The sequence below is a fragment of the Catharus ustulatus genome, chromosome 12, assembly GCF_009819885.2.
Source record: "Catharus ustulatus isolate bCatUst1 chromosome 12, bCatUst1.pri.v2, whole genome shotgun sequence".
NCBI lineage: Eukaryota > Metazoa > Chordata > Aves > Passeriformes > Turdidae > Catharus > Catharus ustulatus.
Genome location: NC_046232.1, coordinates 21,220,414 through 21,489,169, shown reverse-complemented (window position 1 = coordinate 21,489,169; position 268,756 = coordinate 21,220,414). Strand labels below are relative to the sequence as shown.

Sequence of the window (268,756 nt, the reverse complement as noted above, 5' to 3'; positions counted from 1 at the left end):
CGGGGTGCCCTGGGTCAGGCTTGGCCCCGGTGCCGGCGCTGACCCGTGCTCTCCCCGCAGGAGCTGACGTTCCTGACCAAGCAGGAGATCTTGCTGTAAGTACCGGGATACCGAAAGTGGGGCGGGATGGAGGAGCGGATCCTACCTTCCCGTGTCCCCGGCACCAGCCCGGTCCGCAGAGCCTCAGCCTCTGCCGCGGGGCACGGAGAGCTCCGGCCGTGTCCGGGGCTCCGGTTCCGCCGGGACGCCCAGCTGAGCCGGGAGGTGCCGGTGGCACTCCCTAAAGCCGGCTGTCACGGGGCGAAGGTCCGCGGGTGCTGCCGGTGACGCCCTGGCTAGCGGGGCCGCCCCGCCCTGGAAGCGCTGCCGGTGCCCGGCCGGGCTGCTGCCTCTCCGCTCGCTCCACAAAGCCGCTTTTTCTTCTCTTAAAGTGCCTACAAGAGGTTCAGTGAACTGCTGCCAAAGGAGGAGAGGGAGAACGCCTGCTCCGCGCGGGTTCCCAAGAGACAGTTCCTGACGCTGCCGGAGCTGCGGGTATGGTGCTTGGCAGACGCGGGACACTGCTGCTGCCGGGTCAGGGCCCCGTGCACCCACCACGGCCTCGCTGTGCCAGTAAAGAGCCCCCTTGTCCCCACCGAGCAGCTGAGGATCCCAGGGATCACTGCTGTGCAGGATCCTGGGGATTCCTATTGTGCCACAAGGGATCCCTGGCATGGGGCTGCATCCCGGGAGGTGCACAGGACAGGTCTGGCTGTGCCGTGGGTGATGGAGCAGTGGCAGAGTGGGGTCCCCGCTCACCGGCTGGCGTAGCAGCCACAGCCACGGTGTGCCTGATGGAGCCAGCATGGCCCAGCCCTGCCTGAGCCGTTCCTGTGTCTGCAGGCAAACCCCTTCCAGCACCAGATCTGCCAGGTGTTCTCAACCTCAGAGACCAGGGATGGCAGCATGTCGTTTGAAGACTTCCTTGATATGCTGAGTGTCTTCAGTGATTCTGCCACCTCTGACATCAAATCCCACTATGCCTTCCGCATCTTTGGTAAGGCTGGGGACAGGTGCTGTGCTCTGGGATCCCTGCACCTTGAGGAAGCGGGAGCAGGGTGGTGAATCGGTGTTCAGGAGGGCTGGCAGTGCCCTTGGAGCACAGGGATGGTGGGTTTAGGAATGCCGTGTGGGAACAGTTGGTGCAGTGTCGGTGCTTGTGACCGTCTGGGGTCACTGCAGCCTTGCCAAACCCCCCTTGTCTCTCCCCACAGACTTTGATGGGGATGGCATTCTGGACAGGAACGACCTGGAGCAACTGGTGAACTGCCTGACAGGGCAAGGCGAGGAGTCCGGGCTGAGCAACGAAGAGATGGATCAGCTCATCCAAAACGTGAGGCCCTCTATCCAGGGCAGGGGCACTGCACGGCCCCAGGCACAGAGCTCAGAGCTCCCCTTCCCCCACAGATCCTGGAGGAGTCTGACATCGACAAGGACGGCACCATCAACCTCCCTGAATTCCAGCACGTTGTCTCCCGCTCCCCGGACTTCGCCAGGTGCGCTGGTCTCAAGGCTGGCTGGGGGTTCATCGCCCTGATTGCTCACTGGGGCAGAGCTGGCGGTGGCAGGAGGGCAGGGCTGCCCTGTGCCAAGTCTGTGGTGATGGCAGAGGGGTCTGCATCCCAGGCTGGCTCTTCAGAGCCTCTCCCGCAGGGAGATTCTGGTCCCTGCAGCGCTGGGGGCTTGTAAACCCTTTGTGTGACTACCAAGCAGGTACAGATCCTGTCATATCTCTTGCAGCTCCTTCAAGATTGTCTTGTGAGCCCCGTGGCTGTGCAGCAGCCCTCCTCCAGTTCCTGCAGCTCCTCGTGGCCTCAGCCATTTCCTTTTCCAGGGAGCACAGGCCCGGCCCCTCAATGGCCTGGCTGTGCTGCAATGCCTTGGGCAGGAACCCTCCTGCTCTCCTTCCAGGTGCCTGCTTGGCAGCAGGGGGTCTCAGGAATCTGCTTCTCCTGCAGCCCCTCTGCTGTCCTAGCATTAGAATTTGAATCCTTATGCATTCCAAGGGCAGCTCTGCAGGTGAGGGAGGAAATGCTGCTCCTGCCTGGGGCCACTCCGCACCAGCACAGCCCCTCTCTGCCCCCAGGACCAATTCCTGTGTCGTGCCTTCCAGCAGCAGGGAGCTGCCTCCCCTGCCAGCCTCTTCCTGCCTCCAGTATTTCTGGGAGCCTCCCTGCTGCCACATGGATCCATTTCTCTGAGCAATAACCCGAACATGGATCCTCTGAGCAATAACCAAAACGTGGATCGTTTTTCACGAGCAATAACCCAGATGGGGGTGCATTTTCTGAGCAGTCACCCAATAGTGACTGTACAGGAACCTCCCCACAGCAGAGCTGACCCCCACGGCTGTGCTCAGACCCTGCACTGCTCCTCCTCCTCCTCCCTTTCTCTCTCCTCTCCAGCACAGCAGCTGCGCTGCCGCCCTGGCCTCCTCCTCCCCCAGTCCCTGTGAGGACACAATTAAAGGGCTCCGGTTTCACCCCTGCTCTTTGCTGCCTTTGTCCGGCTGTGGGACGGGTGCCACGAGGGTGTTGGGGACATGGGCTCCTGCCAGGCCTCTGCCTGCACGCCAGGGGACAGGCTCCACGTCCTGCTCCACCACAGCCCTTCCCATGGGCAGCTCCTTCCCTCCCTCCCTCCTCCACACTGGGATCCTTCTGGGCAGCACAAAGAGCTCAGCACTCAGGGAGGCACCAGGGCAATCCTGGGCAGGCGAGTGGTGCCATCACTGCGGCAGCACCACGTCCTTTGTCCTTGTCCAGGCATTGCCCTGCCCTGCCTGCAGCCCTTGAGTGGGGCCTGGGGTCCGGCAGAGCCCCCGTGCTGGGGCAAAGCAGCTGCCAGCTCAGCTCCCAGGGCTGTTTCTCACACGGTGGCTGCTGCTCCCGGCCCTTCCAGCTCGCTGCCCCACGGTGCTGACAGTATCTGAGGCCCGTGCCCCTGCAGCCCCAGGCCTGTGTCTGCTGGCAGCGCACCAGCCAACGCCTCCAGTGGCTTTTTTGATGTCCCAGAACAGGCTGTGCAGGAAGTTCAGTGCATGGGTCCACCTGGGAGCAAGGCAGTGCTGGTCCCTCAGGGGAATCCTGCCTGGACACGCCAGCTCTGTGCAGAGCTCCCACTTCCCCCAGCCCTGTCCTGGCACTGCCAGTGCTTCCCAGTTGTGTGAGGGATCAAAAGCAGCCCTGGCTGCACTCCCAGGCCTCACCCTCAGCCACCACAGGGCCAGGTCCTGCTGGCAAAGCGTCCAGGGTCTGCCTGCAGCAAGGTGGGATGGGGACAAGGAGCTGATCTCCCTGGGCCCGCTGTGGGTCCCACATGGAGCACAACGCTGTGGTCCTGGGAAGAGGGCTGTCAGCCTCTGTCCTGCTGGGGGCTGCCCTCCTCCCAGCCCCAGGCACCAAGTTTTCTTACTCCTGGTCACCTCCACCTTCTGCTGTTTCTCACGGCTGCTCTGTCTGCACCACAGTGCCATAGCACTGGCCTCCAGCACGGCCCCAGGACAGCCCAGAGCTGCCCCAGGACAGCCTGCCCAAGCTGGCACAGCACCAGGCAGCGTCCCTCTGCAGGCACACAGCCACTGTCCCCGCAGGGCCCCGCGTGCCCTGGCCCAGTGCTCAGCCAAGCACAAGAGGAGGGGACTCCACAGATCTGGGGGCCAGCACAGTCCCCTGGCCCCCTCTGAAGCCCTGGGCAGATCTTCCTCTGCCTGCAGGGAGAGCCAGACACGGCTGCACTCCCTGAGGCCAACTGGGATCGTTCTGGATAGGAAGGCTCTCAGCCCTGCCACACACACACACGTGTCTGAAGGACTTTATATAAAAACATCAGACGTTTCTGCACACACACGTGGGGCTGCAGGGGTGTCCCTGCCCACCCAGCACAGGGGAGGCTGTTCCCAGCTCCCCTTCCCCGGACACAATTCACATTTTCCACATATCAAAAACGAACCAAGCACAGACACACAGCACATGCCGTGGGGCTGGCACCGCCCAGCCGCACGCGTGGCCCTGGGTCCCACACGGGACGTCACAGTGAGGTGGGGCACGAGGGGTCTGCGGCCGCCCCCTCCTGCCCTCTGCATAGAGGGGGTCAGGGCCTGGCAGAGCCGGGGCTGCACCAGCACCCCGAGCCAGGAACCGTGTCTGTCCCTGCCGCAGGGACGCTGGAACTGCCCTGCAGGGTCCTGGGGGGCGTGTGGCACCCCTCACACCCACGAGGTGGTGGCCAGGGAGCCCACGAGGGTCCAGACCCCACAGTCTGGTGGGTGCTGCCGCAGTGTGGGTGCCAGCTCCGGGCATGCACACACACAGAGCACGGGCCCTGGCTGCGGTGCACCGTCCGGCGAGGCTCAGCAGAGCAGAGGCAGTTGTGGGCGAGGGCTTGGCTCTCGTCCCTGTCACACCACCGAGTCCTGGATCTCGGAGCCCAGGCGCACCCGGGGTCTTTGGCAGGCAGGAGACACCTCCACGAAGCTGTCACGCACGTGGAGAGGCCTCTTCTCTGACTCAGAGAAGGCGCGTGGGGGTCCTGGGGGCTCATGCACGGGGGTACTGACGATGTAGTTGTCCTGCAGGGCCTGGTAGCCCTTGTGCTCGGGAGCCGTGCTGGGCAGGTTGCTGCCATTCAGGGGCAGGCTCTCCACCGGCTTGCGGGGTGGCTTCTGGTGCCTGCTAGGGTCACCAGGCTCCAGCAGGGCCTTCATGCCATCACGGTGGCGGTGCAGGACAAAGAAGGCCAGCACGAGGACGGCAGCAGCAAAGAGCACGCACATCACCAGGAACTCGGTCCAGTAGGTCTTGCCCTCCAGCCGTGCTGCAGCGCTGCCCACCGCCGAGGTGCTCCGGGATGTGCTGACCGTCTCCAGGGTGTCACGGCCAGCAGCCACCTTCCTGCCAGAGTCTGCTGGCCCAAGGGCCGGCTCTCGCACGCCCACGCAGTAGCTGGCCATCAGTTTGCGGAATCCTTCCTCCAGAGACCAGCACTCATAGACGCCTGCGCGCTCCGGGCTGCCCACCAGGATGAGGGCCCCGTCGGGCAGCACCAGGTAGGAGGCATTGACACGCACCCCGTTGTGCAGCCAGCGCCGCGAGGCCAGGTTGGAGAGCAGCTGGCACGGCAGCGACCGCACTGCGTTGGGAGGTAGCTGGATCTGCTGGCACGGGCTGCCCGAGGCTGCAGAGAGAACCACGGGAACATCAGGGAGGAGACCCCGCTGCGGGCAGGGGGCTGATGGCAGTGGTGGAGCAGGATGTGTGGATCCCCCCTGGGATGTGCGGGATGCGTGGGAGCTCACCTGTGGTCAGGAGGATGCGGGGACGGGGCTGGGAGGTGTTGGCCCGCTGGCAGAGCCGCTCCGTGTCAGCATCCTCGATGTCCTGTGCCCCACGCCTGGGAACAGAGGGAGGGCAGGGCAGCGGGTGCCGTGGGGTGCAGGGGGGTGGCAGAGGGTGCAGCACTTACTGTAAGTGTGCCGAGGGATGTGGGGTGACCCTGCGGCAGGCATTCGAGCTCCAGGCGCAGAAGGGGTCCCGTGCCAGCACACACTCCCCACAGCTGCGGTACAGGCTGCAGTTGGCAAAGGGCACCTGGGCCACTGCTGCGTAGGTGGCTGCGTAGACAAGGCCCTGCGGGAGGGGACACGCTGGGGTCAGCGGGGTGGGCTCCTGCACACCCCTGCCTTGCCAGGTCTCTGTCCCCCAGCCCACAAACAGGACCTGCCCTGAGCAGGCTGAGCCCCCAGCGCCTCCCTTGCCCTGGCTCATGCCTTGTCCTGGTCCAGCAGCAGCTGGAGGATGGGCTGTCCGTCGGGGAAGAGGCGGATCTCCTCAATGATGTGCACACCGCGGTTCACCCGCACAGCCTTGTGCAGCCGCCCGTCATCTGCAAACAGAGGGGCTGTGCTGAGCAGGGCTGGGGTGCCCAGCACACACCCTGCCCTGCCAGAGCCCATCTCTCACACCCACCCGTGCCCAGCACACACCCTGCCCCGCCAGAGCCCATCTCCTGCACCCACCCGTGCCCAGCACACACCCTGCCCTGCCAGAGCCCATCTCCTGCACCCACCCGTGCCCAGCACACACCCTGCCCCACCAGAGCCCATCTCCTGCACCCACCCGTGCCCAGCACACACCCTGCCCCGCCAGAGCCCATCTCTCACACCCACCCGTGCCCAGCACACACCCTGCCCTGCCAGAGCCCATCTCCTGCACCCACCCGTGCCCAGCACACACCCTGCCCCGCCAGAGCCCATCTCCTGCACCCACCCGTGCCCAGCACACACCCTGCCCCGCCAGAGCCCATCTCCTGCACCCACCCGTGCCCAGCACACACCCTGCCCTGCCAGAGCCCATCTCCTCACCCACCCGTGCCCAGCACACACCCTGCCCCGCCAGAGCCCATCTCTCACACCCACCCGTGCCCAGCACACACCCTGCCCCGCCAGAGCCCATCTCCTGCACCCACCCGTGCCCAGCACACACCCTGCCCCATCAGAGCCCATCTCCTGCACCCACCCGTGCCCAGCACACACCCTGCCCTGCCAGAGCCCATCTCCTGCACCCACCCGTGCCCAGCACACACCCTGCCCCGCCAGAGCCCATCTCCTGTACCCACCCGTGCCCAGCACACACCCTGCCCTGCCAGAGCCCATCTCCTGCACCCACCCGTGCCCAGCACACACCCTGCCCCGCCAGAGCCCATCTCCTGCACCCACCTGTGCCCAGCACACACCCTGCCCCGCCAGAGCCCATCTCCTGCACCCACCCGTGCCCAGCACACACCCTGCCCCACCAGAGCCCATCTCCTCACCCACCCGTGCCCAGCACATACCCTGCCCCATCAGAGCCCATCTCCTGCACCCACCCGTGCCCAGCACATACCCTGCCCCATCAGAGCCCATCTCCTCACCCACCCGTGCCCAGCACACACCCTGCCCCGCCAGAGCCCATCTCCTGCACCCACCCGTGCCCAGCACACACCCTGCCCCACCAGAGCCCATCTCTCACACCCACCCGTGCCCAGCACACACCCTGCCCCATCAGAGCCCATCTCCTGCACCCACCCGTGCCCAGCACACACCCTGCCCCATCAGAGCCCATCTCCCGCACCCACCCGTGCCCAGCACACACCCTGCCCCGCCAGAGCCCATCTCCTCACCCACCCGTGCCCAGCACACACCCTGCCCCGCCAGAGCCCATCTCTCACACCCACCCGTGCCCAGCACACACCCTGCCCTGCCAGAGCCCATCTCCTGCACCCACCCGTGCCCAGCACACACACCCTGCCCTGCCAGAGCCCATCTCCTGCACCCACCCGTGCCCAGCACACACCCTGCCCCATCAGAGCCCATCTCCTGCACCCACCCGTGCCCAGCACACACCCTGCCCCGCCAGAGCCCATCTCTCACACCCACCCGTGCCCAGCACACACCCTGCCCCGCCAGAGCCCATCTCCTGCACCCACCCGTGCCCAGCACACACCCTGCCCCGCCAGAGCCCATCTCCCGCACCCACCCGTGCCCAGCACACACCCTGCCCCGCCAGAGCCCATCTCCTGCACCCACCCGTGCCCAGCACACACCCTGCCCTGCCAGAGCCCATCTCCTGCACCCACCCGTGCCCAGCACACACCCTGCCCCGCCAGAGCCCATCTCCTCACCCACCCGTGCCCAGGAACAGGACGTCGTAGGTGCCGTGCAGGCCCTGTGCGCGGTGCACGCCGATCCGCTGGTAGCGCCGCTGGCTCTGCAGCAGCAGCGGCTGGCTGCGCACGGGGCTGTCCATCAGGAAGTGGTCCTTGATAAAGTTCAGCACCCGATCTGGCATCTGCAGCGACGAATTGATCTTCATGTGCCGTGTGTGGCTGGTGATGCACTGCAGGGAAAGGACGGGGCTCACAAGGGCTTCCACTCAGGAGGGTGCCATGCTGTGGCAGCCACTGGGACCAGGAGAGCAATGGGGCAGTGCTGTGTCCTGTGCTCGGGCAGGACCAAGGGGCCACCTACCGTGCCTGGCCGGGGCTCTGGCACGGGGCCGGTGTCCGTGTACCACTGCTGCGTCTCGCGGTTCACCTCCTTGTAGAGCCCGCTGAAGGCACGCTGCACGCTGTGCATGGGGAAGGCGCAGACGGCCGAGCTGCCCAGTCCACCCTTGTTCCTGGTGAGGAGAGGCACAGCCCGCGGCAAGATCAGCCCTGGCTCTGCCGAGCCTCCCGTGCTGCCCTGGTCCCCAGCACTCACCACTGCGAGGTGAAGACACCGTAGAAGAGCGTCTCCCTCCAGCGCAGCTCACCCGGGGTGAGCACAAAGATGTCCTGCAGCACGTTGAAGGGGAACCCATCCTCAGGGTGTGAGCAGAGCAGCTGTGCCTTCAGGAAGGTCGTCCAGCGCCGCTGCAGCACGCGCTCCCCGCCCTGGTCCCCCTGCACGGCACAGCGGTCAGGCTGCCACGCCACGGCCACGGGGAGCCCCACGCGCCGAGCCAGCGGAGCAGGGCTCCAGGCACCAAGGGCTGGAGAGCTGCAGGACGGTCCCACATCCTCCCCCGGCCCAGCAGTGAGTCACACCCCAGGCACAGCCCCCATTCATGCCCACCTTGCACACGCGGGCGATGCGGGAGACGATGGTGTTCTCAAAATAGTCGAACTCCTTCCCGGTCTCGCTGAAGAAGAAGTAGACCTTGTCATCGTCGCCTTCAGGGTTGCCGGCAGGGAGGCTCTCCCGCAGGTAGGCTGAGCCCACGAACGCTGGGTCTGGGGGCACAAGCACCCTCAGCACTGCTGCCCCACTCCCTCCCTTGCCTCCCACACTACGGGGGGAAGGGACCCTGGGCAGCCCAGCACCCACCTTGCAGCCAGTTGAGGGAGTTCTCGGTCTTGAGGGCGATGCGGCTCTCCTGGCTGCGGGAGATGGTCGGCTCATTGCCCTGGAAGTTGCTGACGGTCCCGGCGTAGAGCTCGCCGTCTGCCAAAGACATGCTCCTGCTGGGACGTGCCACGTGCCACCAGCATGGCCCTGCTCCCTGCTGGGGTCTGGGACAGCCCGGCCTTGGCTCAGCTTGGCCGGGCAGACACAGGCAGGGGGAGGAACAGGGAGGAGGGCAAAGGTCCCAGGGCACTGCAGAGAGGGAGAGGGCTCCAGGGTGGCACAGGGAGGGCGAGGGAGGAAGGACGAGGGTCCCAGGGTGTCGTGCCTTACCGACCATGACAGCTGTGGAGCGGTACTCGGGGTCAAAGGGGCAGCGTCCCTTCCCGTCCTCCAGCACCACCTTCCCCAAGGCATCCCGCTCCAGGCTGAAGTGCTGCACATTCTGCAGCAGGATGAGGCTGTGAGCCAGCAGCACTAGTGCCAGTGCCAAGGGCCCCACTGCAGGGCCCTGAGGGCATGGGGGGACCTGCGGGGGGATCCTGCTGCAGTACTCACGATGTAGGCGCAGGCTGGGCTGAAGGCGCAGGTGCCACAGGTGTACAGGTGGGTGCTGTTCAGCTGCAGCAGCAGCTTGATGTAGTTGTGACAGTCCCTCTGTGGGGGTCAGAGGAGCCAACTCAGCCCTTGGCTCAGCTGTTTCACCCACAGACACCCTGCACAGGGCAGTGCCCCCCATGCCTGCTGGCAGTGGGGCTCACCTGGGGGTCCTTGCCTTTGAACACACACTGCCTCTTCTTCTCCTCATCTGCACTCCACAGCAGCTGTGGAGAAGGGACAGTCACTGGGAGCGCCCCTGGCCCTGGCTGGTCCATGCACACTCTCCCCACCTCAAACACCCTGCTCTGGGGCAGCTGCTCCTGAATTCGTGATGGCTCACACAGACCCAAAACGCCTGTGGGGAGGGGATCCCTGCTCTGCAGCTAGTTGGGTGCCCCCTCCCTCCCCAAGGGCCGCCCAGCCCATCCCTGGGCTCACCCTGCGAACTGGGGAGCTGGGTTGAAAGTTGCTGGTGTTGAGGGTGAGGAGCATCTCTCGTGCCCCCAGGTAGAGGGTCCCACCGTCGGGGCTCAGCAGCAGGGCCGTGTAGTTGGACACACCCGGTGCCTCAAAGCGCCGCACTACTCTCTCGGCCGAGTCTGGGGGCAAGAGCGGCTAGTGTCAGCCTCGTGCTGGCACCTGAGCCCAGGATCCTGCACCACAGCTGCTCCTGGTCCCTCTGCCCAGCACCTCGGCCATGCCACCCACCCGCAGCAGCCAGGGCCAGACCCGGCTCTGCCCACGCTGCCACAGACATGTGGCACCACAACTGCACTGAACCGTGCCAGACCCCACAGCGCCCCAGGGACCCACGAGGCACAGCTGTGCCCTGGCCCTGAGGATGGCACAGCAGCCCTGCCTAGCACTGGGGCAGCTGCCCAGCCACATCCAGCCCTGGAGCTCACCCTGCAGCACTGGGGGCTCTGTCCAGCCCAGGCACAGAGGGACCCCAGTGTCACAGCATTGAGTACCCTCCTGCCCAGCCCGCCGGGCTCAGCCCATGCTGGACACAGACTCAGCCAGGTGCTGTCCATGCTGCCTGCAGGGCTCAGCCCATGCCGGACACGGGCTCAGCCCTGTGCTGCAGGTGCTGCAGGACTCAGCCAGGTGCTGTCCATGCTGGCTGCAGGGCTCAGCCCATGCCGGACACAGGCTCAGCCCTGTGCTGCAGGTGATGCATGCAGGACTCAGCCAGGTGCTGTCCACGCTGCCTGCAGGGCTCAGCCCATGCCGGACACGGGCCACTGGCCAAGCTGAGTCAGGGAGGGCCCGTCCTGTCCCATCCCAGCCCGTCCTGTCCCGCGTGGGTGGCCTGGCCCCGGAAGCCCTTCCTCTCCTACTGCTCTGAATCAGATGGGCCTGGCTGTGTGAGCGGGACACGTCGGGCTGACTCACGCTGCCAACTCCCTGACCCCTGACACTCTGGGGACCCCCTGAGCTCTCCCAACCCCCTACCTGCTCCCAGAGTCCCACCAGGATAACCCCAGAGCTCCTGCCAGGCGCCTCCAACCCCCTGCCAGCCCCAGTGTGAGGGCTGGAGGAGCTGTGGGGCAATGGTGCTGTGGGGTGGGACCCTGTGGCTCTCCCCTCCCATCGCTCTACACACCCCAGGTTTTGGATGGGGCAGCACCTCCCTCACGCTGCAGGGCTCAGCTGGCCCCAGCACCAGCCCAGCTCTCCCACAGCGGTGCAGAGAGAAGGAAGCTGATGTCCCAGTGCATCCCCTGGGAGGGTCCTGCACCCCAGTGTAGGGGTGATGCCACCCGTGGTGGGCACGGCAGCAGCGGGGCCCCTGTGCCTCGCAGGGCTGTGCTGGCATGGGGAGCTAGCTGCTGGTGTGGCTGCCAGGGACCTGTCAGGACAAGACCTGCTTCTTCCAGACAAACCTGCTGCAGGCACATCCAGTGCTCCCAGGGGAGCAGCTCCCAGCTCCTCCCTCCCACCGACCGCAGCCCCACGTGGCCACGCTCCATGGGAGCCACCGCTGGGCACACACTGCCCACTGGCCCGTGCTCCCTGCCCAGCTCCCCCTGCACCGCTGGGGTCCAGGCCACGGTCCCTAGGCACTGCCCACGGCTGCAGCCCCACATCTCTCACAGCCTCACAGGGGTGCAGAGCGCGGGGCAGAACCTGTCCGTGCAGGCAGGGCCGGGCAGCGTGGCTCAACACGGCACGGCACAGCCTGGCACGACGCTGAGCTGGCTGCCTCACTAGGTCTCGGCCTCCTGTCCAACTCAGCAGGTCCCACAGCTGCTGGAGCCACCACGGCCATGGCCAGCGGTCACGGGAGCATGTGGTGGGGCCACATCCACACCAGAGAGCTGCAGCCCGCTGAGCCAGGGAGCGCTCACAGCTGCCCAAACCGCGGCACCCTCCCAGGCCAGCCGGCACAGGACGGGATGGGCTCTGCTGGCCGGCAGCAGCTGGATCCAGCCACCTTCTGGCAGCGCAGCCGTGGGTGGCTCCCCCGCACGGCACAGCTGCCAGGGCTGAGCCCACGCCTGTGCCAGCTGCTGGGGGCTCTGCAGGGCAGCAGGGGGCTGCAGCCAGGCCCCCACTTGTTACAGCTCTGCCTGGCCCAGCATCCTCCGGGATGTCCTTCCCTGGCCCCTGCCCAGGCCAGCCACAGCACCCTGGGGCCGTGCAGCTGGTAAGAGCCCGCAGTGGGGCTCAGAGCTGAGCTGAGCACTGCACAGTGATGAGTCCCCAACCCCAGGGACAGCCTGACCAGGGAGGCAGCCCACGGGCAGAGCCCCCCGGCCGGCTCAGCCCACCCCACCGTGTACAGAACACGGCCACCACGGCCCTGCCCGCGGAGGGACGAGCACCCTGGGTGCCCCAGGCACCTGAGACCCGCAGCATCCCCGGGGCTCTGCCCCAGCCCTGCTCCATGCCAGGTTGACAGGGGGTTCCCGGAGTCCCGGGGAGCTGCCGGGGCTGTCACACGGCGTTTCCACGCGGCGCAGAGCCCGGGGGGACGCGGGGCGCTCCGCCGCCACGGGGGAGACGCCAGCCGGAGCCCCCACGGGGACCGACTCCCTTCCCCGGGGCCGGCAGACCCTACCCCCGCAGGCCAGCGGACACTCACCGTAGGGCAGGCTGACCCGCGGGACAGGCTCCGGAGCCGCCGAGAGCAGCAGCGCCGCCAGGACCGGCAGCACCGGCCGCGCCGCCATCCCGGACCGAGCCGCGGGGCTCCGCCGCGGCCGCGAAGCCGCCCGGGCGCTGCAGACCTGCGGGGAGAGAAGGGGCTCAGCCGCTTGGTTCGGCACGGCACGGCTCGGCCCGGCCCCCCGCCTGTTCGCCGCGCTCCGCCCCGCTCCGGCACCGGGCGCAGCAGCCACGGGCGGAGCCCCGCCCGGCCGGACCGAACCGAACTCTCCCGAGCATTACTGATGTGTTCCCGAGCGCTCTCCAGCCGTTCGGGCCGTACCGACCCGCTCCAGCCCCGCCGGTGTCCCGGGTGGGGTGGGGCGCTCGGAGAGGCGGCGGGCGGGTCCCGCCCGGTTCCGCCCCCCTCACCGCCCGGCGGGACCGGCCCCGCCAGGGGCTGCAGGGCACGGGGCTTTGTCCCCGGCACAGCGGCAGCTGGGGACTCCCTGCAGCCACCCCCGCCGCAGGGAAACCCGGCGGGCCCGGGATCCCGGGCGGTGGTCCAGGAGGGGCTGGCTGGGAATGTATCTTGCTGTGCCCGGAAAAACTGTCCCGGGGTGTCCTGCTGTCCCGGAACAGCTCGGCCCGTGGCCGCTCCCTCGCCTCTCAGCTGTGCCCCACGGCCGCTGTGCTGGGGCGGGGGGCTCTGGCCGGCACAGCCCAGCGCTCCCTGCCCTCCCTCGGGAGCCGTGGGATACCACGGGGTGGGTACCACAGCCACCTGGCCAGCACCGCTGTCCCCACAGGTCGCACTCGGCACAGGGGACACATCCCTGCCAGCCCCCGTGCCCGTGGCGGGGTCCCGTGTGGCCATGTGCCGAGCAGGGCAAGATCCTCTGCCCGGCTCCTGGGGGGCTCTGTCCGTGGCTGGGGTGAGGGGAGGGCCCGCAGCCCCCGCAGCCCTCGGAGCACTGCCCACCCGGCCAGCAGCTCCCACGCAGCTATTATTAATGACACCTCCTGATATCGCCATGGCAACGGGGACAGGGGGACAGAGGGATGGGGTCCAAGGATTCCTCTGCAGCAGGCAGCTCTCCTGGGGCCAGGGCACCCAGTGCTGCCCTTCCAATGGGGGCGACAGCTTCCCATGCCCTTCTTGGTTAGACCCAGCCCTGGACCGCAATGGTGGGACCCACTGTGAGCCCCCTGCCCAGGAGAAATGCTCCCCACACTCCCGGGACAGCTGTGTCCACACTCCTCGGATGCCTGTGCCCACACTCCCGGGACAGCTGTGCCCACACTGTCGGGACAGCTGTGCCCACACTCTTGGGACGCTGTGCCCACACTCTCAGGACAGCTGTGCCCACGCTCTCCCTCTCTGCCCGCCCGGCGCCGCTGGCCGTGCCTGCTCACAGGCCATACCTGGTGTCCAGGGGCTGGGGCTGGGGGCTGCCCCTCTGCCCCAAATCGACCTTGCCTCCTTCCTGTTCCGCTGCTCCTTCCCGGGCCTGGGACAGCCCCACAGCTCCACCCCAGCCTTATCAGCAGCACCTTTGCCCGGGAAGTGACATAGACAGACGGGACTCTGCATGACCCAGCCCAGCGGGTCACCCTGGACGTGGTGGGACCCTGCAGCCACGGCCCCCTGCTCCATGCCAGCTCACAGCATCTCGGGGGGCTCCAGGGACCTGGCTGTCACCTGTGCATGGCCTGGCAGTGCTGTGCCAGCACTCGGCTGTGATGGCACGCAGCGAGGACGGGAGCCCCTGTGGGGAGGGCAGCTGCTCTGGGGTGAGCAGGCAGGAGCAGGAGGGAAGGGAAGGGGAAGGCAGGGAGGAAAAGGAGAGCAGAGCAGACAGCGAGGGAGGGCAGGAAAAGGCAGCAGAACCAGGCCAGAGCCTGTGCCTTTAAGCGCCACTCCAGCACTGCTGGCAGCCAGGGCTGTTTACGCCAAACTCCCATTTATCTCCTGTCCTGCCCACGCAGCTGCCAGCGGGGCAGCGCCGGGGGCACCCGCAGCACCCTGCCCTGCTCTGCCCTCGCACAGGCCTGTGCGTGCCCCACGCCCTGCTGCAGGCAGCAGCACGCACCCGTGCCACCCTCCCTGCCCACTGCCGGCAATGGGGAAACCTCGCCGGTGTTTGGGCAGCACCAAAACCTGTGGCCTGGGGTCAGCAGGCAGGTGGGGCAGTGGTTTCTGCACCGAATTCCCACGCCAGCGCCTGGCACTCTGTTCAGTGGGTGCCTGGGAAGGCGGTGATGGATCTGGGTGCTGCTGCTGCTGTCTGCAGAGAGCGGGGACAGGGCTGTGTGTGCCTCGCTGCTGCTGCTGCCCACCAGCTCCCACCTCGCCCTGCAGCCTGCCCAGCACGGGCACGGCCCCTGCCCAGGGACCGGAGCCCGGCTCGCACCCAGCCCACGCTGCCGGGCTCTCCCCGCCTGGCGGGGCTCACACGCACGCCCCCGGCTCGGCTGGCTGCTGGGAGCCGCCAGACAGCAGCCGGCAGTCCCTGCTCCCAGCCACGCACACACACAGCGAGCACGCATGCATGCACACCTGCAGCGCGCGGCTGCGGGCCCTGCACAGTCACACAGCTGCTCCGAGGCTGCACGGGGATACCCCTGCACAGCCCCGCTCTGCTGCGCCCTGACAGCCTCCTGGGAGGGGCTGGGGCAGCCTCTGACCCTGCAGCCTGGCAGGGCTCTCCATAGGGCATCCCCCATTCCAGCTGTGACACCCTGCCTGAGCCCAGGGCCTCCCACGGGACAAGCTGGGCTGTCCCCCTGCCAGTCTGGCCCACTGTGGCTCAGACCCCGCTGCCAGGCTGGCTGCTGTGCGATGGTGGCACACAGCCACCCCTCCCCTGCCCCACAGCATCCCCTTCACCCTGGCAGGGCACCGAGGGCACTGGTACCCCACAACACACACCTGCCTCACTGCTCCCATCACTCCCGCACGATGGCAGAGTCACTTCTGAGGGCCACAGGGTATCCCCACCTGTCCCCTGCGATGCTAGCACCTGCCTGTATCCCACACTGCTCACCTGGGAGCTGCAGGACACACGGGGCGCTGCCCTGGGCCCCCAGCCCTGGCACAGGACAGGGAAGAGCCAGCAGGAGCCCCAGCAGTGAGCACCGGCAGGGAGCAGCGAGGTGGTGGAGCACAGGAACATCAGCTCCCTGGAGAGCAGGAATGGAGGGTCCAGGCTCAGCGCGGGGTGCCCCTTTCCCAGCTGGTCCTGACTCTGCACAGCCCAAACCAGCACCCAGGCACCCTCCTTATCCTGCCCCGGTGCTCCTTGGGTCAGAGGGGGTGCCAGCCCCCTAAACAGCCCCAGGCCCAGCCGGAGCAGGCACTAGGGCCCAAGGGATGACCCAAAAGCCCATGGGATCCCAAGGGATGACCCAAAAGCCCATGGGACCCCAAGGGATGACCCAAAAGCCCATGGGACCCCAAGAGATGACCCAAAAGCCCATGGACCCCAAGGGATGACCCAAAAGCCCATGGAGCCCAACCGTCCCTGTGCCCCCAGACCAGAGGGGGACCAACAGCTGCTCAGGGGATGTGGCCACATGTCTGGGACACACGGCATGCGTGCACCCCACAATGTCCTGGGCACATCAGACACGTGGGACACACCACACACACACACGTCTGAGTCCTGTGCGTGCACCAACACGCCTCCCTGTGAGCAGCCTGTGACGCCCGTCCCGAGCACCCTCGGCCTGGTGTGCGCACAGCCGGCACACGTAAACACACGCAGAGAGGTCACGGGGTGTGCACGCCCTGGGCGGCAAACACACGCCTGGGAACGGGCTGTGGGAACGGCCCCTGGTGTGCCGGCATCCCGCACACGCACACACAAAACACACACGGGCACAAACACACAGAGCAAACACGGGCACAGAACACACACAGGCACAGAATACACACAGAGCACACACACAAAACACACACAGGCACAAACACACACGGGCACACACACAGGCACACACAGGCACATACACACACGGGCACAAACACAGAACACACACAGGCACAGAACACACACAGAGCACACACACAAAACACACAGGCACAGACACACAGCACACACACAGGGACACAGCGCACACACACAAAACACACACACACAGATATACACGCTCATGCACAGGCACACTCAGCTGCTCAGACTCACACAGGCACACCCAGGTGCACACATACAGACACACAGCCATGCACACATTGTCACACAGCCATGCACACACATTGTCACACGTACAGCCATGCACAGACACACACACACATAAAGCCACACACACATATTGTCACACACAGTCACGCACACACATTGTCACACAGACTCACAGCCATGCACACATATTGTCACACACACAGCCATGCACACACAGTCACACACACAGCCAGGCACACACAGTCACACACACAGCCATGCACACACATTGTCACACACACACAGACATGCACACACACTGTCACACACACACAGACATGCACACACACTGTCACACACAGACACGCACACTCATTGTCACACACACAGTCACGCACACACACATTGTCACACACACAGTCACGCACACGCATTGTCACACACAGACACGCACACACATTGTCACACACACAGCCACGCACAGACACACATACAAACAGACACGCACACACACTGTCACACACAGTCACGCACACACACTGTCACACACACAGCCATGCACACACGCTGTCACTCCCGCGGGCACACACGCGTGTTCGCACACCCACACTCGCGCACAGCTCCGGTCCCTCGGGCCACCTCCCGTGCACGTGCGCGCGCCGCCCCCCGCGCGGCCCCGTGCACGCGCACCCGCCCGCGCGCGCCCCCCGCACACTCGCTGCTCTCACGCGCGCACCCGCCGGTGCCGGTGCCGGTGCCGGTGCCCGGTGCCCGGTGCCCGGTGCTTCCCTCCCCGCTGCTCACCCGCTCGGCGGCTCCGAGGCGCGGCGGGAGCCGCAGGCAGCGGGGGCGGCTCCGCGGTGTTTCCCCCCCCGGCGGTGCGGGGCGGTGCGGGGGCGGCTCCGGGGGGCTCCGCCCGCAGCACAACAAAGGGCCGGCCCGCCCCTCCCCGCCCCGGCCCCGCCACCGCCCGGGGGCCCGGGGGACCGAGGGCCGGGGGCGGCTGCTCCTGCCTGGGGAGTCCCCCTCACTGCTGGGGGACTCAACTGGAGGTGCCCCCACGGTTCCTGGGGTGGCACCGGCCCTAAAGGGGCCGTGCTGGTGTACCCAGGACTGCGTGTTTCAGCCCCAGCACACTGAGGGGCTTCCAGCACCTTGGGGCTGTTGGGGATCCCGGTTTAGGGGGGCAGAACCCACTGGGGTCCCTGGTAGATGGGTGGCTATGGGGGCTGCCTAATGCCTGTGCACATGGCCCCAGGCACCGTGGTGAGATCCTTGCGGTGATAGCCATCTCGGGGAGTTTTGGGGTAATTCACGGGTCTGGGCACCTCACGGCCACGTGTAGCTCTGTGGGGTTCAGGGATGCCACGGCCATGGTGTCCCCATGGTGGCACGCTCGGAGCTGGTGGCTGGCAGCCGGGTGTCACCAGTGCCCGGAGACGCTGGGATCACGGCTACTGAAACACTCTGCTGGGCAAGCAGGAATCCCAAAAGGGTGCCAGGCAGGAGGTCGGCTGGTTGCCAAAGAGGGGACACAGCCCCTACCCCACCCTGCAGGCAGCACCTCTGGTCTTCTTGCGTTTGTGGGCAGCCCAAGGAAACAGAGCCCCTGTCAGCCCCCCGGGGCCCCTCCACGGGCAGACACAGCCCAGCCCGCAGGCAGCAGGGAGCTCACACAGCCCCCGCGCTGTGTCCTTGTTGGTGCTCTGGCTGGCCCCAAACCTGCGGGACCTGTCCCTCCCCGCGGTCCTGTCCCCACACCCAGCCCTGCCAGCACTCTCGTCTCCCCGGGGCAGCCACGCTGGGGACACCGGAGTGGCCCCGCAGGGAGGGTGGCTGGGCTGTGGCCAGCGATGAGCGGGCGGTGCCTTTGTTCGGGCCCTTCCCTGGGCCAGTGCCACATGGCCGCTTTTGTCCTTTCCTCGCGGGGGGACCGTGCCGTGCTGGCCTGACCCCGTCCTGCCAGCGCTGCGGTCACTGGGCGGCTCCGGCCGCGGGGCCAGGGCGAGGGCAGCCAGGGGGGCAGTGGGGCAGCGGCCAGGCCTCCGAGCAGTGCTGGCTGGTGGCCGCAGGGCTGCTGGCAGCACGGGCTGGGCTGGGCGAGCAGGGACACCCAGGACCACTGCTGACCCCGCCGGCACCGCGGCTCCTGCTCTGGTTAATGTTAAAGCCAGGCAGACGTCAACGAGTGCCACAGCTCCTCCAGCCCCTCCGATGGGGGCTGCCAGCTCCAGGGCTGTTTTTCTTCCTGGAGCAGGCTCTGCCCGTCCCATGTGGCTAAAAAAAGCCATCGGTTTGGCTGGGACAGCGGGACAACAAATTCCCAGCCCGAGCCGCCTCCTGGCAACCCTGGCACACCCCATGCACCTTCTGGGGGTGCCCCTGGTGTGCATCACCCTCCTGTCATTGTTGTGGTGCCGTTGTTCTCCTCCTCCTCCTCCTCCCCCACGCGGGGCCAGCCGGGGTGAAGGTCCCCGGTGGAACGGTGGCGGCTGCCCTTGTCCTGCTGGATCCAGCTGCCGAGTCACGCGCCAGCCCCGAGCGGGGCCGCGGCTTCCATGTAGGGTCAGGCCGTGTCTGCAGGGCCACGGCCCCGCCGGACCCCGCGATCCCACACGGGGCTTGCAGCCGGGTTTGGTCCCACCTCTGTACGGGCTTTAACAGCTGGGTAGGGTCCTGAGGGTGTCTGATACCGGTTCCACGAGGAAACCGTGGGTTTGGGTCTGGTGCCGGGGAGTGGGGCCATTCCCAGTTCCACGAGGGATTTCAAACCTCATCTGATCCCCTGTCTGATCCCCGGGTTTCATTCCTGGTCCCATGCAAGGTTTTGCAGTTAGGCCTGGTCCCAGGGGGCTTTGTTCCCTGTTTCACGAGAGGATTTGCTACCGGATCAGACCCTGGGGGAGTTTGGTCCCGCATCCCTGTGGTTTGGGAGTCAGATTCCACGGGGGTTTGGTCCAGATCTCACGCAGGGCTTTACAGCTAGATTTGGTGCTGGGCCAAATCGGCCCCGGTCCCCATTCCACATGGCATTTTACAGCCGAGTTTGATCCCGGCTGGGTTTGCTCCCGGTTCCACGCGGGGTTTGGCCGGTTATCCCCAACCCCGATGTACCCAAGGATGCACCATCCCTCTGGAGAGAACGAGGACCGCTCGGCACCGCGGCCGCTTTGGCAGAGGGGCGGGATGCAGCACCGCCCCCAGCCCCACCGCGGGACCCCAGCAGCCCCTTCCGGAGCCCCCGCGGGGCCCCACGGGGGGATCCGGGGCTGCGTCCCGCCCCGGGGCGGAGAGAACCGCGCCCCGCGTCCGCCCCGTCGCGTCCGCCCCCGCCATGGCCGCCCGCTGCCTGCGCGCCGCCGCCGCGCTCCGCTGCGTGCCCCGCCGCCCGCCGCCCGCCCGGCCCGAGCAGCGCCGCCACTGTGAGTGGGGACACCCCGGAACCCGCCACCCCGCGGGGGGGCCGCTCCCGTTCCTCGTTCTTTCGGGGGGCGGTGTCTGAAATCGGATCCGCGCTCTCGGTGACCGGCGGTGCGCGGGGCTTTGAGGGGTTGGTCGCTAGGTCTGGTCCTGGGGGGGTCCCGGTTCTACCAGGGGTTTAGCAGATGAGTTTGGTCCCAGGGGAGTTTGGTGTCGGTTCCACGTGGCGTTTTGCACTCCAGCTCGTACTTAATCCGAGCCTGGTGCAGGGCTTGGCTCGAGGTCCCGGACCAAGGCGGGATTTGGTCCCCGGGAGGGCTCATTCCTGCTCCCGGCGCCACCCAGGGCTTTGTTCTGTTTCCTGCCAGTGCTCCGGTCCCACTCAGGGGGGTCACCTCTGCGCTGGGCACCACGTGCGGTTTTACAGCCTGAGCCGCAGACAGGTTTGGCAGCCGGAGGGGTTTAGTCCTGGTCCAGGATCATCACAGGGATTTGCACGCCGGTTTGTGCCTGAGTCTGGCCCCAGGGGACTGCAGCTGCTGCTGGTTCTGGTCCCGTTGTTCACCTCACTGAGGCATGCACGCGGATCCCGCTCTCAGAGGAATGTGTCCCTGTCCCTGTCCCCCTCTCATGGTGGGTTTTGCACTCTGACCCCCACTCCAGCGGGGGCTGGCCCCAGTAACCGGCCCAGACCCCAGCGGGGCTTGCCCCTGAGCCGTACCTGTCCCTGAGTCAGGCTGGCCCCCACACCTGGCTGGATGGAGCTGTGTGGTGCCCACAGGATGTCCTGGCCCCACACAAGGGTGTGGAGCTGTGGGACCAGGGGTGCACCCCTAACACCCCCATTGTTCTCCAGATGCCGACAAGCGGATCAAGGTGGCAAATCCAGTGGTGGAGATGGACGGGGATGAGATGACACGAATCATCTGGGCCTTCATTAAGGAGAAGGTGATGGGGTCCTGCCCCAGGAACGGGCGGGTGTGCCAAAAGTGGGGCTGGGGGAGTGTGGGGGGAACGGGTGATCCCTGTGCTGCCCTCTGTCTGTCCCTCTGTCTGTCCCTCTGTCTGCAGGAAACAGGTCATTAAATCGGCACAGCTGCCAGGAGGACCCTTCAGTGAGGCGTGTTCAAGGCAGGGGGGATCATCCTGGCCAGCAGAACCATCTTGGGCAGGCAGCCAGGCTGGGCCAGGATGGGTGCCAGGGCTGGCCATGCCGCGGTGCTGCTTCCCAGGCTGACCCCCATTCTGACACTGTCCTGGCCCCTCAGCTCATCCTGCCCAACGTGGATGTCCAGCTAAAATACTTCGACCTGGGGCTGCCTCATCGGGACAAGACAGATGACCAGGTCACCATTGACTCAGCGCTGGCCACGCAGAAGTACAGCGTGGCTGTCAAGTGTGCCACCATCACGCCTGATGAAGCCAGGGTGGAAGGTGGGCAGGGCAGGGGGCCGAGCTCCTGTCCCGGTGGGGGTGCTGAGTCTGTCACAGCCCTCTGGGGTCAGCAGCGCCTTCCCACTGCCAGCTCTGGTTCTGGTGGGCTGGGGGCTGCACCATACCTAGTGCTGTGCCCCCCTCCCCACCCTGGGGGCTCACAGGTGCTGTGGGGACCCCATGGCCCTGGGGACACACTGACCCCTGCTCCGTGACAGTCACGATCTCATGCTGGCTGTCCCTCCCCTTGCAGCAGGCTCTGGCAGCAGCCCTGGTGGAGCTGGGTGCTGGCAGGAGCCACGGGGGGCTGGGGGGGCATTCAGGGGTGCCATCTGCACACCCCACAGAGTTCAAGCTGAAGAAGATGTGGAAGAGCCCCAATGGCACCATCCGAAACATCCTGGGCGGGACGGTGTTCCGGGAGCCCATCATCTGCAAGAACATTCCTCGCCTGGTGCCCGGCTGGACCAAGCCCATCACCATCGGCCGCCACGCCCACGGCGACCAGGTGAGCCGGCGCGGTGTGGGGCTGGCGTGGGGCTGGCCAGCAGCTCCCTCAGCCCCCGCTGACACTCTGCCTGGCCCCCGCAGTACAAAGCCACCGACTTCGTGGTGGACAAGTCGGGGACGTTCAAGCTGGTCTTCACGCCCAAGGACGGCAGCGGGGCCAAGGAGTGGGAGGTGTTCAACTTCCCCGGCGGCGGCGTGGGCATGGGCATGTACAACACGGACGAGGTACTGTGGGGCTCGGGGGGTCCCTGCAGGGCCTGGCCACGCCGGGAGGGGTGCCAGGCTGAGGGACAGGGTCCCACGAGGTTCGTGTGCTTCCCTTTGCAGTCCATCTCTGGCTTTGCACACAGCTGCTTCCAGTACGCCATCCAGAAGAAGTGGCCGCTCTACCTGAGCACTAAGAACACCATCCTCAAGGCCTACGACGGGCGCTTCAAGGACATCTTCCAGGAGATCTTTGATAAGTATGGGGAGGGCTGGGCTGTCCTGGGGGTGCTGGCAGTGAGACCCAGGCGGGGTGAGCATGGCTGACCCCTGCTCTGGGCTCCCAGGCACTACAAGACGGAGTTTGACAAGCTGAAGATCTGGTACGAGCACCGGCTCATCGACGACATGGTTGCCCAGATGCTGAAATCCTCCGGTGGCTTTGTGTGGGCCTGCAAGAACTACGATGGGGATGTCCAGTCAGACATCCTGGCCCAAGGTGGAGCAGGGTAGGGTGTGCTGGACTGGCCATCATCACCCTGGGAGCTGTGCTGACCCCTGTCCCACCGCAGGGTTCGGCTCCCTGGGGTTGATGACCTCTGTCCTGGTGTGTCCGGACGGGAAGACCATTGAGGCCGAGGCCGCCCACGGCACCGTCACCCGCCACTACCGGGAGCACCAGAAGGTGGGTGTGCTGTGCAGAGCCCGTCAGCTGCCTGTGCCAGCTGCCCACACCACAGCTGACCACTCTGTGTGCGCAGGGACGCCCCACCAGCACCAACCCCATCGCCAGCATCTTCGCCTGGACACGGGGCCTGGAGCACCGCGGCAAGCTGGACAGTAACCCTGACCTCATCAAGTGAGCAGGGTGGGCTGGGGGGCCCGGGTCAGGGTCCCTGCCAGCAGCTGCTCGGGTGGCAGTCGTGGCAGGGCCCGTGGGGCTGCTGGAGTCACGGTGCTGCTGTCCCCAGGTTTGCACAGACGCTGGAGAAGGTTTGTGTGGACACGGTGGAGAGCGGGACCATGACCAAGGACCTTGCTGGCTGCATCCACGGCCTTGCCAAGTACGGGTGGCTCTCAGGGTGGAGCAGGGGGGTGGCCACGAGAACAGCATGGTGACCACAGGGCAGCCACAAGGGGACAGTGACCAGGAGCTGGCTGTGCTCAGTGGCCACAGGTGGCCTCTCTGGACAGTCCCCAGGGACCCGGGGTGGCCGTCACAACTGACTGGGGTGGGCAGGGGCCACATCCTGGACTCAGGGCTGTAGTGTCTGTGGGAGGAAGTGGGCAGGGACCCCCACCAATCCCTCTCTGTCTCTCCAGTGTGAAGCTGAACGAGCATTTTGTGAACACGACCGACTTCCTCGATGCCATCAAGAACAACCTGGACAAGGCTCTGGGCAAGAAATAGGGGACAGCCTCTCCATCTCCGGGATGGATGGGGCTGGGAGGGGCACAGTGCCCTCCACCAACTCACCAGCATAGCTCAGGAACAGTTGAATAATTTTTCCAAAGTTTTCTTAGGAATGTTTTTAAAGCCTTTGTAGCAGGGGAGTGCAGGGGTGGGGGGCGTGTGGGGTGTGTCTGTCCTGCCCTGGTTCATGTACCCCATAACCGTGTGGTGCCATTAAATATCTCCCCAGGCATGGCACAGCTCTGCGCTGCGGGCACGGAGGGACGTGCACTCCAGCATTTTGGCACTGCCTGAAGGTGGCACAGGGGCTGCACAGCCCTGCCGTGCTGAGGGCGGGCTGGGGCTGACCAAGGCTGTGGCCATCTCCATCCTGCCCTGGCTGGTAGTGGGGGGAAAGGGGTGGTAGGCACACCCAGAGCCACCCCAGGGCTTTTGGGATGGGGCAGATGGTGCTGCAGGGAACAAGTCACTAAGTGTAGGGTGTGTGTGGGGTCAGCACAGTGTCCCACACCCTGTGCCCTGGCTCTGTGATGCCTGCCAGCACCCAGCCCAGCTCTGGGAGGCAATGCTGTGGGTGCTGCGAGTCCTCTGCCCCGCGGCAGAGAGTGAAGAGCCCAAAGAAGATCCCAGACTCAGCCCTGCCCTGCCCTGCCAAATCCCTGGGCAGGGAGGAGGCAAACCCCCACCTCACAGGCTGCCCCATGGGAGCCTTTCCTCCAGCCCCAGAGCAGCTGGGGGGCAAAGGAGGGGGTGCCAGCTCCTTAGGGGGACTCTGCCCAGGACCCCGCTCTGGTCCTCAGCCCCTCACAACCCCCTCTCCCCACACAGACCACACAGCTTACACGGGTTTACAAAGCACATTGGTTGAAGGGAACTGAACTCAGTGTAAAGATAAATCCAACCACGCGGCACATCTGAAAAAAATAAATTACTTTCAAAATACCATCATTTGCTGGGGCTGGGCTGGGTTTGCCTCCCCCGGATCCACCGCTGGCTGCAGCTCCAGACCCGGAGCTGTGGGCACTGACTGCGCCCTGAGCTTCTATGAAAATACTCTGTTCTGCATCCCAGGGGCTGACAGGGAGCCCCGGGGCGAGTGGGAAATGCAAACCCACCTCCTCATGCGGGCAGGGGCTCCTGCCGGTCAGGGGGAACCCCTGTGCAGCGAGGGGGGGACCCAGGAGGTAGAATAATTAGTGATGCTCATCATCTTGCTCCACAGCAGCCCCTCCCACCCTTGCTCATTCAGTGATCTGCTGGGTCACATCTGCCCTGCCTGCAGCTTCAAGTCACAGGTGCAGGGTGCAGGCAGGGGCAGGGGGGCAGCAACAGAGCCAAGGCAGGTCCAGCAAAGTCTTCTGGACATCCCTGTGTTCCCAAGCCCAGTGGGAGCCATCCCTCCAACTCTGGGGGACCTGGCTGAGTGCTGCACCCCCCTGTAACCCCACCAAGCCCCCACAGCCCCACCAGCCTCGGCTACAACATGTTGTAGTAGGCCATCTCCTTCATGGCCTGCTCGGCCAGCTCGTCTGGGGGGTTGCCCACAGCCCCGTAGCCGTAGGAGTTCTCCTCCTCGAAGTCATCCATCTCCTGCTGGCCGTCCAGCTCGGCGTGATCAGCCCCGGCCAGCTCCATCATGGCATCTAGGAGTCAGCACAGGACACACAGTCATGGACCTGTGAGGAGGGCTGGTGCCAGCAGCTCCCCTGGAGCCCAGAACTGCCCAGGAGCCACAGCCTGGGTGAGAGGGCACGAACCTGCTGCAGGCACCACGGCACAGCCCAGCCCACCCCAGGCACCCACCTTGGCTGTCCAGGCTGATGTCCATCACCCCGTGCTTGACCTTCATGTGCCGGCTGAGGTTGCCCTTCAGGTTGAACTTGCTGGAGCAGTAGGGGCACTTGAAGGGCTTGCTGCCAGCGTGCAGGTGCATGTGCCCCAGCAGGTTGTACATGCGGTTGAAGGATTTCCCACAGACCTGCCAGCAGCATGCCCACAGTCAGCCCCAGGGCTGGCAAAGGCTCTGCAGAGCAGACCTGGCCCCCAGGCTGCCCTGGGGCTCCCACCACGAGTAACGGGGCTGCTGTGCTCCTGGGGGAGATATTGCTGAGAATAACGGGGCTCCCTCCCTCCTCCCGTGGTGTGGGGGAATTGGGGTGCAGTGTGGATGCTGCTGGGAGCTCCAGAGCTCCAGAACTGGCCAGAGAGAGGCACTGGTTGTCATTTCAGCAGCAGCAATGCTCCCATCACACCTTGGAACAGATAATCCATGCCCAAGCGAGCAGGGGACACATCACAAAGCTGCTTCCATGCCCAGGCACTCAGCCTGGGGCACAGCAGAGCAGGAGCTGTGCCCCCGTGTGCCCAGCTCCGTCAGCCCCCCGTACCTTGCACTTGAAGGGCTTCACCGGTGAGTGCACGATCATGTGGGTCTTGAGCGTCTGCTTCTGCACGAAGGTCTTGAAGCAGATGTGGCACTGGTAGGGCCGGACGCTGGTGTGGATCAGCATGTGCCGCTTCATGTTGGCCTGGAGGGTGAACTCCCGCCCGCACACCTCGCACTTGAACTCCTTCACGCCCTGCAGGGTGGGACAGTGTGGGCTGGGGGAGCCTGGGCAGACCCCCAGGCACTGGGGATAACATGGGTGGTGCCAAGAGTGGAGAAGGGACCTCATGGGCAAGGGATGGGCTCCTCACGCTGAGCACAGCACGGGGTGTATCCGAGAGCCCAGCAACATGCTGGGTCCGTGGGCTGGACAGGCTCTGTAAGGGCAGCCGAGTGCCAGCTCCGCACAGCACTGCCCAGGACACCCTGCAGCACGCTAAAACTCCCTCCCTGAGGAAGGGAACCCCAGAAGGGCAGGGGCTGGGTCCCAGGGATCCCCTCACTGTGTGTCAGTGACCCCAGCTCATGCCAGCAACCAGTGCCACTGCCCACCTGCACCACCCACCTCCTCCCAACACTGGGGACACTGGGACACTCCTCTCCGCCAGCACCCACACCCAGAGCTGGCACAGCTCCCCTGGGCACGATGAGGGCAGCACCCCAGAGCACCCTGAGCCCCTACCTTGTGCGTGAGCGAGTGCTGCTTGAGGTGGTGGATCTGGCTGAACTCCATGCCGCACTCGGTGCAGACGAAGGGCCGGACGTTCTGGTGCTTCAGCATGTGGTTCTGCAGCTGGCTGCGGTAGTGGAAGGACTTGCTGCACTCCAGGCACTGGTAGAGCGTGGGGCCCTGGTGCGTGGCCAGGTGCCGCTTCAGCTGGGTGAGCGTGGAGAAGTCCAGCCCGCACTCCACGCACACGTGGCAGCGCCCGCTCTCGTGCTTCACCTCGTGCGCCTTCAGCTCGCTGGGGTAGGCGAAGCCGCGGCCGCAGAAGCGGCAGCTGTAGGGCTTGATGTCGGTGTGCAGCAGCATGTGCCGCTTCAGGTGGCTGGTCTGCGTGAAGGCTTTGCTGCACACCCCGCACTTGTGGGGCCGCGTGCCCTGGTGGGTCAGCAGGTGGGTCTGCAGGTGGCTGGGCTGCTTGAACAGCTTGTTGCAGTGCGGGCAGGAGTGGGGCTTGATGCCGTTGTGGCCCAGGATGTGGGTCACCAGGTTGTACTTGGAGGTGTAGGACTTCTCGCACATGCGGCACTGCCAGCGCTTCTGGCGGTCGCCCGCCTCCACCAGGTAGGAGTCGTCGATCTGCACGTTGATGTCCAGCCGGTCCAGCTGCGCCTTCCTGCTGTGCTCGCTGGTGCCGCCGGCCACCTCCAGCTCCCCCGGCTCCTGCCAGCCACAGCCCTGCTCGCTCTTCACCGGCTCCGGGGACGCCGGCACCGGGGCCTCGGCCTCACCAGGGGATGGGGCACCCGCCTCGAAGGTGGCCATGGCGTGTGGGGCCCCCACGGTGCTGCTGGCCAGCTCGCTGCCCCTGCGCCGGCGCTCGGTGCCCTCCAGCTCCCGATGCCGGCGCAGGTGCCGCAGGCGTCGTGGCTTCCTGCTGAAGGTGCCCAGGTCGATCATCTCCACGGCACCACTCTGCCCTGCTGGCTCCTGGCTGGGCTCGGGGGGCTGGGGCGCGTGGCTGGGCTGCCCCTCGCACTCCTCGTCCCCGGGGACCGGCACGGTGTACGGCGGCTCGGCCTCCGCCTCTGCCTTCTCGCTCTTGACCTTGGGCATCAGCCTCACAGGCGGCCTCTTCCTCCTCCGGGCATGCTTCTCCAGGGAGGAATCTGCTTCCAGGGCGTCCTCATCCTGCCCATCGCCAGGTGCCAGCTCCTCACCATCAGGCTCCCCAGGCTCCATGGTGGCACTGTCCAGCTGCTCCCCGGCCAGCCCCGGGAAGAAGCCGGCGGGGGTGACGGTGGCGCCGAGCAGCTCATTGTCGGACACCAGGCCCAGGACCGCGGCCTGTGCCAGGGACAGCACCACCACGGCGTCCGTCTGCGTCCCGCACTCGCTGAACCGATCCATCTCTCGCCGCCGGCCTACGCTGTCATGGCTGGGGAGGGAGAGACAGCCCTGAGCCCCTGGCTCACAGCAGCACACACACTGTGCCCAGGGGCTCGCTCCAGCCCTCAGTGCCTCCCTCAGGGACCCCCAGACTGACCCCCAGACTGAGCCGGGTGATGCCAGCGTGGTCCCCAGCACCCACAGCCGGGATGGGGACAGAGCGGCCCCAGGGGTTTCTGCTGCAGGGCTGGGAGAGGAGGGAATCTTGGATCCATGCCCACTGCCAGCCTCTCTGGATGGGCTGTTGGCTCCTGGGGCTGGGGTTTGGCTGCTCGCACCCCTCGGGCTCCTGAGAGTGACTCCAGGCAATGAGTGCCCGCACAGTTTGGGAGCTGGTCACAGCTGGGAGAGGCTCTGAGCTGTGGCAGGCACAGGGAGCATAAACGACAGGGCCCAGACCCAGTAGGACATGAGATGTGGGACTGGGCTCAGCCTGGGGCTAGCTCAGCCACCCTGGGGCTCCCAGCACCATCCTCCCAGCGAGCACAGCCAGGGATGCCACTGGGAGCTGCCACTTGTGCTGAAGGAGTGTTCTCCTAAACACAATTATTCCTGCAGCTACAACAAAGGAATCTTGCGGGGGAGGTGAAACTGGGATAAATTCTGAGCCAGATCCTGTCACAGTCCCAGGGAGAACCTGCCCAGCATGAGGAGATCGTGGGATGAACCTCCACTTTGGAGAAGGAAAACCCCACAGAGCCTCGGCACCATCCCTGCAGGCAGGACAGCTGCAGGGACACGGAGCAGGGCTGGGGACATTCACTGTGCTGCAGGCACTGCCTGCTCCTGCTGACCCCAAAAGTGTCCCTGCCCTGTGCACCCAAACACCAGACACAGCACATGGGATGGGATAAGGGGATGGGATACAGGGATGGGATGGGATGGGATGGGATAATGGGATGGGATGGGGTGGGGTGGGATGGGATGGGATGGGATAATGGGATGGGATGGGATGGGATGGGATGGGATGGGATGGGATGGGATGGGATCCATGGGATGGGATCCATGGGATGGGATGGGATGGGATGATGGGATGGGATGGGATGATGGGATGGGATAATGGGATGGGATGGGATGATGGGATGGGATACAGGGATGGGATAGAGGGATGGGATAGAGGGATGGGATAGAGGGATGGGATAGAGGGATGGGATAATGGGATGGGATGGGGTGGGGTGGGATGGGATGGGATGGGATAATGGGATGGGATGGGATGGGATGGGATGGGATGGGATGGGATGGGATGGGATCCATGGGATGGGATCCATGGGATGGGATGGGATGATGGGATGGGATGGGATGGGATGGGATGGGATGGGATGGGGTAATGGGATGGGATACAGGGATGGGATAATGGGATGGGATAATGGGATGGGATGGGATGATGGGATGGGATACAGGGATGGGATACAGGGATGGGATACAGGGATGGGATGGGATGATGGGATGGGATACAGGGATGGGATACAGGGATGGGATACAGGGATGGGATACAGGGATGGGATACAGGGATGGGATAATGGGATGGGATACAGGGATGGGATACAGGGATGGGATACAGGGATGGGATAATGGGATGGGATACAGGGATGGGATACAGGGATGGGATACAGGGATGGGATACAGGGATGGGATACAGGGATGGGATACAGGGATGGGATGGGATAATGGGATCGGGGTAGCTCGGGTACCTCCCCGGGATGGAGGGGAGCGTCCCAGGCAGGTACCCCCGTGTGCCCGGGATGGAGGGGAGGGGCGGCTGCAGGCGGCAGCGGGGAGATGAAGAGGAAGAGGATGGGGGTGGGAGGAGATGAAGGCGATGAGGGGAGGGTGCGGAGGAGCGGAACAAAGCGAGGAGAGGGGGAGGGAGGGCGGCGGCGGGAAGAGGAGGAGGAGGGCTGGGAGCGGTGGGAGGAAGGAGAGCGATGGGCAGGGAGGGCAGCGAACAGCCCCGGGCACCCAGCCCTTCCCTGGGGCTCCCCCGAGCTGCCCACGGCAGGCAGGGGACGGGGACAGGGGACAGGGGACACGGGACGGGGGACACGGGGCAAGGGGACACGGGACAGGGGACGGGGGACACGGGATGGGGAACACGGGACACGGGACGGGGGACACAGGGCAGGGGACACGGGACACGGGACAGGAGACATGGGGCAGGGGACACGGGACAGGGGACACGGGACACGGGGCAGGGGACACGGGACGGGTCCCAGGCGCTCTCCCAGCGGGGCACAGGGGTCCGTGGTCCCCCAGCATGGGCTGGGTCTGTGCCCCCCAAACAAGCACCAGGGAACAGGGGGCTGCCAGAGCAGAGCAGCACAGACAGTGCCGGGAGCTCACAGCCACCCCAAACAGGGGATGCCAGGGGAAAGGAAACCTGGGCAAGGGCTGAGCTCCCTCCTCAGCAGGGAACCCAAAGGTCTGTGCTGCACAAACCCCTCTGCAGCCGCCTGCATCGAACACACGAGCCCCGGGACCCGCGGGGAAGATTTGCTCTGTGTGTGTGAATTTGCAGTGCTGTGTGTGTGAGAGAGTTTGCTGTGGGTGTAGGTTTGCTGTGCTGTGTCTGTAGGTTTGCTGGGCTGTATGTGTGTAGGTTTGCTGTGCTGTGTGGGCAGTGTTTGCTGTGCTGTGTCTGTAGGTTTGCTGTGCTGTGTGGGTGTAGATTTGCTGTGCTGTGTGTAGGTTTGCAGTGTTTGCTGTGTGTGTAGGTTTGCTGTGCCGTGTGTAAATCTGCTGTGCTGCGTGTATAGGTTTGCTGGGCTGTGCTGTGTGTGTAGGTTTGTGCTGTGCCGTGCCTGTAGGTTGCTGTGCTATGTGTGTAGATTTCCAGTGTTTGCTGGGCTGTGTGTGTGGATTTGCAGTGTTTGCTGTGCTGTGTCTGTAGGTTCGCTGTGTTGTGTGTGTAGGTTTTCAGTGTTTGCTGTGTGTGTATTTGTAGTGTTTGCTGTGTGTAGGTTTGCAGTATTTGCTGTGCTGTGTGTGTAGGTTTTCAGTGTTTTCTGTGTGTATTCCCAGTGTTTTCTGTGTGTGTATTCGCAGTGTTTGCTGTGTGTGTAGGTTTGCAGTGTTTGCTGTGTGTGTATTTGCTGTGTGTGTATTCCCAGTGTTTTCTGTGTGTATTCCCAGTGTTTTCTGTGTGTATTCCCAGTGTTTTCTGTGTGTGGATCGCGGCGCTCCGGAGCAGCAGCTGCACAAACAGCTCACAGGGAAGCACAACAGGGCAGAGGCAGCTGCTTCACTTCCCGCTCTCACTTCCCCGTTCTCGCCTCGGGACTTGCCCAGGCAGCTGGAATCACCATTTCCCAACACACTGGTGAGTGAGGGGGGGTCAGGCACTCCAGCTCACCCAGGAAACTCCCAACAGCCTGGAGAGCAGAGCACTGCCGGCCTGGCTCCAGCAGCCCAAGGAGAGCAGAGCACTGCCAGCCTGGCTCCTGCAGCCCAAGGAGAGCAGAGCCCCATGGCCACAGGGCCATGCCCAGGACTGGAGCAGAGCCCCACGGCCACAGGGCCATGCCCAGGGCTGGAGCAGAGCCCCATGGCCACAGGGCCATGCCCAGGGCTGCAGCAGAGCCCCACGGCCACAGGGCCATGCCCAGGGCTGCAGCAGAGCCACAGGGCCATGCCCAGGGCTGCAGCAGAGCCCACGGCCACAGGGCCATGCCCAGGGCTGGAGCAGAGCCCCATGGCCACAGGGCCATGCCCAGGGCTGGAGCAGAGCCCACGGCCACAGGGCCATGCCCAGGGCTGCAGCAGAGCCCCACGGCCACAGGGCCATGCCCAGGGCTGGAGCAGAGCCACAGGGCCATGCCCAGGGCTGGAACAGAGCCCCACGGCCACAGGGCCATGCCCAGAGCTGCAGCAGAGCCACAGGGCCATGCCCAGGGCTGCAGCAGAGCCCCACGGCCACAGGGCCATGCCCAGGGTCAGAGCAGAGCCCCATGGCCACAGGGCTGTGCCCAGGGCTGCAGCAGAGCCCCATGGCCACAGGGCCATGCCCAGGGCTGCAGCAGAGCCCCAGCACCGTGCAGAGCCCCCTGTCCCAGCACTGGTCCAGCAGTGACACCAGCACCTCCCCTGCTGCCTGCCCATCCCTCTCCCCCATGGCAGGGTCACACAGCAATGCCAGTGTCCCCTCGGTGCCTTGGTGGCATGTGCCCAGCTCCCAGGACACTCGTCCATCTCCCCCTCACCTGGTGCCTGCTGTCCCTCATCCTCAGGGCTTGTGAAATTTGGGTTCTTTCATCACTCCTCCTCCCACTCCAAGGTTTAGTTTTGGTGCAATCTCTCCCCCCATCTTTCCCAACACACCTGGGAAGATCCCGGCTCTGTCCTGGCACATCCTGCACACCCTGCCCTGGCTGCCCCCACTCCAAGTCTCCACCAGCTCCTCACTCTCCACCTGGCCACTTAAAGCAGTTTTTTTTCATGGCTTTCACTTCTTTGCGCTATTTCACTTCCACTTTCCTCTCTTGCTCCATGATTAGCACCCCAAATACCCACTAGCTCATCAGGGTAAGGGCAGCACCTGAGCAGGTGCCAGAGCCAGAGCTGGCACCAGCAGCAGTCCAATTCACCTGACCCTGCCCAGGTTCCCAGCTGCTGACCAGCCTGGTGCCACAGCAAACAGGAGATTTAGGAGCTGCTCTGGCTGTGCCCTTCACAGGACCCCACTGTGGGACCCCACTGCAGCCCCCCTGCCCCAGTGCCTGGGGGTCCTGGGGGTTCCCTGGGGCAGAGGTGGTGGGGGAAACCTTCGGGAAAAGCTCCCAGGGCACAGGATCGAGCCCCAGGACAAAGTAAGACCCTGGGCATGGGGGGCTCTCACTGGGAAGGAGTTAGTGAAACTGTTCAAGACTTCTTACCAGAAAATGGCAGATAATGGATCTGATATTTGTGAGAAAACCTTTGATTTTATTTTCCTTTCTTTCTCAAAAGCAGCCTTCATTTAAATTTAATAAAGGGGAAAACAGGCTTTCATCTTGCCTGTAGATTTCATATACAGCTGCTCAACCCCCCCACAATTCCAAACAGAAAAATGTTGTTTTCATGAAAATCCTAACTAAAATTATTCTTAAACCTGAGCCAGCATGTCTGTCCTGCCCCAGCCCCAGGATCTGGGGCCACCTCGGCTGCACTGCCCACCCTGGCTCTGTGCTGGTGGTGTGTGCCAGGGGCTGACCCACAGAGCAGCAGAACCCAAACTGGCACTCCTTGCCCCAGAACTGACCCTGGCACAGAGGAACTGCTGTAAAAATGAGCCAAAGCTCTGAGAAATGGGCAGCAGCCACGGGGCCAGGTGCTGCTGCCACAGAAAACAAACACCTGTTTAAATTCTGTCTGGCTCCACACCAGACACTGCCAAACTGCATTTCCAAAGGAAAACTTTTTGTTTTAAGGAAAACTTCTCCAGAAAGAAGAAACCTCTACTGAGAGTGGATCAGAGCGTGGCCGCTCCCTGCACCCCCAACCAGTGACAAATGTGACATGACAGTGTCACTGAAGGGCTCCTGGGTGGAGGAAGAGTGTTCTTTGGGGGCTTGGCTTCACAAAACAAAGGACACAACCTGGGATTTGCAGAGGGATGTTGATCATGTTTTCAAGGAGAGCAGGTGGAAAACCAAGTTGGGGAAAGTGAGGCTCTGAGAGAGCCAAGGGCTGGTGGAGGGCGTTGTCAGAGCACATCAAACCCTCCCCAGCCTCTTCAGGGGTACTTCCTCTGAAAATATTCCACTGAACTGGGATATCCTCACTCTGATCACTGTGTCCATCAACCAGAGGTAAATGCTTACCCCTTTGAAAATGAATGGTTATTGGCAAACTCTGACTGGGGGGGAAAGGGAATGGATTTCAAACGCCCAGAGGTTACAGTGCTGCAGAACAGAACTGTGATGAGCACTGAGCTGGTTCCTCCAGTGTCTGCCCAGGGATACAGATCCAGCACTGGGTCCTGTGAGAGGGCCAGGCTCAGGAGAGCAGCAGTCTCACTGCAGAGGGACAGAGCTGCCACCCCAAACGCTCTCCCCAGCACACAGGCTGTGCTGAGCTGTGACATCCCACTCCTGCTTCCTGTTCTGCTGGAAATCCCCTCTTCCCTCCTGACACTGAGGCTCCATCCCTCTGCTCCTCCATCCCTCTGCTCCTGCATCCCTCTGCTCCTGCATCCCTCTGCTCCTGCATCCCTCGCTCCCCACCCCCAGTATCCCTGCTCCTCCATCCCTCCCTTGCTCCCTCATTCTTCCCGTTTCCCTGGCAACGCCCATCTCGCGCCGAGATCTGTCCCCTCTCTCCCTCTTATCTTTCTCCTCTCTCTTTCATCTCTCTCCTAATCTCCCTCTCCATTCTGAACCTCTGTCCTTTGCTTCCTTTCTCTCTCTCTCCCTTTTCATCTCCCCCAAAGCCTTCCCTATCTCAGGGTTACAATTACTTGAATCTCACATTAAAGAAATGATCTGTTTAATTAACCACCGGCCAGCCCACACGCCTGGCACGGGACCCCTCCTGGCTGAGGACGAGGGGGTGACACTGCCCTGCCACCCCCTGTCCAGCCCTGACCCTCCTGTCCCTCTTGTCCCAGAACAGGCTGGGCCAGGTGGTCCTGAGCTCCCTCCAAATCTGGATTCTGGCTCCATGATCCCAACACAGCCAGCACAGAGGGCAGCACTCCTGTGCCACACATCAAATTCTGTGTTACAGCAAAACAAGGGGAGACTCAAACCCACGTGGGAAAGGTTCAGAGTCCTGATTGCATCCATTTGGGGCAGTGGGATATGGGGGAACACGGGTGGGTCTGGCTCTGGAGCAGTGGAAGGAGCCTGGCTCTGGCTTGGGGACACTCCCACAGGATCCTGTGCTGTGGCACAGCCAGGACCTGTGGAGCAGCCCGTGGCCACCAGCCTGTCCCTGCCCTGGGGTGTTCTCCTTAGGGAACCTTGGATGGGCTGAGCAGAGAAATGCTGGAGCCAGCATTCTGCTCTGCAGGGGGAAACCTGTGCTGTGTGAGCAGCCCAAGGTGCACCAAAACTGCAGCAAAACCTCACCAAAACTGCAGCAAAACCTCCCCAGAACTGCAGCAAAACCTCACCAAAACTACAGCAAAACCTCCCCAAAGTCACATCAAACCCTCACCAAATCCCCTCTGCAGCTGCACCAACGGTTCACGCCCAGCGTGGTGCCCAGGCAGGAGCGTTCTGGGGAGCGGATCCTTCCTGACCCCACCTGCCTTCCCAAGGAGCTCCTGCTGCTCAGCATCTCCTCCCAGGCACGGATGGTGTTCAGTCCTGACCTCCCAGCCCTTGTGCCCTCCCAGCCCTTCCCAGGGTGTGGCAGCAGGGCACAGGGAGCGGGGACAGCCAGCTGAGCCCTGGTGGCACCTGGAGCAGTGCTGGGCCAGCCCCTGCTGAGCCAGGGCTCTCCTCAGAGCCCACATCACCATGGCCTTGTGGATGTGTGTGAGCCCTTCCTCACTGCCCTGGGAAAGGGACTGACCCCTGGCAGCTCGTGTCCCTCTGAGCTGAGCGCAGGGACTGACCACGGGGACTGACCACGGCCAGTGTCCACCCTGCAGGATCTGCCCTTAGAGCTTGTCACATCACTCCTAAAACCGCTGGATGCAGAGCCCAGAGGCAGGAACAGCCTTTAGCTCAGTGCCTGGTGTGGGGTGAGCTGGGGCAGAGGGGCTGTGGCTGCCTGGACCCCTCTGGCAGCACCCAGAGCTCCAGGGCTTTGTCACCGGTTTGGGACCAGCAGAAAATCCGGAGCAGGGAGGGCCCCAGCCCTGCTGCTGTCCCAGCCTGGCTTCAAAGGCTCCACACAAACCCTCGCTCTGCCTTGGAAAACAGTTTTTGCTTTTAAACGAAATAAACAGGGAAAGAAAAGACTTTCAAGTTCCTCCTTGCTGTAACGGCTTCTCCCCGGCACAGTCCCTTTCCTCTCCGAAAATAGCCGAGCTATTCAAAAGAGATGCGAGAAGAAAAAAAGGAACTGAATAGAGGAAAAGGGAAAGAAAAAAATGGAGCCCCAAGGGGGTGGAGAAAAACAGAATGAAAAGACAGCAAAAGTAAAGAAAAGGGATGAAAAATAAAGGAGGGGGAAGAGAGAGACAGACAGAGGAGCTTTGAAAGGAAAGAATGCTGCCAGCCTGAATACAGGGAGCAGGAAAAAAGGGCCCTGAAAAGAAAGAGCCGGCTGGAATGACCTCTCATTCAGGGCTGTGCCAATCACCGCCGCGATGGAAATCCTTTCTTCTTCCCTGCATTCTCTCTCTTTCCAGCGGGGGCAGAGGGAAGAGGAAGAAAGGGGAGCTAATTCTCAGCATAGCAGAAAATAAATCTGCTCTTTGCGAGGGCCCTGAAAGGCGCCGAGGCGCTGACAGCCCCGGGATGGGGCAGGAAGGAAACGGGGCTCGGTGATGCTGGACCCTTCCCCACCTCCCAGCCCTCTGTGGAACGGGGGAGCAAACCCCCAAAAAACCTGTGTGAACCCAGGTGAACCCCCAAAGCAGGGAGGACCAGGGATGGCTGTGGCAGAGCAAACCCAGGTTGGCTGGGCTGTGCTGGGGGCACAGGGGGGACAGGGTGGCTGCAGCCCCTTGGGGCCAGTCCCAAACCCACAGCACCCACCCTGAACACCCAGCAGGGTCAGAGTGCCAGCCCTGCCCGGCTCCTTGGACAGAGCCTGGCGTGTGGAGATGGAGCAAAGAGCCCAGAATGAGCCCAGAATGAGCCCAGAATGAGCCCAGAATGAGCCCAGAATGAGCCCAGCTGCAGGGGGACAGCAGCGCTGGGATGGGGGACAGAGGGAGGTGACAGGGAGGACAACAGGAGATGGAGCCCAGCAGGACACAGGGATCGGCTCCCTGGAGTCCTGCAGGGACCAGGGGATGCCATCCCACCCCAAAGCACCCCAGGGTGGCAGGAATGTCCTGTGGCATCACTCCTGCTGGACACGGCTCCTGCTCAGCATCCCCAGCCCCAGGGTTAATCATAAATTGCTGGGAGCTTGGGACAGAGCCATAAATGTGGCCAGAGGTACGAGGAGACAGCACACAGGCAGGAGGGGTCAGGAATCCTGGTGGGTGTGACCCAGCTGGCTGTAAAAGGGGAAAACCAGCCCAAAATGATACAACAGGGAGATGTGTGTGACCCCAAAGGGAACAGACTGCCCGGTGGGATGTCCAAGGGCTGCTCAATGCAAGGGAAGGTCCCCACAGAGGGAAGGGTCTCACTCGGGGTGTTACTTTGAGCAGCATTGCTGCCCTTGTGCTTGGGAACAATTTCAGTCCAGTTGTGACACTGCCATGTGTCTGTCCATCCTGCAGGACCCTCCTGTCCCTGTGTCCCCAGGCTCTGTCCTGGGCTGGGCTCTGAGGACAGAGCGATGGAAACACAGGGCTGACCCGGATCCACCCACAGCACCGTGCCCAGCCAGAGCTGAGCAGGGAGGGACCCCAGACCATGTGTGACCTGACAGGCTCAGCCTCCCCACCCCAGTCCTGCAGCTGGACAGATGTGACCCCTCGCAAACTGGGCAAACAGGGACCCCCAGCACGGCCCAGCATGGCCCAGAACAGCCCAGAACAGCACAGAACAGCCCAGAACAGCACAGAACAGCACAGAACAGCACAGAACAGCTCAGCATGGCCCAGCACAGCACAGCCCAGCACAGCCCAGCACGGCCCAGCACGGCCCAGCACGGCCCAGAACAGCCCAGCACAGCTCAGCACAGCCCAGCACAGCCCAGCACGGCCCAGCACAGCACAGAACAGCTCAGAACAGCCCAGAACAGCACAGCACGGCCCAGCACAGCACGGCCCAGCCCAGCACATCACAGCACAGCCCAGCACAGCCCAGCACGGCTCAGCACGGCTCAGCACAGCACAGCACAGCACAGCCCAGCACAGCCCAGCACAGCCCAGCACGGCCCAGCACAGCACGGCCCAGCACAGCACAGCACAGCACAGCACAGCACAGCACAGCCCAGCACAGCCCAGCACAGCCCAGCACGGCCCAGCACAGCACGGCCCAGCACAGCACAGCACAGCACAGCACAGCACAGCACAGCCCAGCACAGCACAGCCCAGCACAGCACAGCACGGCACGGCCCAGCACAGCACGGCCCAGCACAGCACAGCACAGCCCAGCACAGCCCAGCACAGCCCAGCACGGCCCAGCACAGCACGGCCCAGCACAGCCCAGCACAGCCCAGCACAGCCCAGCACAGCTCAGCACAGCCCAGCACGGCCCAGCACAGCTCAGCACAGCCCAGCACAGCCCAGCACGGCTCAGCCCAGCCCAGCACAGCCCAGCACGGCCCAGCACAGAACAGCCCAGCCCAGCACAGCCCAGTACAGCCCAGTACAGCCCAGCTCCCCTGCTCTCCCACAGCCCATCCTGGGCAGGGGTCCCTGCAGGGCTGGGGGTCTGCTCCCCATGAGATCTGTGCACGGCTGGGCTCTGCCACGATCCCCGTGCCTGCTGTCCCCTCTGCAGGGCTGGGAACGGGGTAATCACAGCTCAGGGGCTCTAATTGGAGTGTGGTAATTAACACTGAGCCGGGCAATCCTCCAGGAGCTGCCAGCTGCAGGAGGGCTGTGCTGGGACAGGACAGGGGCTGCAGGGCAGGGGACACCTCAAGCTGTGTCTGCTCCAGCAGATCCACACTCTGAGGCTGTTCTGGCTGAGAAAAACCGCCCCGTGAGCCCGGGGACATCCCTGAGCACTGCACAGGCTGTGGTTTGTGATGTTAGCGAGGCAGGGGGACCCCGACCTCCAGCTCTGCAGATCAGGAACCACCTCTGGCACCAGAACTGAGCCCAGCCCAGCCACACACACGGGGAGTGCCCCTTCCTGCAGACCCCAGCTATGGCAGGGACAGAACCAGAGCTTCCCTCCATGGCAGAGCTCTGCAGATCAGGAATCACCTCTGGCACCAGAACTGAGCCCAGCCAGTCACAAACACAGGGACTGCCCCTTCCTGAAGACCCCAGGGGACAGCAGGGACAGAACCAGAGCTTCCCTCCATGGCAGAGCTCTGCAGATCAGGAATCACCTCTGGCACCAGAACTGAGCCCAGCCCAGCCACACACACGGGGAGTGCCCCTTCCTGCAGACCCCAGGGGACAGCAGGGACAGAACCAGAGTTTCCCTCCATGGCAGAGGGGTGTGGGCAGAACTGGGGAGCACTGAGCCCCCTCCACCCCCACCGGGCACTGCACAGGCCCCCTGGCAATGTCCCACTCCCAGCTTTCCAACAACAAGGCTCTCTGAGGCGTCACAGCATGACAGGAACAAACCCAGCTGCACAGCTGCCAACACCACTTCCACTTTCAGATCCCCAAGGTGGGAAAGGTTTTGGATCCTTTTCTGCACAGCTGAGCAGGGCAGGGAGCGTTTGGGAGGCTGGGCTGGACAGAAGGAGCAGGAGGCACCGGACAGAGGTCCCTGCTGGTGGCAGCTCAGAGCTCCCAGCTCAGGACTGACCCAAGCCAGGTGTGGAAAACACATCTCCATCCCACATGGCCCAAAGCCAGCCGTGCCTGCTGCCCCCACAGCACCAGCCTGTCTGCAGGGCAGGGTTTGACATGCACAGCAGCACAGGACTCGGCTGTTTCCCTGGGGGAAGGCAGGGGTCTGCTCTGGTTTTCCTGGGGGAAGGCAGGGGTCTGCTCTGGTTTCCCTGGGGGAAGGCAGGGGTCTGCTCTGGTTTCCCTGGGGGAAGGCAGGGGTCTGCTCTGGTTTTCCTGGGGGAAGGCAGGGGTCTGCTCTGGTGTTCCTGGGGGAAGGCAGGGGTCTGCTCTGGTTTTCCTGGGGGAAGGCAGGGGTCTGCTCTGGTTTTCCTGGGTGAAGGCAGGGGTCTGCTCTGGTTTTCCTGGGGGAAGGCAGGGGTCTGCTCTGGTTTTCCAGGGGGAAGGCAGAGCTCTGCTCTGGTTGTCCTGGGGGAAGGCAGGGGTCTGCTCTGGTTTCCAGGGGGAAGGCAGGGGTCTGCTCTGGGGGTGCTGCACACTGCTGCCAGGTCACAGGGCCAGGGTGAAACGCAATTCCTGCGTGCTGCACGTGTGCTTTTGTGTGTCACCACGCTGGGAAAGCTCCTGCAGCGCTCCTGGCTCGGGGCAGAGGCCAGGATTTCGTACAAAAATACACATATTTATCTTCTGAAAAGGACTTGAAAGGCCGGGGTGTGGCAGTGGTTGGACACTGACAGGGACCCAGCCCAGCACACCAGGAGCAGTGCCCAGAGCCCTGCAGCTCCTGGCTGTCCCATTCCTGAGAGCTGAGCCAGTGCTGGATGAACCTGGCCTGGAGCTGCTGTGGGCTCTGGGGGATGGATCACCTCCCTGCCATGAAGGGCTCCTTGGGTGGCACAAGGAGATGCTGTGGGCAAATCCCGCTCGTGAGCAGCAGGGTGGGGACACCTGCACCATTTACTCATCCTAATTAATATTTGCTGAGGTCTCAGTGAGGCTGGGCTGTCTCTGCCTTGGTTCTGGCTTGCCCTGGGGTCTGCACCACTCACCCTCCCCTGTTCTCATCCCAATCTACACAGCCCCTGTACTTTGTGCCCTTCCTTTTCACAGCCAGAAAGTGCCATAAACACACACAATATTCAGCTGTTGAAATAATTTCCTTCAATGTGTCCCTTGGTGATAATCACAGAGCCAAACCAGCCCCCTGGAGCCCCCATCAATCAGGGCTGGCTCTCGGCAGGCGAGCTCAGGGACGGCCCAGCCGAGGCAGACGGGGATGGATGTGAAGGGATTCAGCAGACTCAGTGATGGATGAGACTCATCCAGCCCTGCCGACAGCTCTGCCTCTGCAGAGCTTTTGTTCTCCAGAGGGCACAGAGCTGCTCTGAGGGCGGGTGCCCCCTCAGCCACGGGCACACGTGGGCTGGAATCATGGAACACCAGGGCTAAAAACCCTCTGAGATCACAGAGTCCAACCGTGCCCAGCACCGCCAAGGCCACCACTACAACATGTCCCCAAGTGCCACTCCACACAGCATTTGAGCACCTGTAGGGCTGGTGGCTGTGTGCAGAGCGAGCACAAGCTGCTGGCTCTGGAGCACAGCCCGGGCAGAGCCAGGAGGGCAGGTCAGCCTGTCCTGGCAAGGGCGACTCCCAGCAGCTCAACAAGGAACTATAACTGAGCAGGGAGGTGTTTGAGTTGGGAGTTTAAGCTGCCCACATTTTGGATGGCAGGAGTCAGGATTCAGAGTAGAGAGTCCTTTGTGAGGAAGGAGACCCTCACAATCCCTGTGGACTGGCTGGGAAGGGAAGCAGCTCCCTGAACATCCATCCTAACCACAAAAACAATTCTTCCCAACAGCAGCCGCCAGCCAGGCTGGTCCTGAGCACTCCCAGGCACTGCTGGATGTCCCTGACCCCCCTGGCCATGTGCAGCATCTCTTGGGGAGGCTGGGATGAGCAGGCCAGGCTGCCCTGAGGCTGGTCCTGTCAAACCAAAATGATCCCACAGCTCCAAGGAGAAGCTCTCCCTTGAGAGCAGCCCACCATGGGCTGGACAGAGGGCTCAAGGGAAACCTCCAGCTTGCTTATGGGGTCCCAGTCCTGAGCCCAGAAGAGCTGGCAGCCTCCCAGCCCCAGCTGAACCCCCAAGCCAGGGGCTGGTGCTGCAGGACGTGGGGAGAGCCCTGGGATGGTGGGTGTGGGAACACACCGGAGGGGACGGACGGGAAAAGCAGCCAGGGAGCACAGCAGGACTGAAACATGAAAAGAAGGGGAGAGACAGAGCTGGTTAAACCAGGATAACGTGGTGAGGGACAGGAGAGAGGCGGGGAGGGGAGAATGGCCTGACACACAGAGAGCAGGCATGAGACAATGCTGCTGCTGAGAAACAGGAAAGATAAATTTAGAGGCAGTGGTGAGCACTCTTCCTCTGGAAGGTCTGCCTGTCCTTCCTCCCCCTCTTCCCCTTCTCCAGGTCCCCCAACATGGGCTGGTGTGGCTCTGAGGGCTGGGGCCAGTCCCCTGTGCCCAGGGAGGGACCCTGTCCCTGCTGGGGGCTGTGGGTCAGTGAAGGGTCCCAGCAGAGCAGGGGCAGCCCCTCGCCTCCATCCCAGCCCAGATTCCTGATCCCCAGCACTCAGGGTGAGCCCTGCCCAGGCAGGTCCCCGTGGAGGAGAAGTGGAAGTGAAACAATGAGCAGCCTGAGCGCTGCTTCCTCCTCCCTGCCCGCTCTTCCTGACAGAGCTGCCCAGAATGGCCTGGCTGGGTTTGCTCTGCCAAGCCCTGCCTGTGCCAGGCTCTGCAAGGAGGAACACCTCAGGGCTCCTCACAGTGCCTAAAGGGGCTCCAGGAGAGCTGGGAGGAACTGGACAAGGAGCTGGAGTGACAGGAAGAACGGCCCTGACAGAGGGCAGGGAATTGTCACAGGGAGCCCAGAGAAACTGGGGCTGCCCCATCCCTGGAAGTGTTCAGGGTCCACTGGATGGGGTTTGGAGCAGCCTGGAGCTGCTGTGCCTTGTCCTACCAGACCTCCCCACCTCCCACAGCCATCCTGGGCTATCCCTGGAGCCAACCTGGACAAGATTCACCTGAACTTTCTGCCAGTTTGTCTTTGCTCTGCACAAGAGCACCTAGACACTGGTCACTGTTCATTTAACTAAAAACTGTGGCACTTTGCAGGGAACATTGTCCAAGCACTCTGAGGACCAGGAGGTGACAGCACAGGGACACTGCAGAGCTGCCCACAGGTGCTGGCATATTGTTCCTGTTAATTTTCATCACAAACACTCCACTGTCACTCAAACAACAGATGGACAGCTGCAAGGAAAGGCCAGGAAAAGTCAAAAACATGTTTCTCCCTTTAAATTAAAGTTTGGGAGAGAAAGTTCACCATCACTTGTTCTCTGAGGGGGAGAGCCCTGTTCCTCTGTTGAAGCTGAAGCCGGGTGAGCAGAGCCCCAAACACACAGACACAGACCTGCCTGCACAGCTCAGCAGAGCACCCATTCCTGACTGTTTCACCGTGTTTTGGGCAGAAACTGGCCCTGAGGGAAAGCACAGGGGCTGTGCCAGGTCTTGTCCCACACCAACCCCACTGTGACCTGCAGCCACTGCCAGGAGGAGAAGGAGAGCAGGGTGTGCTGGGGCTGGGGAGAAAATGTGGGACAGAGAACAGAGGGAAAACACTTGGCACTGGTCAGGGTCTCCGTCCCCAAGGTCAAGCCCTTTGGGAAGGGGACTGTGCCTCATCCAGAGGACTCCAGGCACATCACATCCCTGCACATCCTTCCAGCCCCCCGTGCACGGTGCCCTGATCCATTCCATCCCAACCATTCCAGCTCAGCCCAGACAGGTGGACTCTGACCCAGGGATGTGATGGGGCTTGGGAAACCAAATCTGGGAGTGGGTGGCAGAGGGCAACAGACCCAGCAGGAATGCCCTTGACACGAGGCTGCCCCTCATCCCCACGCCGGCTCCAGCCTGGGCTGAGCTGGAGCTGACTTCTGCACAAGGAGTAACTAAAATAAAGGAGTGCAGGCAGCCTCTCCCTCATGGGTTGTGATGCTGGCATGTTCCAGCCACTGCTCTGTAGATTCCTCAGTATTCCCAGCCGGAGAGCAAAGCCAGACAGTGCCTGTGCTCCTCCCTCTCCACACCGCGATTCCCAAACTAGTTGATAAATTAAAATGGCCCAGTAAAACCCGAAACTCACACTTTCTCAGGGATTAAACCAAGCCCAAAAAGCCAACGTGATGAGCAGCGACCCACACCACTGGAGACACTCCAGTCCTGCTGCAGGGGCCCTGTCTGACCCAGCAGTCACTCCCCAGTTCGGGTGGGGACGTGTCCTGGGGTGCAGCAGAGCTCCAGCTCCTGTTTCCCATTTTGGAGGGACACAGTGTGACCCATAAAGAGGGCACTGCTGCAAAGCTGCCTGCAGGAGAGGAGCCAGGCCCAGCGAGGGGGACGTGCCTGTTCCATGGCTGCTCCTGCAGTGAGGATATTGTCACCCAGGGTGGGAGCAGGGCATGGTCACAGCCAGGGATGGGCACCCTGCGACCTCCACAGAGAGCCCTGAGGCTGGTGCTGCCCAGGGACTCCTCAGAGTCCCCCTGAGAGCCATGCCTGGAGCCTGCCTCCATCCCAAAAGGTGTTTGTTCAGGGCTGTGGGCAGCCCCAGCACCCACAGGATCCGCTCGGACCCACGGCTCGGCGGGGCCAGCTCAGACCTGGGCTGGAGGAGTGGCCCAGACAAGCCTGGGAGCGTGGTGTGGGATGTGGGAATGCGGTGTGGGATGTGGGAATGCGGTGTGGGATGTGGGAGGAGTGTGGTGTGGGACACAGGACCATGCTGTGGGAGTCTGACGGACCTGGGGGAGTCAGGCTCCAGCCCAGGGGAACTGGGATTTGGAGCTGGGGTGGGATCAGGCTCCAGCCTGGTGCAGGTCAGGCTCTGGCAGCCCCTCTTCCCCCCGGTCACCCTTCTCTTCCTACAGAGCCTCTCACAAGGAAAATCCTAAATGCTTGACTGAGTAATTATGATAACTAATTTATCCATTACACCGTGTTATGACCAGAGCTCTGGAGGGCTTTCACACGGCTCCCCTCGCTCCTTTGCTCGGGCACAGAACTCAAAACCCCCCCAGCCCTCCCGGAGCCCCCCGGAGCCCCCCGGAGCACCGGGCGGTCCCGCACCGGGACACCCCGGAGGCGAACCGGGACCTGCCCGGAGCGGGACCGGCCCACGGGGTCACCCCCACCCCCGGAGCACTCTGCGAACACGGGGGGACCCCACCCGGGACCCGTCCCCAACAGCACAAACTCCCGAGGCTGCGGACCCCCGGCGCGACCCCCGAGCATCCCTCCCCGCGCCGCTCCCCCTCCCGCAACAGGTCAGGGCCCCCCGCCCTCCCCGCAACTTCCCCGCCCGACAAACTTTGTGCGCGGCCACGGGGAAAGTTCCGGGGGGGTTCCCGGGGGGGCGGCCCCACGCCCCGAGCCGGGACCCCCCGCGCCCCCCGTTTCTCCGCCGCCATCGATGGCTCGGGGCGCGGGGCACGGAGCGGCGGCACCGCGGTGTCCCCGCTCTGTCCCCCCGGGGAACCGGGGACCGGGGGGGGGCTCGGGGGGCTCCGGTGAGGACTCACCGGCGGCTCCACGGGGCGGCGGCGGCGGCGGCTCCGGGCCCGGCGCTGGGTGCGCAGGAAGGAAGAAGGAGGGAATGAGGCAGGGCTGACGTGAAGGGATGCAAAGCAGCTCCTCCTAACTCGCCCGCCCTTCATCTTCCTCCCCCTCCTCAACTTGCCCGACCACCGCGAACCGCCCCCCGGGCCAGCGGCATCTTCCCCCGGCCCTGGGCACCAGTCCGGGGGTCAGAGGAGGGGAGCGGGGGTGGCGGTGGTCGATGAGGACCCTGCCCCCGAATTCTGTCCCCTCCAGCAGCACAGGGACATTTTCTACCTCACCCTTCATTCCGAGGGGTTGTGAGCCCATGTGGTGATGCCGAGGAGGGGATGACCTTCCCAATGTCCAGCTGGGCATTGCTCTCCTCCTCTAAGGGGTGGGAAAGGTCAGGTGCACCCCAAAAAGCTTTGCAGGGATTGACGGCAAGGACTGCTGTCTCCCCAAAAACGCGATGAGAGGAATCAGGAATTGGAGGGGTTTGGGGGGATGCTGTTCAGCCGACACAAAGAGGAGGAGGGAGAGGTCGCAGTGCTCGGGTGGGGTGGCAGGGAGTGAGATGGGCTGTGGAGCAGGGATGGAAAGGGGAGCTGGTGATGCAGAAGCTGCGGGGTTTGGGAAGGCGGGCGGTGTTGGCCTCCCCAAAAGGCGGAGGGAGAGGCTGAGCTGCGTGGCTGTGGGATGGGGCAGCAGGAGGGAGCTGGTCCCACAGGGAGGGACGGGGCTGGGATGGGGCACGGGAAGGGGAGGGGGTGGCAACAGCCAGGGATCGGTGGGCTGCAGGCTTTGGCTCCCATCGTGAGGAGGAGGATGAGGAAGAGGAGGATGAGGGTCTCCTCCCCACAGAAGAAGGAGCATGTGGAGGCATTGATTCGACTGGTGTGCCGGGAGATTCTCATCTCCATGGAAGCAGGTGGCGCCGGCCGGACTAATCGCAGTGGAGTTTGTCTCCACACGCAGCCCTTTGTCTGGGCTCACTTCTGCTTTTCTGGGCTTTTTTTGTGCTCGTGGTGAAAACTGAGCCCCCTGCTCTGTCCCCCTGCCGCTGCTCACATCCCCCACGCCGCTCTGCCACCCCGCACGTCCCCGCCGGCCCAGCCCCGAGCCTCCCGGAGCCCGGACCCGGCCGGTGTCACCGGTCCCCAAAGTGCCACTGCCCTGCCCGCACTGCCAGCCCGGCCTCGCCCCGCACGTGGCCTGGGAACGGCTCTGCCTACACAAATATTTGCCAATCCTGGGGAGGAGAGACGAGGCGCAGGGAGATTCGCTGCCTTGAATTCCCGTGGGTGCTCCCGGGGTGTGCCTGGAGCTGGCACGGAGCAGGAGCGGCACTCGGGGAGGGGCACGGAGCGGGGCACGGCGCACGGCACCGGGCAGGACCCGGGGGGGACACGGAGTGGGAACAAAGCAGGCACGGGGCGGGACGCAGAGTGCGCTGCACGGTGCGGTGGCACGGAGCGGGACCGGGACGGGACCGGGACGGGACCGGGCCAGCCCCGGCACCTCCGGCTGTCAGCGAGCACTGCCCGCCCGCCTCAGCCAATCAGAACGCGGATTCAGAAGGAAGCGGCCACCTCAGCCAATCAGAACGCGCACTCAGGATGATGCCGCCATCCCAGCCAATCAGAACGCGGATTCAAGAGGATGCCGCCTCAGCCAATCAGAGCGCGGATGCCCGAGGCTGCAGCCGCCTCAGCCAATCAGGACGCGCGGTCTCCTGTCCTGGTCACTCCGTGCTCTTCCCCTTCCCTCTCCCCGTTCCTCCCGCCCCGCCGAGGCGCGCACTGACCCTTCGCTCCCTGCCCTCGATGTCCCCCGCCGGTCCCGTCGGCCCCGAGGAGCCGTGTCCATGCGCCCCGGGTAAGGGCCCGTGGCTAGCCGCCGGTGCCACGCGGGGTTGCCCCGCCCTTTTCTCACCGTCCCCAGCACGGGGCGCTGTTGCCGGTGTGTGCCCGCGCTGGGGGAAGCGGGCCCGGGCAGCGGCCGGTGAGCTCTGACCCCGCGCCCAGGCGCACGCCCCCTCCGGGCGGACAAGAGTCGCTGCCCCTTTAAAGGAGGGCGTGGCCTGGCGCAAAGCCCCGCCCCCTGCGCGGCGCGCCGGTCCCGGCGGGGCTGGTGCGCCCCCTGGCGGCGCGCGCGGGGAGCGGCGGGCCCGGTGTCCCGGTGGTCCCGGTGGTCCCGGTGTCCCAGTGTCCCGGCGCGGACAGCAACTACACCTGCATCCCGGCCTGGGCCTGCCCGTGTGCCCGCCGGCAGCCGCGCAGGGTCGTTCCCGGCCGCTCCGCAGGGTCACCCCGGCTCAGCCCACCGGAGCCCGGTGCGCTTCCGGGGCGGCCGAGGGGCTTCCTGCGGCGGGTCTGCGGCCCGGCGCTGCTGGCAGTGCTGCTCCCGGCCCAAGGCGCCGCCGGGATGATCAACGCCATCCTCGTGTTCAACAACCACGGCAAACCGCGGCTCGTCCGCTTCTACCAGCACCTGGTGCGCCACCGGAACCGGCACCGGCACCGGCACCGGCACCGCCGGGCTGCGGCGGACAGTGCCTGAGCCGTGGGACCGGGGGCAGCGGGGCTCGGTGGGCTGGGGGTGTCCGGGGGCTGGGGCGGTGTCCCGGTCGCGTCCTTCAGGTGCCCCGGGTGGCACCGGGGACAGCGGGGACAGCGGGGACAGCGGGGCCGCGGTGGCACGGGTGGGTCGTGCATCCGTCGGTGCCCACCCAGCGTGTGCTCCCGGCAGGCAGAAGAGGTGCAGCAGCAGATCATCCGTGACACCTTCCACCTGGTGCTGAAGCGCGATGACCACATCTGCAACTTCCTCGAGTGCGGCAGGTACGGCCGTGCGGGGCTGGCTGTCCCCGTGTCCCCGTGTCCCCAGTCCCCAGCCCTGAGCCCTCCGTGTCCCCACAGCCTGTTCGGCGGCTCGGACTACAAGCTGATCTACCGGCACTACGCCACGCTGTACTTCGTGTTCTGCGTGGACTCCTCGGAGAGCGAGCTGGGCATCCTGGACCTCATCCAGGTGTGTCCCTGCAGGGCACAGCCCTGCCCAGGCACCACTCGGGTGTTCCGTGCCCGTGGCAGCTCTGTGCCAGCCCTCGGGTGTGGTGGGAGGGAGTACCTGAGCTTCTGGCAATCTGAAAGAAAATATATTTTAAAAATAGAAACACAGAATTACTTAATGGGGGAAAAACCCTTGTGAGCATCAAGTGCAACCATTAATCCTGTGATCCTGCAGTCCCAGGCTGGAAGGGCTCTCAGGGATTGTCTGATCCAGCCTTTCGTGGCAAAGCACGGCCTAGACAATGCCCAACACCCTGGCATGTGAAAAATATCCAGTGTTGGGAAATTCCTCACTTCCTCCTGGAGATTATTCAATGGCCATTTCTTTGGAAAATAATTTCCCTCTTGTTGAAGTGTTCCCATCACTCCATGTGTACTCATCACTGCGTGTCTTTCCATGTGACTCCTTGTATGAGGGGAGGGAGTTTCCAGCTTTGCAGCCACCCTTTAAACACCAGGGTATGGGAAGAAGGTCTCCCTGAGCCTCCTTTTCTCCAGGCTGAGCCCCTCAGCTCCCTCAGCCCCTTGCCCAGCTCCGTTCCCTTCCCTGGACACGCTCCAGCCCCCCCAGGGCTCTCCTGTTGGGGGGAGCCCCGAGCTGCCCCAGCCCTGGAGGTGCCCCAGCAGTGCCCTGGGGCTGACACAAGCCAGGTGCCATCGGCCTCTTGCCCACCTGGACACACCTGAGCTCGTGTTCAGCCACTCACCAGCACCCCCAGGTCCTTGTCCAGCTGTCCAGTCCCTCTGTGCCATGCCTGGAGTGTTCCATGGGCTGGTGTGACCATCTTGCCTGGTCTCTGTCTGCCCCAGGTGTTTGTGGAGACGCTGGACAAGTGCTTTGAGAATGTCTGTGAACTGGACCTCATCTTCCACATGGACAAGGTGGGTGGTGGCCTCGGGGCTGCTCTGAGCCTGCATTTCATGGCTGGGGCTGGCCTGGAGAGTGTGAGGATGGCTGGGCTCACTTTGGGAGGGACTGAGATCCTGTAAGGGAAGCTTTCAGCCCGTGCTCTGCAAAAACCACTCACATTCACATCAAAATTCACATTAAAATTCACCCACATTCACCTCAAAATTATCCCAAAAATGATCTCCCGACTAGAGACCCGAGGGCTGAGCCCAGGGGAGCTGATCCCAGCCCTGGGGCTGCCCCAGTGACTCGTCTGTGCTCCACAGCCAGCGCTGGTGGAGCTGGGCAGACCGAGACACCTCGTGGGAGTTATCATTTTACTCCAGCTGCAGGGAAAAAACGGGGAAGGAACAATGGGAGTGTTTGGAATTCAGAGTGCTGGGTAAACTCTGGCTTGGGCCACAGCCTGTAATGCTTCCTCTGGAGCTGGACGGAGATCCTGGGCGGAAACCGTCCCCTTTGATCATGTCCTGGGCTGCAAGGCTGCAGATAACTGGGAAGAGATAGCCAGGAATAGGCTTGGAGCAGGGAGAGGCTGGGCTGGGGGGGCTGGGCTTGCATTGCTGTTGAGCAAGATTTTCTTGCTTTGCTGAAGATAAAAACATATCAACAAAAAAGAGCACGGGACAAAGAAAATGTGTAAAACACTCGATTTGTGTTGGTGATTCCAGCTGGGAACTGGCAGGAAGGGGAGTGAGCAGGTCTGGTCTGTGTTACCAGCTGCTGAGGTTGGGCTTTCATTTCACCGTTTGCCCTACTGTAAACTTTCCAAAATGCCATAACATGATTATCTTGTCAGCAAAAGTGTTTATCAAAGTAGGAAGGAAGGCCAAGCAGCTGTGGGAGGTGTTGGCAGCTGCCCAGGTCACCTCTGCCCACAGCTGGGGGAGGACATGCTCCTGAGTCCTGACTGTGGCATGTGCAGGACTCAGCAGCTTTCCACAGCCTTGCTCTCAGCTTTCCACGAGCTTTGCAAGTGAAACACTCACAGAGTCTCACAGCCAGCCCGCAGCCCTGGGGCCGGGCAGTTCACACCTGTGCCAGCAGCAGTGGGGTCACCCTTCCTCTGACCTCCCCTCCTGGAAGAACATTCCAGCAGACAGGAATCGGGGGTTTCTGATAGTGGTGATCCCAGCTCCACTATCAGTCACTGCAGGCTCTCCCAGCCCTGTTTACTTCCCATCCAGCGCTCCCACTGCTCCCAGCTTGGACTGGAGTTGTTATCAGTTATTGTTATCATTGCCATTATCAGCTGCTCCTCCGGTCTCTTTCTATATTGGGCCCGTGTTTATTTCTCAGATGTGCTCCTGTTCCTGCGCTCCCAGGAGCTGGCTGCGGAGGGTTTGGGGTGCTGGGAATGTGGTGGTGTGTCCTGCTGGCCCTGGCTGCCCCCTGGGATGCCCAGGCAGGGCCATGGACAGGGCTGTGAGTGTCTCCCTGGGCAGGGCTGCAGGTGCAGCTTCAGCTGCATTCTGCAGTTGTTTTATTTTTTTTTGTTTTTTTTTTTGCCTTAAGTTCCACCTTGCACCAGCTGCAGCACAAGGACTGTGGGACCAGAGCTGTGGTGGGTCTGGGGTCCTGCTCCTGCCAGGGAGTGACAGAGGGGACGTTGATCAGGCTCCAGTGACAGCAGTGCTTGCAGCTGTTGGCTTTGTGAGCCCCAGCCTCCGAGCTGCAGGGATCCCCTGTCACAGGGACAGGCTGGGGGGCTCTGCCCAGCTCTCACTCGTGCTCTCCACCTTGGAGGGGAGTGTGAGCTGCGCTCAGCAGCTGTGGGGTCCCAGAGGGGACGTGGATTTCTCAGGAAGTGCTGTGCTTGGGCTTGGAAAACAAAAACTTGCTCAGGATTTCTGCCCTGTTGGTTTGGAGCCAGCTTGGGCTGAAGCCAGATCTTGAAGGAATGTTTCCTGATGCTCCCATATCCTTTTTGGCTGTGGGAGCCACTTGCTCCAGCTGCTTCAGCATGCACTGGGACTGGGCTGGGGGGGTCACGCTGTGCCCTGCTGACCCCACACACCTTCTGCTGCTCCTATGGGGAGCCCTGGGATCTCCTCACAGAGCTGGTTTGCCCTCAGAGCAGGTTCTATCTTGTTACTCTCCCTGGTATTGTCCTGGAGGTGTTTGTCACAAGGTGGTAACAAGTGCAGCCCGGCTCTGAAACCATAAAACAATCTCATAACCCAACAGTGCTCCTGTATGCTTTCACGGAAACTGGCACCCATAAATTGATTATCTGTGCTTGGGGAATTGCTTGGGAGCTGCTGACTGTGCAGGGAGTGCTGAACTGACGAGCTGCAGGAGCTCAGGGTGGTTGTGGCCACCAGCACAGACTGGCTGTTGCCTTGGGGCAGGTTGCAATTTCTGGGGTTGCAAGTCAGCAATGTTCTTTTCCGTGCTCTGGCTGTGTGATTGCACTGCCCCTGCCTGGCTGTTCGTCCTTGGAGTGGAGGGATCCCAGGAAAGGAGCAGACTGCCTTGGCAGTTCTGTGCTTTTTCTGTGCCGGTGTCACCGTCCCGACCTTCCTGAGGGACAGTGGCAGGCCAGGGCTGGCCTGGCTTTCTGAGAAGGAGCTTCTGGGGACAAGTGTCGTGCCCAGTGAGGACCCTGCTGCCTGCTGGGGTCACCTCTAGGACACATTCCTGCTGTAACCTGGCTCCTGGCCCGGGGAGGGAGCAGCCAGGAGTGGAGGTGGCACAGCAGGCTGTGCCATGGGGTGAGTGGCATGTGGCTGCTCCAGTGGGTGGGTGGTGTCATCTCGAGTGGGGATGCAGGTGGTGAGCGGAGCTTTGGGGCTCCCCTTGGCCACCCTTTCACGCTGCAGGCTGTGGAGGGATCGGGGTAGATTTGTGTGCCTTGGGGAGGTGCTGACAGGACCAGGCCCTCAGCCTTCTGTTCCCTCCCTCCCTCCCTGGCAGGTCCACCACATCCTGCAGGAGATGGTGATCGGCGGGATGGTGCTGGAGACCAACATGAACGAGATTGTGGCACAGGTGGAGGCCCAGGGCAAGCTGGAGAAGGCAGAGGTGAGCAGTGGCACTGTGGCTCTGCCCTGCAGGAGCTGACAGAGCCTGGGCACTGGGGACAGGGGTGTGCAGGGTATTCCCAGAGCCCTCCTGAGCCCTGGGGATGGGGCTGGGCACAGGGGTGCTGCTCAGGAGTGCAGGGAGCTGCCGGAGTGTGGAAGGGATTCTTCTGCCAGGTTAATGACCCCAGGCCATCAAAGGCTGACAGGAGATGTGGCTGTGGAGGGGCTGTGGGTGGGGTGGTCACGGTCCCTCTGTCCCCAGGGAGGCCTCTCAGCTGCTCCTTCCCGCGCTGTGTCGGCCGTGAAGAACATCAACCTGCCCGAGATCCCCCGCAACATCAACATCGGGGACATCAACATCAAAGTGCCCAACCTGTCACAGTTCATGTGAGCAGCCCGGGCTGGGGAGCTGCCAGCTGAGCACAGCTGGGGTCCCTGGCTCCTCCTGGGCCCTGCCCATGTGGCACACGGGAGCTGATGGTGGCCGAGGGCAGGGAGAGTGGCAGGGCTCAGAGAACGGGCTGGGGGGTCCCTCCCGCTGGACCTGGGCTCAGTTCTGCTCTCTGCTCCCCCAACAAGGAGGGTGCCCTTCCTTCCCCCTGTCCCTGGGGATGTGCAGCCTCTCCTCCCTGTGGGGAAGAGCTGGCTTCTGCCTTTCCTGGGATTCTTGGGATTCCCAGTGGTGAAGGTGTGCCTGTAGTGCTGGCTCTGTCATCCTCCCAGCCATGGCTGTCCCCTGCCCTGGCCCTGCTGCCTGTGCTGGGCCCCAGCTGGGAGGGGGTCACTCATGGGCTCTGGGGACCCTGTGGGGACATGCTGGAGGGGGGATGTGGCAGCAGGAGGGCTGGGAGCTGAGTGACCCGGGGGACGGGCAGGGTCAGGCCAGGCTGGGGCTGCTGGAGTGTGTCCCTGTGTCCCAATAAACTTCCCTTGAACCTGTGTCTGTGTCTGCTGGATGGGGAGGGGGCTGGGGGGTCTGTGCAGCTCTCCTGGGGGGCCTGGGAGCTCTGGGGCTGGGGTCCTCTGAGGCTGGGGAGGAGCAGGGCTCGTCCTGGGGTTCACAGGGACCCTGATGGGCTCTGTCAGCCGTGTGCCCCACGCCCCTGGCTCAGCCGAGGCTCCATCTGGCCACCAGCCCCTGGGGCTGGCCAGGGGCCCTTCCTCTGCTCCCCAGCTGTGCTCCGGGTTCTGCCTCCACTTCCCCTGGCAGGGAAACCGTGACTCTGCCTGGAAGGAATTTTCCCCTCCCTGCAGCTTAACCCTTCCTCAGCTGGCCACTAGCCACATCAGCGCTCCTGGAGGTCAGGAAGCCGGGCAACCTGCTGTATTTGTATTCTCCACTGGCTCTCCTCTTCCGCCTCCTCCTATTCCTCCTCCTATTCCTCCTCCTCCTCCTCCTTCTCCTCTTGTAGGTGCTGGCGAAGGGTGCAGGTGAGCCACCGAGCCTGGGCCGTGTCCTGGGGCTGGGAAGCAGAGTCCAGCAGGACCGAGACGCTCGGAGGGGACGCTCCGGGCTCGCCGCATGGCGAGGGGCTTGGCGAGTTGGTGGCCGGCTGCTCTGTGCCAGGCCGGGGGTCCGGGGGCTGGGCTGCCGTGGGCAGTGCCCGTGTCCGGCCCCACGCCACAGCATCCCCCTGCTGTCCGGCCACTCGTGCTTCCTCTGCGGCTCCCGTGGCGGCTCTGCGGACAGCTCCGGCCCCCGTGCCCCATCCTGGGCTGGCCAGACCTCAGCCCTGCTGAGCCCCGTGCCGTGCCCCGGCCAGCGCAGCCGGGCGAGCCCCCAGCCCGTCATTTCCCCTCCCGAGCCGGTGCCGGTGGCGGTGCGGGAGCCGAGCGCCCGGCGCTGGCCGTGACCCCGCGCTGTGCCCCGAGGGGCAGCCCTGGCTCGGTCCCCAGAGCCGTGCCCAGCCCGGAGCGAGCCGGGGATGCGGCCCGGGCAGGGCTGTGCAGGGCAGGGCTCCCTCCGAGCCGCCTGCAGGTCCGGAGGTGGCGGTGGGGATGGGTCCTGGGGATGGCTCCTGGTCCTGGGCCGCTCCCTGCCCCAGCTGTGCTGTGCTGTGCTGAGCTGAGCTGGGCTGAGCTGTGCTGTGCTGAGCTGTGCTGTGCTGTGCTGAGCTGAGCTGTGCTGAGCTGTGCTGTGCCGTGCTGGGCTGTGCTGAGCTGTGCTGTGCCGTGCTGTGCTGTGCTGTGCTGGGCCGTGCTGGGCTGTGCTGTGCTGAGCTGTGCTGAGCTGTGCTGTGCTGAGCTGTGCTGTGCTGTGCTGAGCTGTGCTGTGCTGTGCTGTGCTGTGCTGTGCTGTGCCGTGCTGTGCTGGGCTGTGCTGTGCTGTGCTGTGCTGAGCTGTGCCGTGCTGTGCTGGGCTGTGCTGAGCTGTGCTGAGCTGTGCTGTGCTGTGCTGTGCTGTGCTGAGCTGTGCTGCGCTGTGCTGTGCAGTGCTGTGCCGTGCTGTGCTGTGCTGTGCTGTGCTGTGCTGTGCTGAGCTGTGCCGTGCTGTGCTGGGCCGTGCTGTGCCGTGCTGTGCTGGGCTGTGCTGTGCTGTGCTGTGCTGTGCTGTGCTGTGCTGGGCTGTGCTGTGCTGGGCTGTGCTGAGCTGTGCTGTGCTGTGCTGAGCTGTGCAGTGCTGTGCAGTGCTGTGCTGTGCTGTGCAGTGCTGTGCTGTGCTGGGCTGTGCTGTGCTGTGCTGTGCTGTGCTGTGCTGTGCAGAGCTGTGCTGTGCTGTGCTGTGCTGTGCTGTGCTGTGCTGTGCTGTGCTGGGCTGTGCTGAGCTGTGCTGTGCTGTGCTGGGCTGTGCTGAGCTGTGCTGAGCTGTGCTGTGCTGGGCTGTGCTGAGCCGTGCTGGGCTGCGCTGTGCTGCGCTGTGCTGTGCTGTGCTGTGCTGTGCTGTGCTGTGGCACCCACGGGGCCGCGTTTTGCTGGGCTAGCCCTGCCCGCCGGAGCGTGTTCCCAAAGCCAGGCCCTCCCCACAGCACCCCTTCCCCTCAGAACCGCTGCGGGGCGGGGGAGCCCGTGCTGTCCCCCCGCCGGCCGGCAGACAGGAGGTTAAAGGGGGCGAGAGCTCCGGGTTCCTGCCCTGGAGCTTTGGAGGAAGCTTTCCTCCCCCTGGAGCTGCGAGCGGGAGCTGGGGCGGGCAGTCGGGCAGGAGGACGGGCAGGAGGACAGGCAGGACAGACAGACAGACACACGTGGGGCGCAGGAAGGGGACCAGGGCGGGAGGGACCCCCTGTCCCCGCTGCTCCTTGCTGTCTTCCCGCTATCCTCTGCTGTCCCCCCGCTATCCCTCACTGTCCCCGACTGTCCCCCGCTGTCCCCCCGCTGCCCCCCACTATCCCCGTCTGTCTCCCGTTGTCCCCGGCTGTCCCCCTGCTATCCCCCACTGTCCCCGGCTGTTCCCCGCTATTCCCCGCTGTCCCCCCGCTGTCCCCCCGCTGTCCCCCGCTGTCCCCCAGTGTCCCCCGTTGTTCCCCGCTGCCCCCCGCTGTCCTCCGCTGTCCCCGGCTGTCCCCCCACTGTTCTCGGCTGTCCCCCGCTGTTCCCTCACTGTCCCCCCGCTGTCCCCCGCTGTCCCCCCGCTGTCTCCCCGCTGTCCCCGGCTGTCCCCGGCGGAGCGCAGGAAGGTGAGGCGGGTGCCGTGCTGCTGCGGAGGGGCTCCGCGGGGTGCGGGGGGGGGTCCAAGCGGGGGAAGGGGCTGGCGGGGGCTGTGGGGCCGGCAGTGGGGTTCACATACAGGGGGGTTATGGATCCCCGTGCAGTGCGGGGCTTGGGGGGGTGCGTGACGGTGTGGAGGGCTCCGGGGGGGTGTCGGGCTGTGGGGTGTCCCCACGGGGTGACGCCCAACATCTGTGCCGCGTGTGGGACGTGGGAGATGCGTGTGCTGCGGGCTGGGCTCCAGAGGGGTGTGCGGGCGGGGACGGAACCCTGCAGGCGCTGGGGGACTCAGGGTGTGGGTGCTGTGTCTCACCCCAGTGCTGCTCCCCGTTAAATCCGTCCAGGACAGCCCGAGGGGCTGTGGGGAGGGCTGGCACGGGATGGGGTGTGCAGAGTGCCTGGCACCCTCCCAGCCATCTGCGGCGTGTCGGGGACTGTCCCCAAAGCCCTTAGCCAGAGCCAGGGTGGGGATGGGAGTAAGAGCCAGCAGTGACCTCTGGACCCGGGAGATGGCTGTGCCTACCAGGGAATGCCAGGGACACCAGCAGAGTGGCTTGTGCCAGGCACGGTGGCCCCGGCGGGTGCAGCTGGGTGTCAGGGACAGGGCAGGGTGCCCTCAGGACGCTATTTATCCCGGCTTGCCCTTTGCCTCCGTTGTGGCTCCTGGTAGATCCTGCCCCTATCTCCCTTCGGAGACAATGATTAGATCTTGGGAACAGGGCTTCCTATTTCTGCCCCGTGTGTGACAGGGTGTGTCATCCCCCCACCGTACCCTGGGTGGGGACCTCGCGTGTGCCCACGGGGGCTGGGTTCACAATGGTGGAGTTTGACCCCCGTGCCTCCACGTTTGTGACCCTGGACTTTGAGAGGGCTGTGTGCAGGGGAAGCTCGTCCCGGCTGTCACCTGCCACTGCCAGACACCCGTGCACCCCACGCCCGCTGCTTTCCCTGGGTGGGGCAGCCACCCAGCTGTGCCCCTCGCAGGCAGGGGTGGCATGGACCCTCTGGCAGCGGCTCAGTCACTCGAGGGTAAATGGGGTGACACTGACTCTGCCTCTGGGCTTGGCTGATGGGGACACACGCTGGGCCCTGCAGTGTGGTGGGGGACGTGGCTGCTGGCTGCGACCACCCGCTCTGTCCCTCCTTTTGCAGGGCCAGGCCAGCGCTGGGGAAGGACGCCGGGGTCCAGGCCCAGAGCCCGCACACGCTCCCCGATGGTGCGAGCCCCCACGGCCAGCTCTGCCCCTGCAGCAGCGGCGCTGGGCGTTGGTGCTGCTGCCAGCCTGGGGGGCGGGCGGGTGGAAAGCTCATCCCAGGATCTGTCGCCACCCTGAGCCCTATGGCCATTTAATCCTTCACCCATTAACTTGGACTAATAAACCTCGTGGGAGTGAGAGGCTAAAAGCCGTGCTTGCACCGGCACCGTGTCTGCCAGTGCCACTCCTGCTGCCCGCCATGGCAGCCGGCTTCTTCATCAGCAAGACCGTGGCCATCGTGGCCATCGTGCTGGGCGTGGGGGCTGTGGCCACCATCATTGCACTCTCGGTGGTGTATGCCCAGGAAAAGAACAAGACGACATCAGATGTGGGCACCACGGCTGGCCCAGGCACCACCACCACCGCCTCCACCCCTGCCCCCAACAATCCCTGGAACAGATGGAGGTTACCAGCCACGCTGAAGCCGGAGAGCTACGAGGTGACCCTGCAGCCCTTCCTGACACCCGATGCCAACAACATGTACATCTTCAAGGGCAACAGCAGCGTGGTGTTCGTGTGCGAGCAAGCCACCGACCTCATCCTCATCCACAGCAACAAGCTGAACTACAGCATGCAGGGCTCCTTCCATGCCACGCTGCAGGCTGAGGGTGGTGGCAGCGCCCCTGCCATCTCCCGCACCTGGCTGGAGACTTCCACCCAGTACCTGGTGGTGCAGCTGAGCGCTCCCCTGCAGCAGGGCCAGCGGTACCGCCTGTTCAGCAGCTTCACCGGGGAGCTGGCCGATGACCTGGCTGGCTTCTATCGCAGTGAATACACGGAGTCCGGCATCCAGTAGGTGGAGGGCAGGGGATGGGGTGGAAGCCACTGGGCTGGCCCCGTGCGGTGGTGGGAAGGGGAGTGGGGGACACGGGGCTGGCTTTGGGGCTCCTCTCCCACCAGGACCGTGGCATGGGTGTGTAGAGCTTCTGTGCCCCCCTTGCGTCCTCATGCTGCCCCAGTGGGGATGGGAGAGAGGGGACTGGGGGGTGCAGCCTCCACAGGGACCCTGGCACTGACACTGATGGGGCTGGCTCGCAGGCACGTGGTGGCCACCACGCAGATGCAGGCGGCTGACGCACGCAAAGCCTTCCCCTGCTTTGACGAGCCGGCCATGAAAGCCACCTTCAAGGTGACCATGATCCATCCCTCCGAATATAAGGCCATTTCCAACATGCCTGCCAATGGTGAGTAGGGCGAGGGGACCCCATTGGGGGGCTGGGGGCCTGGCAGGGCTGTGGGGTGATCCTCTGATCTCCACAGCAACCAGGCAGGTGGATATTGATGGACAGAGCTGGAATGTCACTGAGTTTGACACCACCCCCCGGATGTCCACGTACCTTCTGGCCTTCATTGTCAGCAACTTCTCCTATGTGGAGGATAACTCCTCGAATAAACAGGTAGGATGGGCTGGGTGCAGCCCCTGCCCACCTGGGTGGCTGAGCCTGGGCCACTGATGAGTCCTGCATTCCTCCTCTCCAGATCCGCATCTGGGGCCGTCCCAAAGCCATCGATGACGAGGGCCAGGGCGAGTACGCACTCAGTGTCACTGGTCGCATCCTTACCTTCTTTGAGGGCCATTACAACACGACGTACCCGCTCCCCAAGTCTGGTGGGTGCTGCGGGTGCCCGGGGCGCTGGGTTGAGGTGCCCACTGCAGCGGGGAGGACGGTCCAGCATGCGGTCAGCGGGGCTGATGGGATTCCCCTCCACCCCCAGACCAGGTTGGCCTCCCTGATTTCAACGCGGGCGCGATGGAGAACTGGGGGCTGGTGACCTACCGGGAGAACTCCCTGCTCTTCCATCCCGAGTACTCCTCCATTGCAAACAAGGAGCGGGTGGTGACCGTCATCGCCCACGAGCTGGCACACCAGGTACCTGCTGCACCCCTCAGCCCTTCCCCTGGCTGATGGCTGGCGGCTGAGGGAGTGCTGTGCCCTCTGCAGTGGTTTGGGAACTTGGTGACGCTGCGCTGGTGGAACGACCTGTGGCTGAACGAGGGCTTCGCCTCGTACGTGGAGTACCTGGGTGCTGACTCTGCTGAGCAGAGCTGGAACATTGTGAGTGCCAGGGACGATGGGCGTGGAGGCAGGCAGGGGAGCAGGCACGGCGGGAGCTGCCCCGGTGCCAGGCGGTGCACGCAGGGCTGAGGCAGGTGCTGGTGCCCCTCTGCAGAAAGACCTGATGGTGCTGAATGAGGTGCACGATGTGATGGCAACAGACGCCCTGGCCAGCTCCCACCCGCTCTCCTTCCGTGAGGAGGAGATCAACACCCCAGCGCAGATCAGTGAAGTCTTTGACAGCATCGCCTACAGCAAGGTGTGCACGGTGGTCCCTGGGGTGGGGATGGACTCTGGGGTGTCCCTGCCTTCTCTCACCTGCTGTCCCTGCAGGGAGCGTCGGTGCTGCGGATGCTCTCGACCTTCCTCACCGAGGAGATCTTCAAGCAGGGGCTACAGGTGAAGTGCTGCTGGAACTGGAGGGCAGCAAATCCAGTGCAGGGTGGGCATCCCGTGGTAGAGACCTTCCCAGGTGCTCTAGGGGTGTCCCACACCCTAGACTTGCCCTTGCTCACCTGTGTCTCCTGGTGCTCTCCCACAGTCCTACCTCCACACCTTCTCCTACAACAACACCGTCTACACTGACCTCTGGGTCCACCTGCAAGAGGTAGGAGGGGCCTGGTGCTCCTGCAGTGTCCCCAGCCCTGGCTCTGGGGGGCTGCCTGTGACGGGGTCCCACATGCTGGCTGAGGGTTGCAGTGCTGGCCAAGCCCCACGCTGCCCGGCCCCTGGTGACCAGTGGTGCTGCCATCCCCACAGGCGGTGCAGAAAAACAACGTTCAACTGCCTGGCACTATCAGCAGCATCATGGATCGCTGGACGCTGCAGATGGGCTTCCCTGTGGTCACTGTTAACACCGCCGACGGCACCATCAGCCAGAAGCACTTTCTGCTGGACCCCAACTCTACTGTGGACAGACCCTCTGACTTCAAGTGAGTGTGGCAGGGGCTGGCTGGGAACTGAGGGGTCAGGGGATGAGGGCCAGTCCCACCATCTGTCTGTCCACGGCACAGCTACACCTGGATCGTCCCCATCACCTGGATGACAGGCAATAACCAAGGGAATGAAACCTACTGGCTGACCAAAGTCTCAGGTATGGTGTGTTCTGGCCGTGAGTGGGGGTCTTGCTGCCATCTCCCACTGCTCAGGGTTCCCAGGGAGGTAGTGCTGGTGGGGGCTGAGCCTGGCCCTCCCTGGCCAGAGGGAGTGCAGCTCTGGCAGAGCCTCCTGTCCCCTTCCCAGACACCAACAGCAACTTCACGCTCAGCACCACCTGGCTCCTGCTGAACATCAATGTCACTGGGTACTTCCGTGTCAACTACAACCAGGAGAACTGGGATCGGCTCCTCAGCCAGCTTAACGCTGGCCATACGGTACACGGGGCACTCAGGGCTGTGCTGTGGGACCCTTCACGCCACCTCGCTCAGGCTGCCCTGAGACATGGACTCTGCTCTCTCAGGTCATCCCTGTGATCAACCGTGCCCAGATCATCGACGACGCCTTTAACCTGGCCAGGTGAGCCTTGCCAGGTGGTCTGGGTGCCACCAGGGTGAGGGGCTGGATGGGGTGGTGCCCTGGGGTGGGCAGTGCCATGGGGCTGGCGAGGTGACGCTGCCCTCACCCCTGACAGGGCCAAGTACGTCGATGTGACCTTGGCTCTGAACACGACGCTGTTCCTGAGCCAAGAGACGGAATACATGCCCTGGCAGGCAGCGCTCACGAACCTGAAGTACTTCCAGCGGATGTTTGACCGCAGCGAGGTGTTTGGGGACATGTCGGTGAGTGCTGCCACCCCTCCGTGCTGCGGGTGAGGGGCCAGGACTGCCCCCACAGTGGTGTGGGGGCTGCTGCCAGTGTCACTGGGCCCTGACTCCCTCTTGCCCTCAGAAATACATCAAGAAACAGGTGACCCCACTCTTCAGGCACTACCAGAACATCACTGGTAACTGGCAAAATACCTCCAGTGGTGACCTGATGACGCAGTGAGTACCGTGGCCCTGGGGCTGGGCTGGATCCCCTGACTGTGCTGGGCAGAGGGCACAGCCCTGCCTCCAGCCAGCACTGACCACTGGGTGCCCTGTGCTGGACCCCAGCCCTCATGGCCTCTCTCCCCCAGGTACGTCGAGGCAAATGCTGTCAGCACCGCCTGCTCCTACGGTGTCTCCGAATGCCAGAACTTGGCCATGAATTACTTCAATGAGTGGAATACGACCAACAACAACCCGTGAGTCCTTGGAAACCCCAGTGCTGTGTGTGTGCTCGGGCTGGACATGGAGAGGGGCTCCTGGCACTGATGGCTCTTACCCCAACAGAGTCCCCCCGATCCTGCGCTCAGCCATCTACTGCAGCATGGTGGCCACGGGTGGGGAGGAAGTCTGGGATTTCCTCTGGCAGAAGTTCCAGGAGGCCCCTGTGGTGTCCGAGGCTGACAAGCTCCGCTCAGCCCTCGCCTGCAGCCGCGAGCCCTGGATCCTCAACCGGTGCGTGTGGGGTCTGGCTGGCGCTGCGGTGTGTCCCCAGCAGCCCATCGCCCACATGGTGTCTGCTGCCCCTGCCAGCCCCTCACCCCTTCATCGTGCCCCTCCAGGTACCTGCAGTACACCCTCGACCCTACAAAGATCCGCAGGCAGGATGCCACCTCCACGATCAACAGCGTTGCCAGCAACGTTGTGGGGCAGCCGCTGGTCTGGGACTTCATCCGTGGCAACTGGAGGACGCTTTTCAGCCAGTGAGTACTGCAGGGTCTGGGGCACCCCGTCTGCCTGTGCCCCTTGGGGGTGGCACTGTCCCTTCCCCTGTCCCCTCCCCACTGGCTCAGCACACTTCTGCTCTCACAGGTATGGAGGCGGCTCCTTCTCCTTCTCCAACCTGATCTCAGGTGTGACCCAGCGCTTTTCCTCAGAGTTTGAGCTGCAACAGGTGAGGCTGGACCCTGGCAGGGTCCGAGGGATGAGGGACCCCAGCTTTGGCAGAGCTGCCCTTTGCTAGCAGCCCTTGGGAGGGAGTGTCCTGCCCCTTGTGTGCCCGGGGGTCCGAGGGTGTTCTGTCCCTGTCACTGATGCCTGCTGGGGTGGTGGCAGGGATGCCCAAAGGGCTGTCAGAGTGCTCCTGGGGGCTGATGAGATGGTGTTGGGGACTGTCAGGAGGAGGTTGGGTGGTGTTGGGGGCTGCTGGAGGGGTGCTGGGGACTCACAGAGGCTACTGGGGTGCTCCTGGGGGCTGTTTGTGTCCTGCCAGGGAGCAGCTGAGAGATGCTGGGGCGGTGCTGGAGGGCTCACAGGGGTAGTCAGGGGCTGTTGGGGTGTTCCTGGGTGGTGTTGAGTGGTGCTGGGAGCTGCTGGGATGTGCCAGGGGTTGCTGGGCCCACCGCTGCCTGCTCCAGCCCCATCTCTGCCCGGCAGCTGGAGCAGTTCAAGAAAGACAACGAGGACATCGGGTTTGGGTCTGGGACGCGGGCGCTGGAGCAGGCGCTGGAGCGGACCCGTGCTAACATCAACTGGGTGAAGGAGAACCAGGCGGCCGTGATGCAATGGTTTAAGGAGCACAGCTCATAACAGGAGCCTGCACTTCCCCGGCCACAGGACGGAGCCTGGCCTCTCCCGGCCCCCCTCACTCCGTCCCCGCAGCCCCCAGGCCCCTGCAGGCCCCAGTCCCGCACTGGCGCCTGGACCGTGGCCACTGGGAGCACGGGGGGCTTGGGAGGGGCGAGCTCGGCCTGCTGCGCTCTGGGGGTGTAAATAAAACTTAGGGTGTAAATAAAAACGCACCTGGTTCCCAGCAGCACGCTGGGTGCTGGGGCCGTGCTGTGGGCACTGCGACAGGCCGGGTGGGGAGCGCCGGGCCCGGCAGGCCCGGGGCAGGCCCGGGGCTCCGAGCCCCAGGGCTCTTAGGAGCCTCGTGCTAAGTGGCTCCGGGGGCTGCGCTGACGCCAGCCCCAGCCCCCGTGTCTGACAGCTGCGTGTGAGCTCTCCTACTGGGCCCTGCTCGGGGGATCGGCACCGGGACCCCTCTGCAGGCCCTGCTCTGGGCAGGTGCTGCAGGCCCGGGCAGGGCCGTGGGGTGGCTGTGACAGAGGGACTGTCCCTCATGGGCTACCCCGGGCTGTCCTTGGGCACAGAGAAGGGACAGGACACCCGGTGTCCCTCATGGGCTACCCCGGGCTGTCCTTGGGCACAGAGAAGGGACGGGACCCCCAGTGTCCCTCGTGGGCTACCCTGGGCTGTCCTTGGGCACAGAGAAGGGACGGGACCCCCAGTGTCCCTCGTGGGCTACCCTGGGCTGTCCTTGGGCACAGAGAAGGGACGGGACCCCCAGTGTCCCTCATGGGCTACCCCGGGCTGTCCTTGGGCACAGAGAAGGGACGGGACTCCCAGTGTCCCTCATGGGCTACCCCGGGATATCCTTGGGCACGGAGAAGGGACAGGACCCCCAGTGTCCCTCATGGGCTACCCCGGGCTGTCCTTGGGCACGGAGAAGGGACAGGACCCCCAGTGTCCCTCATGGGCTACCCTGGGCTGTCCTTGGGCACAGAGAAGGGACGGGACCCCCAGTGTCCCTCATGGGCTACCCCGGGCTGTCCTTGGGCACGGAGAAGGGACGGGACACCCGGTGTCCCTCGTGGGCTACCCTGGCCAAGGAGGGACAGAGCTGTCCTTGGGCACGGAGAAGGGATGGGACCCCCAGTGTCCCTCATGGGCTATCCCGGGCTGTCCTTGGGCACAGAGAAGGGACGGGACTCCCAGTGTCCCTCATGGGCTACCCCGGGATATCCTTGGGCACGGAGAAGGGACAGGACCCCCAGTGTCCCTCATGGGCTACCCCGGGCTGTCCTTGGGCACGGAGAAGGGACAGGACCCCCAGTGTCCCTCATGGGCTACCCCGGGCTGTCCTTGGGCACGGAGAAGGGACGGGACACCCAGTGTCCCTCATGGGCTACCCTGGGCTGTCGTTGGGCACGGAGAAGGGATGGGACCCCCAGTGTCCCCCATGGGCTACCCCGAGCTGTCCTTGGGTACAGAGAAGGGACAGGACACCCAGTGTCCTTTATGGGCTACCCTGGCCAAGGAGGGACAGAGCTGTCCTTGGGCACGGAGAAGGGACAGGACCCCCAGTGTCCCTCATGGGCTACCCCGGGCTGTCCTTGGGCACAGAGAAGGGACGGGACCCCCAGTGTCCCTCATGGCCTACCCCGGGCTGTCCTTGGGCACAGAGAAGGGACGGGACCCCCAGTGTCCCCCATGGGCTACCCCGGGCTGTCCTTGGGCACAGAGAAGGGACGGGACCCCCAGTGTCCCTCATGGGCTACCCCGGGCTGTCCTTGGGCACGGAGAAGGGACAGGACCCCCAGTGTCCCTCATGGCCTACCCCGGGATATCCTTGGGCACAGAGAAGGGAGAGGACCCCCAGTGTCCCTCATGGGCTACCCAGGGCCCTGGAGGGACAGAGCTGTCCTTGGGCACAGAGAAGGGATAGGACCCCCAGTGTCCTTTATGGGCTACCCCGGGCTGTCCTTGGGCACAGAGAAGGGACAGGACCCCCAGTGTCCCTCATGGGCTACCCTGGGCTGTCGTTGGGCACGGAGAAGGGACGGGACACCCAGTGTCCCTCATGGGCTACCCTGGGCTGTCCTTGGGCACGGAGAAGGGACAGGACCCCCAGTGTCCTTTATGGGCTACCCTGGCCAAGGAGGGACAGAGCTGTCCTTGGGCACGGAGAAGGGACAGGACACCCAGTGTCCCCCATGGGCTACCCCGGGCTGTCCGTGGGCACGGAGAAGGGATGGGACCCCCAGTGTCCCCCATGGGCTACCCCGGGCTGTCCTTGGGCACAGAGAAGGGACAGGACCCCCAGTGTCCCCCATGGGCTACCCCGGGCTGTCCTTGGGCACAGAGAAGGGACGGGACCCCCAGTGTCCCTCATGGGCTACCCTGGCCGAGGAGGGACAGAGCTGTCCTTGGGCACAGAGAAGGGACAGGGCCCCCAGGCAGGTGGGAGCTGGGGTCAGTGGGGCTGGGAACAGCCTAGGTGCTGAGTCCCTCTGTGCTGGGGCACACCCGGGCTGTGGGCTGGGCTAGCAGCGGGCACTAAGCCCCTGGCCCAGGGCAGCACCTGGCTGTGTGTGTGGGGTGCCAAGCTGGACAACAGTCCCAGCCCTGCCCGTGCTGGGGTGCAGCCAGCAGGTCCCACAGTGAGGAATGGGGGAGCAGCGCTGCAGGGAGGCTTTGGTGAGGATTCTGTGTCTGTCCCACCCTGTGCAGCTCTGCGACCCATGGCCATGCCACTGCCCCACTGCCCCACGCCATGCCAGCGTGCCTGTGGGGGCTCTGTGTCTGGGGGTGCACTCGGCTCCAGCCCAGCAGTGCTGTGTGCTGGGGTGCAGCAGGGCAGGAGAGAGGCCGTGGCAGGAACTGGACCCCCAAGCACCTCTGGGGTGGTGTTGTGTCTTGGGGGCTTTCTGCTGGCCTCATCTGGCAGTGCCCCTGCGCCCACCTGGAGGGGTCGAGCTCCCCCAGGCTCGCCCCGCTCCGGGCGGGCGGCAGGAGCCTGGGAATGCCGGGTCCATTTGCAGAGGTGTCAGATCTGACTCCTCCGGTCCTTAATTGGCCCTGCCGGCGCTGGGAAGTGTGTGGAGAGCCATTCACACGGCCGTGAGAGATGCTAACGTGCCGCCAGCCCCGCAGCAGCACCGGCTCGCCCCGCACCGCCGCTCCCCGCACAGCCGCGGCGGCCGAACCCGGGACTTGACCTTCCAGCGCCGGGACCCCGAGCCTGGCACCCAGCGGAGCCCCCGCAGCTCCGTGCCCTCTGCCCAGCTCGCAGCCCCGCGGGTGTGCGGGGTGCTCCCTTCCCGGAGACATCCCTGCTCTGCCCGTGCTCTCCGGTCCCCGCAGTGCCATGGGGTGCAGCCCCGGACGGCTCCAGATCAGCCGAGGGCGCCTGGGACCCACCGAGCTGTGCCCCTGCTCGGTCTGGGGGTGCCTGCGGGTTGGGGTGCCCAAACTCTTGAGGGGGCCGGAGGCAGGGCACCCCTGCAGATGGGCTGAGGGACAGCGGGGGTGAGCGGGGCAGTTTGGCGGGTGCTTGGCAGCGCTGACCCCTGCACCCCGCACAGCCCTGGGCACTGACCCCGTGCCCATCCCAGACAGAGGGACCAGCACGAACCCCGGACACCACACAGGGCTCTGGCCCGGGCGGTGCTAGAGCAGGGATGGCAATGCCCAGGGGCAGGGACGTGTCCTGGGAGGGTCCCAGCAGGGCTGGGGGCTCCCGGGGGTACGGCCGGAGCTGGGCATTGCCTGAGCTCTGTCGTGGTGCCCTGGCTGTGTTGTCTGGTGGCCCTGCACCCTGCTCCATCGATAGGGGCTGAAGGGATAGGGCTGAGGGGCTGTGGGATGTACTGCTTTCACCAAAAGTAGGGAATAAATCCCTCTAACCCCGTAATTTCAGTATTAGAAAGCAGCATTACTTTATTTCGGTGCTGGGTGTGCAGGGGATATCTCTACACATGCCACAGCTGGCTAACAGACTAGTTTAAATCTTTATAAGTTATTAATTACATTTCCCAAAATTTTCTCATTCCCGCAAATGCTTTTGCATATCTGTATCATGTTTTGGAGCTTATTTACATAGGAGTAGGGGTCTTTTGAAGGTCTCTGGTGCTCATTTGGGGAACACTCCATTCCTCAAATTAATCCAGTCATAGGCCTCCTAAAAAATGTCTTCTCTGTGAATACATCCCAGCTCAGTGGTCTGGCCAAGATACTTCTCACCAGTGTTGCTCAGGCCCAGTCTTTAAGGCTAAGACAACCACTTGCACACATTAATACGAGATTAAACGCTTTTGGCTGAAGCTAAAGGAATTCTCAAGACTTACACACGATTTCTATTTGTTACAATTAAAGATTTTCCCAACACGGCGGGGGCTCTGACCCCGCGGCCGGTGCTGCCCCAGCCCAGCACTTGTCCAAACAGGGAGGTGGGAAGCGGCTGCGGCGGGTGCAGAACTCATTACCCGGGAGCTCATCAGCTAATGCGGCCCAGGAGGGGGCCGGCAGCGGGGAGGGGGCCGAGCCTGGCCCGGACCATGGGGTGCAGGTCCCTCACCAAACACCCCTGTGCCCCCAGACTGGGCCTGGATGTTGGAACGGGGCTGGCACTGGTGGCTCTGGATGGGCTGGATCGGTGCTGGGCACTGCTCAGATGTGCGCACACGGTTTGGGGGTGCTGTGCCCCCGGCTGGATCCCCTCAGCCGTGCCCCCCAGCTGTGCCCCCCAGCTTTGTGGGCATCCTGTGTCCCTCGTGCTCCCCAGGGCTTTGCACGCCTCATTTGGGGGTCCTGCACCCCGCTGTGCCAGGGGGCTGTGCACACTCAGTTCTGGGGTGCTGTGCCCCCAGATGTACCCCCAGCTCAGGCTGTGCACCCCAGCTCCGGCTGTGCTGTGCCATGCCCGTGTTCCCCCGCTCCCTGATGGATTTTCCGTCCCTCGGCGGGGCCGTTTCCCGGGAAACCTTCACACCCTCCGGCCCCAACACCTGCGGGCCTGGGAACGCGCCGGGGGGGCTCCTCCCAGCCCCGGCCCGGCTCCCGACACCCGCGGCCCGTGGGGCTCCGCTGCCAGCCCCGGGCAGCCCACAGGGGCCGGTCAGGGGCGCTGGGAGACCGGCACCCCAAACCGGGATGGGGGTGTCCCACAAAGCCACAGGGGCAGCTCCCTGCCTGGGGTCCTCTGCAGGGGGACACACAGGGACACGCCACCTCAGACCCACTGCAAACCCCACTGGAGCGCCATCAGAGCCCCACAAACCCCCCTGCATCCCCAGTGCAGCCCGTGCTGCAGCCCCACTGCAGCTCCCCCCATGCAGACCGACCGAGACCCCGCTGCAGCTCCCGTGGGGGTCCCAGCCCCGTCCCCAGCCCAGCGCGGGGCCGAGGGGCAGCACCGAGCAGCTTCACACCTCTGGGGTGAAATTTGTCACCCCGTGTTCACAGCCGCGGCCCCCGGCCCCCCCCAGACCCCCGGCCTTTGAAGTGCTGCTCCTGCAGCCACCAAGGTGCCTCTTCACACCTCCGGGCCGGCATAAAGCCGGGGCGATCGGGAGCCACCGGCACACCGGTCCGAGCCTCCGGCGCTGCCATGGCCCACGGCCGCACGCTGCCCGCCACCGCCGCACTGCAGGGCTGGGGCGACCCTCCGGACCCCCTGGGCTACAGCAGCAGCTCTCCCGCAGCATCGCCCGACTCCTGCGGGCTCGCGTCCCCCGCCGCCGCTCGGGGACCCTGCCGCGGGCACGCCGCGCCCCGGCCGCGGGGCAGGAAGGGTGTGCGGGGCGGCGGGGCGGCGGGGGCGCCCCGGCAGAGCGCCAGCGAGCGGGAGAAGCTGCGGATGCGGCGGCTGGCGCAGGCCCTGCTGCGGCTGCGGCACTACCTGCCCCCCGCGCTGGCACCCGCCGGGCACACCCTCACCAAGATCGAGACCCTGCGCCTCGCCACCCGCTACATCGCGCACCTCTCCGCCCTGCTGGGGCTCGGCCGGGGGGCGCCGGCCCCCCGACACTGTCCCCTGTGCCCCCGGGGCCTGGGGTGCTGCCAGGACACGGACCCCCGCGGTGCTTCGCCGCCCGGCGCTGCGGGCTGGGGGTCACCTCCCGTGGTGGGGACACCCCCGGAGCTGCACGGGGCTCCCGGCATGGGGAGCTGGGGGTCACCTCTCTGCAGCCCTGCTGCGGGCACTGCCCCAGAGCTGCTTGGGGGTCCGGAGATGGGGTTAGACACCTGGGGGTCACCCCCCTACACCCCTGCTGCAGCAACCCTCCCAGATGTACTTGGGGGTCCGAGCCTCGGGATGGAGACCTGGGGGTCTCCCTCCTACATCCCTGCAACCGGGACCCCTCCAGAGGTGCTTGGGGTTTCCAACATCCAGACGGAGACATGGGGGCCACCCCCCTACGTTCCCTCAGTGGGAACCTCCTCAGATCTGAACAAGGCTGTCACCTCCACTGCGTCCCCCTGGCTGACCCCTCCCCACTCTGCAGGGGCTGCGGCCCCCCCGGATCTCCCTGGTGATGTCCTGGACACGGGACTGGTGCTGTCAGAGTTCGTGGGCACAGGGACAGTCACCCAGGTACGTGCTGGTGGGGATTGGGGTCACTCTCAGCATGGGGCTGGCACGGGGCAGGGATCAATTCCCGCTTGGGGCAGCCTCAGAGTCCTCTTGGTGTGGGGCAGTGCAGGAACTGGTTTTGGCATAACAACAGCCTTGTCTGGGGTCGGGAATGGAGAGGTGAGCCCTGCTCTGTGCAGTGGGTGAGATCCCCCAGCCTTGCCTCATCTTTCCTGGTGCTTCCCTCCCTCGTGTTTGTGGGGATCCCATTAGTGGGTACAGAATGGGGTCTGTTGTCCTGCTTGTCCCTGCCCAGGAGCACTTCCAGTGGGTGGGCTGTCACTGCCACCACCCCAGCCCTGCCTGCACCTCTGTCTGGCTGATCACCCTGTCCCTGTCCGCTCACCCTGTCCCTGTCTGATCACCCTGTCCCTGTCCGCTCACCCTGTCCCTCTCTGATCACCCTGTCCCTGTCCGCTCACCCTGTCCCTGTCTGATCACCCTGTCCCTGTCTGATCACCCTGTCCCTGTCCCCTCACCCTGTCCCTGTCCGCTCACCCTGTCCCTGTCTGCTCACCCTGCCCCTGTCTGCTCACCCTGTCCCTGTCCCCTCACCCTGTCCCTGTCCCCTCACCCTGTCCCTGTCCCCTCACCCTGTCCCTGTCCCCTCACCCTGTCCTGTCTGCTCCCCAGGATCTCTCCGCGGACCTGCTCTCGCTGCTGGAGGCTCTGTTCCCACCACAGCCCAGATGAATCCCCGGGCCTGGAGCACCCAGAGCCCCACGATGCCTGTGTGTGTCCCCGCAGCCTGGCACACGCAGCCCTCGGGATAGCTGCAGGAACGAGCTGCCCCGCCGGAGCCCGGAGCCGTGCTGGACGCGCCGGGCGGCGGCTGGATGTGAATAAACCCTTGAGCCCTCTTTGAGTGTCCGTGTGGCTGCTGCCAGGAGCTGGGCATGGATGGGGTTTGGCAAGCCTGGGGTCTCCTCGCTGGGCTGGGGGCTGTGGGGCAGCCAGGCACCAGCTGGGAGAGCAACCTGGGGGAGTATCAAGAGAGGCGCTGCCCTCACTCTGGGGCCTGACCCCGCCAGGAAAGGGTGAGGATCCCCAGCGCCCTCCAGATCCAGCCTTCCCACCTGGCAGTTCTGGGCCTGTGGGAGCTCCCAGTGCACAGTGAAATGGGTAGATTTGGGGTCCAGCTCGGTGTGGGGATGGGGCTGAGCCCAGGGGCTGGAGATCCTGCCTGGGGCAGAGTGGGGGAGCCTGTGATGGAGATCCTATGCCCCCAGCCCCCTTGCTGGCTCCCTGAAGTCTGGGGTCCCCATTAGCAGGAGGGTGTTGGGACCTGGCAGCCATGTGCTAATGCGTCAGGGGAGTATCCTCCCAGCTCTGGGGTCTGGGGTGAAGGGTGGGGGGTTAATGAACCCCATGGAGTGTGAAAGGACTCTCTAATGAGGTTAATATCATCTGCTGGGGTGGAGGAGGGGGGTGGCAGAACGGGAGACAAGCCTTTGAGGTGTAAAGCAGCCCCTGCTCTGCAGCCAGGGCTGAAGGGACCTGGGCACATCCTCCAGCCATGGGGACACTGCCATGGGGATGATCACAGTCTGGGTGAGCAGCTGGCAGTCACAGGGCTGGGAGGAGGGACCTCTGGGTCTCTGAGCCCCCCAAATGCTGCACCTCAATGCAAGGAGCCCTTGTGTGCTCTGATATCCACCCTGGCAGCAGCAGCGCCAGACCTGGGGGGCACTGGCAGCCCCCCCTGGGCTGGGGGCTCCCTCCCACAGACGTGGGGCACGTCCCGCTGTCCGCTGCTGTGTGTGAGCACCACGCACGCTTACGTGTGTGTCCATGTGCCGTGGGTGGCAGGGGAAGGACCGTGCTGTTCCAAGCCGCTGGCAGCCTCAAGGACCATTCAGAGCTGCCAAGGGCGCCCACGCCGCAGCAGCTGCAGGTGCTGGCTCTGTGCAGTACCTGTCCCAGTACCTGTCCCCCTCCCCCTCGTGCCCCAGAGCAGATGCAGGAGCCCCCAGCACAGAGCCTCAGCACTGTGTGAGCATCGGCCCCGCCATGGCCTGGCTGGGGAATGCCAGGCAGGACACCCTGGAGGCAGGTGAGGCGGGGGAAGGGGGTGTTTGGTCCTCAGGGTGTCATTGTTGGGCTGGTGGGGGTCACTATCCCAGGCAGGATCATGAGGGGCGCTCTGGGCAGGGAGAGGGGCACAGCAGCAATGGCCTGAGGTGGGGGGCGTGTTGGGGTCAGCTGCCATTGTCTTCCTCTGCCCCGCGTGGTGCCAGGGACCCCCGCAGCTCTGGGGGCATGCAGGGGCTCTGGGGGCTGCTGGGGGCTCTGGGGTAGCAGCAGGACGCAGCGAGCAGGCAAGGATAGAAAACAGGGAAGCGAGCTCAGAAATGTGATATCGACACTGTGGCACTGGGCAGGGGGATCTAGGGAACAGGACCCCCAGTACTGCCCCTCCCAGCGCCCCCAGCTCAGGGCTGCCACTGCCCCTTTGCCTGTTGTGGCAGGTGGGGACCATCCCACAGGCCCTGCAGTGGGAAACACCAGCGTGGAGCCCCCCAGCACCACCCCCCCCGAGTGGGGCTGCGCCTGGAGCCCCCCCGAGGAGAAGGGCGAGCAGCCCCTGCGCCTGCCCACCTTCTCCCCGGCCGCCCAGGTGCGCGTGGGGGTCACCTTCGCCCTGTTCGCCCTCTCGGCCGGCTGCAACCTGGCGGTGCTGCGGGCAGTGGGGGGCCGGGGCAGCGGCCGGCGCCCCCACATCCGCCTGCTGCTCCGGCACCTGGCGGCCGCCGACCTGCTGGTCAGCGTGGTGGTCATGCCGCTGGACGCCGTCTGGAACATCACGCTGCAGTGGCGGGCGGGCGACCTGGCCTGCCGCCTGCTCATGTACCTGCGCCTGCTGGCCATGTACGCCTCGGCCTTCGTCACCGTGGTCATCAGCCTGGACAGGCAGGCCGCCATCCTGCGCCCGCTGGCCATCGCCCGCGCCCGCGCCCGCAACCGCGCCATGCTGCGCACAGCCTGGATCCTCAGCGCGGGGCTGGCCGTGCCGCAGGTACCGACCGCGGGCCTCCTGCCCCGGGACAGTGCCCCGGGGACACTGCCCGGGGTCCGGGGACACTGCCCGGGCTCACTGCCAGGGCTGGTGGCTGCAGGGCGGGCATGGAGAGCCCTGCGGGATGGGCACGGGGATTTGGCAACAGGGTGGGAGCGGCAGCGATCCCCTCACCCGGCTGTGCCCACCGTCCCTGTCAGTGCCGAGCAGAGCCAGTGAAGGGCTGAGAACAGGTCCCACCCCACAGGCTGGGTCTGTCCCTGCGGGTCTGAGGGGTCCCTGCGGGTCTGAGGGGTCCCTGCGGGTCTGAGGGGTCCCTGAGGGTCTGAGGGGTCCCTGCGGGTCTGAGGGGTCCCTGCCTGGGGCTCCTGTGCCCTCCCCGGCTCGGGAGGCACAAACCCCCTCAGCCCCGTCCCACATCTGGTCTCCAGCTGTTCCTGTTCCACACCATCACCCTGCGCCCCCCGCACAACTTCACGCAGTGCACCACGCGGGGCAGCTTCCCCCGGGCCTGGCACGAGACCCTCTACAACATGGTGGGCTTTGCCTGCCTCTTCCTGCTGCCGCTGCTCATCATGGTCTGCTGCTACGCCCGCATCCTGCTGGAGATCTCCCGCCGCATGGGCTCCGGCCTGTGTGAGTGCCAGGCACGGCCCCCTGCCCGGGGCAGGTCCTGTCCGCAGCTCTGCAGGGACCCCCAGCTTTCCCCAGGGCATGGCCCCAGTGCCAGCCCCAGCCCCGTTTCTCCTCACGGGCTGTGTCCCCCTCCAGTCTCCTCGCAGGACGCGTCGCTGCGGTGCTCCAGGAACAACATCCCCCGGGCGCGGCTGCGGATGCTGCGGATGAGCCTGGTCATCGTCTCCTCCTTCATCCTCTGCTGGACCCCCTACTACCTGCTGGGGCTCTGGCACTGGTTCTGCCCCCGCGCCATGGAGGAGAGGATCTCGCCGGCCCTCACCCACATCCTCTTCATCTTCGGCCTCTTCAACGCATGTCTGGACCCCATCACCTACGGGCTGTTCACCATCCCCCTCCGCGGGGGCTGGGGCTGCCCCTGCAGGCACGGCCCCCCTGCCCAGCCCCCCTCCCCGGCCACCGGCTCCTTCCGCTGCTCAGCCTCCTCCCTGCCGGCCCGGCGGGGCGTCCAGGGCGTGAGGAGCTCCCGAGGGGCTGCCAGGGACACCTCCTGTCACAGCAGCTCCCTGTGACACCGCTGGGGTGCTCAGGGGATCTGGCAGCAGGATGGCCGGGTCAGCACAGCTCCAGTGGGGATGGAGTCACTGCTGGTCTCTCCCTGCATCCTAAAGTGCCTCTGCAGGCTTGGGGTGGTGCGGGGTGCCCCCGTGCCCTCTCCTTTCTCTGTGCCCTGAACACCAATAAAGTGTCCTATGGCCACCTCTTGTCCTCCCCGTGCTCCCCAGCTGGGAGCTGAGCTGGTGTCCCCAGAGCCCCTGACCCGCTGGGGTCACAGCTGCCCCTGTCCCCACCAAGAGTCCCCAGGAAGGGGCATTCAAGCCCATCCACAGCCTGGTCAGGGCTGGCGCTTCCCTCCCTGCTCATCCCCACAGGGCTCTGTGTCCCCGCGGGAGCAGGGCCGGTCCCTGACAGCCAGCGCGGGGCTGGTGGCAGTCCCGGGTGCTGCTGATGCGGGCTCTGCTCCAAACAGGAGCTGCTGGCTCCTTCCCAAGGCTGCCGGGAGGCTCACAGGGCCGCTCCTCCCGCCTGCAGCAGCTGCCCCAAGGCCAGCGCTGACGCTGGGGCACGGAGAGATGGGCGAGAGCTCCCCCAGCTCCAGGGGTACTGCCGGAGCGAGGCACAGCCCAGCAGAACTGCCCTGGCATCGCCCCAGCCTCAGGGAGGGGAGCACAGGGCTGGGCTCTGCCCGGGGGTCCCCACTGTGCTGCGGGGGAACACCGGGCTCCTTTGTCCCCTCAGTGCCCACGGGGAACCCATCACAGCCCAGTGACAGTGCAGCCCCACACCGGGCACAGGCAGGGGTGCTGTCCCTGCTGAGGGGTCTCTCTGGCTCCAGTCTGGTCCTGTGCCAGGAGCAAGCTCAGCTGGAGTGGGCAGGGAGGCAAGGCAGATGCTGTGCCCAATGATGGCAGTGCCAGCCGTGCTTGCAGGAATTTATTTCAAAGTGGCAAAGGAAATGTCGAGTGGAGTTGCTTCAGCTCTGAAAAATGATCTCACACCTGCTTGAGGGCTGGAGGGCCAGCACACCAACCGCTCCAGGGGTCTTGCACAGGGGCGTCACCCCAGGCTCTTGGGGGGTCTCCATTCTGTGGGGTTCCAGGGGATGAGGGGCTGCAGTCCCAGGTGTGTGTGGGGGTTGTCCATGCTTCTGGGGCAGGAATGGCACAGGGTATCCACAGGGTGGGGGGAATGTGTGAGGGGCTGAGTCTCAGGCACAGACTGGTGTGAGTATGAAAACACCACCTGGTAGGGACACACCACCTGCTGCCAGCCTGAGAAATGCTGGAGGGGAAGGGCTGCTAGAGCCACAGGCCCACCCAGCAAAAAGCCTTCCCTTGTTGGATGCTGGTGTTGCTGGGAGCACCCTGCCTGCCACAGCACAGCTGGGGTGCAGACAGAGACCCCCAGCCCACAGCAGCTCTCCGTGGGACTGGGTGGGTGCCAGGTGGGCCAGCCCTGCTCCAGGTGGGCCCCAGGTGCTGCCCCATCCCCTGGGGGGCTGCACAGGGCTCTGAGGGGCAGTGCGTGGTCATGGCAGGCACGAGGGTGCCCCAGTGTTGGTGCTGCTGCTGGTCCCACCCGCTTCCCAGAGAGCCAGAGGATGGGGTGGCCAGGCGAGGGGACAGGGCAGGTGTGATGGCAGGTGGGAGGTGATGACGCCTGTACTCGGTGGCTGTGTCCCCCAGCTCAGCAGGGTCACAGCACCCCCTGCTCCCACCCCCTGCCTGCCCAGGCACAGCTCGGAGGCAAAGTGCGACCCCAGGGCCGTCCCACCCCTGCTCCCCTCAGGCACACACAGCAGCTCTAGGTGCCAGCTCTGCCGCTGATGGGTCTCTTCTCAGTGAAGAAGCTCTTGAGCAGCATCACCTGCCCGATGCTGACCACGAAGAGGATGAAGGTTTCCCCCACGGACCAGTAGGAGACGCGTCCATTGAGCTCCTCAGCCCGGCTCCGGTCCTGCGCCTCCCGCAGCCGGTAGTGGGTCTGGGAGTCGATCACCGCATTCAGCATCTCGTGGATGGTGACACAGGCGGATTCCAGCTGGGGACAAGGACAACAGCGTCCTGTGGCTTCTGCCATGGCACAGCTGAGGGAGCCCAGGGCTGTTCCCAGACACTCAAGAGCAGGACAGGGGTGTCTGCGTTGTAGGTTCCCTGCCAGACCCCATCCAGGGTGATTCCCCTCTGGGACAGGGCTGAGAGGCCCCCAGGGCACCTGGATGCCCAGCTCAGAGGCTCACACCAAGGGATGGAAGGGCTGATGCAATTCCCTGACATGGGCTGTGGCAGACAGGGGAGCCCAGGCCCAGCACAGCCCCGCCGGCCCAGCAGAGGATGTGGTGTGTGCCAGGGCCGTTGGCTGGCGGTTGGCACTTCTGCATCCAGCTGAGGAGGAGGGGGACAGGTCCCCAACTGCCATCCCACAAGGCATCCCTTCCTTCCTCCTTTCCTCCCTCCTTTCCTCCCAGGACCCACCTGTGTCAGGGCAGTGACGCGGTTGTTCATGTCGGGCAGGATGGGCGGCTCATCGCCCACCTGGAAGTCGAAGTAGACGATTTTGTGGGAGAAGGTGGAGAACTCGTTGCTGAAGCAGAAGGTGTAGACACCCTTGAGGTCGGTGTGGTGGGTGAAGCTGTCGTACTGCTTCTTGGTCTCCTGGTAGATGGTCTTGCCGTTGGGGTCCTCCACGTAGCAGTCCACATCATAGTGCCCTCCGCTGATCACCTGTGCGGGGACAGGTGTCTCAGATGGCACACGCCAAGCAACGTGGCAAGGGCCCCTGACCCTACCCAGCCCCACAGCTGTGTGAGAGGCCAGCGGGCACCATGCCCACGGGATGGATCCCAGGCCAGAGGAGCCCTGGGGAAGCCGTGCACCACAGTGCCAGAACTCAGGTGGGGTGCCTGGAGACAGGGACTGCCCCCATGACCCGGGCTGGGGTGTCCATGGCTGATGTGGGCACATCCCAGATGTGGCTCTCAGGTGGACACTGCTGGGCACGGGGCTGGGCTTGGGAACAGCTCCGGGTGCAGCACGGAGGGAGCTGGGGTGCACAGGGGAGGGGACTGCAGCCCTGCCCGGGGCTCTGCAGGGCACAGGAGTGAGTGTGGGCAGAGGCACGGGCAGAGGCAACAGCACACACACGGGCAGAGGGGTGGGCGAGGGGCACGGGCACCGGGGCACAGGTAGGCACACGGGCACGGACCAGACACGGGCAGGGGCACAGGGACGGGGCACAAATGGGGTGCGGGCGGAGGGGGCCCTGGCAGGGGTACGGGCAGGGGGCGCAGGCACGGAGCGTGCAGGGCAGTACCTGATAGTCGAGCGTGAACTTGGTGCCGCTCTCCAGCTCCTGGTGGAAGCAGCGCTGGGCACTGTCCGGCAGCTCCAGGGTCAGCTCCGTGCCGCCGGCCCCCAGCGCGCCCAGCAGCGCGGCCAGGCACAGCATCCGCACGGCGCCCGGCATCGCGACCCGCACCGCGCCCGGCACCGCGACCCGCACCGAGCCCGGCACGGCACGGCCCCGCACGGAACCCGGCACGGCACGGCACGGCACGGCACGGCACGGCACGGCCCCGCACCGCCCCCCTGACGTGGCGCTTCCGCTGCGAGTGGGGCGGAGCGGGCGGGGGCGGCACCTCCGGGCCCGGGGCGGGGATCCCGGACCGCTCCACCGAGCCCGGCACCCCGGCATCCCCCCGGCATCTCCGGGTCCAGCGCGCCGCAAACCCCGGGGATCCCCTCGGCGCTCCCGGGGACCCCCAGGCCGGGCTGGTGTCGGGTCCAGCGAGATCAGCCTGGGTCCAAAGCTGAGCGCTTTATTAATGCAGTGCCAAACTAGCGCCAGAGTCTCCGCAGGGCCGCGGCGTCACCCCGACACCTGCCCTGCACCCCTGCGCGCAAATAATCGCATTCACCGAGTGATGGAATCTGGGGGCTGGGGGCTCCTTGTCCGGAGTAGGAGCACAGCGGGGTCTCGGCTGCGACTTTTCGGGGTCAGCCCGGGTCACCCTCGGTGCCTTTTGGCATCCCGGGTTCCCCGCCGCGGGCAGAGCAGGCTGGGACCGCCCTGCTCAGCGTTTCCTGAATCCAGAGCTCCTCGGCGAGGTGGGGAATGAACCCCCCGAAGTTCAGACGCTTCAGAGACGAGACAAGCCCGCCAGGCTGCAGCGGTGCCGGGCTGGCTGCGCCGCCGGAGCTCGGGAGCGCTCGGCGCTCTCGGAGGTGGAGGATTGTCTCCCTCTCCCGGAGCACCGACACGCTCCGTGCCTGGACGGGGGTCCCCGCTCCTCAGCCCCCGCAGCACCGAGCCCCTTCCCCCGCTGGAAGGCTCCTCAGGAACGCCTCGGCCCCAGAGGTCACCACCGGGGGCTTCGGGAGGGGATTCGGTGAGAGAACGAACAGGATGTAAGAAAAGCGGACTAGTGAGGAATAAATGAACTGCGGGTGGGATCCTTGGCACGGAGCTGGGCGATCGAGGACGGTGGGGGATCGATCTCCCAATCAGCCCGCTCCCGATTCAACCCCTGGGCTCAGGGCCGAGACCCCCGACCACCAGCGTGTCCCCCGAGCTCTGTGCGGGGTCCGTCCCGTTCCTGCAGGGACAGCGCGGCTTTGGCCACCTCCCTGTGAACAAGTGGTGGCACGGCTACTGCGCCACGACCTCCTCAAAGTCGGAGAGGTGCCGCATCTGCTCTGCCTGCATGGAATGCCTGCGGAGGAGCTTCCTGTGGGCTCTCAGATCGCCCCGCCTGGGCGAGCTGGGCGTGAGGGGCACCAGCGGCTTCAGCCCGGCAGCCAGCGGGGAGGGGGCTTTGCTGGAGCCGATGTCGGGAATCGGGGGGTTGGGGTTCACATTCAAGGGGGGCAGGTACCCCGGCCTGGTGTGGGAGATGTGGTCCAGCAGCAGAGTCCCGGATCCTCGCCTCTCCAGCAAGCCGGGGGGCCGGCGCCGGGCGGTGCTGGGCGAGGTGCTGGCGCTGCCCGAGGGAGAGCCACAGCAACCATCCAGCAGGGCCAGGTGGGACCCGCTCAGCTTCCTCCTCTCTGCGGGCCCCTTGCCCGCCTCGGTGGCCTGGGAGTCTCCGCTGTGCTCGGTTCCTGGCCTCCACCAGTGCGGAGCGTCCATCCCTGCGCCCGAGCTGGCGCTCTCCGGCTCCTCCGGGACCGTGACGCTCCGGGACAGGCACGGGTGGGTGCCCGGGCTCTTCTCGTGCGTGGCTTTCCATGGCAGTGGCCCCGGCGCCTGCTCATCCACTGGGGGGAAGAGAGAGGGGTCCCTTCCCTTGCTGCTGCTGCTGCTGCGGGTCAGGGAGGGCTTTTTGGAGAGCGAGAGCTCGCCGATGCCCGTGATAACCTCACTGTCAGCGCACACCCGCGTGTCGTCGCGGTGACTCGAGGCCGCCAGCACCGAGGGTGCCACCAGACCCCAGGGCTCTGAGCGCAGCCGCTTCAGCCGGGGCAGCTGGGCTCTCCGGGCAGTGCCAGCCCTCTGGCCCGGGGAGGGCGGCTCGGTGTCCCCGCTGTGTGAAGGGTGTGCGGTGACAACGCTGCTCTCCTTCTCGGCGGGAGAAGGTGCTGAGGTGGGAGTTTTGGGGTGAGCACTGGAGGGGGCTGTGCCCTCCTCCGGGGGAGCCCTCTCCTTGAACTCCAGCGCAGGGGCAACGTTCAGGTACTGCTTGGCGGTCTTGGTGCCGGAGGCTGATGTGTCCATGGTGATGATGATCACCTCCTTCCCCTTGGCCCTGCAGGCATTCAGGAGGCGCTGCAGCACTGCCTTGTCCTCGGCGTTGATGGCGTGGACCAGCGCCGAGGCTCCGGAGTGGTCCTCCAGGCTGGGGTCAGCCCCGCTGTCCAGCAGCAGGGACACCACCTCGCCCCCCGCCCCGCGGATGCAGGCGTGCATGAGCGCGGTTTTGCCGGACTTGTCCTGGATGTTGGGGTCGGCTCTGTTGTCCAGCAGGTACTTCACCATCTTGGCCTTGTGGATGCTCTGCTGGTCCACGTGCGTGGTGATGCAGGCCACCATCAGCGCCGTCTCGCCCTTGTCGTTGCTCTCGTTGATGTACGCGCCCCCTTCCAGCAGCAGTCGGGTCAGCCGCAGCCGGCCGAGCCACACGGCCTTCAGGAGGGAGTTACCCCCCAGCTCCAGCTCCGTCACCTCATCCATGGCTGCTGCCTGCCCTGGTGATGGCAGAGGTGGCTGTGGGGGGAACCACGGAGAAGAGTTGAGCCCCCCTGCTTGTCCCTGCCTTCCTGGGGTGCCGTGCCCTGGGCACTGCCCTCATCCCGCTGTCCCTCTGGCCATGGCCACCCACCTTGTGCAGACACTGCCCGCTGCCTCGGCTTCCCCAGGAGATCAGAGAGCCTCCGATGGTCTCTGCAGCCTGCTGGGTCTGGGGGCCACAACACGAAGCCCACTGGAGGCTGTGCGAACTTCCCTGCTGGCTTCCTGGGCTGGAGCCGGGATCTCTGCTTCCTCACTGCCGGACGGAAGGATAAGCAGCCACAGCCGTGCTGTCTATTGTGTTTCTACTGCCCCCTGCCTCTACCACCCCACTGACCACCACTGCCGCCCACCCTGCTGCCCCCGCTCCCTGCCTCACTCCTCAGAGTGTTCCTGGTGCCCTGAGCAGCCAGTGCCCCCAGAGTGCCCCTGGAGAGGGCACAACCCTCCCGGCCCTTCCCCACCCCTCCGTGCCCTGCACGGGGATCCTGCGGCCCCCGGACCGGCGGTCAGTGCCCGCACTGCTCCCAGCCCCTCCCAAAGGAGCCCACGGTGCCGCTTCCCTGCCCCTGAGCTCCCCCCGGCCCCTTCCCGCGGGGACCCCTCGGGAGAACCGACCGGGGCAGAACCGACCCCGGTTCTCCCCCACCCCGCCGGGACCGGTGTCCCCCGCGCCCCTCCAAGCCGCGGCCATCCCGCTCCCGCCGCCCCCGGCTGCGGTGCTGACGGTGGGGTGCGGCCGCTGCCCGGCCCGCTACCTGCTGCCCGGTGCCGGGCTCCGGTGCCGCTGTCCGCTGTTGGTGCCGCGGCCCCGTGCCAGTGCCGGTGTCGGTGTCGGTGTCGGTGCCGGTGCCGGTGTCGGTGCCCGGTTGCCGGAGCCGCTGCCCGGCGCTGCGCGAGGAGGAGGGCGCGGGGGGGCGGCGCGTCCGCCCGCAGGTGGGTGCGGGGAGCGGCGGGCGGGGGTGTCCGTGTGCCGGGGGTGCGGAGTCTGTGTGTGTGTGTGTGTCCCCGTCCGTGTGCCGGGGGTGCGGGGTCTGTGTGCGTGTGCGTGTCCCTGTCCGTGTGCCGGGGGTATGGGGACTGTGTGCGTGTCCCTGTCCGTGTGCTGGGGGTGCGGGGTCTGTGTGTGTGTGTGTGTCCGTGTGCCGGGGGTGCGGGGTCTGTGTGCGTGTGCGTGTCCCTGTCCGTGTGCCGGGGGTGCGGGGTGTGTGTGTGTGCGTGTGTGTCCGTGTGCCGGGAGTGCGGGGTCTGTGTGTCTGTGTCCCTGTCCGTGTGCCGGGGGTGCGGGGTCTGTGTGCGTGTGCGTGTCCCTGTCCGTGTGCTGGGGGTGCGGGGTCTGTGTGTGTGTCCCTGTCCGTGTGCCGGGGGTGCGGGGTCTGTCTGTGTGTCCGTGGGGCTGTGGGGGTCTGTGTGTGCGTGTCCCTGTCCGTGTGCCGGGAGTGCGGGGTCCGTGTGCGTGTCCGTGGGGCTGTGGGGGTCTGTGTGTGTGTGTCCCTGTCCGTGTGCTGGGAGTGCGGGGTCTGTGTGCGTGTCCCTGTCCGTGTGTCGGGGGTGCGGGGTCTGTGTGCGTGTCCGTGGGGCTGAGGGTGTCCGTGTCCCTGCGCCTGGGGCTCTCCAGACCCCGAACCGGTCTGAGCCCACCGCTGTCCCCTCTTGGAGCAGGGGGGATTACCCCCCTGAGCCCCCTCTGATGTTAATGACTCCGTGTTGAGCGCACATCTGGGAGAGGTGAGGGCACACCTGGGCACAGGAGTGCTCTGTGCCGTGCAGGAGGAACTGGGGTCCCTGTGCCTGCTCGCCGGACACAGCTGCCCTCAGTGTCAGGGTATGCACCGGGTCAAGAACAGCGTGAGGCTTCTCTGGCCCTCCTCTGTCCCCGGACCTCCCATCTGGCAGGAACCTGCCTTCCCTTCCCAGCAGCTTCCTCCACTTTCCTCGGTGTCTCTTTCAGAGCAGTCCCAGCAGGAAGAGGGAATTCGAGGGAAGGGGGAAAAGGTCACAGATGCCCCCGATCACCCCGCTAACCCCCACGGTTCAGCATTTCTGCAGCCCTCACAGCCGTGAGGGTGTTTGTCATCACACCCTCCGTACCACATTAACATTTGGGGAAATTTCTCTTGTGGTTAATAAAATATAATCTAATATTGCAGCGCTCTTCATTCAGAGATGATGATGACAATGAGAATCAGAGCTAGCAGAGAAATTAAGTCAGTCTTATTACGTTAGGGAACATTTGGCAAACCTTATGGCAGGTTCCTCCTGACTTGGTGACACAGACACTCTGCAGTACCTGCCTAAACTGGCCATAAACCCCCCAAAATTTATTTATCTGTCCATTTTCTGATACATGAACACACCAGCGCACTTGTCAAAAATAAACACCTGAACTCCTAACAGCAAGATCATATAAACACCTTAACAAAATAAATGTCTTAAAAATAAACTCGTGAAAGCCACAAATTTAGAAGAGACGAGCTGTGGTGGCAGGAGGACCCCAGGCTGCCCAACAATGGGGAAATCACCACATCCCCCCACTGAGAGGGGCTGCTCTGCTCCCAGGGCACCCCAGCATGGTCAGGGATGGGAGGTGGTTGTGAGGAAAGAGGAGAGTTCCTGGGTCCCTGATGATGAGGAGAATGTTGGAAGTCAGGAGAAGTGCCACTTCCTCCTCTGGCAGCTCCTGTCACCCGTGCTGGACCCCAGGCTGGAAAGCAGGAATGACCCATCCTTGAAGATTTCCTGCTCCAGCCGAGACTCAGCAGCTGCCAGGTGTCCATGGGGTGGGAGATGCCCCAGCAGGGAGGGGAGCATGGCCATGCCAGCTCCGTTATGGCAGTGCTGGGAGCTGGAACCCCAGTGGAGGGGAGCAGGAATGGCCCCTGCCTGCTGCCAGAGGCCTCGCAGCTGCCCCAGCCGTGCCCTGGCTTTGCAGAGCCAATGGTCCACCTCTCTTCATCCTCCTTGTCTTCCTCACCAGTGTCTCTGCCATCCCTGAGATGCCATGGCAACGGGGCCGCAGGGATGGCTGCTGGAGAAGCTGCAGCTCCGTGCCGGGCTCTGAGCCGTGGTTTGATCTCAGCGGTGCCTGTGCAGTCTGGGCGGCAGCGGGATGGGCTCCAGACATGGTCAGTTTGGGACAAAAGTGGGATGGGCTGGCTTTGAGGTGGCTGGGTGCCACACAGGGGGCTGTGCCACGTGGAGCAGGGTGTGCAGGGGTGGGCAGTGGCTGGAAGTGCTGCTGGTGATACCAATCCCCTGTGGCATGGCTGGTACCCCAAACCCTCACCTGGGCAGGGGGTCCTTTCTCCTGGCAGGACAGAGAGGGGCAGAGGTGACAGAAGTGTCACTGAAGAGAGCAGAGAAGGTGCTGGATGCTTTGTGGGGCCATCCCAGCGCCTGGATGAGCAGGATGAGCTGTCTCCCCTTTATCAGAACCTGCTGAGGTTGTGGTTAGAGTCTGGCCCAGCCTGGAGAAGGGCGAGCTGCTCTCCGGGACTGTGACAGGGCTGTCTGGTCTCTGGGGTGCAGCTCTGGCTCACAGGCACTGCAGTGATGCCCTGAGGGGCTGGGGCTGTGGGAGCAGGGTCAGGGTGGCGAGGGGCTCTTGGCTCCGTGTTCTCCCCTGCCCTGGCTGAGCAGAGCTGGGTCTGTCAGCTGGGGAAGGGTCTTGTCCCAAAGTCCCATCTCCTGCACCTTTGGGCTCCTGGCTCAGGCACGGGGGGTGCCAGCGCAGCCCCATCTCCCCGGAGGCACCCGGGACCGGCAGGTTCTATTTTGGGTGCTTTGCCGAGGGCTGTGTGAGTTATTCCTGCCAGCTCATCCCTGCACGGCCGCCGCTCCACCCTTTGTAGCCACGCTCCCTCCCTGGGCTGAGCGCAGGCATGGGGGAGCTCAGAGTTCTGGGGAGCTCAGAGTTCTGGGGGGCTCAGAGTTCTGGGGGGAGTTCAGTGTTCTGGGGAGCTCAGTGTTCTGGGGGTCTCAGCGATCTGGGGGGAGTTCAGTGTTCTGGGGGTCTCAGCGTTCTGGGGGGCTCAGAGTTCTGGGGGAGCTCAGTGATCTGGGGGGTTCAGCATTCTTGGGAGCTCAGAGTTCTGGGGGGCTCATCGATCTGGGGGGAGCTCAGAGTTCTGGAGAGCTCAGAGTTCTGGGGGGAGCTCAGCGTTCTGGGGGCCTCAGCGTTCTGGAGAGCTCAGTGTTCTGGGGAGCTCAGAGTTCTGGGGGGCTCAGCGTTCTGGGGGGGAGTTCAGTGTTCTGGGGGGGAGTTCAGTGTTCTGGGGTCTCAGGGTTCTGGGGAGCTCAGTCTTCTGGGGGGCTCAGAGTTCTGGGGGAGCTCAGTGTTCTGGGGGGAGTTCAGCGCTCTGGGGGGCTCAGCATTCTTGGGAGCTCAGAGTTCTGGAGAGCTCAGAGTTCTGGGGGGGCTCAGAGTTCTGGGGGGCTCAGAGTTCTGGAGGGCTCAGTGTTCTGGGATAGCTCAGAGTTCTGGGGGGCTCAGAGTTCTTGGGAGCTCAGCATTCTGAGGGGCTCATTGTTCTGGGGAGCTCAGAATTCTGGGGGGCTCAGTGTTCTGGAGAGCTCATTGTTCTGGGGAACTCAGAGTTCTGGGGGGAGCTCAGAGTTCTGGGGGGAGCTCAGCGTTCTGGGGGAGCTCAGAGTTCTGGGGAGCTCAGCGTTCTGGAGGGAGCTCAACGATCTGGGGGATCTCTGCATTCTGGGGGAGTTCTGCATTCTGGAGGAGCTCTGCGTTCTGGGGGAGCTCTGCATTCTGGCTCTGCTGCTGCTGTTCCCTGGGGCACAGTCAGGAGCCTGGACCTGTGGGACACTGTGGGTCTGCCCTGGGCACAGGGGGTCCCAGCCCCAGCCCTACTGGGGTTTTGTGCAGGAGAGGGTCCAGCCATGCCCACAGCTCCTCGTTTTCCCCTCAGATCCGAGCAGAGCTGGAGCCTGGGTCAGGTTTGTACCTGTTTTAATTGGGACCCTGTTTTCTCCTGCTGGAAAAACGGGTGTGCCAGAGATCAACCCGCTGTGTCAGTGTCCTTATCCATCATGTCAGTGCCTCCTGCACCTATGCAGTGCCACATCCTGCTGCTCCTCACCCCCTCTGGTCCCTGCCTTTGGCCTGGCAGTTGAACTGGCCATGGTGAGAGCTGCCCAGCACAGCAGCACCTTGGCCAGGCTGGGGCAGCAGCAGCTCACCCCAGGACACAGGCAGTGAGGGATGGAGGAGTCTGTGTGACCCTGCGGGCACGGGGGCTGGCACACATCTCTGGGACCAAAGTGGTGTCCAAGGGGACCTGAACTGGGTGATGCAGTGTCTGATGCAGCAGGTGATGATGCAGCAGGTGATGCAGTGGATGGTGACAGCAGAGGATGGTGATGCAGTGGGTGATGCAGCAGGTGATGCAGTGGGTGATGATGCAGCAGGTGATAACAGTGGTGATACAATGGGTGATGCAGTGGCTGATGCAGTGCTTCTGGAAGAGACTGCATCACCCAAAAGCAGCTGCATCATCTCGGGGAGCGGCTCCGATGTCTCTATAGCAACCGTGGGGTAAAAATAGTGCAGCAGCTTTAGGGAGCTGTCAGGGCCTGGCAGGGATTGCTGCAGGGATGGGTGCGTGGGGAGCAGGGGCTCAGCAGGGAGCAGGGGCTCCAAGGAGGCAGGGCTGGCCGTGCTGCCAAGAGCTGCTGCCTTGCCAGGGCTGCTCTGGGACCTTCGACACGCGAGGGAGGAGGGAACAGGCTGGGGGGCTCAGGCTGGGGGGCTCTGGGTGTGGGGTTCAGACGGTGAGCACAGCAGCACAGAGCCCCTGACTGCTGCACTGACCCCCTGTCTGTGCCCTGTCCCTGCCCTGGCTCCCTGTTTGCACAGCAGGGTCTGTAGGGCACACGAGGGGAGGGGTCCCTGTGCCCCATCACACCTGCACTGTCACTGCCATCATGATGAACTTGAATCCAAGGCTGGACCTGGCTCAGATCAGCTGGACCTGGCTCAGATCAGCAGCTCTGTAGCTCTGAGGCCACCATGGACCTCACAGGTGGCTGTGCCTGCAGTCCCCTCTCTGAGCTGGGCACTTCCATGCCCGTCTGAGGCTTTAACAAAGTTTTAACCTTTGCTGTAGGTGGTAGGGTTTGGAGATGGGTGGGATAGGGACCTCTCCAGACTCTGCTCCACCGTGTGGGGAGCTGGTTTGGCTCAGACTAAAAATGGAAAGGTCTGAGAGTGGGTGCTCTGTGTCACTGAGCTGCTCTCCTTTGGTGGCATTTGCTCGATTGCTGGGCCTTGGAGAGCAGCAGCTTCCATCCCTGGGACCCTGAGCACTGGGGATGCTGTGGGGATGCTCTGGGGTGCTGTGGGGATGCTGTGGGGCCCTGAACCATCCTCCCTCACCGGGAGCAGGGCTGGCAGCTGTTCTGGTGGCCAGAGGGGCAGGGGATGCTGTTTCTGTCCCCATCCTCACCCTTGGATTCTGGTGCCCCTGTGTCCATCACCAGACCCCCGGGTACCCCCGTTCCCGCCGCTTCCCTCTCCCAGTCCTGCAGTTGCTGTTGCCTTGACAACACATCTCTGTCCCTGCACTCCTCCGTGATTTCGCCTTTGTAATCTGCACGTTCTTGCCCCTCCAGGGTGGGCTTTTCCCCTGGGTGTGCTGCAGAGGGGCTGCAGAGAGCCCCTGACACCCGAGGGCTGAAATGCCCTTGGTGCCAGGGTGGAAACCACCAGGTCCTGGCAGGAGGGAACAAACATCTGTGGGTGGCTGAGGATGAGGCCACTTGAGCGGTAATGGGTGAATCACTGAATCCCAGAGCAGTTTGGACGGGAAGGGACCTTAAAGCTCATCTCATTCCAAGCCCCTGCCATGGCAGGGACACCTCCCACTGTCCCAGGCTGCTCCAAGCCCCTCCAGCCTGGCCTGGGGCACTGCCAGGGATGGGGCAGCCACAAATTCATGGGCAGGCATAGAAGGGATGGAGTGACAATGCAATTTGTGTGATTATTTACAAAATAAGATGAGAGTGTGATGTGATGGGGCAGGGAGGAAAAAAATGTTTGGACTCGCTGGGCACTGTGGCAATGGGCAATAAATTCCTTGTGGTTTTGGGGATCTTTCTGGGGGTTTTCTGGTTTTTTGGATGGGTGATTCCCTGCTCTGAGCTCCTGGAGTTAATGCTGCAGCTCTGATGCTGGCAGGGCACGGGTACTGAGGTGCAAAGTGTGCCCTGCCAAGGGATGGGGATGCAGACCTCAGCTCTTACCCAGCACTGCCCTGTGCTTTCTTAATATTATTAAATTAAGTTTTATAAATATTCATGGCAAGAAAATAAATGCAAAAATATTCCATTCTCTCATTTTGCTTTTTTAATTTTAGAAGCTTGTTTTCTCTCGAGAAGCCATCACAATGCTCTTTGGGTTGTGTTAAACTCCTAATTCTGATGAATCCCCACTGGGAACAGCCACAGGAAAATGTCAGTGCCTGGTGCCTGGCGTGGCAGAGGTGTCGGGCTCCAGACTGAGCTGGGGATGAAGGCTGGGGTCTGGGCAGGGGGATCCTAACTCAGCCTAAGCTGAGGGATGAGATGTCTTCAGCCTGGAGAACAGAAAGCTCTGGGGAGAGCTCAGAGCTCCTTCCACGGCTCGAAGGGGCTCCAGGAGAGCTGGAGGGGGACTGGGGACAGGGGATGGAGGGACAGACACAGGGAATGGCTTTCCCAGAATTAGATGGGATCTTGGGCAGGAATTGTTCCTGGCAGGGTGGGCAGGGCTGGCACAGGGTGCCCAGAGCAGCTGTGGCTGTCCCTGGATCCCTGGCAGTGCCCAAGGCCAGGCTGGACAGGGATTAGAGCAGCCTGGGGTGATGGAAGGTGTCCCTGCCATGGCAGGGGGCTGGAATGAGATGAGGGGGCTGCAATGAGATGAGGGGCCTGGAATGAGATGAGGGGCCTGGAATGAGATAAGGGGCCTGGAATGAGATGAGGGGCCTGGAATGAGATAAGGGGGCTGGAATGAGATGAGGGGCCTGGAATGAGATAAGGGGGCTGGAATGAGATGAGGGGTTGGAATGAGATGAGGGGGCTGCAATGAGATGAGGGGCCTGGAATGAGATGAGCTTTCAGGTCCCTCCCAACCCAACCCTCACCGCACCCTCGGTGGCACACACACCCCGCGCCGCTGCCGTGCCTGCTGGCAGGTGAGCAGCGGAGGCAGGAGAAGATCCGAGTTTGCACTCCTCGGAGTGTTGTCGGAAGAGAAGGGATCCGTATTTGATGACAGAGCAGAGCAATAACCTGCAATTAGCTGCGCTCGGTGCCTGCGGGGGCGGCGCTCCCCGGCAGCCAGCGATGCTGCGCTGTGCCCGGGCCGGTGCCACCGCCCTTCCCCGGGCTGGCACTGCCCTTCCCCGGGATGGCACTGCCCCCCTGCCCCGGTGGGGACATCCCGGCCTGCCTGTGCCCTGCTGGGGGCTCGGCTGCTGCCCCTTTGTGTCCCATGTCCCATCCCCTGAGCACTTGTGCCCCAGCCGCTGCAGCGGTGCCGGGGGCTGGGGCAGGGCTGGCAGGGACAGGGACAGGGACAGGGACAGGGACAGGGACAGGGTCACGGGGACGGTGCAGCACACGCGTGTCCCCGCCGCCGTCCCTCGCCCTGTGCCGGGCTCGGGGTGCTTGGCCCCGGCTGCCCCAAGGGCTGCGTCGACTTTAATATCTCTGCTGAGTGAAATTTCCTGGTGCGGCTTTCATGTCCGCTGGGACACTTATGAAATATCCGGCTTGTGTGTTTTTTTCTGAAGAAGTGGAATTTCCTATTCGGGACTTTAATACCAGGGCTACGTGCTCGGGGCGAGGGGCGGCAGCAGCGCCGGTGCTGGCTCAGCCACCGCCCCCCCTGCCCCGCTCCCGGGGAATTCGGCTGCCTCAGGAGTTTTCCGGCGGCGCTAAGCCGTCTTTTCATGGCTGATCACCCCACCTGCCACGGGGAAAAGCCAAATACACACTGACAAGCCGCCGGCGGCTGTTTGCAGAGGGATCACATGAGGTCCCGGCCCCCCGATGAACCCCTCATGCAGAAGCGGCTGTCGGAACGCAGGCACTCCCATCTGGGGCTCCTGGAGGCTCCAGGCGCTCACCCCATCCATTCCAGGGCTCCCGGGAGCTTCAGGGGCTCACCCCGGCCAGTCTGGGGCTGCCTGAAGCTCGGGGTGCTCCCCAGAGCAGACCCCCAGTGCCCAGGGGTGCCGTGGCCGCCCCAGTTTTGTCCCTTGATTATCTCACGGCGGGATGGCGGGGATGACCTTCCCCTTCCCTCACCTCATCCTGCGGCTCCACCGCCGCCTCCCCACCTCCCTGGGCGGCGGGAGCAGCCGGAGGGGCTGGGGGGGCTGTGCAGAGCAGTCCTGGCACCCCCGAGTGCCCCGAACCCACTGCGGTGTCTGCCCAGGGCTGTGCTGTGCCGGGGTCACCTCCTGCCCCCCGGTCCTGGGTCCGGAGCGACAAAATGCCATCGGCGGGGAGTGACAGAGCCTGTCCCAAATCCCGACCCTTCCCTCCCTGCTCCCAGAGGGTTCGTGCTCGGGTTTCATGGCAGGGTCTGGCTGCGGCACAGCCCGGGATCCCCGGCCGGGGCTGCAGTCGGGGGCAGCCCCAGGGCACGGTCCGGCTGTCCCCAAAGGGACCCGCGCCTGGCACATGGCAGTGTGACCACCAGATGAGCCCGGGGGGCCCAGACTCCCAAACCGGGGCTGTGAGTCTGTCTGGGCTCTGGCCTGGGGTCAGGATGGGGCCCAGCTCAGGAGCAGGAGGGTCTGGCTTTGGGGGGTGCGTATTTAGGGGGCGGTTTAGGGGCGCCAGGCCGGCCTGTGCATGCAGTGCCTGACATGGAGCTGCTCCCTCTGCCCTGATTCCTGCACAGGAAATTTGGGGGATCTGGGGCAGCCCCCCTGTGGGGCTCGGGGATCCCCCTCCAGCCTTTACCACAGAGCAGGGTGTGCAGGGAGCTGCAGGGCAGTTCTGTGGGGTGCCAATGTTTTGGGGAGCCCCGTGGGGCTGCAGTGGTCGCCGGCTCTGGGGCTCCTGTGGGGCCAGGGCAGCCCCGGGGTGTGGGCAGTGCAGCCGATGGGTTTGGGCCAGGCCAGGCTGTATCCCTACGGAAAAACCTCCTCCCTGTGCTGGTGCTGGCTCTTCCCTCTCTGCCCAGCCACGCACCCACGATCAAGCACCCCAGATCGCCAGCGTGCTGGCACACACTCTGCAAAACACTTCTGACTGATGGGAATAGCGGGAAAACTGGGAAAAGAGGACGGGCATGTGAAGGGGCTCCTGGGTTTGTCATGAAGGGCAGCCCCTGTGGGACCCTGGCGAGCCCAGGCTCGGGGGGACGGGGCTGCAGCACCCCAGGCTGGATGGGAGCACAGGGCTCTGCCCAGCAGACACCCCCTTACCTCATCCTGGGGTTCGTGCCCTTGACCCTCTGCAGCGTTCATCGTTTCCTTCATCTGCTGTGGCTGGAGATGGCTGGAAGGAACTTACCTAGGAAACCAGGAAATATTGGGAATAAATTGTTTTAAATGAGAACAATTCCAAAGATAGGAAAGCGCAGGAGTTTTACACTCGTTTCTTACTTTTATAATTATTCTTCACGTTGATCCCAAGGAATTCCAAGCTAAATTCACTGAAACACAAGCAAACAATGACGCATTAAAAAGCATTTCAAGACCTTTTCCAAAAAGACGCATTTTCCTGCTGGAGACCTGCTGCAGGTGCTGAAAGGGAAAATCCCGGCGCGACGGGACATGCCGGGTTTTAGTGAAAAAGACACTTCTGTATCCCCTGCATTTGCTTTGCAGTCGCTTTTCCTGAGCCAACATCTGGAGCTGCACAGGCACGGATGCCGGAGCCGGGACAGCCCGGGGGCCACGGGGGCCAGCGTGTCAGGACGGCCGCTCGTGTCACCCGCATACCCTTATCAGTTCTCCGTCCAACAGTTAGAGTGAAGAAGCTGGGCTGGAAAAGTGATAAGGGCACGAGAGTGGCCTCAGGAGACGCTCCCCGGGAATCGCGGGGTATGACCCGCAGGAAGGCGGTGCGGGCCCGAGGGGAGAGCTCGGGAATCACCGAGGGGAGAGCTCGGAATCACCGAAGGGAGAGCTCGGGAATCGCCGAGGGGAGAGCTCGGGAATCACCGAGGGGAGAGCTCGGGAATCACCGAGGGGAGAGCTCGGGAATCATCGAGGGGAGAGCTCGGGAATCACCGAGGGGAGAGCTCGGGAATCTCCGAGGAGAGAGCTCGGGAATCACCGAGGAGAGAGCTCGGGAATCTCCGAGGGGAGAGCTCGGGAATCATCGAGGGGAGAGCTCGGGAATCACCGAGGAGAGAGCTCGGGAATCACCGAGGGAAGAGCTCGGGAATCACCGAGGGGAGAGCTCGGGAATCACCGAGGGGAGAGCTCGGGAATCTCCGAGGGGAGAGCTCGGGAATCTCCGAGGAGAGAGCTCGGGAATCACCGAGGAGAGAGCTCGGGAATCTCCGAGGGGAGAGCTCGGGAATCATCGAGGGGAGAGCTCGGGAATCACCGACGGAAAAGCTCGGGAATCACCGAGGGAAGAGCTCGGGAGTCGCCGGGTACCTCTGCTCGCGGGGATCTCGGGGTGCGCAGCGCAGCCTGCCCGCAGCGAGTGCCCCGCGCCCCTGGGCTCCGTCTGCTCCAGCCCCCCGGACACTCCCCATTGACAACTTTCATAACTCAGTCCCCTCCCTGCGGGGAGGGACCGTCCCCCCGGGCCGCGGGGCTGAGCCGGCACCCGGCCGGCGGGGCGCGGGTGGGACCTGCCCGCCGCCGGATTAAGCTGAATAAATCGCGGGGGTGCAGCCGGGCGGATTCGTCTGACGCTGCAGAAAGGCGCCCACGGTCCCCAGCCGTGGGGCTGGGGGTGCCCCACTCCCGAAAGGCAGGAGAAACCCGTCACAGGTGGCAGGGGAAGGGTCTGGCACCACGGCTCCAGCTGCTCAGAGAGGTGCTGGGCGCCCGTTCCAGCCGTGGTGCCCCGTGCTGTGCCCCAGGGCAGCTCCCCTGTGTCACCTTGTGCCCACGCTGTCCTTCACGTCTCTCCTGAGCGGTTCCTTCCATCGAGTGCTCGAGAGAGCAGCCGAGCCTGGTCTGTCCTGGTCAGTCATGGGCAATCCTCGCCCCGCAGTGGAGCCAAGGCTGCCTGGGCTCCATGACCAGTTCTGGCCACCAGCTCCTCCACTCTGGAGTGCCCCAGCCCTCCTGCTTTCAGCTCCAGTGCAGCCGAGGCTGGAGCAGAGCAATCTGGATCTCCACTCCCAGCCTGGGCATGTGTGAGCTTGTTGTGGCACTGGGCTGTTGGGGAACGGTCCTGAGCCAGGTGTGAGGGGACCTGGGCTGGGCCACAGATTCTCCTGGTGTGAGTCAGCGGCACAGGAACCCCCGGAGCTCGGGGTGGTGCCGGGCAGGTTGTCCTGGCCCCACTGCCCTGACACCAGGGACTTGCTGCCCTGGGCTCCTGGGTGCTCGTGGGGTTTGGCAGCAGCGATGACAAGGGTGGAGGTGACACAGCACTGCCCATCCCAGTGCCTTGTGCTCATTCAGGTGCCCTGCATCCTCCCTGTCCTTCTCCCAGCACCTCTCCTCCTCACTCCCTGCTTCCCAGGGCTTTGCTGCCCTTTCCCAAGCACAGAATGAGCACAGGATGACATTTCAGGTGGGAATAGCATATTGTTCCCAAACTAAACCATCTCTATCGTTCCTGTTGGAGCTATGGGAACTCCTGTGGGACATCAAGGCCTACATTGGCCGTGGGCTCTGAGTGGCTGTGGCCACAATTGCTTCTGGCTTTGTCCAGGTTAATTTGCTGCTCAAAGGACAGAAGATGGTGACAGGGCCAGTTCCCCTGGCAGGGTGCAGGGAGGCAGCTGCAGTCACTGTGCTCCCTGTGTCCCCGAGGGCTGGGACACTGTCCTTTGCCCCTTGGCCTGGGGTCTGGCCCACCAGAACTGCCCCAGAGGGCAGGAGAGAGGGGGGGATGATGACAATCGTGTCCCCTCTGTTCTGGATAGTGGGACAGAGAGGAGTGCAGCAAACCAGGGCAGCAGCAAAGGGCTGTAAGAGCTGTAAGAGCAGGAGTGCAAGGGCTCCATGGCTAACAACCACCCCCTGCCCAAACCTCCCCTGCCCAAAGACCCCTGCTTGAGTCAGGGCATGGCCACAGCCCTTCTCCTCACAGCTGGGATGAGTCTCAGGCAGTTCTGAGAAACCCTGGTGCTCCAGGGAGCAGCTAGCCCAGCCCTGCAGCATTGCTGGTGGCTCTCAGGGCGCTCCCACCTGCCCAGCACGGCTGAGTCCCTCCCCAGCACGGTGGGAACCCGGCAGCCAGACAGGGCCTGCGGGGCTGGCTGCGGCCAGAGCCAAGGCTTTGATGTCCCGGAGCGGCCACTGGGCAAGCACAAAACCCCTCAGAGCCCCGGGTCCCGTGTTGGTTTTGGTGATTGTGCAGCTGAGCGGCTCCCGGGATGTGAACATCCAGTCCAGAGTAAACAAGGCTTGCTCCCGAAATGGGCGCTTGGCACGGGCTCCTCGTTCCCGTGGTGGCGCTGGGGCTGCTGTCCCCAGAGCAGGGCAGCGATGGGGCTGGGGGCTGAGCTGGGGCTGTGAGGCACTAGGGCTGCTGTCCCCAGAGCAGGGCAGCGATGGGGCTGGGGGCTGAGCTGGGGCTGTGAGGCACTAGGGCTGCTGTCCCCAGAGCAGGGCAGCGATGGGGCCGGGGGCTGAGCTGGGGCTGTGAGGCCCCATCAGCTCCCAGATCTGCGGGGCTGGGACTGTCCCATCCTGTCCTGGCTCTGTGGGACTCACGAGGGGTTGTGAACCTCTGTCCTGCTGGTCCCATCAGCAGCTTTATTGGTGCTGCCTGTCCCCCAGCTCTGTTATTAAAGACTCAGAGGAGGGGGGAGGCCCGGTGGGAATCCCCCTGAGGTGGGAGGAAATTGCAAATACCTCTGAACACATCGCCCAGCCGGACGGGACCCCTGAGGGTACGGAGGGCCCTGGTGTGTCCGCAGCTCCACGGACAGCAGCAACTGTGAGCACCGGCCCGATGTGCCAGGGCTGGCAGCGCCCTGAGCTTCCCGAAACTGCAGCGCGGCTCTGCGCTCGGCTGCTCGCATCGGCAGCGTCCCGATCCTGCCCGCTGACACGAGCAGGACCCAAACCTTCCACCGGGCCAGGCGCTCCAAAACCCGCCCAAGGCTGCCTCGAACACTTCAGGGAAGGGGCAGCCCCCGCTGCGTGCGGTACCGGTGCGGTGCGGTGGCGCTGCACTGCTTCCCGCAGCCACTGGATGTCACCTGCAATATGGGCTCAAATATTGGCTGTGGCACTGCTGACACTGCTGGGCTCCGACCCCGCACGGCTCTGACCCTAGAGAGCTCTGATCCCACACAGCTCTGACCCTACAGATCTCTGACCCGGCACGGCTCTGACCCTACAGATCTCTGACCCCGCACGGCTCTGACCCTACAGATCTCTGACCCCGCACAGCTCTGACCCCGCACGGCTCTGACCCCGCACGGCTCTGACCCTACAGATCTCTGACCCCGCACGGCTCTGACCCTACAGATCTCTGACCCCGCACAGCTCTGACCCCGCACGGCTCTGACCCGGCACAGCTCTGATCCCTCACAACTCTGATCTCACACAGTCTGGAAGTACCACACGCTTCCATTTGGCATTTTTTCCCCCAGAGAGCAAATTATTCCTTATTAAGGTTAATTTTGCCATCCACACTGTTCTGCTGTGGTGGGATGCTGGCTTTTAACGCTCAGGTTTAGGAATTGCAAGAAAATCCTGGAATGGTTTGGGTTGGGAAGGACTTCACGGACCTCATTCCACCCCTGCCATGGCAGGGACGCCTTCCACTGTCCCAGGTGCTCCAAGCCCTGTCCAGCCTGGCCTTGGGCACTGCCAGGGATCCAGGGGCTGCTCTGGGCACTGTGTGCCAGCTCTGCCCACCCTGCCAGGAACAATTCCTGCCCAAAATCCTATCCAAACCTGTCCATACCCAGCCCGGTACCCACCAGCCTGAGGGGGCAGAGCTGATGCACCCCCAATGCCAAACTTGCTTTTTCCAAGCCCAGCTGAAGTTGTCAGAGTCCTGCCCGTGAGGGTTTGCAGCAGGATCCGGTAAAGGCTGGCTCAGCTCTGCCGGGTGCCCAGGGCAGCACCGAGAGCACCGGGACCGGCCCGGGGGGCACGGGGAGCTCCTCCCGCGGCTCCTGCGGCAGAAACTGTGTGAGGGAAGGGGATGGAACAGGCACCGGGCTCCCTGGGAGAGAGGGAGCCAGCGCCGGGCCGCTGCTGAGCCGTGTGGTGAGATGCGGGGGGAGCCAGAGCCAAGTGCTGCGGCGGGAAGTGCTGGGATTTGGGAAAACATGTTTTTAACATAACCTCCTACTCAGCTGCTGCAGGAGGAGGGTGAGGGGCTGCAGCGTGCCCGGTGCTCCGGCTGCCCCCTCCCCAGTCAGCCTGGGCATCGTCACTGCAGAGGGGTCAGGAACACTCAGGGAAGGAGAAATCAGGGCCCGTGCGTTCAGAGCCCAGTGCTGGCACTCGGAGCGCAGACCCGGCACTCGGAGCCCAGATCTGGCACTCGGAGCCCAGACCCGGCACTCGGAGCCCCCTGCCCTGTGCCTGAGCCCTCTCCCCTGTGCCTGAGCCCCCTGCCCTGTGTCTGAGCCCCCTGCCCTACCCTGTGCCCCCTGCCCTGTCCCTGAGCCCCCTGCCCAGTGCCTGAGCCCCCTGCCCAGTGCCTGAGCCCCCTCCCCTGTCCCTGAGCCCCCTCCCCTGTTCCTGAGCCCCCTGCCCAGTGCCTGGAACCCCCTGCCCTGTTCCTAAGCCCTGTACCCAGTGCCTGAGCCCCCTGCCCTGTGCCTGAGCCCCCTGCCCAGTGCCTGAGCCCCCTGCCCTGTGCCTGAGCCCCCTGCCCAGTGCCTGAGCCCCCTGCCCAGTTCCTGAGCCCCCTGCCCTGTTCCTGAGCCCCCTGCCCAGTGCCTGAGCCCCCTGCCCTGTGCCTGAGCCCCCTGCCCAGTGCCTGGAACCCCCTGCCCAGTGCCTGAGCCCCCTGCCCTGTTCCTGAGCCCTGTACCCTGTTCCTGAGCCCCGTGCCCTGTGCCTGAGCCCCCTGCCCTGTTCCTGAGCCCCCTGCCCAGTGCCTGAGCCCCCTGCCCAGTGCCTGAGCCCCCTGCCCAGTTCCTGAGCCCCCTCCCAGCACAGCCCTGCTCCGTTTGCCGCAGGCAGCAGCCCCGGCGCTGCCCCAGCCTCCTCCCTGCCGCAGTGCCCGGGCACCCTCCGCGTTTCTGGGCTTTCCAGAAGAATGCGAATTGAATAAAGGATCAAAGGTCAGTGAGCAGAGAGCAGAGTATTTCTGGAAAGCCCGGGAGCGGGATTGCTCACAGCCTGGCGCACATGGCCGGCTCTGGCTGGCACGGCTGGGCTGGCAGGGCGAGGGTGGCCGGCCCCACACCGGGGATGGCGACCAGCCCGAGGGACAGCGCCTGTGGGACAGCCCTGGGCCACACAGGGGTCAGCCCTGGGCCACACAGGGGACAGCCCTGGGTCACACAGGGGACAGCCCCGGCCTCGGGTGGGCGTTCAGAGAGCGAGGAACAGCCTGCTGGAGAGAGAACAGGTGGGGCCAGGGAGCTGCTGCAGGGCTGGAGCCCCTCTGGAGCCAGGCTGGGAGAGCTGGGGGTGCTCACCTGGACAGGAGAAGGATGCAGGGAGAGCTCAGAGCCCTGCCAGGGCCTGAAGGGCGCCAGGAGAGCTGGAGAGGGACTGGGGACAAGGCATGGAGGGACAGCACGCAGGGAATGCCAGAGGGCAGGCATGGGTGGGATACTGGGCAGGAATTTTTCTTTGTGAGGCTGGTGAGGCCCTGGCACAGGTGCCCAGAGCAGCCCCTGGATCCCTGGCAGTGCCCAAGGCCAGGCTGGACATTGGGTTTGGATGAGCCTGGGACAGGGGGAGGTGTCCCTGCCGTGGCAGGGGTGGAACACGAGCGTTTGTGACATCTCTTCCAACCCAAACCGCTCTGGAATTCCATGATAGGGAGCTGTTTCCTGCAGGTGTCTCTGGAGCAGAGCTGAGTGAGCACTCCCTGCACTTTTCTGATGGCAAACCGGGTTAAAGTAGAATCAATATTCCATAGGATAAAAGGTGCATTGCCCATGGCCCCGCATCACGAGGAGCTGGTGCAGCCAGACGGAGCCTCTGGATCTTGGCCAGTGACCCCTCCAGGATGGGGTGAGCCCAGCCCTGTCCCCAGCCCTGTCCCCAGCCCTGTCCCCAGCTCTGTCCCCCACTCCCACCCTGCTCCCCTGAGGCTCGGGGGCCTCGGCTGCTCGTGGCTCAGCCCACGGCCACTTCTCCTCGCTGGCTCCGGCGGGGGACGGGCTCCTCCTCCTCCTCTTTCCTCATTCCCATTTATTTTTGGCTCCCAAGTTGTCATAAATGATTTGAGCTCAACAGTTTTTAAAATTTGAACTCCAAACAGCTATTTAAAGCCTTGACAGGATGCAAGAGTGTATTAAGGGCTTATTTTTAGAGCCTTTCTTAGGGTGAGAGGCTCACTCAGCATCACTTGGTCCCCAGTGACGGACTGGGAGCAGCGTGGGAACCCCCTGAGCACCGTGGGGGTCTCGGGGGGATGTCCTGGGGGGCACAGGGAACAGCAGGACCCCCCATTCCTCAGGGCCAAGAGCAGTGCCCAGGCACCAGCTGCTTGTGAAGCAAAATGGGTTTGGTTGGAAAGGGCTTTGAACGTGCTGGTCCTAAAGTTCTTTGTGATTAATCTAGCAGGTAATTAGCATGCTGAGATTTTAAAACTTTTGTTAAGTAGAGGTTGACGTTGCTCTGTATCCCAGTGCTTCAGGGTGGAGGAATCTTCCCAAGCAGCACCATCTCCCTGTGCTCTGCTCCATTCTGACCTTGTGCACATGAACCAGTTCTGGTGGCCTCACACATTTTATTCCTTTATTTTTATTTTATTTTATTTTATTTTATTTTATTTTATTTTATTTTATTTTATTTTATTTTATTTTATTTTATTTTATTTTATTTTATTTTATGTTATTTTATGTTATTTTATTTTTAATTTTTCATTCCACCTCATTTTATTTTACTTTATCCTGACTATTGTTCTGATCTGGGATGTTTTTTTGGCCTGCACTTAATTAGTCATAATTCAGAGGTTTTCATAAGTCACACACTGCACATGCTGAAGTGCTAATGAGGCATTTCCATGCTGAATCACCACCTAATGATTTACCAGGATGATTTTGTTATTAAATCCGCAACCCCTGGCTCTGGTGAGCAGCGCTGGGAGACGCCTGTTTGCTAATACACGGAGACAGTGGAATGCAAGCAGAAAATATTATGAACCCGTCATCAGAGCGCTGACATATTGATGTGGCACCTGCACCTGCCTGCAGGGTTTTCCAAAAAACGCCGGTGAAGAAGCCTGACAGCTTGGCTATCTGCAGAGCTGGGCTGCTTGTTTAACACACTGCAGCCGAGCTCCGGCTCGCTGGGGACAGGGAAACACCCTGGGGGAACCAGGGGCACCCATCCCAGCCCCATGGCACCCATGGGGACAGGAAAATGTCCTGGGAGAATCACAGGTACCCATGCCAGCCCCATGGGGACAGGGAAACGCCCTGGGAGAATCACAGACACCCATCCCAGCCCCATTTGGACAGGGAAATGTCCTGGGAGCACCAGGGGCACCCATCCCAGCCCCATGGGGACAGGGAAATGTCCTGGGAGAATCACAGGCACCCATCCCAGCCCCATGGGGGCAGGGAAATGTCCTGGGAGAATCACAGGCACCCATGCCAGCCCCATGGGGACAGGGAAACGCCCTGGGAGAATCACAGGCACCCATCCCAGCCCCATGGCACCCATGGGGACAGGGAAATGCCTTGGGGGAACCATGGGCGCCCATCCCAGTACCCTGGTGATCCCGGTACCCAAGGTATCCCAATACCCAAGCCCATCCCGGTACCCAAGTTATCCCGGTACCTGAGCCCATCCCAGTACCCTGATGATCCTGGTACCCAAGGTATCCCGGTACCCAAGCTCATCCCAGTACCCTGGTGATCCTGGTACCACTCACATCCCGGTACCTGAGCTCATCCTGGTACCCTGGTGACCCCGGTACCCAAGTTATCCCAGTACCTGAGCCCATCCCGGTACCCTGGTGATCCTGGTACCAGGCACATCCCAGTACCTGAGCCCATCCCGGTACCCTGGTGATACTGGTACCCAAGTTATCCCAGTACCTGAGCCCATCTCGGTCCCCTGGTGATTCCGGTACCCTGGTGATCCCGGTCCCCTGGTGATCCCGGTACCCAAGTTATCCCGGTACCCCAGTTCATCCCACCTGGCTGAGGCGATGCCAGTGAACACTCCCACCACGCCTGGCCTGTGCCAGGGTACCCAGAGCATGGCAGTGGTGCTGGGGCACGGGCTGAGGGTGTGCAGAGGGCTCCTGCTGCCCCCGGGGTGGCTGAACCGTGCTTCCCAAACCTTTCCCAGTGCCCTCCCGATGCAGGAGCAGCTCTGTCTCGGTGCCAGCGCTGCTTCCCCCGGCAGCAGCACACACACGGTGCCACTTGTCTCTTCATCTCCCGTGCTGCTGCTCCTTTGGCAGGCTGGGCTGAGGCTGCTGGCGGCCGGAGCCGGCAGCAGGGCCGTTTGCAGGCTGCAGCACAGCTGGTGCCTGGCGCCGGCTCCCGCTGCCCTGGCAAGGTGAGGAGATGGAATTTTTAACCAGCTCGCTCACACTCGCATGCCGCAGCCCAGCGGTTTCTGCTTGTGGAAACATCTCCACGGGGGATCAGGGAAGCGATGCATTTAGAGGGATTCTAGCAAGAAATTGCAAAAATGCCTCCCTGGGGCCGAGGTAAAGGGCTGTTAGTGGTGGTGTTTATTCATGAGCAGAGCCAGCCGGGGAAGGATGAATCTCGGAATTGTTCTGGGAGCTGAGAGGGGAGGTGCATCCATTTGTCTCCCTGCTCCACCTGCACTGACAGCTCCATGTCCAGGGGCTCTCCTGCCCCAAGGGGCCAAGAGGGTGGAGAAATTTCCTTAGAATGACATGAGGGCTGGGACCAGCCTGATGCTTTGGTTGCTGCAAGAATCCGTGTGTGCCAGGGGATTTGGCAAATGGATGGGCCAGGAAAGATTCTGATTAAAGACCCATTTCAGAATGAGCTGATCTGGGTGCTGAGAGGGAGTATTTCGTACATCAGGAGGGCTCTGTTTAGGGCAAAAGGGCAAAGAGGTGACACAGCCCTGTCATTGTCCCTGGATTGTCCCTCTCTCCAGCTCTCCTGTCCTTTCCCAGTCCGTGGATGTTTGGAGAGCAGTGGCTGTGCACGGCATGCCTTCTGCCCTGGTGTCTCCAGCTACATTCACCTTGTGTTTGGGGACAATTTTGTCCCTCATTTGCTGTTGCTGTGGGACTGAGGGGGCTCCCAGACCTGTGGCTGCCTGCCAAACCTGCATGCTGGCCCATGGCTTTGGTGGGACCCGAGCCTCGTGGTGACTTTGGTGGCATAGAAGTGGCTTTGGGGTGCCCCGTGGCACACCAGCCCGGGCTGCATTAACCCTTTCCCACAGCCCCTGCAGCCGGGCAGTGCTGGCACCCTGCGTGCTGCACGGCCGGGCAGGGAGCGCGGCAGGAATGCAGAACGAGATGAGATGTGACAGCCCATCTTGCTGGGAACATCGATGTAATCTGCACCAGAATGTGCTCAGCCGGCTGGAATCGCCGGGCTGGAGCTCGGTGCCCGGGCAGGACCAGCCCCCGCTGGCACCCGGAGGTGGCTCCCGGCGGTGCCCGGCCCCAGCGGTGCCCGGCTGCCCTCCCGTGTCCAGGGCACGGCCCAGCAGCGCTCCCTGCTCCCGGGGCAGGGCCCACCCAGCTCCCTGCACCCCCAAAAGCAGGAGGGGCACTGCCAGGCTGAACCCGGGTGCACAAACACGGGGCTCCCCCACCCCGGGGCTGCTGCTGCCCCAACCTCCCTGCAGAGACCCGGGGAGCCAGGTGAGCTCTCCCTGCCCTGCAGGGTGGCTGGGGGCTGATGGATGGACCTGCTGCTGCCCCAACCGCCCTGCAGAGACCCCAGGGAGCCCTCCCTGCCCTGCAGGGTGGGTGGGGGCTGATGGATGGACCTGCTGCTGCCCCACCCGCCCTGCAGAGACCCCAGGGAGCCCTCCTTGCCCTGCAGGGGGCTGGGGGTTGATGGATGGACCTGCTGCTGCCCCAATTACCCTGCAGAGACCCCAGGGAGCCCTCCCTGCCCTGCAGGGTGGGTGGGGGCTGATGGATGGACCTGCTGCTGCCCCAACCGCCCTGCAGAGACCCCGGGGTGCCAGGGTGCCCTCCCTGCCCTGCAGGATGGGTGGGGGCTGATGGATGGACCTGCTGCTGCCCCAACCGCCCTGCAGAGACCCCGGGGTGCCCTCCCTGCCCTGCAGGATGGGTGGGAGCTGATGGATGGACCTGCTGCTGCCCCAACCGCCCTGCAGAGACCCCGGGGTGCCCTCCCTGCCCTGCAGGGTGGGTGGGGGGCTGATGGATGGACCTGCTGCTGCCCCAATTACCCTGCAGAGACCCCAGGAGCTCTCCCTGCCCTGCAGGGTGGGTGGGGGCTGATGGATGGACCCACCGGGCTCTTCTGGGTCCGCCTGCCGCATCCCCAGCCTCAGGACATCGCCAGGGGATGCTGGGGGGCTGGCAGTGACAGCAGAGGGTATCAGCTCTGCCTGCAGGGCTGGGCTGCTCCGGAGTGCCACTGCCCTCCCCAGCCTGGGATCCTGTCACAGGACCAGGGACACGCTGGCCCGGGAGCCTGGGCACGGTCCCAGCAGAACTGCTCGGGGTTCGGCTGCAGTCCCTGCTCACACACACGGTGTGGGTTTTCATCCACGGCTGGGCTGTGGGGCAGTGCCCCAGGCCAGGCTGGACACTGGGGCTGGACACTGGGCCAGGCTGGACACTGGGGATGGACACTGGGGATGGACATTGGGGTTGGACACTGGGGTTGGACACTGGGGATGGACACTGGGGATGGACACTGGGGCTGGACACTGGGGCTGGACACTGGGGATGGACACTGGGGCTGGACACTGGGGCTGGACACTGGGGTTGGACACTGGGGATGGACACTGGGGATGGACACTGGGGCTGGACACTGGGGCTGGGGGCTGGAGATGGACACTGGGGTTGGACACTGGGACTGGACACTGGGGATGGACACTGGGGCTGGGCACTGGGGATGGACACTGGGGATGGACACTGGGGCTGGACACTGGGAGGTGTCCCTGTCAGGGCAGGGGTGGAACTGGGTGGGATTCAGGGTCCCTCCAACCCAAACCAGGGTGGGGCTCGATGGAACTTCTCGAGTTTCAGCACGGGAAGCTGGGGGTGGAAAGGCTGGGGGCAGCTGCAGGAGAAAAGCCGTTCCTGCCCCCCCAGGCTGCAGGGAACACGGTGGGGCCTTTGTGCCTCCCGTGCCAGCGCTGGGAGAGAAGGATGCAGCGGGGAAGTGGACTCGAGTCACCATGGCAACCGGGATGGAAACATCATCAAAATGTGTCAAACGAGGGGAACCACAAAAAATAGAAACCCAGCGTGGTGTGGGCAAACACTGCAGCTTCACGGCGCTGCTCCTGGCAGCCTCCCCGTGCTCTGCTGGTGCCACCACCGGCTCCAGGTCCTGCTGTCACCTGGGGCATCCTGTGGCCCCCAGAGCACCCCCGAGTGCCCCTGGTCCCTCTGGATCAGCTGGGCGGCCACGGGCTCCTCAGCACAGGGACACGAGCCTGACATTTCCAGCTGCAGTGAGGGCACAGCCATGCACAGACACGTCCAGCGCCTCAGCTGGGACCATGTCCCCTCTGTGTGAACCCCCTCCACAGCTAATTAATTTGTAATAATAAGCCATGGGCTTGTTTCCAGCTGTTTTCTGGGTTTTTTAAAAGTAAATGAATTTGTAAACAACTTGTGCTATTTTATCTGTCACTTATGCTCCCAGGATTTGTAATTTTAACGCATGACATCAGTTAATCACAGTTCTCTTCCAGCAATAGTTTTAATTAAAACTACTTTCCCTTTTTTTTTTGGCTCATTCAGTGCTGTCACTGAGGGCTGCAAATGGGATCACAGGCTGGTGATTGTTGCTGTTTTATATTCGCCACGGATGTGAGGAAGAGAAGAGGAGCAGGGATGGAGCTGGGATGGAAGAGGGATGCAGGGATGGAGGGATGGAGTAGGGATGGAGCAGGGATGGAGCAGGGATGGAGCTGGGATGGAGGAGGGATGGAGCTGGGATGCAGCAGGGATGGAGCAGGGATGGAGGAATGGAGCAGGAATGGAGCTGGGATGGAGCTGGGATGGAGCTGGGATGGAGCAGGGACGGAGGAGGGATGGAACAGGGATGGAGCAGGGATGGAACAGGGATGGAACAGGGATGGAGCAGGGATGGAACAGGGATGGAACAGGGATGGAGCAGGGATAGAGCAGGGATGGAGCAGGGATGGAGCTGGGATGGAGCAGGGATGGAGCTGGGATGGAGGGATGGAAGAGGGATGGAGCTGGGATGGAGCAGGGATTGAAGAGGGATGGAGCAGGGATGCAGGGATGGAGCAGGGATGGAGCAGGGATGGAGCAGGGATGGAGCAGGGATGGAGAAGGGATGGAGCAGGGATGGAGCTGAGATGGAGGGATGGAAGAGGGATGCAGGGATGCAGGGATGGAAGAGGGATGGAGCAGGGATGGAGCAGGGATGGAGCAGGGATGTAGCAGGGTTGCAGGGATGTAGCAGGGATGCAGGGATGGAGCAGGGATGCAGGGATGGAGCAGGGATGCAGGGATGGAGCTGGGATGGAGCAGGGATGGAGCTGGGATGGAGCAGGGATGGAACAGGGATGGAATAGGGATGGAGCAGGGATGTAGCAGGGATGCAGGAATGTAGCAGGGATGGAAGAGGGATGTAGCAGGGATGCAGGGATGTAGCAGGGATGCAGGGATGGAGCAGGGATGCGGGGGTGGAGCTGGGCCTGCCCGTCCAGCCCTGCAGGACCCAGTGATGGCCCCGGGGCTGGAACGTCCCCGGGAGGGGTCCGAGTGTCCCAGCACTGCCCTCCGCGGGCGGTGGGAAGAGCCTTTACCCGCAGCTCAGTTTTCCAGCTGATTCCCGAGCCAGGAGCGCTCGCCGCTCCGCAGTGACCCTGCCCTGGCTGGAGTTCAGTGCGAGCGCTGGAGCAGGAGCAGCTTTGTCAAATCATGAGCTGTAATTGCCTGAACTTCACGGCCGACATCACACGGCTCCCGAATCCCAAATCCATCCCCAAAACAAACAGCTCCGACACATGATCTGCTGTTCCGACTCACCAGAGCCGCCTGCTCTGACAACTCGCTAACGAGCTTCCCCAGCAGCCAGGAGCCGGGATGAGCGCTGGCACCGCTGGATCCGCAGTGGTGCCGGGACCGCGGCCCGGATCCAGCCCGGGTCCAGCCCGGGTCCAGCCCGGATCCAGCCCGGGTCCATCCCGGGTCCAGCCCGGGTCCAGCCCGGGTCCAGCCCGGATCCAGCCCGGGTCCATCCCGGGTCCAACCCCGATCCAGCCCAGATCCAGCCCGGGTCCAGCCCGGATCCAGCCCGGATCCAACCCAGTTCCAGCCCGGGTCCAGCCCAGTTCCAGCCCAGTTCCAGCCCAGTTCCAGCCCGGATCCAATCCGGGTCCAGCCCGGTTCCAGCCCGGATCCCCGGCAGCCTGCTGGTGACAAGGACAAGCTGTACACGGTCACCTCAGCGGGGTGTGCATCAGCTTTGGTGCCCTCCAGCCCCTCCTGACCCTAATCCCGGTACCGGTGCCGTGTCCTGGCCCGTTCCCAGTACCGGTGCCGTGTCCTGGCCCGTTCCCAGTACCGGTGCCGTGTCCTGGCCCGTTCCCAGTACCGGTGCCGTGTCCTGGCCCGTTCCCGGTACCGGTGCCGTGTCCTGGCCCGTTCCAGGCAGCTGGCACGGCCGGTGGTCGCAGGGGAGGCATCGCTGAGCCCGCAGCTGCTGCAGGGTTGGGCCTGGACCCGGTGTGCTGCACATCTGCCCGTGCCGTGCCGTGCCGTGCCGTGGGGAGTTGCCCCTTCCCCGGCCATGGCAAGGGGGTCTCACCCTGCTGGCAGCACATCCTGCCCTCCCTCCCTCGCAGCTCCTGGGGCTCCATCCACCACAGCCACATTCGGGGTGTTGTAGGGTCCTGCCATACCCCAGATGTCCTTGTCCCAGTAGGTATTTATTTAATTTGCTTCACTCTTGGTAGATTGATTTGTCGGTGTTTTTAAAATCTCCCTTTTTTAGTTGTCCAAAGTGCAGCTTTGGCTGAGGTCGGGTTTACACCTCCCTGGTGCTCCTGCTCATCGTGTGCACACCCGGGGATGGGTCCGACGGGTGGCGTTTGGCATCCAGAACATTTTTAACTCGGAAAATGGGAAAAAAATCAAGCGATGACAAGCGTATTTATTTGTGCAGCCGGCGCTGCCAACGGCTGGGGTTTAAAGGCGTATTTTTGCCATTTACTGAAGTCAGTTGGAACAGAGAAACCGAATCCAACGCGGTGACACCTCCGACGGCTTGGAAGGGCTCCTTCAGCTGCAGCAAAGCTCAGCAGGTTTGACATTTGAAATCCCTCATTCCACTGCCAGGCAAAACCCAGGGCCTTTGCACTGTATTTTTCCTGCTGTTCCTCAGTGCAAGAATTCCTGCTTTTTCTGGTTTCACACCATTATGAACACACCAGCTCAGGGAAAAAAATAAAATTCTGCTGTAATGATAAAATTGGCTTTGGAATAGCAGAAATCTGGCTTGTCCATGTGGTGCCAGGCTCTGGGGAGCTCTTGGATACCAGGGCTGCAGTCATTGTGTCACTGTTCTGAACACAGAAACACCGGGAAAAGTGAGATTTTAACGGATTGTTTGATGTTCGGCTTTGCAGGATTAATTCCTAAACTAAACAACAATCCCCGAGGTGCTGCCACAGGCAGCAGGAAATCTCCCCTGCTCACGCTGCCCTCCTGCGCTGCTGCTGCTCCCTGAACCGCTGGAGGGGACGGAGGTTTGTGCCCCTCCCTGCAGAGCCAGGGGACACTCCCTGCCCCGGGTCCCTTCCTGCTGGCTCGGAATTCACCCCGCAGGGTTCAGCCCGGGACAGGGAGGATGCGGCGGGGGAGGAACGCGGAGAAGGATGGAGGAGGGATGCAGCGGGAGGAGACGCAGAAGGGATGGAGGAGGGGTGCAGCAGCAGGGGTGCAGCAGCAGGGGTGCAGCAGCAGGGGTGCAGTAGCAGGGGTGCAGCAGCAGCAGGGGTGCAGTGTGCACCCTGTGACCCTTTCCAGCATCCTGCCCTGCTGCTGCCTCCCCTCCCCGGCCGCTTTGCCTGGGTTTGTCCTCCTGGGACCGAGACGGGTCCTGCCAGGTCTGCATGAGGAGCAAGCGCTGGGATGGGGGATCATGAACAGCTCCAAGCTGGGAAGCCGTGGGGTGAGAGCTGAAGGATCATTAGCTCTCATCAGCCCCCATCAGCCCTCACTAGCCATGGACTCCCAGGCTGTACACCAGGGCAGGCAGCGCTGCTGCGGGAGCTCCTGGGTCATTTCCAGGCACAAAAGGGACAAACGCTGCCCGGGGTGTGCAGTGGGGTCTGCGGGCCCTGGGAGCGTTTGGGGAAGGTGATGCTGCTGCACACAGCTGGGCATTCCCGGAGGAACATCCCTCTGCAGCTCCAGCTGTGCACGGAGGATGATTGGGGCACGGGTGGGTTCCTCTCGGAGGTGATCCCCAGCGCAGCCGGGGCCAGGTGAGCTCTGTGCTGTGTGTGCTGCCGAGGATGCTTGGAATGGGACAGCTGGAAGGTGCTGGGACAGTTGGAATGTGCTGGGACAGCTGGAATGTGCTCCCGGGTGATGCCAGCACCTGCCCCGAGCGATACCCCGGTGGCACCTGCTGCTGTCCTGTTCTGGGTTTTTCGGTAAGCAAGTTAAACAGGTCACTGCTGCTGAGGCTCCCGGGTTACATAAACCTGGTGGGGTGACCCAGGTTGTGCAAGAGCCTGGCTTGTCTGAGCGGGTGCTGTGGTTTGGAGCACGGAGGCACGGACCTGGAAACGGGTCAGCTCAGGTGAGACACGAGGGAGAAATTCTTCCCCGTGAGGCTGGTGAGACATTGGCACAGGATGCCCAGAGAAGCTGTGGCTGCCCCATCCCAGGACTGTTCAAACCCAGGCTGGAGGAGGCTTGGAGCAGCCCGGGATTGGGGAAGGTGTCCGTGCCCATGGCAGGGGTGGGATGAGAGGGGCTCCAAGGTCCCTTCTCACACAGACCGTTCTGGGAGTCCATGAAACAAAGCTCCCGGTGGCAGGAGGCACAGGAGAGCAGGGAATGGCAAAGCTGGAATCACCGCGGCTGCTCAGAGCTGACCCAGCTCTGTGTGTGAGGGAAGCGGGGCCAGGCTGGGGCAGGATCCCTGGCATGGAGAGCAGCTCTGGTGTTGTGTGCTCTGCCTCGGGGAGGATTCCTGAGGGCGGGAGGGCTCTCAGGACAGACCCGGGCTGCCCTCCAGCCCATCCCCGCGGCACAGCGGGATGGAATGGGATCTGCAGGGGCTGCCCGTGGGTCCAGGGAGGGGAGCAGGGAGGGAGGGAGGGGAGCAGGGAGGGAGGGAGGGAGGGATGCCGCTGGCTCTGGTGGATTGGAGCAGGCTCTGCTCTCCCAGAGCCGCATTTTGCTGCTGCCAGCGCTAACTAGGTCAGGCAGGACGAGCCGTACCTGTCCCTGCGGCACGGCACCGGCACTCGGCCGGCCCGGGACAGCGCCGGGGTGGCACTGGGACACTGGTGACACTGGTGACATTGGTGACTCTGATGACACCGGTGACACTGGTGGTTCTGGTGACTCTGGTGACACTGGTGACTCTGGTGACTCTGGTGACACTGGTGACACCGGTGACTCCAGCGAGCCGCAGCAGCCCCGGAGCGGGGCCGGAGGGTGCGGGCCCGTGCAGCAAAGCCCTCGGGGAGCCTTTGGCACAGCCTTTGGTGCCTCCACCGTGCCTGGCTGTGCACAGAGAGGCAGAGCAGATCCCCTGCAGCCTCTTCCTCCTCTCAGGGCTGAGCAATGCTCTTGCTAAAAACAGGAGATCTGCTATTTTAAATACCAACTCGCGGGATGATTCAGTGTCTGCTCAGGCAGACACGAGGCTCTGAGGATGTTGGTCTCCCAGCGTTATTTTAGGGGGAATCTCTTCCTTCTGCGCTGTGTCCCCGGCGATGTGGTGAGATGGAAAAGCCCAGCACACGGGACAGGGGTTGGCTCTCCTGAGCTGGGACAGCGAGGAGCAGCTTTCCAGGAGGGCAGGACGCGCTGACCCTGCGGGGATCGCCTCTCCAAACCTCCTTTGTCAGCGGTCTGCAAAGCCTCGGCTGCCCCCGAGCTCCCACAGCCTCCCGTGCCTTTGGAGCTGGATCTTCCACGCCAAATTTTCATCACCTTGCTGCTTTTCCTTGCCCTGTCTCCAGCGTATCCTCCCTCCCCCAGATGGGGAGCCCCAGCCCCGAACCCCCCTTTCTGTCCTGGGTAAAACCCTCCCTCCAGCTGCTGCCAGAGCTCTTACATGGATAATGTCACCGGGAGCAGTAGGCTTCAGTAGAAAATTCCCTCTTTCAGCCGTGATTGATTTGGATTCCCCCCAGTCCTGGTTTCCAGGCACCAGCGGCCGCTGGAAACGCTCTCCTGGTGACAGAAAATCCATGGGAAAGCAGGCAGCCTGATGAAGTATTCATGGGGATTTTTATCTCTGGTTTTTACCCGCTGCAGGAAAGTCAGCTTTATTTTTAGTGAATGATGGATCCAGCAGTAACACAGGAAAAATATTCCATCTCCCTTCGAACTGCATGGGAGGCATTGGAGAGGGGCTGTGCCAGGGAAGGGGAGCTAAACAAACCATCTCCTGAATGTTTCCTGGCTACTTCTGGAGGCATCAGAACCCCTGAACGAGGCTGTGACCGATCCTCTGCTGCCCCAAGCGCTGCAGCTGAGCCTTCAGCGATCCCCAGGGCCGCAGCGTTCCCACCAGCCCCCTAATCCCCAACCTGCCTGTCCCAGAGGGAGCAGGAGAATGAATCACAGCTGATTAATTTGCCTTATCCAGAAGAATCTCCCTGAATTAGCAAATGTTTTGTGTTGTTTGTTTCTACAGTGGACAGGCAAACACCCCGGCAGCAGCACCCACGGCCCTGCCAGAGCAAACCCCACCTGTCCTGAGCCCTGACAGGACACTCACATCTGGCTTCAAATGCTCTTAAAACATATTTCCGAGCCAGCCAAGCTCGGCCAGTGCCTTCCTGGGGTTTTCCCAGTGCCTTTTCCCCACGGGCACCGCTCGCTGCCCAGCCAGCGCCGAGATGTGCTCTGTCAGCAGCAGATGCTTAATCTGTTTAAAAATAAATCCATCACTCTCCTGTGACTGATGGGAATCTGTTGCAGCAAATCCCAGTGTAACGTGGGACGTGGCCACGGCTGCCAAACTTCAGCACTTTCTTCCTGCTGGGCTCAGGGCAGGGCTTGGGTCCCTCTGCTGGGTCTGGAACTCGCCGTCCCCTGCCCGTGTTCGTTCCCCTTTGCTGGCACAGCGGGGACAAGGAGCCTGGGCCCTGTCCTTGCTCTGGCAGGGATGAGCCGTCCCTGGCCTGGTGTCTGAGGGATGTGGGATGGCCGTGCTGCAGCCTGGGCTCGCCACGGTGCCCTTGGGGATAATCCCAGCGCCCTGTGAGCAGCTCGAGCTGGGAGTGACTGCTCAGCCTTGGTCCTGCAGGGGCAAGAACTCAGTGAGTGACCCTGAGAGCTGCCCTGTGGCACCAGGAGTGAGTGCACACAGCACCCGTCTCACCCCCAGTCCTGTGGCTTCACAGCTCCATCACCCCACAGCAGGTGCCCGAGCGTTCTGCTGTGCTCCCAACTGGAGAAAGGATTTCTTGGTGGCAGCCAGGAATGAGTCAGTTCCAGAGATCTGGATATTAAATCCTTAATTAGGCACAGATTTTGGTGTGCAAGAACCCAGCAGGGCTCTTCCCAGGAGTGCTGGCAGCAGTTACAGTGCTGGCCTTGCTCCCCCAGGCTAATCCTGGGGATTACCTGCTGGACACGGCGTGTCCAGCCCCAGGACAGACTGTCCAAGGTGATCCAGCCATGCCAGCAGCACCTTGCACCTGGGCATGCACACCCAGCTCGGAGCCCGGTGATGCAGTCAGACACAGGGCATGGGGACAGTTGTGCCTGATGACACCTCGTGCCTGTAGGGAGAGAAAAAAGCTCTAAAATCCCAAATCCTCGGCATCCAGGGGTTCAGCGCTGTTCTGTCTGTGAGGTGGCAAATCCCACGTGGAGCAGCAGGGACCTCGGCCTGCAGAGTGCAGCACCACACGGTGATGGAGCTACAACACCTTCCGAGGGCTTGGAAAGCACAGCAGTGCCTAAAAATACCCGGCTGCCAAATCCCTGCTGCGGGAGTGCTGGCGGCCCCGAGGGGATGCTCTGGGCACATCACCTGCACCGGAGGAGCTCCCACCCTGCCCTCGGTGCCTCGTGCCCCCAGTGTCCCCCCTGTCCCCACTCTGTGCATGGCAAACCTGGCCATGGGCATGGTCTGCAGCCCTGGGGACGCTGCTTGGGGTGGCACAGAGCCTTGGCATGGTCCTGGGGACACTGCTGGGGGTGGCACAGGGCCTTGGCATGGTCCTGCAGGCCTGGGGACACTGCTTGGGGTGGCACAGAGCCTTGGCATGGTCCTGCAGCCCTGGGGACACTGCTTGGGGTGGCACAGAGCCTTGGCATGGTCCTGCAGCCCTGGGGACACTGCTTGGGGTGGCACAGAGCGTTGGCATGGTCCTGGGGACACTGCTTGGGGTGGCACAGGGCCTTGGCACGGTCCTGTAGCCCTGGGGACGCTGCTTGGGGTGGCACAAAGCCTTGGCACGGTCCTGCAGCCCTGGGGACGCTGCTTGGGGTGGCACAGAGCCTTGGCATGATCCTGCAGCCCTGGGGATGCTGCTTGGGGTGGCACACAGCCTTGGCATGGTCCTGGGGACACTGCTTGGGGTGGCACAGAGCCTTGGCCTGGTCCTGCAGCCCTGGGGATGCTGCTTGGGGTGGCACAGAGCCTTGGCATGATCCTGCAGCCCTGGGGACGCTGCTTGGGTTGGCACAGAGCCTTGGCATGGTCCTGGGAACGCTGCTCGGAGTGGCACAGAGCCTTGGCATGGTCCTGCAGCCCTGGGGACACTGCTTGGGGTGGCACAGAGCCTTGGCATGGTCCTGCAGCCCTGGGGAAGCTGCTTGGGGTGGCACAGAGCCTTGGCATGATCCTGCAGCCCTGGGGATGCTGCTTGGGGTGGCACAGAGCCTTGGGGTGCTGCAGGCCCTCCCCAGTGGGGTGCTCGGTGTGTTTGCCCTCTGCCTGCCCCCGTCCCAGAATGTGCCCAGGTACCAGGTGCTACTGCTGGGCTGGGCAGGCGCTGTGGCACTGTCCCAAGGGTGGCACAGGGACAGCTGTGGCCAGCTGGGATGCACAGAGCTCTCAGAGAGCCCCAGCACAGTGAGCCCAGGAGCCAGGCTGTCCCCCTGCCCATCAGGGCCAGGGCTGTGGGGAGGTGCTGGGCCAGGCGGGCTGGGGTCACCTCAGTGCCCTGGGGAGGCAGGTGTGACACCCTGAGTGCTGCTGTCCCAGCGGGAGGGACCCCAGCAAGCCCTGGCTGGACGCAGCGTGAGGAGGCAATTCCTGCCCTCCATCCCTCAGGAGAGGAAGAGGCAGCCCAGCCAGGAGCCAGCAGTGGTGGCAGAGCCCTCTCCATGAGCTCAGGAGCGAGTGAGAGCTGCTGGCATAAATTACCAGGCTGTCATCCCCGGTGCTGACACTCCCAGGGAACAGCTTAGCGGTTCAAAGGGCTGCTGGAACAATTCTGCATCGCATGATCGCAGCCCCGGAGCTCTGACGTTAAAAAGTGTCAACAGTGAGGTGATTTCTGCAGCAGGGCTGGGACCGGGGGCCCCATCCCCACCGTGTCCCTTGAGGTGGCCACGGGCGCGCGTGCCCGCGGTGCCCAGGCCAAGCGGCTCCATCCTGGCAGTGCCAGCTCCATCCTGGCAGTGCCAGCACCTTCCCAATTCCAGCCTGTTCCCTCCCGTTCCCATGGCAACCTGTGACCTCACTGCTTCCCTGGAGCTCTGCCAGCGTTTCCAGCAGAAATGAAGCGATGACCAGGGTGGTCGTGCTGTCCTCCCTGTGTGCAGGGGTCTGTCCCACCCGGGCTCAGCTCTGCTGCAGGAGTGAGGTGCCACACGCTCGGTGTCACGCTCGGTGCCCGTCCCTGTGGACCTGGCTGACCCAGCGCTCCTGGCTGCACAGAACTGCTGTACCCTGGGGTGCAGGGGGCACCAGGGCGCTCCCTTCCCTGCACAGCCCCCGGCTGCAGCCAGGGCCCGACCCTCCAAGAGCCCAGTTTGCCCAGTCTTGCCCTGCTCGGCACAGCACACAAGGCCAGGATGGAGAAGAGGGATCAAGAGTGAGACAAACAGAAATAAATGGAGAAACTGGTCCCTCTGCCCTGCCTGGTGGTGCCACTTGCTTCAAGGTCCTCCCCAAGGGCTCCCATCTGCTCTAGGGTCCCTCCTGGCCCGAGGCTCTGGCTGTTCATGGGGTTCCCTTTGCCCGGGGGTCCCTCTTGCTCTGGGGGTTCTGTGTGTCTGGAGAAGTCTCAGCTCTGGCTGTGTTGGGGACCCTCTGGGCCCAGGGGTCCAGCCGTGGGGAGGATTCTGTGCTGGCCCGAGCATCCCACACGCCTGGGGTTCCCTCTCGGTCTGGGGTGCCTCTGGGTCTGGGGGTCCCTCTTGGTCTGGGGGTCCCTCTCGGTCTGGGGTTCCCTCTTGGTCTGGGAGTCCCTCTCGGTCTGGGGGTCCCTCTGGGTCTGGAGTCCCTCTGGGTCTGGGGTCCCTGTCTCTCGCTGCGGGGTTCCCCCGCGGTGGGAGCGCAGCGCTGCCGGTGCTGCCGGTGCTGCCGGTGACGATGCTGGCGGCGGCCCCGGCATCCCGCGGCCCGGGGGCGGCCCCGGCGAGCGCAGCGCGGCGCGACCACCCCCGCAGCGGCGGCAGGGAAGGAGGCAGGAAGGAGGCACGGGAGGCAGAGAGAGGCGGAGAAGGAGCGCGGCGGCTCCGCTCGGCTCCGCTCCGCTCGGCGCTCTCGGTCCCCGGTGCCGCCGCCGTCACTCGCCCCGCCCGTGCGCGGTTCGGAGCGGCGGCTGCGGGACGCGGCGCTCACCGGCACAGCGCGGCCGGGGCTCGGCGGGGCCGGGGCTCAGCGGGGCCGGGCCGCGGGATGAGCGCCCGGCGGCTCCCCGGGGGCAGCGGGGGCCGCTGATGCTGCGGGGACCGCGGGGACCGCGGGGGCGGCGGGGGTGGCTCGGCGCGGCCCCGCCCGCGGCGGGGGCCATGTGAGCGCGGTGCCGGCAGGATGCAGAAGGGGATGCGGCTCAATGACGGGCACGTCGCCCACCTGGGGCTGCTGGCGAAGAAGGACGGGGCCCGGCGCGGATACCTGAGCAAGCGGAGCGCCGACAACACGAAATGGCACACCAAGTGGTTCGCGCTGCTCCAGAACATGCTCTTCTACTTCGAGACCGACTCCAGCTCCCGGCCCTCGGGGCTCTACCTGCTCGAGGGCTGCGTCTGCGACCGCGCGCCCTCCCCCAAGCCCCCCCTCTCGGCTAAGGACTCCCTGGAGAAGCAGGTGGGCGACAGGGGGGGCCCGGCCGAGGGGGAGGGAGGATGCCCCGCGGGGGTCCAGGCCCCGCACCCCCGGAGCTTCCGGCGCCCGTGACCTGCCCCACGCGTGACCGGGGTGGGGAGGTGAGGATGAGGCCGCTCTGTGCGAGGGAAGGGGGATGATTGCCGGGCTTGCAGTGCCGGAGCAGCGGGTGGGTTCATTGTGGGGGTGTCCGGGGCACCCCCACTCCCCCTTCCATCTAATTGACCGCCGGTAATTAGCGCGGGGCCGGGGGGCGCCTCCCAGCGGCCGCGCTCGGCGCTGCAGAGCCCCGCGCCCCCCGGCCCGGCGGGTTCGGGGTTTGGGGTTCGGGATTTGGGGTTCGGGGTTCGGGGCAGCGGCCCCGGCGGGCGGAGGGACCGCGGGGCTCCCGTGGGGAGCGGCCTCGCTGTTTGCCAGCCCGTCTGCCCGTTCCGTGCCCCCGCGGTGTGCCCGGCGGTGCCCGCAGCCTGCGGTGGGTGCTGCTGCTCGCGGGGGGAGCTCAGGGCCTTGTTTTCAGGCAGATTTCAGCCCGTTCCCCTCGCCACGTGTGCGGTTTGCACCTCCATCCCCAGTCCTGGCGGGGGGAAGAGCAGAGTGCGGGTCCCGGAACCCCCCGTGCCGGCGCCGGGCTCCAGGGTCCTTTGGCACTGCTGACGGCTGCGGGCGATCAGCGCCGAAACCCCAAAGCCCCTGAGAGATCCTGGGAAAATCCAGGTGTCCCCCAGCCCCAGGGCTGCTGTGGTGCCGGCCGTGAGCATCACAGCCCCGGACAGGCCCCGGGGGTGAGGGTGGGCTTCTCCCCGCCGGCTGTGCCTCGCCCGGCTGGGCAGGGTGTTCCTGGGGCGGCAGGGCACGGACAGTGGCAGCCCCTGGCGTGTTTACCTGGGGGGGTTTGCTGGAGCTGGGATGCGCCCTAGCAGCCAGGAGAGATGGGGTGGGACCGGGGAGGGGGGAGAAGGGCTGGCATCCAGCTGCGGGGGCAAATCCCCATCCTTGGCTTCCAGAGCCACCCCCAGCCCCATCAGCGCGGACAGGAGCCAGGCGGGCTCACCCTCTGACCCTCTGGCGGTGTGTGCAGCGTGGTCCTGTGCCCTGTGGGGGCACGGCGGCACCGGGAGGGAGCAGCGGGGGGGTCCCGGCGCCGCATCCCGGCTGGGCACGTGCGGGAGGCACCGCGCGTTTTGGGTCCGGCTCTGCAGGGCTTGCATAATTACTGCCTGGCGGGCTGGGGAGGCGCCGGGAGCGCTGCCGGCAGACTGCAGGATGGGGCCCGGGGCACCCCCGGCACCCCAGGGCATGGGGCAGCCTGGCAGGACATCAGCCCCCGAATTCTGGCTGTTCTGGCGCTTGGAAACCCAGCCAGGAGAGCCAGGCGGGCAGCGCCACTGCTCCCTGGCACACCCCCTCCCTCCTGACTGGGAGCACAGCAATATTTCCTGCGAAATCAGAAATTTTTCCTATTGTGAAGAGGAAAATACTGTGGGTTTTGCTCAGCTGGGGCTCCTTGCAGCCCAGCCTCGGGGGCTGTGGCAGCGAGGGGGATCTGTACTTGTGAGGGGTCGCACTGCTGTGGTTGTCACTGCTGTCCCTTCGGTAACAGCTCCCAGTTCAGCCCCACGAAGTTCACCAGCCCGGCTGCAATCAACCCTCCTGGCCAGGCTGGAATCGAGCTGGGAATCGAGGCTCTGCGCCCTCGTGTTTGTGCAGGAGGGATTTTCCACCGTGCAAGCGCTGTGGGGAGGGTGTCACATCCCCTCTGCAGCTCAAAACGCACGCAGGGCGCTGATCCTGGCTGGGAGTGAGGGGCTGCTGGCACAGCGAGCTCCTGCCCTGGCAAACGCATCCCCGGCCCCGGCTCCGCGTGGATCTGCCGCGGTTCAGCGCCTGGCTTGGAATTCTGTGTAATTCCTCAGGCCAAGCGGGCTGGGAGCGGAGCGCTGGATCCCGCTGCTCTGCAAGCTAATTAATGGCCCGGGGATGAGATAAGCGGCGAATATTGATGGTGCAGATCCGCAGCCTGGCCGGGGCGGGAGGAGCAGGTGGCACTCAGGGCTCCGGGCAGCCTCGGAGCCCCCCACGCCAGGGACAGCCCCGGCTCCGGGCCCAGCAGCCTCCGGGGAAGGTGCTGAGGAAATTTCCAGCATTGCCCGTGGTCCCAATTAGCTGTGCTCTCAGGGTATTTATCTATCTGTGCAGATCCTGCTGGAGCTCTGAGGACAGCGTTCCTTGCAGCAGAGCAGCTCCAGGTTTGGATTCCTTCCTCGCTGGAGTGGAGCCTGAAAGGTTCCCAGTTCTCTGCAAAGGAGAAATTTTAAGGGGTGGGGCTTTCAAACCCTCTCTTTTAACGTACACGTATTTTGCTTTGGGGGGATTTTTTCCCTGGAACAAGTGAATTTTAGCATTGGTATACGTGAGAGTAAGGAAGCAAAGACATGTGGAAAACTGGAACACCCAAGAGGGATTTTCTGCCTCTGGAAACTTTGTTTTGTTTTTTTCCAGAAATGAATTTTCCTTCCAACCAGTTGGATGGGGAAGATAATTTCCTGCTGGGTGAGGTCAGGCTGTGGCCTGGGGAAGGGTCTGTGGGGCTGGGCTGGGATGGAGAGGCTGTGACCTGGCTGCTCAGGGCTGGGAGGGACCCGCTGTCCCCTGCTGTGGGGTCTGGACCGTGCCACACCCCAGCCCTGCTGGAGCTGGATTTAGGATCGCAGCAGAGGTTGGAAAAACCCTCTGAGACCTCATCCAACCATTGCCCAGCACGGCCAGGGCTGCCCCTGCTCCACGGCCCTGAGTGCTGCATCCACAGAGCTTTTGGACATTTCCAGGGATGGGCACTCCAGCACTGCCCTGGGCAGTTCCCAGCCCCATCCCAGTGCCGTGGGCTGTTCCTGAGCAGGAACAGAGCAGTGTCCTGCTGGGTCAGGCGGTGGCCCCGTGCAGAGCCCTTGGCTGCAGGCTCCGTGCCTCGGGAGCTGAGCTGGGGTTGCTCCTGAGCCCTGCCCGTGATGGGGATTTCCTCCAGAGCATTTTCCAGGAGTGGGACCACGGAGCACCAAGTTCTCCCTGTGCTGTGGCCCCCAATCCTCAGACACTGGGAGTGTGGAGTATTTGGGTGCCTTGAAGACCTGCAGCAGCCCCTCCCAGTCCCAACTCTCCCAGTCCCAGCTGTCCCAGCCCCATCTCTCCCAGCCCCGTCTCTCCCAGCCCCATCTCTCCCAGCCCCAGCTCTCCCAGCTCTCCCAGCCCCAGCTCTCCCAGCTCTCCCAGTCCCAGTTCTCCCAGCCCCATCTCTTCCAGTCCCAGCTGTCCCAGCCCCGTCTCTCCCAGCCCCAGCTCTCCCAGTCCCATCTCTCCCAGCTCTCCCAGCCCCAGCTCTCCCAGCCCCAGCTCTCCCGTCTCTCCCAGCCCCATCTCTCCCAGCCCCAGCTCTCCCAGCCCCAACTCTCCCAGCCCCATCTCTCCCAGCCCCGTCTCTCCCAGCCCCAGCCCCATCTCTCCCAGCCCCAGCTCTCCCAGCCCCAACTCTCCCAGCCCCATCTCTCCCAGCCCCGTCTCTCCCAGCCCCAGCCCCATCTCTCCCAGCCCCATCTGTCCCAGCCCCATCTGTCCCAGCCCCATCTCTCCCAGCCCCAGCTCTCCCAGTCCCAGCTCTCCCAGCCCCAGCTCTCCCAGCTCTCCCAGCCCCAGCTCTCCCATCTCTCCCAGCCCCATTTCTCCCAGCCCCGTCTCTCCCAGCCCCAGCTCTCCCAACTCCATCTCTCCCAGCCCCAGCCCCAGCTCTCCCAGCCCCAGCCCCATCTCTCCCAGCCCCATCTCTCCCAGCCCCATCTCTCCCATCTCTCCCAGCCCCATCTCTCCCAGCCCCATCTCTCCCAGCCCCATCTCTCCCAGCCCCAGCCCGGCTGGTGGAGCCGTTCCAGGCAGTGCCAGATCTCGGGAAACGCTCCAAGGGGCAGCAGTGTGGCCACAGGACCCAGCCATGCCCACCCCTGCATGGGGCTCACCTCGGTACCCCCAGAAGGGCTCTGGGGGTGCTCAGAGGGGCCGGACCCCTCCAGTGGAGCAGGGCTGGGCAGGTGACCCGTGGGCATCTGAGCAGGGAGCTCCAAAGCCATTCCAAACTCCAGGATTGATGTCCCCCGATCCCAGCACTGGCTGCAGGTCCGTGAGCATCAACCGTGTGGGGCAGTGAGAATTATTTTACCTGAATGTCATTCCAGGTAATCTGTTTTTTTGGAGACTGTAAATCGTAATTTGTGGACTTGAACCTGAACTACCCATCAGTGTTGGGGTGACACCAGATTTTTAATTAATTAATGTATTGAGTGGTGCCATGTGGGGGTTTCTGAGGGAGGGGGATGCTCAGTGTTGGTCCCAGTGATGCCTGCATGCCCGCCTGCCAGCATCACCGGATGAAATCAGGGGGAAAATTGATTTATTTTAATTATTTTACGAATATTTCTGCGCATGACTCCAGAGCCTGCTCCACAAGGGTGATGCTCACCTCTAGTATCCATTTCCAAATATCCTGACAGCCCATACCGAAACAAAGAAGGGAAATTGCAGCCTCTGGGATATTTTTTCTTATTGTCAGCACGGAAATGAGCTGCTGGAGCATCCAACTCTGAGGTCCTGTTTTCCCAGAGCACACAGTATGTAGGTCAGGGATGTTAAAAGCTGCCATGGCTGGCTGTGGATTTTTAGACTCATCCATCCAGAGCAGGAAAATTCTCCTCCTCTTGCCCTTTGTGTCAGCTGGAATCACCATCAGCTTCACGAGCAGGCGAGTGTGGGTCTGCCCGCTGCGGGCGGTTCCGGGGGATGCGGGGGCATCCCCGGGGGAGGGACCCCTGTGCTGGCACAACAAAGGCACAGAGGATGGCAGGGGATGGCAGCCCCTGCTGGGGCGGCTCTCTCGGGGTCCCCCCACGCTCACACAGGCAGTGCCCACCCCCAGCCACAGCATCCAAAGGGTCTGGCGGGTTGTTCAAATGCCCTTCTGCAAATTCCAAAAAAATTCTGTAAGAGGTTGGTTTTCTACTTTGGAAACAACGCGTCGCTTTAAAGCTGGTTTGAATTTATTTCGGAGCTTTTCCGCACATCAGGCCCCGGTACCGCTCCCCGCAGCGGGCAGGGTGAGCCGGCCGGTGGTCACAGGGCTCCGGTGGCCCGGGGCGAGCCGGTGACAGCGGCCGGGGGGGTCACGGGGCTCGGGGTGCCCCCGGAGGAGCTCTGGTGCTCCCCCCGGTGACCCGGAACGCTCCCGCCTTATCCCGAATTGCTGCGTGTCCTGGGGCTAACCCAGGGAAATCCCCGAGCTCCGGGGACCTGGGAATCCCCCAGGGTGCGGGGCTGTGTGTCCTGCAGGGACAGACAGACAGACATCCTCAGTGCGGGGCTGTGCAGGGACAGACAGACAGACATCCTCAGTGCGGGGCTGTGCAGGGACAGACGGACACACATCCTCAGTGCGGAGCTGTGCAGGGACAGACGGACACACATCCTCAGTGCGGGGCTGTGTGTCCTGCAGGGACAGACGGACACACATCCTCAGTGCGGGGCTGTGTGTCCTGCAGGGACAGACGGACACACATCCTCAGTGCGGGGCTGTGCAGGGACAGACGGACACACATCCTCAGTGCGGGGCTGTGTGTCCTGCAGGGACAGACGGACACACGTCCCTCGGGGGTCTCGGGAGGCTCCGTGGGATCGGGGCAGGCTGGGAACACCCCCCGTGAGGGATTCCTGGAGGAATCCCATCTGCCGGTTTTGGCGAGAGCAGAGCGAGGGGTTGGGATGAGCGGGGTCTGGTCCCGGGGCCGGGAGCTGTCGAGGCCATAAATGAACAAAAAACGGGCGTGAGGAGAAGCAAAGCGATTCTGTGAGTGACTCGTGCCCTGTCCTGGCAGCACAAACTGCCCCAGGGATGCCGAGCTGGGGCTGTGGTGGAGCTGGGGGCTCGTCCTGGTGCTCCCTGTGCCATGGCCAGAGCCCGTGCTGCTGTGCCCGTCAGCCTGGTGCCATCTCCTGTGCCAGATCCTGATCCCGATGCTCAGCCGCTCCAGGGCTGTTGGTGCGATGTGTCACTGTGATGGCAGAGCGGGATCATCTTTAGGCGGAGATAAACGGTGGTGGGAGTTTTATTATTCCAATATAAGATAACTTCCTCCTTGCCAGCACGCTGCACTCCCTGGGAATTGTGTGGGGACCGCCTGGAGCAGCGCATGGAGCGCGGGGTGTGCTCACAGGAGCCGGGCTGGGATGGCAGAGCAGCCCTGGGGATGGAGGAGCCCCGGGTGCAGCCCGGCTCGTCCCGCTCAGCATCGCTGCTCCCTCCAGCCTGGGAATGCCCTGGGCTCTGCACCCCTGGTTCTAACCTGGGGCCAGCCCGAATCTGCCTTTCCCAGGGCGCTGGGGAGGTCAGGACGCTGGAAGCCAGGCTGTGCAGGGCTCTGGGCGGCTGCACTCACCCGCAGCAGCACAAAGGGCACGGTTCGTGCCATCCCCACAGCCTGGCAGCACAAAGGGCACCGCTTGTGCCATCCCCACAGCCTGGCAGCACACACGGCTGGCTGGGAAGGACAGCCCGGGGCTCGCTGCCCTCCTGCCAGGCAGGGACGGGTTTGGGGGACTCCTGGAAGTGTCTCCCGTGTTTCCAGTCCCATGGGGTCCCAGCTGTTGGATGTGCACACTGTGCTCCGTTCCTGCTGGGGGGCCTGGAAGGGGCTCCCCCAAACCTCGCTGGAGTTTAGTGGACATTTCCAGCCTTGATGAGCTCTTCTGGATGCAGTTACAAGGGAAGGGATGTCAGGTAAAGCTGGGGGACAGAGCAACACCCATAGGGACACAGATTTTTGGTGACTTTTTCCTCGGAGCTCTTTGCCAGTAAAATCCTTTGGGAGTGGGAGGGAGGGGAGGGGGTGGGATGTGAAAAGCTGGGGAGCTGCTGCAGCTCCTGAGGTGTCCTGCAGGCAGACACAGAGCTCTGGGCAGCCAGAGCACGGCAGGCTGGGCAAGGGGCGGGCGATGGACGGTGATGTCTGACAGTGGGGTGTGTGATGGATGAGGGTGTTCAAAGGAGCTGCATCTTCACCAGGGCCCTGCAGCTGCTCCCCACAGGTGGGAGCTGTTTCTGAGGGAGGGCTCTGCTCTGCCCAGGGGCTCCTGGCCCTCTCTCCTCCTCTGGAGGGGCTGGGTGAGCCCCGAGGGTGTCACCGTGAGCCTGGGTGGGCACGGGCTGGGGGTGCTGGCTCTGCCTGTGCCCTGTCCCCACCATCCCGGGCTCACCCAGAGCCTCCTGTGCCCGCCTGGGGTCAGCCCTTGTCCCCAGCACCCCCGGGCCTGCTCGGGGTCAGGGAGGGAGGAGCGTGGTGCTGCCCGTCGGTGTTTCCATGGCACACGTGGCACAGCCGGGTTCGTGTCCTGCCAGGCTGCTGCTCCCGGGCTCTGAGGCAGGTTTTGCCTGTGCATTCGGGTCCCCCATGGAACCCAGCGGAGGAGCAGATGATGTCAGGATGAGCTCGTTCCAGCGGGCTTGGTTTAGCCCAGTTATTCCGGGCAGTATCCGGCACTGCAGCGTGGTACCTGTTTCCTTGGAGACTGCAGGGAAGCAGAGGAGCGGCACAAACCCGGCGGCGGCACCGCGCACAATTAGCACAAACACCGCAAATGTCAAGGGAGGCTAAAAATAGCCCGGCAGCGCGGCCACCCCCCCGAGCAGGACACGAGGGACCCGCGCTGTGCTCGGTGTCACCTCCCGGGCGCTGCGGGGCTCAGCCCGTGCCCCGGGGCACAGACTGGGATCACAGCACCCAGGGGCCACCGAGTCTGGAAAAAACCTCCCGGGCCATCGGGCCCGAGCACTGACCTGTGCTCGCAGGTGGGATGCAGGTCCAGCTCAGCATCCCTGCTCCTCCGGCCCTTCCCCAGCTGAGGATGTCCCCAGGGCGGTCCCCACGGGTTCAGGGCTGCGGCGCCCTGGGTGTCAGTGGGTTTGGGGCGTCGGGTGGGTTTGGGTTTTCCTGAAGCAGATTTCCCCTCTCCACTGTTCCGGCTGTGCTGAGGGCAGCCCGTCGAGCCTGGGCTCCTGGTGCTCCCAAACCTGTTTATTTTCAGTGGGCAGCCTGTGGTGGGTCAGGAGGTGCCCAGTGTGGGGTGTGACCGTAACCCCTGCGCTCACCCCACAGCACTACTTCACCGTCAACTTCAACCACGAGAACCAGAAGACGCTGGAGCTGAGGACCGAGGATGCCAAGGACTGCGACGAGTGGGTGGCAGCCATCGCCCACGCCAGGTGTGCCCCGTGCCCGCGCGGGTGGGGCCGAGGTGAAGCCGTGCTGAGGGTGCCTGGGGGGCAGGACGAGCTGGACACTGCCAGCAGGCAGAGCAGGACACTTCTGCCCCCCAGCCCCATGCTGGGCACCCTCGTGCTGTGTTCAGTTGTTCCCCTGTCCCCATTCCCATCCCATCCCATGTCACCGGCCACCCTGGCACTGCCTGGGATTCACCCTCAGGCTGCAAGCCCATCGGGAAGGGGTCACCTGGGACAGCAAACCTGGTCAGGAAGGGGTCACCTGGGACAGCAAACCTGGTCCGGAAGGGGTCACCTGGGACAGCAAACCTGGTCAGGAAGGGTTTGTCCGGGCTCCTGGGTTTGTCCGGGCTCCTGGGTTTGTCCGGGCTCCTGGGTTTGTCCAGGTCCTGTCTGTGCCCTGGGAGTGCTGGCACAGCCATGGAGAGCAGCCAGGAGCCAGCACAGGGCAGGTGCCTCTTGGGGAAGGAAGGTGCTGGGCTGGCAGTGGGGTGTGGGATCAGGTGGGAACTGTGGGCAGGGAATGGGAGAAACACCCAAACCCACTCCCCTGCAGCCCCTGCCTGGAGCAGGACTTTGTAGGAGCTCATGCCACACGTCCTTGTTAAACTCTTGGAACGTGGCAGGTCACAGAGGTTTGGCCATGGCTGTTCGGGGGGCTTTTCTGACTCTGTGATTTCATTGGAATTTGCTCTGTCCTTTCTGTTGGCCCCGTGTGGGAGCCCAGGTGTGTCCCTTGGGAGCAGTAGCATTCCCAGCTGCAGGAGCTGCCCCTGCTCTGTTCTGGGAGCCGGGGGGGTGGGCAGGAGCAGCCCTTGCCAAACCTCGGCGGTGTTGGGGGCGATGCTGGGACACAGGGCAGGGCCAGGGCGATGTCGGGGCGATGTCGGGACACAGGGCAGGGTGGAGGCGGTGCTGGGGGCGATGTCGGGGCGATGCCAGGTTGAAGGGGAGGGCAGGAGCGATGTCGGGGCAATGTCGGGGTGATGTCGGGGTGCAGGGCAGGGCGCAGGGGCGATGCCGGGGTGATGCTGGGGCTCAGGGCAGGGCAGGGGCGATGCCGGGGTTCAGGACGCAAGGCAGGGGCGATGCTGGGGCGATGCTGGGACACAGGGCAGGGCAGGGGCGATGTCGCGGTTCAGGGCAGGGGCGATGCTGAGGTGCAGGGCACAGAGCAGGGGTGATGTCGGGGTTCAGGACGCAGGGCAGGGGCGATGTCGGGGCGATGTCGGGGCGATGTTGGGGCTCAGGGCAGGGCAGGGGCGATGCCGGGGCGATGTCGGGGCGATGTCGGGGCGATGTTGGGGCGCAGGGCAGAGCAGGGGCGATGTCGGGGCGATGTCGGGGCGCAGGGCAGCGCTGCAGGGGAGCGACGCTCACGGCCGTGTCTGCTGCAGCTACAGGAACCTGGCGACAGAGCACGAGGCGCTGATGCAGAAGTACCTCCACCTCCTGCAGATCGTGGAGACTGAGAAGACTGTTGCCAAGCAACTCCGGCAGCAGATCGAGGACGGGGAGATCGAGATCGAGCGCCTCAAGGCCGAGGTGAAGCGCCCGGCGCTGCCCCGTGGATGCTCCGAGGCTCCGGGGGTGACCCGCGGGAGGGGGTGGCATCCCCGCGTGGGCACGGCCACGGTGTCACCGCTGGGGTGGCTCTGCCTCTCTTAGTGACACAGGGCTGGCCCTTCTCCCGCGGGAGGGGCGAGGGCAGCGCCTCCCTGGGGGATTTTCCTGGCAGGAGCGGTGCAGGGAGTGGCTGTGGCTGTGGCTGTGGCTGTGGCTGTGGCTGTGCCACCCCAGCGCTGCGGTGAGCGGGGCTTGAGGGAACCCCTGGGAACTGCTGCAGCACGGGAGGGCTGAGGCCAGCAAGGAGCACCGGGCAGTGGGCTGGGGAGATGGTCCTGGCATCTTGTGAGGGGAGGAGACAGCCCCTGTGTGCCAGAATTCCGGAATGGGTTGGGTTGGAAGGGACCTCACAGATCCTCCTGTCCCGCCCTCTGCAATCACCCGAGCAGCTCCACGTCCCCCTGGTGCTGGGATCCCAGAGCTGGGGCAGCTCTGAGCGGGGCAGAGGGCGCCTGGTGCTGCCCGGGTCGCTGGGGATTGCTGTGCTCGCTGCTGGGACCCCACAGGCGCTGGGACCCCACAGATGCTGTGACCCCACAGACACTGTGACCCCACAGGCACTGCCCTGTGGGATCAGCCCTGCCGGCAGCGTGCCCCGGGAGCTCCAGAGGCAATTCCCTCGGTGTCGGGTGTGGGAGGGGTGACTCGAGGCCAGGCACGGCAGACAGCAGCAGCAAGGTGCACAGATGACTCAGCAGAGGCTGCCGAGGGACACGCGTGTCCCCGGGGCCCTGGGAGGAGGAGGAGGAGGTTCGGGACATGCCTGGCACTGGGGGTGATGCTCTCGGCACTGAGGCTGATGCTCTGAGTGCTGGGAGTGATGCTCTGGGCCTTGGGGTGATGCTCAGTGCTCTGGATGTGATGCTGTTGGCACTGAGGGTGATGCTCTGGGCCCTGGGGCTGCTCTGTGGCACTGGGGGTTCTCAGCAGAGGGACAGCTCTCAGTGGTGAGGGTGATGCCTGTGCCAAGGGGGTGCTGGCAGTTTCCTGGTGCAGTTTCCTGGTGCAGTTTCCCGGTGCAGTTTCCCGATGCAGTTTCCCAGTGCAATTCCCTGGTGCAGTTTCCCGGTGTAGTTTCCTGGAGCTGTTTCCCGGTGCAGTTTCCCGGTGCAGTTCCCTGGTGCAGTTTCCCGGTGCAGTTTCCCGGTGCAGTTTCCTGGTGCAGTTTCCCGGTGCAGTTTCCCGGTGCAGTTTCCCGGTGCAGTTTCCCGGTGCAGTTTCCCGGTGCAGTTCCCTGGAGCAGTGCCCTGGTGCAGTTTCCCGGTGCAGTTTCCCGATGCAGTTTCCTGGTGCAGTTCCCTGGAGCAGTGCCCTGGTGCAGTTTCCCGGTGCAGTTTCCCGGTGCAGTTTGTTTCCTGGAGCTGTTTCCTGTCCATCCTGGCTGCCTGGCTCTGCCCTGCAGGACTCTGGGCTCCCCTCCCTGCCTGGCACTGCAGGAGTGGCGAGCCTGGGGTACCCCGGTGCTGCTGCCAGGCCCTTGCTCGTGGGGTGGAGGCAGCCAGGAGAGGGTTGGTGGGGCTGAGACCTGGATGCCAAATCTCTCAGAGCTTCAACATCGCCCCAGAAGAGGCGTCTGAAGAGGCAGCGAGGATGGATTCCTTAAATTCTGATTTTTTTTTTATTTCTGATTTTTTTTGGGGTGCACAAAAAGCTCTAAAATCTCCTCTAACATCTGAACCATATAATGAAATGGGGTGAAACACGTGTAGAATCTGGATCAGTGACCATGAGCCAGTGGCCATCAGCTCCGGTGTGTTCCTGCTTTTTCCAAACAGTCCAGACACCAAAATCCACCTTTTTTCCTCCTTTCTGTCCAAAATGGAACATCTTCCTCCCACCCAGGAAAGTTCTCTTTCCAAGCTGTTTCCTTCGGTTCTCTTCTGTAAAATCACAATCCAGATCACATTTTCCCCGTTCCCACGTTCTGGATGGCACATGTGCTGCTTTCTTGCCTTTTCCCGTCACTTCCCAAGCGGTTTTGGCCGTGGGGGCCGGGACACGCGATGAGCAGAGGAGGGAGAGAAAGCACAGGGAGAGAAAGCGAAACCCAAAGCTGGGAGCTGGTGGCTCTGATCCCACATGTGTGGAAGGGGCTGGAGGCTGCTCCCTGCCTGCACATTTTGGGGTCCAAACGCTCCAGATTTTTCTGTCGCTTTATCTCCAAGTTGTGTTTGTTGAATTGCTGTGAAGGCTTTTTTTGGGGAACAAGGATGTGCTTGGCCCCCAGGATGCCCTTGGCCTCTGAGATGCCCTCAATCCTTGGGATGTGCTCAGTCCCTGGGATGTGCTCAGTCCTGGGATGTGCTCAGTCCTGGATATGCTCAGTCCTGGATGTGCTCAATCCCTGGGATGTGCTCAATCCCTGGGATGTGCTCAGTCCTGGGATGTGCTCAATCCTGGGATGTGCTCAGTCCCTGGGATGTGCTCAGTGCTGGGATGTGCTCAGTCCCTGGGATGTGCTCAGTCTCTGGGATGTGCTCAGTCCTGGGATGTGCTCAGACCTGGGATGTGCTCAGTGCTGGGATGTGCTCAATCCTGGGATGTGCTCAGTCCTGGGATGTGCTCAGTCCTGGATGTGCTCAATGCTGGGATGTGCTCAGTCCTGGGATGTGCTCAGTCCCTGGGATGTGCTCAGTGCTGGGATGTGCTCAATCCTGGGATGTGCTCAGTCCCTGGGATGTGCCCAGTCCCTGGGATGTGCTCAGTCCTAGATGTGCTCAGTCCTGGATGTGCTCAGTCCTGGATGTGCTCAGTCCTGGGATGTGCTCAATCCCTGGGATGTGCTCAGTCCCTGGGATGTGTTCAGTCCTGGGATGTGCTCAGTGCTAGGATGTGCTCAGTCCTGGGATGTGCTCAGTCCTGGGATGTGCTCAGTCCCTGGGATGTGCCCAGTCCCTGGGATGTGCTCAGTGCTGGGATGTGTTCAGTCCTGGGATGTGCTCAGTCCTGGATGTGCTCAATCCCTGGGATGTGCTCAGTCCTGGGATGTGCTCAGTCCTGGATGTGCTCAATCCCTGGGATGTGCTCAGTGCTGGGATGTGCTCAGTCCTGGGATGTGCTCAATCCTGGGATATGCTCAGTGCTGGGATGTGCTCAGTGCTGGGATGTGCTCAGTCCCTGGGATGTGCTCAATGCTGGGATGTGCTCAATCCTGGGATGTGCTCAGTCCCTGGGATGTGCTCAGTCCTGAGATGCCCTCAGTCTCTGGGATGTGCTCAGTCCTGGATGTGCTCAGTCCTGGGATGTGCTCAGTCCCTGGGATGTGCTCAGTGCTGGGATGTGCTCAGTGCTGGGATGTGCTCAGTCCCTGGGATGTGCTCAGTGCTGGGATGTGCTCAGTGCTGGGATGTGCTCAGTCCTGGGATGTGCTCAATCCTGGGATATGCTCAGTGCTGGGATGTGCTCAGTGCTGGGATGTGCTCAGTCCCTGGGATGTGCTCAATCCCTGGGATGTGCTCAATCCTGGGATGTGCTCAGTGCTGGGATGTGCTCAGTCCTGGGATGTGCTCAGTCCCTGGGATGTGCTCAGTCCTGGGATGTGCTCAGTCCCTGGGATGTGCTCAGTGCTGGGATGTGCTCAATCCCTGGGATGTGCTCAGTCCCTGGGATGTGCTCAGTGCTGGGATGTGCTCAGTCCCTGGGATGTGCTCAGTCCTGAGATGCCCTCAGTCTCTGGGATGTGCTCAGTCCTGGATGTGCTCAGTCCTGGGATGTGCTCAGTCCCTGGGATGTGCTCAGTGCTGGGATGTGCTCAGTGCTGGGATGTGCTCAGTCCCTGGGATGTGCTCAGTGCTGGGATGTGCTCAATCCCTGGGATGTGCTCAGTCCCTGGGATGTGCTCAGTGCTGGGATGTGCTCAGTGCTGGGATGTGCTCAATCCCTGGGATGTGCTCAGTGCTGGGATGTGCTCAGTGCTGGGATGTGCTCAGTGCTGGGATGTGCTCAGTCCTGGGATGTGCTCAATCCTGGGATATGCTCAGTGCTGGGATGTGCTCAGTGCTGGGATGTGCTCAGTCCCTGGGATGTGCTCAATCCCTGGGATGTGCTCAATCCTGGGATGTGCTCAGTGCTGGGATGTGCTCAGTCCCTGGGATGTGCTCAGTGCTGGGATGTGCTCAGTCCTGGGATGTGCTCAGTCCTGGGATGTGCTCAGTCCCTGGGATGTGCTCAGTGCTGGGATGTGCTCAGTCCTGGGATGTGCTCAGTCCCTGGGATGCCCCCAGCCCCCAGGATGCCTCAGCCCCCAGGATGTCCCAGCCCCCAGGATGCCCCCAGGATGCCCCCAGGATGCCCCCAGGATGCCCCCAGGATACCCCCAGCCCCCAGGATGCCCCCAGGATGCCCCCAGGATGCCCCCAGCCCCCAGGCAGTGCCTCCAGCCGCTCACCCCTGTGCCCACAGATCGCATCCCTGCTCAAGGACCACGAGCGCATCCAGGCCAGCCAGAGCAGCGCGCCCAGCGACGACGACAGCGACATCAAGAAGATCAAGAAGGTGGGTGGTGGTGGGGGTGGCACCAGGGGGCCCAGCAGGCACGGCAGACGCTCCCTGGGGGCTGAAGGAGGTGTCTGAGCGAGTGCTTCTGTCAGCAGGGCTGTTTAGGAGGAAAATGTGTTCTGCCCCGTCTGTTGGCAGGGCACTCACAGGGTTCCTGGGAGCACGAGGTGTCCTGGCCAGTGCTGGCTCCTGCTCCACCAGCCCCTCTGACCTGTGTTCCCATGGCTGTCACAGCCTTTGTTGTGGCAAAGGAGAGGCCACCACCCCGGCAGCATTCCCACAGGGAGCAGGGAGCAGCCCTGGGCACCCTGGGCAGGACGTGCTGTGGGTGCCCTGTTACACAAGGAGGGGATTTAAACCTCATCTCCTTCCACCCCTGTCGAGGGCTGGGACACTTTCCACTATCCCAGCTGCTCCAAACCCTTCCAACCTTCCCTTGAACACCTCAGGGATGGGGCAGCCTGTGCAGATATTCACAGGAGCTGCTGGGTTCCCAGCCTGGAGGGCTCAGAGCAGCACCAGGATGGGGCAGCACACACACAGAGCCAGGGAAGGTCCTGGGTGCCCAGTGCTGTCCCCAGTGCTGTCCCCAACGCTGTCCCCAACGCAGGCCCTGCTCCCTCAGGTGCAGAGCTTCCTGCGGGGCTGGCTGTGCCGGAGGAAGTGGAAAACCATCATCCAGGACTACATCAGGTCCCCCCACGCCGACAGCATGCGCAAGAGGAACCAGGTGGTGTTCAGCATGCTGGAGGCCGAGGCTGAGTACGTGCAGCAGCTCCACATCCTCGTCAACAACTTCCTGCGGCCGCTGCGCATGGCCGCCAGCTCCAAGAAGCCGCCCATCACCCACGACGATGTCAGCAGCATCTTCCTCAACAGGTGAGCTCCAGCCTGGGCTCCGGGAGTGCCAGGGCATCCCAGCAGCTCTGGGCACCGCTGCCCTCCCTGGGTGCTCCGTGCCAGGCTCCTGCAGTCTGCAGCTCCATCCCTGCTGTGCCCTGTGCTGGGCGTTTTGTCTGATTCCTCCTTATTTACCTCTCGTTCATCTGTCTGTTCTTCATTTGGCTTAGTCCTGTCTTGGTTCCTCTTCCAGTGAAACAATCATGTTTCTGCACCAAATTTTCTACCAAGGCTTGAAGGCGCGGATCTCCAGCTGGCCCACGCTGGTGCTGGGTGAGTGTGTCCTTGCTGGGCACAGAATAAAAACCCCAGAGTGACAAATCCTGTTCTGCTGGGAGGTGGGACTGGGCTGTCTGGGGAGGCTGAGCCTGGAGAGCATCTCTGTGTCCCACCAGAGCCTCTCTAACCCAGACTGGGCAGAGCTGGGGGCACAGGGGCAGGACACCTCGGGGTGCCCTGGGTGGGTGAGGGGGGTCAGGGGGCTGTGAGGGGGGTCAGGGGGCTGTGAGGGGGTCAGAGGGATGTCAAGGGGGTCAGGGGGATGTGAGAGGGGTCAGGGGGATGTGAGGGGTCAGGGGGCTGTGAGGGGGTCAGGGGGATGTGAGGGGGGTCAGGGGGCTGTGAGGGGGTCAGGGGGATGTGAGGGGGGTCAGGGGGATGTGAGGGGGATCAGGGGGATGTGAGGGGTCAGGGGGATGTGAGAGGAGTCAGGGGGATGTGAGAGGGATCAGGGGGCTGTGAGAGGGTCAGGGGGCTGTGAGAGGGGTCAGGGGGCTGTGAGGGGGGTCAGGGGGCTGTGAGAGGGGTCAGGGGGATGTGAAGGGGATCAGGGGGCTGTGAGGGGTGTCAGGGGGCTGTGAGGGGGATCAGGGGGATGTGAGAGGGATCAGGGGGATGTGAAGGGGATCAGGGGGATGTGAGGGGGATCAGGGGCTGTGCTGAGCCCCCAGCTGTGGGCTGGAGCCCCCCACCCACTCCCCTGCCCTGCCTGCAGCCGACCTGTTCGACATCCTGCTGCCCATGCTGAACATCTACCAGGAGTTTGTGCGGAACCACCAGTACAGCCTGCAGATCCTGGCGCACTGCAAGCAGAACCGCGACTTCGACAAGCTGCTCAAGCACTACGAGGCCAAGCCCGACTGCGAGGAGAGGACCCTGGAGACCTTCCTCACCTACCCCATGTTCCAGGTGAGCTCTGGGCCCAGGGGTGCTGAGGGAGGTGGGATGGGCCGTGCAAACCCCATGCCCACTGCTGGTGTTGTGTGGGAAGGCAGAGCCTGGGTGGAGGGGCTGGGCTGGACCCTGGTGGTCCCACAGGGCTCCTGGGACCTGCTGGGCCATCACTGGGGGAGGCTCCCCAGTTATCCCACACCTCTGGGACCAGCAGGGTGCTGGGCACAGCCCCATGTTGTTCCCCCTCTTCATTCAGCTTTGCCACAAGGAGCTTTGGAGCTTTAGCTGCTCAGGTCAGGATGTCCAGGTGCTGCTGGTGTCCCCAGCCATGGCAGGGACAGCCCTGGGTGGGTCCTGCTGTCCCCAACTATGGCAGGAGCAGCCCTGGGTGTGTCCCTGCTGTCCCCAGCCATAGCAGGAGCAGCCCTGGGTGTGTCCCTGCTGTCCCCAGCCATGACAGGGACAGCCTGGGTGGGTCCTGCTGTCCCCAGCCATGGCAAGGACAGCCCTGGGTGGTTCCTGCTGTCCCCAACCATGGCAAGGACAGCCCTGGGTGGGTCCTGCTGTCCCCAGCCATGGCAGGGATGGCCCTGGGTGGGTCCTGCTGTCCCCAGCCATGGCAGGGACAGCCCTGGGTGGGTCCTGCTGTCCCCAGTGCCCCCCTGACCTCTCTCTCTCCCCCCCTGCAGATCCCCAGGTACATCCTGACCCTGCACGAGCTGCTGGCTCACACGCCCCACGAGCACGTGGAGAGGAACAGCCTGGATTACGCCAAGTCCAAGCTGGAAGAGCTGTCCAGGTGAGAGCTGCTGATCCATGCCTGGGGTGAGGGACGGGTCCTGGCTGCTCCTGGCCAGGGCAGCGTTTCCCAGGGCTCCTGGATGATGGAATGAGGAGTTTGGAGGCTGGGATGGCTCTGAGTGTCTGTCCTGTGCTCTGCTGCAATTCCCTTGATGTTCCTTCAGTTTTGGTTTTACCTGGTGCCGCCCCACCTCACGTCCAAAGGGGTTGGGGAAACTTGTGCAGATCCCACCCCAGCCGGGATTTCCCCCTCTCCATCCCTCAGGATAATGCACGATGAGGTGAGCGAGACCGAAAACATTCGGAAAAACCTGGCAATAGAGAGGATGATCATCGAGGGCTGTGAGATCCTGCTGGACACCAGCCAGACCTTCGTCAGACAGGGTCAGTGCCAGCCTCCCTCCTCTGGGAACGTGGGCCCCACGGCCCTGTGTGCTCTGTGGGATTTAAAACACAGCTCGGTTTGGAGTTTGCATTGCGGTTCTGGCACTCCCAGGCAGTTGTGGCTGTCACTGTCACTGTCACTGTCACTGTCACTGTCACTGTCACTGACCGGGAGAGGCAGCAGGAGCACCTGAGCCCCTGGTCCTGGATTGCCCTGGGCTGGGGGCACGGGGTGGGCAGGGACCGGCTGGTTCCAGCCCTGGGATGGGATGGAGCACAGGGTGGACAGGTCCTGGCTGGTGCACAGGGTGGGCAGGTCCTGGTTGTTGCACAGCTCCTGGCTGGTGCCAGCCCTGGGATGGGACACAGGGTGGGCAGGTCCTGGTTGTTGCACAGGTCCTGGCTGGTGCCAGCCCTGGGATGGGACACAGGGTGAGCAGATCCTGGTTGTTGCACAGGTCCTGGCTGGTGCCTGGGCTGGGATTTGGCACAGGGTGGGCAGGTCCTGGTTGTTTCACAGGGTGGGCAGGTCCTGGTTGTTGCACAGGGTGGGCAGGTCCTGGCTGGTTCCAGCCCTGGGATGGGATGGAGCACAGGGTGTGCAGGTCCTGGCTGGTGCCAGCCCTGGGATAAGGCCACAGGGTGGGCAGGTCCTGGTTGTTGCACAGAGTGGGCAGCTCCTGGTTGTTGCACAGGGTGTGCAGGTCCTGGCAGGGGGCAGAGAGTGGGCAGGTCCTGGCTGGTTCCAGCCCTGGGGTAGGATGGGGCACAGGATGGGCAGGTCGTGGCAGGGGGCACAGAGTGGGCAGGTCCTGGCTGGTGCCAGCCCTGGGATGGGGCACAGGGTGGGCAGAACCTGACTGGGGCACAGGATGAGCAGGTCCTGGCAGGGGGCACAGGGTCAGCAGCTCCTGGTTGTTGCACAGGGCGGGCAGGTCCTGGTTGTTGCACAGCTCCTGGCTGGTGCCAGCCCTGGGATGGGACACAGGGTGGGCAGGTCCTGGTTGTTGCACAGGTCCTGGTTGTTGCACAGGTCCTGGTTGTTGCACAGGGTGGGCAGGTCCTGGCTGTTGCACAGGGTGGGCAGGTCCTGGCTGTTGCACAGGGTGGGCAGGTCCTGGTTGTTGCACAGGGTGGACAGGTCCTGGCTGTTGCACAGGGTGGGCAGGTCCTGGTTGTTGCACAGCTCCTGGCTGGTGCCCCCGTTGCCGGTGCCCTAACCCGGGGTGCTGCCAGCCCTGCCCGCTCGGAGCTGTCCCCGCGCTGACGGCGCTGTCCCCGCAGGGTCCCTGATCCAGGTGCCGATGTCGGAGAAGGGGAAGATCACCCGGGGCCGCCTGGGCTCGCTGTCGCTCAGGAAGGAGGGCGAGCGGCAGTGCTTCCTCTTCTCCAAGCACCTCATCATCTGCACCCGCGGCTCCGGGGGCAAGCTGCACCTCACCAAGGTGAGAAACACCTCGAGATGAGAGACTACAGCATCTTGGTGAAAGGATTTACCCTGATTTGCAGCAGAAATGTTGGCAGTCTGTTCTGGAAGAAGCTGGAATCACAGCCCGGGCTGCTGTAGCGCTCCCTGGTCGCTCCCTGGGCTCCTGTCTTTATTTGGGGAAGTTTGGCAGTTAATTGAGCAAGAATCTTACAGAAATTGCTTGTTGCTGGCATTAAATTATCAGTTTGAAGAATTACAGTCCGTGGCAAAGAGCTGATAATTGCAACAACAGACTTTGGGAAAATTAAATTTAAAGCTCCTATTAAATAATTTATAAACAAATTACTTGATCAGTTTGACAAGGAGAACCCAGAGATCCCAGCAGGCACAGAATTTTTTTCCCCAGTGAAACCAGGAGCTGGGGGTGTGTGTGTCCCCCTCCCCTGGGCTGTGTGTGCCCCTCTGGGGACATCCCTGGGGTAGGGGACAAGGATGGGGCCAGGCCCTGGCGGGGGTCCTAGGGCTGAACCCCGACTTCTGCCCTGGGTGGGGGAAGTTCTGGGGGGCTGGGGATCCCTGGGGGCTGTCCTGGGGGGCTGGGGATCCCTGGGGGCTGTTCTGGGGGCTGGGGATCTCTGGGGGCTGTTCTGGGGGATCCCTGGGGGCTGTCCTGGGGGGCTGGGGATCTCTGGGGGCTCTTCTGGGGGGCTGGGGATCTCTGGGGGCTGTTCTGGGGGATCCCTGGGGGCTGTTCTGGGTGATCTCTGGGGGCTGTCCTGGGGGGCTGGGGATCTCTGGGGGGCTGGGGATCCCCAGGGCTGTTCTGGGGGCTGTCGTGGGGGGCTGGGGATCCCCAGGGCTGTTCTGGGGGGCCGGGGGATCCCCCAGGTCCCGGTGCTGACCCCCTCCCCCTGCAGAACGGGGTGATCTCCCTCATCGACTGCACGCTGGTGGAGGAGCCCGAGAGCACGGACGAGGACGGTGAGTGCTGGGGAGGAGGGAGGTGGTTGGTCAGGGATCAAATCCAGATGCCAATAAATTCAGGGAATCCACCACTGAGGATTAATTACATTAATTATTTACTGTGAACCAAGCAGACCCACACTTAGGCCTGACCTTGTGGGGCCACCAGCAACCCACAAAAACCTGAATAAATCCCCCTTGAAACCTGACCAAAGGAGAGAGGCCATGGGAAAGCCTTTCCCAATCACTGTGTGGGTTTTTCTGCTCCAAAGCCAAAACATCAGGACCAGACATTGACCACCTCGACTTCAAAATCGTGGTGGAGCCGAAAGATTCCTCCTCCTTCACCGTGATCCTGGTGGCCTCGTCCCGGCAGGAGAAGGCAGCGTGGACCAGCGACATCAGCCAGGTGGGAGCCAGCGGGGAGGGGGTGGGGGTGAGGAGCTGCCGGGGCTCCCTCGGGGCTGTGGTTTGGGCACAGGTGAGCCCTGGTTTGCTGTACCCATCGCCCCGGGAGCAGGAAATCTGCTCCGGACAAAGCCCTGACCACCTCCTGTGTCCCCCAGTGCGTGGACAACATCCGCTGCAACGGGCTGATGATGAACGCCTTCGAGGAGAACTCCAAGGTCACCGTGCCCCAGATGATCAAGTGAGTGCGGGCAGGGCTGGGACGCGGCTCCCGCGGCAGCCGAACCTGCGGGACCCAAATCCGGGACCTCCCTGGGACCCCAAATCCGGGATCTCTCTGGGACCCAAATCCAGGATCTCCCTGGGACCCCAAATCCGGGGTCTCCCTGGGAACCCAAATCCGGGATCTCCCTGGGACCCAAATCCAGGATCTCCCTGAGACCCCAAATCCGGGGTCTCCCTGGGACCCCAAATCCGGGATCTCCCTGGGACCCCAAATCCGGGACCTCCCTGGGACCCCAACCAGGACCTCCCTGGGACCCCAAATCCGGGATCTCCCTGGGACCCCAAATCCGGGACCTCCCTGGGACCCAAATCCGGGATCTCCCTGTGACCCCAAATCCGGGACCTCCCTGGGACCCCAAATCAGGGACTCCCTGGGACCCCAAATCCGGGACCTCCCTGGGACCCCAAATCCGGGACCTCCCTGGGACCCTAAATCCGGGACCTCCCTGGGACCCCAAATCCGGGATCTCCATGGGACCCCAAATCCGGGATCTCCCTGGGACCCCAAATCCGGGATCTCCCTGGGACCCCAAATCCGTGACCTCGCTGGGATCCAAATCCGGGACCTCCCTGGGACCCAAATCCGGGACCTCCCTGGGACCCCAAATCCGGGATCTCCCTGGGACCCCAAATCCGGGACCTCGCTGTGACCCCCAAATCCGGGACCTCCCTGGGACCCCCAAATCCGGGACCTCCCTGGGACCCCAAATCCGGGACCTCCCTGGGATCCCAAATCCGGGACCTCCCTGGGACCCCCAAATCCGGCACCTCCCTGAGACCCCAAGTCCGGGACCTCCCTGGGACCCCAAATCCGGGATCTCCCTGGGACCCAAATCCGGGACCTCCCTGGGACCCAAATCCGGGACCTCCCTGGGACCCAAATCCGGGATCTCCCTGGGACCCCAAATCCAGGATCTCCCTGGGACCCCCGGGCCGCCCCTGCGCTCCAGGGCTGTTCCAGCCCGGTGATCGGGAGTGTTAATGAGCTACTGAAGGATCTGAGTGTGTCCGGGAGGTGGGAATGGAGGGGAGAGTTTAGAAAAAAATGCCAGTAGTGAAGAGGGGTGACAGGGACAGAAGGGAGGGGCTGGGGGCTGCTGTCCCTGTGGGTGCTGGGGTGCAAAGGGACCCGTGTGGGACCGGGGCAGCACGGGGGTGTTCCTGCCCCGTTCCCGGGTTTGTGAGCACCTGGGGATGGCCCATCCACACCCCTCTGCTGAGCACCCCGGCCCTCCCGGGTGTGGATTTCCAGGTTTTGCCCTGGGAACATTCCCACCCTCGATTTCCACGGGCACACCCCGTACGAGCAGGGCTCCTTCCTGCACCGCTTCCCACCTCTCTCGGTTTCGTTCCAGGCTGGAACCACAGATATCTTGTTTCTCTGCAGGTCTGATGCCAGCTTGTATTGTGATGATGTTGACATTAGGTTCAGTAAAACGATGAATTCCTGCAAGGTCCTGCAGATCCGCTATGCCAGCGTGGAGCGGCTGCTGGAGAGGCTGACGGACCTGCGCTTCCTGAGCATCGACTTCCTCAACACCTTCCTGCACTCCTACCGCGTCTTCACCACCGCCCTCGTGGTGCTCGACAAGCTCATCACCATCTACAAGAAGCCCATCAGCGCCATCCCTGCACGGTGAGGCTGCGGGGCTGCCCTGGTGCCACCCCGGGGCTGTCACTGCTCCCCGTGAATTGAACTCAAGCTCTGCAGGTGTCCCCAAAAGTGCTGGCCGTGGGGTGGAGGGGTCATGCTGTGCCTGGAGGGATGCCCTGGTGCCCCAGTGCCACCCCGGGGCTGTCACTGCTCCCCGTGAGACCAACCCAAGCTCTGCAGGTGTCCCCCGAAGCGCTGGCCGTGGGGTGGAGGGCTCATGCTGTGCCTGGAGGGATGCCCTGCTGTCCCAGTGCCACCCCGGGGCTGTCGCTGCTCCCCGTTAATTGAACCCAAGCTCTGCAGGTGTCCCCAAAAGCGCTGGCCGTGGAGTGGAGGGCTCATGCTGTGCGTGGGGGGATGCCCTGGTGTCCCAGTGCCACCCCGGGGCTGTCACTGCTCCCCGTGAGACGAACCCAAGCTCTGCAGGTGTCCCCAAAAGCGCTGGCCGTGGGGTGGAGGGGTCATGCTGTGCCTGGAGGGATGCCCTGCTGTCCCAGTGCCACCACGGGGTGACCCCCACGACCTCCTGGGCAGGGCAGGGCCAGCTCAGCCTCCCCCCGTGTCCCCCAGGTCGCTGGAGCTGCTGTTTGCAAACAGCCAGAACAACAAACTGCTCTACGGGGAGCCCCCCAAGTCCCCCCGGGCCAACCGCAAGTTCTCGTCGCCGCCGCCGCTGTCCATCAGCAAGTCGTCGTCGCCCAGCCGCCGCAGGAAGCTGTCCCTCAACATCCCCATCATCACCGGCGGCAAGGCGCTCGACCTGGCGGCGCTCAGCTGCTCCTCCAACGGCTACGCCGGCGTCTACTCCTCCATGGCCCCCTTCAGCAAGACCACGCTGGACATCAACAAGCTCTACGTGTCCAGTGGCTACCCCAATAAAATCCCAGACGAAGGAGAAGCGGCCTCGGAAAAGCAGGAGGAGTCGGTGCCGGGCAAGCAAAGTGAGTCCCTGTGGGTTTGGGGGGCTCTGGCACAAGGGGCCACTTTAGGTGCATGCACAGAGAGCTCCTGCCTCCTGAAACCTCAGTAAATTTTTAACAATGAAACCAAAACCACCACCCAAACCTCTCCACCTCAAATTAAAAACCTGTTCCAAAATATCCCACAGAAACGGCAGAACTCTGTACATTCCCTACACAAGGCAGTGGCACCCAGAGCAGGAATGGGTCAGACAGGAAAGGGGGAAGCACTAAAACGGGGCTGTGTTTGTGTGCAGAGGGTGTCAGGGGTTCCCTGTTCCTCCCAGGCTCAGAGGTGTCCGTCAGGGAGGAGTCGGACACAGATCCCAACCACAGCGATGAAGCAGAAGCTGAAGCTTCCCCAACGAAATCTCCAACGACTCCCAAGTCCATCAAGTGCAAAAACTCATCAGGTAGGGAATGAGGACAGGGGGTGCCCGTGCAGAGCGGGGCTGGCACCTGTGGGGACCTGCCCAGTGCCCACACGGGTGTGGCATTTCTCCTCCTGCAGATTTCTCGCTGTTCTCCTACAACAACGGCATGGTGATGACGTCCTGCCGGGACCTGGACAGCACCCGCAGCGCCCTGTCTGCCACCTCCGCCTTCGCCATCGCCACGGCGGGGGCCAACGAGGGCACCCCCACCAAGGAGAAATACCGCAGGATGTCCCTGGCCAGCGCAGGTACCTGCCCCGAGGGGCTGCTTGGGGTGCCCTGCTGGGAGAGCCCCCAGAGCTCCTGGGATCTGGGCATGGCCCTGCCCAGGGGATGTGAGGTGGCCCAGGTGTGTCACTGCCTCCTGGCACGGAGCTCAGGGGTGCTGGGGAAGGGCTCTGGCAGCCCTACAGCACTGTGAGCCCTTCCTGGGGGGCTAAGGGGCCGTGGCAGTTTCAGGCTTCCCGACGGACCAGCGGAACGGAGACAAGGAGTTCGTGATCCGGAGAGCGGCCACCAACCGCGTGCTGAACGTGCTGCGGCACTGGGTGTCCAAGCACTCGCAGGTGGGCAGCACCTCCCTCCCTCCCTCCCTCCCTGCCGGCCAGCAGGAGCTCCGCTGCGGGCTGGGCTCAGCCAGGACTCGGCTGAGCAGGCAGCTTGGCTCTGAGGTGTGGATGAAGCAGAGGAGGGGGAGCTGGAGCAGCCACAGCCCCGGCTGGGTGCAGAGGAAGGGCAGTCTCGGGTTCGGTGCTGTTCTGTTTGTTCTGTTGGGATGCTCAGGATGGGGTCGGGGTGGGGCACTGGGCTCTGTCCCCGCCGTGCTGTCCCCGCCGTGCTGTCCCCGCCGTGCTGTCCCTCCCTGCTCTGTGGCTGGGGCAGTGGCAGCAGTGCCACACCAGATGTCACCAGGAGGTCCCACAGCTCTGCCAGGCCTGGTGCTGCTGGTGCAGTGGAACTGAGTGAGCCCCTGCCGTCCTGTGCTGGGGTCTGGGGGGGGACAGCCCCTTCCCCAGCTGGGTGGGAGAAGCAGCTCTGCTGGGATCGGTGTCACTGCCAGCTCGGTGACCCCACGGCCGCGCTGGCCTTGGCAGGACTTTGAGACCAACGAGGAGCTGAAGTTCCGGGTGATCGGCTTCCTGGAGGAGGTGATCCATGACCCCGAGCTCCTGACCCAGGAGAGGAAAGCGGCCGCCAACATCATCAGGTGAGGGCTGTGGGCAGGAGGTGGCACCTCCTGGCACTGCCTCTGCTGCCTCTCTGCTGTCACCTGGGGTCACAGCAGCGGCCGTGCCAGGGAGGGCACAGGGAGGAGGAGGAGGAGGTGCAGGGGTGGTGCTGGTGGCATTCAGCCTTGGGACAGGGAGGGTGTGACACTGTGGGTGCATGAACGCAGTGGGTCGGGGCCCTGGCTGTGTTGGGTGCTGCTGTGACACTGTGGGTGCTGGTGTGACACTGTGGGTGATGCTGTGACACCGTGGGTGATGCTGTGACACCGTGGGTACTGGTGTGACACCGTGGGTACTGGTGTGACACTGTGGGTACTGGTGTGACACCGTGGGTACTGGTGTGACACCGTGGGTGCTGCTGTGACACCGTGGGTGCTGCTGTGACACTGTGGGTGCTGGTGTGACACCGTGGGTGATGCTGTGACACCGTGGGTGCTGGTGTGACACTGTTGGTGCTGCTGTGGCACTGTCGGTGCTGGTGTGACACCGTGGGTGATGCTGTGACACCGTGGGTGCTGGTGTGGCACTGTGGGTGATGCTGTGACACTGTGGGTCCTGCTGTGACACCGTGGGTGATGCTGTGACACCGTGGGTGCTGGTGTGACACTGTTGGTGCTGCTGTGACACCGTGGGTGCTGCTGTGACACCGTGGGTGCTGCTGTGACACCGTGGGTGATGCTGTGACACCGTGGGTACTGGTGTGACACCGTGGGTACTGGTGTGACACCGTGGGTGCTGGTGTGACACCGTGGGTGCTGCTGTGACACCGTGGGTCCTGCTGTGACACTGTGGGTCCTGCTGTGACACCGTGGGTGCTGCTGTGACACCGTGGGTCCTGCTGTGACACCGTGGGTGATGCTGTGACACCGTGGGTACTGGTGTGACACCGTGGGTACTGGTGTGACACTGTGGGTGCTGCTGTGACACTGTGGGTGCTGGTGTGACACCGTGGGTGCTGCTGTGACACTGTGGGTGCTGGTGTGACACCGTGGGTGCTGGTGTGGCACTGTGGGTGATGCTGTGACACTGTGGGTGATGCTGTGACACCGTGGGTGATGCTGTGACACTGTGGGTGCTGCTGTGACACCGTGGGTCCTGCTGTGACACCGTGGGTGATGCTGTGACACTGTGGGTGCTGGTGTGGCACTGTGGGTGCTGGTGTGACACCATGGGTGATGCTGTGACACCGTGGGTGATGCTGTGACACCGTGGGTCCTGCTGTGACACCGTGGGTGATGCTGTGACACCGTGGGTGGTGCTGTGACACCGTGGGTGGTGCTGTGACACCCACATGCCCAGAGGAGGTGTGGGCCCGTGTGGCCTTGGCTGAGGAGTGTTTTTCTCTTGAAAATGAGCAGTGGGGCTGGGGGTCTCATGGAGCACAGGCTGGGGGTTTCAGCCGTGCACATCCTCAGAGCTGCCCTGCTGCAATCCTGTCTCTGTTCACAGGACCCTGACGCAGGAGGACCCAGGAGACAACCAGATAACCCTGGAGGAGGTGGTGCAGATGGTAAATGCTGCTGCCCTCCCTGCCTGGCTGCTGCCTGGGGGTGGTGGGAGGGGGGCAGCCACAGGTCCTGATACTCGAGTCTCCAAACCCAGCTGCAAAGCAGGGAAAGGCCTTCTGGGGAGGGGCCAGCTGTGAGCACAGCTGGATCTGTAACAGGCAGAGGTGACACCAGCCAGCCCACAGGCACATTATTGCCCCTGCAGTCAGAATGGCTGGAGAGGGCAGAGACACCTGAGCCTGCTGGAGGGACGTGGGAATCCCCCAGGGCTCCCATCGTGTTCTCTGTGCCCCCAAACCTGTTCCAGCTCCGTGTGACGGGCTCTGGCTCAGCCAGCACCAGTGCTGCTCCTCAGGAACAGAGCCCTGGGCATGTGCCATGGATTTAGAGCCCCCAGGGTCACTTGCTGCCCTTCTGCACTGAAAAAAAACCCAACCAAACCTGTTCCCAGAAGAACACAAGAGCCACTTGAACCTGGCCTGGAGCACCTGAAACTCCCAACACTCAACACAACAACCCAAAACAACAACTCCTGGAGGGGCCAGTCCCTGCTGGGCTTTGTTGGAGCTGCTGCCCATGACTGCATGTTCTGGAAACTTCCTCTGAAGGGCAGCACAGCACTGCACACCCCGGCTCTGCTGGGGAAACCCTCTGGCTTGGGAGCCTGGCCTTGTTTGGGTTCATGTTGGGGCGTGTGGGAGCTCTCACCGTGCTCCTGCCTGGGGACCCCCACTGTTCCTTTGTCCTGCAGGCTGAGGGGGTCAGAGCAGAGCCCTTTGAGAACCACTCTGCCCTGGAGATCGCAGAGCAGCTGACACTGCTGGATCACCTGGTCTTCAAGAAGATCCCGTACGAGTGAGTGATCCCACGGGCCAGGAAGGGTGGCTCTGGTCACCAGGGCTGGGCTGACCCCAGGGACTGCAGAGCCCAGCCCAGACCTGGCTCAAGTGCAGGTCTGAGTCCTGATCCTGTGCCTTCTCTGCTTTATGGGATGTCCCCGAGGCAATCAGCTCAGGGAGATGTGTGGGCTCCCCACAGCCATCACACTTCCAAACACATCCATGCGGGCCCTTTCCAGCAGAGCCCGGGATCTCCACCCTGTGTGGATGCAGGGGACCCTGCAGGGCTTGGACATCCCATAAAACTGGGAAACCCAAGCTGACCTGCCCGCTGTGGTTTGCAGAGAATTCTTTGGGCAAGGCTGGATGAAGCTGGAGAAGAACGAGAGGACTCCGTACATCATGAAGAACACGAAGCACTTCAATGATGTAGGGGCAGGGACAGGGACAGGGACAGGGGGATGGCACAGGGGGGATGGGACAGGGGGGATGGCACAGGGGGGATGGGACAGGGGGATGGGACGGGGGATGGCACAGAGGGGATGGGACAGGGGGGATGGGACAGGAGGGGATGGCACAGGGGGTTGGCACAGGGGGATGGCACAGGGGGATGGGACAGGGGGGGATGGCACAGGGGGATGGGACAGGGGGATGGCACAGAGGGGATGGCACAGGGGGGATGGCACAGAGGGGATGGTACTGAGAGATGGGACAGAGGAGATGGCACAGGGGGGATGGCACTGAGGGGATGGCACAGGGGGATGGGACAGAGGGATGGCACAGGGGGGGATGGGACAGGGGGATGGGACAGAGGGATGGGACAGAGGGATGGCACAGGGGGGATGGGACAGGGGGCACAGGGGGGGATGGCACAGGGGGGATGGCACTGAGAGATGGGACAGAGGAGATGGCACAGGGGGATGGGACAGAGGGATGGCACAGGGGGGATGGGACAGGGGGATGGGACAGAGGGATGGCACAGGGGGGATGGGACAGGGGGCACAGGGGGGGATGGCACAGGGGGGATGGCACTGAGAGATGGGACAGAGGAGATGGCACAGGGGGATGGGCCAGAGGGATGGCACAGGGGGGATGGGACAGGGGGATGGGACAGAGGGATGGCACAGGGGGATGGCACAGAGGGGTTGGCACAGGGGGATGGCACAGAGGGGATGGTAGAGGAGGGATGGTAGAGGAGGGATGGCACAGGAGATGGCACAGGGGGGATGGCACAGGGGGATGGCGCAGGGGGGATGGTAGAGGAGGGATGGTAGAGGAGGGATGGCACAGGGGGATGGCACAGGGGAGGCAGCTCAGCCCCCCTGCAGGATCCATTCAGCCAGGAGCGCTTGTTTTTGCTGTAAAATGATAAAGCTGTGCATGAGAACAAGCAGGGCTGGGGTGTGTGGGGGTCACTGTCCCAGGGCTGGGGTGTGTGGGGGTCACTGCCCCACGGGCCCTGAGTGTCCCCCCGGAGGTGCCCCTGCCTCGGGGCGCCGGTGCAGGCGCTGCACTGCTGGTGCAGCCGCTCCTGCCGGGGCTGCTGCAGCACGGGGAGATCTCCAGCCCGCAGTGGGGCTGCAGCACACGGAGCTGTGCCCAAATCCAGCTCGGGCTGGGCACTGTGCGTCCCCAGGTCAGCAACCTGATCGCGTCCGAGATCATCCGCAACGAGGAGATCGCGGCGCGCGTGTGCGCCATCGAGAAGTGGGTGGCGGTGGCCGACATCTGCCGCTGCCTGCACAACTACAACGCCGTGCTGGAGATCACCTCCTCCCTCAACCGCAGTGCCATCTTCCGCCTCAAGAAAACATGGCTCAAGGTCTCCAAGCAGGTACGGGCGGGCTGCTCCTGGAGCCGGCGGTTGCTGGGATGGGATTCGTGGGGGAAGAGTTGGAGGATGGAGGAAGGTGTTTCAGGGTGTTCTCAGGAGGTGTGGGGACAGGCAGGGCCCTCAGCACTGCCCAGGCCACCACTGACCCGTGTCCCCAAGTGCCACATCCACATCGGTTTTGTTATAAAATGATGAACCTGTGAATGAAAACAGGGCACAGCAGGAGCAGGGGGAGTGCACAGCCTGCTCAGCAGCAGCCAGGTGTGACAGCCGGGTGTGACAGCCAGGTGTGACAGAGGGGTGTGACAGCCAGGTGTGGCAGCCAGGTGTGACAGCCAGGTGTGGCAGCCAGGTGTGGCAGCCAGGTGTGACTGACAGCCGGGTGTGACAGCCGGGTGTGACAGAGGGGTGTGACAGCCAGGTGTGGCAGCCAGGTGTGACAGCCAGGTGTGGCAGCCAGGTGTGACTGACAGCCGGGTGTGACAGCCGGGTGTGACAGCAGGTGTGATACAGGTGTGACAGCCGGGTGTGACAGCCAGGTGTGACTGACAGCCAGGTGTGACAGCCAGGTGTGACACAGGTGTGACTGACAGCCAGGTGTGACCGCCAGGCGTGACAGACAGGTGTGACTGACAGGTGTGACTGACAGCCAGGTGTGACAGAGGGGTGTGACAGCCAGGTGTGACTGACAGCCAGGTGTGACTGACAGCCAGGTGTGACAGCCAGGTGTGACAGCCGGGTGTGACAGCCAGGTGTGACAGCCGGGTGTGACAGCCAGGTGTAGCAGCCAGGTGTGACTGACAGCCGGGTGTGACAGCCAGGTGTGACAGCCAGGTGTGACAGCCAGGTGTGACTGACAGCCAGGTGTGACAGCTGGGTGTGACAGCCAGGTGTGACTGACAGCCAGGTGTGACTGACAGCCAGGTGTGACAGCCAGGTGTGACAGCCGGGTGTGACAGCCAGGTGTGACAGCCGGGTGTGACTGACAGGTGTGACAGCTGGGTGTGACAGCTGGGTGTGACTGACAGCCGGGTGTGACAGCCAGGTGTGACAGAGGGGTGTGACAGCCTGGTGTGACTGACAGCCAGGTGTGACAGCCAGGTGTGACACAGGTGTGACAGCCAGGTGTGACTGACAGCCAGGTGTGACAGCCAGGTGTGACAGCCAGGTGTGACAGCCGGGTGTGACAGCAGGTGTGACACAGGTGTGACAGCCGGGTGTGACAGCCAGGTGTGACTGACAGCCGGGTGTGACTGACAGCCAGGTGTGACAGCCAGGTGTGACAGCCGGGTGTGACAGCCAGGTGTGACAGCCAAGTGTGACAGCCAGGTGTGACAGCCAGGTGTGACAGCCGGGTGTGACAGCAGGTGTGACACAGGTGTGACAGCCGGGTGTGACAGCCAGGTGTGACTGACAGCCGGGTGTGACAGCCAGGTGTGACTGACAGCCAGGTGTGACTGACAGCCGGGTGTGGCAGCCAGGTGTGACTGACAGGTGTGACACAGGTGTGACAGACAGGTGTGACAGCCAGGTGTGACACAGGTGTGACACAGCTATACCTGTGCAGGGGTGGGCACAGCCCGGGGGTGATGTCCCCAGGCAGGGCGGGGTGGGACTGACCCCGTGGCTCTGCAGGCTGCACCTCCAGCCCCCGGGGAGTGGGGGCTCGCCCAGACCCCCCCAGCAGCAGTTTTGGTTTCTTGCAGACCAAGGCTCTGATTGACAAGCTGCAGAAGCTGGTGTCGTCGGAGGGCAGGTTCAAGAACCTGAGGGAGGCGCTGAAAAAGTGAGTGAATGGTGCTTCTCTGCTCCTCCTCCTCCTCTCCACGGCTGCCCCTGGCTGTTGTGGGGGCTGAGCTCTGCTCCCAGGGTCACTCAGAGCCCGCACTGAAGCTCTCCAGCACAGGGATCCCCAGGACTGAGCTGCTCCCTTGGGCAGCAAAGGCAATAACAGGGACTGCAAAGGGAAAAATCACTGCCAGACACCAGAGAACAGATTTCCCCACGACTATCACAGAATCATCAAATCCCAGAATGGTTTGGGTTGGAAGGAGCCTTAAAGCTCACCTTGTTCCACACCTCTCCACGGGCAGGGCCCCTTCCACTAGAGCAGGTTGCCCATGGAGGCTTCTCCAGGTCTTCCTGACCCTCTCAAAGGGTCAAAGCTGCCCTCAGCTCATCTCCTGCACCCCATGGCTTTGTGAGGGGCACAGCCACAGCTCCTGCTCGTCCTGCTGCACTGCTGGGGACGAGGCCCAGCTGCCTTCCCTGGGAGAGCCTTCCTGTGTTAGAGAGAATCCTTCCAGTTCTGCTGCCTGCAGCGCTGTCCCCTTCTCCCCTGCCCTGCCCCAAAGTGAGAAAGCTTTATTCCTCATTTCTTTCTGTTTGCTCCCCAAGTTGTGACCCTCCGTGTGTCCCCTACCTGGGCATGTACCTGACAGACCTGGCGTTCATCGAGGAGGGCACCCCGAACTACACCGAGGATGGCCTGGTGAACTTCTCCAAAATGAGGATGGTGAGTGCTCCAGCCCGCTGCCGTGGCCACAGGGCTGATGTGGCTGTGACCACGACTGTGTCCCCTCAGCCTGCACCTGCTCAGCACCAGGAGGCCACACGTGTCCCCTGCACACATCTGGGCTTGCTCCTAACGTCTGCAAGAGACAAAAAGGCCTTTGCACGGTGCTGTGCTGGGTGCCCCTGCCCTCCTGGGCACTGGGACGGGCTCTCTGGGTGATGCTGAGCCATGAGCACCTGCTGGGCTCTCTGGGTGATGCTGAGCCACGAGCACCTGCTGGGCTCTCTGGGTGATGCTGAGCTGTGTTTTCTCCCTGCACAGATCTCACACATCATAAGGGAGATCCGCCAGTTCCAGCAAACCTCCTACAAGATCGAGCACCAGCCGAAGGTACAGCCCTGCCCAGAGCCAGGGGCACGCTCTGCTCCTCGCCTGCCTTCCCTCCCAGCACCTGGCAGCTGTGCTGGGGTCTGTTGGGGGGCAGGGGGTGGAGGGAGGCTCTGGGGGCTCCGCAGGCAGCTGCAGCAGAGGGTTTGCTGCAGGGGCAGCTCTGATGGGCAGGCTCGGAGGGTTGGACACGCTAACCAACAGCTCTTTGGGGGCAGCTGGGCTCTGCCTCGTGCTGGCGCTCCTGTGGTGGCTCTGAGGGCTCAGACACCCTCTGTGGCTTTGTGTGCCCGGGCTCCGGGGGCTCTGCGCCCTCCCAGCCCGCTCCCAGCCCGCTGCACCCCTCCCCAGGTGACGCAGTACCTGCTGGACCAGTCGTGTGTGATGGACGAGGAGAGCCTTTACGAAGCTTCTCTGCGGATAGAGCCCAAGCTGCCTTCCTGAGCGCTCTGTACACTCGCGATCCCACCCTGTACATAGCCATGGACGCCCTGGAGTGACTCCCAGTCTGTGCTTCTCCGAGCCCCCCGCCCCAGCCCGCGCTGCACCTCGCCTAGGATCCCCCGTTAAGGTTTAACGCATCCACACTCCGCTGGAGCCCCGGGTTCTTTTCGATGATGTCACTTTTGTCATTTGTCCCTCCTGGGGGGCTGGTGGTCGGGCAGGTGAGTCCCTGTGTCCCCATGGGCCAGGTGAGCCCTGTGTCCTTGTGGGCCAGGTGTGTCCCTGTGGGCCAGGTGTGTCCCTGTGTCCCCGTGGGCCAGGTGTGTCCCTGTGGGCCAGGTGAGCCCTGTGTCCCCATGGGCCAGGTGTGTCCCTGTGTCCCCATGGGCCAGGTGAGCCCTGTGTCCCTGCGGGCCAGGTGTGTCCCTGTGTCCCCGTGGGCCAGGTGAGCCCTGTGTCCCCATGGGCCAGGTGAGCCCTGTGTCCCCATGGGCCAGGTGAGCCCCGTGGGCCAGGTGAGCCCTGTGTCCCCATGGGCCAAGTGAGTCCCTGTGTCCTCGTGGGCCAGGTATGTCCCTGTGGGCCAGGTTTGTCCCTGTGTCCCCGTGGGCCAGGTGAGCCCTGTGTCCTCATGGGCCAGGTGTGTCCCTGTGTCCCCGTGGGCCAGGTGTGTCCCTGTGTCCCCATGGGCCAGGTGTGTCCCTGTGTCCCCGTGGGCCAGGTTTGTCCCTGTGTCCCCGTGGGCCAGGTGAGCCCTGTGTCCTCATGGGCCAGGTGTGTCCCTGTGTCCCCGTGGGCCAGGTTTGTCCCTGTGTCCCCGTGGGCCAGGTGTGTCCCTGTGTCCCCGTGGGCCAGGTGAGTCCTGTGTCCCCGTGGGCCAGGTAAGCCCTGTGTCCCCGTGGGCCAGGTAAGCCCTGTGTCCCCGTGGGCCAGGTGTGTCCCTGTGTCCCCGCGGGGCTCTGGGGCAGCACAGGGCAGCTCTCACTCGGGCAGCGCTGGCGGTGACATCCCACGGCAAACTCTGTAAGGTGGCAGAAGGGAACACATTAAAGGTTGTCCCTCGGTGTGAGCTGCCCTCTGTGTGTGTGCCACCCTCGTGCTGGCCGGGCACGGGGGGCCGCGGCTGCTGCCCTGCTCCCTCCGAAGTCGGGAAGATGGAAGCATCCCCTCGCCTCTCCTCGCTGCATCCAGCTCCTGTTGATATGCTGTAGATCCGTACCCTCGTGCCCACTCTGAGTACCATGACGTAGAGTTAGAGATGACGAGTGTTTTTATTACATCTACTGTAATCCTGGCTAACCACCCGCTAGCAGGATATAGTAATGTAGTGCTTATTCTGTGAATAGTACCTGGGTTTTTTACATTGTACAGTCCCTGACACGGTTCCCCGGCAGTGGCAGGCATGCTCCACTCACACAACACTTGCTGTAAGCAATACCTCGTGGTATGGGAATTCTCTTTCAAGCCCTAAAACTATTTCAACTTACAGCTTGTTTGGGAAAAAAAAAAAATAATATTTCCATTTTTTTTGTAAAAATATATGTTTCCTGATTACCTCTTGCTAATAAATCTATTCTATCTCAGGGTGAACCGGGGTTTGTGATAGTTTTACCGGCGGGAAAACGCCGGGCCCGGGCCCCGCCCACTGCCGGGGCCACGCCCAGGCCACACCCACAGAGTGACACGGCAGTGTCAATGCCACGCCCACGCAATGCCCCGCCCATCGCCACGCCCACTGCGTACCCCGCCCATCGCCCCGCCCCTCCCGCCCATTGCCCCGCCCCCTGGCAGCGGCTCGGCCCGTTTCGGCTCCGTTCGGCTCGGCTCGGCCCGGCTGGGCTCCGCTCCGTCCCGGCTCGGCTCGGCCCGGCCATGGGCTGGCCCGTGCTGCTGGCCGCGGCCGCGCTCCTGGCCCCCGCCGCCGCCTGGGAGCCCTCGGCGGAAGGTACCGGGGCACCGGGAGGGCACGGGGGACTTGGCACGGCCTGGCCCGGGCCGGCTCGGCTCGGCTCGGTCCCGCTGGGTTCGGGCTCGGCTCGGCAGAGCTGACGGCCCCGTTCTGTCCCGCAGAGGAGCAGCTGTTCAAGGCCTGGATGGTGCAGGTGAGCTCGGGCAGAGCCGGGCCGGGCCGGTGCCGGCGGTTCGGGTGCCCTGACCCGCGGTGTCCCCGCAGAACCAGCGGCGCTACGGCCCGCAGGAGTACCCGCGCCGGCTGCGCATCTTCCTGGGCAACAAGCGGCGCATCGAGGAGCACAACGCGGGCAACCACAGCTTCCAGAGTAGGAGCCCCGAGCCCCGCTGGCCACGGCCCGTGCGGCTCCGAGCCCCGCGCCCCGCTCAGCAGGGTCCCCTTTCATCCCTCAGTGGGCCTGAACCAGTTCTCGGATCTGACCTTCGCGGAGTTTAAGAAGCTGTACCTGTGGAGCGAGCCCCAGGTGAGTGATGGAGCAGGCTGGGTCCCCGTGAGCGGGGCTTTGTGTGTAAGCGGGGCTCTGTGAGCCGGGCTCTGTCTGTGAGCCGGGCTCTGTAAGCGGGGCTCTGTCCGTCGATGAGCGGGGCTCTGTCGGTGAGCGGGGCTTTGTGTGTAAGCGGGGATCTGTAAGCCGGGCTTTGTCTGTAAGCGGGGCTCTGTAAGCGGTGCTCTGTCTGTGAGCAGGGCTCCTTGAGCGGGGCTCTGTCTGTCTGTCGGTGAGCGGGGCTCTGTCTGTCCGTCGGTGAGCGGGGCTCTGTCTGTCTGTCCGTGAGCGGGGCTCTGTCTGTCCGTCGGTGAGCGGGGCTCTGTCTGTCCGTCTGTGAGCGGGGCTCTGTCCGTCTGTCGGTGAGCGGGGCTCTGTCTGTCGGTGAGCGGGGCTCTGTCTGTCGGTGAGCGGGGCTCTGTCTGTCCGTAAGCGGGGCTCTGTCTGTCCGTAAGCGGGGCTCTGTCTGTCCGTAAGCGGGGCTCTGTCTGTGAGCGGGGCTCTGTCTGTCTGTCGGTGAGCGGGGCTCTGTCCGTCTGTCCGTGAGCGGGGCTCTGTCTGTCCGTCGGTGAGCGGGGCTCTGTAAACCGGGCTCTGTCTGTCTGTAAGCCGGGCTCTGTCCGAGGGTGAGCGGGGCTCTGTCTGTGAGCGGGGCTCTGTCTGTCTGTCGGTGAGTGGGGCTCTGTCCGTCGGTGAGCGGTGCTCTGTAAGCCGGGCTCTGTCCGTCCGTGAGCGGGGCTCTGTCTGTCCGTCCTGAGCGGGGCTCTGTCTGTCGGTGAGCGGGGCTCTGTAAGCCGGGCTCTGTCTGTGAGCGGGGCTCTGCAGGGCCAGCACCCATCGCTGTGCCGCTCTCAGGTCACATCCAGGGCCACCAGCACCGGGTAAGAGCGAGGTGAGCCCTGTCCCCTCCCTCCGGCCGAGCTGGCCCTTTGCTGGCAGCCCCCTGAGCAGCTGGGGCACGGCACCCAGGGCTGCGGGCTGGCGCTGCCCTCTGGGCTCCCTCCTGGCCAGCGTGTCACCAGTCCCACAGCCCGGCCGGGGTGGCTGTCGTGGCCACTGGCCTGGTGGCCAGCTCACCACAGCCCTCGTGCCTCGCTGGCAGAACTGCTCAGCCACCAAGGGGAACTTCCTGCGCAGCTCTGGGCCCTATCCCGACTCCATCGACTGGAGGAAGAAGGGGAATTTTGTGACACCCGTGAAAAACCAGGTGAGTGGGGTGTGAGATGCCCGGAGGGGCTGTGGCTGTGGGCAGGGGCTGTGCCCCAGGGGCAGGGCTGGGTGCCAGGGGAGCTCCCCGAGCCACCCTGTGCCCCTGAGCAGCTGCCAGCAGCGAGTTTGGGGATTTTGGGGGGCTGGTGAGCCTGCAGCACCTCCTGGAACATTCCCTCTCCTGTTCCTCATGCAGGGGGCCTGTGGGAGCTGCTGGACCTTTTCCACCACGGGCTGTTTGGAGTCTGCTATTGCCATTGCCACGGGAAAGCTGCTCTCTCTGGTAAGGGGTTTTCCTGGGCTGGGCAGAGCCCTTTGGGGAGCAGGAGGGAGCCAGAGGGGCTGGAGGCTGCTGGGAGCAGGCATGGGGCCCCTCACTGCAGGCAGCACATTGGGACATGTTGGTTTTTCAGCTCCCAGGGGATTTATATTCCTGAAGAACTAGAAAGACAGTAGCCACTTACACAACTTAGCAGAATAAGTGAGGGTTGGGTGTGTTAAAAACAAACCTGACCTTTGGAAGACATTTCAGTCCTTCTGAGGGGCAGGGATGGATTCCTGGCAGGCTCGAGGAGGAATGCCTCTGGCAGCCAGGGCACCCCAGGCTGGGCCCAGGTCTCATCTGCCTCCCTGGGACATGGAGCCCCTTCCAGGTGACTCCTGGTGGGTGACAGGCAGCTGCATGGCTAAACCGGGGCTGTGGTGGCTGTCACGGCCAGCTGCACTGACAAACCAGCTCTCAGTTCCTGCTGTGGGGTTGCTTTTTGTGTCACTGCCTCTGAACACAGGTGTGGGGCAGTCCCTGACTCAAACCCTTCTCTTCAGGCAGAGCAGCAGCTGGTTGACTGCGCCCAGGCCTTCAACAACCACGGCTGCAGTGGGTAAGTCAGAGAGGGTCAGAAAGAACAGAAATTAAGGTATCTTACATTGAGCCTTCCTCAAGATCTGCCTTCCACACAGTGGACTGGCTTTTGTCTTCCCTTGGCTGCAACGTGTCTGGGAAAGCAACTTTGCATTTAGTTGCTTATTTAAATTTCACCCTCCCTCAAGGTTAGGACATTTCAGGAAATCTCCAGCGTTTCCCAACCTCTGTTGTTCCTCATTTGTTAGTTTTTATCTGAGCTGTTTCTCACCCACAGCTGTAGGCTGGGCTCTGGTGGGCTCTGGGACAGCGAGGGGGGTTCTGGCTGTTGTTCTGCCCCCGAGTCACACACGGCTCGTGGCACCACAGAAACCTGAGCTTCCCCTTCGGAAATTCCTCCTGCCTGTGCTAGAGACGGCAGAGAACTGAGTTTTCTGACAACTTCTGTTTTCTGTGAGATAAGAGACACTCAGAGCTGAGCAAAGCCACTCGTGGTGTTTTTTATTTTACTTGTGGCTCCTCCTTAGGCGTTCCCACATCAGCACTCCCTGATCATCTCCCTTTTCTTGCCTCCTGAGATGTGCTTCTGGCAGGTGGCCAGGAAGGGAGCAGCTGCTTGCTGGAGATGTGGGACTCTCAGTGTCCCCCAGCTAGGCTGGTGCTGTGTGGGCCAGCTGCCCTCACACTGTCAGGGCTCCTGGTTCTTCTCCAGGGATCTGGCACCTGGAGAGGGAGGTGTGACTGTGCCAGGCAGCGTGGGGGGCCAGGCTGGGAGATGCTGCAGGAACAGAGTTTGTGCCTCTGGAGGCTCTGGGATGGGCACTGCCCCTCCCTGTCTGCCTGGCTGGTGGCAGTGGTTTGCAGAGGGGGAAGTGTTGATGGCTTTGCCCTGCAGAAGTTGCAGTGCTGCCATCCAAACTCTGAACTGTTCCCATCCTAATGAACTGTTCCCATCCTAATGAACTGTTCCCATCCTAACTGAGCCGTGTTGTCTCGCAGGGGCCTGCCCAGCCAAGCCTTCGAGTACATCCTGTACAACAAGGGGCTCATGGGGGAGGACAGTTACCCCTACAGGGCCAAGGTACTCCCAGCACAGCCCTGGCCACCGTGGCACAGCACAGCCTGGCACAGGCTCCAGCAGCTCCTCTCTGTCCCCACAGAATGGCACCTGCAAGTTCCAGCCAGAGAAGGCCATTGCCTTTGTCAAGGACGTTATCAATATCACACAGGTGAGGTCCTGAGGCTCCTTCCCAAACCTCCAGAGAGCCAGGAGGAGGTGCTGGGATGCCCAGGGTGTGTTGGGCTCAGCAGCTGGAGCTGCAGCCTGTGTGCTCCTGGAGACTGAGCTGCTGGCACTCTCCTGAACACCCTCTGGAAGGTGGCACCAAGGAGCTGCTGGAGCCAAAATCCAGCCCTGGGCTCCTGCCTGCTTCCCACAGTGGGTGCACTGCAGAGTCCTGGTTCTCATCTTACAGCTCAGCACTTGTGTGTGTGCAGGCAGGCAGGGTTGTCCCCCCTGCCCTGGCTGCTGCTCCCAGCCCAGCCAGGAGGGGATGGGTGACCCTGCTCCTCTCCTGCAGTACGATGAGGATGGCATGGTGGAGGCCGTGGGGAGGCACAACCCCGTGAGCTTTGCCTTCGAGGTGACGAGTGACTTCATGCACTACAGGAAAGGAGTGTATTCCAAGTGAGTGTGAAGCTGGTTTGGAGAGTGAGGGCAGGGGGAGGGTGTGGGGCTGGAGTCACTGGTATCCATCCCTGTTTGTCCTGCTGGGTGCAGGAACACTGCACTGCATTCTCACACGTGTTTGATGTGATCAGCACACCCTGGAAAGATGAGAGCTGAGAGAGGCAGCACAGGGGCTGTTAGCCCAGCATGTTTGGAGAAACAGACAAATGCTGTGGAGTAATGAACGCTCAGTCACGTAGAACTGCAGGGAATACGCTCAGGGAGCCTGGGGACCTGCCCCAGGGAGCTCCCAGGAAGGAGCAGGTGGTGATTCCAGTGGCTTTGCTGCCCCAATAGCCAGTGGTGCCAGAGGTGAGTGCCAGCCTGGGCAGGTGTGAGCTGTGAGGGCAGGGACACACCAGAGGAACACACCAGGAGCAGTTATCCCGTGGATTTACAGTCTGAGGTGGGTTTAAAGTCAGAGTGCTTGGAATAACTGATGCTCCAGAGCTTTCAGCCCAGAGCAGCTGTTAACAGATTGAAAAAAAAGAAAATCTGAGGTGGATTATTGATCTTTTCCTATGCTGCAGTTTGAAAATGTTTAAAAATAGATGCTCTTGAGGTGGGAGCATGTACCATGAGCTGACTTGTTTCGTACCCCAAGCAGAAGCTTTCAGCAAGTGCAGTTTAAAGGTTGAAAATTTAGAGGAATCACATATTAGACCCAAGAGCTTGCCATTTCTGTGCAAAACGTGAAACAGTGCCCTTGAATTTCCGGTCAGTACAAGCCAGCCCTGGGAGGCACTAAGAGCTGCTGGTTTCATTTGGAAAAATTCCTTTGCGCTGTAGCTCAAAAGTCCATGGATTCCCTAACTCCAGATATGGCTGGTAATTCCAGAGTGGAAGAACAGAGCAGTGTCTCCTTTCCTTGGCTTCCCTCCCTGCCCTCCACAGCGGGGAGTTCAGAGCACCCCACAGTTCTGTTTGCAGATTGTGGTCAGGACTGCTGGCTTGACTAATGCCTGGCTAATTACTGCTGCTTTCCAGGCTAATTGCAGGCTGCTTTTCCTCTTCCCTGCAGCCCCCGCTGCGAGCACACCCCTGACAAGGTGAACCACGCCGTGCTGGCCGTGGGCTACGGAGAGGAGGACGGGACTCCTTACTGGATCGTCAAGAACTCCTGGGGCCGGCTGTGGGGCATGCAGGGGTAAGGGGAGAGGAACCTGGGCTGGGCCTGGGGAGAGACCCCCGGGCTGGGATCCCACCCACCCTCAGCCCCAGGCCACCCTCACGCTCTCCAGCTGCAGTTTGGACACTCGGGAATTGTCCCAGGCTGGGTGGTGACATGGCTGGTCCAGCCAGTCCTGGGGTCAGTGGTCCAGCCAGTCCTGGGGTCACTGGTCCAGCCAGTCCTGGGGTCACTGATCCAGCCAGTCCTGAGGTCACTGGTCCAGCCAGTCCTGGGGTCAGTGGTCCAGCCAGTCCTGGGGTCAGTGGTCCAGCAGAGCCTGGGGTCAGTGGTCCAGCCAGTCCTGGGGTCAGTGGTCCAGCCAATCCTGGGTTCACTGGTCCAGCAGAGCCTGGGATCACTGGTCCAGCCAGTCCTGGGGTCACTGGTCCAGCCAGTCCTGGGGTCAGTGGTCCAGCCAATCCTGGGTTCACTGGTCCAGCCAGTCCTGGGGTCACTGGTCCAGCCAGTCCTGGGGTCAGTGGTCCAGCCAGTCCTGGGGTCAGAGGTCCAGCAGAGCCTGGGGTCACTGGTCCAACAGAGCCTGGGGTCACTGGTCCAACAGAGCCTGGGGTCACTGGTCAGCCCTGGTGCCCAGGGCTCAGCCTGCATGTCCAGAGCTGCTGGTTCCCCTAGTTCCTCTCTCCTGGTCACACAGCCAGAGGAGAACAGGTTGTGCCAGGAGTGTTTCCAGCTTTTCAAGTGTTTGCAGCTGCAATTCTGCTAATCCTGGTTTGGGGTGAGAGGGGCAGGGAATGGCATTGCCTGGAGAGCTGCGTGGGAAGGACCTTAAAGGCCATCCAGGGCCACCCTGCCACGCCAGGGACACCTCCCACTGTCCCAGCTTGATCCAAACCCAGTGTCCAGCCTGGCCTCAGGGATCACAGCTGCTCTGGGCGCCTGTGCCGGGGCCTCACACCCTTCTGTGCCATGCTGGCTGTGCCAGAGGAGGGAACGCTCGCTCACACACATTTCTCTCTCCTTTAGGTATTTCCTCATTGAACGAGGCAAGAACATGTGTGGTCTGGCTGCGTGTGCCTCCTACCCCGTTCCTCAGGTGTAGGAGCACGGCCTGGCTGGGGACAGGGCTGGAGTCACTGATGGAGCTCCCGTGGCTGAGTGTGGAACGGGACAGGCAGCGCAGGGTGCCGCACCCACTGAGAGGTGTCACCTGCTGAGAGGTGTCACCTGCTGAGAGGTGTCACCCACTGAGAGGTGTCACCTGCAGAAAGGTGTCACCTGCAGGCAGGTTCCTTGCCTTGCACACATCTCCTGCAGCAGCACGACCTGAGCCTGCTCTCTCCAGCCAAACCCTCCCACGCTCCTGTGCCTGCCAGGTTCCCTCCTCCACCTGTCCTGACCCGGGACACCCGGGGGGGCAGCAGGGAAACCACACAGGCACTGATTTAGGGCACACAGAGTTCTCCCTGTCCTTCGAGTGGCTTTTTCTGCAATCATCAGGTGTAAATTTTAGCGATTTTTAAATTTTCTTTGAAGGCAATTTCCCTGTTCTTTAAAGGAAGGATGAGTGAGTGCTGTGATTTGTACACTTTTATCAATTTTCTGAAATGCCTGCTATTTTTTGTATTAAAAATCAGGGTATTTTAATGCATAGAGAAGAAAGAGGTGATTTTTCTTGTAACCCATCAGCGAAGACGCGAGAACCTCGGTGCTGATTCTGAACAGGCGCTGGGGAAATGAAGCCGCGTGTTAGCAGGGGCACGTCTGTGTTGTTTCACGCTGAAATCTGTCACTGACAATAAAGCTGCCTCGCCACTGGAGCACTGTACTGTGAGCTCTGAGCAGGGGGGACTGAGGGGCTCCGGTCCAGCACGCCCCAAGGCCGTACGAACAGGAGCGGGGTTAAGGCGGGGCCGGGGAGGGACCGGAGCAGGGGAGGGACCGGGGCTGGGGAGGGACCGGGCCCGGCCTGAGGGCGGCGCCGCCATTTCCGGCAGCATTTCCATTTCCGGCAATATTTACATTTCCGGTAGCATTTCCGTTTCCGCCGCCATGGCCCCCGCCCCTTGCGTCACTTCCGCCCGTCCCTCCATCCAATGGGAGCGCGGGGGTCGCTTTGGCGCCGAATGCGAAGCGCGCGCGGCGGGGGCGGGAGGCGGCGGGCGCGCAGGGCGCCCCCTGGCGGCGGGGCAGCCCCGCGATGGCGGCCGTGCCGCAGAACAACCTGAGGGAGCAGCTGCGGCGGCACTCGGCCCGCGGGGCCCTGCGCACCCCGGCACCGCCGCGGGACCGCCCGCCGTGAGTACCAGCCCTGGGGAGCGGGGCAGGGCGGCCGCGGCGCCCGGGAGGTGACGGGGGCTCGTCTCGTTGCAGGGGTTTCACCTTCAAGAAGGCGGCGCGGGCCGTGGTGGCCGCCTCGGTGCTGAGGGATAAAGATGTGAACACCTCGCTGGCGCTGCCCGCCTCGGCTCCGCCGGACGGAAAAGCGGCGGCGTGGGGCTGTGTCCTGCCCCGCAGCCCCAGCCCCCAGCCCGCCCGTGCCCCCCCGGGCCCCGCCGGGCCGGCCAAGGGCCCCGCGGCTCCGCGGGCCAGCGCCGCTCCCGCCGCCAGGCCCGGCCCCGCCATCACCATCGGCGACGAGTGGGATGACATCGACGACTTCGACCTGTCGGGACTCGACAAGTTCTCCCGGCCGCCCGTGGTGTCCCCCAAGGGGTTGCGAGCCCCCCGCAAGGAGCCCCCGCGGCCGAGCCCCCGCCCGGACCCGCCCGGCTCCCCCGAGCAGCGCCCCGGCTCGCAGGGCTCCGTCATCTGCCTGGAGGACTCGGCTGCGAGCAGCGAGAGCCCGGCTGCGGGGCTCGGGCTGCCCCGGGACTCACCGGCTGCTCCCCGGCGGGGTGAGGCCAGCGCAGGTAACGGGGGGTGCGAGGGTGCTCGCACCTGAGCTGGGCTGGAGAGTAACACAAACCTGCGGCGGCTCCCAGGGCCGGGCTGGGCTGGGCAGGAGGCAGACGGAGCTGCGGGCTCGGGGCTGGCGAGCAACCCTGCTTTCATTCAGGTTCCTGGATTCCCTGGTTTCATCCAGGTTCCTGGATTCCCTTTTGGTCACCCCCGGCCTGGGAGCAGCTGCTCGTCTGCTGGACTTACAAAACTTCCCACGTAGCATTCCTGAAAGGATCAATAATCTATAGGGATGTTATGGAGAGAAGAGCACTGAGAAAATTCATACAGGAGAGACTTAAAACCGTCTTACACCTAAATGAAATGTTAAGCCAGAAAATGTGATTTCTCTCCATTTTTAACACAAACATAATAAACCCCACAAAAGAACTCCAGCCCTCAATTATGATCACAAAATTCCTGCCTGTCGTTGCTTTGGCAGCTCTGTCCCACAGAACTGCTCTATTTTACTTTCCTTACCTGCTGTTGTTTAAAACTCTGGACCTTTGTTTGGGAAATTAATATGTTTATGTAACTGACTGTTCTGGGATGCTGCCCTTCCACTGAATGGTGGAAAGATCTATGAACTGCATCTCTGCTCTTAATACTTTGTTGTGTTTTCCTTTCTCTGTGGAATTAATTTTAGTAAGTTAATGACAGTGACCTTTCTCTGTAGGATTTGTCTTTTAAGACACAATACATGTACATTTACCTTCCAGTTCCAGCACAGGGACTGTGCCAGCTGATGAGTCTGCACTCTTCTAAGGCTGGGATTTAGTGTAATAGGAGCTTTTTATAGAAATAGGCTTTTTATATAAATACTTTTTATAGAAAACCTTTGCAGAAAAATAGACCTCTTCAGTGTTTACCTTCTTCCAGGACAGGTTCAGCTGTATCAGTTTTCCACTTAAATGAGCGTGTGTGGGGAATCATCAGTCTGTTTTTAATGAGGGGAGAAAAGGGAGCAGTGAGATTTATCCTTTAGAAGTCAGAAACTGTATCAAACAGTGTTTTGAGATCTGGCTGCTGTTTTTCCCCTCTGTGGCAGGCTGGGTGTGCACTGTTACCCAGCATCAATGCACTTCTCTTGCAGCTGCTGGTGCTGAAGGGGGTCGGGGCCAGGAGCACCAGGGGCCTGGGAGCAGCACCCCAACACTGGATGAGGCCACCTGGCCCTTGGCTGAGCTGGAGGAGGATGACCTGGACATCATCCCTCCCTCCCCTGAGGAGGAGCTGCCTCCCTTCTCCCCCTCTGTGCAGAGTGCCAGGTAACCAGAGTTCTGCTGAAGCCATCTGTGCATCATTACAGAGGTACCAAATCCACCCAAAACTGCTTGTTCAGAAGGTACAGACTGAGCTGGTGTCTCTGCTGCTTGGCAGCTGCAGTTAAGGCTTTGTCAAACACTGATTTTGTGGCTGATGTTTTAGCTGGCTTTCACTTCAGAAAAAAACAGAGTCACTTTTGTAGTGGGATGGGGGAGAATTACTGGGGCAAGATTCCATGTTGGTACACGGGATGAGTGACTGCTCTGCTCAGGCTCTGCCTGGCCCTTCAGGAGTTTATCCTCCCACACATCTTAAATCCCACTGTTCCATGGGAATGCCTCAGTGTACAGATACCTGTGCTTTAATGGCTCTTTCTTTTGGTGTTAGCAGTGTTTTCAGAGACTCTCCCACTGGTGGAAGATGCTCAGCTGGCAGCTCTGAGGCCAGGCAGGAGAAGGACCCCACATCACATCCTGCAGGTGATCCCAGTGCAGGGGATTCAGGTACACAAAAAGCTTTGGAATCTCGTATCTCTGATTTTGGGAATAGCTTGCAACTATTTATTATCCTGTGTAATCCAAGAGCACTAACTAACAGATGGAGAATTAACATCTGTAGATGGAGAGCTGACATAAATCATTGGATTATAGACAGATAAAGGGTAAAAATATGTAGGTTCATTGAGTTCCTGCACACAGAAACAGTTCCTTTATGCAAATGGGCTAAAGGTACATCAGAAGCAGATAGTTCAGACTGATTTACTGCAAGGTCTGTGCTCTGGGAGAGGGGTACCCTCATGACACCTGCTGTGACGGCAGTGACAGTGCTGACCTCCCTCCCTGGCAGGTGAGGCCGTGCCCGTGGCCCCGCAGCTGCTCAGAGCCATGGAAGCCATCTGTGAGCTGGTGGATGCCATCCCCCTGCAGGAGCTGCAGGCCCTGGGCTGTGCCAGAGCCCTGCTGCAGCACAGGGACCTCAGGTAGGCTGGGCAGGGAGCTGCCTGCAGGTGTCCCCAGCACACTGCACAGCCAGGCAGGAGGCGAGGAAAAGCTGGAAACGCTGGCTGAGGGAGGGAGCAAAACAGCCCAGAGTGCTGCAGGTGTCAGCAGTGCCTGTGTGCTGCCACAGGGGAGGATGCAGCTCCACAGTGTGGAGCAGCAGCAGCTGATGTGATGTGGTGTGACCTGCCAGGTGTCCTCCTGCCACAGACACTCAGCTGGTGCTGTGTCCCCTCTGGCTGACTGCAGGGATGGAGATTCCTCCTGATAGCCCTGAACTTGTCACCTTCCAATGGCATCACTGCTGCCACAGCCTGCTGCTTTGTCACCTGTATCCCTGAACTTGTCACCTTCCAATGGCATCACTGCTGCCACAGCCTGCTGCTTTGTCACCTGTATCCCTGAACTTGTCACCTTCCAATGGCATCACTGCTGCCACAGCCTGCTGCTTTGTCACCTGTATCTCTGAACTTGTCACCTTCCAATGGCATCACTGCTGCTGCTTTGTCACCTGACGGCACAATTCTTGGACAAAGCATTGGGATTTGGGTTACATTTTTGCTGGACTGGGACTATGAGCTGCTGTAAATGTTCTCAGTATAACTTACTTTATTTCTCATTGCTGTAGTCAGACATAATCTTCAGAAAGTACCTAAAAACATGATTTGGTTCAGGCATACTTTTAACTTCAGGTTTTGCCTCTAAAGATGTATTTTTTATAATCTACCTTGCCTGGATCTGTTCCTTTCTTTTAGGAATTCTTTTATTTTATATCTTGGTAGAGATGATGTCACAGTTTTGTCCTTGGTTTCTCCTGGTGGTATTCTCTCTCCCCTAGATTTGTTTGAAATCATTTTCAAACATGGTGACTCAGAACACGGTGGAACATATGTTAATATGTTTAATAGCAGTGAGACAAAACTGTTTAATGAATTTACAACCTGGTAAATCGTTGCTTGTGACTAAATATATTTTTTTCCTTCTTCCTTTCCTTGTCATCTCTCCCAGGAGAAGATTGCTGGCTAATTCTAATTCTGTCAGTGTGAACCAAAATGGCACAAACACCACTTTTCTTAGAAGCTGGAAGTCTCCTGTGGAGAAGAGCCCTGCTGCAGGCCCAGGTTCTGGCCCAAACTGGAGCTTCAGTTCTGACAGGAACTCCCCCAAATCCACAAACCTCCCATCAGTGCTTTCTGTTCACTCCAGCAACTCTTCTGCCAAAACAAATCAACCCTTGGCCGCCCCCTGTGCCTCGGAGCAGGGTGCTGAGGAGCTGCCCTGCCCCAGGGGAGGTGCCAGGGAGGGAGCTGCCCCCAGGCTCAGCCTGCAGTCCTGCCCCAGCAGCTGGGACCAACCTGCAGGAACCAGGACTGGGAGGCAGCCCCTGAGCAGCACAGCCCTGAGGGCTCAGAGCACAGCTCCCAGGGCCGGTCCTGCAGGGAACAGCCCAGGGACAAACGATCCTGACTTGGACCTGGAGCTCTTGGACATCGACGACTTCGACGAGGACTGGGAGAGCCCGGGGGCTGCTCCAGCCCCGGCCACGCCTGTCACAGAGGGGCCTCCTGCCAAATCCCTCCTGTCCAGGATTATGTCCAGAGCCAAAGGCTCTGTGGGATCCAGTCCTGCTGCTCCAAAGCCAGCCCTGCTGATGGCCACAAAGAACCATCCAGGTGAATTGTACTGCTGAGGATTACTGGGTTTTTCCATTTCTAAATTCTTTTCACTGCCACCTCACACAGGGGCACCATTTCTTGAGTTATTCATGGGTTTAGGTCTTCAAAGAGACAGGAGCAGCTGTTGGTAGCTGTAAAGTTGTTTATTGCAGAAGCACATTAGTCTCAAAGGCAGAATCCAGAATGTTAAAGTTTTCTGCCAAAGGGTCCTGAGTATTTATTTTTAAATCTAAGACCAAGTTACTTTTACAGATTATATCAATGCCTTTGGTTTCTGTGGAAGTTTCTTTTGGTTCCTTTATAACAAAGTCATCTTGGGTTTTGTTTTTTTTCCTCTAAATGATGCCATACTTGAGCATTCTCTTCCTGTGCAGGTTTCAGGCTGCTGGAGGATGAAGCTGCTAAAATTGGAAATGAGGGTGTTTCTGTGTTTTAATTAAATAATGATTCTGCAGTTTATGGTTCATAGCTGTACAAGGGTTTTTGTTGCAAAATGTTCCAAAATGGGTTTGTGGAAGCAAACTCAGTCCCCCTGGGGCCCAGGCTGGTCAGTGTCCTTTCAGCTCTGGGCACCTGTGCCAGGGCCTGCCCACCCTGCCAGGGAATAATTTATTCTATAACTTGGTGTCCTAATTTACTCTAATTACCTTTTCTGTCTCCCAGATCCAGTGGTTCATAACCCTGCACTGGAGCATTTCAGGGGTATGAAATTCCCCCACTCTGCAGAAATGATGAATATATTTCACAAGAAGTTTGGACTGCACTGTTTCAGGACAAACCAGCTGGAGGCCATCAATGCAGCTCTGCTGGGGGAGGATTGTTTCATCCTCATGCCCACAGGTACATGGGGTACAGACCTGCAGCTGCTTTTGCAAGCCTTGGGACAAGCTTTTCTCTTCCCCTGTGCCTTTGTGCTGCTGGAATTCTGTGACTGCAAGATTTCAGGAGTATTGGTGCACTGGGGCATTTTGAGTGAGGAGATTGAATTTCTGCCTTCCTTAATAATTCCCACAGTAACTCCTTCTTATCCTACAGGTGTCACTTTGTGACAGGAGTTGGTAGAAATAGATTGTTTCCAAAAGTGCTGTAAAATGTGAAATAAGAAACAGGTCTCCATGCCTTTTCTCTTGATGTCCAGCACTTGCTGTGTTTGTCTCATCCTCACAGGGGGAGGGAAGAGCTTGTGCTACCAGCTGCCAGCCTGTGTCTCTGCCGGGGTCAGCATTGTTATTTCTCCACTGAGGTCGCTCATCATCGATCAGGTCCAGAAGCTGAAGTCTTTAGATGTAAGTTCCAGCAGCTTTATTGAGTGAAACTGCAGGTAACTGGATTAGAAATCTGAAATTTTGCAGCAAATCTTGTGTCTCCCGAATATAAACTGCATAAATTGATTAGATGGACACTATGAATGGCACAGGAAGTTGCCTGGGAAGAACTAAATTGGATGAACTCCAGTCTCTTGGCAGCGTGACTGCTGGATTTATTGCTGCTCCTTGTGTTTGCTGTTAGAGCTGTGCTTTCCAGAGCAGGGGCTGGTTCTGAGATCCTGAGAGCTGTAATCACTCACCTGCACAGGAGCAGCCTGACAGTGCAGCAGGAGTGAGCCCTAAGAGTTCCTGATGAGGGGGTTCAGGAGGTGCTGAACATCTCTGGGAACATGATAGAGCAGAAATGCAGGTGCAGGAGATCACAGGGCCCCAGCATGGTTTGGGTTGGAAGGGATCTTACAGCTCATCTTGTTTCACCCCTCACCTAGCCCAGGGTGCTCAGATGTGTTCCCAAGGCTGACTGCTTAGGAACTGGTTTGGAATGAGAGGTAGGGCTGGAGGTTCTTCTGTTTTGCATGTAATAAAACTCTCTATGTATGTTTATAATTTTTTAATGTAGATTGCTGCAACATACCTGACTGGTGACAGAACAGATGCTGATGCCTCAAAAATCTACATGCAGCTGTCAAAGAAGGACCCTGTCATAAAGCTGCTGTATGTCACCCCTGAGAAGGTCTGCACTTCATCTTCAGTTGTAAAACCACAGGGAGGGATTGCTGTGAGCTGCTAAAAAACTGTACTCACAGTAGGCTTCTGGGGAAAAAATGCTGGGTTTTATAAACTTGTTAAGAATCTATAGAGATGTGGCTAATTTCAATCAGTAATTAGCCAAGAATAAGAACTGACTGTAAAATGTAATTCCTAAAACAAGCTCCCAAGCCCACCTATTTCAATCTGCCTTGATACACACTAGTGTTAATCACAGTCCAATAGCTGCTCAATGCAGACTGCTCTGAACAAGGTAATACAGGAAAAATTGAGCACTGTCAGGTTGGTGGCACATTGTCAGAGCCTGCCTCGGGCTGCACTATGTGCTGCCTTAAAAATATGTTATTGCACAAGAGCTTTGTGTGCTGATTGTGTTTCTCTCCTCAGCATTATTGTCCCCTCTGTTTCCTGACATAAGTCATTTAGATTTACTGAAATTTCCTCAGGATGAGGGGCCTTGGGACAGGTGATCCCAGGAGCTGTGGGAATCCCACACCAGCTGCTGGGTTGGAACACAGCTGGCTGTGCCTTGAGGACTCAGCTGAGCGGTGCAGGGTGGTTCTGCAGCCTGGGACAGCTGTTTGTGTGCCCTCAGCCAGGCCAGCTGGCACTGCTAGCCCAGGTATTTTGCTATTGGCACTGTGCTGTGTCCCAGGTGTGTGCCAGCAGCCGCCTGATGTCCGCCCTGGAGAACCTCTACGACAGGAAGCTCCTGGCTCGTTTTGTCATCGACGAGGCCCACTGTGTCAGCCAGGTAAAACCTCCTCTTGTCTTTAGGAATGCCACTGGAGCCTTGGGTTTAACTTTTATATTTTTCAGCATCTCTGCTGCTTAGTGTGTAACTCTGAAACTTCATGGTAGGTGTTAGTAAGTTCTCTTCACAACGGAGTTGGACAGAATAATTCCATTCTAGCAGAGAATCAAGGACCCAAAAAGCAGAAACAGCAGTGAGGGAAAGGGGCAAGGCAGGGGCTGAGACTTCATAGCCTGGGGCTGTGGCTGGATAATTGACCCCAGTATGCAAATTATAAAAAGTGTGAAATTTATAAAAGTGTGAAACTCGTGCCCAGGATCCATCTGGGATTTGATTTGGGTGCAGCCCCGGCCGGGCTCTTGCACTGCCCAAGGTGGATCCTTTCAATAAATCCCTATTTTATTCCTTTTGCTCTGCCTGGTCTCTGTTCCAAGTCAGCCTTTCCAGGCAACATCTGGAGCATTTGACCCTGTTGCAGTGAGGTTTTGTTTCCCTGCAGTGGGGCCACGATTTCAGGCAGGACTACAAGCGGCTGAACGTGCTGCGCCGGCGGTTCCGCGCCGTGCCCATGATGGCCCTGACGGCCACCGCCAACCCCCGCGTGCAGAAGGACATCCTCAACCAGCTCGAGATGCTCAAACCACAAGTGTGAGTTGCTCTGCAGCTTTCTGAATCCTTGTGTTGCTGCATCTGATGAAGTGAAATTAAATTAAATGCATGCCTGGAATTTAATGGGAGGCAGATCAAAAATATTAACATAAGAAACCAAAAAACTTACCAAACCCTTTCTTACATGATGAGTAAAGCTGTTTAACACAACATAATTATACCCATAAGGCTGATGAGCACCATGAACTGTCACATTTCAGGTTTACAATGAGCTTCAACAGGCATAACTTGAAATATGATGTGTTGCCCAAGAAGCCAAAGAAGGTGGCGATGGATTGCTTGGAATGGATTAAAAAGTATCACCCCCGTGAGTACTGAGCAGCATGGTGCCCACAGGCCTCTCCATGAACCACTTCTCAAGGCACTGAAAGCTTTGATGGTGCTGTAATAATGATACATTTACCAGAAATGCAAGGTGGAGGTAAAGTGATGTTAATGAAAATGGGAGTCAGATTTATGTGCATTCTAAAGTTGAGAATTTAAGATGGAAAAGTAAATTTTAGTGATGCTCTTGAATAACCCTTCTGGAGCCTGCCAGAGCTTTTAGGATCATGTCTTCAGAGCATAAAGGTCACCCAATTTCTTAATTGTTTAATTGTGTTGGTCTGCCTATCTTCAGAGATTCCCATCTTTCTAGGCTCACTTTGGAGTGCTGCAGCTCCTGCTGCTGGAACTGGATTACACCAAGCTCCCTCAGAGCTTCTCCCATGCTGTACCCTCAGAGAGCATTTACTGAGCTGCTCTAACTCTTGAATTATATAGATTTAGTTCATGTATTCTAAATCCTGAGATGAGGAAAACATTTCTTTATTCCACCTCACCAAAACCCCAAAAAGACTACATAGGAAAAACTGTCAAGACTATCTGATACTAATAAAATAAGTTCTCTAGTGAAGCAGTTATATCTTTACTCTTATCTTTATTCCAGCGGGGAGAGGGCAGTATCTGCTTGGCAGGTTGAGCAGGGACAGGAAATAAAGCTGAATTGCAGTTCAGGCTTCTTTTCCCCTGTTGGCAGATGACTCTGGGATAATCTACTGCCTGTCCCGGCACGAGTGCGACACCACCGCAGCCATCCTGCAGAAGGAGGGGCTGGCTGCCCTGGCCTACCACGCCGGCCTCACCGACTCCAACAGGGACCTTGTGCAGCAGAAGTGGGTTAACCAGGAGGGCTGCCAGGTGAGGAGAACCAGGAGGAAAAGGGAGGGAGGTCTGGGCACTTCTGTCCCTCTTGGCCTGGGAAATTATCGGGAAGTTGTGTGGTGTTATCAGCAAATGCCTGCAGGATTGAATAACTGATCCCAGCAGACCTGCTGGGCACAGCTGCCACCTTTCACTGGGAGTTCTGTGAATTAAAGGTTGTAGCACTACCCCAGCAGGGAGCAGCTGAGCAGTGCAGGGCTTCAGAAACAGCTCCTGGCACTCTGCTGAGCAGACACTGGAGTTTGGGGCTTTCCCTGTGTCTGGAGTGGCTCCCCTGGCAGGAGGGGAGGTTGTTGCTCTGTTGTACTTGTTCTGCACAGTTACAGCTGGGATTCTGGGTCCTGGTCTGCTCTCCAGGCAGTGCTGCAGGAGTAAAGTCCATAGAGTGTGTCTGAGCATTGGTGTTCTCCCAGGTGATCTGTGCAACCATTGCCTTTGGGATGGGCATTGACAAGCCCGATGTGCGCTACGTGATCCACGCGTCCCTTCCCAAATCCATCGAGGGCTACTACCAGGAGTCTGGCAGGGCTGGCAGGGATGGAGAGATGTCCCACTGCCTGCTCTTCTACAGCTACAGTGATGTGACCAGGCTCAGAAGGCTCATCCTCAGTGAGTTCTCCCCTGGGAGCTTGGAGGTGACAGTCACATTGTCCCTGGTCTCGTTTCTCCTCTTTCACAAGTGCCATGGATAGTTCAGCATTGCAGGGAGGGGAGAACTGGGAATCCTTACCTCAGTGGATTTCATTCAGGTGGCAGGAGCAGGACTTCTGTCACTTGTACTTAATTTTAGTCAAAACCACTTTGGTTCACAGAGCTGTGGAATTGTTAAGGTTGGAAAGATCATCAAATCCAACTGTCAGACCAACTCCTCCCCCTGTTCATCACTAAAATGTGTCCTCAAGTGCCACATCCACATATTTTTGAGCACTTCCAAGGATAGTGACTCTATTCAGGGCATCCTGTGCCAGGGCTTTGCTACCCTTTCCATGAAGAAACTTCTTGATATCTAATCTAAACCTCTCCTGACACAACTTGAGGCCAATTCCTCTCATCCTGTCAGGCATACCCTTCTCTTGACTTTTGTCATTCTAGGCTTATTTTCTCCAGTTCTCTAAAACCTCAGTGATAAAAGCTGTCCTACATCTGTTCTGCACTAACACCTTTTCTTAAGCAAAGCCAATATTGCAGGTTTTTTAAACTGAACCAATTTTTTTCACAGTCCATGAAAACGCAGAGGTGCAGCTCTAACCAAGCACTGAATTTGCTGTGTTTCAGTGGAGAAGGATGGGAACAGCCACACCAGGCAGACCCACTTCAACAACCTGTACAGCATGGTGCACTACTGTGAGAACGTGGTGGAGTGCCGCCGTGTCCAGCTGCTTGCCTACTTTGGGGAGACCAACTTCAACCCCACCTTCTGCAAAGAGCACCCAGAAGTGATTTGTGACAACTGCAGCAGGAAGAAGGTAAACCCCACAGGTTTTATTTGTACTGGTCTTAAACCAAATTTGTACTTAGTTGCATCAAAAAGTGGTTATGTGACCTTTGAAAAGGCAAATGGAGAAAAGGAGAAAAGTCCTGTATTTTTGTGAAGCTTTCAGGTATTTTCAGGGTTTAACCATGAACTTGTGCTGCTCCTGTTCCTGTCAGAGGTATAAGGATGTTCCTGGGAGGAGGCAGGAGCTTAGATCAGATGCACTGCAGTGACTGTGGGGAAATCCCTTCAGCTCCTGCCCTGGTGTTTTTGGGACAGCTTTGTGCTGCCAGAGCAGCACGAGGGCCACACGAGGTGTGCACTGCCGAAGGGATCCAAACATTTGGGTTATGCAAACTTAGTGGCAGGAGCAGAAGGGAAAGCAGCTCTGCAGGCCCACAGGGAAGGGATCCTGATCTGTTTTGTACCTGTGGATTTTGATTCTCAGCTCTGTGTTTGAAGCACTTCCTTACACAGCTGAGATTGGAACAAAATTTGACCAGGAAAATGCATATTCAGTCTCCTTTTAATGTGTTTGGGAAGTGTAAGTTCTACAGCTCACAGGATAATTACAGGAGTGCTTCCCAAATGATTTACCTTGATTCCCAGTATTTACCCAGCAATCTTGCATCTCACTCTACACAAATAACCCCAGGCAGATGATACACAGTCAGCTGGACTAGTTTTGTACTGTCACATCCAGAATCCCTGTGCCTGTATCACTGTAGGAAATCGCGGTCTCTTTATTTGGAACAGCTCAATTCACAGCTGGGAAAAGCTCAGTCCTGAGGCTGTCAGTAACAGCTTGGGTGAGGGCAGAAGCACGTGGTGGCAGGTGCTATGAGGTGTGGTTTGACAGGATTACAAATCAAGGAACGTGACGGAGGATGTGAAGGGCATCGTGCGCTTTGTGCGCGAGCACTGCGGCCCGGCGGGGCGGGTGAACGGCAAGAGGAGCGCGGGCTCTGGCAGGTACACCCTCAACATGATGGTGGACATTTTCTTAGGTGAGTCTGTTCTCCCAGAACCTCCTGAGTGACCTGCTGCACAAACCCCTGACCAGGAATCAAGAGGGTTGTGCAGTGCCAGCAAGTGTTTAAAAAAATGTATTTTGCAAAGTTAATGTTCCCAAGAATCTCTTGGTGGTAAGTGATCCAAAAGAAATGAAACTGAAGAGTTAATCCATTTCAGGTTGCTATAGTGACAATATTGGTTTTCCAGTGTTTAAAGGCATTTTTGAATGTGAATGGGCTGCCTTGGGAATCTCCCACAGGTCTGTAAGAGTGTGTACATGTGCTTTGTGAGCACGGGCTCATCTCTGCTTTCTGTGCACAGGTTCAACGAGTGCCAAGATTCAGTCTGGAATATTTGGGAAGGGGGCTGCCTATTCCAGGCACAATGCTGAAAGGCTGTTTAGAAAACTGGTCCTGGACAAGATCCTGGATGAGGATTTGTACATCACAGCCAATGACCAGGCAGTGGCATATGTCATTCTGGGAGAGAGAGCCCAGGCTGTGCTGGATGGGTCACTCCAGGTGTGTAGCTGTTTGCTTTCTTGAAGGCCTTGTTTTAAGGAAGGTGCTGCAGTTTTCCTTTAGCATATCCCCTGGGGCAGCTTAAACACAGTTTTGCTCCAGCTGAACTAATATCTGGTAGATACAAGGAACAGAATCCAACGTGTGTGATTCCTATCCCAGTATTCCAGTAATGTTGTGGGACAAAAAGTGAGTTTGAGAGGCTTGGAGAGGTTTAAATCTTTCTCTTTTTCCCCACCCGTCTGATTCCTGCTGGGCAGTGAAGGAAAGTTCTGACCCCCATAGAAAGATGGCTAAGAAGGACCAGCACTCCCTTCTTCATTTTCTACTCTTTCCTAGTCATTGGTGAGATCTGATGGAATAGGCACTTCATGAAGGGCATGGAACAGTCCCAGGTTCCTTGAGGCAACACCTCCTCTGCACTAGTGCTGTGTTTGGAGCCCTCAGCATTACCCCAGTGACCTCTGAAGCCAGCTGGGCTCTTTTCCCTCTCTCTAAACTCCCAGCTCTTTGTAGAAGAAACTTGGGTGTGGTTGAGTAACCTGTAAAAAATTATTTTAAAATGTCAGTGAGGGTGTGCAGGAGCTCCCTGGCAGGAGCTGTGGATGGCTGTTTTTACAGGTGGAGTTCCATGAGACAGAGAGTGCCAGTGCCATCAGAAAGCAAAGGGCTTCCATGGCAAAGATGTCCCAGCGGGAAGAGGTGGTTAAACAGTGCCTCAGTGAACTTACAGACACCTGCAAAACCCTGGGCAAAGTCTTTGATGTGCATTACTTCAATATTTTCAGTACTTCCACCCTAAAGAAAATAGCAGGTAAGGTCGGGTTTCTCAGAAGTCCTTTGGGGCCTCTGCATAGAGGGGCACAGAAAGGAATTCATTTCCTTCAGGATATCTTAATAAAAAGTTATTTGTTTGACATGTCTGAGGGGTCCTTTGTGTTGCAGAAACCTTGTCCTCAGACACCGAGGTGTTGCTGCAGATCGATGGTGTCACAGAAGACAAGCTGGAGAAGTATGGTGCAGAAATCATCAAAGTGATGGATAAGTACTCAGAGTGCTCCTTCCCAGGTGTGCTTTGTACCTCCACATGTACTTCCTGCCCAGTGCCTTTCTCTCCTCCTCTAGCAGATGTTTGATTCAGAAGTTACCATGATTTAATCACAAATAACCAATTCTTAGAGTTCAATAATTCAGAACACATCTTTCTACTTTCCCACTAAGTAAATCCAGGGTGTCTCTGAAAGGCTGGGGCTGGGGCAGTGCAGAGGAGGGGAGGAACAGCCAGGACAGATGTTTTGTGTGCTGGTGTCAGTCTGACTGCCCAGGTGGTTCCTGACTGAGCTGTCCCTCCCTGCCTGTGTGTAGAGGACGCTGCCTGCCCAGGTGTGGACACGGCCCCGGGCAGCGCTGGCTCTCTGGGCAGCGATGCTGAAGCAGAGGATGCAGGTACAACCTCCAGCTATTTTGGCAATAACACAAACCAGAGGAGGAAAAGGAAGCGGCCACCGAACTCCAGGGACTCCAAGAGGAAAAAGACGAGTGCTGGTGGCAGCAGCCAGCAGTTCCAGCCCAGAGGGTACGTGTGGGGTCACTTAGCACTTGTGATGGTCCCAGAACTGCAGTTATGGCCTTAAATAACATTTAAATTATCCATGTGCCTGGTCAGAACTGCTCCACCGTGCTTTTCTGCAGGTTTGGTTCAAAAAGCTGCTGAGGAAGGATCTTTAACAGCTGTTCTCACACTTGGCAGCCACAGGCTAAGCAGCTAACACTACATTTCAGTGTTCTGCCATAGCCAGCGTTAGCAGGCTGACCAGGTTCCTTGCTTGAAATCATAAAGATGTCTTAAAACTTTGAACATTTGATGGAATATTTGAACTTCAGCCCTTTGTTAATTCAGATTCTCCCTCTGATTGTATCATGCAAGGGAGCACCTGCACCTGCTGTTGGTTGGTGTTGAGCAGCTAAGGCACATCTGCCCCTTCCCAAGGCTTTCTCCTTGCCTAACCCATTTTTCATGGTTCTGCTCCCTGGTTTTTGTAGCAAATGGTTTTCCCAGCCCAGCAGGTTTTGTCCCACCCTTGGCACTTTCCCGTCTACTGGGATGTGTATCATTGGCTGCTGCTGCCTCTGAAGTGTCACTTGCTGTTGCTGCTCACCCTTGGATACATCCCAGAGCAACAGCTGCACTGTTTGTATTTCAGAGGTTGTTTTGAAGCCATGTGTGTTTAAAAAAAAATATCTATTTTACAAAATGAGAGCATAGTCCTCTAGAAAATGCAGTGGGGTGCCCGTGTGAGCGCAGGCTGGTGCAGGAGCCAGGCCAGGTGACACAGGTGTCTCTCACACCTTCTCTGGTTTTTGCAGTGGCTACAGCAGGTACAGAAGGACCAAGAAGCAGCCGAGCTCGAAGGCTGCAGCTTCCTCTGGTGCCAGCACCGTGTCCTACAGCACTGGTGGAGCTGCTGGGAAGCTGGCCATGATGGCACTGCCCAAACCCAAATCCAGGAGCTTCCTTCAGCCTTCCTACTCCGTATTTTAACTGAGAAACGCCATTAGCGGATTCATTTCCCCAAGACGGAATCATTGTTTATTAAATTTTTGTTTCATTTGCTGCTGCTAAACCTTCTGGGACTTGTGTATTTGTCGGTACAAAAGCTCACATTAAATAAATATTTTTTTAACTTGTCGGTTTATTTGGGCCTTTGTACTTGTGAGTGGTTCTAGAAACTCTCCCCTGCTGGTGGCACTTCTCCCTGTGCAGTCCCCTCAGGGACATGATGGGGACCACAGATGCTGGGGGCTGCGTGTCTCCAAAGCTGTGCCTCCTCTGTCCTTGCTGGAGAGCTGGGCTGCTCCTCTGGAAAGGGCAGGGTGGGAACGAAAAAGGTAAGAAATGTCTTTAACTTTCCCCTTTGCCTCCCCACATCCTGGTACTGGGAGTGCCTAACGCTGCCCTGGGTGTGCTTTTTTTATTCAGTTAGCTTTTTTTTCTTTTTACAGCGTGGACCTGTCAGTGCTGTGGCACAGGGTGCGGGAGCTGCCCTTGGGCGTGCTGTGCTGCCGGCCCAGCCACGGCGGTGCTGCTGCGGGCCCTGAGGGGCGACTGTGCCTTCTGTCAGCGCCGTGCCCTCAGGGAGAGCCCTGAGGGGTGGCTGTGCCCTCAGTGAGAGCCGTGAGGGGCGGCTGTGCCCTCAGTGAGAGCCTGAGGGGCGGCTGTGCCCTCATTGAGAGCCATGAGGGGCAGCTGTGCCCTCAGTGAGAGCCGTGAGGGGCGGCTGTGCCCTCAGTGAGAGCTGTGCCCTCCGTGAGAGCTGTGAGGGGCGGCTGTGCCCTCAGTGAGGGCCCTGAGGGGCAGCTGTGCCCTCAGTCAGGGCTGTGCCCTCAGACAGAGCCGTGAGGGGCGGCTGTGCCCTCAGTGAGGGCCCTGAGGGGCAGCTGTGCCCTCAGTCAGGGCTGTGCCCTCAGACAGAGCCGTGAGGGGCGGCTGTGCCCTCAGTGAGGGCCCTGAGGGGCAGCTGTGCCCTCAGTCAGGGCTGTGCCCTCAGACAGAGCCGTGAGGGGCGGCTGTGCCCTCAGTGAGGGCCCTGAGGGGCAGCTGTGCCCTCAGTCAGGGCTGTGCCCTCAGACAGAGCCGTGAGGGGCGGCTGTGCCCTCAGTGAGGGCCCTGAGGGGCAGCTGTGCCCTCAGTCAGGGCTGTGCCCTCAGACAGAGCCGTGAGGGGCGGCTGTGCCCTCAGTGAGAGCCGTGCCCTCAGTGAGAGCCCTGAGGGGCGGCTGTGCCCCCTGAGGGGCGGCTGTGCGCTCGGTCAGAGCCGTGCTCTCAGTCAGGGCTCTGCCACCTTCCGCTGTCCCCGGCTGCTCCAAGCCCCAGTGTCCAGCCTGGCCTTGTGCACTGCCAGCGATCCAAGGGCAGCCACAGCCGCTCTGCTCCCGCTGTGCCAGGGCCTCACGGGCTCGGGGAGGGATTCCTGGGCCCCATGGCAGTGACCCTGCCCCGCGGCGGCGGGAGGCCGGGCGGTGCGGCGGGCGGGCCGCGCTGAGGGCGGGACCCGCCCGGGCCGCCCCGCCGTGCGGGCGGGAAGCGCCGCTCCGCCCCGCGCGCGCCATGGCGCTGTCCCAGCCCGGGCCGCAGGAGCCCGAGGAGCCGTCACCGCACACCCGGCAGCAGCCGCAGGTCCGGGGCAGCGGGGACCGCCGGGGCCGGGAGGGACGGGGACTGAGGTGGGAGGGGACCCGAGAGGAACTGGGCTGTGAGGGGGAGGTGAGCAGCGGGGCGGGCGGGGTTCAAGGCCCGGCGGTGCCGGGGGTCCCGCCGCGGGTTCCCGCCGACTGCCGTTCTCCCCCGCAGGAGTGCCCCCCGTCGGACCCCGCCGACTGCCGTTCTCCCCCGCAGGAATGCTCCTCGTCGGACCCCGCTGAGCCCCGTTCTCCCCCTCAGGAGCTGCCCCCGTCAGACTCTGCCGAGCCCCTTTCTCCCCCTCAGGAGTTCCCCCCATCAGACCCAACCGAGCCCCGTTCTCCCCCTCAGGAGTTCCCCCGGTCAGACCCAACCGAGCCCCGTTCTCCCCCTCAGGAGCTGCCCCCGTCTGACCCAACCGAGCCCCGTTCTCCCCCTCAGGAGCTGCCCCCGTCAGGCTCTGCCGAGCCCCGTTCTCCCCCTCAGGAGCTGCCCCCGTCTGACCCAACCGAGCCCCGTTCTCCCCCTCGGGAGCTGCCCCCGTCAGACCCAACCGAGCCCCGTTCCCCCCCTCGGGAGCTGCCCCCGTCAGACCCAACCGAGCCCCGTTCCCCCCCTCAGGAGCTGCCCCCGTCAGACCCAACCGAGCCCCGTTCTCCCCCTCGGGAGCTGCCCCCGGGCCGGCAGCTGCGGGTGCTGCTGACGCCGCTGCCCGAGGCGGCCTGGCCGCGGGCCCAGAAGCGGCTGCCGAGCCCCCGGGGCCCGGCCAGCAAGAGGCCGTGCCCGGAGGCGGAGAGCGGCCCCAGGGCAGCCCCCGGCTCCGCGGCCGGCCCCAGCTCTGATGCCCGCGGCCAGGACGGGCTGTGGGATGCGGACAGTGACGGCAGCGACGGGGGAGACGCGGTTCCCGTGAGTACCGGGTCCCCGGCTGTCATCTTTATAAAGTAAAGCTTTTAAGTGCTTTTCTTCTGTATGTAGGTTTTTCCCCCTTTTTTTAACCTCTGACTGGCAGTGTCCCACTTCATTTTACCCTTTCACCGAAGTGTTAAGTTCTTTATGAATCCCTTAATTATTGTTTTCGTTATTAAAATTTTTGATAAAGTTCTCTTCATAGAGTTAGTGGCAGAGTAAGTTTTGTAAAGCAAGCGGGACCTGTATGGACAGACACATCACCATCACAATTTGTGTGGTCCTGTATTTGTTACAAATACATCAAACCACTTAAAAATAATTTAGTCAGTTTAGAGACTCACTTCCCTGAGCCTGGGACCTCTCTGGGACTGTATGATTGAGAGTAACTGGCTTTTCATTCTGTAGGATGGAGACTCCCACCTATCAGCCTATGAAAGGAAAAGACTGAAGAACATTACAGAAAATGCTAAATTCTTCGCTGCTCTGAAGCTGCATGAGGTTTGTATAGGGTCTAAATGCACTGAAATGCATATTTACACTGTCATCCTCCTGCTGTGAAACCCTTTCCTCCCTGGGGCAGCTGGATATGAGGAAAGCCATGAAAATCACAGAATCCTGGGATGTTTGGAAAGGACCTCAAAGCCCCTCTCATTCCACCTCCTTCCGTACACCAGGGTGCTGCAAGCCCCATCCAGCCTGCCTTGGAGCACTTACAGGGATGGGGCAACCACAGTTTCATTCTTCTTATTGTAAATAATTGCAGTCAGTTCATTGGTGCCTTGAGATAATTGTGTTGTATACAGGTTAATCTTATGCTCATTATCTTTAATTAATCTCTTTTTTCTCTTTAAGTCAGCTGCAAGGCTTAACCAACTTACAACTAAAAGGCGATCTCGTATCACTAAAAGGTACAGTGACAGTAGGTGAGATTTATATCCTCGAGTCTTCATTGTGGGATGGAAACAAATGCTGGGAAAAGGTGGGAGGGGGAAGAGAGGGCCTGACCAAGGTGCAGGGGGGGGATAACCAGTGAATGTGGGGAGATGGCATTGGCCTTGCCAGCACAGTGCCATGCTGAGCAGAAAATGAGATGAAGCCCAAACGGAGAGTGTGATGGGAGATGGGTAATGAATGAGGAGAGCTGGGAGGGGAAGCAGCAGGGTGAGGAAAACTTGAGTGTGCCTTGTACAGTGCTTGTGGTTTTGTTCCTCATTGTCATGGAGAGCACATTGCTCCTGCAGGGCCTGCCCAGGCTGGTGTCTGTGTGTGCCCTCGGGGCTGGTGGCAGTCTGTGCCCTCGGGGCTGTCACTGAACTCGATCTCTGCTCTGAGCTGAGCTGGTGTCTCTGTTGCAGAGCCAAGCCCAAGAAGGTGGAGGATGAGCCAGCCCGGCGCCGATCCATGCGCCTGCTCCGGGTGCAGCCCACGGACCTCCCCTTGGTGGAGACGCTCGCCCAGCCAGCAGCAGAGGAATATGTGAGATGGGAGGGAGTGCACAGCAGCTCTCTGAAACCACTGCTGTCACACTGGAGGGGGGCACTGGGCGCTGCAGACTCTCAGGGAGCTGGGGACGTGGGGACAGTGAGGGACAGTCAGTTCTGTCACCCCCAGTCTCACCACAAGCCAGGAGGCACTCTGGGGCCCAGGCTGATGCCATGGTCCAGCTGGGGATCCTGAGGGTCAAACATGCCACATCAACAGCCCATGGAGCTGAGCAGCCTTAAATCCAAAGGTTTATTACTCTGGATGTTATTTCACTGCAACTTCTGAGCTGGTTTTATTTTCCTGGGTAATATTTGCCATGTCTTTGAAGCACCAATGGAACAACAAGTAAAAGCTATGTTGTTCTGAGAGATGGGAATTTAAATCTTCCATGGAGCTATGGAATAGATTGGAATCTGTAAATAAAGGTCTTGCTGGAGTATCAGGAGAGGTAGAAACCCAGGGAGGCAGCTTGTCTGTGCCACCAGTGAAATTCTCTTGATCTTTTTAATAAGTTTGTGATACTACCTTCTGTTTTTTCTGTTTATTTCCTGTCCTTTTGTGGGCGTGTTCTCAGAATGTCTGCTGTGGGGAAAGTACCAATTCACCTTGTTTGTGGTTTTAGTTGATTTGAGTTACAAAAATTGCCAATGTCCTCCCAGCCCCAGGTTCCAGCTGGACCTTTGCCCATGGTTCCAGAGGATGAGGCAGAGAGCAGTGAATGGACAGAGGCCTTACTGGGCACGTGGATGAGGATAAGTGAGGTATTATTAGTTTAATTAGTTATTTGTGGATAATGTGGATAATGGGCTCTGATTTTGATTAACTATCTCCTTTCTGTCTGTAGCTGAACACAGACCATGCTGACCGGGGCACACCTGACATAAAGAGGTAACGTGGAAACAGCAGCCAGAACTGGGGGTGTCTGGCCCCCCTCCTTCCCTTATTAACGTTTTGGTGAGGGGTTCATTTTGGCTTTGCAGGTACCAGGAGAGCCTGAGCAGCATGGTGCTGAGCGAGGGGAACGTCAGGAAGGTGGTGAAAGCCCGGGTGTGTTCCATGGCCATCCACCCTTCCCAAAGCACCATCCTTGTGGCAGCTGGGGACAAGCTGGGGCACGTTGGCCTCTGGAATGTGGTGAGTGCTCGATGTGCTCCTCACCTGGACAGGTGTGGGGTTCAGGACAGCTGCAGTTTGTCAGGCTCATGAGAGTGTTTTGGTTTTTTTCCATTCTTAGGGGTAATACCTGGTGGTTGTCAAGAGTGAGTGTCAAATGTAGAGTTGCCAGAATGCCTTTCCCTTTTGTTCTCCCTTGTTTTCTTATGAAGTTTGAGAGCAGAGTCGTTCTTGTGGGATGAACCAGAACTTGGTCCAAAATGACCTGTTCATTTTCTTTTAAAGTAACAAAAAGATGCAAAATTTGGAAGAGAAGACAGGGGAGATCCTGCTTTTGTGCAGTTTGGGCCAGTAGTTCAGCCTGAGCTCTCAGTAACGCAGTGTGTCCATGTTTTGATGTGGCAGCAGAACCCAGCGGTGTGGGTGGAAACAAGCCAGGTGCTGCTGTCCAGATCTGGGGCTGGTGGCTGCAGTGGCACTAATTGCAGCTTTCCATGCTCAGGGTCCAGAAGCAGCCTCACTGTCCATTTCACCTCTGCTGTTTCTCCTCCCACCAGCACCCTCTGCCTCCTCCAAAACCCAGAGGTTTGGCTTGAGGAGCCGTGCTCATTAACAGAAACAGCTGCAGTGATCAGCACCCGTGTCTGTGGGGTCTGTCGTTTTGCAGAGCTCCAGGTCTGAGGAGGGAGCCCACACCTTCACCCCCCACAGCTTCCATGTCAGCTGCATGCACTTCTCTCCCTGCAACCCTGCTCACCTGCTGTCCCTGAGCAACGACACTCTGCGCTGTGCCGATGTCACCAGGGCTGTCTTCGACGAGGTGAGGTTTATTCCGCTTGGACCAGGTTGTTACTTGGTTGTTTTATTAACAAGGCAGTTCAGGTTCTATTTCCACAAGGACATGTCAATCAGCCTTTAATTAACATCACATAAACAGGGAGATGTTTCCTACTCACCAAAACCCGGTGACAGCCTGGGTTCTCCCAGTTTCCCCGTTTACATTTCTGCACATGATGAAAAGTTTCTGGGGCGCTGGAGGAGGGAAGGAGATCCTTGATCCTCGCTCAGTGTGTGCTCAAGGCCAAGAGCCCTTTGATTGCTGGAACACAGAGCTGACAGTGCCTTGTAGGAGCTCTGACAGGGAATTTGGAGTGTGCTGTTGCTGCTGTGGTTTGGATGGTTAATTATCTCCTCATTATTTCCCCTGTGGAAAGCATCCTTGTTTCACAGAAGGGTTACCTGTGGGTGAGGCTGTCACATGGGCTGCATGGTTTTTGGTGAATTTAAAAGGGAAAGGATGAACCCCACAGCCCGGGGAGTGTTTGGGTGTTAGAACAAACAACTGGCTGTTTCCTTTAGTGCTGACATTTAACCTTCCCTGGGCTCAGATCTGCAGGAGTGAGGAAGACTTCTCCTGCTTCGACTTCCTGGAGGAGAACGCGTGCACTGCCATCGTGAGCTGCTGGGACGGAGCCGTGGCTGTGGTGGACAGACGGACCCCAGGGGTGTCCCCAGAGCTCTCTGCAGACATTGGCTTCAGGAGGACTCGGACAGTGCACGTGCACCCCCTGAACAAACACTATTTCCTGGCTGCTGGCTTGGTGTAAGAACCCACACTGACCTGCTTGTGTACTGGGGACAGCTGGGGCTGAGGAGTTTCTCAGCCTCCGTTTACAGTCAGAGCTGTCTTGGTGCTTTAGAAAACAAGTTTCCAGTCCTTAGAAGGATTTAAGGTGGGATTTGGTTTGATTTCCCAAACCAGATGGGGACAGATGGGCCCTGGTGGCACAGAGGGGCTTTATGGAGGCTGGCTGGGGTGGTTCTGGTGCTGCCAGAATCCCTCAGAGCCACCACTTGAGTGGATATTGAAGCTCTGGAGCAGCTCCCACACAGCCTGCCGTGCTCTGGAGCTGGTTTGGTGAATGAAGGATAATTACTGAAGTGTGTGTGGTGCTCTTGCAGGGATGTTTGTGTTTTCGACGTTCGGTACCTGAAGGCCAAGGGGAACAAGCCCCTGAGCTCTCTCAAAGGACACACCAAAAGTGTGGCCTCAGCCTATTTCTCACCTGGCACTGGGAGCAGGGTGGTCACAGTGTGTGCTGATGACAAGCTGAGGTAAGGCTGTGGAGGGGAGAGTCATGGAAAATACTCACTGGGCAGTTTCTTGTCATTGTTATTATTATAGTTATTATTATTACCTCTCCACATGACCCAGCACTGAGAACCTTCTGTCTTTATCACTTAAAAAAATGATTAACATTTACTTACACTAACATTTTTGATGTAGTTTTTAATGGTTTTTTTTGTTTGGTTGTTTTTTTTTTCTCTAATTCTCATTTTCCCTCAGGATATTGAACAGTAAAAATATACAGGTACTGTTAATCTTTAAAAAACAATCAAACAAAATCAAAACCCACAAAAACAGCCAGCCAAAACCTGCCTGCTGAGCCCAAACACAAAATGCTCAGAAACTAAATTTGTTTGTAGCTGGTACTTGAAATAATGATACCAGTGCTTCTGTAAATAGCCTACCTTTTCATCCTTTGAGCTGCTGTGAGTTGTGTTGGAGGTTACTCCTGGTTACTTTGTGACCACGACTGAGGTCATCACCTGGTTTTGTGTGGGCTGGGCAGTTTCTGCATCCCCCGGGTGGAGGAGCAGGTGGGGTGCTGGGCTGGCCTTGGGTTCTCCGGCCCTGCTGCAGAGCTGCCAGCCAGGCTGGGCTGCAGTTCAGGCTGCAGGGGTTGCAGCCCCACACGTGCAGTGGTTGCAGCTGGGTGCTGCTGCCTGTGGCCAGGCTGGGTGTGTGTGCACTCCTGCTCTGGTGAGGGAGGGCTGCCTTAGCTCGGGTTCATGGTGTTCATGTGTTCATCTGCTCTGTGCCCAGGGTCTACGACACCACGTCCTTGTCATCGTCTGTCACACTGCTCAGCTCCATCAGGTGAGGACAAGGACAGCACGCCTGGGACACAGGGAATGGCTCCCAGGGCTGGAGGGATACTGGGCAGGAATTGTTCCCTCTGAGGATGGGCAGGCTCCTGGATCCCTGGCAGTGCCCCAGCCAGGCTGGACATTGGGACAGGCTGGACATTGGGACAGTGGGAGGTGTCCCTGCCATGGCAGGGGTGGAGCTGGGTGTTCTCTAAGGTCTCTCCCAGCCCGTTCTGGTATTGTCCCATCCTGCCCATCCCAGGACAGGGATCTGAGCACTCCAGTGAGTGCTGAAGGTTTGGAAGACAAGGGATGATGATTTAAATGCTGGGTTCACAAGGAGCAATGTCCCTGTTCCCTTGCAGACACAACAACAACACCGGCCGCTGGCTGACCCGCTTCAGGGCCATCTGGGACCCCAAGCAGGAGCACTGCTTCCTGGTGGGCAGCATGGCACAGCCCAGGCAGATCCAGGTCTTCCAGGACACCGGGACCCTGCTGCACTCCTTCTGCAGCGAGGACTACCTGACCTCCGTGTGCTCCATCAACGTGGTGCACCCCAGCCAGAACATCCTGGTGGGAGGCAACTCCAGCGGCCGCCTGCACGTGTTCAAATAGAAGTACCTAGCTCTTTACCTTCCTGCATTGCCTTTGTTAATTCCATGTGGAGCAGCTCCCACACTGACTGTTGTTTCTCAGGACAGAAATGTACTTTGAAAGTCTTAAAATAAATAGTTTAAAGGACCTTTGGCACCTGTGTCTTCCATGGAAATAAAGGTGATCCTTGAGCGCCCCAGCCCCTCAGTGCCTTCCTTGTGCTGAGGGGCCCAAAGTTCCCAGGTGCATTTGTAAAACTGTTCCTGCCCTGCACAGACCTGCCAGGGACTCTCCTGCAGCTCTGCAACTCTCACTCCAGTGAGAAGCTGCTGAAACACCAAATCTCTCACAGTTTGAGCTGTTTGCACTTGAGTAAAGAAAAATCAGAATCACTCAACAAAGCTCATCCACACTCTGCTTTTCATGATATTTAAATATTTATTTAAATTTAAAAATACTTTTCATGGCACCAATGATTTTATGCTAACTAAGGTATTGGATATGTAGAAAAAGGTACGTTTTGAAGGAAAAAAAGATGTAACTTACAGTATTTGGCACATGAAAGGTTAATCTCTAGGTTTTCTTTATGAAAACTAAGAAATTCACATTTTCAGGTATTTTACTGTCTACTGCTGAAAGATGCAGTATGCTAGGACGAGATTCATGGGTTTCTGATCTCAGAACCTATGGAAACAACATTTCGATAGAAACACGGGTGAAACTAACAGGGCCCGAAACACAGGGCAGGGTCTGGGACAGACGGGAGAAACGTACAATGAAAATCACCAGTTCTCGTGGTTCTGCCGAAAAACGCGGGGTGACAACGGCACGGGTGACAACGGCACGGGTGGCCGGGGCTGGCACAGAGCCTGGCCCAGCAAAGCCTCGGGAGGGCCCGGCGGGGGGCTCGGAGGATGGAGCTGTGCTGTCACATCACACAGAACATTGCAGTGAGGAGAGGAGGAGGAGGAGGAGGAGGAAGGACGACACTGCAGCGTTAACCCAGGGTAAAAAACGTCAGCGTCGGGACGAGCACAACTGCATAGAAACATCAGCGCTATGGGCTGAGGTAGGAACACTACACTAAGAGTTACTTTTGCTATGTTGCATAAAACAGGATTATCATGTAAAAAAAATCACTCCTCCACCTCCTGGAGCCTTTCCCGGGGGTTCCTGGAGCCTTCCCGGGGTTCCTGGAGCCTTCCAGGGGGTTCCTGGAGCCTTCCCGGGGGTCCCTGGGCCCTTCCCGGGGGTTCCTGGAGCCTTCCCCGGGGGTTCCTGCCTTGCTCTGGAGCCAGGGCAGGACCCCAGCCCCTCCTCGGGCTGTGCTGTGCTGGGCCATGGCCTGGGCAGGGGGCTGTGCCCCACGGGACCTCTCCCCTTATTGCAGTGACAAGGAGCCCGTGTGCCCCACGGCCCCTGGGCGCTGGATGTTCAAACACAACGCGGACATCAGGCTTTGTAAAACTGCAGGTATGGCCCCAGCTTACGGAAAAATCTCTCCCTGAGATGAAATTAAACTTGTTTAACTGTTTTTTTTTACCTTTTTTTTTTTTTTTTTTCTGATATGTCCAACTTGTCACCCCACGCTAACCAGAACTGGCTGTTATTGCTCCCTGCGGGTGGGCTGCTGCTCCTGCTGACCAACAGTCCCGGTCCTCACCCACCAGGTGGGTTTATCGACTAAAGGTGTCCGTTGGCTTCTTCAGCGTCACCTGCGCTTCTGCCCTCGTGTCCTCTTGGGAAGAGTCCCAGAACCAGAGCTCCTTCTCTGTCCCAACCCCAGCAGGGCTCGGCTGGTGCTGGGCTCCCGGTGTTCACTCAAACCCTCGCTCACCGGGAGCCGCTCGGTCCCGGCACCCGCGGTCACCCCATCCGTAAAGTAAAAAAACTGGATTAGATTTGATAACAAAATAGCATTTCCTTGTTAAAATAGACCTTGAAATGTCTCTTTTTTTTCTTTTTTTTTCCTTTTTTTTTGTTCTTTTTGCTTGGTTGTTTGGTTTTTTTTTACAAAACAGGTACAACTGGCGGAGGGTAAAGGTTCATCCCAATAAATCTGACACAGTCACTACAGCTCCACGCCAGGGCTGGGTTTAGCCCGGCGTCCCCTGGCTTCCATGCTCCCCTGCCCTCGGGAGCAGCGATGCTTCAAGGCTTAAAAAAAGTGGCGAAGGGCCGAGTCCGCAGCAGGGCGAGGGCTCCGGATGGCTGCGGGGAGGGGAGGGCACCGGGGCGTCCCCAGAGCCGCGGCCGTGTCACCCCGAGAGGCTCCGCGGAGCTGGGAGGGCTCTGCCAAGCGCTTCGAGGAGGGCGGGGTGGCGGGCACAGTGCGGATCGAATACCGTAACAGTACACGAGTGTAAAATTAAACCTCAGTAGCACCATTGCTAAAGCTCCTGCGGGACGGCCCCGCCAGCCCCGGGAGGGGCTCAGCAGTGAACTCCCCTCTGCTCGGTGCTCCCCAAGTCGTGTGCGCGGGGTCGGGACGGGAGGTGCTGTGCGGGCTCCGGGGGTGGGCACGGGGAGGGGGGGGCTCCGGGGGCTGCGCCCACCCTCCTCTTCCTCCCGGACAGCCCCTCCCGGGCCGGCCGGGCTCTGGCTCGGGAGGGGAGGGTTAGTGAGTGCCCCGGCGGTCCCGCGGCACGTCCAGGCCCCCGTGCCGCCTCCTGCCTTCAGGTGTCAATGAGCAGGTTTACCACGGCGCGGAGCTTGCAGGCAAACCATCGCCTGAGGGGACAAAAGTATTGGTAATGGAACTGCTCGAACTCTGGGGTCTGGCGGATATCACGGAAAAAGGCAGTGTCAAGGTCGGACTCGGTAAGGACGATCAGGAGGAGGAGCAAAACAAAGAGGAGTCCAACTGTCACAAGGAGCAAACGGAGGACACTTAAAAGAAACTTATTCACCTGTTGGGCCTGTGCCGGCCCCAGGCCGGCGGTGCCCGGGCACAGCGCCCGCAGCTCGCCCTCCGCCTCGGCCGCCGGCGTGCCCGCCTCCGACTCCTTCTCCTCCTCGATGCTGCACGGGGCTCCGTTGGCCTGGCGCGACAGCAGCATCAGCTCCAGGCTGTGCTCGGCCACGGGCGTGGGCAGCACGCTGTCGGCGGGGCTGTAGCTCTCGTCGGCGATCACGGCCACCCGCTCGCTGCTCTCGGCGCGGCCGCCCCGCCCGGGGCCCGCGAAGGCGTCGCCGTGGGAAGCCGAGCGCACCGGCGTGGAGTGCGCGCTGTCACGGAGGGACTCCAGGCCTGGGGAGACACGGCAGGGACGGGGGGAGGCTCAGAGGGGTGCAGGGGGAGCTTCCTGCGCTGCTCTGCCCCGGTGTCCCCGTGGGGACAGGACACAGCTGCCCTGGGTCCCTGCTGGGTTGTTGTTGTTGGTCCTTGGGGACCTGCAGCCCCTTGACTGCGGCGGTGGCGCTTCCACACCCGCCTGGCTTGTCACCGGCACCGCAGCAGGGCCCGGGCTCATCCACAGCGATCACACACAGCCATGGGCTGTGGCTGCCCCGAGGTGACAGCACCCTGGTGACAGTGACACTGCCCTGGTGACAGTGACAGGGCCCTGGTGACAGTGACACTGCCCCTGGTAAAAGTGAGAGTGTCCCTGGTGACGGTGACACTGCCCTGGTGACAGTGACAGTGCCCCTGGTGATAGTGACAGCACCCTGGTGACAGTGACAGCACCCTGGTGACAGTGACACTGCCCTGGTGACAGTGACAGTGCCCCTGGTGACAGTGACAATACCCTGGTGACAGTGACACTGCCCTGGTGACAGTGACAGTGCCCCTGGTGATAGTGACAGCACCCTGGTGACAGTGACAGCACCCTGGTGACAGTGACACTGCCCTGGTGACAGTGACAGTGCCCCTGGTGACAGTGACACTGCCCCAGTGATGGTGACACTGCCCCAGTGACAGTGCCTCTGGTGACAGCACCCTGGTGACAGTGACAGTGCCCCTGGTGACGGTGACAGTGTCCCTGATGACAGTGACAATACCCTGGTGACAGTGACACTGCCCTGGTGACAGTGACAGTGCCCCTGGTGACAGTGACAATACCCTGGTGACAGTGACACTGCCCTGGTGACAGTGACAGTGCCCCTGGTGATAGTGACAGCACCCTGGTGACAGTGACAGCACCCTGGTGACAGTGACACTGCCCTGGTGACAGTGACACTGCCCTGGTGACAGTGACAGTGCCCCTGGTGATGGTGACACTGCCCCCGTGACAGTGCCTCTGGTGACAGCACCCTGGTGACAGTGACAGTGCCCCTGGTGACGGTGGCAGTGTCCCTGATGACAGTGACAGTGCCCCTGGTGACAGTGACACTGCCCTGGTGACAGTGACAATACCCTGGTGACAGTGACACTGCCCCTGGTGACAGTGACAGTGCCCCTGGTGATGGTGACACTGCCCTGGTGACAGTGACAGTGCCCCTGGTGACAGCACCCTGGTGACAGTGACAGCACCCTGGTGACAGTGACACTGCCCTGGTGACAGTGACAGGGCCCTGGTGACAGTGACACTGCCGCAGTGATGGTGACACTGCCCCAGTGATGGTGACACTGCCCTGGTGACAGTGCCTCTGGTGACAGCACCCTGGTGACAGTGACAGCACCCTGGTGACAGTGACAGTGCCCCTGGTGACAGTGACAGTGCCCTGGTGACAGTGACACTGCTCCTGGTGACAGTGACACTGCCCTGGTGACAGTGACAGTGCCCCTGGTGACAGTGAGAGTGTCCCTGGCAGCTGCCTGCAGTGCTGGGGAGGGCAGGGATGGGTGGCAGTGATAAGAGCCCCGGGTGGGAGGTGCACAAAGAGGGTTGTGCCGGTCTGAAGGGGTGGGTGTCCCCAACACACAGGGAGATGTCCCCAACACACGGGAGGAGATGTCCCCAACACACAGGGGGAGATGTCCCCAACACACAGGGGGAGATGTCCCCATCACGTGCAGGAGCCCCTGCAGCACAGGCTGCTCTGAGCTCACCACAAACCAACTGTTTGACCCCTGTGCCGGCCCCTGTGCCAGCTGCCAGCCCCGTACCAGGCTGAGCTTTGGTCCTTTGTGCCAAGGAACTCCTGCCCCTACCAACATCTCCTCCAAATCCCCCAAATCCAATAAATCACACGTGGGAGTTGTTCCGGGTAGTTCTGGCAGGGGTGTGAGGGGACAGGAGCTCTGCCATTGCAGGGCCCCAGCTCCAGGGAGGGTGTCTGAAGGTCACGGTGGGGACCTGCTGGTCCCCAGGGCCACCCTGCAGGCGGCTGGAGAGGGACGGGGCTGGCCAGGGGAAGAGCACAGGGCACTAAAGTACCTTGACACGCTGTCAGCACGTCCTGGCTGCCCCGGGGTGGAGGGCAGCACCCGGAGCTCATCCCCTGCATTCCCGGGGATTTGCAGCCTCCGGGGCCGGATGCCTCCAGCCCAGCCGGGCTCAGTGCGAGTGCAGGAGGGAACTCGCTCTCACCTGCCAGCTCTGCACCTTCCCCTCTCATGGCAACGCTCCCCACGGCACCCACTGTGTCCCCAACATGGGGACAGCCACCGAGGGCAGTGACAGCAGTGCTGGCCCCCAGACCCAAACCCTGCTGCTGTCTGCTTCCACAGGACCGACAGCACAACCAGAATATCCTGGGAATTCGAGTCCAGCTCCAGCAGCAGAGCAGCTTTGTGCTAACACCAACCTGGAGTCCAGGCAGACTCAGAGACCCCAGCTCACTCCCTGGCACGCATATCCTGCATCCCAAATTCCTGCATCCGACATTCCTGCATCCTGCACTCCTGCATCCCACATCATTCTTGCATCCGACATTCCTGCATCCCGCACTCCTGCATCCCACACTCCTGCATCCCAGCTGCCTGTGGTCCCGCAGTCCGTGGTCCCTGCACACCCAGCAGAGCCCAGCCCCGGTGCAGCGTTACCTGGCTCAGCGGTTTCCCCGCAGTGGCCCAGGCCGGGGCTGGCCGGGAGCAGCGGCAGAATGCCCAGGGCCCGGGACAGCAGGCGCGGCCCCAGGGCCAGCACCCGCACCCGCACGCCCCGGCAGCAGTGGTTGATGAGCCACAGGTGGACACTGACCCGCGTTTTGATCTTCACCAGGCACTTCACCATGGTGCCCGCGGCGCAGGGACGCGGGGAGTGCGGGCACAGCTCTGAGAGCGGCACTGCTGCCCGCCCCGGGGTCAGAACTATTCTGGGCACCTCATTCCCACGGGACCGAGCTGAAGTGAGAGTGAGGAAAAGCAAAGGGGTGGTGCCAGCTCGGGGTGATTTATGGTGGGAGGTGATTTCATGCTCTGGCTGCTTCCCAACGGCATGTGGGGGACAGACTGTCACATCTAACTGCGTGACAGAGGTGACCCTGCCTGCTGCCATCCCCAACACTGGCACAGCCACCAACCCCGGGATCCCTCGGTGGAATTAAATCCCTCCCTTGGGGCAGACAGTCCCTGTCCCTGCCCACATTCCGGGACCAGGACCAGGACGGGACCTGCTGGGGCAGGGCTGGCCCCGCAGCCCATGCAGGGCAGGGAACAGCCTGTCACAGGGAGTGGGACACTGCTGTCACCAACAGCCACCACCCCAGCATGTCCCCAGCGCTGTGGGGACCTCCACAGCTGCCCCCAGTGTGCTGCCTTTTGCCAGACCTTCTTCCCAGTGCATCCTGCTCTGACACAGCGCCAGCACGGGCAGGAGCTGCTCCAGCTGAAAACAGCAGCTTTTCTGGGAACGGGGCACTGGGGCTGCGGCCTCAGCTGGGCGTGTGTGCAAACCTGTGTGTGTGTGTGTTCATGTGTGTGTGTATTCATGTGTGTGTGTGTGTCTGTGTGTGTATCTGTGTGTGTGTGCTCAGGTGTGTGTGTAAATGCTCAGATGTGTGTGTACATGCTCAGGTGTTTGTGTACGTGTTCAGGTGTGTGTGTATTCATGTGTGTGTGTGTGTCTGTGTGTGTATCTGTATCTGAACCTGTATCTGAACCTGTGTCTTGTGTGTACCTGTGAGTACATGCTCAGGCGTGTGTGTACCTGTGTGTGTACACGCTCAGGTGTGTGTGTAAATGCTCAGGTGTGTGTGTAAATGCTCAGGTGTGTGTGTGTACCTGTGTGTACGTGCTCAGGTGTGTTTGTGTGCCTGTATGTACATGCTCAGATGTGTGTGTACCTGTGTGTACGTGCTCAGGTGTGTGTGTAAATGCTCAGATTTGTGTGTGTTTGCTCAGGTGTGTGTGTACCTGTGTGTACATGCTCAGATGTTTGTGTACGTGCTCAGGTGTGTGTGTACCTGTGTGTGTATGTGCTCAGGTGTGTGTGTACCTGTGTGCACATGCTCAGGTGTGTGTGTACCTGTGTGTGTACATGCTCAGGTGTGTGTGTAAATGCTCAGATGTGTGTGTATGTGCTCAGGTGTGTGTGTACCTGTGTGTACATGCTCAGGTGTGTGTGTAAATGCTCAGATGTGTGTGTATGTGCTCAGGTGTGTGTGTACCTGTGTGTACATGTTCAGGTGTGTGTACCTGTGTGTACATGCTCAGGTGTGTGTGTACGTGTTCAGGTGTGTGTGTACCTGTGTGTAAATGCTCAGTTGTGTGTGTGCCTGTGTGTACATGCTCAGGTGTGTGTGTACCTGTGTGTACGTGCTCAGGTGTCCGTGTCCCCCTCCCGTGCCCCGTGCCCTACCTTCCATGATGGAGATGTGCACGGCTCTCCTGCGGGTGCGGGGGACGCTGCTCAGCCGGGGGCCGTGCGTGATGGACGGGCAGCTCCGGCTCGGCACCAGCCCGGCCCTGGGACAGGGGACAGGGGGGACAAGGGGGACAGGGTCAGGCCCAGGAGAGAGCCAGCGCTGCAGGGACACAGCAGTGCCATGGCCATGTCCCACCCTGGGGCACACAGCAGTGCCATGGCCATGTCCCCAGCTGGGCACACAGCAGTGCCATGGCCATGTCCCACCCTGGGGCACACAGCAGTGCCATGGCCATGTCCCCAGCTGGGCACACAGCAGTGCCATGGCCATGTCCCCACCCTGGGGCACACAGCAGTGCCATGGCCATGTCCCACCCTGGGCACACAGCAGTGCCATGGCCATGTCCCCACCCTGGGGCACACAGCAGTGCCATGGCCATGTCCCACCCTGGGGCACACAGCAGTGCCATGGCCATGTCCCCAGCTGGGCACACAGCAGTGCCATGGCCATGTCCCACCCTGGGGCACACAGCAGTGCCATGGCCATGTCCCCAGCTGGGCACACAGCAGTGCCATGGCCATGTCCCCACCCTGGGGCACACAGCAGTGCCATGGCCATGTCCCCAGCTGGGCACACAGCAGTGCCATGGCCATGTCCCCACCCTGGGGCACACAGCAGTGCCATGGCCATGTCCCACCCTGGGCACACAGCAGTGCCATGGCCATGTCCCCACCCTGGGGCACACAGCAGTGCCATGGCCATGTCCCACCCTGGGCACACAGCAGTGCCATGGCCATGTCCCACCCTGGGGCACACAGCAGTGCCATGGCCATGTCCCCAGCTGGGCACACAGCAGTGCCATGGCCATGTCCCCAGTTGGGCACACAGCAGTGCCATGGCCATGTCCCACCCTGGGGCACACACCAGTTCTCCAGCCATGTCCCCACCCCACACTCCCTCCCTTTCTCCCCCCCCTCTCACCGGTGAATCTCGGGGGGCTCCCTCTTGATCTTGGCGCTGGACTCCATCACCTCCTTGGCCACGCGGCCGCTGCAGGGTCAGAGCAGCAGGGTGAGACAAGAGCAGAGCCCTGGCAGCCACGTGTGCCCAGCCTGGGCCCCTCCCCACGCAGCTCCAGGGCAAACAGGAACGTTTTGGAAAGCAGGAATGTTTTCTCCAGGGGAATGGGGCCATGAGGAGCTCAGAGGGCTGGGCTGGCACCTCTGCCCCCAGAGTTTGCTGCTGGTTCTGGTATGGGATGCTGGACAGCAGGGGTCACCTCCCCTCAGCTGGGAGGGACACAACACCCAGGTCCTCCCATGGCAGCGGGAGGGTGCCAGCGCTGTCACCTCAGTGCTGCAGTGTCCTGCAGACACGAGGCCCCAGGTCCAGCCTCTGCTCCAGGAGCTCAGTGCAGGGATTTTGGGATTATGATTTGTTTCACACCTTGTTGTTCTCAGCCCCCAAATCTCCCATCCTCTCCCATCCTCCACTCCAAACCTCTCCTGTGAGGCTGGGGACAGGGGTGGCCTCTGTGACACAGAGACATGGCAGAGGTGGCCTGGGGGGCTCAGTGCTGCAATGGGGGATCTGCAAAACCCGGGGATGTCCCTGGGCTGCTGCAGCCCCAAAGCACTGCCCTAAGGGCACACAGTGACACACCCAGAGCTCAGTGACACACCCAGAGCTCACACAGTGACACACCCAGAGCTCAGTGACACACCCACAGCTCAGTGACACACCCAGAGCTCACACAGTGACACACCCAGAGCTCACAGTGACACACCCAGAGCTCGGTGACACACCCACAGCTCACAGTGACACACCCAGAGCTCACACAGTGACACACCCAGAGCTCAGTGACACACCCAGAGCTCAGTGACACACCCAGAGCTCACAGTGACACACCCAGAGCTCACACAGTGACACACCCAGAGCTCAGTGACACACCCAGAGCTCAGTGACACACCCACAGCTCAGTGACACACCCAGAGCTCAGTGACACACCCAGAGCTCAGTGACACACCCAGAGCTCACAGTGACACACCCAGAGCTCAGTGACACACCCAGAGCTCGGTGACACACCCAGAGCTCACACAGTGATACACCCAGAGCTCACACAGTGACACACCCAGAGCTCAGTGACACACCCAGAGCTCAGTGACACACCCAGAGCTCACAGTGACACACCCAGAGCTCAGTGACACACCCAGAGCTCACACAGTGACACACCCAGAGCTCAGTGACACACCCAGAGCTCACAGTGACACACCCACAGCTCACACAGTGACACACCCAGAGCTCACACAGTGACACACTCACAGCTCCCAGTGACACACCCAGAGCTCAGTGACACACCCAGAGCTCAGTGACACACCCAGAGCTCGGTGACACACCCAGAGCTCAGTGACACACCCACAGCTCACAGTGACACACCCAGAGCTCAGTGACACACCCAGAGCTCACAGTGACACACCCAGAGCTCAGTGACACACCCAGAGCTCGGTGACACACCCAGAGCTCAGTGACACACCCACAGCTCACAGTGACACACCCAGAGCTCAGTGACACACCCAGAGCTCACAGTGACACACCCAGAGCTCACACAGTGACACACCCAGAGCTCAGTGACACACCCAGAGCTCAGTGACACACCCACAGCTCACACAGTGACACACCCAGAGCTCAGTGACACACCCAGAGCTCGGTGACACACCCACAGGTTACAGTGACACACCCAGAGCTCACAGTGACACACCCAGAGCTCAGTGACACACCCAGAGCTCACACAGTGACACACCCAGAGCTCACACAGTGACACACCCAGAGCTCACAGTGACACACCCAGAGCTTCCAGTGACACACCCAGAGCTCAGTGACACACCCAGAGCTCACAGTGACACACCCAGAGCTCAGTGACACACCCAGAGCTCACAGTGACACACCCAGAGCTCAGTGACACACCCAGAGCTCACACAGTGACACACCCAGAGCTCACAGTGACACACCCAGAGCTCACAGTGACACACCCAGAGCTCGGTGACACACCCACAGCTCAGTGACACACCCAGAGCTCGGTGACACACCCAGAGCTCACAGTGACACACCCAGAGCTCGGTGACACACCCAGAGCTCAGTGACACACCCACAGCTCACAGTGACACACCCACAGCTCAGTGACACACCCAGAGCTTCCAGTGACACACCCACAGCTCAGTGACACACCCAGAGCTCACAGTGACACACCCAGAGCTCGGTGACACACCCAGAGCTCACAGTGACACACCCAGAGCTCGGTGACACACCCAGAGCTCACAGTGACACACCCAGAGCTCAGTGACACACCCAGAGCTCAGTGACACACCCACAGCTCAGTGACACACCCACAGGTCACAGTGACACATCCAGAGCTCACAGTGACACACCCAGAGCTCACACAGTGACACACCCAGAGCTCGGTGACACACCCAGAGCTCAGTGACACACCCAGAGCTCACAGTGACACACCCACAGCTCACAGTGACACACCCACAGCTCAGTGACACACCCAGAGCTCACAGTGACACACCCACAGCTCACAGTGACACACCCAGAGCTCGGTGACACACCCAGAGCTCACACAGTGACACACCCACAGCTCAGTGGCACACCCAGAGCTCCCAGTGACACACCCAGAGCTCAGTGACACACCCAGAGCTCCCAGTGACACACCCACAGCTCAGTGACACACCCAGAGCTCAGTGACACACCCACAGCTCAGTGACACACCCACAGCTCACACAGTGACACACCCACAGCTCAGTGACACACCCAGAGCTCAGTGACACACCCAGAGCTCCCAGTGACACACCCACAGCTCAGTGACACACCCAGAGCTCAGTGACACACCCACAGCTCAGTGACACACCCACAGCTCAGTGACACACCCAGAGCTCCCAGTGACACACCCACAGCTCAGTGACACACCCAGAGCTCAGTGACACACCCACAGCTCAGTGACACACCCAGAGCTCACACAGTGACACACCCACAGCTCAGTGACACACCCAGCTCCCAGTGACACACCCCCAGGTCCCAGTGACACACCCAGAGCTCCCAGTGACACACTCACAGGTCACAGTGACACACCCAGCTCCCAGTGACACCCCCAGCTCCCAGTGACACACCCAGAGCTCACAGTGACACACCCACAGCTCCCAGTGACACACCCCCAGGTCCCAGTGACACACCCCCAGGTCCCAGTGACACCCCCAGGTCCCAGTGACACCCCCAGCCCCTGGCAGCCTCACCTGTAGCGGAAGCGGCTGCCCTTGAAGAACAGGTTGCTGCTGGACACCGTCCGCACCTGGCTCGACTTCTCCAACCTGCAACAGCCCCAGGAGCCGTGTGAGCACCCTGCCCTGCTGGCCTGGCACTGGGAGCCTGCCCAGGTGACAGGAGCACAGCCCTGGAGGTGGCAATGTCACCAGGAGCGAACGCTGCTGGCACTGGTGGTGGCACTGGAGGTGGCACTGGTGATGGCACCGGCCCTGGGACACCCCAGCCCAGCCCAGCCCAGCCCAGCTCAGCCCAGCCCAGCCCAGCCCAGCCCAGCCCTGCCAGCAGCAGGAGCCTGCCCAGGACAGCCCCAGTGCCAGGGGCTCTGCAGGAGCACAGGACACCTCTGCAGGGCCACAGGACACCTCTGCAGGGCCACAGGACACCTCTGCAGGGACACAGGACACCTCTGCAGGGGCACAGGACACCTCTGCAGGGATGAAATTCCCCCTGGGCCGGGCATTGCAGGGTGCCAGACTGGGCCCCTCTGGGCAGTGGCCACTGGCCAGGGTGGGTGCAGTGCCCCAAGGGACCCTCCCATCCCCTGCCCACCCTGCAGGAGCTGATCCCTCACCAGGAGTGCCCCAAGGGACCCTCCCATCCCCTGCCCACCCTGCAGGAGCTGATCCCTCACCAGGAGTGCCCCAAGGGACCCTCCCATCCCCTGCCCACCCTGCAGGAGCCGATCCCTCACCAGGAGTGCCCAGCAGCACCTCAGCCCTGCCCATGCCCGGTGATTCACTGCCTCCACTAATCACAGGGAGATTTGTAAAGCAATATTGCAATTTCACTCGGTGTTCATGTAATGAGGAGTGGAACCTGCTGATTGCAGCTGCTGATTGCAGAATTCCCGGTGGGAACGCATGGCCTGCTCCTCTCGCAGCTCGCTGATTAAAATAAAACTCATTACAGAGCACAGAGAGGCCGGGGTGAAGTGTGGCACGAGCAGGATGGTGCTGCTTGGCATTCCAGGCTTCATCCCAGATAATTAGTTGTAATTTCCTGATGGAAGTTTGCAGTGGAGGGATGAGCACAGAGGGGCTGGGAAGGAGGGACCGTGCAGGGCAGAGACCCCAGGCAGGGGCAGGATGAGTTTGGTGGCTCTGCCAGGGCCAGTGACTGACCCCAGTGCCTGGATGGACACCCCCAAAGCAGCACTCACTTGTAGAAAGCCTGGTTCTCGATCCCACACTTCCAGAGGTGTTTGCAGGCTTCTGGTGTCGGCGCAAAATAGGTGAGAACAATTTTCTTCTCCTGAAGGAGAAAGACAGAGTCAGGGGGAGAGCAGGGGCTGGAGCTCATCCCACAGACACAGAATGGAGCAGCAGAGCTGGAGAGTGGCTCTGGCATGGACAGATCCTGCCCTGGAGCCGTTTGGGATCAGGGATCAGCCTGGAGCACCCCTGGCAGGAGGGATGGGCAGGTGTGAGGTCACAGCTCCCACTCTGCTCCCAGCCTTTGGGAACAGCCAGAATCACAGAAAAATTCCTGCTGGTGGCTCCTGTGGGAGCCAGCTGCAGTCAGAGAGAGCTGTTCTGGCTGTGAGGGATGATGGCAATGAATCAGGAATGACCTTGGGAACAATCCCGAGGGAGGGCATGGCCAGGAATTGTGGGGTGCAGTGCCCAGGGCTGGCAGCAGCACAAGCAGGGAGGTGACCCCAGCGCTGTCCCAGCTGCTGTGCCATGCCCAGGGTGATGCCCAGAGATCCTGGGAAGGAGCAGGCTGTGCCCAGGGTGGTGCTGTGCCCAGAGATCCTGGGAAGGAGCAGGCTGTGCCCAGGCTGTGCAGGGAAGGGGAAGCAGGGGAAGCACTCACCTCCTTCTGGCTTACGTACAGGTAGAAAGTCTTCCCTTCGAATTTCATCTTGGTCACCTCGTTCCTGCAGGGACAAGGACAGGCTGGTGGCAGCTGTGGGGACCCAGAGCCCTCCCAGCCCTCAGCAGCTTCCAGAGCCCGTTCTCCATCCCAGGAGGGGGTGGTGGGAGCAGCCCTGGCTCAGGAGCCACGGCCAGAGCTGGGGTGAAGCCGGGGGTCAGTGGGGACTCGTCCCATGGGCCAGGGACAGCCCGACATCCTGCAGTGACCCAGGGCAGCTGAGGGGCTCACAGGGGCTGGGGTGTGGCTGCCATGGGCACAGGGAGGTTTGATGGGGACAGAAATAAAGAACAACGAGCCTGGGGCAGCGCTGGGTGCTCCAAGCACTGCCCGGTGCCCACAGCCCCAGGGCACGAGGGGACCCCGAGGGGGAGGTCAGCACTGGGGGAGCTCAGCACTGGGGGACCTCAGCTCTGAACCCAGCTCTGAGCCCAGCTCTGAACCCAGCTCTGATCCCAGCTCTGAACCCAGCTCTGATCCCAGCTCTGAGCCCAGCTCTGAACCCAGCTCTGAACCCAGCACTGACCCCAGCTCTGAGCCCAGCTCTGAGCCCAGCTCTGACCCCAGCACTGAGCCCAGCTCTGAGCCCAGCTCTGGACTCACCACTTGATGAAGTGCACTCTCTTGTTGCCCTGCAGCACCACGAAGCCGAAGGGGGTGAAGGCCAGGAAGGCGGCGTTGCCGGACACGTCCTGCAAGGAAACAGCCAGGGCTGGTGGCCACCAGCACAGCCGGGCTGGCACGGGTGCCCTCAGCCCCTGGGCTGGGCTCTGCACCCCCAGGGTGCCAGCAGCACCTCACACTCACCTGTTACTGTCTATTCACATCTATAGAATTTACGCTATTAATGTAATACTATGTTATAGATGCTGCAACTAATGTTTATTTATTAGTATATATTGTAACTGTGCTACTCTCTATACAGTTATTCTAGATCTACATATATACAATATATCTACACTCTAGATACAGGTACACACAATGTATTTGGTGTATATAATTACTGTAATATATATAGTTTAATAATTATTTATTGTATTATCTCAGAATATCCTGAGTCGGAAGGGACCTGCTGACGTCTGAGTCCTAAATATACAAATATTATTTATAGCAATTAACACAGAACACGATAACCCCCAGCTGCACTCCCCTCCCTCGGAGCCCTGCCCAGCCTGGCCAGTCCAAAGGCACTAATTAGTGTCAGCACTTGAGCCCAGCCCAGGGAGGGCTCAGCGACCCTCCTGCACTGCTCAGGGAAAACAGGGACAGTGAAAATGGAAAACAGGAACCCCAGGGGGGTTTTGGGCAGCCCAGAAGCTCCGTCCATGGCAGAAAGAGAAGCAGAGGGACCCCTGTTATTGTCACACACACATTCCCTGCAGGGATCTGCACACAAAACCAGCTCCAGGCACAGCCCAGTGAGCCCTGCCTAAGAAAGGAAGATCTTTATGTTTGTTTTTTGGGGAGGAAACTGCTGAGAGTACCATGAAAACTTCCCAGGATTGAAGGGACACTGAGCTGAGGATGGCTGGGGAGAGGGAACAACCCCCACCCAAACTTCTCCACGATAAACTGGAGAAGGGAAACAGAACCAGCTTCATTTAATTAACAAAGTTTGGTTTCCAGATCCTTTAAGCACATCAGCAGCAGCTCTTGATGAATTAGGCAGAATTCTGCTGACAGACACACAAGTGTGTGTGTTTGTCCTTGGGTGTTGTAAGAACGTTAATTAGTGTAAATCAAACACGTTCAGAAGGTTCTTGGAGCACAGGGGTGGCAATGACCCAACTCCAGCAGCACAGGTCACAAAGGGTGGCTGCTGCCAAGACACTGCTTTGGAGGGAATTCAGAGCAAAGAAACTTCTGGGGTACTCAGAAAATACCCAAAATGGGGAAACCTCCCTGATGCACTGCACCTGTTAATGTGGCACAATTCAGGAAATGACCCAGCACAGGCAGTGCCTGAGAGGAGAATTCCCTGTTTGCTTTGTGTCTCACATCCCTCTGCACGTGGTGGGATTAGCAGGGAGCAGAGGGGCCACAGGCACTGATTTCCTCAGTCAATAAAGAGCATTTCCAGCAGCAAACTGGATTATGGGCAGGGCAGAGGGATGGACTGTCCCAGACAGATTAATGCCTGGTGGCCCCTCAGCCACGTCACTGACCTTGTTCCTGCCTCCAAAGCTCTGCAGGGGAGGATGGACCCCCTGTCACAGCTGTCTGCACCGGGAACGCTTTCCTCTGGCTCCCCTGATACCCTGGGAGGGTCTCAGAGCTCTCTTGAGAGCCCTGGGAGGGTCTCAGAGCTCTCCTGATACCCTGGGAGGGTCTCAGAGCTCTCCTGACAGCCCTGGGAGGGTTTCAGAGCTCTCCTGACAGCCCTGGGAGGATTTCAGAGCTCTCCTGACAGCCCTGGGAGGGTCTCAGAGCTCTCCCCACTGCCCTGACAGCCCTGGCAGGGTCTCAGAGCTCTCCTGACAGCCCTGGGAGGGTCTCAGAGCTCTCCTGACAGCCCAGACAGGGTCTCAGAGCTCTCCTGACAGCCCTGGGAGGATTTCAGAGCTCTCCCCACTGCCCTGACAGCCCTGGGAGGGTCTCAGAGCTCTCCCCCCTGCCCTCACTGCCCTGGGAGGGTCTCAGAGCCCTCCCCAATGCCCTGGCAGGGTCTCAGAGCCCTCCTCACTGCCCTGGCAGGGTCTCAGAGCTCTCCTGACAGCTCTGGGAGGGTCTCAGAGCTCTCCTCACTGCCCTGGGAGGGTCTCAGAGCTCTCCCCCTGCCCTGGTGCTCTCTCACTGGCCAGGGATGGGGTTGAGGCTGAGGCTGGCAGCCCCAGCACAGCCCCAGAGCCACTGGCAGGTGACAAACGCACCTGGGACAGTCCCTGGCTCCTCAGGGGGTCACCACTGGCCACAGAGAGGGATCCAAGCCCAGCAGCCCCCCGAGGAAGGGCTTTAGGAGCTGCCTTACCTTGCAGGGGTGTGGGTCAACCCCGTAGGTCTCCAGAGTCTGGGCTTTCCTGAGGAAATTCAGCTCTGAAGTAGCTGGTGTCTGCCCACTGCAGGAGGGGAAAACAGGGAATAAGAATATTCCATGGCACACAGGAGGTGAAAGGCAGCCACAGGGATCAGCCACAGCAATCCCCATCAGAATTTTCAGCACTGAGCCCAGCCCATCCTCTCCTGCCAGCTCCATCCAGAGCAGCCCCTGAGCAGTGGTGCTGCTGAGCTGGCAGCACTGGGGAGGGTCAAAAGGCCAAATTTAGGGGTGAATTCCCTGCTTGCAGCACAAACACCTCATGGGGGAAGGCAGGGGGAGCAGAAGGCAGCAGCCCCTGGCACAAGGACACAGCTTTGATGGGTTTCTGGGAAGTTAAACCCAGTTCCCTGCCTGGGAACCCTTCAGGACACAGCCCCAGCAGGGCCATGGGCATTGCTGATGGTCTCCACACATCCCTGGGGAGGGCTGAGGGCAGGGAGGGTCCCAGGGTCACTGTCCCCATCCCTGGGCTGTGCTGGCTGAGGCTGGAGCAGGTCCCAGCTGGATGTGACATGTGATGGGTGAGGGCTCAGGATTTCCCTCCCCAAAATCCCAAGCAGGGACAGAAGAGCTCAGGATTTCCCTCCCCAAAATCCCAAGCAGGGACAGAAGAGCTCAGGATTTCCCTCCCCAAAATCCCAAGCAGGGACAGAAGAGCTCAGGATTTCCTTCCCCAAAATCCCAACCAGGGACAGAAGAGCTCAGGATTTCCCTCCCCAAAATCCCAACCAGGGACAGAAGAGCTCAGGATTTCCCTCCCCAAATCCCAAGCAGGGACAGAAGAGCTCTGAGCATCTCCCACCCCCAGCTCTGGTACCTGAGCTCTGACTTGTGGATCTCCGCGATTTTCCTCTCCAGCTTCTCCGAGTGCTTGGGGAAGAACTGGAACTTGGAGCTGTAACCTTCTGGGTGCTTCCCTGGGTCGTAGTCCCCAATCTCAGCTGGTGGGAGACAGATGCAGTGGGGAAGGGCAGCAGGAGCAGAGCTCAGAGTGCATCCCCAGCAGGGCTGGGCACAGCCTGCAGCGCCCTGACCCCGATCCCTGCCAGCATCCTCTGCACCCCATTGATTCTGTGGTGGTGTGGCTGTCACCTGGTCACTGTCCCTGATTTATTCACTGCTCAAGCTGCAGGAGCAGCCAGGAGAGCAGCCAGGAGAGCAGGGGCTCCTGGGGACTCTGTGCCCCCTGTACAGGTGAGCCCAGCACCCATCCCCACCCTCCCCAGCCCAGCCCAGCCCAGCCCAGCTCTGGGGGTGCTGTGGGTGCTCTGGGTGCTCTGGGCTGCTCTCAGTGCAGTGATGGGGGCTCTCTGCAGGACAAGGGAATTTCTGCCTTACCCTGCAGGATGTAGGCAGCCAGCAGCGCTGCGTCCGACGTCTTGCACAGGAGCCTGCCGTGGTACAGATCCCTCTTGATCTGCAGGAAAACCAAGTACCTGGGCACAGGAGGAGAGTTCTCTTTATTGGGTACAATTAAAACTTCCCAAACTGCCAGTTTAGCCATGGAACATCTGCAGACCCTCGCTGTGACATCCCTCTGCAGCAGCACATTCACCACACTGCACTGGCCGGGCTGATCCTGCCCAGTGGGTCGGATCCCAGCCCACACAGCCCAGCCCTGTCAGCCCAGGGTGCTCCAGGCACTCTGTGCCTGCTCTGGGGCCAGCACAGGGCCCAGGGGCTGCTGGAGATCTCCTGGATCCCCTCCTGTTTCTCCACACCAGCCCAGCCCCATGCTCTGATCCAGAGCCCACCAGCACTTGCTGCATTTCCCCTTCATGCTCACCTTCCCCATCACGGGATTTTCTCCTTCCCAAACTTTCTGTGTCCCTCCAGCTCTTGGTGTCCACGTCCCCCCTCCATGCTCACCCAGTGATGATTCCCCCAGCCCTGTCCCTGTGCCCAGTGAAAGGACAAAGCATGGTGGGAAATTTGGATATCCCAATAAATTTAAACCTAACTAACATTATGGGCTGTGTCATGTGGCATTTGGGAAAACCTTTAGCTGGTAAAACGTAAGTCATGGAGTGAAGGAGCAAAATGGAGCACTCAGAAATGGATTTAAATAACCAGACTTGCACTCTGCAGTCCTTGGTCACGCCTCATTGCTCAAATCTGAGTTTATGATGAGGTAAACCATTAATGTTCACAGATAAAATACATTAAAGGGAAATCTTGGTGTTAAAGCGGACTCAGTCCAGGGAAAAGTGAATTTTAAGCTGGGTTGCAGCTCAGCAGCAGGGACACCTGCAAGGGCAGCAGGCAGGGGCAGCTCCCCTGCACGGGGCCTCAGCCTGGCCCTGGGGGTGTCAGAAAGCTCAGTTAGATAAAGCTGGGGAGGAAATTCTTCTCTGCTCTTCTGTGCTCCCAGGTTGTGAGACAGGCTGTGCAGTCAGGTTGTGCTCCCAGGCTGTGTGACAGGCTGTGTGACAGGCTGTGTGACAGGCTGTGACAGGCTGTGTGTGTCAGGCTGTGTGTGACAGGCTGTGTGACAGGCTGGGTGTCAGGCTGTGTGACAAGCTGTGTGACAGGCTGTGTGTGACAGGCTGTGTGTGACAGGCTGTGTGACAGGCTGTGACAGGCTGTGTGCCAGGCTGTGTGACAGGCTGTGTGACAGGCTGTGTGACAGGCTGTGTGTCAGGCTGTGTGTCAGGCTGTGTGTGACAGGCTGTGTGTGTCAGGCTGTGTGTCAGGCTGTGTGTGACAGGCTGTGTGACAGGCTGTGTGACAGGCTGTGTGTCAGGCTGTGTGACAGGCTGTGTGTGACAGGCTGTGTGACAGGCTGTGTGACAGGCTGTGTGTCAGGCTGTGTGTCAGGCTGTGTGTGACAGGCTGTGTGTCAGGCTGTGTGTGACAGGCTGTGTGTGACAGGCTGTGTGACAGGCTGTGTGTGACAGGCTGTGTGTGACAGGCTGTGTGACAGGCTGTGTGACAGGCTGTGCTCTCAGGTTGTGTGACAGGCTGTGTGTCAGGCTGTGTGACAGGCTGTGCTGTCAGGCTGTGTGACAGGCTGTGTGACAGGCTGTGTGACAGGCTGCGTGTGACAGGCTGTGTGTGACAGGCTGCGTGTGACAGGCTGTGTGACAGGCTGTGTGTGACAGGCTGTGTGTGACAGGCTGTGTGTGACAGGCTGTGTGTGACAGGCTGTGTGACAGGTTGTGTGACAGGCTGTGTGACACGCTGTGTGACAGGCTGTGCTGTCAGGCTGTGTGTGACAGGCTGTGTGTCAGGCTGTGTGTCAGGCTGTGCTCTCAGGTTGTGACAGGCTGTGTGACAGGTTGTGTGACAGGCTGTGTGTCAGGCTGTGTGACAGGCTGTGTGTGTCAGGCTGTGTGACAGGCTGTGTGACAGGCTGTGTGACAGGCTGTGTGTGTCAGGCTGTGTGTCAGGCTGTGTGTGTCAGGCTGTGTGACAGGCTGTGTGACAGGCTGTGTGTGACAGGCTGTGTGTGACAGGCTGTGTGACAGGCTGTGTGTGACAGGCTGTGTGTGACAGGCTGTGTGACAGGCTGTGTGTGACAGGCTGTGTGTGACAGGCTGTGTGACAGGCTGTGTGACAGGCTGTGTGACAGGCTGTGTGTGACAGGCTGTGTGTGACAGGCTGTGTGACAGGCTGTGTGTGACAGGCTGTGTGTGACAGGCTGTGTGACAGGCTGTGTGTGACAGGCTGTGTGTGACAGGCTGTGTGACAGGCTGTGTGACAGGCTGTGTGACAGGCTGTGTGACAGGCTGTGTGTCAGGCTGTGTGACAGGCTGTGTGTGACAGGCTGTGTGTGACAGGCTGTGTGACAGGCTGTGTGTGTCAGGCTGTGTGACAGGCTGTGTGACAGGCTGTGTGTGACAGGCTGTGTGTGACAGGCTGTGTGACAGGCTGTGTGTGACAGGCTGTGTGTGACAGGCTGTGTGACAGGCTGTGTGACAGGCTGTGTGTGACAGGCTGTGTGACAGGCTGTGTGACAGGCTGCGCTGTCAGGCTGTGTGACAGGCTGTGTGTGACAGGCTGTGCTGTCAGGCTGTGTGTCAGGCTGTGTGACAGGCTGTGTGTGACAGGCTGTGCTGTCAGGCTGTGTGTCAGGCTGTGTGTGACAGGCTGTGTGTGACAGGCTGTGTGTGACAGGCTGTGTGTGACAGGCTGTGTGACAGGCTGTGTGTGACAGGCTGTGTGTGACAGGCTGTGTGTGACAGGCTGTGTGACAGGCTGTGTGTGACAGGCTGTGTGTGACAGGCTGTGTGACAGGCTGTGTGTGACAGGCTGTGTGTGACAGGCTGTGTGACAGGCTGTGTGACAGGCTGTGTGACAGGCTGTGTGTCAGGCTGTGTGACAGGCTGTGTGTGACAGGCTGTGCTGTCAGGCTGTGTGTCAGGCTGTGTGACAGGCTGTGTGTGTCAGGCTGTGTGACAGGCTGTGTGTCAGGCTGTGTGTGACAGGCTGTGTGACAGGCTGTGTGTGACAGGCTGTGTGACAGGCTGTGTGACAGGCTGTGTGACAGGCTGTGTGACAGGCTGTGTGTGTCAGGCTGTGTGACAGGCTGTGTGTCAGGCTGTGTGTGACAGGCTGTGTGACAGGCTGTGTGACAGGCTGTGTGACAGGCTGTGACAGGCTGTGTGACAGGCTGTGTGACAGGCTGTGTGTGACAGGCTGTGTGACAGGCTGTGTGACAGGCTGTGTGACAGGCTGTGACAGGCTGTGTGACAGGCTGTGTGACAGGCTGTGTGACAGGCTGTGACAGGCTGTGTGACAGGCTGTGTGACAGGCTGTGTGACAGGCTGTGTGTGTCAGGCTGTGTGACAGGCTGTGTGACAGGCTGTGTGTGACAGGCTGTGTGACAGGCTGTGTGACAGGCTGTGTGACAGGCTGTGTCAGGCTGTGTGACGGGCTCTGTGACGGGCTGTGTGTCAGGCTGTGTGACAGGCTGTGTGTGACAGGCTGTGTGACAGGCTGTGTGTGACAGGCTGTGTGCCAGGCTCTGTGACACGCTGTGCTCTCAGGTTGTGTGTCAGGCTTTGCTGTCAGGTTGTATTCCAGCCTGTGCTCTCAGGCTGTGCTCTCAGGCTGTGCTGTCCGGTTGTAAGCCAGGCTGTTCTCCTGGGCTGTGCTTTCAGGTTGTGTGTCAGGCTGTGTGACAGGCTGTGTGACACGTTGTGCTCTCAGGTTGTGTCAGGCTGTGCTCTCAGGTTGTATGCCAGGCTGTTCTCCCGGGCTGTGTGACAGGCTGTGTGTCAGGCTTTGCTGTCAGGCTGTGCTGTCAGGTTGTGCTCTCAGGTTGTATGCCAGGCTGTTCTGTTCTCCCAGGCTGTTCTCCCAGGCTGTTCTCCCGGGCTGTGCCTCCCAGCTCCTGTCCCAGCGCTCCTGACGTCAGAGGGACACGGCTCGCTGCTCCCAGGGAGCCTCAGGGGACCTGGGCCACTCCAACCTTCCCGACAGCGAGCTCAGCGAGGACACCCCGGGCTGGGGCAGGGCTGCAGTGCCCGGCTCTGAGCAGCAGCAATTGTGTGACACAGCTGGGGCCGTGCTCACAGTGCCCTGCCCTGGAATGGGGGTTTGGAACTCACTGCACCCACAGACCAGGCCAGGGGCTTTATCACAGAGCCCAGGGATGGGTCAGGCAGGAAAGGACATTAAATCCCATCCCTGCCATGGCAGGGACACCTCTGCTGTCCCAGGCTGCTCCCAGTCCCATCCAGCCTGGCCTTGGGCATTCCAGGGATCCAGGGCAGCCCCTGCCCACCCTCAGCCCTGCTCCCCACCGAGCTCCAGGCGCTGACCCAGCACAGGAGGGGATCCTGGGCTTTTCCCCACAGCAGGAACTGGCTGGGAATTCCCAAGGGCTGCTGCTCTTTCCTGACCACAAACCAGCCCTGTCCCTGTGCTCCTGCCCCAGCCTGTCCCCTGTGCCCACCCTCACCTGGTGATCTCCTCCTTCAGCGCCGCGGGGTCCGTGGGGTAGAACTTGACACGGAAGCACATGGTGAAGGGAGGCTGGGCTGGAGACAGCAGGGACACCGTGTCACTGAGGGCAGGGCTGTCCCCTCACCCCCAGAGCACCCTGCTCCAGTCAGGTCCTGCTCGGGGGCTCCCCTGCCCTGGGTGAGGGGGGCAGACACTCCTCACTTGGCCCTGGCAGGAGCAATGTCCCTGCTAAAGCTGTGGGCAAGTGACAGTGGCTCTCTCCACCTGCACCAACCCACTCCCAAATCTCCCTCCTTCACCCCATCATCGCTGTCCTGGAGCCCTGAGCTGGCTGGGGGGGATCATCCTGCTCTCAGCCCACCAGAATCCAGCCTGGGAGGGGCTGGGAACTGACCCAGGGGGGACAGGCTGGAGAAAACGGGAATACATCGGGGATGGAAGGAGCTCAGAGCAACACTCACCCCGCATCTGCTTCACAACCGACTTGGTAAACTCCAGCCAATGCTGAAAGGAAAAGGAGGTCATTAAAGCCTGACAGCCACGACTGGGTAAGGTGGGGAGGATGAGGAAGAGGAGGGTTCTGCTCTGGCTGAGAAAAGGCGCCCGAGTGTCGGTGAGTGGCCCTGGAGGGAGCTGGGGGGAGCAGGAGGCTCGGACCGGTCCCAGGGCTGTGAGGGGGCAGCTCCGTGTCCAGTTCCATTCCCAGCTCCATTCCCATCTCCATTCCCAGCCCCATTCCCAGCCCCATTCCCAGCCCCATTCCCAGCCCCATTCCCAGCCCCATTCCCAGCCCCATTCCCATCCCCATTCCCATCTCCATTCCCAGCCCCATTCCCAGCCCCATTCCCAGCCCCATTCCCATCTCCATTCCCAGCCCCATTCCCATCTCCATTCCCATCTCCATTCCCAGCTCCATGCCCAGCCCCATTCCCAGCCCCATTCCCAGCCCTATTCCCAGCTCCATTCCCAGCTCCATTCCCAGCTCTGTCCCCAGCCCCATTCCCAGCCCCATTCCCAGCCCCATTCCCAGCCCCATTCCCAGCCCCATTCCCAGCCCCATTCCCATCTCCATTCCCATCTCCATTCCCAGCCCCATTCCCAGCTCCATTCCCAGCCCCATTCCCATACCCATTCCCATCTCCATTCCCAGCCCCATTCCCATCTCCATTCCCATCCCCAATCCCAGCCCCATTCCCATCTCCATTCCCAGCCCCATTCCCAGCCCCATTCCCGTTCCATTCCCAGCTCCATTCCCAGCTCTGTCCCCAGCTCCATTCCCAGCCCCATTCCCAGCCCCATTCCCAGCCCCATTCCCAGCCCCATTCCCAGCCCCATTCCCAGCCCCATTCCCATCTCCATTCCCAGCCCCATTCCCAGCTCCATTCCCATCTCCTTTCCCAGCTCCATTCCCAGCCCCATTCCCGGCCCCATTCCCAGCTCGGACGCTCGCACGGAGCTGCCAGGCGGGCCGGTCTCGGTGTTAGAACGCCAATCTGTGCTGCCCCAGCCCGGGCGGATCCGGCTCTCCCTCTCACCCTCTGCTTGTCCGGGTCCACGAAGCGGATGCCGAAATAATCCTTCTCCAGCAGGTTCAGGTGGTGGCAGAGAAGGTCGAACAGGTACTGGCCCTTGGCATCTCTCTGCAGGACAAAGAGAATCGGGGACAGCTCAGGGGCAGAGCCTGGGGGCGTGTGAGGGCTCAGCAGCTCGTAAAGTGACAGCAGGACAGTGCAGACCCCACTCTGCTCCCCTGGGACATTTCCAGCTCCAGAGGCATCTCCCACCCCTCCCGAGGGGCAGCGGGGTCAGTTCTGCCCCATCAGGGGGGATGAAAACCCCGAGGGGATGTCCCGACACCGAGGGGATGTCGCGACACCGCCCCGGGAGGAGGATTCACACCTGAGGCAGCTGAGCAGGGGAGAAATCGCTCTGATAAAAAGTCCTGATAAAAATCCTGATAAAAAGCCCTGATAAAAATCCCTGATAAAAAGCATTATCCCACCTACAGGATCGCTTCTCATTACTCCTCTTTCCTGGTCTGTCCCCACCCAGCTTTGCTAAACAAAGGTGGGTTTGTGCGGTCAGCCCCCACCCCGCTGCCCTTAACAGAGATTTGGCCACCACACCCCAAACTGCCCGGGTCCCCCCTGGCCTGGGGGCTGCAGAGCCCCTGAGAACAGCCAATCTGAGCCATTAGCGCTGGGTTTGGGCTCTCCCACCGCCCGCAGCCCCCGGGACCCGCCGCGCTCCGCCAGCCGTGCCTGGCGCATCCCCGCCGATCAAAGGCTGCTCCTGGCACAGCGCTGCCTCCTCCCTGCCCCAAACACGCAGCGCAGCGCTGCCTGACAGATACACGGCGCACACGCCTGATCTGATCAAATAAATGCGTTATCTGATCACACAGCCGCTCTGCAGCGCGCACTGCCACGGGGGAACCCCCCCAGCCGGCTCCTGGGGCTCGGCGCCGAGCGAGGGATGAGTTTGTGCTGTAAATAAAAGAGTTTCACGCCGTGTCCTGGGCTGGCAGCACCGGGGGGATGCGGGGACCCGGCTGGGGCTGTGCCGGTCCCGGCTGCAAACCCTGCCCGGGACACGGAGCAGGAACCGCCGGGCACCGGGCACGGCCCCGGAGCAGCGCTGGGCACAGCCTGAGCCCGCTCCCTCTCCTCCTGTCCCTGCTCCCGGGCAGCAGGAGGGACCAGGGAGCTGGGGACAGTGACCAGGGACCCCCGAGCTCCTCCTCTCCAGCCCCTTGGACAGCTCTTCTCTAGGCACAGTGCGGGAGCTCCACGTCTTGGAGCGAGCACTGGAGTGAGATCTGGGGTTCTGGAGCGAGATCTGGGGTTCTGGAACCATCGCCGGGGTTCTGGAGCAAGCTCTGGGGTTCTGGAACCATCACTGGGGTTCTGGAACCATCGCTGGGGTTCTGGAGAGAGCTCTGGGGTTCTGGAGTGAGCTCTGGGGTTCTGGAACCATCACTGAGGTTCTGGAACCATCGCTGGGGTTCTGGAACCATCGCTGGGGTTCTGGAACCATCACTGGGGTTCTGGAACCATCGCTGGGGTTCTGGAGTGAGCTCTGGGGTTCTGGAGTGAGCTCTGGGGTTCTGGAACCATCACCGGGGTTCTGGAGCGAGCTCTGGGGTTCTGGAGTGAGCTCTGGGGTTCTGGAACCATCGCTGGGGTTCTGGACTGAGCTCTGGGGTTCTGGAGTGAGCTCTGGGGTTCTGGAGTGAGCCCTGGGGTTCTGGAACCATCCCTGGGGTTTTGGAGTGAGCTCTGGGGTTCTGGAACCATCGCTGGGGTTCTGGACTGAGCTCTGGGGTTCTGGAACCATCACTGGGGTTCTGGAACCATCCCTGGGGTTTTGGAGTGAGCTCTGGGGTTCTGGAACCATCACTGGGGTTCTGGAACCATCGCTGGGGTTCTGGACTGAGCTCTGGGGTTCTGGAACCATCACTGGGGTTCTGGACTGAGCTCTGGGGTTCTGGAACCATCACTGGGGTTCTGAAACCATTGCTGGGGTTCTGGAACCATCACTGGGGTTCTGGAGTGAGCTCTGGGGTTCTGGACCCATCGCTGGGGTTCTGGAACCATCGCTAGTTTTTGGAGCAGCCCAGCAGAGCAGCCCCGCTCCTGCAGAGGATCCTCGGAGCTTGCAGCCCTGAATCGTTCCCAGCCAGGCCCCAGGGGCTGCCAGAGCCACCTGCAGCAGGAGGGGCTGGTTCCACAGCCCCCAGCATCCTGTCCCTCCTCAGCTCCCCGAGCAAACCCCACCGGGCTGTGCTGGAGGCTGCTCTCCCTTCCCTGCCCCAGAGCAGCACACAGCCTGCAGAACGCTTTTCTCTGCCGTTTTCACAGAGGAATTGCAGGGAAGGACAAACCAGCCACCCCCCAGTGCCTGGGTCTGGTGAAAGTGCGAAACCACCGATGGCATTACAGGGAAAATGCTCCCTCTTTGATCTCTCTAACTTGAATTAAACATATTCTAAATTAATCATTAGCAGAATGTCTTTCAGGAAATTATCCGAACTGCCTTTACAAATCACGACTTAAAAGAGCTCCCATTGCATAACACCAGCTTAAATATTCCGTGTTTGGATCTTTACATGTCCCTATAAAATGGGGCTCCTGTCTGGCTGAGGGTTTTGAGGTCAGCCCTGCAGGGTGGGCAGAGCACGGGCAGCTGCTGGGACACGCTGGGGGACACGTGCCAGGCTGGCACCGAGGGCTGGCTGCCACTGCCAGCACCTGCCAGCACATCTGGGGGTGAAAAGGGACCCTGGAACAGAGCCAGGGATGGACTCCTCACCCTGAACCCCAGTGACAGACAGGGGGAACGGCTCCCACTGCCAGAGGGCAGGGCTGGGTGGGATTTTGGGGTGGGATTGCTCCTGGCAGGGTGGCAGGGCTGGCACAGGGTGCCCAGAGCAGCTCTGGCTGCCCCTGGAAATGTCCAAGGCCAGGCTGGACGGGCTTGGAGCAGCCTGGGACGGTGGAAAGTGCCCCTGACCCTTCCCTGGCTTTGGGAAGGAGCTCTTCCAGGGAGCTGAGTGATCCATTTCTGGGGGGAAACAGGGCAGGCTCTGCTGCTGCAGGGAGACCCTGCTGGGACTGTCCATGGCAGGTGTGACAGAGGTGATGGGAATCCCTTGGGACGGGAATGTGCCACAGCTCTGGGGTCTCAGCATCCTCAGCCTCTCCACAGAGCTCAGCAGCCCCATCTGGGACCCCCTGGGCCCTGACCTGCACCCAGGGCTGCCAGCCCAGCATGCCAGGCCCTCCTGGGGCAGAGCACCCCTCACTGAGACACTCAGGGACACTCGGGGACACTCAGGGACACTCAGGGACACTCGGGGACACTCAGGGACACTCAGACACACTGAGACACACTCGGGGACACTCAGGGACACTCAGACACACTGAGACACACTCAGGGACACTCAGACACACTCAGACACACTCAGACACACTCAGACACACTCAGGGACACTCAGGGACACTGAGACACACTCAGGGACACTCAGACACACTCAGGGACACTCAGGGACACTCAGGGACACTCAGGGACACTCAGACACACTGAGACACACTCAGGGACACTCAGACACACTCAGGGACACTCAGGGACACTCAGACACACTCAGGGACACTCGGGGACACTGAGACACACTGAGACACACTGAGACACACTGAGACACACTCAGGGACACTCAGGGACACTCAGGGACACTCAGGGACACTCAGACACACTCAGGGACACTCGGGGACACTCGGGGACACTCAGACACGCTCAGACACACTCAGGGACACTCAGACACACTCAGGGACACTCGGGGACGCTCGGGGACACTCGGGGACGCTCGGGGACACTCGGGGACGCTCGGGGACGCTCAGACACACTCAGGGACACTCAGACACACTCAGGGACACTCAGGGACACTCGGGGACACTCGGGGACACTCAGACACACTCAGGGACACTCAGACACACTCAGACACACTCAGGGACACTCAGGGACACTCAGGGACACTCAGGCACACTCACACACACACAGGGACACTCAGGGACACTCAGGGACACTCAGGGACACTCAGACACACTCAGACACACTCAGACACACTCAGGGACACTCAGGGACACTCACACACACTCAGAAAACACTCAGAGACACTCAGACACACTCAGACACACTCAGACACACTCAGACACACTCAGACACACTCAGGGACACTCAGGGACACTCACACACACTCAGGGACACTCAGACACACTCAGACACACTCAGACACACTCAGGGACACTCAGGGACACTCAGACACACTCAGACACACTCACACACACTCAGGGACACTCAGGGACACTCAGGGACACTCAGGGACACTCACACACACTCAGGGACACTCACACACACTCACACACACTCAGACACACTCAGGGACACTCACACACACTCAGGGACACTCAGACACACTCAGGGACACTCAGGGACACTCAGACACACTCAGGGACACTCAGGGACACTCAGGGACACTCACACACACTCAGGGACACTCAGGGACACTCAGGGACACTCAGACACACTCAGACACGCTCAGACACACTCAGGGACACTCAGGGACACACAGACACACTCAGGGACACTCAGGCACACTCACACACACTCAGACACACTCAGGGACACTCAGACACGCTCAGGGACACTCAGGGACACTCAGGGACACTCACACACACACAGAGATTGGTGGCACAGCCACTTTCCAAACCCTTCACCACAAGCCGGGCTTGTCTCCCTGCAGCTCCTCAGGCGGGTGTGGCACAGCCCCAAACCCAAAGCCAGTAAATGCCTTCACCTCCCAGCCCTGCCCAAAGGTGCCACTTCCACAGCACCACCAGCACAGCTCAGCCCAGTCCAGCCCAGTTAAACCTAGCCCAGTTCAGCTCAGCCCAGCCCATCCCAGCTCAGGCCAGCCCAGTTCAGCCCAGCTCAGCCCAGCACAGTCCAGCTCAGCCCAGCCCAGTCCAGCCTAGGCCAGCTCAGCTCAGTTCAACCCAGTTCAGCCCAGCCCAGCCCAGTTCAGCCCAGTTAAACCCAGCACAGTCCAGCACAGTCCAGCCTAGGCCAGCTCAGCTCAGTTCAGCCCAGTTCAGCCCAGCCCAGTTCAACCCAGCCCAGCCCAGTTCAACCCAGCACAGCCCAGCCCAGCCCAGTTCAGCCCAGTTCAGCCCAGCCCAGCCCAGCTCAGCCCTGGTCAGCCCAGCCCTGCTCATCTCAGCCCAGCCCAGCTCATCCCTGCCCTGCCCAGCTCAGTCCAGCCCAGCTCAGCCCTGCTCAGCCCAGCCCAGCTCAGCCCAGTTCAGCCCAGCCCAGCTCGGCCCAGTTAAACCCAGCCCAGCCCAGCTCATCCCAGTTCAGCCCAGTTAAACCCAGCCCAGCCCAGCCCAGTCCAGCCCAGCCCAGCCCAGTTAAACCCAGCCCAGCCCCACCGCTGCATTCCCACTCCAGTGCCCCCCGCCCCCCCGGCTGCTCCAAGGATTAAACCCCGGATTTCCAGCAGCAATAGAAGCAGCTGAAAGCAGCTCCTTCCTGCCGTGTTTGGGCTGGAAATCTCCTCGGCTGCCCACTCGTCCCTGCTTCCCGAGCTTAGGAGCAGATTATTTTTTTAAAGGAAACCGTCAGAAAAAGTCTATTTTACAAAGTGAAGTTTTAAGTCTAAGTCTCTTTGGCAGCAACATCTGAGCTGGGAGAGATCAAAGCCCCTCCAGCTGCACTGCCAGCACGAGGAGATTTCCAGCAGCAATTTGACTGCAATATTGTGGTTTAAACTCCTCATTTCCCAGCCCAGCACGGTGCTGCGGGAGCCCGGGGTTTGTCACCCCTCGGACAGTCAGTGCTGGCTCTGCAGGCAGGGCTGGGCCCTCCTGGCTCTCACAGGGAGCCCCAGCCTCTGCTGAGCCCTGGAGAGCAGGACGTGAGCAAAAGCAGAATGTTGGCAGGCAGGGAAGGAACAGCCCAGAAACCCGGGAGGACACGGGGAGCACTGAGGGAGTGTCCCCAAGGTCCCCAAGGGACAGGACAGGGCTCTGGGCTGTGCCTGCCCCTCCTGGGGATGTGGGACACCAGAGAGGAGCCTGAGAGCCCACAGTGAGAGATGGAGGTGGGTGGGATGGGGCATTAGAGAGTCCCCTGGCACGGCAGGGACACGTCCCAGTGTGCTCCCAGCCCATCCAGCCTGGCCTGGGCACTGCCAGGGATCCAGGGGCTCTGCCAGGGGCTCTGCCAGGGATCCAGGGGCACTGCCAGGGATCCAGGGGCACTGCCAGGGATCCAGGGGCTCTGCCAGGATCCAGGGGTCTGCCAGGATCCAGGGGTCTGCCAGGGATCCAGGGGCACTGCCAGGGATCCAGGGGCTCTGCCAGGATCCAGGGGTCTGCCAGGATCCAGGGGTCTGCCAGGGATCCAGGGGCTCTGCCAGGGGCACTGCCAGAGATCCAGGGGCTCTGCCAGGGATGGATCCAGGGGCTCTGCCAGGGATCCAGGGGCTCTGCCAGGGATCCAGGGGCACTGCCAGGGATGGATCCAGGGGCACTGCCAGGATCCACAGGCACTGCCAGGATCCAGGGGCTCTGCCAGGGATGGATCCAGGGGCTCTGCCAGGGATCCAGGGGCACTTCCAGGGATCCAGGGGCACTGCCAGGCGCTCTGCCAGCGATCCAGGGGCACTGCCAGCGATCCAGGGGCACTGCCAGCGATCCAGGGGCACTGCCAGCGATCCAGGAGCTCTGCCAGGATCCAGGGGCACTGTCAGGGATGGATCCAGGGGCACTGCCAGGGATCCAGGGGCTCTGCCAGGGCTCCAGGGGCACTGCCAGGGCTCCAGGGGCACTGCCAGGGCTCCAGGGGCTCTGCCAGGGATCCAGGGGCTCTGCCAGGGATCCAGGGGCTCTGCCAGGGGTCCAGGGGCAGCCACAGCAAACCTGGGCACCTGTGCCAGACCCTCACAGGGAACAATTCCTGCCCAAATCCCAGTGAGCTCTGCCGTTCCCCCTGTCCTGTCAGGATGGCAGGGATGCTCTGGGGTCCAGGGGGATTGCCCACCTGCCCAGCAGAGCCCTGCCCACCTGAGGGGGCTGGGAGGAAGGAAAAGGGGTTTTACATAACTGCAGTGTAATCCTGTTATATTTATAGCATATGCATTTCAGTATTAATTCCCTGTTATCTCTAATCCTTCCTCCTCGCTGACACAGTAATTTCTGTCTCCCAGCCTTATCTGGGCAGTTTGATCCAGAAGTTTATAAAGCTCTTGAGGAGGAAAGTTCCTAATGAAGGGACCCACGGAGCCTTAAACTCCAGATTATCAATTCTGCTCTTAATCCTCCTCAGCTTTTCAAACCTCTGACATGCTGGTGTGTGCAGCAGGCTCCACACAGCTCTGGGATGGGATTTCAGCCACTGGTGCCCTCATTTGGGGAAGTCTGCAATGGGACAGCGCTTGAGCACATTTTTAAATCCCTTAATAATCAGGAACTTGTGCCAGGAGCGCTCAGCAGCCCCCAGCAGCCCCTGGGGAGGTTGGAGCTCCTCGTTTACGAGTTCTGACAGCACCCAAGGCCTTTGGGAAACTCACTCTGCTTCCCCTGAGCCTCCCCAGCCCAGCAAGGAGCAGGATCTCGGTGGGAAAGGGCAGAGCCAAACCTGCCTGTGCCCCCACATCCCCTCCTTGTGTGCCATCCCCACCCCATCCCAAACCTCCCTGTGCCCCATCCCAGCCCATCCAAACCTCCCTGTGCCCATCCCAGCCCAGCCAAACCTGCCTGTGCCCCCACATCCCCTCCCTGTGCCCCATCCAAACCTCCCTGTGCCCATCCCAGCCCATCCAAACCTCCCTGTGCCCATCCCAGCCCATCTAAACCTCCCTGTGCCCCATCCCAAACCTCCCTGTGCCCCCACATCCCCTCCTGTGCCCCCACATCCCCTCCCTGTGCCCCATCCCAGCCCATCCAAACCTCCCTGTGCCCCATCCCAGCCCAGCCAAACCTCCCTGTGCCCCATCCCACCCATCCAAACCTCCCTGTGCCCATCCCAAACCTCCCTGTGCTCCATCCCAGCCCATCCAAACCTCCCTGTGCCCCATCCCAGCTCAGCCAAACCTCCCTGTGCCCCATCCCAAACCTCCCTGTGCCCCCACATCCCCTCCTGTGCCCCCACATCCCCTCCCTGTGCCCCATCCCAGGCCATCCAAACCTCCCTGTGCCCCATCCCAGCCCAGCCAAACCTCCCTGTGCCCCATCCCACCCATCCAAACCTCCCTGTGCCCATCCCAAACCTCCCTGTGCTCCATCCCAGCCCATCCAAACCTCCCTGTGCCCCATCCCAGCTCAGCCAAACCTCCCTGTGCTCCATCCCAAACCTCCCTGTGCCCCATCCCAAACCTCCCTGTGCCCATCCCAGCCCAGCCAAACCTCCCTGTGCCCCATCCCAAACCTCCCTGTGCCCCATCCCAAACCTCCCTGTGCCCCCACATCCCCTCCCTGTGCCCCCACATCCCCTCCCTGTGCCCCCACATCCCCTCCCTGTGCCCCATCCCCTCCCCAGGAGGGCACTGTGTCCCTGCAGACGGGACTGGAGCTGGGACTGCTCCCTGTGCTGCCCAGCACCAGGGCTGGGACAGGTCCTGGCAGGGTGAGAGGTCCCTCTGTGGGGCTGGGACAGGTCCTGGCAGGGTGAGAGGTCCCTCTGTGGGGCTGGGACAGGTCCTGGCAGGGTGAGAGGTCCCTCTGTGGGGCTGGGACAGGTCCTGGCAGGGTGAGAGGTCCCTCTGTGGGGCTGGGACAGGTCCTGGTAGGGTGAGAGGTCCCTCTGTGGGGCTGGGACAGGTCCTGGCAGGGTGAGAGGTCCCTCTGTGGGGCTGGGACAGGTCCTGGTAGGGTGAGAGGTCCCTCTGTGGGGCTGGGACAGGTCCTGGCAGGGTGAGAGGCCCCTCTGTGGGGCTGGGACAGGTCCTGGCAGGGTGAGAGGTCCCTCTCTGCTGAGCACCCCCAGCTCTGCAGGTCCCTCACCCCTCCATCCACCAGGACACCCCCAGATCATGTCCTGGACTGGCAGCACCTGCAGCACAGACTCCCAGAGGATGCAGGAATATTCATCAGTCCCAGAGGATGCAGGAATATCCTCCAGTACCAGATTCTCCAGTCCCAGAGGATGCAGGAAAATGCTCCAGTCCCAGATTCTCCAGTCCCAGAGGATGCAGGAACATTCTCCAGTCCCAGAGGCTGCAGGAAAATGCTCCATTCCCAGATTCTCCAGTCCCAGAGGCTGCAGGAACACCCTCCAGCCCTGCCCCTCCCCAGTGACTGATGACTTGTCACCCTCACTCTGCTGCCACCGAGCTCTCACCCATTACACCCAGGATTTATAACTCTGTAATTGAGAGGCACTGCAAATCTCTCTCCATAAGGCCAAATTGGTTTTTGCAATAACTCAAACTCCCTTTTTTCATCCACGCAGCCTGGAGTGGCTCCACGTGGCTGCTGTTGGCTTTGGCTCTGCCCTGCAAGGGGATGCAAAGGGCTCTGCACCAGCAGCTCTGCGTGCTGCTCAGAGCCAGCAAACACCTCCAGAGAGGTGCTCACGGGGAAAGCTGCCCCTCAGGAGCCAACAAACCCCTCCAGAGAGGTGCTGACGGGGAAAGCTGCCCCTCAGGAGCCAACAAACCCCTCCAGAGAGGTGCTCACGGGGAAAGCTGCCCCTCAGGAGCCAGCCCCACCTGCTGCAGGCTGGAGAACTCTGCTCCTGCAGGCTGGGCTCGCTGTGGGAGCCAGGAACAGCTTGGCAGGGAGATGGGAGGGGGCTGGAGAATTCCTGAGGGGATGGGAAGGGGCTGGAGAATCCCTGAGGGGAATGAAGAAGGGGCTGGAGAATTCTTGAGAGAGCTGGGAAGGGGCTGGAGAATTCCTGAGGGAGCTGGGAAGGGGCTGGAGAATTCCTGAGGGGAATGGGGAAGGGGCTGGAGAATTCCTGAGGGAGCTGGGAACGGGCTGGAGAATTCCTGAGGGGAATGAAGAAGGGGTTGGAGAATTCCTGAGGAGATGGGAAGGGAATGGAGAATTCCTGAGGGGAATGGGAAGGGGCTGGAGAATCCCTGAGGAGAATGGAGAAGGGCTGGAGAATTCCTGAGGAGATGGGAAGGGGCTGGAGAATTCCTGAGGGGATTGGGAAGGGGCTGGAGAATTCCTGAGGGGAATGAAGAAGGGCTGGAGAATTCCTGAGGAGATGGGAAGGGAATGGAGAATCCCTGAGGAGATGGGAAGGGGCTGGAGAATTCCTGAGGGAGCTGGGAAGGGGCTGGAGAATCCCTGAGGGGAATGGGGAATGGGGCTGGAGAATTCCTGAGGGGAATGAAGAAGGGCTGGAGAATCCCAGAGGGATTTTTCCCCCAGACCATCCCCCAGAAACGCCGTGCGTGCCGCAGGCTCCTGGATGCACTGGGGGAGTGTGGGGGGTGCTCAGCCCGCGTTTCCCCATTTAAAACCAGAGCCAAAATAACACCACAAAAATAGGGGAAAATCCCGACTGCAAACACGAGGCAGACACTCAAAACCCCGATTCAGGCTCAGAACAGGCTCAAAAATAATGAATATTTGCATCTCCCAGAGCTGCACCTCACGAATAAAGACCATCGTGCACCAAGAGAGGAGTGAGGTCTGAGTGAGGCAAACCAGCCTTTATTCGTGCTACAAGAATGGCCATATGTGGAGCCCTTCTGGGAGCCTGCAATCAGCCAGATTAACATGATAATGAACTCTGATTTGCCCAGCCACGGCCAGATCTTTGTCCTGGGAGAAGTGGCACCGCTCCCTGAATATTAACAACGAGCACTTTTCCCAGCCAGACACAGCGCTGGCTGCTGAGGGCTCAACTCACAGGAGATGTCCGGGAAGGTGGAAATGACCCACACCAATAGAGGGGCAGAGAGCAGAAAATTCCCAATAAATCTGACAGCAGGTGAGACACAGACACGCTGGGGGATGGAAACCGGCACCACAACCACGGCCTTTTATCAAACATCCCCAAACAGGGATCTGAGCATCCCAGACAGGGATCTGAGCACCCCAGACAGGGATCTGAGCATCCCCAGACAGGGATCTGAGCATCCCCAGACAGGGATCTGAGCACCCCAGACAGGGATCTGAGCACCCCCAGGCAGGGACAGGGATCTGAGCATCCCAGACAGGGATCTGAGCATTCCCAGATGGGATCTGAGCATCCCAGACAGGGATCTGATCTGAGCATCCCAGACAGGGATCTGAGCATCCCCAGACAGGGATCTGAGCATCCCCAGACAGGGATCTGAGCTGATCTGAGCAACCCCAGACAGGGATCTGAGCATCCCCAGACAGGGATCTGAGCATCTCCAGACAGGGATCTGAGCTGATCTGAGCATCCCCAGACAGGGATCTGAGCTGAGCATCCCCAAACAGGGATCTGAGCACCCCAGACAGGGATCTGAGCATCTCCAGACAGGGATCTGAGCTGATCTGAGCATCCCCAGACAGGGATCTGAGCATCCCCAGACAGGGATCTGAGCTGAGCATCCCCAGACAGGGATCTGAGCACCCCAGACAGGGATCTGAGCATCCCCAGACAGGGATCTGAGCTGATCTGAGCAACCCCAGACAGGGATCTGAGCATCCCCAGACAGGGGTCTGAGCATCTCCAGACAGGGATCTGAGCTGATCTGAGCAACCCCAGACAGGGATCTGAGCATCCCCAGACAGGGATCTGAGCATCTCCAGACAGGGATCTGAGCTGATCTGAGCATCCCCAGACAGGGATCTGAGCATCCCCAGACAGGGATCTGAGCTGAGCATCCCCAGACAGGGATCTGAGCATCCCCAGACAGGGATCTGAGCATCCCCAGACAGGGATCTGAGCACCCCAGACAGGGATCTGAGCATCCCCAGACAGGGATCTGAGCATCCCAGACAGGGATCTGAGCACCCCAGACAGGGATCTGAGCATCCCCAGACAGGGATCTGAGCATCCCCAGACAGGGATCTGAGCATCCCAGACAGGGATCTGAGCTGAGCATCCCCAGACAGGGATCTGAGCATCCCAGACAGGGATCTGAGCTGAGCATCCCAGACAGGGATCTGAGCACCCCAGACAGGGATCTGAGCACCCCAGACAGGGATCTGAGCATCCCAAACAGGGATCTGAGCATCCCAAACAGGGATCTGAGCTGAGCATCCCAGACAGGGATCTGAGCATCCCCAGGCAGGGATCTGAGCTGATCTGAGCATCCCCAGACAGGGATCTGAGCATCCCCAGGCAGGGACAGGGATCTGAGCTGAGCACCCCAGACAGGGATCTGAGCTGAGCATCCCCAGACAGGGATCTGAGCACCCCAGACAGGGATCTGAGCATCCCCAGACAGGGATCTGAGCACCCCAGACAGGGATCTGAGCATCCCCAGACAGGGATCTGAGCTGAGCATCCCCAGACAGGGATCTGAGCTGAGCATCCCAGACAGGGATCTGAGCATTCCAGACAGGGATGTGATCTGAGCATCCCAGACAGGGACAGGGATCTGAGCATCCCCAGACAGGGATCTGAGCATCCCCAGACAGGGATCTGAGCATCCCAAACAGAGATCTGAGCTGAGCATCCCCAGGCAGGGACAGAGATCTGATCTGAGAGCTCCAGACAAGGACAGGGATCTGAGCATCCCCCGGCAGGGACAGGGATCTGAGCACCCCAGGCCAGCAGCAGTGAGCAGGGCCAGCAGGGATCTCAGCCCAGCTCCTGCTCTGAACACTGCCAGCTTCTCAGGCTGTGGATGTCAGAGAGCCTGAGCTTCATTCAGCACAGGTGCCACCACCCCGGTGCCACCACCCCAGTGCCACCACCCCGGTGCCACCACCCCAGTGCCACCACCCCGGTGCCACCACCCCGGTGCCACCACCCCGGTGCCACCAGCCCGGTGCCAGCCCCTCCTGGCCATACCCAGGGGCAGTGGCAGTCCCAGCTCACCCTCAGACTCAAAACCCTCCAAATCCCAAGCCAAAAAACCCGACTTTGCATCCCAGATGACTCAGAGCCAGCTCATTTCTCTCCCTTTCCGAGCAGATTTTTCTCCCCTAATGAGGGCTGAGTTGAAAGAGGAGCTGACCCGGAGCTGCAGAACGTGCTGGGATCGCTCTCCCGCACATCACAGACCCTGCACATCCTCCAGCCCTTTCTTACTGACAGTCCACACTGAGATTTACAGCCGGCCGCGGCTGTGGGGAAGGCAAGGGAAGGAAAACTGCTGTGGCTGACGTGGGATTATTTCTAAAGGAGATCTCGGGAACAGGCGCAAGGAGCGACGCATTTGTCATCTCAGCGAGGCCCTTGTTTTGCCGCCGGCTCTAACGTCTCAAAATACATATTCATTTAAATGCAAATGTCTGCTTTCACCTGGGAGCCGACAAAAGCGCTGTGGAGTGAGCGCTGACCTTTCCCGTGCCTCTGTCCCTCCTGCCTTCCCAGGACCCGCGACCTTGCCGGGGAGAAAGCGGCGCCCTGCCAGGACCTGCAGCGCCCTGCCAGGACCTGCGGCCCCAGGGAGCCCTGGAGTGCTCCGGGCTGGGACTGCACAGCCCCGCCAGCCCCGGCCCGGGGTGGGCTGCTGGTTCTGCTGGGGTGAGCTGCAGGGACAGGGTCTGCAAGGTGCCATCCTGCATCTGCATCCATTCCTGCATCCATCCCTGCATCCTGCATCCATTCCTGCATCAATCCCTGCATCTGCATCCATGGGTGAGCTGCAGGAACAGGGCTCTGCAAGGTGCCATCCTGCATCTGCATCCATCCCTCATCCCTCATCCTGCATCCATTCCTGCATCCATCCCTGCATCCTGTACCCCTGCATCTGCATCCATCCCTCATCTTGCATCCTGCATCCATCCCTGCAACCCTGCATCCATCCCTGCATCCTGTACCCCTGCATCCATCCCTGCAACCCTACATCCTGTACCTCTGCATCCCTGCATCCATTCCTGCATCCATCCCTCATCCTGTACCCCTGCATCCTGCATCCATCCCTGCATCCATTCCTGCATCCATCCCTCATCCTGTACCCCTGCATCCATCCCTGCATCAATCCCTGCACCCTGCATCAATCCCTGCATCCTGCACCCCTGAATCCCTGCATCCCTGCATCCATCCCTGCATCCCAAGGGATTTGCAGCCCCGGGCACAGGGCAGCAGTGCTGGGAGCAGGGAGCCCTTGGCTCACTCCAGCTGTGAAGGGATGGGGCTTTGCTCAGCTCTGCTGTTTTTAAAGAAAAGATCCCAAAGGGCCCTGTCCCTCCAGCCACAGGCCAGGGTCACACAGGCCAGAGTCACACAGGACAGTGTCACACAGGACAGTGTCACACAGACCAGTGTCACACACCCCAGAGTCACACAGGACAGTGTCACACACACACCCCAGTGTCACACACCCCAGTGTCACACACCCCAGTGTCACACACCCCAGTGTCACACACACTCCCCAGTGTCACACAGGCCAGAGTCACACACACCAGTGTCACACACCCCAGTGTCACACACACACACCCCAGTGTCACACAGGCCAGAGTCACACACCCCAGTGTCACACACCCCAGTGTCACACACCCCAGTGTCACACACCCCAGAGTCACACACACACCCCAGAGTCACACACACACACCCCAGTGTCACACACACACCCCAGTGTCACACACCCCAGAGTCACACACCCCAGTGTCACACACCCCAGAGTCACACACCCCAGTGTCACACAGGACAGTGTCACACACACCCCAGTGTCACACACACACCCCAGTGTCACACACACCAGAGTCACACACACACCCCAGTGTCACACACTCCAGTGTCACACAGGCCAGTGTCACACACCCCAGTGTCACACACACACCCCCCAGTGTCACACACACACCCCAGTGTCACTCAGGCCCTTTCCAGAGTGACCCCGGGAGCACAGGGCACTCTCTGGGTGCTGTGCTGGGCAGCACAAGGGCACAGCTGAGCCCAGCCCAGCTCGGCCCCCCCGGTCCCTCCCATCCAGGAGCACCCAGGGGTTTGGAAAAGCTCTGCATTCGGGCAGGATCTGCAGCAGCACCTGCAGGAGGGACGTGCCATCCCCTCCGTGGCAAAGTCCTGCAGGGCCAGAAGGAAAACTGCTATTCCATCCCTTCCCCAGAGTGTCCAGCAGGATCCAGCTGCCCAGGAGCAGGATTATTTGTTTTGTTGGTTTTTTTTCAAACAGAAAAACCAGTGACCTTATTTCTGTGCTGTGTCCTGAATGCTGGCACATCCCTGCCTTGGCTGCATCACAGTCCTGGCAGGGGACACGGCAGGGCTGGGCTCTGTCCCCTGCTCCAGGCAGGGCTGGGCTCTGTCCCCTGCTCCAGGCAGGGCTGGGCTCTGTCCCCTGCTGGGCTCTGTCCCCTGCTGGGCTCTGTCCCCTGCTCTGGGCAGGGCTGGGCTCTGTCCCCTGCTGGGCTCTGTCCCCTGCTCCAGGCAGGGCTGGGCTCTGTCCCCTGCTGGGCTCTGTCCCCTGCTCCAGTCAGGGCTGGGCTCTGTCCCCTGCTCCGGGCAGTGTCGGGCACTGTCCCCTGCTCCAGGCAGGGTTGGGCTCTGTCCCCTGCTCCAGGCAGGGCTGGGCTCTGTCCCCTGCTCCGGGCAGGGCTGGGCTCTGTCCCCTGCTCCGGGCAGGGCTGGGCTCTGTCCCCTGCTCCAGGCAGGGCTGGGCTCTGTCCCCTGCTGGGCTCTGTCACCTGCTCCGGGCAGGGCTGGGCTCTGTCCCCTGCTCCAGGCTCCAGGACACTCCTGCTCGGGGGGAGGAAGCTGCTCCAAGCCCTGTGGCTGTGCAAGATCCCCCCAGCCCTGAGCTGGGGACTAGAGCAGTGCTGGTCCCAGCCCAGGTCACCCAGGGCTTCCCCTTCCATCCCCTCTCCATGGAAAGGCAGGGAAAAGGCAGGGAAAAGGCAGGAAAAAGCAGGGAAAAGCAGGGAAAAGGCAGGGAAAGGCAGGAAAAGGCAGGAAAAGGCAGGGAAAAGCAGGGAAAAGGCAGGGAAAAGGCAGGGAAAAGGCAGGGAAAAGGCAGGGAAAAGGCAGGGAAAAGGCAGGGAAAAGCAGGGAAAAGGCAGGGAAAAGGCAGGGAAAAGGCAGGGAAAAGCAGGGAAAAGGCAGGGAAAAGCAGGGAAAAGGCAGGGAAAAGCAGGGAAAAGGCAGGGAAAAGGCAGGGAAAAGCAGGGAAAAGGCAGGGAAAAGCAGGGAAAAGGCAGGGAAAAGGCAGGTGAGGCTACAAGAGCCTCTTGCCCCCTCCCTGGTGATGAACAGGAGGAGCAGCCCCAAACCCAGCCCGGATTTCTGTCAGCAGAGCCATTCCCCACGGACACCGGTGAGGAAGAGCTCTGAGCACTCTGAGCACCCCCATTGCTGGGAGCAGCACCCCCAACACCCAGCCCCGAGCTCCGGAGCAGGGAAGGAATCCCAGAAATCCCAGATGCCGGGGAGAGCCGCCTTGATGTTCACTCGGTGTTTGCTTTGCACATCAAACCCGGCAGAAGAAAGGATTTCAGCTGCACTCTGCCAAAGCGTGTTTGACAAAGCACAGGGCTGGGGAGGAGCTGCTGGAGGGGCACAGAGAGCAGCCAGGAGTGTCCCCAAGGGAAGGCACCCCCAGCACCTGAGCCAAAGCCATCCCTGGCACAGCCTGGAACCAAGGGCAGCGCTCTGCTGGGTAAATCTCCAGTGCCAAAACAGAGCCACGGGCTGCAGGGACACAGCCACCAGCTCAGGGACTCTGGGGTGCCATCCTGAGCCCTCCCAGCTCAGATCCTGAGCCCTCCCAGCAGAGCAGAGCAGAGCAGAGCAGAGCAGAGCAGGGCTCCAGCAGCAGCTGCTCCTGACCCCACACTGCCTGGCCCATCCAGTTAGACCCAAATCAAAGATGCCCTCTCTGCCCCCCCCAGTCCAGCTGGGCACATCCCAGGGCTCAGAGCCACCCAAACCCGTCCTTGCTGAGGCAGGGGGCACAGGACAGACAGGGAAATGCTGCCAGCCGAGGGCACACAGGAGAAAAATCCCTCAGCTCTCACTGGATTTTTATTTTAGACTGAAACCCCAAACCATCCCCACTCCAGCCCTCGGTGGATGGCAGGGCAGTGCTGGGAGGGCTCCAGGGAGGTGCAGAGCACAGCCCCAGCCCAGAGCAGCTGGAGAATTCCTGCTCGTGGAAGGAATGTGGGAACTGCAGGCAGACAGACAGAATGCCACCAGCCCTGCCAAGCTTGGCCAGCTCATTAAGCAGACCCCAGCAAGTTCAAATTCCTTTATCTCTATTAAAAATCAACTCCTGGCAATGCTAAAAATCAGAGACATGGAAAGGAACTGTCTGAATTCCATGTCTGTGTGAGTGTCCCAGACAGCCACCCAGCCAGGGCACTGACACTGCTCGAAATGCTGCTTAGAGAGAATTTCATATTTAGAGATAAAAATAATCCACAGAAACACGGCCCAGGGCTCTCCCAGGGGCCCAGAAGCAGCTGAGCTTGTTCACAGCCTGGGTTTTGGGACAGATCTGCACTGACAGCAGCAGCTCCTGCCCTGCTGCACCTCCCCAGGACAGCGAGTCCCCATCCCACGGGACCCTGGTGGCACCCTGTGACCCCAGGGCTGTGCCTCGGCCCCCCCAGGCTCAGTGTGAGCTCAGAACAAACCTGTTTTACACGAGCCCAGCCCTGGATTACCCGTGTAATGGGGAAAGTCTCTGCTCCCAGCCCAGATGGCCTCTAAGCTCCCCCAGAGCCGGATCAGCCCCTGGGGACAGCAGGGACCGGGGGAGGCTGTGCTGGGGAGGGCTGAGCATCCCAGGGACACTGCACAGCCACAGCTCCTCCTGCCCTGCTGTCCCCAGCCCCACAGCCCCCTTAGAGCCAGCCCTGCTGTGCTGGGGAGGGCTGAGCATCCCAGGGGACACTGCACAGCCACAGCTGCTCCTGCCCTGCTGTCCCCAGCCCCACATCCCTCTGCCCTGCTGTCCCCAGCCCCACAGCCCCCTTAGAGCCAGCTCTGAGAGGTGGATGATCCCACAGAAACCCTCTGGGATGAGCTGGGAGCCCAGCAGTGGGTGAGCCCTGGACAGCAGGGTGGGAGCTGGATGGGTTTGACCTTGCCAGGACAATGCAGGGCTGGGTCACAAGCCTGGAGTGACCCATCCTCCAGCACTGCCCACCCTGCCAGTGCCACAGCGGGGCCCAGCTGCTGGGGGAGCATTTCCCATCCCTAAAACCCGAGTTTAAAACCCCAGGTGTCACCTGTGTGCAACACCTGGGCCCACCCAGGGATGTGGAGAGGGGAAAGAGGAGCAAAGCTGGGTCAGTCTGCACTGGGCACAGCTCAACAGCCCCTCAAGCACAATGAAATAAAGGAGGTGAAGGTTGTAGAACCATGCAAACATTTGTTGGAAAAGCCCTCCAAGAGTCCAACCCTTCCCCCAGCTCTGGGATGGAATTGAATGCCCTGGCTCCTGAGTTTGTTTTAAAACAGAGGCCTGCAGAGGCAATAAAAATAATTACAGTAATGAAGTCATTGTGCCTGCACTATCACATCAGATTATCTCAGGGCTGACAGAAGATGAGTCCCTGAGGAAAAGTGTCCCTTTACTCAGCGAGTCAGGAGTGCTGCCAGGACAGCCAGGGCACCACCAGGGCCAGCACAGCCCCATCAGTGCCAGGGTCAGCAAAGACCCCATCAGTGCCACCACAGCCCCCATCAGTGCCAGCACAGCCCCACCAGGGTCAGCACAGCCCCCATCAGTGCCAGCACAGCCCCATCAGTGCCAGGGTCAGCACAGCCCCCATCAGTGCCAGCACAGCCCCCCCAATCAGTGCCAGGGCCAGCACAGCCCCATCAGTGCCAGCACAGCCCCCATCAGTGCCAGCACAGCCCCATCAGTGCCACCACAGCCCCCATCAGTGCCAGCACAGCCCCCCCAGCCCACCCCAGGCACGTGGGGCTCGCTGCCCCCACGGAATTCCATTTGAACCATCCCTTTCCTCCCTGTGCCCCTTCTCCAGCACAGGCTCCTGCAGGAATGTCCTTTCCCAGCCCCAGCTGCTCTCCATCCCGCTGGCCCAGCCCCAGCAGCCCCTGGCTCCTCTCCCTGCCATGCAGGGGCTCTCCAGCCCAAACCAGGTGAGCTCCCTGCTGCACCCACCCTGCCAGGGACAGCAGAGCTGGGGCTGCACCTGCAGCGGGGCTGAGCCCCAGAGAGGAGAGGAGAGATGCTCCAGAGAGGAGAGATGCTCCAGAGAGGAGAGGAGAGATGCTCCAGAGAGGAGAGATGCTCCAGAGAGGAGAGGAGAGATGCTCCAGAGAGGAGAGATGTTCCAGAGAGGAGAGATGCTCCAGAGAGGAGAGGAGAGATGCTCCAGAGAGGAGAGGAGAGATGCTCCAGAGAGGAGAGATGCTCCAGAGAGGAGAGATGCTCCAGAGAGGAGAGGAGAGATGCTCCAGAGAGGAGAGATGCTCCAGAGAGGAGAGGAGAGATGTTCCAGAGAGGGGAGATGTTCCAGAGAGGAGAGGAGAGATGTTCCAGAGAGGAGAGATGCTCCAGAGAGGAGAGATGCTCCAGAGAGGAGAGGAGAGATGCTCCAGAGAGGAGAGATGCTCCAGAGAGGAGAGATGCTCCAGAGAGGAGAGGAGAGATGCTCCAGAGAGGAGAGGAGAGATGCTCCAGAGAGGAGAGATGCTCCAGAGAGGAGAGATGCTCCAGAGAGGAGAGGAGAGATGCTCCAGAGAGGGGAGATGCTCCAGAGAGGAGAGGAGAGATGCTCCAGAGAGGAGAGATGCTCCTGTCCAGGCCAGGCTGAGCTGTCCCAGCAGGGAGGGACAGGGGTGGCTGAGCAGTGACTCAGCTCTGCCCGGGCAGCTCCACACCCACAGGTGAGGGATGGGAGGGAAACAGGAGCCAAAGGGACACCAAAGGAACCCCTCAGCTCTGGGCACGGCCAAGCAGGAGCTTCCCAGCACGCTCCACCCTGGATTCCTCACCACTGAGACCCTGAGCCCTCCCCAGGCCATCCCGAATTAAACCTCTCCTGGCTGGGAGCTGCTCACACCAGCACCTGTGCCAGCAGCTGATGATGAATTCTCACCCACTGGAGCAGCCAGACCAGGGCAAAACACCCAAATTCCGTTTGGAAAAGGATCTGGGGAGACCTCAGAGAGCTGGAGGGGGCCTGGGGACAAGGGCTGGAGGGACAGGACACAGGGAATGGCTCCCAGGGCCAGGGGGCTGGGTGGGATTTGGGCAGGAATTGTTCCCTGGCAGGGTGGGCAGGGCTGGGTGGGATTTGGGCAGGAATTGTTCCCTGCAGGGTGGGCAGGGCTGGGTGGGATTTGGGCAGGAATTGTTCCTGGCAGGGCTGGGTGGGATTTGGGCAGGAATTGTTCCTGGCAGGGTGGGCAGGGCTGGGTGGGATTTGGGCAGGAATTGTTCCTGGCAGGGTGGGCAGGGCTGGGTGGGATTTGGGCAGGAATTGTTCCTGGCAGGATGGATGGGATTTGGGCAGGAATTGTTCCTGGCAGGGTGGGCAGGGCTGGGTGGGATTTGGGCAGGAATTGTTCCTGGCAGGGCTGGCACAGGTGCCCAGAGCAGCCCCTGGATCCCTGGCAGTGTCCCAGGCCAGGCTGGACAGGGATTAGAGCACCCTGGGACGTGGGGAGGGGTCCCTGCCCAGGACAAGATGAACTTTAGGGTCCCAGCCCACCCAAACCAGCCCACAGGAAATCTGTAAAAAATCCAATTCCAGCTAAGCCCAGCTCCTCCCTCATTTTAATTGCAATTAATCACAGTGCTGGGTGCAGAGACCCTTCCCCTGCCCAGCTGCCCCCTGCCAGAGCAGCAGGAGCCCCCTGGAGCTTCCCCCTCTTGTGGCACCGAGTGCATTTCTGATTATTTGTGTTACAAAGGGCCCTCGGCAATATTTCCCTCCCTTAATTAAAGATGGCAGCAATAAACATGAAATATGGACAAAAGGAGATTTTAATAAATGCTGCCTCAGGGAGCCCAGAGCCAGCCTGGAAACTCTTCCTCTCTGCTGCCATTGCTGAGGAATTCAAACAATGCATCGCCACATAAAAGCAATATTAAAAATAATTATCATAAATTAGCCTGGGGTAGGCTGAGGGCCCCTGGGTTGGGGAATCTCCTTCCCACAGATTTCTGAGGCAAAGCCTGGCTCGTATCTGCTCCATCTGACAGAGAACCCAGCGCTGGCAGCGCCTCCCAACACCACAAATAACCACAAACACCACAAATATCCACAAACACCACAAATAAATAACCATAAACACCACAAATATCCATAAACACCACAAATATCCATAAACACCACAAATAAATATCCATAAACACCACAGATAACCATAAACACCACAAATATCCATAAACACCACAAATATCCATAAACACACAAATATCCATAAACACCACAAATAAATATCCATAAACACCACAAATATCCATAAACACCACAAATATCCATAAACACACAAATAACCATAAACACACAAATATCCATAAACACCACAAATAACCATGAACACCACAAATAACCACAAACACCACAAATATCCATAAACACACAAATATCCATAAACACCACAAATAAATATCCATAAACACCACAAATAAATATCCATAAACACCACAGATAACCATAAACACCACAAATAAATATCCATAAACACCACAAATAAATATCCATAAACACCACAAATATCCATAAACACCACAAATATCCATAAACACCACAAATAAATATCCATAAACACCACAAATAAATATCCATAAACACCACAAATATCCATAAACACCACAAATATCCATAAACACCACAAATAACCATAAACACACAAATATCCATAAACACCACAAATAACCATGAACACCACGAATAAATATCCATAAACACCACAAATATCCATAAACACCACAAATAACCATAAACACTTTTCTGCCTCCCATCCCCGCTCTCAGCTCTGCATTTCAAGGTGGCCAAACCTGAAATCATTACTCAGTGCCTAATTAGCCTTTCCCTGCCCTGTGGAGCGAGGATCCAGCTCCCAGCCAGCATCCAATGGCAGGATTCAAATATTTGCATTCAGGAAGACAAAACTCCTGGCAAAGTCCAGGTTTAGGCATTTAAATGGGAATTTCTTTGGGACAGGGGCTTTGGGCACTTCAGGGTCATGCAGGAACTCATCTCATTTCACACCTGAACAGGAGAAGGCTCCAAAATTATGGAAAACAGGACTGGCAATAAATAAGGATGGGAGTCTCCATGGGCACACCCCGTGCCCTGACCCCAATCCAATGACAGCAGAGAGCAGCCACCAAAACTGGTGACAAATGAACCCTGTCAAATCTGTTTGAGCTTTTGATGAGTTTAAAAACCAGTTAATAAAGGCAACAGTGCCAATTTAATAGATTTAGACTCTGGCAGACACTTAACCTGGTATTGCATGACATTTTGATTAAAAATTAGAATGATACAAGAGCAACATGACACGCACTAACAGGATTAAAAGCTGGCTGCAACGCAATTAGGACGCTGCAGCTGCTGGGTGGTTCAACAGGGATCCTTGGGAAAACACATCCAGTGCCCAAGACTTTCAGCAAGGAGCCACAAGGAGCCAAAGCAGGGCTGTGCAGGTGGCAGGGAGCAGGGAGCAGCTGGAACTGGGAGTGAAATGAGTCCAAATTCAGCATCCAAGCTGTGCTGCCCCAGCCCTGGAGCGCCCTGGGACAGGAAGGTGTCCCTGCCCATGGGGGGATTTCAGCTCCTTCCCAACCCAGCCCATCCTGGGCTTGGGATTTTGTCTCTGGGAATGGGGAGAATGTGAATCCATCTCCTCAAACACAGCAAACCTTCCCCAGATTAAAAACCCCACCTGGGCTCAGGAGGGGGAAGCTTTGCAGTGGGAATCCAAGCCAAGGCACGTTTTCTGTGGGATGATTGCAGGAATTATTGCCATGGCTGCCCCTTGCCCAGCTCCAGGCTGCACAAACTGACTGCAGGCAGCTGATTAATCCATCCTGGCTTTCTGCAAAGAGCCACACGCAGCTCCAGCTCCACCCAGACTCTGCTATTTTGGAGTCACCAGATAACTCCGACTTCTAATTTTATCTTTTGAATAAAACGAGCCCAGAAGCCCCACAAGATGACAGGCATTAATGATCATGTGATAAACCAGCCCCGTGGCTTTGGGGGAACTTGGATTAGACAAAGAGAGACAGAACCTCCATCTCCTCCCTGAGTAAATTCTTCCCACACTTTAGCACGTTCTGTTAAAGTAACACTCAACATCACACCAGCCTCACCCCGTGCCCAGACCTGCTGGTGTTTTGGGGACTAACTGGGATTAAAACCACATTTAGCACCGGGTTTCTCCCCAGATCCCTCTGCCTCCTTCCACCTCAGCTGAACCTGTAAAATCCCAGTTTCCAGTGGCCTGTTTTTCACTTTTGGTTGTTTTGTGTGGCAGCCACTCCAGGCTGGAGCTGGCCCAGATCCCTCCAGGTGCCTCAGAACACAAGTGCAAATTTATGGAGGAGAACAGGGCAAGGCTTTGCCCATTTTAGCATCAGAGCCCAGCACCCTGCTCACCCCTGGCCCTGCCAGCAGCCCAGCTCTGCAGCAGTGCCCTCCCCGAGCCCGGAGCCCCGACCAGCAGCGCTCGTCACGCCGATGCTTTTTGACTAATTACTGCTATAAAAAGCAAAAAGCTGTCAGAGAGAATTATTCAGCTGCTGCAAGAGTGAAACAGAGACAAGTCTGAGAGGAAATGGTGCCACTTCAGACTCCAGTGGTGCCTGCAAGGATTAACTCAACCCTTGCAGCACCTCCTGGAGACATTTCTGCTGCACCCATCCCAAAATTCCAAATGCAGAATGTGGGGAGAGCAGCTCGTGGTGCAGGAGAGGCCTGGGGAGCAGGAGGGGTTTGACTCCAGGGCTGCTGCTTTTGGAATCACAGAATCACAGGATGGTTTGGGTTTGGGTTGGGTGGGAAGGGAATTAAATCCCACCCAGTGTCACCCTGCCATGGCAGGGACACCTCCCACTGTCCCAGACTGCTCCAAACCCATCCAGCCTGGCCTGGGACACTGCCAGGGGTCCCTGTGCCCCTCACCCTCACAGGGAACAATTTACCCCATCCATTATTTTTTTCTTCACGGTTTGAAAGTAAATCCTGGTTCTGTGAGCTCCTCCCTGTTCTCCAGCACAGAAAAAATATTGCCACAAGATTTTGCTTGACACTGAGCTCTGTCACTCAGGTACCAAGGTGCATTGATTGCAGGGCTCAAGGCAGGCTGGGGCAGCTCCCCCAGGCACAGAGGATCAGACAGGAATTCCTGCATTGATGGCAGCAGGGCCACGGACAGATGGTGTCAAAATTGGAGATTGGAAACCCCCCAGAAGGAACCCCCAGCCCAGGTGGGGTGTGCAGGGACAGCCAGCCCTGGAGCAGCTCTGTTCCTCTCCATCACATCCTGCTGTGTTTGCACACAGCTCTGGGGCCTCTCCATCACATCCTGCTGTGTTTGCAGCTCTGCTCACCTGGGAGGGGCAGGATCCCCCATCCCTGCAGGCTGGGGAGCAGCCCAGGGCACAGGACAACCTGGACCCCCCTCCTGGGGCTGGGGGCTCAGCCTGGAACGCTCTGGGAGCAGCTGCCTGCAGGGAGCTCAGGGAGCAGAGGTGACAATGCCATCACCCCTGAACACCTCCACAGACAGAAAATACCAGCTGCTAAAGGGCTCTGCAATCAAGTGGAGAGAGGCAGCACAGCCCCAGCCCCCAGGGGCTGCAGCAGACGCTCTTGGACTGGGAACAAGATGCAGTTTGTAAAAATAAGAGCGATTAAGTCTCAGTACAAGCTGCCCTGGGGTGCTGGATCCCCCAGCTCGGGTGCCATGGACAGGAGGAGCTCTGCTCCAGCAGGGGCTCGGGCACTGCCCTGCTGCCTCCCCAGACAGCACCAGGAGGGGCCTGGCACAGCTCAAACCCCTGCACTGTGCCCTGGCCCCAGTGTCCCCATCTGCACCGTCTGGGACCCTGCATGAGCTTCCCTCACCCCATCCCTGCAGTGTCCCAGGCCGGGCTGGGCACTGGGATTGGAGCACCCTGGCACAGGGGAAGGTGTCCCTGTCCCCTCACCCCATCCCTGCAGTGTCCCAGGCCGGGCTGGGCACTGGGATTGGAGCACCCTGGCACAGGGAAGGTGTCCCTGTCCCCTCTGCCCCATCCCTGCAGTGTCCCAGGCCGGGCTGGGCACTGGGACTGGAGCACCCTGGCACAGGGAAGGTGTCCCTGTCCCCTCAACCCAAACCATTCCATGGCCACAGGTGAAAAGGTGGGATGGTGAGGAGGTGAGGAGGTGAGGAGGTGCCCTCAGCACCCAGCCCTCTCCCCCACGGATCTCCACAGATTTTACACAAAGCCAAGCGATGCAATTGCAGCGATTTCCCCCCGAGCCAGCTCTCCGTGCCCAGCAGGGCAGTGCCAGTACTGGGGAAGGGGGTAGGAAAGCCATGGGCATTAATGGGGTGCTCTGTGGGAAGGATGGGGATGCAGCTGGGGAGGGCAGCGCTGCTGGTTTCTCACGCCAATGCCCCAGGCTGGGTTGGGATCCCAGGGCGCCGATGTGCTGAGGATGCTGTCACCATGGCAACGGGAGAGCATCCTGCCTGGGGACCAGGGCTCACTGCATTGTCCAAACCCGAGCATTTCCCAGCCCAGCTCCCAGGGACGGTGTTAATAACAGTTGCATCCTATTTATCCCGGGCCTGTATTGTCTGTGATGAGCTCTCCAGGTTTTCCTGGAGAGTGTTTCCTCGGAGGCTCCGCGCCAGAAACGCGACTCCGAGTTAAGTGCTTTGCTTCGCTGGCAATTCCCTGCCATGCCCACACGCTTTGAAATCCAGAGCAGGCTGATTAACTATTAATACCAGGGCACTGACAAGCCACACGTTCTGCCCCAGTTTGTGCCACTTGTTCCAGGGCCCCTGTGGGGACCCTCCTCACCCTGCCACAGCTGGGACACATCACCCATCCCCTGTGCCCTGTCCTGGCACTGCCCACTGCCCTGCAGCTGCACGTTCTGGGGTTTGGCTGAGCATGGATGGGATGGTGATGATGATGATGATGAAGAACGACAGAGCACGGCTGTGTGTGCACCCAGTGCCCCTCAAGGATAATGCCACATCCACGTGAGCAAAGCCTGGAATTTTCGTGCTTGCAGATGGTTGGACTCGATGATCTTGGAGGTCTTTTCCCACAAAAATGATTCTGTTAAATACATTGATGTTATTACTGTGCTGTTCAATCATTTCCTGCTAGAAGGAAACCTTGGCTGGCCCCGGTGAGGTCTGGCTCTGGTGAATCCAACTCCTTGTCCCTTCAGCACCCCAGTGCTATTACAGCAGCTGAACCCTGCCATGAACCAGGGAGCTCAACATGAGCATGTCCTGGGGGCCAGGACAGCCCCACAGAGGCGAGGCAAGGATCCAGCAGCGCTCTGGGATCTCTGAACATCTGAGCACAGAGACTCACGCTGCCATTGGAGGCGTTCATTACATCCTGTGCAGTCTCCAGGAGGAATTTTGTTGGCTGGATGGCCAGGGCACGCTCTCTGCAGTCTTTGAGCAGGGGCACAGATGTCACTGAGCACACTGACCGTGCCCAGCCACGTTCAGAGGAGGGAGCAGCTCCTGGATGGGGCTGGAGCTTTCCCTGCGGCTCAGGGCACCTCCCAGAGCGGGGTTGGGATGGGAGGAGAGGGAATTGGGGTGAGAACACCCCCAGCCAGCTCAGGACTGTGCTTCTGCTGAGCTGGGGGTGCTCTCACCCCATTTCACTGCCTCCCATCCAGCCCTGGTCACTCTGCACTGTAAATCCCAGTGGCTGCTGCAGCCCTGAGGATTAGGGATCAACAACCAAACCCAGAGCAGGCAGGGGCTGCCAAGCCCAGCCCTGCAGCCACTGTCCCTCTGTGCAGCCCAGCTGCTCCCAAATCCTGGATTTACCCCCCTGCCGGGGCAGAGCTGCCCTCTCCAGGAAGAAATTCCTCCTGGTGCTCAAGCTGAACCTGCCCAGCACAGATTCAGGCTGTGTCCTCCTGTCCCAGCACTCCCCATGCCAGCACTCCCCATGCCAGCACTCCCCATGCCAGCACTCCCCATCCCAGTGCCACTCTCCAGGCACAGGGACAAGCAGCAGCCCTGCTTTCCATGCAGCCTCTGCCATGAGTTATCCCTGCTCAGCATCCCCAGCTCCCCACTCCCCGAGCAGCCCCACCAGCCGTGGCAACATCCCAGCCCTTCAAACACGCACTGAAGTTTCCTTTTCTTCTTTAACCAACAACCACTGCCACTAAACCCCGCTCCTGCTTAATGCAGCTCTGCATCAAAACACCTCCGAGGCAATTCGTTTACACCGGGAGAACTTCTGAGGCTGGAATTTTCCCTGATGGCACTGCTGGAAGGCTACAGCAGCCCAGCAGGTCAGCCAGCTGAAAGCAGTATTTCATCTGGCAATTTATTCAAATAAATCTTTCAAAACATGAAATAAGCTGTAAAGATGGAGACTGTCACGGGCTGCAGTAGCCAAGCTCTGGAGCGGAGTGGCCAAGCAGGAGCAGCAGCTGGGGGACACCAGGGTGACCAGTGAGGGCTCAGCAGGATGATTGGGTTAATGATGAAAAGGTGATTGCTGTCACTACACGATGATCGATGGCACGATGGGGGCACCCCAGAGATGTCACCAGATGAAAAGCTCTGAACCCCCCCAGCCCCAGCCTGGAGAGCAGCCACGGGGAATTCCAGGCACAGGAAGCTTTTCCTGCCCTTGTCCTGGGCTGGAAGGAGCTGGAAGGAGCAGCCAGGCGGGCTCTGGGATGAAGAGCCCCTTTGTGGGGTGCACATTGTGTGTGGTCAGCACCGGCACCCAGAGCTGGGGCACCGAGAGATGGGGCACTGAGAGCTGGGGCACTGAGAGCTGGGGCACTGAGAGCTGGGGCACTGAGAGATGGGGCACCCAGAGATGGGGCACTGAGAGCTGGGGCACTGAGAGCTGGGCACTGAGAGATGGGGCACCCAGAGATGGGGCACTGAGAGCTGGGGCACTGAGAGCTGGGGCACTGAGCTGGGGCACTGAGAGCTGGGGCACTGAGAGCTGGGGCACCCAGAGCTGGGGCACCCAGAGCTGGGCACTGAGAGCTGGGGCACCCAGAGCTGGGGCACTGAGAGCTGGGGCACCCAGAGCTGGGGCACTGAGAGCTGGGGCACCCAGAGCTGGGGCACCCAGAGCTGGGGCACTGAGCTGGGGCACTGAGAGCTGGGGCACCCAGAGCTGGGGCACTGAGAGCTGGGGCACTGAGAGCTGGGGCACCCAGAGCTGGGGCACCCAGAGCTGGGGCACTGAGCTGGGGCACTGAGAGCTGGGGCACCCAGAGCTGGGGCACTGAGCTGGGGCACTGAGAGCTGGGGCACTGAGCTGGGGCACTGAGAGCTGGGCACTGAGAGCTGGGGCACTGAGAGCTGGGGCACTGAGAGCTGGGGCACTGAGAGCTGGGCACCCAGAGCTGGGGCACTGAGAGCTGGGGCACTGAGAGCTGGGGCACTGAGAGCTGGGGCACTGAGAGCTGGAGCACCCAGAGCTGGGGCACTGAGAGCTGGGCACAGAGCTGGGGCACCCAGAGCTGGGGCACCCAGAGCTGGGGCACTGAGCTGGGCACCGAGCTGTCCCTGCCAGCACCCTGCCAGCCTCTGCTGCCCCTCAGCCCCCTCCTCTGCACCAGCTCCATCCAGGAGCACAGCAAATGATGAGGTTTAGAGTCACAGCATCCTGGAGAGGTTTGGGGTGGAAGGAGCCTCAAAGCCCCTCTCGATCCAGCCCTGCCATGCCAGGGACAGCTCCCACATCCTGCCAGGGATCCAGGGGCAGCCCCAGCTGCTCTGGGCACTGTGCCAGGCCCTCACCACCCTCACAAGGAAAAATTTCTTGCCAACATCCCATGTAAGCCCACCCTCTGCCAGGGAGCACACATCAAATCTTTAATACTTCTGTTGGATCTGCTGCATAATTCCAAAAGCCTCAGCCTCATCCAAACCTGAAGGGAACAGTTTTGCTAAAACCAGTCAAGGCTGACCTTGATTGAGCTCCTGTTTCGTCAAGAATGCTGAATTTTGGAGGAGAGGAGAGCAGGTATTTTGTGCTTGTGCTGCATCTCTGCCTGCTGCTGGCTGAACTGTCTGCTCAGGGAGAACCAGGGAACAAAGGTGAGCCCAGCAGCTGAGGGGCTGTGGGGAGGATTACAGCCTGGCAGCATCTGTGGGATGGGCTTTCTTTCATGGATCCCCCAAAATTAAAAGCTGCTTTGAAAACCCTGCAATTGTTGTGTCTTAGCCCCAGATCTCACTGTGGGGATCTGATGGCTCTGACCTGCACCTGCTGGGTCAGGAAAGGATTTTCACATTTCCCTCCCAAACACAGGAGCTGCTCCCCATGCTCAGGGTCGAGCCCAACCTGCCTCTGGAATGGTTTGCAAAGCCCAAATCCTGATCCTCCCCGGACAGCCTGGATCCTGAACAGAAGCTGGGCTGTTTCTGGGTCTGCTTTGATGTGCAGGTTCCATCAGGAACCGTTTGCAGCATGAGAATGAGGATGAGGGTTGTGTAAGGATTTCTCCTGGAGACGACAGCCGGGAGCGCTGGCACTGATGGAATCGCCAGTGGACGAGCCCAGCCTTGGGAATTTTATTTTTTTTTTTTGGTGAGTGTTAGTATTTCATCATAAAGATTGTGATTACTAATCCTAGAGAAATAAAGCAACTGAAGAGGCTTCCTGGTGTGATTTGGGTTCACAGCCTGGCCTGGAGGCTGGCACTGGGAGGGGATCAGCCTGCAAACCCAGGGAATGGTTCCTCCTTCTGCACACACCTCCCCACTCCCAGCCCTTTCCTTCTCCCCCTCCCCATTCCAGAAGCAAACTCAGACCCCAAGTTTCCCTTCCCCACATCATTTCCCTTCACTGCCCCAGAATGCAAAGCCCCTTTTGCTTCTCCTCCCTGAGTTCTGCAGCATCCCCTGTTCCTGCTGTGCCCCCATCCCGGGGGTGTCCCCATCCCAGGGGTGCTGCTGTGCCCATTCCAGAGGTGCCCCCATCCCTGGGTGCTGCTGTGCCCGGGCAGGACGAGCTGTGCTATTGAACCATGATCTCTCTGCAGCTCCTGTCCCTGGCATTCCCCTCTCCAGGCCATCTGCAGCTCTCTGGGCTGCAGTCCCTGTTTTTTGTGCTGTTTTTGGGATCAGCTGCCAGCCCAGCTGTGGCAGCTCCCACAACAAACCCCGGCCCCAGCCGTGCCACAGCGGGGCCAGTGCCAAGGGGTCGGGTTGGACGGGACAGACTGGCAGGGAAGGGGCCAGCAGTGCCAGGGTCCCAGTCCTGCAGCAGTGCCAGGATCCCACTCCTGCAGCAGTGCCAGGATCCCAGTGCTGCAGCAGTGCCAGGATCCCCAGTCCTGCAGCAGTGCCAGGATCCCCAGTGCTGCAGCAGTGCCAGGATCCCACTCCTGCAGCAGTGCCAGGATCCTCAATCCTGCAGCAGTGCCAGGATCCCACTCCTGCAGCAGTGCCAGGATCCCTCTCCTGCAGCAGTGCCAGGATCCCTCTCCTGCAGCAGTGCCAGGATCCCCAGTCCTGCAGCAGTGCCAGGATCCCAGTGCTGCAGCAGTGCCAGGATCCCACTCCTGCAGCAGTGCCAGGATCCCCACTCCTGCAGCAGTGCCAGGATCCCTCTCCTGCAGCAGTGCCAGGATCCCAGTGCTGCAGCAGTGCCAGGATCCTGAGTCCTGCAGCAGTGCCAGGATCCCCTCAATCCTGTAGCAGTGCCAGGATCCCACTCCTGCAGCAGTGCCAGGATCCCAGTGCTGCAGCAGTGCCAGGATCCCCACTCCTGTAGCAGTGCCAGGATCCCACTCCTGCAGCAGTGCCAGGATCCCACTCCTGCAGCAGTGCCAGGATCCTGAGTCCTGCAGCAGTGCCAGGATCCCCTCAATCCTGTAGCAGTGCCAGGATCCCACTCCTGCAGCAGTGCCAGGATCCCCAGTGCTGCAGCAGTGCCAGGATCCCACTCCTGCAGCAGTGCCAGGATCCCCAGTCCTGCAGCAGTGCCAGGATCCCACTCCTGCAGCAGTGCCAGGATCCCCAGTGCTGCAGCAGTGCCAGGATCCCCACTCCTGCAGCAGTGCCAGGATCCCCAGTGCTGCAGCAGTGCCAGGATCCCCAGTGCTGCAGCAGTGCCAGGATCCCCACTCCTGCAGCAGTGCCAGGATCCCAGTCCTGCAGCAGTGCCAGGATCCCCACTCCTGCAGCAGTGCCAGGATCCCCAGTCCTGCAGCAGTGCCAGGATCCCAGTCCTGCAGCAGTGCCAGGATCCCCTCTCCTGCAGCAGTGCCAGGGTCCCAGTCCTGCAGCAGTGCCAGGATCCCAGTGCTGCAGCAGTGCCAGGATCCCTCTCCTGCAGCAGTGCCAGGATCCCAGTGCTGCAGCAGTGCCAGGATCCCCACTCCTGCAGCAGTGCCAGGATCCCAGTGCTGCAGCAGTGCCAGGATCCCAGTGCTGCAGCAGTGCCAGGATCCCCTCTCCTGCAGCAGTGCCAGGATCCCCTCTCCTGCAGCAGTGCCAGGATCCCCAGTCCTGCAGCAGTGCCAGGATCCTCAATCCTGCAGCAGTGCCAGGATCCCCAGTGCTGCAGCAGTGCCAGGATCCCCAGTGCTGCAGCAGTGCCAGGATCCCCTCAATCCTGCAGCAGTGCCAGGATCCCTCTCCTGCAGCAGTGCCAGGATCCCTCTCCTGCAGCAGTGCCAGGGTCCCACTCCTGCAGCAGTGCCAGGGCCCCAGTGCTGCAGCAGTGCCAGGATCCCCTCTCCTGCAGCAGTGCCAGGGTCCCAGTGCTGCAGCAGTGCCAGGGTCCCACTCCTGCAGCAGTGCCAGGGTCCCACTCCTGCAGCAGTGCCAGGATCCCCAGTGCTGCAGCAGTGCCAGGGTCCCTCTCCTGCAGCAGCAAGGATGATCCTGGCTCCAAGGAGCTCCATGCCAGAGATGTGGGATACTCTGAGCAGCCTTGGCTGCCACAGGAGAGCTCTGCCCAGGACTGGGAGCTGTGTCCCCTCCAGGGAACCCTCCTGGAGCAGAACAACCTCTGCATCTGATGGCACACACCAGAGCAGTGCCATTACACACTGGAGCATCTCGTTAAACACTGAAATCACAGCTGACCCCATGGCACTGCCAGAGAGGAGAACAACAGCAGCAGCAGCTCTGCAGCTGCACAATGCCTGAGCCCTGGCCTTGGGCTCACAGGGACAGCACCCCTGGCTCCTCTGCCAGCAGCTCCAGCCCCTCACCCTGCCAGCCCACCCTTGCTGCCCTTCCTGAGCTCCCCCTGCTCCCCACAACCCCCCTGCCTTGCCCCACTCCTTGCTCCCACCCTGCACAGCTCCAAAACCTCCCATGCTCCACAGCACCCTGGCTCTTAACCTTCCAGGACATTGCCCAGCCCTCTCCCTGTGTCAGGACACGAATCCTGCCCTGGCAGGGTGTGAGGCCCTGGCACAGCTGTGATCCCTGGAGTGTCCCAGGCCAGGCTGGACACTGGGTTTGGGTCAGACTGGGGCAGTGGGGGATGTCCCTGCCATGGCAGGGGTGGATCTGGATGGGATTTAAGGCCCCTCCCAACCCAAACCATTCACGGATTCTGCAATTCCAGGATTCCATAACCACATCCAATCCCAACAAGGAGCAAATGCCAAGTGCTGTTTGTGCACCTGAATCCTCCTCAAACACAGCTCAATCTCTGGTGCCCTCTGGGACTTTTCTGTCTACACTTTAAAGCACCCCCTGGTTACTCCTGAGCTGGAAGCAAACCATGCCCAGCCCTCCAGGCTGTGTCTGAGGGATTCCCTGTCCCACTCAAACCCCCCTGGCTGTGCAGCCCCATCCTGGCTCTCCTCACCCAGGGCCTGGGAGCTGCACACACTGGCTGTAAATGCCACCAGGGCTCTGTTTGAATGGAATTTTCAGTGTTTATGTTTTACCTCGCCTCTCAGTGCAGTGGCTGCACTGAATCACTTTGGTTCCATTAATTCCTGGCTGGTTTGAAGGAGCCCATGTGCTGTCAGGACACATTCCCTGGACAGCCTGTGTGGGCCAGGGCCACAGAGCCCCCATCCATTGGCACAGACAAATGCCTCATTTTAAATTGGACACAGGGAACGATGAACTGAATTCCTACCCCCAAAGCACCCCACAGAGCTGGGGCTCATCCTGCCCAGTTCCACCTTTGGCTCGTGGTGTCAGGAGCTTGTCACTGCAACAAACTGGGGAATTCCTGTCAAGGACTTCAATCTACAACTTAGGGCTTGCCAAGGGAGGTTAATCCACTCCAAGGCAAAGAAAATAATTACCTCTCTGCCTTTAAAGCCAGTGTGGTGCTGAGATAGACCCAACACCTCAGGATCCAGTGGTAAATGAGAAATTGGTCCAGCTCCTCCATGGCACAAAAAACCCTCTTGTGAATCCTGGATCCAATTAAAATTATTTCAGGCTTAATGATTCAAGCTGCTGCAGGTGATGGAGGAGCTGGCTGCTGTGTTAACCCCTCATTTCACGCTGTCCCTCTGAAGGGAGCAGGCAGGGAACCTTCCCTGGAGCCAGGTGAGGGCTCAAATATGTCTGGGGCAGTGAGACCTGGAGCCAGGGGACCCTGCTGTCCCTGCCAGGAGCACAGGACTGTGCCCAGCACTTCAATAGGGCTGAGGAGCACAGGTTATTCCGGGGGGACCCTCCCAGAGCAGCCCAAGGGGGGCAGGACCACCCCAGCCCGCTGGACCGTGGTCACTGCAGCATCTCCTGGGCTGGGCTGGGGATGGGATGGGATGGCAGCAGCGTTTGTGAGCCCCTGGGATGTGATCACGGCTCTCAGGCACTGTCCCAAGGGCCCACAAAGTGCAGCAATCTCCTCATCCCTCCTGCTCTTCCCGCTCACTCTGCTTTCTCCTTCCTCTCTTTGCTGCTCTAATATTTATTTGGCCTGACAGGAGCTCCTGAAAAGGCTTTGCCCAGAGTTCTTAAACCTTGACTATCCCACTGAGCCTGCAGGAACAGGCACCACTGGGACCTGCAGCCTCCCCAGCCCAGTGTGACACCCAGGGACCGTGTCTGAGATCACACTGTGTGTATGTGTGTGTGTGTGACACCCAGGGACTGTGTCTGAGATCACACTCTGTGTGTGTGTGTGTGTGTGACACCCAGGGACTGTGTCTGAGATCACTGTGTGTGTGTGTGTGTGTGACACCCAGGGACCGTGTCTGAGATCACACTGTGTGTGTGTGTGACACCCAGGGACCGTGTCTGAGATCACACTGTGTGTGTGTGTGTGTGTGTGACACCCAGGGACCGTGTCTGAGATCACACTGTGTGTGTGTGTGTGTGTGTCTGTGTGTGTGTGTGTGTGTGTGTGTGTGTGTGTTGTCTGAGATCACACTGTGTCCGTGTGTGTGTGTGTGTGTGTGTGTGTGTGTGTGTGTGACACCCAGGGACCGTGTCTGAGATCACACTGTGTGTGTGTAAAACCTGAGGTATCATGTCTCAGATCACTGTGTGTGTAATAGAGAATCATGTCTAAAATCACTGTGTGTGTATAACAGATCACTCTGTGTGTATGTAACCTGAAGTATCGTGTCTCCGATCACTGTGTCTGTGTGTATGTGTGTGTTTTTTGTGTGTAATCCAGGGTATCATGTCTCAGATCACTGTGTCTGTAACAGATCACTCTGTGTGTGTAACAGATCTCTGTGTGTGTAACATCACACTGTGTGTGTGTATCAGGACACTGTATGTGTGTAACCCAGGGTATCACGTCTCAGATCACTGTGTGTGTATCAGATCACTGTGTGTAACAGATCACTGTTTGTGTGTATCAGATCACTCTGTGTGTGTATCACATCACTGTGTGTAACCCAGGGTATCATGTCTGAGATCACTCTGTGTTTATCAGATCACTGTGTGTAACAGATCACTGTTTGTGTGTAACAGATCACTCTGTGTGTGTGTGTGTGTGTGTAACCCAGGGATCATGTCCCAGATCACACTGTGTGTAACCCAGGGTATCATGTCTCAGATCACTCTGTGTGTTTAACAGATCACTCTATGTGTGTATCAGATCATTCTGTGTGTGTATCAGATCACTGTGTGTGTGTATCAGATCACTGTGTGTATAACCCAGGGTATCATGTCCCAGATCACACTGTGTGTGTATCAGATCACTGTGTGTGTAACCCAGGGTATCATGTCTGAGATCACTGTGTGTGTAACCCAGGGTATCAGATCACTGTGTGTGTGTAACCCAGGGTATCATGTCCCAGATCACTCTGTGTGTATAACCCAGGGTATCATGTCCCAGATCACTGTATGTGTGTATCAGATCACTCTGTGTGTGTGTAACCCAGGGTATCATGTCTGAGATCACACTGTGTGTGCATCAGATCACTGTGTGTAACCCAGGGTATCAGATCACTGTGTGTGTGTAACCCAGGGTATCAGATCACTGTGTGTGTAACCCAGGGTATCATGTCCCAGATCACACTCCATGCATGCACAAGGCTCCGTGCCTCCAGTTTAATGTAGAAAAGGTTCTGCCTGTCTGTTCCACTTACTCACATCAGAGTGGGTTTCACATGGGATTAGCACATCCCTGTTAAAGGAAAGGGGAAGACAAATGGAATTAAACCTGTGGGACACTCGGGGAAATCACTGCAGGATGCACTGGTCTGTGAGCATTCTGATTTGTGAGCACTCTGATTTGTGAGCACACTGATCTGTGAGCACTCTGATTTGTGAGCACACTGATCTATGAGCACACGGATTTGTGAGCACTCTGATTTGTGAGCACTCTGATCTGTGAGCACACTGATCTGTGAGCACACTGATCTGTGAGCACTCTGATCTGTGAGCACACTGATCTATGAGCACACGGATTTGTGAGCACTCTGATTTGTGAGCACTCTGATCTGTGAGCACTCTGATCTGTGAGCACACTGATTTGTGAGCACTCTGACTTGTGAGCACACTGATTTGTGAGCACTCTGATTTGTGAGCACACTGATCTGTGAGCACACTGATTTGTGAGCACACTGATTTGTGAGCACACTGATTTGTGAGCACTCTGATTTGTTGCTCTGGTTTCTGGCTGCCCATTTCCATCCCTGGCAAGTCCCAGGCCAGGCTGGACAGGGCTGGAGCAGCCTGGGACAGTGGAGGTGTCCCTGGCCTGCAGGGGTGGAACAGGGTGAGCCTCAAGGACCCTCCCAGCTCAAACCATTCCACGATTCTCTGATTCTTTTAACCCCAAATAAACACTCTGATTACATGTTCTCTCTCTGACGGATTATTTGTCCTACCAGAACCAGTGTCAGCCACATGCACACACAGGTGGGACAGGGAGTGAAGCTGAGGAGGTTCCTCATCCCTGACCCCAGAGAGGGGTGGTGGATCTGCTCACACACCTTGGGCCACCCCAATCCTGTGGCAGTGCTGGAAGAGAGCCTTTGATCCCCAGAAAACCGCTGGGAGTGCAGCTCTGCACAAGGAGCCACCACTGCTGACACAGCAGGAGCAAGCTCAGCCCTGGGCTGCTCTGTCAGGACAGGCACTGCAGCAGGGACACTGCCACCCTGCAGCCCTGCAGGACTGGGGCTCCAGCAGCCCAGAGCTCCCCTGTGGGCTCTGCAGGGCTCTGGGCTCTCCCTGGAGCTGCCCCTCTCCAGTGTCACCCCCAGCTCTCCCAGCTCGGCTCCAGAGGGCTCTGGGGGCTCCTCCAGACTCCTCCAGCAGCTCCAGGTGCTGCTGGCACTGGGGTGCAGAGCTGTGGGCACTGCTGGATGAAAAGCTCCCCAGTGCCCTCTCCAACAGACACGTTCATTAGTGTTAATTACAGTGAAACCCCACACCAGGGTGATGGAACACGGCATTCACCAACTAAAAGAGAAGCATTCGATGTCCTGGGCTGTGCCCCACAGTCTGGAACAGGCACAGGCAGCACCACGTCCCCAAGGACCCTGAGCGTCCCTGAGAGCTGTGCTGGCCCTGCTGCAGGTGTCACTGCCACACCACACCCTGGATCCACTGCACAGCCCTGCCTCTCAGGGTGTCTGTCTGTCCATCCCAGTGCCCCATTGCACAGCCCTGCCCCTCAGAGTGTCTGTCTGTCCATCCCAGGGCTCCATTCCATGGCCCTGCCCCTCAGGGTGTCTGTCTGTCTGTCTGTCTGTCCATCCCAGGGCTCCACTGCACAGCCCTGCCCCTCAGGGTGTCTGTCTGTCTGTCTGTCCATCCCGGGGCTCCACTGCACAGCCCTGCCCCTCAGGGTGTCTGTCTGTCTATCCCAGTTCCCCACTGCACAGCCCTGCCCCTCGGGGTGTCTGTCTGTCTGTCTGTCCATCCCAGGGCTCCATTACACAGCCCTGCCCCTCGGGGTGTCTGTCTGTCTGTCTGTCCATCCCAGGGCTCCATTCCATGGCCCTGCCCCTCAGGGTGTCTGTCTGTCTGTCTGTCTGTCTGTCCATCCCAGGGCTCCATTGCACAGCCCTGCCCCTCAGGGTGTCTGTCTGTCCATCCCAGGGCTCCACTGCACAGCCCTGTCCCTCAGGGTGTCTGTCTGTCTGTCTGTCCATCCCAGTGCCCCACTGCACAGCCCTGCCCCTCAGGGTGTCTGTCTGTCTGTCTGTCCATCCCAGGGCTCCATTGCACAGCCCTGCCCCTCAGGGTGTCTGTCTGTCTGTCCATCCCAGTGCCCAGTAAATTCTGGCAGTGCCACCAGCACAGGTGACATTTCTGATATAAATTCTTTGCAGTGCCACCAGCACAGGTGACAATTCTGGTGCCAATTCTTTGCAGTGCCACCAGCACAGGTGACATTTCTGGTGCCAATTCTGGGCAGTGCCACCAGCACAGGTGACAATTCTGGTGTAAATTCTTTGCAGTGCCAGCACACAGGTGACATTTCTGGTGTAAATTCTTTGCAGTGCCACCAGCACAGGTGACAATTCTGGTGTAAATTCTTTGCAGTGCCACCAGCACAGGTGACATTTCTGGTGCCAATTCTGGCAGTGCCACCAGCCCAGGTGCCATCCCCTCCCCAGGTGTAAATTCTGGCAGTGCCACCAGCACAGGTGACAATTCTGGTGCCAATTCTTTGCAGTGCCACCAGCACAGGTGACATTTCTGATATAAATTCTTTGCAGTGCCACCAGCACAGGTGACATCTCTGGTGCCAATTCTTTGCAGTGCCACCAGCACAGGTGACATCTCTAGTGCCAATTCTTTGCAGTGCCACCAGCACAGGTGACATTTCTGGTGTAAATTCTGACAGTGCCACCAGCACAGGTGACATTTCTGGTGTAAATTCTGGCAGTGCCACCAGCACCGGTGACAATTCTGGTGCAAATTCTGGCAGTGCCACCAGCCCAGGTGCCATCCCCTCCGCAGGTGCCCACGGGAGGGGCAGGATTTGGGGTTTTTGGGCGCACACCCAGCAGGGACAGCAGCGCTGGCCACTGCCAGAGCCCCAGCCCCGCTGTCACACGGGAGGAGCCGCAGGGACACGGAGCTGCGCTAATTGGGGACAGCGATAAGGGACAGCTCGGGATTACAGGGACAGCGCTGCAGGGAGATCAGCCCCGTGCTGCACAAAGGCAAATCGAGCCACACAAAGGCAAATCGAGCCACATAAAGGCAAATCGAGCCACACAAAGGCGCTCCCGGGCTGATGTTCTTAAGATGGTATCGAGTTCGTTACGGAGATGGAACGGCAGGAGATATAATTCACCTATTGCATGGACAGCCTGCAACGGGGCAAATTGATTTACAGGGCTGGGAGGTAACACAGGGCTCCAGAGATGATTTACTGACCCAGGGAGGGCAAAGGTGCAGTGGGAAGGGGGGTCCAGCCTGGCCTGGCAGCCCCCAGGGTGAGGCAGGGACAGGGGATGGGGCAGGTGGCATTTCCTCAGCCCAGACCATAATTCCTGTCGAGACAAGCCCCAGCTACGGATCAGCACTTTAAAACGAGGCTTTGAAGAAATTACACAGATTAAAACATTCTTTTACAACAAACTCTTCCCTGTGAGCACAGAGAGGCCCTGGCACAGGGCAGAGGGGCTCCCCACCCTCAGGGCAACAATTCCTTCCCCAAATCCCTTCTGGCAGTGGGAGCCGTGCCCTGTGTCCTGTCCTTCCAGCCCTGGTCCCAAACCCCTCTCTTGTGTGTCCCCCAGCCCCTGCTGGAGGGATGCTGTCCTTTCTGGGAGCACAGATCATTTCTTACAAACCTTTCTGGGGGGCACAGACCATTCCTTACAAACCTTTCTGGGGAGCACAGACCCATTTCTTACAAACCTTTCTGGGGAGCACAGACCATTTCTTACAAACCTTTCTGGGGAGCACAGACCATTTCTTACAACCCTCAGTCAGCCGTGCCCGCCCTCTCCAGCTCTCTCCCACCAAAGGTAATTACCCTAAGAGCTCATCAGGACCACAGGATGTGCGGCTGCTGCCTGGAAATCGTGCTCTATTTTTATCCCGGGAGAGTAAAACGTGGCAGATTGGCAGGAATTGTCCCTCCGGCAGGAAGGCAACTGGCTGCTTACAGCTGACTTTGTTTTTGCTAAAAACCTTGTTCCTGTCCCTCCTGAGCAGGTGGGACAGCCCTGCCGAGCTGGCCCCAGCTCCAGCACTGCCCCTGCTGCATGCTGAGCCCACGATTCCAGCTGCCACGATTCCAGCTGCCACGATTCCAGCTGCCACGATTCCAGCTGTGTGGGCAGGCACAGGGTGACCCCCATGGCCCAGCCCTGCTTGCCCAGGCGGCTCTCAGAGCCATCCTGCATCCCAACGAGCCACCAGCCCCTGGAGCTCTGTGCAAAGCCCCTCCTGGCACCAAGGGGCTGTATGGGAGCAGACCCCATGGATCCTCCCCAAATCCCGGCCCCAAACCCAAATCCCAGCCCCAAACCCAAATCCCAGCCCCAAATCCCAGCCCCAAACCCAAATCCCAGCCCCAAATCCCAGCCCCAAACCCAAATCCCAGCCCTAAACCCAAATCCCAGCCCCAAATCCCAGCCCCAAACCCAAATCCCAGCCCTAAACCCAAATCCTGGCCCTAAACCCAAATCCCAGCCCCAAACCCAAATCCCAGCCCTAAACCCAAATCCTGGCCCTAAACCCAAATCCCAGCCCTAAACCCAAATGCCAACCCTAAACCCAAATCCCAGCCTAAACTCAAATCCCAGCCCTAAACCAAATCCCAGCCCCAAACCTAAATCCCAGCCCCAAATCCCAGCCCCAAACCCAAATCCCAGCCCCAAACCAAAATCCCAGCCCTAAACCCAAATCCCAGCCCTAAATCCAAATCCCAGCCCTAAACCCAAATCCCAGCCCTAAACCCAAACCCCAGCCCTAGACCCAAATCCCAGCCCCAAATCTCAGCCCCAAACCCAAATCCCAGCTCTAAACCCAAATGCCAGCCCCAAACCCAAATCCCAGCCCCAAACCCAAATCCCAGCCCCAAAACCCAAATCCCAGCCCCAAATCCCAGCCCCAAACCCAAATCCCAGCCCCAAACCCAAATCCCAGCCCCAAATCCCAGCCCTAAACCCAAATGCCGGCCCTAAACCCAAATCCCAGACCCCAACCCAAATCCCAGCCCTAAACCCAAATCCCAGCCCTAAACCCAAATCCCAGCCCCAAATCCCAGCCCCAAACCCAAATCCCAGCCCCAAATCCCAGCCCTAGACCCAAATCCCAGCCCCAAACCCAAATCCCAGCCCCAAACCCAAATCCCAGCCCCAAAACCCAAATCCCAGCCCCAAATCCCAGCCCCAGCCCCAAACCCAAATCCCAGCCCCAAACCCAAATCCCAGCCCCAAACCCAAATCCTGGCCCTAAATCCAAATCCCAGCCCTAAACCCAAATCCCAGCCCCAAACCCAAATCCCAGCCCCAAACCCAAATCCTGGCCCTAAACCCAAATCCCAGCCCCAAATCCCAGCCCTAACCCCAAATCCCGGCCCCAAATCCAAATCCCAGCCCTAAACCCAAATCCCAGCCCCAAATCCCAGCCCCAAAACCAAATCCCAGCCCTAAACCCAAATCCCAGCCCCAAATCCCAGCCCCAAAACCAAATCCCAGCCCCAAACCCAAATCCCAGCCCTAAACCCAAATCCCAGCCCCAGCCCCAAATCCCAGCCCCAGCCCCAAATCCCAGCCCTCAACCCAAATCCCAGCCCCAAACCTGCCCCCCACCACCCCAGCAGCTGCAGCCAGCAGGGCAGGTGCTCTCCAGAGCCTCTCCACATTAAGAGCAGAGCAGGAGGATGCCGAGCACACTCCAAACGTGTATGGATTGCAAGGCCATAAATATTTGAAGGGGCTGAGTGAATCTGTTCTAAGGCTGTGCGAGCTCCAGTGCCCCTCAGCCCCCCCTCGGCCAGGACACCACCCTGGAGCCTCCCTGCTGCCCAGACAAAGAGCAGGATAATTGCAGCACTTACAGCAGGATCTCCCCCGGCCCCTGTAGTTTGCCAGGGATGTTTTTCCCGAGCACACCTGAAAGGAGCCATGAGCACTCACCCAGCCCGTGCCAGGCTCCTTTCATGCCCGGCTGCTCACTTGGAAGGGCCGGGCAGGGCTGTAACTCCTCAGCCTGGACACGGGGACGGGAGTGGCACAGGAGCAGCACCAGGAGAGTGCCCCAGGGCTGGCAGGGGGACAGGGGCACTGTCCCCTGGCTGCCACCAGCCCTGCTGCTCTGTTCCCATGGCAATCCCAGCCCCTGCACTGCTCCCCTTTGCACAATCCGGGCAACAAAGCAGAGCAGGGCTTCGGCTCCGTGTCATTTGTGTGCGGGGACAGCCCCTCCTCCAGCTCGGGGCTGTGCCCCCAGCCCTGCACAAAGCCAGGCCTGGAGCCTTTCTGAGCGGGGCTTTGCTTTGTCCACCTCTCACGGGGGCTGCACGGGCTGCAAATCCCAGCCTGGCTGATCCCCGCTCCTGAGAGTCCCAGGGGAGCATGGCCAGTGAGCCACGGCCAGTGAGCCACAGCCAGCGAGCCATGGTCACTGAGCCACGGCCAGTGAGGTATGGCCACTGAGCCACTGCCACTGAGCCACGGCTACTGAGCCATGGTCACTGAGCCACTGTGACTGAGCCATGGCCAGTGAGCCACAGCCACCGAGCCATGGCCAGTGAGGCATTGCCACTGACCCACAGCCACTGAGCCACTGTGACTGAGCCATGGCCAGTGAGTCACAGCCAGCGAGCCTGGTCACTCAGTCATGGCCACTGAGCCACGGCCACTGAGCCACGGCACCGAGCCACAGCCAGCTAGCCATGGCCAGTGAGTCACGGCCAGCGAGACATGGTCAGCGAGCCATGGCCAGTGAGGCATGGCCAGCGAGCCTGGTCACTGAGGCATGGCCAGCGAGCCACGGCCAGCGAGCCATGATCACTGAGCCACTGCCACTGACCCATGGCCACCAAGCCATGGTCACTCAGCCACTGCCACTGAGCCACGGCTACTGAGTCACGGCCACCGAGCCACAGCCAGCTAGCCATGGCCAGTGAGTCACCGCCAGCGAGCCTGGTCACTCAGTCATGGCCACTGAGCCACGGCCACTGAGCCATGGCCACTGAGCCACAGCCATTGAGCCATGGTCACCGAGCCACGGCCAGCTAGCCACTGCCACAGAACCATGGCCACTGAGCCACTGTCACTGAGCCACAGCCACTGAGCCAGGACCACCAAGCCACGGTCAGTGAGCCACAGCCAGTGAGCCACTGTCACTGAGCCACAGCCACTGAGCCAGGGCCACTGAGTCACGGCCACTGAGCCACAGCCACTGAGCCAGGGCCACTGAGTCACGGCCACTGAGCCACAGCCAGCTAGCCATGGCCAGTGAGGCACTGCCACTGAGCCACAGCCATTGAGCCAGGGCCACTGAGCCACGGTCACTGAGCCATGGCCACTGAGCCACAGCCATTGAGCCACTGTCACCGAACCAGGGCCACTGAGCCACAGCCACCGAGCCACTGCCACCCCAGGCTGTGCCCAGGGCTGTGCTGCTGCAGGTGGCACAGCAGGAATGCTCCCAGTGCCCATCACCACAGCTCCCAGTGCCCATCACAGCTCCCAGTGCCCACCACCACAGCTCCCAGTTCCCACCACAGTTCCCAGTTCCCACCATAGTTCCCAGTGCCCACCACAACTCCCAGTTCCCACCACAGTTCCCAGTTCCCACCACAGCTCCCAGTGCCCATCACCACAGCTCCCAGTTCCCACCACAGTTCCCAGTGCCCATCACAGTTCCCAGTGCCCACCACAACTCCCAGTTCCCACCACAGTTCCCAGTTCCCACCACAGCTCCCAGTGCCCACCACAGCTCCCAGTGCCCATCACTGCCCCACTGCCCTGCTCCTGCTCCACCCCAACCCCAGCCCTCTCCTCTGCTCCTGTGTCTCTGCTGCCCTCACATCTCTTCTTTTCCAATGGCCCCAGGAGCTCCGGGTTTTCAGGCCCCAAAAACACTCTGTTCTCATTCCACGTTTCCTTTGGAAAACCATTTTTACTTGCAAGCCAGAAATATTAGTCAGCAAACCATGCAGTGCAAGGCTAATGAGAACTAGATCGATTCATGAAAAGTACCTGCTCAGCAAATTCATTACTTTTCCAACACAAGTCTATTGGATTCCAGCTTTTTCCCCCAGCCCCAATCCACTGCCCTTTCCATTCCATGTCTAAGGGATAGCTGCAATTGCTACCTGATCCATATATTAAAGCCTCTTTCCAGCTCCAGGATGGCTGACTCAATTTTTGTCATTTTTTTATTAAAGCCATCCTTTGGGATGCCAGCCTGTGTTGCAGGGCAAGAGCCAGCACAGAGCAGCCACTGGAAACCCTCTGAAAAACACGAGCTCCTCATGGATGTGACAGAAATGCCACAACAACTGAAGTCTTTGGCAACAGACGTTGTGCAGCCAAAATATTCTATTTTGGGCTGCAGCATTGATCAGAGCCTGACATCACACATCCACGAGCTGAGGCCTTGCTGGCTGTGCAAGCTGCTGCTAATGATCATGGAGAAAAACCACTTTGATTGAATGGTGGGACCTGGATCCTCCTGCTGACCCAGCCCAAGGGTTTGTCCCTGTCAGGAGCCCAGGGCTGTGCTCTTTACTGCCAGACAGGAAAGATTAAAACTGGTGTGAACCCTGAGTTTCCAGTGAGCTGCCCAGTGCAGAGAGCTGGCACTGCCAGGGCAGGAAAGTGGAGCTCAGCCCTGGCTTGGCTGGGGGCAAAGGGAGGCTCCCAGCTCAACCTGCCAAAGCAAGGATGGTGAAATTATTATGGCAAAATTAAAATCATCAGCGTAGAGCCAGCTCGTGGCTCTGAGCCTCGCAACGCCCACACCGCTCCAGGAGGAATTTCCCACCCTTTCCATCTTCCCAACACAAATACAGCACCAGGAACCAGGAAGGGTTTCAGTCTGCTGAGGAGCCCTTTCCATTCACACCAACTTTCCTGGCCAGGAACAAGCACCAGCCACCTTGGGAGCAGCAGCCAGCCTGGATTCCATGAGGAGCAGTGGGATCACACAGGGATGCACAGCCAGGGCTGGGGCTGTGTTTGAGGCTGAGATTGGTTTCCATGAGGAGCACTGGGATCAGGCAGGGATGGACAGCCAGGGCTGGGGCTGTGTTTGAGGCTCAGGACAGCCAGGGCTGGGGCTGTGTTCGAGGCTCAGGACAGCCTGGTTTCCATGAGGAGCACTGGGATCACACAGGGAGGCACAGCCAGGGCTCAGGCTGTGTTTGAGGCTCAAACTGGTTTCCATGAGGAGCCCTGGGGTCACACAGGGATGGACAGGCAGGGCTCAGGCTGTGTTTGAGGCTCAGGACAGCCAGGGCTGGGGCTGTGTGTGAGGCTCAGGACAGCCAGGGCTCAGGCTGTGTGTGAGGCTCAGGACAGCCAGGGCTCAGGCTGTGTGTGAGGCTCAGCACAGCCAGGGCTCAGGCTGTGTGTGAGGCTCAGGACAGCCAGGGCTCAGGCTGTGTGTGAGGCTCAGGCTGTGTGTGAGGCTCAGGACAGCCAGGGCTCAGGCTGTGTGTGAGGCTCAGCACAGCCAGGGCTCAGGCTGTGTTTGAGGCTCAGGACAGCCAGGGCTCAGGCTGTGTGTGAGGCTCAGGACAGCCAGGGCTCAGGCTGTGTGTGAGGCTCAGGACAGCCAGGGCTGGGGCTGTGTGTGAGGCTCAGCCCTGCCCCACCAGGGCTTACATAAACCCATCCTGACGGGGATCGGCCGCGACAGCCGCTGACTCTGCCGAGCACAATCTGATTTTCCTGCCTCGTACCCCCGAGTCCCTCCCAGATAACAAGCTGGAGGAGGCTCCGTGGCATCTTGTGTTCTGTGTGTGCACAACGAGCCAAGTTCCTCGTGAAATCTCAGCTGCCAGGTCACTGCTGCTGACACGGACACGGCGCTGGTGGAGGTGATGTGCTTGGGGGGTAATTAATGCCCAAGTGTAATTAAGGGCAGAGCGGGGCCTGCAGCTTTAAAAGGGCAATGCAGGAGGGACAAAGTGCCCAGCTGGTCCCAGGATCCTGTCAGATCATTCCTCCACAGTTACAGAAATTCTGGTTTTGCTTAGGAGAAAAAAAAAAGTTTTCCTCCAGCAGCACCTGAACCCACACCTGCCCCAGCCCCTCCTGGGGAACATCGGATTCACAGGGCCAGGCATTGTTTGTGAACAGAATTATTTGAATAGAATGGTTGGGTTGGAAGGGATCCTGAATGGTCACCCAGGGCCACCCCTGCCATGGGGACACCTCTCCCTGTCCCAGGTTCATCCAAACCCAGTGTCCAGCCTGGCCTGGGGCACTGCCAGGGATCCAGGGGCTGCTCTGGGCACCCCTGTACCAGCCCTGCCCACCCTGCCAGGAACAATTCCTGCCCAAATCCCATCCAGCCTGCCCACCCTGCCAGGAACAATTCCTGCCCAAATCCCACCCAGCCCCGTGCTCTGGAAGGAAACACATTTCCCAATGATTTCCTTCCTGCAGAGGAAGGAGCAGATCTCCAGGATCTGGGCAGAAGAGCTGGCACAGCTCCTGCCAGCCCTGCCCCAGCACCCCTGGCATCCTGGCACAAACCACGGGGCACACACGCTGCTGGGGGACACGTTTCATACGGTTCCATTTCATTCCTAGTGTTTAATTTTTATTTCCTGGGTGTGCTCCACACGGGCACGGTGCCACGTGGCCCTGGGGACATTCCCTCTGCCATCCCCAGCACAAGGACACGAAGATTCCGTGTGGCTGAGCCCCAGCCTCAGCTCCCACCCACTGCCCTTCACGCTCCTCTTCCTCACTGAGCACAAAGGCTCTGGCAGCCCCAGGGCTGCTGCAGGGCCTTGCTGCAGCATCCAGGGAGCTGCTGCTGCCCTGGGCATGGAGCCTGCACTGCTGCAGCTGCTGCTGTGCCCCAGTGACAGCTCCAGGTGTGGGCTCCTCCCTGTGCTCACCGTGGCTCTGCCTTTCTGAGCAGCAGCTGGCACAGCTGGAGCACAAGGAAAATCTCCTGTGGTGACAAAGGTGCCTCATTAATCGGATTTTAGAGAGTAACCAGCGCCAGAGAGGATGTAACACTGATGGTACACAAGGGGAGAATCCACAAATCAGGATAGGATGTATTTTGGCAGGAACAACCAGTAGTAAATAACCACTAATCCTGTCAGAGGAGGATTTAGCCCCACCCTTGGAGCAGCCTGGGCTGGTGGGAGGTGTCCCACTCCATGGCAGGGCTTTGGAACAAGATGAACTTCCAGGTCCCTTCCAACCCAACCATTTAAGGATTCTGTGATTCAATGATCCCTTCCAGTCCCCCCCAGTGTCCATCAGAGCCTGTGCAGAGCCACAGCCCTGCACACCCCCCCTGTGGACACATCAGCCTCACAGCAATTCCAGATTGTCAATGGGAAACTGCTCCCCTCCTGCTGGAATAATTTACCCTGGAAACATCTCAAAGAAGAGGATTTGACCTGAAACCTTCTTATTTGCAGAAGCAACTCCAGAGCTTGCTGTAACCAAACAATAATTGGGTTTTCTGCCCACAAACAAGTGGCTGATGGCAGTGACAGCATCCAGGGCTCTGCCTCAGTCCCCAGCCTGACCCCAGGCTAACGAGGGATTGTCTGCTCTCCACAAAACTGATGGAAAATAAACCCAGCCCCTCCCTCACAGCAAACCCTTCCTTGGCTTTTTCCCAGCCCTCTCAGTGACACCAGACAGAAACAAGCACAAGCCAGCCTGGAACACCAAGGGTCCATCGAGGAGCCTGAGCCAAGGGGCAAAACCCTGGCACAGGTGCCCAGAGCAGCCCCTGGATCCCTGGCAGTGTCCCAGGCCAGGCTGGACACTGGGGCTGGGACACCCTGGGACAGTGGGAGGTGTCCCTGCCATGGCAGGGGTGGCACTGGATGGGATTTAAATCCCTCCCAACCCACAGCACCCCAGGACTGTGTGGTGCCCACACCCTGGAGAGGACTCCAGCCCTGCAGGAGCTGGGGAGGAGTTCCCAAGGACTGGGGGCACCTCCAGCAGGCCCTGCCCAGCAGCACTGATGGCATCTCTGAGATGGGATGTCCCTCCTGCTCCCCACACAGCCCAGGAGGAGCAGCTGTGAGGTGTCAGTGATGTGCCAGGGCAGAGAGGGACCAGGAGCTGTCAGAGTTTGTGGGGCACACCAAGGCCCCTGTGAGTGCTGGCACTGCCAGCACATGGCCACCGACGTCACCCCCGTGTCCACGATCCCCCCGGGCTCCCGGAGACTGAGTCAAAAATTAAAAATAAGTGTGCTGCTCACGGCACTCTCAGAATTCCCCAGACGCCTCCAAAAAAGCCTCCTGCCGCACATTAGCTAATTGTGGCATGGCAGGAGGAGCAGATTCCTTCTCCTGGTGCTGTGCTGTGCACCCCTCTCCTCTGGCACCTCCTGTGCTGCAGGACACCGACACCCAGCCCGCCTGTGTCTATATTTGCCTTCAGCATCTTCCACAGGAAAGTGATAAGCAAAGTTGGAAAGTGATAAGCAAAGTCGTTCTGTCAGGAAATCGGCTCCTGAGGGGGAATAGCCGGCGGGTTCACAGCAGGTAACGTTGTAAAACAGGTATGAAAAGGAACAGAAAACAGACATTTCGGCTGCTGGAGAAAGAACAGCAACAGAAATCTTTTCCACGGGTTTGCAAAACAACTTGGGGTCTCGCTCCCACTGAAATGTGAGCGAATATTGTCCCCCATTTGCAGTGGACATTTAGCAGATGTTTTCCTCGGCTGCCTTCTCTACCTTTTGGACATCAATTGAAGAGGAAAAGGAGATGAAATGCTCTGCTTTGACTGCTGTCTTCCCTTCAAACTCATTGTGCATTTCAGGCAGTTTCCTCCCGAGCCTACAAAACCAAATGTATGCAAATGCCGGAGCCAGGGGCGAAGGAGCTGCCCTGCCAGCACAGCTCCCAGACACAGCTGAGCCACAGCCACGGCTTTCTGCTGCAAACACGCTTCCAGGGCTATGAATAAAAACATGACTTGGAACGGCCAACAGCAAAGCTGTGGTGATGCTTTCAGCCTCGCTGGGACCCGGGGAGCTCCCTGTGCCCGCTGCAGCCCAGCCCAGCCCGGGGAGCTCGGGGGGCTCTGGGGGGCTGGGAGATGCTCGGGGAGCTCGGGGGGCTCTGCAGGACCAGGGGATGCTCGGGGAGCTCGGGATGCTGATCCCCAGTTAGGGACCCCCAGCCCGGACTGCTCGGGGGCTCTGCAGGGCCAGGTGATGCTCGGGGAGCTCGGGGTGCTGAGCTCAGTTCGGGACCCCCAGCCCGGGGAGCTCAGGGGCTCTGCAGGATTGGGTGATGCTCAGGGAGCTCGGGGTGCTGACCCCCAGCTCAGGACCCCCAGCCCGGACTGCTCGGGGGCTCTGCAGGACCAGGGGATGCTCGGGGAGCTCGGGGTGCTGATCCCCAGCTCGGGACCCCCAGCCCGAGGAGTTCAGGGGCTCTGCGGGGCCGGGCGATGCTCGGGGAGCTCGGGGAGCTCGGGGTGCTGACCCTCAGCTCAGGACCCCCAGCCCGGGGAGCTCGGGGGGCTCTGCGGGGCCGGGAGATGCTCGGGGAGCTTGGGGTGCTGACCCTTAGATCGGGACCCCCAGCCCGGGGAGCTCGGGGGGCTCTGCAGGACTGGGTGATGCTCGGGGGCTCTGCGGGGCCGGGCGATGCTCGAGGAGCTCGGGGTGCTGAGCTCAGTTTGGGACCCCCAGCCCAGGGAGCTCAGGGGCTCTGCAGGACTGGGCAATGCTCAGGGAGGTCGGGGTGCTGACCCTTAGCTCAGGACCTCCAGCCCGGGGAGCTCGGGGGCTCTGCAGGGCCGGGTGATGCTCGGGGAACTTTGGGGGGCTCTGCAGGACTGGGCGATGCTTGGGGAGCTCGGGGTGCTGACCCCCAGCTCAGGACCCCCAGCCCGGGGAGCTCGGGGGGCTCTGTGGGACCGGGCAATGCTCGGGGAGCTCAGGGTGCTGACCCCCAGTTTGGGACTCCCAGCCCGGGGCTGCTCGGGGGCTCTGTGGGACCGGGCAATGCTCGGGAAGCTCGGGGTGCTGACCCCCAGCTCGGGACCCCCAGCCCGGGGAGCTCGGGGTGCTGACCCCCAGCTCGGGACCCCCAGCCCGGGGAGCTCGGGGTGCTGACCCCCAGCTCGGGACCCCCAGCCCGGGGAGCTCGGGGGCTCTGGGGGGCCGGGGGATGCTCGGGGAGCTCGGGGTGCTGACCCCCAGTTCGGGACCCCCCCCAGCCCAGGACTCTCACCCCGGGACCCTCCCTCACCCTGGCTCCCCATCCCATCCACGCCCAGGTTTGGCCCCGGTGCCTGTCCCCGCACTCCGGCTGCAGAGGGAAGGGAGGGACAGACAGACAGACAGACAGACAGACAGCAGCAGCAGGGGCACAGAGCCCCTGGTTCGTGGAGCTCTCGGGAGTGGCCCTGTCCCCCCCTGTCCCCCCAAAGGTGTCCCCGCGCCCGGAGCTCCGAGCGGAGCCGTCCCTGCGGCTCCTAACCTACTTCGGGAAAAGCAATTGGAAACTGCGGAGATAAGAGATAATGAACAAATAACCTTCACTGCCACAAACCCCCAGTGCCCCTCGGTGCTGCTGCCTGGTGTGAACGATCCTGCCAGCGCTCCCGAAGAACTTCGGGCTCCAAGTGGGAAGCGGGGGTTTGTCCCAGGAGCTCGCTTTCATTTCCTCCCAATCTCAGGCAAGAAAGTTCTTATTTCTGCAGCTGAGAAACCACATATTTATTTTCTCACATCTCCACGTTCCTGTCGTTCTACTGGGGTTTGAAACAAAACACCACTGTCTTTTCAGGAAAACGCTTGATGCACCGAGCAACGGCAAATCATTAATTATTTCGAGCCTTTTATGCCACCACCGACACCACAGTGAGGAATCTAAAACATTTCCTCAGACAAGCAACTCACTGACAGCAAACCGCAGCTTTGCTGGGTGTTTGAGAGCTCCTTCCATCCCGACGGCGCCGCGAGGAGCCCGCGCCAGCCCCTGCTGGAAACGCGGAGCAGGAGGGGAGAAACTCGAATTAAACACACGGCTGGAGCAGCCCGAGAAACCCAAATTAAATACACGGCTGGAGCAGCCCCTCACTCAGAGCACGAGGGGAGAAACTCGAATTAAATACACGGCTGGAGCAGCCCCTCACATGGAGCACGAGGGGAGAATCTCGAATTAAACACACGGCTGAGGCAGCCCCTCACACGGAGCAGGAAGGGAGAAATTCAAATTAAACACACGGTTGGAACAGCCCCTCACACGGAGCACGAGGGGAGAAACTCGAATTAAACACACGGCTGGAGCAGCCCCTCACTCAGAGATGCGCTGAGCACCTTGAGGAGTGGCTGTCCCTGTGTGAGCCCCGCTCCCTGGGGACACCTCTGGGGACAGTGACAGCCCCGAGCAGGGTCCCCAGGCCCGCAGGTGGCAGCTGGCAGGGGTGGGGCAGTGGGGCAGGGGTGGCACTGCTGTTTTCTCACCCCTGATGGACTCACACACACCCTCACTGCCTCCCGGGCCCGCGGTGCTGTCCAACATCATTTTTGTGATCAGCTTTCCCCAGGCCAGCACCCAACATCTCCACGCTCAGCAGCTGCTGCAGTGCCCAGGTCCTGGCAGGGCTGAGGGCCCAGCTCTGTTCGCTGGCAGCCAGACTGAGCCCAGGACCAGCACACCCAGCTGGGCCAGCATCTTCCCAAACCAGCAAATGCTGGAATTCACAACAAACCCCACAACAGAAGGCTCATGGAGGTGCCAACCCTGCTGCCCCGACCACTTCTGTCCCCCCAGCACATCTGGGCAGCCCAGCCATGGATCCTCCAGGCTCCTCTGCCTGCTTGGATGGGCTGTTCAGGGGTGAAAATTCGGGGGAAAAGCAGGAAGGATTCATCTCAGCTCAGACAATGAACTGCTCGTTCAACATGGGAGTATGAACAATGCAAACCTTGGGAAATCAAATAAAAAAGGCTTTATTTAGAAGCAGAGTGCTCGGGTATTATCTGGCAGCACCGAACCCCTACTCACACACCTTCATCGAGCACAGGCAGAGGTTAATTTTATGACAGATTTAACCAGTGCCATTATCTGAAATGTAAATAAACCTTCTTAAAAATCAGGTTTAAAAATCCAGCGCTGCTTCCTGCTCCCCAGCAGTGAAGCCAGGGCCTGTCAGACAGGCCAGGCTCCAGGGAGGGCAGCGAGCCCATCCCCATCCCTGCTGCCAGGGAGGACACCCGGGCACGGCAGCAAAACCTCAGGCACAAACTTCCAGACGTGCTCCCGGCCGGCCAGCCCTGCTCCGGCCAGGTCCTCGGGGTTTGAGCAGAACCAGCTCAGATAAATCCCACCCAGCAGGGGCAGAGCCAGCCTGGGCCAGCAGACACCGTGGATCTCGGCAAGATGTGAAATCTCTGCGCTCGTGAGGGAATGACCTTCAAAACTCATTCAGCGCTCGCAGCCTGCGCCGTGCTTCCCTCACTTGTGAGACATTACACATTCCCGCTATGTTCTCTGAATTTCGCATGGACTATAAATACTTGGCTCATAAGGCAGCACGAAAGGCAGCGAGAGCAAACATTTCAGTGGGGTAACCTTGCTCGTCAGGGTGGCAGGAGCAAATTCTTCATCCCTCAGGTCGCGCATGCTAAGTGCCAGGAATCCCTGTTTACTATGCTGCACATCAAATAGCAGCCCGAATATGGGACCAAGTAGTATTTTCTCTTTAAAAAAACTGACATGCAGAATGACGACACCTCGTCAAATTGTCTTAAGGGCAGAAAATCCAGATTTTTCTGAACCGCTCTGCCCACACTTTCTCTCCCGAACTACAGTTTCCCATTTAATTAGTATTAAAAACAACCTCCGAGAGACGATTTAGTTTGGCTTATGCGAGATGAACTGGGCTGCTGTTGGAGCTGTTTACTGGGTCACACTTTACAACCCCGGTGGGGGAGGTGAGCGGGGACCGGCGGCGTTGCCACCGTTCCTCGGCGGCATCTGCACAAATCACCCTATTTATGGGTTTTAGACCCGTTAAGCCAAAATGACGGTGCCTCCCATAGCCCGCAGCACCCTTGGTAACCGTCCTTTGGCATCAGCACCAAAGGCAGGTTTGTGCCTGTAAACGAGGGGATGTTCACCCGTCCTTGGCACCACGGGAGAGCTGGGGACCCGAGCCTGGGCGGTGGGAGCTGCTGCTGCTGCTGCTGCTGACGCGTTGAGTCACCTTTACTCAAAACTCTGCCCCGAATTTTCCATCGCCCACGGGCTGGGCTGGGGCCAGCCGCCTCCAGCAGCAATCCCCGCGCGTGCGGCTCCGCACAGGTTTTCGTGAGCTCCCTTGCGAGGATGATGCTGACGGCAGGGATGAAGCGCAGGAGCAGCCGGAGCCGGGGATGCTCCTCTCAGCCCCCGGTCACACGGTCCCGGTCCCGGACTCGCTCCAGCTGAGCCCGGGAGTGCGTTTCCCCAGTTTTCAGCAATACGACACATCCCACGACATCGCGCTGAGCGATGCCCCTCGCAGCCCTGGCAGCTCGGGGACTGCGGCCTCGGCCGTGGGTCCCGGTCCCGGTTCCGGTCCGTCCCGGCACGGGGGCGGCGGATGCGCGCCCGTCCCCGCCGCTCCGGACGATTACAAAACCCGAGCGCTCATCACGGCGAGCCGGGCGCTCACGGGGGAGGCAGAGCGGGCACCCGGCTGCGGCGGGGCCGGGAGGGTCTGTCCGTGCCAGCGGCACCCCCGCGCATCCCTGCCCCGCTGCATCCCTGCCCCGCTGCATCCCTGTGCATCCCTGCCCCGCTGCATCCCTGCCCCGCTGCATCCCTGTGCATCCCTGCCCCGCTGCATCCCTGCCCCGCTGCATCCCTGTGCATCCCTGCCCCGCTGCATCCCTGCCCCGCTGCATCCCTGTGCATCCCTGCCCCGCTGCATCCCCCGTGCTCCCCTTCGCACCCACGTCCTCGCCGCGCTGCGCGCAGCCCCCGCGCCCGGGGCTCGCACCGAGCGGCTCCGCGGGGCTCGGCCGCGGCTCCCCCGGCCCCGGGGCTGCCGTGCCGGGCTCCCCGTGCCCCGCTCCAGCTCCGGGCGCTGCGGGCATCACCGCGCCGGAGACAGGCGGGCGGCTCTCCGCGCCATCCCCGCACCCCTCCGCGGCTGCGGGGGTCGCAGGCTCAGCCGCGGGGGTCTCGATCGCCGCCCGAGAGCCGGGGGAAGGCGGCAGCGGCAGCGGGGGGGCCGCCTTTGTTGGCGGCGCGGGGCAGCACCGGGGCCGCTCCCTCCGCTCCTTTTGTCTGCGGGGCCGGGCGGCAGCGCGGCGGCTGCGGGGGCAGCGCGGCCGCGGTGCGGGTGCCGGGGCTCACCTGGATGGTGCAGGTGTACTCGCTGTCGTCCAGCAGCCTCACGGTGCAGTTGTACTCGCGGTCCAGGTTCCTGCTGCTGCCACTCATCCACCTGCTCAGCATCTTCCCGGGGCGCGGGGCGGCGGGCGCTGCCGGTGGAGCCGCGGCTCACATCGCGCTGCGGGGCGGTGCGGGGCGGTGCGGGGCGGTGCGGGGCGGTGCGGGGCGGGGCTGTGGCCGCGCCCCCCGCCCGGCTCGGCCCGGCCCTGCCCCCGCTGCGGGCGGCTCGGTGCGGAGCGGAGCGGAGCGGAGCGCGGTGCCCGAGCCCTGCCGGGGCCGCGGCGCTCGGCGGGCGGGGAGGGGGCCGGGCCCGGGGGTCGCCCCGCTCCGGCTGCGGGGGCCAATCTCGGCGCGGTGACGGTGACGGGCTCCGCCGCAAACCAATGCGGCACGGGCGGCGCGGCCCCGCCGCCTCCGCCGGAGAGGAGCCGGGAGCGCCGGGAGCCGGGGCCGGGGTTCCCCGCCGGTGTCCGCACCCGCCCCCTCCCCGCACCGAGGGACCCCCGCAGCGGTTTGGGCAAGGGGCGGCCCCGGTTTGGGCAGCTCGGGCACTGCCGGTGATGTCAGGGCAGGGGGTCCTGACGTGTGGCAGGGGGTACCCGCGACCCGGACCCCTGCCCCAGGGACTCTGTGTCCCCAAGGACCCAGCTGGCCCACGGCCCCTGCCCAAGCACCGAGCTGTGCCCAGCTCTCCTCAGGCCCCAATTCCATTTCTGGGCTGGGATCCCCACGCAGCGTTGGCAGCTGCCGTGGCCCTTCCAGCAGAGCCAGCCAAAGTGGTCCCCAGGACGTGAGCTTGTCCCTTGGTGCTCATTTGTCATGGAAGGAAACCTTTAAATCTCTGGCTTTTGGACAAAATGGACTCCAAGAGCCAGCAGTGCTGGTGGGAGCAGCTCTGGGGCAGTGAAATTCCTGGTGCAGTGCCTGCATTCCCCTGCCTGGGTGTCACACTGCCCACAGCCACCCCAAGGCCCCACCCTGTGGTTCAGCAGTGCTCCCCACACCCCCAAATACCCAAACCAAACAGGCCACAATGAGGACCCAGTGTGCCCAGTCCATCCCCCTGCACCACAGGCCCTGCTCCCACTGCACCTTCCTGGCTCTGTGACCCTCCTGCCCATGATGGACACTCCTCTGTGACAGCTGTGCCCATACTGGACATCCCTCTGTGACCCTCCTGCCCATACTGGACACCCCTCTGTGACCCTCTGCCCATACTGGACACCCCTCTGTGACCCTCCTGCCCATACTGGACACTCCTCTGTGACCCTCCTGCCCATGGTGGACACTCCTCTGTGACCCTCCTGCCCATACTGGACATCCCTCTGTGACCCTCCTGCCCATACTGGACACCCCTCTGTGACCCTCCTGCCCATGGTGGACACCCCTCTGTGACCCTCCTGCCCATGATGGACACCCCTCTGTGACCCTCTGCCCATACTGGACACTCCTCTGTGACCCTCCTGCCCATGGTGGACACTCCTCTGTGACCCTCCTGCCCATACTGGACATCCCTCTGTGACCCTCCTGCCCATACTGGACACCCCTCTGTGACCCTCCTGCCCATGGTGGACACTCCTCTGTGACCCTCCTGCCCATGGTGGACATTTCTCTGTGACCCTTGTGCCCATACTGGACACCCCTCTGTGACCCTCCTGCCCATACTGGACACCCCTCTGTGACCCTCCTGCCCATGGTGGACACCCCTCTGTGACCCTCCTGCCCATGGTGGACACCCCTCTGTGACCCTCCTGCCCATGGTGGACACTCCTCTGTGACCCTTGTGCCCATGGTGGACACCCCTCTGTGACCCTCCTGCCCATGGTGGACATTTCTCTGTGACCCTCTGCCCATGCAGTGACCACAGAGTTCGAGGTTTGTTCATCTCAGTGCCCAACAGCCATAAATCCAAATGCCCATTAACGAAAGGGCAGAGTGGGAGCAGCACGTTGCAGGCAGCAGTGCTGCAGCAGTGGCAGCAGCCTGGGAAGGACATTGCCCTGCAGAAATCGTGTCAGCAGAGGCAGGGACTGGCCTGAGTGGGCTCTGTGGGGAGCAGGGCACGTTGTCAGGCCGTGATGTGAGCACGGAACAACAAGGGCGCTTTTCACAGCCACGGCCCCGCTCCTCAACCATCTGGGCACTTGTACAAAGATGCTTGTATTCACCAAAGTGCCTGCTACTTTGTCATGGATCCCACTCTGCATAAATTGTTCCTCTGCCTCCGAGCTGCCCTGGTGCAGCAGCTGCAGGAGGGAGCCTGGGCGCTGGCAGGGGCTGGGCCGGCTGAGCAGCTCCATGGGAGGCACAGCCACAGCCACAGCCTCTACCTGGGCCACAGCCCCGCTGCAGCTCCGTTCCTGCACCCTGGGAATGGTTTTATTGAGATTCTAGTTTTTGATTTTTTATTTCCCCCTGAGGCAGCACAGGAACCCCTGGCTGAGTTCACCCCCCTGTGCTGCCTCTGAGTTGTCCTCGAAACAGGGAGCAGCACTGGAGCCCGACAGCTCCACGTTCCTCTCTCAAAATACCTGACAAGGCTTCCACAGAGCGTATCAAAGGCTGGCAATGCCTTTATAAAAGTGTTCTCTGTTTGCAGCTTTGATCGACAAAGAATGCGCTTTTCATGAGTAACGTCTTTTTCTTTCCCTTTTAATAATTTATACTGTAAATCCTACAAATTCTCCCGATTTGGATTCTCTGCTACTTGAAGGTTTGAGCTAAAAAATGCAGCTTTCCAAATGTAAAGTGAATTCTTAGCTGTGTTTGTTTTCCAGCAGGTTGGGTTTCACTAGGACAGCTGCACAGGCTGCCCAGAGAAGTTGTGGCTGCTGGATCCCTTGAAATGTTCCAGCTCCTGGACAGGGCTTGGAGCAGCCTGGGACAGTGGGAGCTGTCCCTGCCCATGGCAGGGGCTGGGCTGGGATGAGATTTAAGGTCCCTTCTGACCCAAACCATTTTAGGGTTCTGTGATTCTGTGCTTTCAGTACAAAATATCGTTCATTATTGATTTGTACTGTTCTGTACATACTCCATGCATTCATCATCCATTTCAGCACGTCCCCCACAGGTAGCTGGAGCTCTGGGAGCAGAGCTGGGCAGTTTGAGGGGGAGAGCAGCAGGTGGGTGCTGAGAGCCTGCCTGGGCCTGGCCAGCAGCAGGGGAAAGGATGCTGCTCACCTCTGAGGTGTGGAAGGGCTGCAGGCAGTGACAGCTCCTGTGCTGGGATGCCCAAAGCCCAGCCCCTGCCCTGGGGCACTCCCTGTGTGCCCAGCCTGGGCACATTTGGCATTTCCTGCAGCCGGGAGCGGGGCTGGCAGCTCTGCTCTGCCTGCCAGCAGCACCTGCACCTGGGATTATACAAACCCTGTCCTCAGTCTGAGCTCTGACCGAGCCAGCCTGGCTGGGCTCTGACACTGAGGTCCCTGAGATGTCAGAGCGGGGCCCAGCTCTCAGGGCTTGCCCGGAATTCAAGTGGCCGAGAGCGCTGTCAGCGTTGTCAGCAGCCTTCAGAGCAGCTGGGCTCATCCTGGGCAGCTCTCCAGCCTGCCTGAGCCATCAGTCACCACCTCACGTCTGCTCTCAGCTTCCTGTGCACTCAGAATCCACAGGAACAAAGCCCAAATTCTCTCCTATCCTTAATGACCTTTTTTTTTTTTTTTTTTTTTTTTTTTTTCCCTAAAAAGGTTTGGGGAAAAAAAGAGTGAACCTCTTCTGGAGACAGGCTCACCTGGCTATTGCAACCAGCCACTGAGCTCCTCCCCACCCACCTGCCCTGCAGCTGAATTCATGTCTGTCACCTCTTTGTGCAGTAATTCCCTACAATAATGAATAATTATAACACAATAATTATGGCAACGGTCTCGGGACCCACCCAGGCTGGTTCCAGAGCTCAGTCCTTTCCAGAGGGGCAGCTCTGGGAGCTCAGTCCTTGTCTGGGGAGTGTGGGAGCCCTGCAGGGAGGGTTTGAGCATCCCTGACCCTCAGTGGGCACTGGTGGCCACGGGAACCTCTGGACCAGCAGCTGAGTCCCCTCCAGCCAAATGGGGTCAGTAAGGTGCACACACAGAAAAGGAGGAAAACAAAGGTGAGGAAAGGAGGGGATAAAGAGAAGAGAAGAGAAGAGAAGAGAAGAGAAGAGAAGAGAAGAGAAGAGAAGAGAAGAGAAGAGAAGAGAAGAGAAGAGAAGAGAAGAGAAGAGAAGAGAAGAGAAGAGAAGAGAAGAGAAGAGAAGAGAAGAGAAGAGAAGAGAAGAGAAGAGAAGAGAAGAGAAGAGAAGAGAAGAGAAGAGAAGAGAAGAGAAGAGAAGAGAAGAGAAGAGAAGAGAAGAGAAGAGAAGAGAAGAGAAGAGAAGAGGATGGTGAGGATGGAAGAAGGGCCAGGAGTGACAGGAGGGGCTGGAACCATCTCAGCCACATCCCCACGTGTGCCCACAGGGGAATAAGCTGCAGCTTCCCGACTGCCAGGCATGTAAAATTTTAACCATAATTTGCAATTATAAGCAGAGGATAAAATTTCAGCCTATTAAGAGGAGGTGGGAACCTGCAGGGTGATGCACATTAATTAGTGCTGACATCCAGGGACAGGCTCATTAGAGGCTCCTTCAGCTCCAGCACAAGCTCCTGGCTGGAGCAGATATTGCAGGGAGCAATTCCAGAGGAGCTGCTCACAGCCAGCCCTGCACTGCCCCTGCAGGGTCACAGAGCTCTGGGGATGGGGAGGGGGACAGCAGGGAGAGGGGCAGAGCTCAGGGCATGCAGGGACAGCACACAGGGACTGGCCCCAGGTGGGATCTTGGGCAGGAATTGTTCCCTGAGGGTGGGCAGGGCTGGCACAGGGTGCCCAGAGCAGCTGGCACTGCTGGCACAGATCCCTGGCAGTGCCCAGGGCCAGGCTGGATGGGTTTGGAGCTCCCTGGGACAGGGGAGCTGTCCCTGCCATGGCATGGGATGGGATTTAAGGTCCCTCCCAACCCAAACCACCCCAGGACTCTCAGATTCCATCATTGCACCCATAACTCCAAGATTAAACTCAGAATTGTCTGTTCTCACTCTGAAATGCAGCAGAGACCCTCAGGCCTGATGTGTGACTGCTCAGGTCAGGAATTCCCAGAGCCCTGCCCAGCTGTGGCTCTGTGCTCGTGGCAGTGTCCCCTGGGTGGGCACAGGGTGTCCCCCTGTCCCCGAGTCCCTCCTGCTGTGCCCAGCAGTCCCCAAAAGGTGCAAACCCAGCTTCCAGCCTCCTTGGGTGCTGGCAGAGGTAACTCTGGAAGATGCTCTCAGCAGTTCTGTGCCAGCAAGAGAAGCTCTGGTTTATATTTAGGGAATGCAACGAGGGAATAGTTCTGAATCCAGCTCAGAAATCCATTTAAAACACTCCCATAATTCTATTTACAGACTGTTTCTGTAAATGTTGTAACAGGCAGAGAGGAGGGTATCTCTGTGTGTCGCTGCCTCTGGGGACTCTGCTGCGAACTGGGGGGTCATAAATCCCATTTCTGGGGTCCTGTGTCCCCCAGCACCCAGGGAGGCTCTGCCAGGAGCCACAGGAGACACTACAGCCAGCACTCGTGTTTCCTTCATGATTCTCCTGATATTTGGGGATATTCTCCTCAAAGTCCCATTTCCTGCTCTTCATGGAAAGTAATCACAGAGTCTGTAAAAAAAAATAAAAATTCTCTGTGCTGATTGTGGAAGAAGGCTGGAAAATGTGAGAGGCAGATGGCCCAGAGGGTGCCCAGCAGGGGTCACAGACAAGGCAGCAGGAGAAGCAGCCCTGGGCTTTCCAGTCTCCATCCCAGCCTTTGCAGCCCTGCCTCCTGATTTAGAGGCATGAGGGCTTGGATTTGCTGATGCTGTCCCTGATGTGAGTGCAGCAACCTAACTGTGAGTAAAGACTCCATTTACATTGGTGCTTGAAGGGCTTGGGCACCTCACCCTGCAGGATCTGGGTCCCCAGTGCTGCTGAAGCCCCATCTGTGAATGCCCTGGTGTGTGTGGGGCTCCTGTCCTGCCCTCCCTGGGCACCAGGGCAGCCCTGCCAGCCACAGCCAGCACCCAAACACCCAAAGGGAGTGGCAGTGCAGGATCCAGGTGACATTTCCCTGCAGGGTTTGGTGGCCACAGTGACAGCAGCAGCAGCAGGGTGGGCACAGGGGGTGCAGCAGAATCCCCACAGCAGCACCAAGGCTCATCCTCGTGGTTAATTCCAGCTTGTTCCCAGCTCTGGGAGGGGACAGCAAGGTGTGAGCCCTGGGAGCCCTCCTGGAGCCCCTGGGGAAGGCAGGTCTGTGCCCCAAGGCTCCTGAGCCCGCTCTCAGCTCAGCCCAGCCCTGCTCCCTGGGACAGCACCAGCTTGGACAAGCCTTGGGTTTCATTTGGGTTTAATCAAAACTGCTCCTGGATCTCTGCTCTGGACTCTGCCCTGGTGGATGGAGGGGCCCATGGGGGTGAGCAGCCCTGGGTTCCAGGCAATGGGCATTGCTTCCCTTAACTTGCTTTTATTTTTCTCTTAAATGTCTTCAAAATTATTTTCTTCAAAATTTTTATTGTTTTCACCCTGTTGTCTGAAGCAAATGGACTCCCAGGGTGCTGCTACAGCTACAACTGCCTGGGCTGGATATTTACTGCTCCATTATCTCCATTCTGCATCCAGCTTTTGGGCAGTTGTAGCCACGAGAGAAGAGCAGAGAGAAGAATTTGGGCGTTTGCAGTCACAGGCTGCAGCAGGGAGGGAGAATCCCTGGCAGCAGGAGGGGTGGGCTCACTGCACATTCTGGGTGGAAGCAGCTGAGGGGTGGGTGAGGATGTGCAGGGACCCCTGGCAGGGCAGGGACACTCACCTGGGACATCTCCTGCCCCTGTGCCCTTTTGGGAACACAGGGACCATGGAATCTCCTTCCTGGGACATCTCCTGTCCCTCTGCCCTTTTGGGAACACATGGACCATGGAATCTCCTTCCTGGGACATTCCCTGCCCCTGTGCCCTTTTGGGAACACATGGACCATGGAATCTCCTTCCTGGGACATCTCCTGCCCCTGTGCCCTTTTGGGAACACAGGGACCATGGAATCTCCTTCCTGGGACATCTCCTGCCCCTCTGCCCTTTTGGGAACACAGGGACCATGGAATCTCCTTCCTGGGACATCTCCTGCCCCTCTGCCCTTTTGGGAACACATGGACCATGGAATCTCCTTCCTGGGACATTCCCTTCCCCTGTGCCCTTTTGGGAACACAGGGACCATGGAATCTCCTTCCTGGGACATTCCCTTCCCCTGTGCCCTTTTGGGAACACAGGGACCATGGAATCTCCTCCCTCTGAGCCTCGCCAGGCTCTGGCCCACAGCTCCCAGTCTGCCCCAGGCACCTCAGCCTGTCTCTATGGACAGGACCCTGGAGAGGATGTCCCCTTGTCACCCAGGAATGTCCCTCTGTGCTCCCACAGGAACTGTCAGGACAAGGATGGTTTGCAGAGGGTTCTCCTGGTGGGAGAGGAGCAGCAGTGGGAGCTGTGGTGCTGCAGCAGTGGGGTAACAAATGAAACCTTGCCTTCCCGGGAGGAGACCCTGGGAATTTGGCTTCTGCTTTGTCTGGCTGTGTTTTCTCCTCTCTGAAGCACTGCCCTTTATTTAGAGTCAATATGAAATCCTCCCATCCCCGTGGATTCCTCAGAGCTGTCTGGGAGCCGAGCTCAGGCAAGAAATTAAAAAGTGGGGATGTGCAAAAGGACTGGGAGAGCTCCTGCAGCTGAAAACACCCTGAGGAAGCACATTTGGAAAGCACTGGCATCTGTAGGAACTGGAGGGAAAGCAGCCCCTTTAAATCCAGCACCAAACACAGGTACTGAAGGGCAGCTTCATTACCATAGGTCAGGTTTTTATACATTTCTTGCTTCTAATGAGCTGAATTAGGAACAAAGACACTGGGGGAAAACAGAGAAGAGAACTGATGAGATGAAAAAAGCCATGGATGTGAAATAGCCACAATCAGGGGCACCAGAATCTAAAGAGAGGGAGCTGACCCAGAGCTGTTGATTTTGAATATACCTCTGAATGAGGGGGAAAACCAGAAAGAAAGTGCTGATGCTGTAGTGAAAATCAAGCAGACTGGCAGATTTCCAGACAGGAAAAGTAATGGGAAAACTCAGACAGAGTTAAGGGACAAAAATATAGTTGTTGCTAACACAGTTTTGTAGACAGTAGATTCTGTCAAATAAATGTGCTTCCACTCTTTGATAAGATCACAGGTCAGTGAAATTCATAGAATCGTGGAAACCCAGAATAGTCTGTGCTGGAAGGGATTTAAAGCCCGTGGCAGGGACACCTCCCGCTGTCCCAGGCTGCTCCCAGCCCCAGAGTCCAGCCTGGCCTGGGGCACTGCCAGGGATGGAACAGCCACAGCTGCTCTGGGCACCTGTGCCAGCCCTGCCCACCCTGCCAGGGAGGAACCTCAGCCCAAAATCCCATCCACCCTGCCCTCGGGCAGTCTGTGGTGCAGATGAGCCCCAGCACGGGCTGGCAGGACGAGAGCAGCCCAAGGCTGGGGTGGGATGGCTCTGGCAGCTGGCAGGGCTGTGCCATGTCCACATCAGCTCAGCTCCATCAGTACAGCTCCATCAGCACAGCTCCATCAGCTCCATCAGCTCAGCTCCATCAGCTCCATCAGCATCATCAGCACAGCTCCATCAGCTCCATCAGCACAGCTCCATCAGCACAGCTCCATCAGCTCCATCAGCTCAGCTCCATCAGCTCCATCAGCACAGCTCCATCAGCACAGCTCCATCAGCTCCATCAGCTCCATCAGCACAGCTCCATCAGCACAGCTCCATCAGCTCCATCAGCACAGCTCCATCAGCTCCATCAGCACAGCTCCATCAGCACAGCTCCATCAGCTCCATCAGCACAGCTCCATCAGCTCCATCAGTACAGCTCCATCAGCACCATCAGCATCATCAGCACAGCTCCATCAGCACAGCTCCATCAGCACAGCTCCATCAGCTCCATCAGCACAGCTCCATCAGCTCCATCAGCTCCATCAGTACAGCTCCATCAGCACAGCTCCATCAGCACAGCTCCATCAGCACAGCTCCATCAGCTCCATCAGCACAGCTCCATCAGCTCCATCAGCTCCATCAGTACAGCTCCATCAGCACAGCACCATCAGTACAGCTCCATCAGTACAGCTCCATCAGCACAGCTCCATCAGCTCCATCAGCTCCATCAGCACAGCACATCAGCACAGCTCCATCAGCACAGCTCCATCAGCACAGCACATCAGCACAGCTCCATCAGCACAGCTCCATCAGCACAGCTCCATCAGCACAGCACATCAGCACAGCTCCATCAGCACAGCTCCATCAGCACAGCTCCATCAGCACAGCTCCATCAGCTCCATCAGCACAGCTCCATCAGCTCCATCAGCACATCACCATCAGCTCAGCTCCATCAGCACCATCAGCTCCATCAGCACAGCTCCATCAGCTCCATCAGCACAGCTCCATCAGCACAGCTCCATCAGCTCCATCAGCTCCATCAGCACAGCTCCATCAGCACAGCTCCATCAGCACAGCTCCATCAGCACAGCTCCATCAGCTCCATCAGCACAGCTCCATCAGCACAGCTCCATCAGCTCCATCAGCACAGCTCCATCAGCACAGCTCCATCAGCACAGCTCCATCAGCTCCATCAGCACATCACCATCAGCACAGCTCCATCAGCTCCATCAGCTCCATCAGCTCCATCAGCACAGCTCCATCAGCACAGCTCCATCAGCACAGCTCCATCAGCTCCATCAGCACAGCTCCATCAGCTCCATCAGCTCCATCAGCTCCATCAGCTCCATCAGCTCAGCTCCATCAACTCCATCAGTACAGCTCCATCAGCTCAGCTCCATCAACTCCATCAGCACAGCTCCATCAGCTCAGCTCCATCAACTCCATCAGCACAGCTCCATCAGCTCAGCTCCATCAACTCCATCAGCACAGCTCCATCAGCTCAGCTCCATCAGCTCCATCAGCACAGCTCCATCAGCTCAGCTCCATCAACTCCATCAGTACAGCTCCATCAGCTCAGCTCCATCAGCTCCATCAGCTCCATCAGCTCCATCAGCACAGCTCCATCAGCTCAGCTCCATCAACTCCATCAGTACAGCTCCATCAGCTCAGCTCCATCAGCTCCATCAGCACAGCTCCATCAGCACAGCTCCATCAGCTCCATCAGCACAGCTCCATCAGCACAGCTCCATCAGTACAGCTCCATCAGCTCCATCAGCTCCATCAGCTCAGCTCCATCAGCTCAGCACATCAGCACAGCTCTATCACACACCCAGCCTGTGCAGGGGCTCACCAGGGACTGGGGAGCATTTTTTTCTAATCTGCAGATTGTTAGCAAATGCAAGATCACTGCTGATAAAACATATGGATGATTAAGAGCCTGGCAGGAGAGTCACTAACGAGTAAGAGCAGCTGAGGCACACAGTGCTCCCAAGCACTGCACTCAGCCAAGCACAGAGGCTTTAATGAAGCTGGGAATAACGCTGGGGATGAGAGTGCAGGACCCTGGCCCTGCCCAGGCTCTGGGCCATGAGGAGGGTGCTGGAGATGGCTCCCAGGAAGCCCCAGGAG

At 60.8% G+C, this 268,756-nt stretch overlaps 16 protein-coding genes across 23 annotated transcripts in view; 10 read left to right on the top strand and 6 right to left on the bottom strand.

Moving 5' to 3' along the window:
• Window positions 1-2,521, top strand: part of CIB1 (calcium and integrin binding 1) — a 2,706-nt gene extending 185 nt beyond the window's left edge. Inside the window, exons 2-7 of the mRNA XM_033070831.1 lie at window positions 61-95; window positions 432-534; window positions 883-1,036; window positions 1,254-1,372; window positions 1,447-1,535; window positions 1,780-2,521. Coding sequence (XP_032926722.1) covers window positions 61-95; window positions 432-534; window positions 883-1,036; window positions 1,254-1,372; window positions 1,447-1,535; window positions 1,780-1,801 — 522 coding nt within the window. The 3' untranslated portion in view covers window positions 1,802-2,521. The remainder of the gene's footprint in view (window positions 1-60; window positions 96-431; window positions 535-882; window positions 1,037-1,253; window positions 1,373-1,446; window positions 1,536-1,779) is intronic.
• A 1,315-nt stretch (window positions 2,522-3,836) lies between these two features.
• SEMA4B (semaphorin 4B) lies at window positions 3,837-12,695 on the bottom strand. Its single transcript, XM_033071061.1, has 14 exons — window positions 12,591-12,695; window positions 9,941-10,101; window positions 9,664-9,726; window positions 9,461-9,559; window positions 9,236-9,347; window positions 8,885-9,001; window positions 8,633-8,790; window positions 8,279-8,460; window positions 8,045-8,195; window positions 7,703-7,913; window positions 5,807-5,922; window positions 5,503-5,666; window positions 5,336-5,430; window positions 3,837-5,214 (listed from the first exon to the last, which is right to left on the bottom strand). Exons 1-14 carry the CDS (start codon window positions 12,676-12,678, stop codon window positions 4,439-4,441), a joined length of 2,493 nt encoding a protein of 830 aa, XP_032926952.1. The 5' UTR covers window positions 12,679-12,695; the 3' UTR covers window positions 3,837-4,438.
• Window positions 12,696-20,123: 7,428 nt separating this feature from the next.
• IDH2 (isocitrate dehydrogenase (NADP(+)) 2) lies at window positions 20,124-24,677 on the top strand. Of its 2 annotated transcripts, none has more exons than XM_033070405.1 (11): window positions 20,124-20,174; window positions 21,029-21,120; window positions 21,441-21,606; window positions 21,954-22,114; window positions 22,198-22,341; window positions 22,444-22,580; window positions 22,668-22,819; window positions 22,893-23,005; window positions 23,082-23,179; window positions 23,292-23,384; window positions 23,644-24,677. In XM_033070405.1, exons 2-11 carry the CDS (start codon window positions 21,070-21,072, stop codon window positions 23,729-23,731), a joined length of 1,203 nt encoding a protein of 400 aa, XP_032926296.1. In that variant the 5' UTR covers window positions 20,124-20,174; window positions 21,029-21,069; the 3' UTR covers window positions 23,732-24,677. The 2 variants fall into 2 exon arrangements, with proteins under 2 accessions (XP_032926296.1, XP_032926295.1); XM_033070404.2 differs by lacking the exon at window positions 20,124-20,174 and adding an exon at window positions 20,252-20,805.
• Window positions 24,582-47,406, bottom strand: ZNF710 (zinc finger protein 710). Of its 2 annotated transcripts, none has more exons than XM_033070403.1 (5): window positions 47,172-47,406; window positions 26,803-28,222; window positions 26,122-26,313; window positions 25,538-25,712; window positions 24,582-25,377 (listed from the first exon to the last, which is right to left on the bottom strand). In XM_033070403.1, exons 1-5 carry the CDS (start codon window positions 47,231-47,233, stop codon window positions 25,211-25,213), a joined length of 2,016 nt encoding a protein of 671 aa, XP_032926294.1. In that variant the 5' UTR covers window positions 47,234-47,406; the 3' UTR covers window positions 24,582-25,210. The 2 variants fall into 2 exon arrangements, with proteins under 2 accessions (XP_032926294.1, XP_032926293.1); XM_033070402.1 differs by lacking the exon at window positions 47,172-47,406 and adding an exon at window positions 45,349-45,405.
• On the bottom strand, window positions 34,446-37,534 carry LOC117001813. Its single transcript, XM_033070406.1, has one exon. It carries the CDS (start codon window positions 37,484-37,486, stop codon window positions 36,437-36,439), a length of 1,050 nt encoding a protein of 349 aa, XP_032926297.1. The 5' UTR covers window positions 37,487-37,534; the 3' UTR covers window positions 34,446-36,436.
• A 297-nt stretch (window positions 47,407-47,703) lies between the features above and the next one.
• AP3S2 (adaptor related protein complex 3 subunit sigma 2) lies at window positions 47,704-53,313 on the top strand. The gene is made up of 6 exons (XM_033070408.1): window positions 47,704-47,860; window positions 48,116-48,207; window positions 48,286-48,397; window positions 49,249-49,320; window positions 52,265-52,372; window positions 52,637-53,313. Exons 1-6 carry the CDS (start codon window positions 47,792-47,794, stop codon window positions 52,763-52,765), a joined length of 582 nt encoding a protein of 193 aa, XP_032926299.1. The 5' UTR covers window positions 47,704-47,791; the 3' UTR covers window positions 52,766-53,313.
• A 2,977-nt stretch (window positions 53,314-56,290) lies between these two features.
• On the top strand, window positions 56,291-63,054 carry LOC117001809 (alanyl aminopeptidase, membrane). The gene is made up of 20 exons (XM_033070401.1): window positions 56,291-58,067; window positions 58,314-58,459; window positions 58,536-58,672; window positions 58,755-58,884; window positions 58,992-59,146; window positions 59,219-59,332; window positions 59,448-59,591; window positions 59,666-59,731; window positions 59,874-59,939; window positions 60,092-60,264; window positions 60,346-60,425; window positions 60,575-60,705; window positions 60,792-60,847; window positions 60,963-61,110; window positions 61,220-61,314; window positions 61,449-61,556; window positions 61,645-61,812; window positions 61,920-62,060; window positions 62,170-62,251; window positions 62,734-63,054. Exons 1-20 carry the CDS (start codon window positions 56,836-56,838, stop codon window positions 62,884-62,886), a joined length of 3,525 nt encoding a protein of 1,174 aa, XP_032926292.1. The 5' UTR covers window positions 56,291-56,835; the 3' UTR covers window positions 62,887-63,054.
• Window positions 63,055-68,467: 5,413 nt separating this feature from the next.
• Window positions 68,468-70,353, top strand: LOC117002030 (mesoderm posterior protein 2-like). Its single transcript, XM_033070803.1, has 2 exons — window positions 68,468-69,454; window positions 70,127-70,353. The coding sequence occupies exons 1-2, from the start codon at window positions 68,468-68,470 to the stop codon at window positions 70,184-70,186; spliced, it is 1,047 nt and encodes a 348-aa protein (XP_032926694.1). The 3' UTR covers window positions 70,187-70,353.
• A 969-nt stretch (window positions 70,354-71,322) lies between these two features.
• Window positions 71,323-73,717, top strand: LOC117002133 (gonadotropin-releasing hormone II receptor-like). The gene is made up of 4 exons (XM_033070971.2): window positions 71,323-71,546; window positions 71,962-72,509; window positions 72,941-73,145; window positions 73,281-73,717. Exons 1-4 carry the CDS (start codon window positions 71,504-71,506, stop codon window positions 73,715-73,717), a joined length of 1,233 nt encoding a protein of 410 aa, XP_032926862.1. The 5' UTR covers window positions 71,323-71,503.
• Window positions 73,718-74,626: 909 nt separating this feature from the next.
• Window positions 74,627-77,618, bottom strand: LOC117002029 (transmembrane emp24 domain-containing protein 3-like). Its single transcript, XM_033070802.2, is given in 6 exon segments — window positions 74,627-75,746; window positions 76,181-76,429; window positions 77,019-77,275; window positions 77,278-77,322; window positions 77,325-77,521; window positions 77,578-77,618. Coding segments are annotated over 6 exon segments (1,026 nt in total). The 3' UTR covers window positions 74,627-75,509.
• ANKRD34C (ankyrin repeat domain 34C) lies at window positions 77,437-80,777 on the bottom strand. 2 transcript variants are annotated; one of them, XM_033071006.2, is made up of 3 exons: window positions 80,690-80,777; window positions 80,023-80,187; window positions 77,437-79,907 (listed from the first exon to the last, which is right to left on the bottom strand). In XM_033071006.2, the coding sequence occupies exon 3, from the start codon at window positions 79,872-79,874 to the stop codon at window positions 78,354-78,356; it is 1,521 nt and encodes a 506-aa protein (XP_032926897.1). In that variant the 5' UTR covers window positions 79,875-79,907; window positions 80,023-80,187; window positions 80,690-80,777; the 3' UTR covers window positions 77,437-78,353. The 2 variants fall into 2 exon arrangements, with proteins under 2 accessions (XP_032926897.1, XP_032926898.1); XM_033071007.2 differs by lacking the exon at window positions 80,690-80,777 and having other exon boundaries at window positions 80,023-80,537.
• Window positions 80,778-113,505: 32,728 nt separating this feature from the next.
• Window positions 113,506-148,020, top strand: RASGRF1 (Ras protein specific guanine nucleotide releasing factor 1). Its single transcript, XM_033070615.2, has 29 exons — window positions 113,506-113,832; window positions 122,037-122,143; window positions 123,559-123,706; window positions 128,189-128,281; window positions 128,910-129,163; window positions 129,378-129,457; window positions 130,179-130,372; window positions 131,047-131,156; window positions 131,424-131,542; window positions 132,827-132,987; window positions 133,889-133,952; window positions 134,207-134,343; window positions 134,501-134,583; window positions 136,015-136,263; window positions 136,852-137,222; window positions 137,528-137,653; window positions 137,752-137,922; window positions 138,134-138,240; window positions 138,769-138,881; window positions 140,353-140,413; window positions 141,163-141,266; window positions 141,595-141,679; window positions 142,887-143,084; window positions 144,791-144,870; window positions 145,482-145,599; window positions 145,921-145,989; window positions 146,338-146,723; window positions 147,045-147,204; window positions 147,364-148,020. The coding sequence occupies exons 1-27, from the start codon at window positions 113,557-113,559 to the stop codon at window positions 146,428-146,430; spliced, it is 3,771 nt and encodes a 1,256-aa protein (XP_032926506.1). The 5' UTR covers window positions 113,506-113,556; the 3' UTR covers window positions 146,431-146,723; window positions 147,045-147,204; window positions 147,364-148,020.
• A 268-nt stretch (window positions 148,021-148,288) lies between these two features.
• Window positions 148,289-155,635, top strand: CTSH (cathepsin H). Of its 4 annotated transcripts, none has more exons than XR_004419232.1 (13): window positions 148,289-148,375; window positions 148,501-148,532; window positions 148,604-148,709; window positions 148,795-148,865; window positions 149,989-150,093; window positions 150,292-150,378; window positions 150,921-150,976; window positions 151,957-152,038; window positions 152,118-152,186; window positions 152,538-152,644; window positions 153,708-153,833; window positions 154,842-155,018; window positions 155,070-155,635. XR_004419232.1 is itself a non-coding variant. In XM_033071069.1 (12 exons), the coding sequence occupies exons 1-12, from the start codon at window positions 148,303-148,305 to the stop codon at window positions 154,915-154,917; spliced, it is 990 nt and encodes a 329-aa protein (XP_032926960.1). In that variant the 5' UTR covers window positions 148,289-148,302; the 3' UTR covers window positions 154,918-155,635. The 4 variants fall into 4 exon arrangements, 1 of the variants encoding a protein (XP_032926960.1); XR_004419230.1 differs by having other exon boundaries at window positions 155,053-155,635; XR_004419231.1 differs by having other exon boundaries at window positions 154,842-155,035.
• Window positions 155,636-156,426: 791 nt separating this feature from the next.
• Window positions 156,427-171,056, top strand: BLM (BLM RecQ like helicase). 2 transcript variants are annotated; one of them, XM_033071070.2, is made up of 20 exons: window positions 156,427-156,727; window positions 157,849-158,023; window positions 158,409-158,524; window positions 158,868-159,000; window positions 160,028-160,692; window positions 161,359-161,535; window positions 161,863-161,981; window positions 162,583-162,696; window positions 163,387-163,485; window positions 163,985-164,133; window positions 164,355-164,461; window positions 165,173-165,333; window positions 165,771-165,966; window positions 166,633-166,823; window positions 167,691-167,838; window positions 168,167-168,366; window positions 168,988-169,180; window positions 169,312-169,434; window positions 169,732-169,942; window positions 170,734-171,056. In XM_033071070.2, exons 4-20 carry the CDS (start codon window positions 158,906-158,908, stop codon window positions 170,906-170,908), a joined length of 3,123 nt encoding a protein of 1,040 aa, XP_032926961.1. In that variant the 5' UTR covers window positions 156,427-156,727; window positions 157,849-158,023; window positions 158,409-158,524; window positions 158,868-158,905; the 3' UTR covers window positions 170,909-171,056. The 2 variants fall into 2 exon arrangements, with proteins under 2 accessions (XP_032926961.1, XP_032926962.1); XM_033071071.2 differs by lacking the exon at window positions 156,427-156,727 and having other exon boundaries at window positions 157,987-158,023; window positions 158,412-158,524.
• A 1,828-nt stretch (window positions 171,057-172,884) lies between these two features.
• WDR76 (WD repeat domain 76) lies at window positions 172,885-179,731 on the top strand (the record flags this gene model as incomplete). Its single annotated transcript, XM_033070798.1, has 12 exons — window positions 172,885-173,454; window positions 173,863-173,955; window positions 174,310-174,365; window positions 174,813-174,933; window positions 175,602-175,703; window positions 175,787-175,830; window positions 175,923-176,076; window positions 176,723-176,875; window positions 177,444-177,658; window positions 178,018-178,170; window positions 178,943-178,996; window positions 179,352-179,731. Coding segments are annotated over 12 exons (1,968 nt in total), but the record flags the coding sequence as incomplete, so codon positions are not given.
• A 295-nt stretch (window positions 179,732-180,026) lies between these two features.
• On the bottom strand, window positions 180,027-258,255 carry FRMD5 (FERM domain containing 5). Its single transcript, XM_033070937.2, has 14 exons — window positions 258,099-258,255; window positions 203,953-204,057; window positions 202,879-202,921; window positions 202,413-202,491; window positions 197,846-197,943; window positions 197,325-197,448; window positions 196,439-196,526; window positions 194,074-194,162; window positions 193,411-193,474; window positions 192,755-192,846; window positions 191,565-191,639; window positions 188,257-188,325; window positions 187,269-187,375; window positions 180,027-182,833 (listed from the first exon to the last, which is right to left on the bottom strand). Exons 1-14 carry the CDS (start codon window positions 258,198-258,200, stop codon window positions 182,259-182,261), a joined length of 1,710 nt encoding a protein of 569 aa, XP_032926828.1. The 5' UTR covers window positions 258,201-258,255; the 3' UTR covers window positions 180,027-182,258.
• Window positions 258,256-268,756: the final 10,501 nt, after the last annotated feature.

Excerpts from the sequence above, each read along its gene's own strand:
- FRMD5 (XM_033070937.2), bottom strand. The coding sequence starts at position 258,200 with ATGCTGAGCAGGTGGATGAGTGGCAGCAGCAGGAACCTGGACCGCGAG. Across the intron at positions 202,922-203,952 it reads TGGACCCGGACAAGCAGAGG|CATTGGCTGGAGTTTACCAA; the intron begins GTGAGAGGGAGA and ends TTTTCCTTTCAG. Across the intron at positions 182,834-187,268 it reads GCACATCTCCATCATGGAAG|GCCTGGAGTCCCTCCGTGAC; the intron begins GTAGGGCACGGG and ends GTGTCTCCCCAG.
- ANKRD34C (XM_033071006.2), bottom strand. The coding sequence starts at position 79,874 with ATGGATGAGGTGACGGAGCTGGAGCTGGGGGGTAACTCCCTCCTGAAG.
- IDH2 (XM_033070404.2), top strand. The coding sequence starts at position 20,358 with ATGAGTTTGGTCCCAGGGGAGTTTGGTGTCGGTTCCACGTGGCGTTTT. Across the intron at positions 21,607-21,953 it reads TGATGAAGCCAGGGTGGAAG|AGTTCAAGCTGAAGAAGATG; the intron begins GTGGGCAGGGCA and ends CACACCCCACAG. Across the intron at positions 22,581-22,667 it reads TTCCAGGAGATCTTTGATAA|GCACTACAAGACGGAGTTTG; the intron begins GTATGGGGAGGG and ends CTGGGCTCCCAG.
- ZNF710 (XM_033070403.1), bottom strand. The coding sequence starts at position 47,233 with ATGGACACGGCTCCTCGGGGCCGACGGGACCGGCGGGGGACATCGAGG. Across the intron at positions 28,223-47,171 it reads TCGAGGGCAGGGAGCGAAGG|CCATGACAGCGTAGGCCGGC; the intron begins GTCAGTGCGCGC and ends CTCCCTCCCCAG. Across the intron at positions 25,378-25,537 it reads CATCAGCCTGGACAGCCAAG|ATGCCATGATGGAGCTGGCC; the intron begins GTGGGTGCCTGG and ends GCTGACTCCTAG.
- LOC117001809 (XM_033070401.1), top strand. The coding sequence starts at position 56,836 with ATGGTGGAGTTTGACCCCCGTGCCTCCACGTTTGTGACCCTGGACTTT. Across the intron at positions 61,315-61,448 it reads AGTGGTGACCTGATGACGCA|GTACGTCGAGGCAAATGCTG; the intron begins GTGAGTACCGTG and ends TCTCTCCCCCAG. Across the intron at positions 61,813-61,919 it reads GAGCCCTGGATCCTCAACCG|GTACCTGCAGTACACCCTCG; the intron begins GTGCGTGTGGGG and ends GTGCCCCTCCAG.
- LOC117002030 (XM_033070803.1), top strand. The coding sequence starts at position 68,468 with ATGGCCCACGGCCGCACGCTGCCCGCCACCGCCGCACTGCAGGGCTGG. Across the intron at positions 69,455-70,126 it reads GCACAGGGACAGTCACCCAG|GATCTCTCCGCGGACCTGCT; the intron begins GTACGTGCTGGT and ends TCTGCTCCCCAG.
- LOC117002133 (XM_033070971.2), top strand. The coding sequence starts at position 71,504 with ATGGCCTGGCTGGGGAATGCCAGGCAGGACACCCTGGAGGCAG. Across the intron at positions 72,510-72,940 it reads CGGGGCTGGCCGTGCCGCAG|CTGTTCCTGTTCCACACCAT; the intron begins GTACCGACCGCG and ends TCTGGTCTCCAG. Across the intron at positions 73,146-73,280 it reads CCGCATGGGCTCCGGCCTGT|TCTCCTCGCAGGACGCGTCG; the intron begins GTGAGTGCCAGG and ends GTCCCCCTCCAG.
- BLM (XM_033071070.2), top strand. The coding sequence starts at position 158,906 with ATGGAAGCCATCTGTGAGCTGGTGGATGCCATCCCCCTGCAGGAGCTG. Across the intron at positions 165,334-165,770 it reads TTAACCAGGAGGGCTGCCAG|GTGATCTGTGCAACCATTGC; the intron begins GTGAGGAGAACC and ends GTGTTCTCCCAG. Across the intron at positions 169,181-169,311 it reads CACCCTAAAGAAAATAGCAG|AAACCTTGTCCTCAGACACC; the intron begins GTAAGGTCGGGT and ends TTTGTGTTGCAG.
- CTSH (XM_033071069.1), top strand. The coding sequence starts at position 148,303 with ATGGGCTGGCCCGTGCTGCTGGCCGCGGCCGCGCTCCTGGCCCCCGCC. Across the intron at positions 148,710-148,794 it reads GGGCAACCACAGCTTCCAGA|TGGGCCTGAACCAGTTCTCG; the intron begins GTAGGAGCCCCG and ends TTCATCCCTCAG. Across the intron at positions 150,379-150,920 it reads CGGGAAAGCTGCTCTCTCTG|GCAGAGCAGCAGCTGGTTGA; the intron begins GTAAGGGGTTTT and ends CCTTCTCTTCAG.
- LOC117001813 (XM_033070406.1), bottom strand. The coding sequence starts at position 37,486 with ATGCTGCTCAAAGTAACACCCCGAGTGAGACCCTTCCCTCTGTGGGGA.
- RASGRF1 (XM_033070615.2), top strand. The coding sequence starts at position 113,557 with ATGCAGAAGGGGATGCGGCTCAATGACGGGCACGTCGCCCACCTGGGG. Across the intron at positions 128,282-128,909 it reads ACATCAAGAAGATCAAGAAG|GTGCAGAGCTTCCTGCGGGG; the intron begins GTGGGTGGTGGT and ends CTGCTCCCTCAG. Across the intron at positions 137,654-137,751 it reads CAAGTGCAAAAACTCATCAG|ATTTCTCGCTGTTCTCCTAC; the intron begins GTAGGGAATGAG and ends CTCCTCCTGCAG.
- AP3S2 (XM_033070408.1), top strand. The coding sequence starts at position 47,792 with ATGATCAACGCCATCCTCGTGTTCAACAACCACGGCAAACCGCGGCTC. Across the intron at positions 48,208-48,285 it reads AACTTCCTCGAGTGCGGCAG|CCTGTTCGGCGGCTCGGACT; the intron begins GTACGGCCGTGC and ends GTGTCCCCACAG. Across the intron at positions 49,321-52,264 it reads TCATCTTCCACATGGACAAG|GTCCACCACATCCTGCAGGA; the intron begins GTGGGTGGTGGC and ends CCTCCCTGGCAG.
- SEMA4B (XM_033071061.1), bottom strand. The coding sequence starts at position 12,678 with ATGGCGGCGCGGCCGGTGCTGCCGGTCCTGGCGGCGCTGCTGCTCTCG. Across the intron at positions 9,560-9,663 it reads TCAAAGGCAAGGACCCCCAG|AGGGACTGTCACAACTACAT; the intron begins GTGAGCCCCACT and ends TGACCCCCACAG. Across the intron at positions 8,196-8,278 it reads GGTGTCTTCACCTCGCAGTG|GAACAAGGGTGGACTGGGCA; the intron begins GTGAGTGCTGGG and ends TCTCCTCACCAG.